At 36.2% G+C, this 288358-nt stretch overlaps 1 protein-coding gene across 2 annotated transcripts; it reads left to right on the top strand.

Moving 5' to 3' along the window:
- The first annotated feature begins 50435 nt into the window (after positions 1-50435).
- Positions 50436-253023, top strand: RPS6KA6 (ribosomal protein S6 kinase A6). Of its 2 annotated transcripts, XM_045471065.1 has the most exons (22): positions 50440-50787; positions 84452-84511; positions 100655-100771; positions 123951-124032; positions 124957-125037; positions 126474-126553; positions 170047-170153; positions 170692-170729; positions 177984-178126; positions 181949-182019; positions 182256-182344; positions 183183-183241; positions 186430-186532; positions 187168-187298; positions 187737-187859; positions 188361-188450; positions 189427-189585; positions 200015-200176; positions 208936-209012; positions 210820-210937; positions 245118-245258; positions 250106-253023. In XM_045471065.1, the coding sequence occupies exons 1-22, from the start codon at positions 50710-50712 to the stop codon at positions 250229-250231; spliced, it is 2235 nt and encodes a 744-aa protein (XP_045327021.1). In that variant the 5' UTR covers positions 50440-50709; the 3' UTR covers positions 250232-253023. The 2 variants fall into 2 exon arrangements, with proteins under 2 accessions (XP_045327022.1, XP_045327021.1); XM_045471066.1 differs by lacking the exons at positions 208936-209012; positions 210820-210937 and having other exon boundaries at positions 50436-50787.
- The last annotated feature ends 35335 nt before the right edge of the window (positions 253024-288358 follow it).

The following is a 288358-nucleotide window of genomic DNA, read 5'->3' as shown; positions in this document are numbered from 1 at the left end:
CAATGAAATTGAATCAGTAATTAAAAAAAATCTCCCAAAAATCAAGTACAGGACCAGATGGGTTCACAGTGAATTCTACTAACATTTAAAGAAGGGTTATAGTGGTGCACCTAGGTGGCTCAGTCGGTTGAGTGTCTGACTTCGGCTCAGGTCATGATCTCACGGTTTGTGAGTTCAAGCCCTATGTCGGCTCTGTGCTGATGGCTCAGAGCCTGGAGCCTGCTTCAAATTCTGTGTCTCCCTCTTTCTCTGCCCCTCCCCTGCTCATTCTCTTTCTCTCAAATAAATAAAAACATTTAAAACAATTAAAAAATAATAAAGTGTTATTGTGTCAATACCATACTGTCTTGATGATTACAGCTTTGTAATACATGTTAAAGTCCAAAATATTCCATACTCATGGATTTAAAGAATGATTATTGTTAAAATGTCTATACTACCCTAAGTAATCTACATATTTAATGCAATCCACAAAATACCACCAGCATTCTTCACAGATCTAAAACAAACAACCCTAAAATTTGTATGGAACTACAAAAGACCCAAATAGCCAAAGTAATGTTGAAAAAGAAAGCCAAAGCTGGAGGTTCCCCAGAAATTGCACTACTAGGAATTTATCCAAAGGATATAAAAATGCTGATTCGAAGAGGCACAGGCACCCTAATGTTTATAGCAGTGGTATCAATAACCAAATTATGGAAAGAGCCCAAATGGGAAAACATTCCATGCTTATGTATTGGAAGAATACACATTGTTAAAATGTCAATACTACCCAATGCAATCTACACATTCAATACAATCACAATCAAAATTGCACCAGGGTTCTTTTCAAAGCTACAACAAAAATAATCCTAAAATTTATATGAAACCACAAAAGACCCGAATAGCCAAAGTAATATTGAAGAAGACCAAAGCAGGAGGCATCACCATCCCAGACTTTAGCTTGCACTACAAAACTGTAATCAACAAGACAGCATGCTATTGGCAGAAAAACAGACACATAGACCAATGAAATAGAATAGAGACTCCAGAATTGAACACACAAACGTATGGCCAACTAATCTTTGACAAAGAAGGAAAGAATATCCAAGGGAAAAAAGGCAGTCTCTTTAACAAATGTTGCTGGGAGAACTAGACAGCAACATGCAGAAGAAAGAAACTAGACGACGTTCTCACACCATTCACAAAAATAAACTCAAAATGGATAAAGGACCTGAATCCTTTTCAGGAAAGGAAACCATCAAAATCCTTGAGGAGAAAGCAGGAAAAAACCTCTCTGACCTCAGCCGCAGAATTTTCTTAATTGACACATCTCCAAAGGCAAGGTAATTAAAAGCAAAGATGAACTATTGGGACCTCATGAGGATAAAAAGCTTCTGCACTGCAAAGGAAACAATCAACAAAATTAAAAGGCAACTGCCTGAATGGGAAAAGATATTTGCAAATGACATATCAGACAAAGGGCTAGTATCCAAAATCTATAAAGAGCTCACCAAACTCCACACCCAAAAAACAAATAATCCAGTGAAGAAATGGGCAAAAGACATGAAGACACTTCTCTAAAAAAGACATCCAGATGGCTAACAGGCACATGAAAAGATGCTCAATGTTGCTCCTCATCAGGGAAATACAAATCAAAACCACACTGAGATACCACCTCACACCAGAGTGGCTAAAATGAACAAATTAGGAGATTATAGATGTGGTGAGGATGTGGAGAAACGGGAACCCTCTTGCACTGTTAGTGGGAATGCAAACTGGTGCAGCCTCTCTGGAAAACAGTGTGGAGGTTCCTCAAAAAGTTAAAAATAGATCTCCCCTATGACCCAGCAATAGCACTGCTAGGAATTTATCTAAGGGATACAGCAGTGGTGATGCATAGGGGCACTTGTACCCCAATGTTTACAGCAGCACTTTCAACAATAGCCAAATTATGGAAAGAGCCTAAATGTCCATCAACTGATGAATGGATAAAGAAATTGTGGTTTATATACAAAATGGAATACTACTTGACAATGAGAAATAATAAAATATGGCTTTTTGTAGCAACGTGGTTGGAAATGAAGATAGTTATGCTAAGTGAAATAAGTCATACAGAGAAAGACAGATACCATATGTTTTCACTCTCATGTGGATCCTAAGAAACTTAACAGAAGGCCATGGGGGAGGGGAAGGAAAAAAAAGTTAGAGAGGGAGGGAGGCAAACCATAAGAGACTCTTAAAAACTGAGAATAAACTGAGGGTTGATGGGAGGTGGGAGGGAGGATAGGGTGGGTGATGCACATTGAGGAGGGCACCTTTTGGGATGAATACTGGGTGTTGTATGGAAACCAATTTGACAATACATTTCATAACAAAAAAAGAAGGTGTGGTATGAACACACTCACACACACACACACACACACACACACACACTGGAATTCTACTTGACAATGAAAAAGAATGAAATTTTGCCATTTGAAACAAGGTGGATGGACTGAAGAGTATTAGGCTAAGTGAAATGAGTCAGTCAGAGAAAGACAGATTTCATATGATTTCACTCATATGTGGAATCTGAGAAACTCAACAGATGAACATAAGGGGAAGGGAAGGAAAAATAAGATAAAACAGAGAGGAAGACAAACCATAAGAGAGTCTTAAATACAGAGAAAAAACTAAAGGTTGCTGTAGGGCAGGGTGGGGGGTGAGTTAAAGGGGTGATGAACATTAAGGATAGCACTTGTTGGGATGAGCACTGGGTGTCATATGTAAGAGATGAATCACTCGGTTCTACTCCTGAAGTCAAGACTATACTGCGTATTAACTAACTTGAATATAAATTTTAAAAACATAATAAAAAAGGGTTAATATCTCTGCTTCTCAAACTATTCCAAAAAATAGAAGATAGAAATCATCCAGAATTGCTCTACAAGGCCAGCTTTACCTTGATAACAAAACCAGATAAAGAAAGTACACAAATAAGAAAAGAATAGGAAAATATCTCTGATGAACATAGGTGCAAAAATCATCAATAAAATATTAGCAAATTGCATCCAACAAATAAAATATTAGCAAATTGCATTCAACAGTACATTAAGATTTCACTAATCACAACATGCATTTGTTCCATGGATGCAAGCACTGGTCAATATTCATAAATCAATCTGTTACATCACCTTAACAAAAGAAAGGATAAAAACTATATGATCATTTCAATTGATGCTGAAAAAACATTTGACAAAGTACAAATCTATTCCTGATAAAATTATTTACAAAGTAGGTTTAGAGAGAACATAACTCAGCATAAGAATGCCCAGATATAAACATCCCACAAATATCATCATACTTACTTATGAAAAATTGAGTTTTTTCTCTAAGATCAGGAAAAAGACAAGGATATATACTGTTGCCACTTTATTCAAAATAGTATTGGACGTTCTAATCACAGCAATTTGACAAGAAATAAAAAAATAAAAGGCATCTAAATTGGTAAGGAAGAAGTAAAACTTTCACTATTTACAGATGACATGAAATTGTATATAGAAAACCCTAAAGACTCCACTAAAAAACTTCTAGAACTGATAAATAAATTTAGTAAAGTTGCAAGATAATTAATATATAGAAATCTGTTGCATTTCTGCACACTAATAATTAAGTAACATAAAGGGAAATTAAGAAAATCTCATTTATAATTGCACCAAAAATTTAAAAAATAATAATTAAAAATAATCTTAACCAAGGAAGTGAAATACCAATACTCTGAAAACGTTGAACCATTGATGAAAGAAATTGAAATTGAGGGGCACCTGGGTGGCTCAGTCATTTAAGCATCCAACTTCAGGGCAGATCATGATCTCACGGTTTGTGGTTTTGAGCCCCATGTAGGCCTCCAGCTCAGAGCCTGGAGTCTGCTTGGGATTTTGTCTCCCTCTGTCTCTGCTCTTCTCCCACTCATACTCTATCACTCTCAAAAATAAATATTTAAAAAATATTTTAAAAAATATATTGAAGATGATACAAAAAAAATGGAAAGACATTCCAGGCTCATGGATTGGAAGAACAAACAGTGCTAAAATGCCAATGCAACCTAAAGCAATCTACAGATTTAATGCAATCTCTGTAAAAGTTCAAACAGTATTTTTCACAGTATGAGAACAAATAAAAACATGAATTCATGTAACTACAAAAGGCCTTGAATAGACAAAGCAAACTTGAAAAAGAGAACAAAGATGAGGGTAACACAATCCCAGATTTCGATGTGTACTACAAAGCTACAGTGAGGTATTGACACAAATATAGACACAGAGATCAAGGGAACAGAATAGAGACCCTAGAAATAAGCCCACTCTGATTTGGTCTATTAATCTATGTCAAAGGAAACAAGAATATACAACAAGTAAAAGACAGTCTTTTTAATATGTAGTATTAAGAAAACTGGAAAGCTACATGGAAATGAGTGAGGCAGGGCTACTTTTTTACACCATACACAAAAATAAACTCAAATTGTGTTAAGGACATAAATATGAGACTGGAAACCATAAAACTATTAGACAAAATCATAGGCAGCAGGTTCTTTGACATTGGCTATAGAAACATTTCTCCAAACATGTGCCATCATGCAAGGGAAACAGAAACAAAACTAGTGGGACTACACACACACACACACACACACACACACACACACACAAACTTTTGCAAAGTGAAGGAATCCATCAACAAAATGACAGGACAATCTGCTGAATGGGAAATGAACTTTGAAAATGATATAGCCAATACGGGTTAATATGCAAAAAATAATATAAAGAACTTATACAGCTCAACATTAAAAAAACACTAAAAATAAGATTTGATAATCAGCAGAGAAACTGAATAGCCATTTTTACATAGAAGACATACAAACGACCAATAGACTCATGAAAAGATCTTCAATATCACTAACCATCTGAGAAATGCAAATCAAAACTACAATAAGACATCACATTGCATCTGTCAGAAAGGCTAAAATGAAAAAGACAAGAAATAACAAGTGTTGGCAAAGATGTGAAGAAAGAGAAAACATGTGCACTGCTAGTGGGAATGTAAATTGGTGCAGTCACTGTGGAAAGCAGTTTGAAGTTTCTTCAAAAAATTAAAAATAGAATTACTGTATGACCTAGTAATTCCACTACTGAGCATTTGCCCAAAGAAAACAAAAACACTAATTTGAAATAATATATGCACCCTTATGTTTATTGAAGCATTATTTACAATAGCCAAGACACTAAAGCAATCCTAGTGCTCATCTATATATGAATGGATAAAGAAGAGTTGGTATATATATGAACAATGGGATATTACTCAACTATGAAAAGAACAACAACAACAACAACAATGAGATCTTGCCATTTGCAACAACATGGATGGACTAGAGCATAGAATGCTTGGAGAAATAAGTCAGACTGAGAAAAACAAGTACCATATGATTTTAGTCATATGTGGAATTTTTTTTTTTTTTTTTTTTTTTATTTTTGGGACAGAGAGAGACAGAGCATGAACGGGGGAGGGGCAGAGAGAGAGGGAGACACAGAATCGGAAACAGGCTCCAGGCCCTGAGCCATCAGCCCAGAGCCCGACGCGGGGCTCGAACTCACGGACCGTGAGATCGTGACCTGGCTGAAGTCGGACGCTTAACCGACTGCGCCACCCAGGCGCCCCAGTCATATGTGGAATTTAAGAAACAAAGAGTCATACAACAAAGCAGACTATGAAATACAAAGAATAAACTGATGTTTGCCAGAGGGGAAGTGGATAGGTGAAATAGATTAAGGGGATTAGGAGTACACTCATGTGGTGAGTACTTAGTAATGTATACAGTTGTTGAATTTTTATGTTGTAACCCTGAAACTAATATAACACTGTATATTAATTATACTTCAATGAAAATAAAAGAAGTACAGCTTGTATTATTGTATTTTTTGTTTGCAACTCTTCTGTTTCTTACATGATTTCACAGACAAATGCATAGGACAATAATTATAAATCCATGTTAATTGGCACACAAAGTATAAAGATTTAATTTGTGACAAAACATAAAGGAGGGATGGAGCTGTATAGGAGATAAAATATGTTTCTTGAAGCTAATTTGGTGTCAATTCAAACTAGGTTGTTATAAATTTAAGATGTTAACTGTAATCTCCATGGCAAAAAACTAAGAAAACAACTAAACCAGGATGATGGGGCACCTGGGTGATTCAGTTGGTTGAGGGTCTGACTTCAGCTCAGGTCATGATCTCACAGCTTGTGGGTTCCAGCCCTGCATCAGACCCTTTGCTGACATCTCAGAGCTTGGAGCATCCTTCGGATTCTGTGTCTCTGTCTCTCTCTGTCCCTGCCCAGGTCGCTCTCTCACTCTCTCAGAAATAAACATTAGGGGTGCCTGGGTGGCTCAGTCAGTTGAGGGTCCGACTTTAGCTCAGGTCATGATCTTGCGGTCTGTGAGTTCAAGCCCTGTGTCAGGCTCTGTTCTGACAGCTCGGAGCTTGGAGCCTGCTTTAGATTCTGTGTACCTCCCTCTCTCTCTGCCCCTCCCCTGCTTATGCTCTCTCTCTCTCTCTCTCTCTGTCAAAAATAAATAAATGTTAAAAAAAATTTTTAAATTAAAAAATAAAAATAAACATTAAAAAAGGAATGTTTAAAAAATTTTTAAAAAGGCACCTGGGTGGCTCAGTCAGTTGAGGGTCTGACTGCAGCTCAGGTCATGCTCTCACAGTTCATGGGTTCGAGCCACACCTTGAGCTTTGTGCCAACAGCTCAGAGCTTGGAGCTTGTTTCAGATTCTGTGTCTCATTCTCTTTCTGCCCCTTCCCTGCTCATGTTCTGTCTCTTTCTCTCTAAAAAAATAAATAAATATTAAATAAATTTAAAAAAATAAATCAGGCTGAAAAGACAATGAGAAATCAAAATAGTACACTAAAAGAAATAACAAAAGACCAAAAAAGGTAGTATTGGAAAAAATAAGGAAAAAAACACACAAAACATATATTACAATAGCAAGATGGAAGAAGTAAGTCCTTCCATTACCAGTAATCACTTTAAGTGCAAATGGATTAAACTCATCAATTAAAAGACAGAGATCGGCAGCATGGGTAAAAACCATGTTCCAACTATATTCTTCTTACAAGGTACTCACTTTAGACGCAAAGACACAAGTTTGTTGAAAGTGAAATGATGACAAAATATGCTTCATGCAAATAATAGCCAAAAGAGAAATGGGAAGCTATAAAAATACCAGGTAAAGCTGCCTTTAAACTCAAAAATGTACAAGAGACAAATAATGGCATTATATATTGATAAAATATTTGGTGCAATACAGAGAGAAGAATATAAGGGAAGAATACAAGAATTATAAACATTCACAAACCTAACAGAAGATTCAAAATATATAAAGTAATAATTGACAGACTGGAAGAAAGAAATAAGTTGTTCTATAAGAAGAGTAGAAGAGTTCAATATATACTTTCAATAATGGATAGATTATCTCGACAGAAGATGAGCAAGGAAATAGAAGACTTGAACAACTCTGTAATTTAACTAGATATAGTAGAAAAATTCATCCAAAAACAACATACTGTGCATTCTTAAGTGCAGATGGAATGTTTTTCCTAAATTAAGTACTAGATCAAAAAGAAGTGTTAATAAATTTTAAAAGATTGAAATCATCAAAAGTATCTTCTTCCCTGACAATGAGATGAAGCTAGAATTCAATTTAAAAAAGGCAAAAATAGAGGAGGAGCCAAGATGACAGGACAGCATGGAGGTGATTTTTGTGTCTTGTGTCCATGAAATACAGCCAGAACAACACTAAACCATCCTGCACATATAGAAACCTGATGTGAGGATTAACACAACAATCTGAACAACCTGAACCACAGAATTCAGCAGAAAGAAAAAGAATTATTTTTATTTTTAATTGTTTTAAAAATATTTTTTTAAAGTTTTTTCGACTATGTTTTTACTTTTATGTAAATTTTTCAAATTCTATTTTACTTCCATCATTTCATTTTATTCTACTTCATTATATTCATTTTTTCAAATTTTCAACCTTTTTCCATATTTTTTTTCTTTTTCACTTTTTTCTCTAATATATCAAGCTCATTTCAACACCCAGACCAAAAAACACCCAGGATTTAACATCATTTATTTCATTTTATGTGTGTGTGCTGTTTTTAATTTTAATTTTTTTACCTTATTCATTCCTATTTTTCCTTCAAAATGATGAAATGAATGAATTCACGCCAAAGGAAAGAGCAGGAAGGAATGGCAGCCAGAGAATTAATCAACACAGATACAAGCAAGATGTCTGAACCAGAATTTAGAATCACAATAATAATACTAGCTGGGATTGAAAATAGATTAAAATCCCTCTCTGTGGAGATAAAAGAAGTAAAAGCTCCTCAGGATGAAATAAAAAATTCTATAACTGAGCTGCAATCTCGAATGGTTGCCATGACAGCAAGGATGGATGAGACCGAGCAGCGAATCAGCGATATAAAGAACAAACTTACAGAGAATAATGAAGCAGAAAAAAAGAGGGAGACTAAGGCAAAAGAGCATGATTAAAGAATTAGAGAAATCAGCGGGGCATCTGGGTGGCTCAGTCAGTTAGGCATCTGACATAGGCTCAGGTAATGATCTCATTGTTTGTGGGTTCAAACCCCATGTCGGGCTCTGTGCTGACAGCTTAGAGCCTGGAGCCTGCTTCAGATTCTGTGTCTCCTTTCTCTGTTCCTCCCCTGCTCACACTCTGTTTCTCTCTCTCTCTCTCTCTCTCTCAAAAATAAAGATTAAAAAATAAAGGAAAGAATTAGAGAAATCCGTGACTCATTAAAAAGGAACAGCATCAGAATCATAGAGATCCCAAAAGATGAAAACAGAGAAAAAGGGGTGGAAGGGTTACATGAACAAATCATAGCAGAAAACTGTCCTAAGCTGGGGAAAGACACAGACATCAAAATCCATGAAGGACAGAGGACTCTCATTAGATTCAACAAAAACCGAACATTGAAAAAGCATATCATGGCCAAATTCACAAAATACTCAGGCAAGGAAAGAACCATGAAAACAGCAAGGGAAAAAAGTTCTTAACTTAACAGGGATGACAGATCAGGTTTGCAGGAGACCTATCCACAGAAACTCGGCAGGCAAGAAAGCAGTGGTAGGATATATCCAATGTGCTGAATCAGAAAAAAATGCAGCCAAGAATTCTTTATCCAACAAGGCTGTCATTCAAGATAGAAGGAGAGATTAAAAGTTTCTCAGAAAGGAAAATTAAAGGAGTTTGTGACTACTAAACCACCTCTGCAAGAAATTTTAACAGGGACTCTCTGAGGGTAGAAAAGACAAAAAAAAAAAAAAAAAAAAAAAAAAAAAAAAAAAAAAGAAAAGACCAAAAGCAACAAAGACTAGAAAGGACCAGAAAAACCACCAGAAACTCCAACTCTACAAGCATCATAATGGCAATAAATGCATATCTTTCAGTATTTACTCTAAACCTCAATGGAATAAATGCTCCAATCAAAACACATAGGGTAACAGAATGGATAAGAAAACAAGATCCATCTGTATCCTGTTTACAAGAGACCCACTTTAGACTTAAAAACGCATTCAGATTGAAAGTAAAGGGATAGAGAATCATCTAGCATGCTAATGGTCAACAAAAGAAAAGTGGAGTAGCCATACTTGTAGCAGACAATCTAGACTTTAAAATAAAGACTGTAACAAGAGACTAAGAAGGACATTATATCATAATTAAGGGGTCAGTCCACCTAGAAGACCTAACAATTGTAAATATTTATGTACCAAATGTAGTATCACCCAAATATATAAGTCAATTAATCATAAACATAAAAAAATCCACCAATAATAATACTATAATAGTAGAGGACTTCAACACCCCACTTACAACAATGGACAGACCATACAAACAGAAAATCAACAAGGAAACAATGGCATTGAATGACACACTGGACCAGATGGACTTAACAGATATATTAAGAACATTTCATCCTAAAGCAGCAGAATACACATTCTTTCCCAGTGCACATGGAACTTTCTCCAGAATAGATCACATACTGGGACACAAATCAGCCCTCAACAAGTACAAAAAAATTGAGATAATACCGTACATATTTTCAGACCACAAGAATATGAAACTCGAAATCAACCACAAGAAAAAATTTGGAAAGGTAACAAATACTTGGAGACTAAGGAACATCCTACTAAAGAATGAATGGACTAACCAATAAGTTAAAGAGGAAATTAAAAAGTACATGGAAGCTAATGAAAATGATAACACCACAGCTCCAAACCTCTGGGATGTAGCAAAGGCATCATAACAGGAAAGTATATAGCAATCCAGGCCTTCCAAAATAAAGAAGAAAGGTCTCAGATACACAACCTAACATATCACCTTAAAGGGCTGGAAAACGAACAGAAAATAATACCCAAAACCAGAAGGAGACAAGAAATAAGATTAGAGCAGAAATCAATGCTACCAAAACCAAAAAAAAAAAAAAAAAAAAGCAAAACAAAACAATAAACAAACAAACAAATAAATAAAAAATAGAAAGATCAATGAAACCAGAAGCTGGTCCTTAAAAGAATTAACAAAATTGATAAACCCCTAGCCAGTTTAATAAAAAGAAACAGGAAAGCACCCAAATAAATAAAATCAAGAATGAAAGAGGAGAGATCACAACCAACGCAACAGAAATGATAAGAATAATAAAAGAATATTACGGGAAATTATACACCAATAAAATGGGCAATCTAGAAGAATTGGACAATTCGTAGAAACACATATACTACTAAAAGTGAAACAGGAAGAAATAGAAAATTTGAACAGACCCATAAGCAGTAAAGAAATCAAATGGGTAATCAAAAATCTCCCAAAAGACAAGAGTCCAGGGCCAAATGGCTTTCCAGGGCAATTTTACCAAACATTTAAGGAAGAGTTAACATCTATTCTCTTTGAAGCTGTTCCAAAAATAGAAATGGAAGGAAAACTTCCAAACTCTTTCTATGAAGCCAGCATTGCCTTGATTCCAAAACCAGACACAGACCCCACTAAAAAGGAGAACTACAGACCAATTTCCCTGATGAACATGGATGCAAAAATCCTCAACAATATATTAGCCAACGGGATCCAACAATACATTAAAAAATTATATTCACCACGGACAAGTGAAATTTATACCTGGGATGCAAGGGTGGTTCAATATTTTCAAAACAGTCAATGTGATTTATCATATCAATAAAAGCAAGGGCAAGAACCACATGATCCTCTCAATAGATGCAGGAAGAGCATTTGACAAAATACATAATACTTTATTAATAAATCTCTCAAGAAAGTAGGAATAGAAGGATCATACCTAGAGATCATAAAACCATATATGAAAGACCCAATGCTAGTATCATCAAATGAAATCTTTCCCTCTAAGGTCAGGAACAAGACTGGGATGTCCACTCATGCCACTGTTATTCAACATAGTATTGGAAGTCTTAGCCTCTGCAATCAAACAACACAAAGAAATAAAAGACATCCAAATTAGGAGAAGGTCAAACTTTCATTCTTCACAGATGACATGATATTTTATATGGAAAACCCAAAAGATTCCACCAAAAAACTGCTAGAAGTGATCCATGAATTCAGCAAATTTGCTGGATACAAAATGAATGAACAGAAATCGGTTTCATTCCTATACACCAACAATTAAGTGACAGAAAGAAAAAAACAAGGAATTGATCCCATTTACAATAGGACAAAAGTCATAAAATACCTAGGAATAAATATAACTAAAGAGGTGAAAAATGTATACACTGAAAAGTATAGAAAGCTTATGAAAGAAATTGAAGAAAACACACACAAAAAAAATGGAAAACGATTCCATGCTCTTGGATATAAAGAAAAAATATTGTTAAAATGTCAATATGACCCAAAGCAATCTACATATTCAATGAAATACCTAACAAAATATTACGAGGATTCTTCACAGAGCTAGGACAAACAATCCTAAAACTTGTCTGGAACCAGAAAAGACCACAAATAGCCTAAGCAATCTTTAAAAAGAAAACGAAAGCAGGAGGAATCACAATCCTGGACTTCAAGCTGTATCACAAAGCTGTAATCATCAAGACAGTATGGTACTGGAACAAAAACAGACACTCAGATCAATGGAACACAAAAGAGAACCTAGAAATGGACCCACAAACGTATGGTCAACTAATCTTTGACAAAGCAGGGAAGAAAATCCAATGGAATAAAGACAGTCTCTTCATCAAGTGGTGCTGGGAAAACTGTACAGCAACATGCATAAGAATGAACCTCGTCCACTTTCTTACACTGTACACAAAAATAAACTTAAAATGGATGAAGGACTTAAATGTAAGACAGGAAGCCATCAAAATCCTCAAGGAGAAAGCAGGCAAAAACCTCTCTGACCTTGGCCTCAGGAACTGTTTACTCAACACATCTCCGGAGGCAAGTGAAACACAATCACAAATGAATTACTGGGACCTCATCAAAATAAAAAGCTTCTGCACAACTAAAGACAATCAGTAAAACCAAAAAGCAACCTATGGAATAGGAGAAGATATTTGCTAACGACATATCAGAAAAAGGGTTAGTATCTAATATCTATAAAGAACTTATCAAACTCACCACCTGAAAAACAAATAATCCAGGAAGAAATGGGCAAAAGACATGAATAGACATTTCTCAAAGAAGACCTTCAGATGGCCAACCAACACATGAAATGATGCTCAACATCACCCATCATCAGGGAAATACAAATCAAAACCACTATGAAATACAATCTCAACCTGTCAAAATGGCTAACATTAACAACTCAGGCAAAAACAGATGTTTGTGGGGATGCGGGAAAAGAGGATCTCTTTTGCACTGCTTGTGGGAATGCAAGCTGGTGTAGCCACTCTGGAAAACAGTATGGAGTTTCCTCAAAATAAAATAAAATAAAATAAAACTAGAAGTACCCTATGACCCACCAATTGCACTACTACGTATTTATCCAAGGGATACAGGTATGCTGTTTCGAAGGGACACATGCACCCCAATGTTTATAGCAGCACTATCAACAATAGCCAAAGTATGGAAAGAGCTCAAGTCTATTGATGAATGAATGGATAAATAAGATGTGATACACACATACATACATACATACATACATACATACATACATACAACGGAGTATTACTTGGAAACCAAAAAGAATGAAATCTTGCCATTTGAAACTTGATGGATGGAACTAGATGGTATTATGCTAAGCGAAATTAGTCAGCCAGAGAAAGACAAATATCATATGACATCACTCATATGAGTATTTTAAGATAAGAAATAGATGAACATAAGGGAAAGGAAGCAAAAATAATATAAAAACTGGGTGGGGGAAAATCATTAGCGACTCAAATATGGAGAACAAACAGAGGGTTATTGGAGGGGTTTTGGGAGGTGGGATGGGCTAAATGGGTAAGGGGCATTAAGAAATATACTTCTTGGCACAAAAACAGACACTCAGATCAATGGAACAGAATAGGGACCCCAGAAATGGACCCAGAAATGTAATGTCAACTAATCTTTGACAAAGCAGGAAAGAATATCCAATGGAATAAAGTGGTGCTGGGAAAACTAGACAGTGACATGCAGAAGAATGAACCTGGTCCACCTTCTTACACCATACACAAAAATAAACTCAAAATGGATGAAAGACCTCAATGTAAGACAGGAAGCCATCAAAATCCTCAAGAAAGCAGGCAAAAACCTCTTTGATCTTGGCTGTAGCAACTTCTTACTCAACATATCTCCAGAAGCAAGGGAAACAAAAGCAAGAATGAGCTATTGGGACCTCATCAAAACAAAAAGCTTGTGCACAGTGATGGAAACAATCATCAAGACTAAAAGGCAACCGACAAAATGGGAGAAGATATTTGCAAACAACATATCAGATAAAGGGTTAGTATCCAAAATCTACAAAGAAATTATCAAACTCACCACCCGAAAAACAAATAATCCAGGAAGATATGGGCAAAAGACATGGATAGACACTTCTTGAAAGGAGAAATTCAGATGGCCAACCGACACATGAAATGATGCTCAACATCACTTATCATCAGGGAAATACAAATCAAAACCATAATGAGATACCACCTTACACCTGTCAAAATGGCTAACATTAACAACTCAGGCAACAACAGATGTTGGCAAGGATGCAGAGAAAGAGGATTTCTTTTGCACTGCTTGTGGGAATGCAAGCTGGTGCAGCCACTCTGGAAAACAGTATGGAGGTTCCTCAAAAAATTAACAATAGAACTACCCTATGATCCAGCAATTGCACTACTAGGTATTTTCCAAGGGATACAGGTGTGCTGTTTCAAAGGGGTACATGCACCCCAATGTTTAAAGCAGCACTATCAACAATAGCCAAAGTATGGAAAGAGCGCCAATGTCCATTGATGGATGAATGGATAAAGAAGGTGTGGTGTGTGTGTGTGTGTATACATATATATACACATATATACACACACACAATGGAGTATTACTTGGAAATAAAAATATAATCTTGCCATTTGAAACTTCATGGATGGAACTAGATGGTATTATGTTAAGAGAAATTAGTCAGTCAGAGAAAGACAAATATCACATGACTTCATTCATATGAGGACTTTTAAACCCAGAACAGATGAACATAAGGGATGAGAAGCAAAATTAATATAAAAACAGGGATGGGGATAAAACATAAGAAACTCTTAAATATGGAGGACAAACAGATGGTTACTGGAGGGGTTGTGGGAGGTGGGATGGGCTAAATGGGTAAGGGGCATTAAGGAATCTATTCCTGAAATCATTGTTGCACTATATGCTAGCTAACTTGGATGTAAATAAAAAAAAATAATAAAATGGTTAAAAAAGGCAAAACTAAAAATTTACAAATAAATTACAAATGTGGAAATTAAATAATACATTTTTAAACAACTAATGTCTCAAGAATAAATGCTAAGTTAGAAAATTCTTTGAGATTAATAAGACCAAAACTATAACATACCAGGTTGGAGGATGTTGGCAGATTAGGAAGACCCTAGGCTCACCTCCTCACATGAATATAAATTGATAACTATCAAATTATCTTAAATATCCAAGACATTGACCTGAAGACTGGCTGAACAAACTAAAGGTAGAGAAGTGGACACATCTAAGTTAGGAAGTGTGGAAGCATGGTTTATGAGAGAAATGGATCATGGCTGCTCTGGTAGAGAGGGACTTGGAGAAAGGCAACAGACAGACTAACAGGGGAGTGCACAGTGGAAAAAGAATCACCTTAAAAACTGGCTTGAAAAATATTAAGGGTTGAATTTTGTGAGTTCTGGCAACCAGTGGGGCTTAAAGCCTGGAGTTTTAAAGATCAGCAAGCATGACTGGGATAGAGTTCAAAGGGCATTGGGGCTGCTCTTGGAGAGAAGGCATGAAAACAACCCATGGTCATACAGTATAGTAAAGGCTACGTTAAGAGTGCCTGGGGCACACAGTGTGTTTATTAGCTCATCTTGGAGAATGTCCTAGAGAGACAGCATTCATGGAGATACCCTCCAAAAGCAAAGGAACTAGCTTTCATCATTTACTTCCCCAACCCCTCAGCATAAACAAAGGGCCACTTGCAAGAACCAGTACAGCACCAACTCACCCAACTCACCCAACTACCTAGATCAGCCCATCGTGCTCTGGAAAAACTTTCCTTCCCAGTACCCTTCACCTGAGCCCCAGCACAACAGTCCCCCTCCCCCACCACACCTGCTCAAACCCCTACTCACACCTTGTCTCATAATACAGGAGTTTTGCAGAGTCTTGGTTCCAGTGGTGGCTGGCCACATATCTCATTTCACAAGCAGACCATAACATGCCAAGTTAAATGTGCCACATTCGGGCAAGGGAAAAAACACCACCCACAACTGGCAAATAGCCTCTGGGGATCACTGTCCTGAAAGATAAAGCATCCAAACAAAACAGCATAGCACAGGCAGCACACATTGGAGAAACTCCTGGAAGTGCCAAGCAACAGGGAACAGGAGACTCTACATTGAAAGACACTACAGGGGCGCCTGGGTGGCGCAGTCGGTTGGGCGTCCGACTTCAGCCAGGTCACAATCTCGCGGTCCGTGAGTTCGAGCCCCGCGTCAGGCTCTGGGCTGACGGCTCAGAGCCTGGAGCCTGTTTCCGATTCTGTGTCTCCCTCTCTCTCTGCCCCTCCCCCGTTCATGCTCTGTCTCTCTCTGTCCCAAAAATAAATAAACGTTGAAAAAAAAAATTAAAAAAAAAAAAAAAAAAGAAAGACACTACAGAACATCTTCAGAAGACAATTACCCTTAAGAACAGGGGACATAGCTGAGTTTCCTAACAGAGAAACATGCACAGGGGACTACACAAAATGAGAATGTCAACAGACAAATTTATCTCAAATGAAAGAACAGGAAAAGGCAGTAGCCAGACGCAAGTGAAACAGATATAACTAACATGCCTGATAGAGAATTTAAGGTAATGATCATAAAGATACTCGCTAGACTTGACGAAGAGAAGAAGACATGAATGAGACCTTTAACACAGAGACAAGGAAGCAGAGATGAAGGGCTCAATAAATGAAATGAGAAATGTTACTGATGCAATGAACAGCAGGCTGGAAGAAGCAGAAGAATGAATTAATGGCTTAGAAGACAGAGTAGTGAAAAATAATCACGCTGAATAAAAGAGACAAAAAATAATTATGCAAAATATGAATAGACATAGGGACCTCAGTGACTCCATCAAATGTAATAACATTCGTATCATAAGACACCCAGAGGAGAAGAGAGAAAAAAGGGGGAAGAAAATTTATTTGAAGACATAATAGCTGAAAACTTCCCTAATCTGGGGAAGAAAACAGATATCTAAATCCAGGAGGCACAGAGAAGCCCCATCAAAATCCACAAAAGCAAATCCACACCAAGACATATTGTCAGTAAATTGGCAAAAAATAGTAATAAACAAGAAAAATTTTAATTTTTTAAAATGTTTATTTAGTTTTGAGAGACAGAGCACAAGTGGAGGAGGGGCAGAGAGAGGGTGAAATAGAATCCAAAGCAGGCTCCAGGCTCTGAGCTGTCAGCACAAAGCCCAATGCAAGGCTCAAACCCATGAACCATGAGATCATGACCCGAGCTGAACTTGGACGCCTAACTGACTGAGCCCACCCAGGCACCCCAATAAAGAAAAACTTTAAAACAGCATGATAAATGAAGACATTAACTTCAAGTGAAAACCCATTAGTCTAGCAGGGGATTTTTCAGCAGAAACTTTCCAAGCCAGAAGAGAGTATCATGATATATTCAAAGTGTTGAATGGGAAAAGTCTGTAACCAAGAATACTCTATCAAGTCTATAATTGAGAATAGGACAGATAAAGAGTTTCACAGACAAACACAAACTAAAGTAATTCATGACCTCTAACTAAGGCCTGCAAGAAATATTAAATGGGAATCTTTGAGTGGAAAGGAGAGACCAAAAGTGACAGTATGGAGTTAGGAAACACAAAAGCAGTAAAAAATAAATGTATCTGTAAAAAATCAGTCAAGGTACTCACAAAACAAGATGGTGAAAAATATGACAACATATGCCTACAACATAGAGAGGAGAAGAGTCAGGAATGGGTTTGAATTAAAACCATCAACTTAATGTAGACTGTTATATGGAGAAGAAGTTATATACGAACCTAATGGTAACCGTATCAAAACCCACTAATATGCAAAGAATGAAAGGAGAGACATACAAATACATAACTAAAGAAAATCAACAAACCATGAAAGAGGGAAAGACAAGAAAGAATCAGAGAAAATCTTCAGAAACAACCACAAAATAAATAACAAAATACAATAAATACATTTCTATCAATAATTCCTTTGAGTTTAAGTGAACTAAATGCTCCAATCAAATTACGTAGAGAGAGGATTGAGAAGATGGTGGCGTAGGAGGACGCTGGGCTCACCTCGTCATGCTGATCACTTAGATTCCACCCATATCTGCCTAAATAACCCAAAAAATGGCCAGAAGACTAGCAGAACAGACTCTCCTGAGCCAAGAATAGACAAGAGGCCAAAGGAAGAGGGTAGGAGAGGTGGAGAGGCAGTGCATGCTACACGGACTGGTGGGAGGGAGCTGGGGCGGTGGAGGGGCAGTCCACCCAGCAAGGTGGAATCCCCTAGTCTTGCTTACAAAAGCAGAGGGGCCAGGCTGCATGAGTTCTGACAGCCAGTGGGCCTTAACATCTGGAATGTTATAAGTCAACAGCTCTGCTCTCAGAGAGTGGGGAGGGCAAGAGAACACAGGGAGGGAAAGTTGTTGAGCCCTGGAAGACAGAGCTCAGCTCAGCAGGGAACAAAGGCACTGGCCGGCACCATATCCGTCTCCCATCCCCCAGCTGAAATCCCAAAGGGAAACAGTTCCCATCACCGAACATGCTTCCACCTAGCAAACACCCAACACTGTGCTGCTGTGGATCCATCTCTCCAATTGGTCTGCCTACCTCCCTCCCAGTGCTGCAGGGCCCCTCCCACAGGGAACCACCAACAGGAAAGCAATGTTAAGCCTGCCCCTCTTGCTCCTGTGCACCTTGAAGATCCACCCCGGCTAATACACCAGATCCCATCAAAGCAGCACCACAAGCCTGGTCATGTGCAAGTAGCCCAGACAGGGGCCACACCACTCCACAGTGAGTCCTGCCTCTGGGAGAGGGGAAGATAAGGTACACACCAGTCTGACCGTGGCCCCAGCAGTGGGCTGGGGAATAACATCAGGGCTGACTGTAGCCCCACCAACAAACACAGGTTACACCACTCGGCACAGGGGAAGTGCGCTGCAGTTCCGCGCCATGCCAGGGACTATCCAAAATGATGAAACAGAAGAATTCCCCTCAAAAGAAACTCTAGGAAGTAGCGACAGCTAATGAATTGAAAAAAACGATTTAAGCAACACAACAGAACAAGAATTTAGATTAATACTTGTAAAAGTAATCACTGGGCTTTTGAAAAAAGTATAGAGGACAGCAGAGAATCTATTGCTACAGATCAAGGGACTAATAAATAGTCATGAGGAGCTAAAAAAATTGCTATAAATGACGTGCAAAATAAAATGGAGGCGGCCATAGCACAGATTGAAGAGGCAGAGGAGAGAATAGGTGAATTAGAAGATAAAATTATGGAAAAAGAGGAAGCTGAGAAAAAGGGAGATAAAAAAAAAACACCAGGAGTGTGAGGGGAGAATTAGAGAACTAAGTGATAAAATGAAATGGAACAATATCCATATAATAGGAATTTCAGAAGAGGAAGAGAGAGAGAAAGGGGCTGAAGGTGTACTTGAACAAATCATAGGTGAGAACTTCCCTGATGTGGGGAAGGAAAAAGGCATTGAAATCCAAGAGGCACAGAGAACTCCCTTCAGACATAACTTCAATTGATCTTCTGCATGACATATAGTGAAACTCGCAAAATACAAGGATAAAGAGAAAATTCTGAAAGCAGCTAGGGATAAACATGCTCTAGCACATAAAGGAAGACCGATAAGACTAGTGGCAGACTTATCTACTGAAACTTGGAAAGCCAGAAAGGAATGGCAGGAAATCTTCAATGTGATGAACAGAAAATATATGCAGCCAAGAATCCTTTATCCAGCAAGTTGTCATTCGAATAGAAGGAGAGATAAAGGTTTTCCCAAACAAACAAAAACTAAAGGAAGTCATCACCACTAAACCAGCCCTACAAGAGATCCTAAGGGGGATTCTGTGAGTGAAATGTTGCAAGGAACACAAAGTACCAGAGACATCACTACAGGCATGGAACCTACAGACATCACAATGACTCTAAACCCATATCTTTCTATAATAACACTAAATGTAAATGGACTAAATGCTCCAACCAAAAGACATAGGGTATCAGAATAGATTAAAAAAAAAAAACAAGACCAATTTATTTGCTGTCTACAAGAGACTCATTTTAGACCTGAGGACACCTTCAGATTGAAAGTGAGGGAATGGAGAACTATCTATCATGCTAATGGAAGTCAAAAGAAAGCTGGAGTAGCCATATTTATATCACACAAACTAGACATTAAATTAAAGGCTGTCACAAGAAATGAAAAGGGGCATTATATAAAAATTACAGAGTCTACCATCAGGAAGAGCTAACAATTATAAATGTCTATGCACCGAATACGGAAGCCCCCAAATATATAAAACAATCACAAACATAAGCAACCTTATTGATAAGAATGTGGTAATTGCAGGGGACTTTAATACTCCACTTACAACAATGGAGAGATCATCTAGACACAGGAGCAATAAAGAAACAAGGGCCCTGAATGATACATTGGATCAGATCGACTTGATAGATATATTTAGAACTCTGCAGCCCAAAGCAACAGAATATAGTTTTTCTCAAGTTCACATGGAACATTCTCCAAGACAGATCACATACTGGGTCACAAAACACCCCTTCATTAGTATACAAGAATTGAGACCATACCATGCACACTTTCAGAACACAATGCTATGAGGCTTGAAATCAAACACAGGAAAAAGTCTGGAAAACCTTCAAAACCATGGAGGTTAAAGAACACCCCACTAAAGAATGAGTGGGTCAACCAGGAAATTAGAGAAGAAATTAAAAAATATATGGAAACAAACGAAAATGAAAATACAACAATCCAAATGCTTTAGGATGCAGTCCTGAGAGGAAAATACATTGCAATCCAGGCCTATCTCAAGAAGCAAGAAAAATCCCAAATACAAAATCTAACAGCACACCTAAAGGAAAGAAAAGCAGAACAGCAAAGACACCCCAAACCAAGCAGAAGAAGAGAAATAATAAAGATTAGAGCAGAAATAAACAACATAGAATCTAAAAAAACTGTAGAGCAGATCAATGAAACCAAGAGTTGTTTTTTTGAAAAAATAAACAAAATTGATAAACCTCTAGCCAGGCTTCTCAAAAAGAAAAGGGAGATGACCCAAATAGATAAATCATGAATGAAAATGAAATTATTACAACCAATCCCTGAGAAATACAAGCAATTATTAGGGAATACTATGAAAAAATTATATGCCAACAAACTGGACAACCTGGAAAAGATGGACAAATTCCTAAGCACCCATGCATTTCCAAAACTCAAACAGGAAGAAATAGAATTCAAGAGACCCATAACCAGCGAAGAAATTGAATCAGTTATCAAACATCTCCCAACAAATAAGAGTCCAGGACCACATGGCTTCCCAGGGAAATTCTACCAGACATTTAAAGCAGAGATAATACCTATCCTTCTCAAGCTGTTCCAAAAAATAGAAATGGAAGCAAAACTCCCAGAATATTTCTATGAAGCCAGCATTACTTTGATTCCTAAACCAGACACTGACCCAGCAAAAAAAAAGAAATACAGGCCAATATCCCTGATGAATATGGATGCAAAAATTCTCAACAAGATACTAGCAAATTGAATTCACCAGCATATAAAAAGAATTATTCACCATGATCAAGTGGGATTCATTCCTGGGCTGCAGGGCTGGTTCAACATTCTCAAATAAATCAATGTGAAATATCACATTAATAAAAGAAAGGAAAAGAAAAGAAAAGAAAAGAAAAGAAAAGAAAAGAAAAGAAAAGAACCATATGATCCTGTCAATTGATGCAGAAAAAGCGTTTGACAAAATTCAGCATCCTTTCTTAATAAAAACCTACAAGAAAGTCGGGATAGAAGGAACATAGTTAAACATCACAAAAGCCATTTATGAGAAGCTTGCATCTAATATCATTCTCAATGGGAAAAAACTGAGAGCGTTCCCTGTGAGATGAGGAACACGACAGGGATGTCGACTCTCACTGCTGTTGTTTAGCATAGTGTTGGAAGTGCTAGCATCAGGAATCAGACAACAAGAGGAAACCAAAGGCATCAAAATTGGCAAAGATGAAGTCAAGCTTTCACTTTTTGCAGATGACATGATATTATACATGGAAAACCTGATAGATTCCACCAAGATACTTGCAAATGACATATTGGATAAAGAGTTAGTATCCAAAATCTATAAAGAAATCACCAAACTCCACACCCAAAAAACAAATAAGCCAGTGAAGAAATGGGCAGAAAACATGAATAGACACTTCTCTAAAGAAGACGTCCAGATGGCCAACAGGCACATGAAAAGATGCTCAATGTTGCCTCTCATCAGGGAAATACAAATCAAAGCCACACTCAGATACCACCTCACGCCAGTAAGAGTGGCTAAAATGAACAAATAGGGAGACTATAGATGCTGGCGAGGATGTGGAGAAACGGGAACCCTCTTGCACTGTTGGTGGGAATGCAAATTGGTGCAGCCACTCTGGAAAGCAGTGTGGAGGTTCCTCAGAAAATTAGAAAGAGATCTACCCTATGACCTAGCAATAGCACTGCTAGGAATTTATCCAAGGGATACAGGAGTGCTGAAGCATAGGGATACTTGTACCCCAATGTTTATAGCAGCACTTTCAACAATAGCCAAATTATGGAAAGAGCCTAAATGTCCATCAACTGATGAATGGAGAAAGAAATTGTGGTTTATATACACAATGGAATACTGCATAGCAATGATAAAGAATGAAATATGGCCTTTTGTAGCAACGTGGACAGAACTGGAGAGTGTTATGGTAAGTGCAGTAAGTCATACAGAGAAAGACAGATACCATATGTTTTCACTCTTATGTGGATCCTGAGAAACTTAACAGAAACCCATGGGGGAGGGTAAGGAGAAAAAAAAGAGGTTAGAGAGGGAGGGAACCAAAACATAAGAGACTCTTCAAAACTGAGAACAAACTGAGGGCTGATGGGGGGTGAGAGGGAGGGGAGGGTGGGTGATGGGTATTGAGGAAGGCACCTGTTTCGATGAGCACTAGGTGTTGTATGGAAACCAATTTGACAATAAATGTCATATTTAAAAAAATAAAAATAAATAAAAATACAGAGAAGAAACTGGTGGTTGCAAGAGAGGAGGTGAGTGGACGAATGGGTATAACAGACCTAAGGGATTAAAAGGTACAAACTTCCAGTTACAAAATAAATAATTCACAGATGAAAAGTACTGCATATCGAATATGGTCAACAATATTCTAATAATGTGTGGTGACAACACTTATCGTGATGAACATTAAATAATGTATAGAATTGTTGAATTAATATTTTGTACACCTAAAACTAATATAACATTGTATGTCAATTACACTTCAATTTATTTTATTTTTTAAATTATACTTCAATTTAAAAATCGAAAAAATTAAATATATAAATTGGAATGTGTTCCTTTCTGAGGGCATTTTTCAAAATTTATTCAGGCAGAGGATTTGACTCTAGGATTAGTACATCATAGCAAGCCCTTTGGGCCTCACATTTTATGATGCTCTGCACTCTTACAGGGAGTATGTTGCTTGTGCTGCACAGGTACTCTGGAAGGATAGTGACTCAATATTTCAGTGGGAGGGATAATCAGGTGACATAACAGGCTATTGCTAAAAAGGATTTGAGGTGTTCTTATATAATCAGTATATAAACACCCACATCCATAACCAAGGTAACAAGGTTGGTTTTGTCACAAAAGTTTCCTCTCCTTTAAATATTTTTCTTTGAGCCTCAAAATGACATTTTGCAAAAATGCAGCTCCTTGTACATCCCTGTACAATCCTTAAAATTCTTAACATTACCCTCCACTATTGTTCATACTTTGTGTGACTATGTATATATATTTCCTTTCTTTTGGCCTGTATGATGGTCCTTTTATATGTTAGGTTTTTGAAGAATACTTTTTCTATAATAAAACACGATTTTGAGGATACACTTCTGTAAGTTTTGATAAACACATACAGTCATGTAACCACAACCACAGAACATTTTAATCATTCCAAAACTTCTGGCCCTTTGAATAAAATTCTTCCCTTCACCTCCTGCCCCTGGCAACCACTACAGTTTGCTCTACAGTTTGCCTTTTTAAGATACCACACAAAGGAAATAATAGAGTATGAAGCTTTTTTAAAGCTAGCATTTTTTCACATGAAATAATGTATTTGAAATTCATTCATTTTGTTGCAGTTACCAGTAGTTCCTTCATTTTTATTTTTGTGTAGTATTCTTTTCAATGGATATACCATAGTCTGTTCATCCATTCTATAGATGTAGGGCATTTTGGTGGTTTCCAGTTTGGGGAGACTGTGATTAAAGCTGCTATGAACATTCACATACTGTTATTGTGTGAACATATATTTTAATTTCCTTGGTTAAGATCTAGGAGTAGGGTGCTAGGTTATTTAAGAAGTATATGCTTACTTTACAGGAAATAGTCAAACTGTTTTCCAAAGTGGCTGTAACATTTTGTGTTCCAGTTAGCACTGCAAGAGAATTCCAATTGCTGCACATTCTCTTTAACACTTGGTTTTGTCAGGTTTTTCTTATTTGTTTAGTCATTAGTCCATTTGGACTGATATAACAAAATATCATAGACTGAGTGGCTTAAACAACAAATATTTACTTTTTAACAGTTTTTGAGGCTGAGAGTTCTAAGACTAAGACACTGGCAGATGTAGTAGTCTGATGAGGGCCCATTTTTTGTTCTTAGATGGTTATCTTCTCATTATATCCTCACGTGCTTGAAATAGGAAAAAAGAGCTCTCTAGAATCTCTTTTAACCCCATTCATGAGGGATTAGCTTCCAAAGGCTCCACTTTCTAATACCATAAAATTGAGTGTTAGGATTTCAAAACAAAATTTTGAGATAAAAAATTCAGTCCATAACCGATGTTCAGTTACATCTTATTATGGTTTTCATGTGGATTTCCCTATTGATTAATGGTGTTGAGCATTTTCTCATGGGATTTTTTGCCATCAGTATATCTTCTTTGGTGAGATGTCTATTGAAATCACTTGCATTTTCAAAAATTTATTTTTCTTATTATCGGATTTTAAGAATCTCTTACACTAGATACAAATCCATTGTCAGATATAAGATTTACAAATCTTTTCTCCCACCCTGTGGCTTGTCTATTCATTCTTAAAGTGTCTTACAAGAGCAAGCATTTTAAATTTTGATGAAGTCAAATTTTTTTTCTTTTATGGATTGTGCTTTTAGTATCCAATTTAAGAAATCATTACCTAGCAAAGGGTCTAAATTTTTTTTTTCCTTTTTACGTTTCTCTACAATTTTATGGTTTTAAGTTTTACATTGCTGCATATGATCCATCTTGACTTACTCTTTATGCAAAGAATGGATCAAAGTTCATTTTGTTTCAAATGGATACATAATTTTTATACCACACATTGTTGAAAAGTCTATCCTTTCTTTATTGAATTACCTTTCTGGCTTTGTAAAAGATCAGTTGACTATATTTCTGCAGTTACACTAATTTCCACTGATGTATTTGTTTATCTTGTTAATATACTCTCTTGATTAGTGTATCTTTGTAATGTCTTCAAGTCTGATACTGCAAATCCTTCAACTTTTTGTTTTTGAGAATTGTTTTGGTCCTTTACCTTTCTATCAGTTGTATAAATTACATAATTACCTTATCAATAGCTACAAGTATTATACTAGGATTTTTATTGAAATTGCATTGAATATATAGATTCATATTGGAGAGAATTAATATCTTAATAATATTGACTCTTTGAAATTGAATCAATGAATGCAGTACACTTCTTTATTTATATATCTTCTTTGATTTATTTCATCACTGTTTTTTATTTTCATCATAAAAAGCCTACACATATTTTGTTAGACTTATATCTAAGTAATTCATATTCTTTTATGCTATTATAAATGGTATAGTTTACTTAATAATTTCCAATTGCTAGTATATAGACATAAAAATATTTTTTATATTGCTCTTGTAGCCTGTGACCTTGCTGAACTCACATATTAGTTCCAGCAGATTTTTATGTATCTTTTTTGTTTTTTTTTCTATGTAGACACTCATGTTTTTTACAAATAGAGAATTTTATTTTTTCCTATCCAATTTGTATGTTTTAAAATTATTTTCATCTCATATTGTACTGGTTAAAACTTACAGTGCAATGTCAAGTAGCAGTGTTGAGAGTGGACACTCTTGCCTTTCTTGTTCCTGATCTTAGGGGAAAAGCAATCAATATTTTATCATTAAGTATAATGTTAGCTGTATGGTTTTTGTAGATATCCTTATTCAGGTTCAGGAAGTTTCTTTCTGTTCTTAATTCGCTGAGAGTTTTTGTCATGAATGGATGTTGGATTTTGTCAAATGTTTTTTTTTTTTTTTCCGCATCCATTGAAGCAATTATTTGTATTTTTTTCTTCTTTAGTTTCTTCATATGGTGAAATACATTGCTTGTTTATCCAATGTTGGGCTACCTTTAATTCTCATGAGAAATCTCTCATGTTGTAAAGAATTTCTTTATTTCTTTTAATTTCTTTCTTTCTTTCTTTCTTTCTTTCTTTCTTTCTTTCTTTCTTCATTTTTATCTATTTATGAAACCTGCTTATATATTGCTAACAATATTTGCATTTATGTTCTTGTAGTATATTGGCCTGTATTTTTTTAAAAAAATTTATTGATTTATGTTTGGAGAGACAGGAGAGAGAGAGCACATGCACGAGGGGCAGAGGCAGAGGGAGAGAGAATCACAAGCAGGCTCCACTCTGTCAGCAGAGACTGACACGGGGCTCAATTCCATGAACTGTGAGATCATGACCTGAGCCTAAATCAAAAGTTGGACTCTCAACCAGCTGTGACACTTAGGTGCCCCATCATAGTCCATTTTTAACTTTTTGAAGAACCTCTATACTGTTTTCCACAGTGGCTGCATCAGTTTGCATTCTCACCAACAGTGCATGTGCGTTCCTTTTTCTCCACATCTTCCCCAACATCTTTTGTTTCTTGTGCTGTTGATTTTAGCCATTTTGACAGGTGTGAGGTGACATCCTATTGTAGTTTTGTTTTGCATTTCCCTGATGGTAAGTGATGATGAACATCTTTTCATATATCTGTGGGCCATCTGTATGTCTTCTTTGGAGCAATGTCTATTCATGTATTCTGCCCATTTTTAATTGGATTATCTGTGTTTTGGATGTTCAGTTTTATATATTCTTTATATATTTTGTATACTAGTCCTTCATCAGGTATGTCATATGCAAATACCTCCTCCTATTTCATAGGTTGCTTTTCAGTTTTGTGGATTGTTCCCTTTGCGATGCAGAAGCTTTTTACTTTGATGCAGTCCCAATGGTTTATTTTTACTTTAGTTCCCATTACCTCAGGAGATGTATCTAGAAAGCAGTTGCTATGGCTGATGTCGAAGAAGTTACTGCCTGTGTTCTCTTCAGGGTGTTTATGGTTTCGGGTCTTACATGTAGGTCTTTCATCAATTTTGGATTTATTTTCGTGTATGATGTAAAAAAAGTGGTCCAGTTTCTTTCTTTTGCATGTTGCTATCCACTTTTCCCAACACGATTTGTTGAAGAGACATTTTTCTCATTGGATATTCTTTCCTTGTTTGTCAAAGATTAATTGACCATATAGCTGTGGGTATACTTCTGGGTTTTCTATTGTTCCATTGATCTATGTGTTGATTTTAGTGCCCATACCATACTGTTTTGATTACTACAGCTCTATAATATAATTGGAAGTCTGGAATTGTGATGCCTCCAGCTTTACTTTTCTTTTTTCAAGATTGCTATAACTATTCAGGGCCTTACTAGTTATATACAAATTTTAGGACTGTTCTAGTTCTGTGAAACATGCTGTTGGTATTTTAATAGGGATTGCTTTAAATGTGTAGATTTCTCTGGGTAGTATAGACATTTTAACAATATTTTTTCTTCCAATCCATGAGTGTGGAATGTGTTTCCATTTCTTTGTGTCATCTTCAAATTTTTTCATCAGTGGTTTATAGCTTTCAGAGGAAATGTCTTTCACCTCATTGATTATGTTTATTCCTAGGTATCTTATTATTTTTGGTTTAATTGTAAATGAGATTTTTTGTTAATTTCTGTTCCTTCATTATTACTGTATAGAAATGCAACAGATTTGTGTATGTTAATTGTGTATCCTGTGACTACTGAATTCATTTATCAGTTCTAGTAGTGTGTGTGTGTGTGTCTACTCCCTAGGAGTTTATATACATAGTATGTAATCTGTAAAGAGTAATAGCTTTACTTCTTCCTTACCAATTTGGGTGCTTTTATTTTTTTTCTTGCCTGATTGCTGTGGTTAAGACTGTCAGTACTATGTTGAAACAAAGTGGGGAATGTAGATATCCTTGTCTTGTTCCTGACCTTACAGGAAAACTCTTTGTTTTTCCCCCTTGAGGATGATGTTCACAATGGGTTTTTCATATATGGCTTTCATTATGTTGAGTTATGTTCCCTTTAACCCGATTTGTTAAGGGTTTCTTATCATGAAATGCTTTTCCTGTGTCATATTTAAATGATCATATGTATCTTATCCTTTCTTTTATTGATGTGATGTATCTTGTTGCCTGATTTGTGAATACTGAACCATCCTTGAAACCCAGGAATAAATCTTAGTTCATTGTGGTGAATGATTTTTTAAATGTATTGTTGAATTCTGTTTGCTAGTATTTTACTACAGAGATATTGGCCTGCAGTTCTCTCTCTCTCTCTCTCTCTCTCTCACTGTCTTTTTGGTAGTGTCTTTATATGGTTTTAATATCAGGGTAATGCTGTCTTCATAAATGAATTTGGAAGTTTTCCTTCCTTTTCCACTTTTTGGAATAGTTTAAAAAGAATAGGTATTGGGGCGCCTGGGTGGCGCAGTCGGTTAAGCGTCCGACTTCAGCCAGGTCACGATCTCACGGTCCGGGAGTTCGAGCCCCGCGTCAGGCTCTGGGCTGATGGCTCAGAGCCTGGAGCCTGTTTCCGATTCTGTGTCTCCCTCTCTCTCTGCCCCTCCCCCATTCATGCTCTGTCTCTCTCTGTCCCAAAAATAAATAAACGTTGAAAAAAAAATTAAAAAAAAAAAAAAAAGAATAGGTATTGACTCTTTAAATGTTTGGTAGTATTTGCCTGTGGAGCCATCTGGTCCTGAACTTTAATTTGTTGGAAGTTTTTGATTACTTATTCAATTTCTTTGCTAGTTATCAGTCTGTTCAAATTTTCCATTTTTTCCTGTTTCAGTTTTGGTAGTTTATTATGTTTCTAGGAATTTGTCCATTTCTTTTAGGTTGTCTAATTTGTTGGCATACAGTTTTTCATAATATTATCTTGTAATTGTATTTCTGTGGTATTGGTTATTATTTCTTATCTCTCAATTGTGATTTTATTTTAGTCTTTTCTCTTTTTTTCTTGATAAGTTCTGGCTAGCAGTTTATCAATTTTATTGAATTTTTAAAAGAACCAGCTCTTGGTTTCATTGATCTGTTCTATTGGTTTTTGTTTATTTGTTTCTGCATCATTTATTTCTGCTCAAATTTCTATTATTTCATTCCTTCTGGTTTTGTTTTCTTTGTTCTCTTTCTAGCTCCTTTAGGTGTAAAGTTTTGGTTGTTTATTTGGGATTTTTCTTATTTCTTGAAGTAGCCCTGTATTAATATAAATTTCCCTCTTTGAACCACTTTTTTTTTAAATTTTTTTTTCAACGTTTATTTATTTTTGGGACAGAGAGAGACAGAGCATGAACGGGGGAGGGGCAGAGAGAGAGGGAGACACAGAATCGGAAACAGGCTCCAGGCTCTGAGCCATCAGCCTAGAGCCTGATGCGGGGCTCGAACTCCCGGACCGCGAGATCGTGACCTGGCTGAAGTCGGACGCTTAACTGACTGCGCCACCCAGGCGCCCCATCTTTGAACCACTTTTGCTGCATTCCAAAGGCTTTGAATTGCTTTTTTCATTTTCATTTATTTTCATGTACTTATTATTTCTCCTTTTATTTCCTGGATGGTCTTTCCAGAGTTGTTCTTGTGATTGACTTCTAAGTTTCATAGTGTTGTTGTCAGAAAAGGTGCATGGTATGACTTTGATCTTCTTGAATTTGTTAAGGCATGTTTTGTTGGCTAATATTGATCTATTCTGGAGAGTGTGCCATATGCACTTGAAAAAAATGTGTATTATGATGTTTTAGGATGGAATGTTTTGAATACAACTGTTAAATCTACCTGTTCCAGTGTGTCACTGAAAGTCATATCTTCCCTGTTGATTTTCTGTGTAGATGGTCTGTCCATTGACATAGGTGGGGTGTTAAAGTCTCCTACTATTATTGTATTACTTTTGATTAGTTCTTGTATGTTTGTTTTAAACTGTTTTATGTATTTGGGTGCTTCTGTGTTGGGTGCATAAATTTTTACAATTGTTATATTTTCTTGTTGGACTGTCTCCTTTATTATAGAGTGTTATTCTTTGTTGTTACAATCTTTAAAGTCTATTTTGTCTAATGTAAGTATTGTTACTTTGACTTTCTTTTGACAGCTATTTGCATGATAAATGTTTCTACATCTCTTCCCTTTCAATCTTCAGGTGTCTTAGGTCTAAAATGAGTCTCTTATAGGCAGCATATAAATGGGTATTGTTTTTTATACATTCTGTTACCCTATGTCTTTTGAATGGAGCACTTAGTGCATTTTAATTCAAAGTAATTATTGATAGATATGCATTTGTTGTCATTTTATTATTTGTTTTGTGGTTGTTTCTGATAGTTTTCTCTGATCCTTTATTGTATTCTCTTTCACAGTTTCTCAATTTTCTTTAGTGATATATTTTTACTTCTTTCTCTTTAGTCTTTGCACTCGTTTTTTAACATATGTTTTAATACATGTTTACATGTAACCTCTTCTGCATAAAGCAGGGTATATTAAGTTCATGGTCATTTAAATTTCAATCCATTCTTTACTCTTCTCCTCCCATGTTTTAAGTATATGTTTTCATGTTTTACATCTTTTTATTTTTTGAGTTCCTTGATTTTTTACAGAAATACTCATTCTTACTGCTTTTGTGTTTCCTAACTGTATACTCTCACTTTTGGTCTCTCCTTTCCACTCAAAGATTCTCCTTTAACACTTCTTGTAGGACTGATGTAATGTTCATAAACTCCTTTAGTTTGTTTTTTTATGTGAAACTTTTTCTTTCTCCTTCTATTCTTAATGATAGCCTTGCTGGATAGAGTATTCTTTGTTGCAGATTTTTACTATTCAGTACATCGAATATATCATGCCCTCCCCTCTGGCTTGGCAAGTGTCTGCTGAAAAATGCCCTTATGAAGAAAAAGGCCTGTAGTGCCCTGACGTGTAGTGCCCCTATTGTGCAAGGTCTGATGCTGCCGGTAGTGTCTCCAATGTGTTGTGCATGTGCCCTGCTGTTTTGTTCTAGCCTCTTTATCTTTCAGGCCAGTTGTCTCCAGAAGCTCTCCTTACCTGTTGTGGACAGCGTCTCCTCCCTGACATGAATGTGGCCTATTTTAACTAGGTGTGCTCTTCTCTGTTGAAATGAGACCTCTCACTACCACTACTGGATTCAAGGCTCTAAAAACTCCCATGTTGAGTGATGTGGTGTGAGCAGGGATTTGGGATTGTCTTCTGGGCAAAGGGACTCAGGCATAAGCCTGACTGTGAAGGAAGTTCCACAGGATCACAGGGGTGTGGGGCTTGGTGTAAGCAAGTTAGGTAGTGAATGTTGGCACTCTGCTGGTTCCCTCTGGTGGACCTTCATTTATGCTGAAGGGCAAGGAAGGGAAATGGCACTGGTAAGTTCCTTTGTTCTCAGAGTTGTATCTCCATGAATGCCCTTTCTCTGGAAGGCACTCCAAGTTGAGTGACTAACCTCCCCACTATAAGCATTAGGCACTTTTCAGATTGGTTTTTCCATGCTGTATGTGCATGAGTTGTTTTCCTTACTCCTTTCTAAGAGCAGCCCCAATTACCTCTGGGCTTTCCTAGAGCCAAGAATGCTGACCTTTAAAACTCCAGGCATCGGGCACCTGAGTGGCTTAGTTGGTTAAGTGTCCAGCTCTTTATTTCATCTCAGGTCATGATCTCATGGTGATGAGATCATGCCTGTGTTGGACTCTGTATTGAGCATGAAGCTTGCTAGCCTTCTTAGGGTTCTCTCTCTCCCTCTCTCTCTGCCCCTCTCCCACTTATACTCATTCTCTTTTTCTTTTTCAAAATAAGTAAATAAACGTTAAAAAATAAAAACCCAGGCTTTAAGCTTGGCTGGTTTCAAGAACTCATGAAATTAGGTCCCTCTCATTTTCCAAGCCAATTGCTATGGGGATTCATTTTCCCCATGCACTCCCCTGTGTGCTAGTCTGTCTCTCACTCTTTCCAGAACCAGGGCTCCCTTAGCACTAGAGAAGTCATGATCTCTTTCTTTCCCAGACTGCATCTTTATGGTATTATTTATTAACTAAATATTTGTTAGAATTCACCAAACGTTCTGAGCTAAAATTTTCTTTGTTGGATATTTTAGACTATGAGTTCAATGACTTTAATAGAGTAGTCATGCTATCATTTTTATTGAGATACAATTTACATACTATAAAATTCACCATTTTAAAGTGTATAATTTAGTATATTTATGATATTGTATCACCATCAATACCATATAACTCCAAAACATTTTTATCACCCCTTAAAAAAACCCAGTACTCATTAATAGTACCTCCTTATTTCCCTTTCCCCTCATCTCCTGGAAACTACTAATCTGTATTCTATCTTTATAGATTTGCTTATTGAGGATAATTTATATAAATGGAATCCTACAATATGTGGTCTTTTTTTTCACTTAGCATGTTTTCAATATTCGTCAATGTTGTAGATGTTACAGTAGTTCATTTATTTTATGGCTGAATAATATTCTATTAAATATATATTGATTCTTGAGTAAGCTTTTGTTTTGTTTCAGGAAATTCAGTCATTTTATCTAAGTTTTTGGATTTATGGGCGTAAACTAAAAAATAATTTAAAAAAATAAAAATAACTTAATGCTGGCTCAATTCTTTAAAAATATTTAAATTAGATTTTTAGTTTTTATAGCAGTGTTAGCATAATTGAGTTCCTGTACATGCCCTTCCACATGCATGTATAGCCTCTCCTACTATCAACATCCCACACCAGAGTTGTACATTTTTTACAATCAATAAATCTTTCTTTTTCAATTCCTGTATAGTTAACATACATTGCTACATTAGTTTCAGGTGCACAGTATAGTGATTCCACATTTCCATATATAACTCAGTGCTCATAAAGATAAGTGTACTCTTAATCCCCTTCCCCTATTTCACCCATCCTCTCACCCACCTCTCTCTGTTAACCATATGTTTCTGTTTGTTCTCTACAGTTAAGAGTCTGTTTCTTGGTCTGCCTCTCTCTCTCTTTTCCTTTTTTGTTTGTTTTGTTTCTTAAATTACACATATGATTGAAATCACATGGCATTTGTCTTTCTCTGACTGGCTTATTTCACTATATCTATCCATAAATTTAATAAAAGAAGTGAAAGATATGTACTCTGAAAACTATAAAAGGCTAATAAAAGAAGTTCAAGATGACACAAAGAAATAGAAACACATTCCATGCTCATGTATTGAAAGAACAAATATTGCTAAAATGTCTATACTACCCAAAGCAATCTACTCAGTTAATGCAATACCTATCAAAATACCAACAGCATTTTTCAGAGAACTAAACCAGAATCCCTACATTTATATAGTACAACAAAAGACCCCAAATTGCCAAAATAATTTTGCAAAAGAAAATCAAAGCTGGAGGTATCACAATTCCAGACTTCAAGTTATCTTCCAAAGCTGTAGTAAAAGAACAGCAGATTGAACTCAAGGCAAACAAAAAATAATAAAAAATAAGACTGGAAATCAAAGAAATTGAAGACGGAAAACAATAAGGAAAATCAATAAAACCAACATTTGACACTTTTAAAAAAGATAAATCAAATAGATAAACCACTATTTGTACCAATCAAGAAAAAAGAGAGAAGGCTGCCAAACTATTCCAAGTGTCCATTGATAGATGAATGGATAATGAAGAGAGGAATTCTGCTGGTTCCCTCAGGTGGCCTTTCATTTATGCTGAGGGGCAGAGAAGGGAAATGGCACTGGCCAGTCCCTTTGTTCCCAGAGTTGTATCTCCATGAATGCCCTTTCTCTGAAAGGCACTCCAAGTTGAGTGAATAACATCCCTGCTATTAGCCCCAGGCACTCTTCAGATTGGTTTTTCCATGCTGTGTGTGTGTGTATGTGTGTGTGTGTGTGTGTGTAATATTCCATTCCAATATATAATGTTATATATATATATATATATATATATATATATATATATATATATACACATACATATGCACACAATATTCCATTGAGATCAAGCCTCTGCACTGACAGCACATAGCCCACTTGGGATTCTCTCTCACCCTCTCTCTTTGTCCCTCCCCTACGTGCACATGTGCTCTCCCTCTCTCTCTCAAAATAAACATTAAAAGTTGTAGTAATCAAAACAGTATGATACTAGCACAAAAATAGACACATAAATCAGTGGAACAGAATAGAAACCACCAGAAATAAACCCACAATTATGTAGTCAATTGATCTTCAACAAACAAGGAAAGGATACACAATGGGAAAAAGATAGTCTTTTAAACTAATGGTGTTGGGAAAACTGGTCAGTTATATGCAAAGGAATGAAACTGGACCACTTTCTTACACCATCCACAAAAAAATATATTCAAAATGGATTAAAAGCCTAAATGTGAGACATGAAAGCATAAACAGTCTAGAAGACAGCACAGGCTGTAATATCTCTAATATCAACTGTACCAACATCTTTCTAGATATGTTTTCTGAGGTAAGAGAAATAAAGCAAAAGTAAACTAATTGGGAATACATCAAAAGCAAAAACTTCTGTACAATGAAGGAAACAAGCAAGAAAATTAAAATGTAACGTGCCGAATTGGAGAAGATTTTTTGTAAATGGTATATCTGATACTGGCTTAGTGTTAAAAATATATAAGGAACTCATACAACTCAACAGCCGAATAACAAATAATCCAATTAAAAATGGGCAGGAGAAATGAACAGACATTTCTCCAAAGAAGACATTCACATGGTCAACAGACATATGAAAAGATGCTCAACATCACTCATCATTAGGGAAGTGCAAATGAAAACTACAATGAGATACCACCTCACACCTGTCAGAATGACTAAAATCAAAAACACAAGAAACCATAAGTATTGGTGAAGATGTGAAATTAAAGGAACCCTCTTCCAGTGCTGATGGGAATGCAAACTGGCACAGCCACTGTGGAAAATAGTATGAAATTTCTTCAAACAGTTAAAAATAGAGCTACCCTATGATCCAGGAATCACTACTAGGTATTTACCCAAAGAATATGAAAATATTAATTCGAAGGGATAGATACAGTATTGTATACAATAGCCAAATTATGGAAGCAAGCCAAGAGTCCATAAATAGATGAATGGATAAAGAAGATGTGGGGTATACATATATTTGGAAGATTATTCAGCCAAAAGGTAGCTCATTTTTTTTTCAATATATGAAGTTTATTGTCAAATTGGTTTCCATACAACACCCAGTGCTCATCCCAAAAGGTGCCCTCCTCAATACCCATCACCCACCCTCCACTCCCTCCCACCCCCCATCAACCCTCAGTTTGTTCTCAGTTTTTAACAGTCTCCTATGCTTTGGCTCTCTCCCACTCTAACTTCTTTTTTTTTTCCTTCCCCTCTCCCATGGGTTTCTGTTAAGTTTCTCAGGATCCACATAAGAGTGAAACCATATGGTATCTGTCTTTCTCTGTATGGCTTATTTCACTTAGCATCACACTCTCCAGATCCATCCATGTTGCTACAAAAGGCCATATTTCATTCTTTCTCATTGCCATGTAGTATTCCATTGTGTATATCAACCACAATTGCTTTATCCATTCGTCACATGATGGACATTTAGGCTCTTTCCATAATTTGGCTATTGTTGAAAGTGCTGCTATAAACATTGGGGTACAAGTGCCCCTATGCATCAGTACTCCTGTATCCCTTGGGTAAATTCCTAGCAGTGCTATTGCTGGGTCATAGGGTAGGTCCATTTTTAATTTTCTGAGGAACCTCCACACTGCTTTCCAGAGTGGCTGCACCAATTTGCATTCCCACCAACAGTGCAAGAGGGTTCCCGTTTCTCCACATCCTCTCCAGCACCTATAGTCTCCTGATTTGTTCATTTTGGCCACTCTGACTGGCGTGAGGTGATACCTGAGTGTGGTTTTGATTTGTATTTCCCTGATAAGGAGCGACATTGAACATCTTTTCATGTGCCTGTTGGCCATCCGGATGTCTTCTTTAGAGAAGTGTCTATTCATGTTTTCTGCCCATTTCTTCACTGGGTTATTTGTTTTTCGGGTGTGGAGTTTGGTGAGCTCTTTATAGATTTTGGACACCAGCCCTTTGTCCGATATGTCATTTGCAAATATCTTTTCCCATTCTGTTGGTTGCCTTTTAGTTTTGTTGGTTGTTTCCTTTGCTGTGCAGAAGCTTTTTATCTAGCCCTTTGTCCAATATGTCATTTACAAATATCTTTTCCCATTCCGTTGGTTGGCTTTCAGTTGTGTTGGATGTTTCCTTTGCTGTGCAGAAGGTTTTTATCTTCATAAGGTCCCAATAATTCATTTTTGCTTTTAATTCCCTTGCCTTTGGGGATGTGTCGAGTAAGAGATTGCTACGGCTGAGGTCAGAGAGGTCTTTTCCTGCTTTCTCCTCTAGGGTTTTGATGGTTTCCTGTCTCACATTCAGATCCTTTATCCATTTTGAGTTTATTTTTGTGAATGGTGTGAGAAAGTGGTCTAGTTTCAACCTTCTGCATGTTGCTGTCCAGTTCTCCCAGCACCATTTGTTAAAGAGACTGTCTTTTTTTTTTTACATTGGATGTTCTTTCCTGCTTTGTGAAAGAGTAGTTGGACATACGTTTGTGGGTCTAGTTCTGGGGTTTCTATTCTATTGCATTGGTCTATGTGTCTGTTTTTGTGCCAATATCATGCTGTCTTGATGATTTCAGCTTTGTAGTAGAGGCTAAAGTCTAGGATTGTGATGCCTCCTGCTTTGGTCTTCTTCTTCAAAATTACTTTGGCTATTCGGGGCCTTTTGTGGTTCCATATGAATTTTAGGATGGCTTGTTCTAATTTCAAGAAGAATGCTGATGCAATTTTGACTGGGATTGCATTGAATGTGTAGATAGCTTTGGGTAGTATTGACATTTTGACAATATTTATTCTTCCAATCCATGAGCAGGGAATGTCTTTCCATTTCTTTATATCTTCTTCAATTACCTTCATAAGCTTTCTATAGTTTTCAGCATACAGATCTTTTACATCTTTGGTTAGATTTATTCCTAGCTATTTTATGCTTCTTGGTGCAATTGTGAATGGGATCAGTTTCTTTATTTGTCTTTCTGTTGCTTCATTGTTAGTGTATAAGAATGCAACTGATTTCTGTACATTGATTTTGTATCTTGCAATGTTGCTGAATTCATGTATCAGTTGTAGCAGACTTTTGGTGGAGTCTCTCGGATTTTCCATGTATAATATCATGTCATCTGCAAAAAGCGAAAGCTTGACTTCATCTTTGCCAATTTTGATGCCTTTGATTTCCTTTTGTTGTCTGATTGCTGAACTTCCAGCAGTATATTAAACAACAGCCGTGAGAGTGGGCATCCCTGTCGTGTTCCTGATCTCAGGGAAAAAGCTCTCAGTTTTTCCCCATTGAGGATGCTGTTAGCTGTGGGCTTTTCATAAATGGCTTTTATGATGTTTAAGTATGTTCCGTCTATCCCGACTTTCTCAAGGGTTTTTATTAAGAAAGGGTGCTGGATTTTGTCAAAGGCCTTTTCTGCATTGATTGACAGGATCATATGGTTCTTATCTTTTCTTTTATTACTGTGACTTATCACGTTGATTGATTTGCAAATGTTGAACCAGCCCTGCATCCCAGGAATGAATCCCACTTGATCATGGTGAATAATTCTTTTTATATGCCGTTGAATTCGATTTGCTACTATCTTATTGAGAATTTTTGCATCCATATTCATCAGGGATATTGGCCTGTAGTTCTCTTTGTTTACTGGGTCTCTGTCTGGTTTAGGAATCAAAGTAATACTGGCTTCATAGAATGAGTCTGGAAGTTTTCCTTCCCTTTCTATTTCTTGGAATAGCTTGAGAAGGATAGGTATTATCTCTGCTTTAAACGTCTGGTAGAACTCCCCTGGGAAGCCATCTGGTCCTGGACTCTTATTTGTTGGGAGATTTTTGATAACCCATTCAATTTCTTCGCTGGTTATGGGTCTACTCAAGCTTTCTATTTCCTCCTGATTGAGTTTCAGAAGCGTGTGGGTGTTCAGGAATTTGTCCATTTCTTCCAGGTTGTCCAATTTGTTGGCATATAATTTTTCATAGTATTCCCTGATAATTGTTTGTATCTCTGAGGGATTGGTTGTAATAATCCCATTTTCATTCATGATTTTATCTATTTGGGTCATCTCCCTTTTCTTTTTGAGAAGCCTGGCTAGAGGTTTGTCAATTTTGTTTATTTTTTCAAAAAACCAACTCTTGGTTTCATTGATCTGCTCTACAATTTTTTTAGATTCTATATTGTTTATTTCTGCTCTGATCTTTGTTATTTCTCTTCTTCTGCTTGGTTTAGGCTGCCTTTGCTCTTCTGCTTCTATTTCCTTTAGGTGTGCTGTTAGATTTTGTATTTGGGATTTTTCTTGTTTCTTGAGATAGGCCTGGATTGCAATGTATTTTCCTCTCAGGACTGCCTTCGCTGCGTCCCAAAGCTTTTGGATTGTTGTATTTTCATTTTCGTTTGTTTCCATATATTTTTTAATTTCTTCTCTAATTGCCTGGTTGACCCAGTAATTCTTTAGTAAAGTGTTCTTTTTTTTTTAATTTTTTTTTAACGTTTATTTATTTTTGAGACAGAGAGGCAGAGCATGAACAGGGGAGGAGCAGAGAGAGAGGGAAACACAGAATCTGAAACAGGCACCAGGCTCTGAGCAGTCAGCACAGAGCCCGACGCGGGGCTCGAACCCACGGACCGTGAGATCATGACCTGAGCCGAAGTCGGACACTTAACCGACCAAGCCACCCAGGCGCCCCAGCAAGGTGTTCCTTAACCTCCATGCTTTTGGAGGTTTTCCAGACTTCTTCCTGTGGTTGATTTCAAGCTTCATAGCATTGTGGTCTGAAAGCATGCATGGTATAATTTCAATTCTTGTGAACTAATGAAGGGCTGTTTTGTGACCCAGTATATGATCTATCTTGGAGAATGTTCCATGTGCACTCGAGAAGAAAGTATATTCTGTTGCTTTGGGATGCAGAGTTCTAAATATATCTGTCAAGTCCATCTGATCCAATGTCTCATTCAGGGCCCTTGTTTCCTTATTGACCGTGTGTCTAGATGATCTATCCATTTCTGTAAGTGGAGTGTTAAAGTCCCCTGCAATTACCACATTCTTATCAATAAGGTTGCTTATGTTTGTGAGTAATTGTTTTATATATTTGGGGGCTCCGGTATTCAGCGCATAGACATTTATAATTGTTAGCTCTTCCTGATGGATAGACCCTGTGATTATTATATAATGCCCTTCTTCATCTCTTGTTACAGCCTTTAATTTAAAGTCTAGTTTGTCTGATATGAATATGGCTACTCCAGCTTTCTTTTGGCTTCCAGTAGCATGATAAATAGTTCTCCATCCCCTCACTCTCAATCTAAAGGTGTCCTCAGGTCTAAAATGAGTCTCTTGTAGACAGCAAATAGATGGTCTTGTTTTTTTATCCATTCTGATACCCTATGTCTTTTGGTTGGCGCATTTAATCCATTTACATTCAGTGTTATTATAGAAAGATACGGGTTTAGAGTCATTGTGATGTCTGTATGTTTTATGCTTGTAGTGATGTCTCTGGTACTTTGTCTCACAGGATCCCCCTTAGGATCTCTTGTAGGGCTGGTTTAATGGTGACAAATTCCTTCAGTTTTTGTTTGTTTCGGAAGACCTTTATCTCTCCTTCTATTCTAAATGACAGACTTGCTGGATAAAGGATTCTCGGCTACATATTTTTTTCTGTTTAGCACACTGAAGATATCGTGTCAATCCTTTCTGGCCTGCCAAGTTTCAAAAGAGATCAGTCACGAGTCTTATAGGTCTTCCTTTATAAGTTAGGGCATGTTTATCCCTTGCTGCATTCAGAATTTTCTGTTTATCCTTGTATTTTGCCAGTTTCACTATGATATGTCGTGCAGAAGATCGATTCAAGTTACGTCTGAAGGGAGTTCTCTGTGCCTCTTGGATTTCAGTGCCTTTTTCCTTCCCCAGTTCAGGGAAGTTCTCAGCTATTATTTCTTCAAGTACCCCTTCAGCACCTTTCCTTCTCTCTTCCTCCTCTGGGATACCAATTATGCGTATATTATTTCTTTTTAGAGTATCACTTAGTTCTCTAATTTTCCCCTCATACTCCTGGATTTTCTTATCTCTCTTTCTCTCTGCTTCCTCTTTTTCCATAACTTTACCTTCTAGTTCACCTATTCTCTCCTCTGCCTCTTCAATCCGAGCCGTCGTCGTTTCCATTTTGTTTTGCAGTTCGTTTAAAGCGCTTTTCAGCTCCTAGTGACTGTTCCTTAGTCCTTTGATCTCTGTAGCAAGAGATTCTCTGCTGTCCTCTATACTGTTTTCAAGCCCAGCAATTAATTTTATGACTATTATTCTAAATTCACTTTCTGTTATATTATTTAAATCCTTTTTGATCAGTTCATTAGCTGTTGTTATTTCCTGGAGATTCTTCTGAGGGGAATTTTTCCATTTGGTCATTTTGGATAGTCCCTGGAGTGGTGAGGACCTGCAGGGCACTTCCCCTGTGCTGTGGTGTATAACTGGAGTTGGTGGGCGGGGCCGCAGTCCGACCTGATGTCTGCCCCCAGCCCACTGCTGGGGCCACAGTCAGACTGGTGTGTGCCTTCTCTTCCCCTCTCCTAGGGCAGGATTCACTGTGGGGTGGCGTGGCCCATCTGGGCTACTTGCACACTGTCAGGCTTGTGATGCTGGGGATCTGGCGTATTAGCTGGGGTGGGTAGGCAAGGTGCACGGGGGCAGGAGGGGCAGGCTTAGCTCGCTTCTCCTTAGGTGATCCACTTCAGGAGGGGCCCTGTGGCAGGGGGAGGGAGTCAGATCCGCTGCTGGAGCTTTGGCTCCACAGAAGCACAGAGTTGGGTGTTTGCGCGGATCGAGCAAGTTCCCTGACAGGAACTTTTTCCTTTTGGGATTTCGGCTGGGGGATGGGTGGGGGAGATGGCGCTGGTGAGCGCCTTTGTTCCCCACCAAACTGAGCTCTGTCATCCGGGGGCTCAGCAGCTCTCCCTCCCTTTGTCCTCCAGCCTTCCCGCTTTCCGAGCAGAGCTGTTAACTTATGACCTCCCAGAGGCTAAGTCGTGTTTGCTGTCGGAACACAGTCCGTCAGGCCCCTCAGCTTTTGCCAGCCAGACTCGGGGGCTCTGCTTGGCTGGCAGGCTGCCCCTCCGCCCCGGCTCCCTCCCTCCAGTCCGTGGAGCGCGCACCGCCTCGCTCCCCTTCCTACCCTCTTCCGTGGGCCTCTAGTCTGCGCTTGGCTCCGGAGGCTCAGTTCTGCTCTCATTGTTTTTAACATTGAATAGTATTTCATTGTGTGAATGTATCACAATTTACATATCCTTTCACCTACTGAAGGAAATCTTGGTTGCTTTCAAGTTCTGGCAATTATAAATAAAGCTGCTATAAACATCCATGTGCAAGTGGATATAACTTTTCAGTTCCTTTGGGTAAATATATAGGAGCGCAATCTCTGGATCAGAAGTTTAAGAGTTTAATTTTGTAGGGAACTACCAAACTGTCTTCCAAAGTGGCTATACCATTATGCATCCTCTCCAACAATGAATGAAATTTTCTGTTAGCAGAATTTGGTATTGTCAGTGTTGAATATGTTTTCAGGTTTTATTTGCACATATGTTTTATTTAGTATGTGTTAATTTCTTTTTTTCTTATATTTTTAATTTAATTGGATCCTTTTTATTCTTTTGAAGTTACAGAATTATTTGTATGTTCTGGGTACAAGGCTTTCATCAGATATGTAATTTCCAAATATTTTCCTTAGTTTTAGCTTACATTTTAATACTCTAGATAAGAACTTTTGCAGAGCAAAATATTTTATTTTGTAAATATTTATTATTTTTGAGAGAGAGAGAGAGAGCAAGTGAGGGAGAGGTATAGAGGAAGGGAGACAGAGGATCCAAAGCAGGCTCTGCACTGACAGCAGAGACCATTGTGGGGCTCAAACTCACAAACCGCAAGATCATGACCTGAGCTGAAGTTAGATGCTTAATTGACTGAGCCACCCAGGTGCCCTGAGAACAAAATACTTCAAATTTGATGAGACCTAGTTTATCAATTCATTGTTCTATGGATCATGGCTTTGGTCTCATATTTAAGAACTCTTCACATAAGACTTGTGATGCCAAGTCACAAAGATTATTTACTGTTTTCTTTTAAAAGTTTCATAGTTTTTTAATCTTATAATAAGGTTCAAATTCAGTTAACTTGCTATTTGCTTTTTATTTAGTGCATGCAAGCATGTTAGTGGGACAAGGGTATTTCCCTGTTGTCCTGGTTTAGCCTTAGTCTTAGACAAGCTTGTGTCCTTGTTTTTCCAGTGTTTTCTTAGTGATACTGACTTTCCTCTACATGGCAGCCAAAGTTTGCCTTATATCTTTGGTGAACATTTGAGGGAATTATTTTTCCCCTTCCCATTGGTAAGAAGCCTCTAATAATCTGAGTCTAGAACACTTTTCTTTCCCTCTCCTAAGAAATAGAGGGATTTCTTTTTCTTTTACCTTCCTTGGAAGCAGTAGGTGTTCACATGTTTCCTGAGAGGCAACTGTGTGTGCTACCCCCACCTCCCAACTACCACCCAGTAACATTTGTGCAGTGTTATTGCCTTTCCTGCAACAGTGGCTGTCCTTCTCTCCCAGGCATGTAATCTTCAGGAAGACTTTATCTAATATTTTTCCCTACCATCTATCTTTCTTATGATCACCAGAAGTAAGTCTGAGGAGGAAAGCCTAAGAGTGGAGGTCAACTTCCTGTGTCTCTGCAACTCCAAGAAATTCTATGATATCATGCTACTCCACATTTGGCTTTAGGCAATTCATTAAATATTTAATTCAATTCTCCTTACTGCTTTAGGGCACCCTATATCTCTTACCCCAGTGCTCTGCTATAGGTGAACCAATTTGTATTCTTTCTGTCCTTGGAAGGCTTGTCTTTGTATTTGCGGCTATTCTGTTGCCCTGTGGCATCAGGTCTCTGAAGTGTTCAAGAAGTGTTATGATTTTGCTGCCTATTTTCTTTTTTGTTGTTGTTAGGGTAGAAGTGATGCACTTTCCATCTTCTTGATATCCTAGGTTGAAGTGAAACGTTGGTTAGTATCTTCTTAAATATTCAATTTTCTCAAATAATGTTGAAGGAGAGAATATATGAGTCTCCTTTAGTATTATGCCTCCTTGTATATAGGCCCAGTTATCTGTTCTAGTTCTAACGTGATTGCAATGTCAATATTTTATTATTTTTAAAAGACTTAAGAATCTCCCCTGATTTAATTTATGGTATTTATGTTTTTATTAAGTTTTTTTCTCATTTAAATGTCATATGATAAACAGCAAAGTGTTTATAAGGTATCAAATTAGAGTCGGTTTGAATAGCTATCCATTTAAGTAAGACTTTAACTTATTTTCTTCAAATGGATTAAAATTCATAAGACGGAAAATACCATTGGTCGACCTCCAAGTAAAGGTAGAGTTCTAAAAATAGAACAACCATATGGTCCAGCAATTTCTGTTCAGGATATATATCCAAAGGAAGTGAATTGAGTACTTTGAAGAGATATCTGCACTCCCACGTTCACTGCAGAATTATTCACAACAGTCAGAATATGGAAACAGCCTAAGTGTTGATTGGTGAATGGATACAGAAGAAAGTATTTGAAATATTATCTAATTATGAAAAAGAAGGAAATTGTGCTATTTGTAACAACATGGATGAACTTAGAGGGCATTATGCTAAGTGAAATAAATCAGACACAAAAAGAAAAATACTGGATGTTCTCAGTTACATGTAGAATCTAAAAAAGTCTAACACAAAGAAACAGATAGTAGAATGGTGGTTACCAAGGGCAAGGAGGTGAAGGAAATGGGGAGATACTTATCAAAGAATACAAAGTTGCAGTTACTTAGGATGAATAAGTCTATAGATCATCTACAGCATGATGACTATTGTTTTTTTTAGAAAGAGAGAAAGAAAGTGAGAGAGACAGCATGCATGAGCAGGTGGGGTAAGGGGTAGAAGGATGGAAAGAGAGAACCTTTTTTTAAAAAATATTTATTTATTTTTGAGGGAGAGAGAGAGCATGAGCAGCAGAGGGACAGAAAGAGAGGGAGACACAGAATCAGAAGCAGGCTCCAGGCTCTGAGCTGTCAGTACAGAGTCCGATGTGGGGCTTGAACTCACAAATGGTGAGATCATGACCCAAGTAGTGGTCAGACGCCCAACTGACTGAGCCACCCAGGCGCCCTTGGAGAGAGACAATCTTAAGCAGGTTCCACACTCAGCATGGAGCCCAATGCATGGCTCCATCTCACGACCCTGAGATCATGACCTGAGCGAAAACCATGTGTTGGATGCTTAACCAACTGAGCCACCCAGACTTCGCAACTATTGTCAATAATACTATGGTGAATACTGGAAATTTGTTAAGAGAATAGATTTCAGGTACTCTCATTACACACAAAAAATGGTAGCTAGGAGGAAATGATATGTTAATTAGCTTGACTACAATAATCCTTTTACTATGTATATGTATATCAAATCATCATATTGTACATGTTAAGCGGGTACAATTTTTTTGTTAAAATAGGTTTTAATCAGGGGCACCTGGGTGGCTCAGTCGGTTGAGTGTCCAACTTCTGCTCAGGTCATGATCTCGCCATTCGAGAGTTCGAGCACCACGTTAGGCTCTATGCCGGCAGCTCAGAGCCTGGAGTCTGTTTCAGATTTTGTATCCCTCTCTCTCTGTCCCTCCCCTGCTATCACTCTATCTCACTCTCTCTCAAAAATAAATAACAATAAGATTTTTAAAAAATAGGTTTTAATCTAGTTTTAATTAAATTTCCATTTAAATATACTCAAACATGTAAAAAGCAGAGACGTTAGGTAGAAGCTGTGTTGCCTTCAATAACTTTAAATGGTTATATACATTATATTTTCCTGGTATATATCAAGAAGTTTGTATTACATTCACTTTGAAAACCTGTTGAGACTAGACTTTAGGTCAGTTCAATGAATAATTTAGGACCTAATGAACTTTGACTCACTAAATTCCGAAAGGAAATAATGACAATAATTTTCAGTTTCAGAATGAAAAAAAAAATTCTTAGTTTGAAAAGTCTTGTTTTATCTACATATATCTGGATCTTGACATAGACCTACTTGGGATTATGGATCTCTCTATTACTCCAAAGTAGTAAAAATATGTACCCCTTTCATCTGATAAGGGTTCCAAATATTACTTAGGAAATTTAAGTAATCCTCCACCCCAGGCACCCCTTATAATGTTTTTAAATGCCTTAATAGGGTTTGTACCTTCTATAGGTTTTCCTTTGAAAAATTAATTTACTTTCCAAGTCTCTATTCATTTGTCATGAGTTCAAAAAGATCTAAAATTTGAATGGATTATTTAGGCTATTTGAACAAAATTACTCTAAAATACCTATGTCTTAATTTGGCTAACTATAACTTAAAAAGCAGTGGTTATCAAAGTACAGTCCCCAAGCCAGCATCATAAGAATCCCTGGGAACTTGGTAGAAATGCAAACACTCAGTTCCCAATCCCAATCCCCAGAAACATTAGTGTTCGGAAATCTATGTTTTGACAAACCGCTGCAGAAAATTCTGATGCACACTTATCAGTGACTTAGAGTATGATGCTAATAAGACCATGAATATAATTCTAAAATTATCTGGTTCAATTTAATGTAAATTCTAAACCTTAAATGTAGAACCTTAAATACTGAGAGAACCCAGTAAGCAGGTATGGATGGTTCCAGGGAAACTTTTTATCATTACCTCAGTCATGGGAACTCTAATCACATGTTTTATTGTAGGTAACAACAGTTTTGCAAATTATATGCAAAAGACATTCTGAAACTAGTTAAATTGGTGGTTGCACACATTTATATATTTTAATTGCTTTACAGATTTATGAGTATGTTTGAAGTTTGAACAGGGTAACATAGCTATTTCCCAAATTCTTTTTTCATGTATTATTTATTTTGAGAGGGGGGAAACGGCAGAGAGAGGGGGAGAGGATCCCAAGCAGGCTTCTCACTTTCAGCATGAAGCACTATGTAGGGCTTGAACTCATTAACCATGAGATCATGACCTGAGGCAAAATCAGTTGCTTAACTGACTGAGCCACTCAGGTGACCTAGATATTCCTATGTTCTTAACCAGTGGATGGTCCACCTTATCTCAGACGGAATTCTCTTCACAAAAGTTTCCAAGATTTGCTAGGGACCCAATGGAAAATTGTGAGTTAGGAAAGAGATGTCAAATAACTTGTCAAATTGGCTAACTCAACTGTTGTGAACAATGCTGTGAAGGATACGGGCAGGCTGATTGCTTTCATATCTGGTGTATTCCTTTGGTTTATAAAAATGTATCCATTTTATCAACTATGGTTGGTTATTATATTTATTTACATCATTCTTGGAATTCATTTCCTGTCATTCTAGCATTTTGACATACCCACTAGTAAGATCAACTGTTCTTTTTCCCTGGAAAATAGCATTATAACCAATATGTAGACATGATTCAAAGAGATTTAGAAATAAAAAGAAAATAAAATTTCACCCCTTGTTATTATCCTTATATATAATACAGTAGAACTCCTTTTTAGCAATATACCATTGCTACAATTTAAGGAGTTGAAGCTAAATCATGATATGTAAGTATCTTTCGTAAAAATCCTAGGAGTTAGACTGAAAATGATGGTTACCACTCTTCCTACTCTCTAGCCTTATTAAGGGATTTCCCTTTTCATGCACTGTAAACTTTATTGTTCAAACAAGAACAACTATTAAACTATGATCATATTTATCATTTGTTTATTGTTTAATCTCATAAATTTCAACAAAAAGGCAATTATGAGCTCACATTTTACAAGTAAGTGTGAATTGCTCCCCTTTTGAAATTGATTTGTAGGGGTCTCAAAGTTATTTCTTATTTTTAGAGAATGAAAGTTATCTGACACAACTAAGTCATTATTTAAAGATTATAAGTGCAGCATTTGTTAAAACTTAAACACTTAAAACTTCACTGTTTGTGTTGGGCGCCGTTGTGGCTCAGTCAATGTCTGACTTTTGATTTTGGCTCAGATCTTACCGTTCTTGAGTTCAAGCTCCATGTGTGGGTCTGCATGGGATCCTCTCTCTCTCTCTCTCTCAAAAATAAATAAGCATTAAAAATTCCATGTTTGTGTACATGAATCCATTTTTATATTTTATGTCTGAATACCTCCAAAATAAAATATTTGAATATTTCTCTAATTGTGCTTTTATGTTCTGTGTTGTTCACCATTTTCCAGCTATTTGGATTATAAACTTTGGAGAATACTGAGATACTATGTGGTTCTTTCTATAATTATACCCCAAGTATGCATGGCTTTGTATATGCTACAGTTTAGAAATCAGAACCACTGTGTAGAATTTGTGGTTGGTCTGTGATCTGCTGATCAAAGGCTCTTGTTTCATATTTTACAACCCTCTAGTGGGGCCAGGAAGTTTTTATCTCCATATGGGTCAGTTAATTTTTATCAGTTAAATTGCATGACCACTTATTTTCACCTCTGACCCTGGTAATCCAATGTATGCCATTTATCACAGGGTAAATGAGTCACTGTGAAGGTTTAAGTGTACTTTTTCCTTAGTCCTGAAAATAGTCATAAAACATGATCTAATGGTGGTAGAGCCCATCTCATCACCTTTTATGATGAACAATACATTATTTAGAAACTAGATGTAGTGCATCCCAGTTCCAGAGCCACCCAAATATTACTAAATATTGTGTAAACTTTTAATGTTATGCTAGAATGACTGGAGATCCAGAGATACATAGGTATACAGAAAATTTTAGGCTAAAATTTTCCTGAAGACTAAAGTGAAAGCAAGAGTCTCTACAATTGAAGCTTGAGTCTTCTTTAATACCTGCCTTTGTGCTTAAATAAAGCTAAAATATTTTTCACCGACAATCTAAGAACCTCTGGGCTAGTCAAAATTGTACATAATAGGTCCTGGTTACTAGTAACTTAAAATCAGAGAATATATCTTTGATATAGTGAATCAACACAGAACAAAGAAGCATTAAACTCTGCAGAGTTAAGTAGTGCCATTCATTTTTATATTAGCCCACAGCTTTAACACAGTGTCTAGATAGAGTATTGTTTGTCCGTCTAACATATTGAGCACGGGCCCTATGCTCTGAATGCAGAGGTTAATAGGTTAATTTACTAACATCAAAATCTCAAAGTTTGTTGGTAAAGAAGGTTAAGGTGTTGAAATAAGGATATGGAAAATATTTTATGGAAGTAAAGAGGAATGGGTGACTCATTTTCCCTAGGGACGAGAGGAAGGAGGGTATGGAGAGGGTAAGGTAATATCAGAGGGGTTTCACAGAGCAACAGAGTGGGATATAAGGTTTGACATCAGGCAAAACTATTTTTAATTCTAGAATTTCCATTTAATATCTGTGAGGTCTTGGTAAAAACAATAAACTTTTCTGGGCTCAATTTCTTAATCTTTAAAATACAGATAATATGTTTTTTACAAGTTGTTAGGTGCTAAATGAATTCATGAAGAGCATACGTCTGGAACATAGTGGGCTATCACTAAATAGTTGTTAGTATTGACTACTATTAAAATAAGTTGTTTAGGAAGACTGGGATAGGGAGGATATAATAACACGTGCATGGATTTGACTGGCATTTGAGGTAGTAGGCCTGCTTTTTACTTCCCTAGCACTGCACGCTATGGTGAAATAAATGGAGGGCATAGTTCAGTGTTTTCTTAGAGCACAACACAGTAGCTCTATGTGTAGTAAGTGGGAAAAGGGTGCTAGCATTTTACATTGACCATTAGAAACCTCTTCAAGATATTGAGCTGCCTCGTTGCTATTACCTTTGCTATATTAAGTCTTTGAAGTGTCAACAGTGGAATAACTTTGTTATTAAGTGTTCTAAAGTGTTTGGATAAGGATCTTGATCATCCCCCGTGTGTGAGACTGTACTTTATATATAATCTCAGTTATATCACTAGCTCCCAGTATAGCGTGTGGCTTAGAGTAGCAAAGGTTTGATTTGAAGAAGATAGGAAAATGATTATTACTTTCACTACAGGTCCAGTACCTTCTAAACGGGGTGTGTGTGTGTTGGGGGGGTGGTGAGGTTAGCTTCGATTACTTTGTTTTCAATACGACAGGTAGAATCCAGTAAGTGGTGTATTTATGTGCATGTGTATGTGAACACTAGAAACACTGCGTGTCATCAATACTGTCATCAATACCAGAGGAAATGCTGTGAGAGGGACAAGAGCAGGGGGTGGAGGAGATAGGGAGCGCAGGTATACTAATTTATTTTTGATGAATTTTATTTCTGCATCCAGCTTCTAGAAGTCCAATACTGGACTAAAACCCCCGCTGTAGTATTCATCACTATACAAAAATGGATGTGGTTTGGTGTATAGGACACCTACCTGCTTTTGTGAGCCCTGCAAGCAGATATTCCTGGAGTCCTCCCCTGACACTGACTCCTCCAATACTCAGGATCATCTCCCAGTTCCAGCATTCATTTTGGGAATCCTCCCGCCAGCAAGCGAGCTTCATAGACTTGAGAGGGCCTGCTGAGCCTGTGTGAACAGCGACGCGCATGCTCCCTGTAGTGGGCAGGTTTATTGAAGCGTTAGCAGTGGCTTTTACTACTCTTCTCCCGCCTCTACACCCGGCGCGTCCGTCTTCCCTCTTACCCACCCCCAACCACGCTGTCCTCCGTATCCACCCCCTCCTTTCTTTCCCACCCACTCATCACCCCAGGCTGGGGAATCTCCATTGACGTTCGGGTGACGCTACTGTGCTGCCACTGTGGGTAGGTGGGGGTGGTTTCCAAGCGCTGCACAGGTAACGCCACCGCTGCCGCCATATTGACAGAGCTGGGGATGGGGAGGGGGCCATAGGAAGAGGGGTGGGGGACAGAGTCAACGCCAAGCGACAGTCGCGGCGGCGGCAGTGCTGAACACCAGTCGAGAGGAGCTCTCCGTGAGGCAGCAGAGTTTTCTTGTCTATTGGGGCAGCTGCCTGCGGCGGCGATCCTCAGCTCGCAGCCTGTGAGCGGACGCTGCAGCTAGGGCAGCGGTGGCTGAAGCAGGGTCTGAGGGTTACGTGGGTGTTGGCGGCGGCAGGCAAGCTCAAACGACGGGATGCGCGGTCGCTACAGTGGTTGGCAGCTCCTGTTCAAGTGCTCCTGAAGGGGCCATGCTACCGTTCACTCCTCAGGACGAGCTTTGGAACCAAGAAATGGAGGTGTTCGGAGGCGGCGCAAGCAGCGGCGAGGTTAGTATGGTGGCCGAGGACTGGAGCCAACCCCCTCCTTTCCACAGGACGCTGGCTGGAGGCCTGAGAGAGGAGGGGCATAGGGCTAGGGAGCGGGGTGCCCAAGCAAGATCCCTTGAGGCTGCAGGATGGTGAAGCACGCGCTGCCCCAACTGTGCATTCCCTGGAGACGGCGGGCTAGGGCGTGGGGAGTGAGAGCAGCCCGGGCCTGGGCTCCTTCTCAGAAGGAACTCCTGCTGCACGAACCACGCTGGAGTTGTGACTAAGTTTCTTCCCTTTGCGACCTGAAATGGGACTAGGGAACCCCCCTGGTGCAGCGCCTAGCTCTGTGCATTCCTCTTTCTCTGCTGCGCCGGGTTTGCTGGTTGGGACCACTTTCGGGGACAGCTGCTGATTCCAGTTAGCTGTAGAACCCCGTGTGCTTTAGGATTCCAGCGCAACAAAAACATACCTAGGTGTCAGACTAACTCTGGGGACCTTTGCTTATAGGGATGTGTGCTCCTTAGGTTGCTGGATTCTCCGTGGCATGTTGTGGTTTTTGTAACAACCCAAGTAGAGATTAACTGGCAGCCAGGTTTCTTTATTTACATGAAGGTGATGTTCTGTGGTCCCCTCAGTTCCACCACCCTCTTCCTCCTGCCCTTCTTTCCCGAAATGCTGTCTCTGCCCTGTTAGTCTTTAAAAGAAAACGCAAAGAAAACCCCAGCCCTTATTAAGAGGAATCTTTGGAAGACTACTAGGTTCAACCAGGATATTTTGATTTTTCTCTGTTCTCGCTCTTCTGAAACTGTTCTGGTTGGACTTAGGTCAGCTATGTAGTGAACACTTAGATGTGCACAGGTACTCTGTAAAAGCAGTGTTATTGCTGTTTGTTGGTGTTGTTAGAAGCGGGCAGCATTTAAACACTAAAAATGAGACTTTGGGAATAGAAAATTGGATCCTTTTATGATAACTTAATGGATTGGCAGCATAGTACTCCAGTAGAGGCCACAATAGACCTCATAAAAATACGTGAATGCCAAGTATTGATTCACAATAGGATATTTTGAGGTAGCAGTGGCAATCGCAGTCCTCCGCATCTCAAGATGCAAATTTGTCTTCAAATACTTGCTCCATCCTTAAAAATACACTTTGGACTGTTCTCTGTTTAACTCGTTCTTTTATCTTTTTCAAATTTCCAACAAATTGGGGTTAAATTTACGTGCCAGGATAACATTTAACAAGAAATGTGTAACAGAAATGAATTCAGGAGTCTAAAGTTGAACCTTCTCCACTATAGTACATATTTTACAAGTAAATTAAGCAGTTCCAAAATGCATTTTACTAGTCTACATCTCTTAAGAACAGGATAAATGAAAAAGGGTTCATTTCTTCTTGGAATTGATTCATACTTCAAGAATTTTCTAGCAAGACCATTAAAAGGGAGGGGAATTTTATTTTATTCACTAATGTAATCAGTTGACTTATAGTCCCAGGTATCACGTTTATAAAAACAGTTAAATGCTTGTATATAAGGATGGGGTGGGAGAAGGAGAGCCTTTTGCATGCCTACTATTTTATTATTTTTGTTACATTTGCATGCAGAACTGTTTTAAATCATAATTACCATATATGGTATTTTTGTTGTTTGCAGTATGTTTTAGGTTATTATAGAGATTTAACAATGGGTCTCTCTAACTCCGCAGTTTGGAAAATACTCAAGTGGAAATTGTTAAACCCTCTGAAGTAAAACAAAAGGTGAAGGTACTGTGGTGAAGATAGCATTTTTGCCTCCTTTGTCTAGAACAGTTATGATTTTTTAGATTTAATTCTTCAAGTGACTTAAAAATATTCTAGGTGAAACCTAAGTGCTATATCTGAACAGACCTGTTTAGTATGTAAAAGAGCTTTTTTGTTGTTGTTGTTGTTTATAATAGTGCTCTTTTGATAAGAAGGAAACAATTTTACCTCCCAGACTTTATATTTATTTTAATTTCTTGTTTGTTGATGTTGACTTTAGGAATATTAACCCTTCAGCATGAGCTTTGCAGCCCCAGTCATGATAGTTTTTAGGACTAAGGATGCTTTAATTGTGGAATATGTTTTTTGAAAATGTGTTGGAATCCTTAAAGAAAATGTGAGTGAGAATGTGTTAACTTTAATGTCAAAGGAGTTATTTCTGTCAGTTTTTTTGTGTGTTGTATCCTGGTAAAATTAAAGATTATATGCACTATCATATACTGTGGAGTCTTTTTCAGCATCTATCTTTTACTTGTCTTATTTCATGGGCAATTGTTAACCTCTGAATTAACATTCAAAAGTGTGAGGATTGCTTGTTTGAGATTCTGAACATGATTTCCTACAGGAAAAACTTATTAATAGTTACATTTTTAGACCAGTGCACAATAGTGAGGTATAATGATGAAGAACTAACCACTGTTTGTAAAATTGTCCTGTGGGGAAATGTGTTGGACGTTTTAGATAAGAACTAGCTTGGTTCCAGTGAGAGGTGGAAAATGGGCCTGAAAAGGGCAAATATGGGCTCTGTTGGTTTCTGAGAAGGTTTTTGGGAGAGTGGAAATAGGATAAGCAAGAGGCTTTGGTTGCAAGAGCTCTTACAGTGACTGTCTTAATTAAGTATACTAGGAGTAGGAACTTCAAAGGGCATCACCCTCTAGAAAGCCATAATTTTAGCTCTTGCCTGGATTTTTGTCTGGATGAAGGAAGAGGTGTTACTTGAGGTCTGATGGGTATTGAACACTCCTGGGTAAGGGTCATAAAGAACAGCCTGATTTAGTAAAGTTAACTTTTCATGAGTTAGTGCAATATACATTACAGTGTGCATTTAGTTGGTTGGTTGGTTGGTTGTTTTTGGTGAGACAGTGCTTGCTTCGTGATGGAGGAATTGATTATAGTTTTCAAATTGCATATTATTTTGAAAGTTTATTTATTTAAGTAATCTCTAACCCAGTGTGGGGCTTGAACTCCTCATCCTAAGATCATACAGTGTAATATTATTTTCAGGAGTAGAATTTGGTGATTAAACACTCACATACAGCACCCAGTGCTCATCACAAGTACCCTCCTTAATCCCCATCACCTATTTAACCCATCACCCCACACACCCTACCTCTGGTAACCACCAGTTTGTTTTCTATAGTTAAGAGTCCGTTTTTTGGTTTTCCTGTCTTTTTTTTTTCCTCCATATGCATTTGTTTTGTTTCTTAAATCCCACATATGAGTGAAATCAGATGATATTTGTCTTTCTCTAACTTATTTCACTTAGCATAATACTCTCTAGCTCATCCAGGTCCTTGCAAATGGCAAGATTTCATTCTTTTTTATAGCTGAGTAATATTCCATTATATATACCACTTTTATCCATTCATCAGTTGATGGTCATTTGGACTCTTTCCATAAATTGGGTATTGTTGATAATACTTCTGTACATCCCGGTACATGTATCCCTTCTAATCAGTATTTTTGTATCCTTAGGGTAAATACCTAGTAGTGCAATTGCTGAATCTAAGGTAGTTCAATTTTAAAAGTTTTGAGGAACCTCCATATTGATTTCCAGAGTGGCTATACAAGTTTGCATTCCCCCAACAGTGTAAGAGGGTTCCCCTTCCTCTGCAGACTCACCAACACCTGTGGTTTCCTGTGTTGTTAATTTTAGCCATTCTGACTGTTGTGTGGTGATAAATCATTGTAGTTTTGATTTGTATTTCCCTGATGATGTGTGATAATGAGTCTTTGCATGTGGCTGTTGTCCATCTGTCTGACTTCTTTGGAAAAAATGTCTATTCATGTCTTCTGCCTGTTTGTTAATTGGATTCTTTGTTTTTTAGATGTTGAATTTTATAAGTTCTTTATATATTTTGGATACTAGCCCTCTATCAGATACTCCATTTGCAAATATATTCTCCCATTCAGTAGGTTGCCTTTTAGTTTTGTTGATTATTTCCTTTGCTGTGCAGCATGTTTTTATTTTTATGAAGTCCCAATATCTTTTTTTTGTTTTGTTTTGTTTTCCTTGCCTTCAGAGACGTGTCTAGTAAAAAGTTGCTATGGCTGATGTCAAAGAGATTGCGGTCTGTGTTCTCCTCTAGTGTTTTGATGGTTTCCTCTTTCACATTTAGGTCTTTCATCCATTTTTAATTTATTTTTGTGTATTGTGTAAGCAAGTGGTCCAGTTTCAGTCTTTTCATTTTTTGCATGCCTATAGTATTTCCAACCGCATTTGTTGAAGAGCCTTTTTTCCCCAATTGGATATTCTTTTCTGCTTTGTCAAAGATTAGTTGACTATATAGTTGTGGGTTCATTTCTGGGTTTTCTATTCTATTCCATTATCTAAGTGTCTCTTTTTGTGCCAGTACCATACTCTCTTGATCACTACAGCTTTGTAATATGACTTGAATCTGGAATTGTGATGCCTCCAGCTTTGCTTTTCTTTTTCAATGTTGCTTTGGCAATTCGTGGTCTTTTGTGGTTCTATACAAATTTTAGGATCGTTTGTTCTAGTTCTGTGAAAAATACTGGGGGTATTTTGATAGGGATTGCACTAAATATATAGATTGCATTGGTAATATAGACATTTTAACAATATTTGTTCTTCCAGTCCATGAGCATGGGATGTTTTTCCATTTGTTGTGTTATCTTCAATTTCTTTAATCAGTGTTTTATAGATTTCAGAGCACAGGTCTTTCACTTCTTTGGTTAGGTTTATTCCTAGGTATCTTATTGTTTTTTGTGCAATTGTAAATGGGATTTCTGTATGTTCATTCTGTATCCTGTGACTTTACTAAATTTGTATGTCAGTTCTAGCAGTTTTTTGAGGGGAGTCTTTCAGGTTTTCTATATAACGTATCATGTCATCTACAAATAGTGAAAGTTTGACTTCTTTATTGATTTGGATGCCTTTTATTCCTTTTTCTGTCTTATTGCTGTGACTAAGACTAGTAGTGCCATGTTAAATAACAGTGGTGAGAGTGGACATCCTTGTATTTTTCCTGACTGAAGAGGAAGAGCTCTCAGTTTTTGCCCATTGAAGATGATATGAAGAGTGCGTTTTTTGTATATGGCCCTTATTATGTTGAGGTATGTTTCCTCTAGCCCTTGTTGAGGGTTTTTATTATGAATGGATGTTGTACTTTGTCAAATGCTATCATGAATGGATGTTTTACTTTGTCAAATGCTTTTTCTGCATCTATTGCAAAGATCATATGGTTCTAATCCTTTCTTTTATTAATGTAGTGTCATATTGATTGATTTGCAAATATTGAACCACCTTGTAGCCCAGGAATAAATCCTACTTGATTGTGGATAATGATTCTTTTAATGTACTGTTGTATTCAATTTGCTACTATTTTATTGAGAATTTTTGCATCCATGTGCATCAGGGATGTTGGCCTGTAGTTCTCTTTTTTAGTGGTGCCTTTGTCTGGTTTTGGTATCAGGGTAATGTTGGCCTGAGAGAATGAATTTGGAAGTTTTTCCTCCATTTCTTGTCTAATCTTTATTATTTCTCTTCTTCTGCTGGCTTTAGGATTCGTTCATTGTTCTTTTTCAAGCTCCCTTAAGTGTAAGGTTAGGTTGTTTATTTGAGATTTTTCTCGTTTCTGGATATAGGCCCGTATTGCTATATACTACCTTCTTATGACTGTTTTTGCTGCATCTGAAAGGTCTTAGACCATTGTTTTTTCATTTTCATTTGTTTTCATGTATATTTTTATTTCTTCTTTGATTTCCTGGTTGCCCCAACCATTGTTTAGTAGCATGTTCTTCAACCTCTTTGTGTTTGTGGTCTTTCCAATTTTCTTTCTTCTAGTTGACATCAAGTTTCATAGTGTTGTGGATAGAAAATATGCATGGTACGATCTAACTCTTTTTGTACTTGTTGGGGCCTAATTTGTGATCTAGTGTGCACTTGAAGATAATGTGAATTGTGTTGCTATAGGATAGAGTGTTCTGGATATATCTGTTAAGTCCATCTGGTCCAATGTGCCTTTTAAAAGCATTGTTTCCCTGTTGATTTTATGCTTAGATGATCTGTCCATTGATGTAAGTGGGATGTAAAATCTGCTACTGTTATTATATCATTGTCAATGATTTCCTTTAATTTTATTATTAATTATTGCATATATTTGGGTGCTTTCCTATTAGGGGCATAAATGTTTACATTTGTTTGATCTTGTTGGATATATGATGATATAGTGCTCTTCATCTCTTGTTACGGTCTTTGGTTTAAAATTTCATTTGTCTGATGTAAGTATTGCTCCTCTGACTTTTGACTTTGTTTGCATGATAAATATTTCTTCATCCTCTCACTTTGAATCTGCAGGTACCTTTAGTTCTAAAATGGATTTCTTGTAGGCAGCATATTGATGGGAATTGTTTCTTTTTAATCTGTCTGACACCCTATATTTTTTGATTGGAGCATTTATTCCATTTACATTCAGAGTGATTATTGATAGATATGTATTTAGTGCCATTTTAGTGCCCATTTTGTCATTGTTTCTGCAGATTTTCTGCTTTTTTTTTTCTTGCCTTTGTCACTTCTGGTCTTTCTTTTCCACTCAAAGAGTCCCCTGTAATATGTTTTGCAGTGCTACTTTAGTGGTCATGAACTCCTTTCATTTTTGTTTGTCTGGGAAACTCTTTATCTCTCCTTCTATTGTGAATGATAGCCTTACTGGATAGAGTATTCTTGGCTGCAGATTTTTCCCATTCAGCACTTTGAATATATCATGCCACTCCCTTCTGGCTTGCCAAGTTTCTGTTGACAGATCCGTAGCTAGCTTTATGGATGTTTCCTTGTAAATTAGGTACTTCTTTTGTCTTGCTGCTTTTAAGATTTTTTATTTTGTGCTATATTTTGCAAATTTAATTACACTGTCTTGGTGTTGTCCTGCTTTTGTTGATTTTGATGAGAGTTATCTGTGCCTCCTGTATCTGGATATATGTTTCCTTCCCCATGTTTGGGAAGTTTTCACCTATTATTTCCTCAAATAAATTTTCTTTCCCCTTTTCTCTTCTTCTTCTAGGACTCCTATAATATGAATGTTATTATGTTTGATGGAGTCACTGAGTTCCCTAATTCTCCTTGTTCCATAATTCTTTCTCTCTTTTGTTGAACTTCATTAATTTGCCATTATTTTTTTCTGTATCACTTATACATTCCTCTTCTTTTTCCAGCCTTGTGTCATTGCATCCAGTGTGTTTGGAACCTCAGTTATTGCGTTTTTCATTTATGACTGATTTTTTTAACTCTTTTATCTCTGCAGTAAGGACCTCCCCAAAGTCTTCCATTCTTTTCTCAAGTCCAGCGAGTTTCCTTATGATTGTTGCTTTATTTTTATTAATTTATTTTTCTAAAGTTTATTTATTTTTGAGGGAGAGAGAGTGAGAGAGAGCAAGCGAGTGAGCAGGGGACAGGCAGAGAGAGAGAGAGAGAGAGAATCTCAAGCAGTCTTCATGCTGACATCATGGAGCCTGATGCAGGGCTCAATCTCACAAACCATGAGATCATGACCTGAACCAAATCAGGAGTCAGATGCTTAACTGACTGAGCCACTCAGGCAACTCTATGATTATTGCTTTAAATTCTCCATCTGACATATTTCTTATATCTGTTTTGCTTAGATCTTTTGCCATGACCTTATCTTGTTTCATGTGGGATGAATTCCTCCATTTTGGCATTTTTTCTAAGTCTCTGTCTTTTCTTCTGTGTTAGAAAAGCCTGTTATGTTTCCTATTCCTTAGTGTAATGGCTTTCTGCAGAAGAGATCATGCAGTGTTCAGGGCCTGACACTTCAGGGAGTCTCACTGGAATGTGCTGTGTGCATCTGCTGTTGTGTTTTGACTGCTCTATCCTTCATACCAGTTGTCTGCAGAGGCTCTCCTTGCCTGCAGTGGGCAGTGTTTGGTCCTTGGCTAAAGTGTGGTGAGTTTTAACTAGGTGTGCTTTGGTATGTTTATTGAATGAAACCTGATGCTATTTCCACTAGAACTGAAGCCTTGCAGAACTGTCTTGTTGGGAGACATGGTGTGGGTGGGAGTTCTGCTGGTCTTCTCAGGAAGAGGCCCAGCATGCTGGTACAGAGGCAGACTTCACCTAGAAAGTCCTTACTTGCAGAGTACAGGGGTATGGGACCTGGCATAATCAGGTTAGGCAGCCAGTATTGGCACTGTGGTGCAGAAGTTGGTCCTGTTTTTATGCGGAGGAGGAAAATGGGGCTAGCCAGCTCCTTTGTTCCTGAAGTGGGATTTCTGTGCTTGCTGCCATCAGGGAAGCACCCCGGGAAGAGCAAACAGGTTCCCTCCTTTGTGTCCCAGGTGCCTTCCCTGATCACTATCTGCCTCTGGGGTGTTTTACTGCCTTCTCTCCAGGAGCAGTGCAGTACCCTCCAGGTTCTCTCCCAGCCAAGCCTGGAGACTTTCAGAACTCCAGGCTTTAGGGAAGTGATGTGGGCAGCAGCTTGTGCCAGTCCACTGGGAAGGGTTTTGATGTGCTGGATTAACCTGGAAGGGCAGTTGCACCAGAGTGCAGGGATGTGGTACCCAAAACAAACAGACCAGGCAGCCAGTGTTGGGGCTGAGCTGCCCTTGGCAGATGGCTCTGTGTTTATGCTGAGGGGGGAGGGAAATGGAGCATGAGGGCTCCTCTGTCCCTGAAGACGCTTGCCTGTCAATGTTATCTCTCATGTAGAATATCCAAGAAGAGCCAGTAATCTACCCCTTGTTACCCAGGCATTCCTCAGATCACTGTTTCTATGCTGTCTGCCCCTAGATTTGTTTGGCTGCCTCTCCCCAGGAGTAAGGTAGTACCCTCAGGGCTCTATCCAGTCTAGCCTCAGACCTTTAAAACTCCAGTCTTCAAGCCCTGCTCCTTGCAAAACTCATGAAAATCAGCTCCTCTCGTTTTCCCAGGCAGTGGTTTTGGGGAAGTATTATCTTTATGAGTTCCACTGTATGCTTCTCTCTCTCTTACATTTCTCTGGGACCATGGCTTCCTTCCTCCTACACCACCTGTCATCCATTTCTTCCCCAAACCAAGTTTCTGCACTTCCTACCTTCTTGGATGTGGCTTCTTCTCTCCCTTTTGTTGTGGAGTTTGTTCTATCAGTCTTCAGGTTGATGTCTTTGGTATTCAGAATAATTTGATAGTCATCTAGATGTATTCAAGAGATGGGATGAGATGAGCCTAGGGTCCTCCTGCTATGCCACCATCTTCATTTCTCTAAATGGTACTTTTATATTATTTCTTTATCAATACTGGCTTTGTTTAAAGAAGTTAATTTAGAAATAAAGTTCACTGATAAAAACAGTTTGGGATTAAAGCCACAGACTTTAAATATTTAACCAGAATGACACCTATATGGCAGATTGAGAAAAATTGCTAGTTTTATTTAATTTAATGAGACCCTATAGTAACAGAGGAAAGAATATGGGTTTAGGAAGCTTATTAATATGGGTTCCATTCTCCCCTCCAACTCATACTAGATGTGTGACCCAACACTTAGTCTCTCTGAGACTAAGTTTCTTCATTTGTAAATGGGAAAAAAAATTTTCAAGCATTGTTATGTTAAAAAATTCAGTACTGGGTTTAATACACTTATCACAAAAACAACAACAACAAAAAAATGAAAATATCTTTCAGTACCAGAATTAGGGCATATGTCTTTCACAGTGCAATTGTTTCATGGAAGGGGGAAAAAGAAATTCTATCTTATTTCAGCTCTACCAACAAATTTTGTTTGTAATTGTTATGGCAGTATTATGCATATAATACTGTTAGGCAGTATTAAGCCTTTTGATGCTTTGAATTTTTTGTTCAGATGAGGGTATGTGGGAAAGCAACAGAAATGTGTATAGCTGAATTTCTTGGACAAGATAACTCTTGCATTACAAAATGCTTGGAGTTGTTTTAGAGATAGTGAATACAATTTAACATCAAATTAAACCATGACTATTTTTGTTAAAAAAGATCTAAGGATAACAAAATAAATAAAAGTTGCTTTGCAAATAGTACATCTCTGCTACACAGTGGTTCCCTCTCTTTCCCCGCAATCATCATCATTCCTCTTTCCCACACCCTTAAACTCTGAATTATTGTCACCTATATTAACTTTGGGATTTGTCTTTCTCTGTATGACTTATTTCACTTAGCATAACACTCTCTGATTCCATCCACATTGCTACAAAAGGCCATATTTCATTCTTTCTCATTGCCAAGTAGTATTCCATTGTATATATATAAACCACAATTTCTTTATCCATTCATCAGTTGATGGACATTTAGGATCTTTCATAATTTGGCTATTGTTGAAAGTGCTGCTATAAACATACCATGTGTTTTCACTCTTATGTGGATTCTGAGAAACTTAACAGAAGACCATGGGGGAGGGGAAGGGAAGAAAAAAGTTAGAGAGGGAGTGAGCCAAACCATAAGAGACTCTTAAAAACTGAGAATAAACTGAGGGTTGATGGGGGTGGGAGGGAGGGGAAAGTGGGTGATGGGCATTGAGGAGGACACCTGTGGGGATGAGCACTGGGTGTTGTATGGAAACCAATTTGACAGTAAATTTCATATTAAAAGATAATAAAATGCTCCATCTTTCTATCAAAAAGAAAAAAAAAAAACCTTTGGGATTTAGATAGCCGTGGTCATAGCCCCCAGCTTTCTCTATTATGAGAAGTTTTTCTTAAGACTTTCATCCTATATCTGAATATTTCATTGAAGTATAGTAATCACTTTTGTAATCACAGATAGGGTGATTCAGGGATAAAATATGAAGTTAGGAGCACTAGGGGGGATAAGAGACAATTCAATTTATTATAACTGGCTAATGAGGTATTTCATTGACATTTCTTTGTTCCCCTCTTTCTGAACTTTTGTCATGGTAGGAATTGGTTCAGTTGATCAAGTGTTTATAGGGTACAAGGCAGTGCAGTACATAGTACTGTAATATGAAATGCCTAAATATATACCACACAAAGTCTTACCCCATTCCCATGGATTTACATTTGGGTGGGCAAGATAGTCATGTATGGAAACTTCTGTTATACAAATCACAAGACCATCAACAATGAGGTGGTTGTGGTAGTGATTTAGGGATAGATCTGGTAATGCCTTGTGAAAGAGGTGGAATTTGAGCAGGGCATTAGAGAGTGGGTAATATTTTCACAGATAGAGATGAACGGAGCATATTTCTGGTGGATGGGGACAGTAGAGGCAAATACATAGGGGTGTTCTTGTAGGAAGAATCTAATACTGCTAGGATATAAGTCTATGATGTGAGAATGAAGATACAGTGTGAGATGAGGTAGGGAATGTACTAAAGGTAGGTTAGTCCCAGTTTTCATGGGGATTTAAAAGGATTTGAGGGTTTAATGTTAATTTATAAAGGGGATATAATAAAGGATGTCAAGGACATGAGTGAAATGACCAGATCTATGCTTTGAAAAATAACTGATGGTAGTGTGTACGATAGATCAGAGTCAGGGAGAGACTGAAGGTGGGGAATAACAGCTAGGAGGCTATTGTATTAGTGGAAGTAATAGTGAGATTTTTGAACTAGGGCAAAAAGGGTAGAAAAGAAGACTTATGGGGAAAGAACTTACAGAGATAAAACAGAAGTTGGCAACTGATTAGAAATAAGAGGGAAGAATTAAAAACAACACTTATTAGGAGTGTTTTGATAGTCCTTAATTTAATACATATTTAATGCATTCCAGCCAATATAAGTGTCTATGTTAGCCACTGGACTAGTACAAAGATAGTAGATCTTTGCAGCATAGGTAGATAGAAAGCTAAAATGAACTTTCCCTTTTCTCATATTGTCTTGAACAAAAGCAGACCACTCTGATGATTTCTTACTGTGCTTAAAATTTTTACTGCTACAGACAAATGCATTTATTTCTTAGCTAAAAAGTTTTTGTTGCTTTTTAACATTTATTTATTTTTGAGAGACAGAGATGGAGCACGAACGAGGGAGGGGCAGAGGGAGAGGGAGACACAGAATCCGAGGTTCCAGGCTCTGAGCTGTCAGCACAGAGCCCAATGCAGGGCTGGAACTTAGGAACTGTGAGATCATGACCTGAGCCAAAATCAGATGCCCAACTGACTGATCCACCCAGGCACCCCTTCATGCTTTTTAGATGGTCTTGGACCTGTAATTCTTGTTTCATCAATATTCATCTTAAATGGTCATCAGCCCCTGGGTGCAGAGGGCTGTTCTGAAAATAGTGGTTGGTGCTACTTTCTGGAATGTAGAAAAGGGAATAGGGACATCTGTATTTCTTGTGTGTTTTCACAAAGTTTATTTGGATTAGGAAGTGGGAGGGGCCAATAGAGCCCTGCTCTCTCCACCACAAGTGCCTCCCAGTTTCCTCCAAAACTGTTTTCCTTTAATCAGGTCTGGTCTGGAAATATTCAAGAGAGCTTATCATTATCATTACCATTGCATAATAAGAACTGACTTGGTGGTGTTGCTATTGTTTCAATGCCACCTCTCTTATAGTCTCCATCTCTAATTGTGAGAAGGAAATACAAAATTTTTTACCTTCTTGAAAATTTCTGTATTGGTGGATGCTTTCATTGTCTTTATCAGCAATTCTGAAGATTTGGTAAGCACTTGGAATATTTAGAAAAGCCTTTTAGTACTTTGTCAGAATTTGCTATACAATGTTTACACGTTATTTTCAAAGATTATTTACTATTCTTGCTGATAGTTTTCTTTTGGATTGTTTTTACATAGGAAGTGGGAAAGGAGTTGGATGGGAGAGAGATTTAGAGTTGAGCTTAATCAGGTTTTTATAGATAATAGCAGTGTTTTCTGAATTTACCTGGAGGAATTCTATATAACTGATTTTGCTGGTGGATTTCAACCTGTATCTATACATTTGAAGTAGGTCCTACTGTGTGTGTGTGTGTGTGTGTGCATGTGTGCATGTGTATGTATGCACCTGAGAGAGAATTTTACTTATACCTTCCTTCATTTCACAAAGTCTTTGAGATGGTTTATAGGAAATACAATCCAATAACAAACTAGTTTGGTATTTAGGATAAAGAAAAACATAAAGTAGGAGATGTATGGAAAGGATGGAGATGGGGTTGGAGAGTGAAATAGAACACAGGTAAGTAGGCTGTAAGAGTCGTCTACACATTTAAAATATAGTTGAATTGCAAATTTGGCTTTGAATTTCCTTGGGCTGGTAGTTCTCAACTCTGACTGTATATTATATATACCTGGGAGTTTAAAAATAATTTTCCATGCTAGTGACTCATAGAGATTCATAATTTACTGATCTGGTGGGGGCCTGGGCATCATTCCCCAGATGATTATGGTATACAACCAAGGATATAAAAACATAGTTCTGGGCCAGAGTAGAAATATAATTAGTGATATAGTTCTCATTATCCAACAACAACAAAAAGCATATCAATTACAAAAGCTAGCAATTAGCCCTAAAATAAATTTCCTGTGAATTGTATTGTTTTTTCTGCATGTTTCATTTTATTGCTATTTTAAGATATGGCTGGGGTATTGGAAGTACTTGAGCTGTCTTGTATACTCTTGCTGTGTAGTTTTGAGGAACATGCTTTCCCATAAGAGTAAAGACAAAATATAAGTGTTCTAGCTGATTTTGATGTTGCTTATCCTTATAATGTGTAGATTAAAATGATCTATGTACCTTACCAGCTAAGTAAGGAGATAGTGACTCTGTTTTCAATAAAATATCCTACTACATCTGTAACAAAAATTTCAAAGGCCATAGACAATTATTCTTACTATAGGACCTATCTGCCTCTCCTATAAAGTGATTGGGCACACACTTTAAGAGGGAATATAGTAATCTAACGCCTAATGCAACATTTTTACCTAAAAGACAGTGGAATACATTCCATTTTAAATGTTTCTAAACCTAAGGGAGAAAGATATGACATTTATTGAGCATGTATGATCTCTTCAGTTTTATTCACTCTTCAAAATAGCTTGGTAAGAAAAAGGTGCATCTTTTTAACAGATGAGAAAAAGACGTATAAATTAGTGGGAGGCATATTTGGAATTTGAACCTAGATAATTTTCGTAATTTCATGCTCTTTTATCTATACATTGTTGCCCCCACCCCCCCATAAGGACAATATTAAATATAAGGAGAGGATATAGACAAGTTGTTGGTAACCATATCGGATAAGTAAATCAGATCTGCCAATTTAATAACCATATCTACTCAAAATAAAGGTCAACAAAAGTCAATGAAGTTTTTCCTAGACATACACATTTTTATATAAGACCTAGAATATCTAAAACAATTTTGAAAAAGAAGACTAAATGCAAGGAATTATTCTATATGGAAAGTTAAGATTTACTATATTACAGCAAGTAATTAAGACAGTGTTGTATTGATGGAAGAATAGATACATAGATTAATGGAACAAAATAGGGAACCCAGAAATAGATCCACACAAATATGCTTAACTGATATCTGACAAAGTGCAAAAGCAAATAAAGATCTTCAGTTTCCTCATATATAAGATGAAAATTAATGCGTTTCTTATTATTTTGGGAAGTAAAGCAATTGTGCTTTGTAATGTTTGACAAGATTGATAAAGTCTTGTTGTTTTAACAAAATGACTCTAAAATTTAAGTGTCCTAAACAAAGTACTTTTTTACCCTGATAAATAACTCAATGGGCAGTTTAAACTTATTTCACATTTCCCAAGGTAGTATTTTAATGAAATTACATGGACTTCATATCTCTAAGAGGTTACTACAGGAAGAATAATTACTACCAAAGAATGCCATGTATGTACATATGTCATGTATACACGTGAATTCCTCTGCACATCTATATGTACATATTCTTTGAAAGTAAACTTTCTAATGCATATGTTGTAGGTAATATGATACTGGCAGGATGGCCAGTGCCTTGGCGTTAGGCATACATTGGATCTATTAAAAACCATTAAAGTCATTAGCTTTGATTTCAACCAAGCAGAGTAAACATTCCTGCCTGAATAATAACCAGGGAAGCTGCTTCTCTGTCACTGAATCAAACTTTTATTTTATTTTTATTTTTTGTTTTTACTTTATTATTATTATATAATTTATTGTCAAATTGGTTTCCATACAACACCCAGTGCTCATCCCAACAGGTGCCCCTTTCGATGCCCATTACCCACTTTTCTCTCTCCCCCACCTCCCATCAGCCCTCAGTGTGTTCTCAGTATTTAAGAGTCTCTTATGGTTTGCCTCCTTCCCTCTCTGTAACTTATTTTCCCCCTTTCCCCTCCCTCCTGGTCTTCTGTTAAGTTTCTCAGGACCAACAACTTTTAAAAACTCAAATGTTCCACAAATAACTTGTAATGTGTATATGATATTGATATGCTTAGTTCAACTCATTATAACCTATCATTTGCAGAACTACTAGTCCTTTTTATTTTTTATTAATTTTTAATGTTTTATATATTTTTTGAGAGAGACAGAGTGAATGGAGGAGGGGCAGAGAAAGAGGGAGACACAAATCTGAAGCAGGTTCCAGGCTCTGAGCTATCAGCACAGAGCTGAATGAGTAGATCAAACCCATGAACCGTGAGATCATGACATGAGCTGAAGTCCAAAGCTTAACCAACTGAGCCATCCAGACGCCCCACTACTAGTCCTTTTTAAAGCATGATGGTAATGAAATTGGCTTTAATTGGTTCTAAATATTATTTTGCATGCATTTATTCAGTAGATTATTTTAAATGCCTGTTTATGTGTAAGGTGTTATGTTAGTTATTAGATATCTATAATTTGGTTAATGCTCTAGGTTTCTCTTGATAACTGAATACCAATTAAGTGTATACATCCATTCTTCCATAGTCACAAGAAAATGTCTGAAAGGACAGTGTATTGTGTTAAAAAGACCAACAAATTTGGGCTTATAAAAAGCTTTTCTTAAATTTTATTTTTCTGGGGCATTAATGTTTTAAATCTATAGTCCTGTGGTATTATTACTTGCAGATTAAGTGATAGTTGCTTCCCACTCTTTGCTTTCTAAAAAAATATTGGCAGTTTTTACAAAATATTAATAGATTTCCTCTATTTAAGGCAGCTAATAAGAGTGGAGTCACAGTATGTGTGGCAATTCATTTGGTGCCTTATTCTTGTTTTAACTCCTTCCCCTTACTCCTGGCATTTGATTGTGTCAGTAGGAGAGGATTATTACGTTTGGACATATGTCCCTCTTGCTTTTATTTAGTGTTCTTCTACAATCATTTTTGCTACATGGAAAAGGAACCTTACTTTTACTAATGGATTGCCTTTGAATTTGGGTTTCTTAGTTCTTTGAAATTACTCCATTGATGTTGAAATAATCAGGTTTCTATAGGTTGGTTTTCTGGATTAACAAGTCGCCCTTCAAGTAGCCAGTGGTAGTTCTCAATTCAATGATACTTGATTATGTATATTTCATCTCCAGCTTGCTGAAGTATGTGCTAAAATATGGCAGAAAACATAAATGGCTATTATAGTGATAGTGCAATTTTATTTATTTATTTTTGGTGATGTTCCAAATTATTTATTTACCTTTTATTTTATTTTATTTTTTTTTTCAATATATGAAATTTATTGTCAAATTTGTTTCCATACAACACCCAGTGCTCATCCCAAGAGGTGCCCTCCTCAATACCCATCACCCACCCTCCCCTCCCTCCCACCCCCCATCAACCCTCAGGTTATTCTCACTTTTTTTGTTTTTAAATGTGAAATGAGATACCAAATAACAACCTTTTATTCACATTAAGCATGAAAACAAAGACCATAAAGCAAACATAACATTTCTCAATTTTAAACCTTGCAGTACTTAACGCTGCTAGATGTAATATCTGGTACTAATAACTTAACACATTGCACTATGCTTACATTTAGATGTCATGAAGTAAACCTTCCATATGAAATCCAGAAAAAAAAAAACATTAGGCTCTAAAATCATGTATATTAACAATATAGCATTTTTTAACTGTTTATTAGGCCATACTATTATCCGGAGCCCTTATGGTTCCTTTTCTAAAGATGAACCAGAAAAGAGGGAAAGAAAAGGAGAAGGGGAAGGGAGAAGAGGGAGGAGGGGAAGGAGAAGAGGGAGGAGGGGAAGGAAGAGCTACATGATGGGGAAGAGTAAAGGAAGAAAGGGAAAAAGTGGAGAAGAGAAATATATTTTGCTGTGATTAATAGACTCTTTTCTTTTTTTCTTTTTCAATATATGAAATTTATTGTCAAATTGGTTTCCATACAACACCCAGTGCTCATCCCAAAAGGTGCCCTCCTCAATACCCATCACCCACCCTCCCCTCCCACCCACCCCCATCAACCCTCAGTTTGTTCTCAGTTTTTTTTTCAATATATGAAATTTATTGTTAAATTGGTTTCCATACAACACCCAGTGCTCATCCCAAAAGGTGCCCTCCTCAATACCCATCACCCACCCTCCGCTCCCTCCCACCCCCCATCAACCCTCAGTTTGTTCTCAGTTTTTAACAGTCTCTTATGCTTTGGCTCTCTCCCACTCTAACCTCTTTTTTTTTTTTTTCCTTCCCTTCTCCCATGGGTTTCTGTTAAGTTTCTCAGGATCCACATAAGAGTGAAAACATATGGTAACTGTCTTTCTCTGTATGGCTTATTTCCTTTAGCATCACACTCTGTAGTTCCATCCACGTTGCTACAAAGGGCCATATTTCATTCTTTCTCATTGCCATGTAGTACTCCATTGTGTATATAAACCACAATTTCTTTATCCATTCATCAGTTGATGGACATTTAGGCTCTTTCCATAATTTGGCTATTGTTGAGAGTGCTGCTATAAACATTGGGGTACAAGTGCCCCTATGCATCAGTACTCCTGTATCCCTTGGGTAAATTCCTAGCAGTGCTATTGCTGGGTCATAGGGTAGGTCTATTTTTAATTTTCTGAGGAACCTCCAAACTGTTTTCCAGAGTGGCTGCACCAGTTTGCATTCCAACCAACAGTGCAAGAGGGTTCCCGTTTCTCCACATCCTCGCCAGCATCTATAGTCTCCTGATTTGTTCATTTTGGCCACTCTGACTGGTGTGAGGTGATATCTGAGTGTGGTTTTGATTTGTATTTCCCTGATGAGGAGCGACATTGAGCATCTTTTCATGTGCCTGTTGGCCATCCGGATGTCTTCTTTAGAGAAGTGTCTATTCATGTTTTCTGCCCATTTCTTCACTGGGTTATTTGTTTTTCGGGTGTGGAGTTTGGTGAGCTCTTTATAGATTTTGGATACTAGCCCTTTGTCCGATATGTCATTTGCAAATATCTTTTCCCATTCTGTTGGTTGCCTTTTAGTTTTGTTGGTTGTTTCCTTTGCTGTGCAGAAGCTTTTTATCTTCATAAGGTCCCAATAATTCATTTTTGCTTTTAATTCCCTTGCCTTTGGGGATGTGTCGAGTAAGAGATTGCTACGGCTGAGGTCAGAGAGGTCATTTCCTGCTTTCTCCTCTGGGGTTTTGATGGTTTCCTGTCTCACATTCAGGTCCTTTATCCATTTTGAGTTTATTTTTGTGAATGGTGTGAGAAAGTGGTCTAGTTTCAACCTTCTGCATGTTGCTGTCCAGTTCTCCCAGCACCATTTGTTAAAGAGACTGTCTTTTTTCCATTGGATGTTCTTTCCTGCTTTGTCAAAGATGAGTTGGCCATACGTTTGTGGGTCTAGTTCTGGGGTTTCTATTCTATTGCATTGGTCTATGTGTCTGTTTTTGTGCCAATATCATGCTGTCTTGATGATTACAGCTTTGTAGTAGAGGCTAAAGTCTGGGATTGTGATGCTTCCTGCTTTGGTCTTCTTCTTCAAAATTACTTTGGCTATTCGGGGCCTTTTGTGGTTCCATATGAATTTTAGGATGGCTTGTTCTAGTTTCGAGAAGAATGCTGATGCAATTTTGATTGGGATTGCATTGAATGTGTAGAAAGCTTTGGGTAGTATTGACATTTTGACAATATTTATTCTTCCAATCCATGAGCAGGGAATGTCTCTCCATTTCTTTATATCTTCTTCAATTACCTTCATAAGCTTTCAATAGTTTTCAGCATACAGATCTTTTACATCTTTGGTTAGATTTATTCCTAGGTATTTTATGCTTCTTGGTGCAATTGTGGATGGGATCAGTTTCTTTATTTGTCTTTCTGTTGCTTCATTGTTAGTGTATAAGAATGCAACTGATTTCTGTACATTGATTTTGTATCCTGCAACTTTGCTGAATTCATGGATGAGTTCTAGCAGACTTTTGGTGGAGTCTCTCGAATTTTCCTTGTATAATATCATGTCATCTGCAAAAAGCGAAAGCTTGACTTCATCTTTGCCAATTTTGATGCCTTTGATTTCCTTTTGTTGTCTGATTGCTAATGCTAGATCTTCCAACACTATGTTAAACAACAGCGGTGAGAGTGGGCATCCCTGTTGTGTTCCTGATCTCAGGGAAAAAGCTCTCAGTTTTTCCCCATTGAGGATGATGTTAGCTGTGGGCTTTTCATAAATGGCTTTTATGATGTTTAAGTATGTTCCGTCTATCCCGACTTTCTCAAGGGTTTTTATTAAGAAACGGTGCTGGATTTTGTCAAAGGCCTTTTCTGCATTGATTGACAGGATTGTATGGTTCTTCTCTTTTTTTTTTGTTAATGTGATGTATCACATTGATTGATTTGCGAATGTTGAACCAGCCCTGCATCCCAGGAATGAATCCCACTTGATCATGGTGAATCATTCTTTTTATATGCTGTTGAATTCGATTTGCTACTATCTTATTGAGAATTTTTGCATCCATATTCATCAGGGATATTGGCCTGTAGTTCTCTTTGTTTACTGGGTTTCTGTCTGGTTTAGGAATCAAAGTAATCCTGGCTTCATAGAATGAGTCTGGAAGTTTTCCTTCCCTTTCTATTTCTTGGAATAGCTTGAGAAGGATAGGTATTATCTCTGCCTAAACGTCTGGTAGAACTCCCCTGGGAAGCCATCTGGTCCTGGACTCTTATTTGTTGGGAGATTTTTGGTAACCGATTCAATTTCTTCGCTGGTTATGGGTCTGTTCAAGCTTTCTATTTCCTCCTGATTGAGTTTTGGAAGAGTGTGGGTGTTCAGGAATTTGTCCATTTCTTCCAGGTTGTCCAATTTGTTGGCATATAATTTTTCATAGTATTCCCTGATAATTGTTTGTATCTCTGAGGGATTGGTTGTAATAATCCCATTTTCATTCATGATTTTATCTATTTGGGTCATCTCCCTTTTCTTTTTGAGAAGCCTGGCTAGAGGTTTGTCAATTTTGTTTATTTTTTCAAAAAACCAACTCTTGGTTTCGTTGATCTGCTCTACAGTTTTTTTAGATTCTATATTGTTTATTTCTTCTCTTCTCTGATCTTTATTATTTCTCTTCTTCTGCTGGGTTTAGGCTGCCTTTGCTATTCTGCTTCTATTTCCTTTATGTGTGCTGTTCGACTTTGTATTTGGGATTTTTCTTGTTTCTTGAGATAGGCCCGTATTGCAATGTATTTTCCTCCCAGGACTGCCTTCGCTGCGTCCCAAAGCGTTTGGATTGTTGTATTTTCATTTTCGTTTGTTTCCATATATTTTTTAATTTCTTCTCTAATTGCCTGGTTGACCCACTCATTCGTTAGTAGGGTGTTCTTTAACCTCCATGCCTTTGGAGGTTTGCCAGACTTTTTCCTGTGGTTGATTTCAAGCTTCACAGCATTGTGGTCTGAAAGTATGCATGGTATGATTTCAATTCTTGTATACTTATGAAGGGCTGTTTTGTGACCCAGTATATGATCTATCTTGGAGAATGTTCCATGTGCACTCAAAAAGCAAATATATTCTGTTGCTTTGGAATGCAGCATTCTAAATATATCTGTCAAGTCCATGTGATCCAGTGTGTCATTCAGGGCCCTTGTTTCTTTATTGACTGTGTGTCTAGATGATGATCTATCCATTTCTCTTAGTGGAGTGTTAATGTCCCCTGCAATTACCACATTCTTATCAATAAGGTTGCTTATGTTTGTGAGTAATTGTTTTATATATTTGGGGGCTCCGGTATTCAGTGCATAGACATTTATAATTGTTAGCTCTTCCTGATGGATAGACCCTGTAATTAGTATATAATGCCCTTCTTCATCTCTTGTTACAGCCTTTAATTTAAAGTCTAGTTTGTGTGATATAAGTATGGCTACTCCAGCTTTCTTTTGCCTTCCAGTAGCATGATAAATAGTTCTCTATCCCCTCACTCTCAATCTAAAGGTGTCCTCAGATCTAAAATGAGTCTCTTGTAGACAGCAAATAGATGGGTCTTGTTTTTTTGTCCATTCTGTTACCCTATGTCTTTTGGTTGGCGCATTTAATCCATTTACATTCAGTGTTATTATAGGAAGATACGGGTTTAGAGTCATTGTGATGTCTGTATGTTTTATGCTTGTAGCGATGTCTCTGGTACTTTGTCTCACAGGATCTCCCTTAGGATCTCTTGTAGGGCTGGTTTAGTGGTGACAAATTCCTTCAGTTTTTGTTTGTTTGGGAAGACCTTCATCTCTCCTTCTATTCTAAATGACAGACTTGCTGGATAAAGGATTCTCGGCTGCATATTTTTTCTGTTCAACACATGGAAGATATCCTGCCAATCCTTTCTGGCCTGCCAAGTTCCAAAGGAGAGATCAGTCATGAGTCTTATAGGTCTCCCTTATAAGTTAGGGCATGTTTATCCCTTGGTGCTTTCAGAATTTTCTCTTTATCCTTGTATTTTGCCAGTTTCACTGTGATATGTCATGCAGAAGATCGATTCAAGTTACGTCTGAAGGGAGTTCTCTGTGCCTCTTGGATTTCAATGCCTTTTTCCTTCCCCAGTTCAGGGAAGTTCTCAGCTATTATTTCTTCAAGTACCCCTTCAGCACCTTTCCCTCTCTCTTCCTCCTCTGGGATACCAATTATGCGTATATTATTACTTTTTAGTATATCACTTAGTTCTCTAATTTTCCCCTCATACTCCTGGATTTTTTTTATCTCTGTTTTTCTCAGCTTCCTGTTTTTCCATAACTTTATCTTCTAGTTCACCTATTCTCTCCTCTGCCTCTTCAATCCAAGCCGTCGTCATTTCCGTTTTATATTGCATTTTGTTTAAAGCGTTTATCAGCTCCTCCTGACTGTTCCTTAGTCCCTTGATCTCTGTAGCAAGAGATTCTCTGCTGTCCTCTATACTGTTTTCAAGCCCAGCAATTAATTTTATGACTATTATTCTAAATTCACTTTCTGTTATATTATTTAAATCCTTTTTGGTCAGCTCATTAGCTGTTGTTATTTCCTGGAGATTCTTTTGAGGGGAATTCTTCCGTTTGGTCATTTTGGATATTCCCTTGCGTGGTGAGGACCTGCAGGGCACTTACCCTGTCCTGTGGTGTAAAACTGGAGTTGGTGGGCGGGGCCGCATTCAGACCTGATGTCTGCCCCCAGCCCACCGCTGGGGCCACAGTCAGACTGGTGTGTGCCTTCTCTTCCCCTCTCCTAGGGGCAGGATTCACTGGGGTGGCGTGGCCTGTGTGGGCTACTTGCACACTTCAAGGCTTGTGGTGCTGGGGATCTGGTGTATTAGCTGGTTTGGGTAGGCAAGGTGCACGGGGGCAGGAGGGACAGGCTTAGCTCGCTTCTCCTTTGGTGATCCACTTCAGGAGGGGTCCTGTGGCAGTGGGAGGGAGTCAGACCCACTGCTGGAGGCGTGGCTCCTCAGAAGCACAGAGTTGGGTGTTTGTGCGGAGAGAGCATTTCCCTGGCAGAAACTGGTTCCCTTTGGGATTTTGGCTGGGGGATGGGCGAGGGAGATGGCACTGGCGAGCGCCTTTGTTCCCCGCCAAGCTGAGCTCTGTCCTCCAGGGCTCAACAACTCTCCCTCTCGTTTTCCTCCAGCCCTCCTGTTCTCCGAGCAGAGCTGTTAGCTTATAACCTTCCATATGTCAAGTCCCGCTTGCTGTCAGAACACACTCCGTCCAGCCCCTCCTCTTTTGCCAGTCAGACTTGGGGGTTCTGCTTGGCTGGCAGGCTGCCCCTCCAGCCTGGCTCCCTCATGCCAGTCCGTGCAGCACGCACTGCCTCTCCGCCCTTCCTACCCTCTTCCATGTGCCTATGTCTGTGCTTGGCTCCAGAGACTCCTTTCTGCTAGTCTTCTGGTGGTTTTCTGGGTTATTTAGGCAGGTGTAGGTGGAATCTAAGTGATCAGCAGGATGCACGGTGAGCCCAACGTCCTCCTAAGCCGCCATCTTCCCTCCCTCCTCTATTCTCACTTTTTAAGAGTTTCTTGTGCTTTGGCTCTCTCCCACTCTAACCTCTTTTTTTTTTTTTTCCTTCTTCTCCCCCATGGGTTTCTGTTAAGTTTCTCAGGATCCACATAAGAGTGAAACCATATGGTATCTGTCTTTCTCTGTATGCCTTATTTCACTTAGCATCACACTCTCCAGTTCCATCCACGTTGCTACAAAGGGCCATATTTTGTTCTGTCTCATTGCCATGTAGTACTCCATTGTGTATATAGACCACAATTTCTTTATCCATTCATCAGTTGATGGACACTTAGGCTCTTTCCATAATTTGGCTATTGTTGAGAGTGCTACGTGCCCCTATGCATCAGTACTCCTGTATCCCTTAAGTAAATTCCTAGCAGTGCTATTGCTGGGTCATAGGGTAGGTCTATTTTTAATTTTCTGAGGAACCTCCACACTGTTTTCCAGAGTGGCTGCACCAGTTTGCATTCCCACCAACAGTGCAAGAGGGTTCCCGTTTCTCCACATCCTCGCCAGAATCTATAGTCTCCTGATTTGTTCATTTTGGCCACTCTGACTGGCGTGAGGTGATATCTGAGTGTGGTTTTGATTTGTATTTTCCTGATGAGGAACGACGTTGAGCATCTTTTCATGTGCCCGTTTGTCATCCGGATGTCTTGTTAGAGAAGTGTCTATTCATGTTTTCTGCCCATTTCTTCACTGGGTTATTTGTTTTCCAGGTGTGGAGTTTGGTGAGCTCTTTATAGATTTTGGATACTAGCCCTTTGTCCCATATGTCATTTGCAAATATCTTTTCCCATTCCGTTAGTTGCCTTTTAGTTTTGTTGGTTGTTTCCTTTGCTGTGCAGAAGCTTTTTATCTTCATAAGGTCCCAGTAATTCATTTTTGCTTTTAATTCCCTTGCCTTTGGGGATGTGTCGAGTAAGAGATTGCTACGGCTGAGGTCAGAGAGGTCATTTCCTGCTTTCTCCTCTGGGGTTTTGATGGTTTCCTGTCTCACATTCAGGTCCTTTATCCATTTTGAGTTTATTTTTGTGAATGGTGTGAGAAAGTGGTCTAGTTTCAACCTTCTGCATGTTGCTGTCCAGTTCTCCCAGCACCATTTGTTAAAGAGACTGTCTTTTTGCCATTGGATATTCTTTCCTGCTTTGTGAAAGAGTAGTTGGCCATCCGTTTGTGGGTCTAGTTCTGGGGTTTCTATTCTATTCCATTGGTCTATGTGTCTGTTTTTGTGCCAATATCATGCTGTCTTGATGATGACAGCTTTGTAGTAGAAGCTAAAGTCTGGGATTGTGATACCTCCCGCTTTGGTCTTCTTCAAAATTACTTTGGTTATTCAGTGTCTTTTGTGGTTCCATACAAATTTTAGGATTGCTTGTTCTAGCTTTGCAAAGATATCTAGTACAATTTTGATTTGAATTGCATTGAATGTAGATAGCTTTGTGTAATAATGACATTTTAGCAATATTTATTCTTCCAAACCATGAGCATGGAATCTTTTTCCATTTCTTTATATCTTCTTCAATTTCCTTCATAATGTTTCTATAGTTTTCAGCATACAGATCTTTTACATCTTTGGTTAGGTTTATTCGTAGGTATTTTATGATTCTTAGTGCAATTGTGAATGGGGTCAGTTTCTTTATTTGCCTTTCTGTTGCTTCATTTTTAGTGTAGTAAGAATGGAACTGATTTCTGTACATTGATTTTGTATCCTGCGACTTTGCTGAATTCATTTTGTATCCTGCGACTTTGCTGAATTTGCATGAATTCATGAATTCATGTACCTGAGTCTCTCTGGTTTTCCATGTATAATATCATGTCATCTGCAAAAAGTGAAAGCTGACTTCATCTTTGCCAATTTTGATGCCTTTGGTTTCCTTTTGTTGTCTGATTCCTGATGCTAGCACTTCCAACACTATGTTAAACAACAGCAGTGAGAGTGGATATCCCTGATGTTTCCTGATCTCAGGGAGAAAGCTCCGTTTTTCCCCATTGAGGATGATATGAGCTGTGGGCTTTTCATAAATGGCATTTATGATGTTTACGTATGTTCCTTCTATCCCAACTTTCTCAAGGGTTTTTATTAAGAAAGGATGCTGAATTTTGTCAAATGCTTTTACTGCATCGATTGACAGGATCATATGGTTCTTTTCTTTTGTTTTATTAATGTGATGTATCACGTTGATTGATTTGTGAATGTTGAACCAGCCCTGCATCCCAGGAATGAATCCCACTTGATCATGGTGAATAATTCCTTTTATATGCTGTTGAATTCGATTTCTAGTATCTTATTGAGAATTTTTGCATCCATATTCATCAGGGATCTTGGCCTGTAGTTCTCTTTTTTTTTACTGGGTCTCTGACTGGTTTAGGAATCAAAGTAATGCTGGATTCATAGAATGAGTCTGGAAGTTTTCCTTCCCTTTCTATTTTTTGGAATAGCTTGAGAAGGATAGGTATTATCTCTGCTTTAAATGTCTGGTAGAATTCCCCTGGGAAGCCATCTTCCCATCTGGTCCTGGACTCCTATTTGTTGGGAGATTTTGACAACTGATTCAATTTCTTTGCTGGCTATGGGTCTGTTCAAATTTTCTATTTCTTCCTGTTTGAGTTTTCGAAATGTGCGGGAGCTTAGGAATTTGTCCATTTCTTCCAGGTTGACCCGTTCATTGGCATATAATTTTTCATAGTATTCCTTGATAATTGCTTGTATCTCTGAAGTATTGGTTGTAATAATTCCTTTTTCATCCATGATTTTATATATTTGTGTCATCTCCCTTTTCTTTTTGAGAAGCCTGGCTAGACGTTTATCAGCTTTGTTTATTTTTTCAAAAAAAAAAAAAAAAACAACTCTTGGTTCCATTGATCTGCTCTACAGTTTTTTTAGATTCTATATTGTTTATTTCTGCTCTAATCTTTATTATTTCTCTTCTTCTGCTGGGTTTGGGGTTCTTTGCTGTTCTGCTTCTATTTCCTTCAGGTGTGCTGTTAGATTTTGTATTTGGGATTTTTCTTGTTTCTTGAGATAGGCCTGGATTGCAAAGTATTTTCCTCTCAGGACTGCCTTTGCTGCATCCCAAAGCGTTTGGATTGTTGTATTTTCACTTTCATTTGTTTCCATATATTTTTTAAATTGCGTGATTGTCCCATTCATTTTTTAGTAGGGTGTTCTTTAACTTCCATGCTTTTGGAGGTTTTCCAGGCTTTTTCCTGTGGTTGATTTCAAGCTTTGTAGTATTGCGGTTTGAAAGTATGCATGGTATGATCTCAATACTTGTATACTTATGAAGGGCTGTTTTGTGACCCGGTATGTGATCTATCTTGGAGAATGTTCCATGTGCACTCAAAAAGCAAATATATTCTGTTGCTTTGGAATGCAGCGTTCTAAATATATCTGTCAAGTCCATGTGATCCAATGTGTCATTCAGGGCCCTTGTTTCTTTATTGATCCTGTGTCTAGATGATCTATCCATTGTTTTAAATGGAGTATTAAAGTCCCCTGCAGTTACCCCATTATTACCAATAAGGTTGTTTATGTTTGTGATTGTTTTATCTATTTGGCAGCTCCTGTGTTTGGCGCATAGACATTTATAATTGTTAGCTCTTCCTGATGGATAGACCCTGTAATTATTATATGATGCCCTTTTTCATCTCTTATTACAGCCTTTAATTTACAGTCTAGTTTGTCTGATATAAGTATGTTGCTCCAGCTTTCTTTTGACTTCCAGCAGCATGATAGATAGTTCTCCATCCCCTCACTTTCAACTTGAAGGTGTTCTCAGGTCTAAAATGAGTCTCTTGTAGACAGCAAATAGATGGATCTTGTTTTTTTTTTTTTTTTTATCTATTCTGATACCCTATGTCTGTTGGTTGGAGCATTTAGTCCATTTACATTCAGTGTTATTATAGAAAGATACGGGTTTAGAGTCATTGTGATGTCTGTAGTTTCCATGCTTGTAGTGATATCTCTGGTACTTTGTGGTCCTTGCAAGATTTCACTCACAGAGTTCCCCTTAGCATCTCTTGTAAGGCTGGTTTACTGGTGAGACCTTTATTTCTCCTTATATTCTGAATGATAGATTTGCTGGATAAAGGATTCTCAGCTACATATTTTTTCTGTTCAGCACATTGAAGATTTCCTGCCATTCCTTTCTGGCCTGCCAAGTTTCAGTAGATAGATGTGCCACTACTCTTATGTGTGTACGTTTTTAAGTTAGAGCCTGTTTATCCCTAGCTGCTTTCAGAATTTTCCCTTTATCCTTGTATTTTGCCAATTTCTCTATGATATGTCATGTCAAAGATTGATTCAAGTTACGTCTGAAGGGAGTTCTTTGTGCCTCTTGTATTTCAATGCCTTTTTCCTTCCCCACATCAGGGAAGTTCTCAGCTCTGGTTTCTTCAAGTACACCTTCAGTCCCCCTCTTCTCTCTCTTCATCTTCTAATATTCCTATGATGGGGACTTCGTTCCGTTTGAATGCATCACTTAGTTCTCTAATTCTCCCCTCATACTCCTGGATTTTTTCATCTATCTTTTCCTCAGCTTTCTCTTTTTCCATAATTTTATCTTCTAATTCACCTATTCTCTCCTCTGCCTCTTCAGTCCGAGCTGTGGTTACCTCCATTTTATTCTGCATCTCATTTATTGCATTTTTTTAGTTCTTCGTGACTGTTTCTTAGTCCCCTGATCTCTGTAGCAATAGTTTCTCTGCTGACTTCTATGCTTTTTTCAAGCCCAGCAATTAATTTTTGACTATTATTCTAAATTCTTGTTCTGTTATATTGCTTAAATCGTTTTTGATCAATTCGTAGCTGTCGCTACTTCTTGGAGTTTCTTTTGAGCTGAATTCTTCCATTTCTTCATGTTGGATAGTCCCTGGAGTGGCACGGAACTGCAGGGCACTTCCCCTGTGTTGTATGGTGTAAGTTGTGTTGGTGGGTGGGGCAGTAGTCAGACCCGATGTCAGCCCCCAGCCCACCACTGCCGCTACATGAGACTGGTGTGTACCTTATCTTCCCCTCTCCCTGGGGCAGGACTCACTGTAGAGTGGTGTGGCCTCTGTCTGGGCTACTTGCACACTGCCAGGCTTGTGGTGCTGCTTTGATGGGATCTGGTGTATTAGCTGGGGTGGATCTGCAAGGTGCACAGGGGTGGGAGGGGCAGGCTTAGCGTTGCTTTGCTGTTGATAGTCCCCTGCAAGAGGGGCCCTGCAGCACCTCGAAAGAGGCAGGCTGACCCGTCGGAGGGATGGATCCACAGAAGCAGTGTTAGGTGTGTGGGCAGTGCAAGCAAGTTTAGTGATGGGAACTGCTTCCCTTTAGGATTTCAGGTGGGGGATGGGAGAGGGATATGTCGCTGGCCAGTGCCTTTGTTTCCCCGCTGAGCTGAGCTCTGTCTTTCAAGGCTCAACACCTCTCCCTCCCAGTGTTCTCTCGCCCTCCCACTCTCCGAGCAGAGCTTTTGACTTATAACATTCCAGTAGTTAAGTCCCGCTGGCTGTCAGAACTCATGCAGTCTGCCCCCTGCACTCTTACAAGCCAGACTTGGGGGCTCTGGCTTGCCAGGCGGGCTGCCCCTCCACTCTCCTGGCTCCCTCCCACCAGTCCGTGTAACGTGCACCACCTCTTTGCCCTTCTTACCCTCTTCAGTGGACCTCTTGCCTATGCTTGGCTCTGGAGAGTCCGTTCTGCTAGTCTTCTGGCAGTTTTCTGGGTTATTTAGACAGATGTGGGTAGAATCTAAGTGATCAGCAGGACATGGTGAGCCCAGAGTCCTCCTATGCCGCCACCTTCTCCTCTACTGTGAAGTTAACTACTGCCCATTCTCAGTGGTAACACATTGTATATCCCTGAGAGCAGATACAGGAGAGATCAGCAGAGATGTGTCTCCGCCCTATTGGGATGTTTGCAAATGTTAACTCATTAGTTCTTCATCATCATCCTCTGAGGTAAATACTATTATTACAGATAGGAAACTGAGACCCAGAGAAGTGAAATAACTTACTGGAGAGCATTCAGATGGCAAGTGGTCAAGCTAGGACTTTAATCTAAGTGGTCTGATTCCAGAGGCCATACTTGGACAGCCAGAGAAAAGGCACAGGTTGCTGTCAGAATTCCCCCTGCAGGTTCCCCTTCTGCTCTGCCTAAGGACTTCCGCTTTGGGCCATCAACATGGACACTGCAGCTGCTTGGGGAAGCGGCTCTGATTGGTTGCAGAGGCACAGCTTTTCTCAAATGTTTATTTATTTTTTGAAGGAGAGAAAGACAGAGTGTGAGCAGGGGAGGGGCAGAGAGAAAGGGAGACACAGAATCTGAAGCAGGCTCCAGGCTCTGAGCTGCCTGCATAGAGCCCAATGCAGGCAGGAACCCATGAATCACGAGATTATGAACTGAGCTGAAGTCAGATGCTTAACTAAGTGAGCCACTCAGGCGCCCCTCTACATTTGTTTGTTTTTTTTTAATAGTTTATATTTTTCTGCTGATAACTTTTAACATTCGACTCAAGTGTGTTTATTTTTCAATTGTGTTTATTTTTAACCAAAAGCATATTTATAATAGCTGCATGATCCTTGTCAGATATTTCAACATTGGAGTTATACTGGGATTGATGCCTGTTAATTTTGACTGTTTCAGCACATAGTCTTCCTGGTTAGGTTCAAGTTCTATCTCCCCCTCTCTGTGTGGTGGTTCCAGTGTTGATTATGTCTTCAGATTGTTTGGGTCAGAACTCTGCATGTGCTAACTCAGTGGTTAGTTTGAGAACTGAGCAGTGGTTTGATTCTGTTCCACATATATGCAATTTGTTGTTGAGACTAGGACTTGTGTCTGTTCATACAGAGAACTAGGGATCTCCTTTTCCAATTCTGTCTTTCCATGATTTCTTCTATGAATTCTCCAGTTCAATGGGCCCTTTATCCTGATTCCACTGACCAGAAGTAGAGTTTCTCTGAGTTTTAGTCTTTGATGATGTCACACAGGTTAGAACTGTTGGGGCTGCCTTTGGGGTGAAATGAAGGAGAACATGAAAAATATAACAAGGATTACCCTACCCTCTTTTTAAAAAATCATATGGGCCTCTTTTCCTTGTCTCTTTGATCAGATAGGTTTTCTCTTAATTGGGGCTTGCCTTGGATCAGGAGTGGGAGTCAAAAAAGAAAAAAAAATTGGGAAAAAAAGAAAACTTGTGATTCTCTTTTTGTTTACCAGCTCAAAAGTGCATCTTTTCCTGGTCCTCTTTGAAATAAGTGGAGTTTCTTTTGGAAATATTGTTCTTACTCTGGAGTTCCATGAATCAGTCTCTTCTTGGGTCAAAGTCAAGAGACAAAGTTTGGAAATAAACCCAGGAAACTCACCACAATACTAGTTATTCTTTGAATTGTGTTGTCCGTCCCTAAACTGCTTGTTAATATTTAATTTCAGAGTCCTTAGATAGTCCTTTTTGTATTTTGTGTGGAGATTTTAATTTATAACTAGAGAACAAATAAACTTATTTCTTCTTGGCTGTCACCAGAAGCTCTGTTTCCTTCCTTCCTTCCTTCCTTCCTTCCTTCCTTCCTTCCTTCCTTCTTCCATCCATCCTTCCTTTCTCTCTCTCCCTCCTTCTTCCTTTCCTTTCTTGTCCTGTCCTGTCCTGTCCTGTCCTTTCTGTAGATTCATAAATAGGCAGTGGTTAAATTTCTTTTTTTCTAGACCATCTTGCTGTGCTTAATTTTCAAATATCTTAGATCACTAGCTGACAGAGTTTTTCTGTAAAGGGACAAACAGTAAATATTGCAGGATTTGCAAGTATAGGGGACTCTCATCTATTCAACTCGGCTGTTGCAGTGAGAAAGCATCCATAGATAATATGGACACAAATGGATGTTTCTGTGTTACAGTAAAATTTTATTTACAAAAAAACACAAAAAAACAAACAAACAAACAACAACAACAACAAAAACAGTGGGGTAGATTTGGCCCATTGGGCCATAGTTTGCAGACTCCTGATCTAAGTCCTCTGCAATTAACTCTTTCCTAAAATAGTGCTTGAAGAGTATTATTACCTACTGAACTTTGTGTATTAAATTAATTTTGTTTCCATCACTACTTACACATATTTTTCCTATAATTTATTCTGTAGAGTAACTCAAAATTTAATTGAAATAAAAGAAAGGAAAGGAATTAACAATACTGCAATTACATAAAACTCTTCCCATCTTAATTTGCTTTAAATATATCCCCACAGTAGATATTTGTATGGCACCCCCCCCCATCTCATAAATATTTCGTTAGGGAGAACTTCAATTTTTTTTTTAATTAGGGGTACCTAGATGGCTCAGTTGGCTAAGCATCTGACTCTTGATTTCAGCTCAGTTCATGATCTCACGTTTGTGAATTTGAGCACCGCATTGGGCTCTGTGCTGACAGTGTGGAGACTGCTTCAGATTCTCTCTCTCTCCCTCTCTTTCCGACCCTTCCCCACTTGTTCTCTCTCTCTCTCTCTCTCTGTCAAAAGAAAGAAATAAATTTAAAAAAATTATTCTTTTTTTTAAATTTTTTTTCTCAACGTTTTTATTTATTTTTGGGACAGAGAGAGACAGAGCATGAATGGTGGAGGGGCAGAGAGAGAGGGAGACACAGAATCGGAAACAGGCTCCAGGCTCTGAGCCATCAGCCCAGAGCCCGACGCGGGGCTCGAACCCACGGACCGCGAGATCGTGACCTGGCTGAAGTCGGACGCTTAACCGACTGCACCACCCAGGCGCCCCTAAAAAAATTATTCTTAAAAAATGTTTAAAGTATAGTTGTCATGCAACGTTATATTAATTCCAGGTGTACAATACAGTGATTTGGCATTTATATTTATTTTGAAATCCTCACCATGATAAGTGTAATTATCATCTGTCACCATGCAATGTTATTTCAATGTTACTGACTATATTCCTTATGTTGTACATTAAATCTTTGTGTCTTATTTATTTCATAACTGGAAGTTTATGAACCTTTTTATCCCTTTCACCTATTTTCCCCATCCCTCCGCTCTCTCTAGAACCAGTTTGGTCTCTGTATTTTTGAGTCTGTTTCTGTTTTGTTTTGTTTGTTCATTTGTTCTGGTTCTTTTTAGATTCTACACTCTATAGATTCCTCCATGTACACACTCATAGTATATTACTCCGCCATAAAAATGAATGAAATATGGCCATGACAAGATGGAGGAATCTAGAGAGTGTTATATTAAGTGTAATGAGTCAATGTGTATATATATATATATGTGTGTATATAAATGGATAAATAAGATGTGAGATATGTGTATATATATATATACACATATATATATATATATACACATATCTCACATCTTATTTATCCATTTATCTACTAGTGGATACCTAGGTTGCTTCCATATCTTGGCTATTGCAAGTAATGCTGCAATGAACATAGGAGTGGATGTATCTTTTCCAATCAGTGTTGTTTTTTTTTTTTTTTTTTTAATTTTTTTATTTTTTGCTTTAGGTAAATACCCAGAAGTAGAATTGCTGGATTGTATACTATTTCTACTTTGAATTTTTGGAGAAACCTCTATACTATTTTCCACAGTGACTACACCAATTTACATTTTCACCAGCACTACACAATGGTTTTGTTTTCTCCACATCCTTATCAATGCTTGTTATTTCTTGTCTTTTTATAATTGTCACTCTCATTGGTGTGAGATGATATCTCATTGTGGGTTTGACTAGCATTTCTCTGATGATTAGTACTGTTGAGCATCTTTTCATGTGCCAATTGAACTTCCGTATGTCTTTGGAAATATGTCTATTTAGATCCTCTGCCTATCTTTAATATTTTTTACATTTATTTATTTTGGAGAGACAGAGACAGAGAATGAGCAGGGGACGGGCAGAGAGAGAGAGGAAGACACAGAATCAGACGCAGGCTCCAGGCTCTGAGCTGTCAGCACAGAGCCCGATGCAGGGCTTAAACTCATGAACCATGATATCATGACTTGAGCTGAAGTCGGATGCTCAACCTACTGGGCCACCCAGGTGCCCTATTTTTCATTGACTTCTTGGTGTTTGGCTGGGGATACTATTAATGAAACCACAAAGGTCATATGGTTAGTATATGTTAATCTATGATAGCAATGCTCTAAATACTATGGAATGAAATCTACAGCTCTGAAAGTTAAGGATTCTCAAGAATAATCTGGAAACCATATTTAATGTTCCTTTTCTAAATACCTTTTATATGTCCTTTGTCAGTATGTGTTTCAGTAAGAGTGGATCTTGTTAGATCGTGATGGGAAATGCCTAGTTGTTATATTTTTCTTAGTTCTTATTCTTATTCTAGTAATCCTGAACTTTGGTTTTTGATTTGAATATTTTTCAGGTGGATGGTCTTAAAATGGTTGATGAGCCAATGGAAGAGGGAGAAGCAGATTCTTACCAAGTAAGTACTCACATTAATTTATTAAGGTACATTTTTAAAATATAAGGAAAGAGAATAATGGGAAAAGAGAAAGTCTTCTGTCAGTTAAATAAATTTATTCAGGTAAGTTAATAATAAGCAAACTCATTTATTAATAAAATAATAGCAGTTTAAAATATAAGACAGTTTTCTTGTTAGAAATTTTTATAACTGAAGCGGTTTTTTTAAAAAAAATATATTTATTTATTTTGAGAGACAGAGAGAGAGCACAAGCTGGGGTATGGGCAGAGAGAGAAGGGAGAGAGAATCTCAAGCAGGTCCTGTGCTGACAGTGTGGAGCCCAATGAGGAGCTTGATCTCATGAACTGTGAGATTATGACCTGAGCTGAAATCAAGTTAGACGCTTAACTGACTGAGCCACCCGGGGGGCCCCAGTGAAGTTTTTTTTAAACAACTTTATTGAGGTATAATTTACATGCCATGAAATTCACTCATTTTTAGTGTAATGAATGAAATTTTTACTTGCTAGCATATGAGTAAGTGTAGCACTAAAATACACAGTCTTCTACATGAAACTAAATCAGGTTATGCTCAACTTTTGGGTAGAAAGGAGATTTAATGTAGAAATATTTAACCTGAGATCATTTAAAATCCATTTCCTGGCTTTGAAAAAGTTTTACAACTAAATTATTTCAGTAGTTTCTAACTAGTTTTTTTTTTTTAAGTTTATTCATTCATTTTGAGAGAGAGAGAGAGAATACAAGTGTGTGTGTGTGGGGAAAGAGAGAGAGAGAGAGAGAGAGAGAGAGAGAGAATCTTAAGCAGGTCCCACAATATCAGTGCAGAGCCTGGTGTGAGGCTTGAATTCATTAACTGCGAGATCATGACCTGAGCTGCAATCAAGAGTAGGATGCTTAACTGACTGTACCACCCAGGTGCCCTAGAAGTTTCTAACCAATTTTAAAGACCATTTAACTATTAGGCCATTCAATGCCAGGCCTATATACTAGACTCTCATTGTACAAGGTCTAGTTTTCTTTTTCTTTTTCCTAAAGTTTATTTATTTTTGGAAGAAAGAGAGAGAGAGACAGAGCATGAGAGGGAGAGGGGCAGAGACAGAGAGGGAGATACAGAATCTGAAATAGGCTCCAGGCTCTGAGCCATAAGCACAGAGCCCAAAACAGGGCTTGAACTCAGGAACGCTGAGATCATGACCTGAGCCGAAGTTGGACGCACAACCAACTGAGCCAGCCAGGTGCCCCAAGGTCTAGTTTTATGGAAGAGTGTTCTTAAGTTTTCAAGAAGTGTCTAAGATGGACATCCACGTTTATTTTGTTATTTTATGATTATCATTTTAATTGATATTTTCATGGAATTATGGACTGTTAAAGCTGTAAGGAACCTCAGAGATAATATTTTATAATAACCTCATTGTATATTTAGGTAAGTCTTTTGAGACTTGGAGAGGTTGTTATACTAGGTCATCAAAGTAACAATAGCAGAAACAAGACTTATGACCCAGTGTGCCTCATGCTAAGTCATCTGTGTATTGTGTAGACTCAAAGAAGTGGAAAATAAGGAAAGCTCCATACTTTTTTATTTAGTTATTGATAAAATCAACCTTGATGTCCTTTTTTTTCCTTGATACTAGTTTATAAGAGGATTTTTTTAGATAGGACCAGGAGAGATATTTAAATTGGGTTTCTCCAAGACTCTTATTTGAAATAGTCTATGTAAAAATTCACTGTCTCTTCAGGTTGTGATGATGTAACAATAATCTTACTTCTGCTTAATAAGAGGTAAAATGTTGTCATTATGTCTTTTGCACTTTACTTGATATTAGTAACATGTTAATTTTGAGTATAATTAAATGTAAGCTGCTATCAAAGTCATCTAAAGCTTTATTACAGATCATGTGTACTAGGAGGCATAGTTGTAATTATGTTACTAGTTTATAAAACATAAAGTGTAAGAAAATAGAAAAGGCAGTGGGGAAGGGTATATTTGAGTATTAATAAATTAACAAGGAAATGCCATGCCCCACACCACAAGAGGAAGACAAAAAAAAAAAAAAAACCCAAAACAACTGTGTGCGTGCATGTGTACATAAGTACATGTGTAGCCAACATAAAAATATAGATATATACATAGGGTTATTGCCAAATATTTGCCTTCCCAATTTTAATGAAAGATGAGTCAAGAATTACAGTTTTAATGGAAAAGCAGTAAAATATACAGTGATAGATGTTAATATGATCTAAATTAGACAGTCAACTTCAGTATCTAGAAAGGGAAATCTGAAGTATTGGAAAATAAGAGACCTAGAATCACTTCCAAGGATTTGATTTAGTTTATAGCCTGAGCTATTGGAACTTAAAACAAAGTACATTTGCTGTGCAATGGTTCAGGTACTCATTTTGTGTAAGTTAAATGATGTGGGTGATAAGAAACACTAACCATGTAAATTTATATCTTTGTTTACTGGTTTAAAATATAGGATTTGAGGGGAAGTAGTTGCCTATTCCAGTGTGATGCTGGCAGATGTGTGTTTTTTTGCAGCTGTCTCTTTTTTGTTTAATAATGGAATGTTGTAGAGATTGCTCTGTGATGCAGATTATTTAAACAGTGTTCTTTAAATTTGAACTTAGGTATTGCTTATGTTGCCTGATGCTGTTTTGTTATTGACTGATTTAAACAACCGATCTACTTCATCTCACTTATCATAGCTTTAGACTTTCATGGTCATCTGATCTCTTTTCTTCAGTTAAAACAAGCAAAGTTAATTAAATTGCTTCCCAAACTTCCTGTATGTGTCCAGCATATTATTGACAAGACTAAATTATAGTTAGTATAATTTTAATATGTCTAGTTTAGTTAGAATTAATTTTTCCATTTCTCAAGACAATGTTCACATTTGGTAAGTATTATGTAACAGCTCACTGATAAAAGATATTTGATACCATATTCATCACCTAGTCCCTTACTTCTCCCAACTGTGTCCAGGCTAGAAGAAAAAGGTGTTATAATTCTTCTTTAGTAGATTACTGACATGAATTAATTGTTTTATGTTGTCAAAATGAGTAGAGATGTCTTATATTTCCTAGTTTGTGATCCATTTATATTTACTTTTAAAGTTTGTGTGGAATGATTATTTTTCCTGAAATAAGATACATATTTTTAATGTTACCAATATTTTAGAAATTTCAAAAGAATATTCACTTAACACTTAGATTTTTTAGTTTATTCCATTAGTACATCAGCAGTATGTTTAATCTCCAAGCTGATATATATTTTTAATACCCAGAAATAAAAAGGTTACATTTAACTGAAAATGTACATAAAAGATGATTTCCTGATATTTTGAAGCCCTACATTTCTAATTTTGAAAACCATTCTAGACATATGTCTGTTGTAAGAATCCTTTAAGAAATATTCTTTTACAAGTGTGTTTTACTTAAACTCAGGTATAGCCGTAAGTAGGAAGTCTTTTAACTTCGGGGGCCTGCTTCTTTATGGTGGATTTTTCCTTCCTTTATTTCTCTTCCCATTCTAAAAATTTATCCTTGCTGTGCTTCAATGTTTTTCTTCCCTTGGAAAGTTGGTGCTTTTTATTCATTTAGTGTTTTTTAAAAATTTCAAACCCTTCTTTACAGGTATGCAAAACTCTTAGATAAACAATTATTGTTCAACTAAACATTGATGGACAGCCAATATAAGGTAGAGTTGCATGCTAAACCACAAAGGATGCAAAGATAAATAGTATAAATAATTCAACGACTTCAATTTTTATAGACATTTTGTGGTTTTCAAAATTCTGTAACCCAGATATGAAATGGACAGGGCAGGTTTTATTCCAATTTTATAGATAAGGGAACTAAAGAGATAATTCTATAAAGTAGAATAAACCAAGCCAAGTGGGAACTAGTTTGCCATCCTTCTTTGGTTTTCAGTCATTTATACAAAATTGATACTGTTTTCCTAACCTAAATATTTGGCAATTACTTTTCAATATGTACATCATTTGAAATGTTTTCTTCATCTTAGTGGCATTTTGACATGTACATTATTATTACTGTTAGCCTTCGTTCAAAGTATGCTGATACTTCGCTTGGTTTTCAGTGACCCTGGATTATTCACCGCTTTCCCACAATAAAGAAAGAAGACCCGCATGAGAAAAATACATCAAACCGCTTTCCCAAATCTCTGCATGTACATTTTAACAAATCCACAACTACATGCTTTTGGAATTTCCTGATGATCAAACTGGCCTATCTACTCCCAAATAAAACACATGTTTGGACAGGTGGATATGGCATTATTGAATAAAACCCCCAAATTTATGCTTTTAAAATCCCTCTTCTTTTTAAGTTTAAAAAATTTAATTCCAGTATAGTTAATATACAGTGTTATATTAGTTTCAAGTGTACAATATAGCGAGTCAACAATTCTATACATCATCCAGTGCTCATCATGACAATTATACTCCTTAATCTTTTTTTTTAAGTTTATTCATTATTGAGAGACTGAAGGAGACAGCATGAACATGGGAGGGACAGAGAGAGGGAGAGACACAGAATCCAGGGCAGGCTCTAAGCTCTGAGCTGTTAGCACAGAGCCCGACCTGGGGCTCAAACTCACAAGCTATGAGATCATGACCTGAGCCTAAGTTGGACACTTAACTGACTGAACCACCCAGGTGCCCCATTATACTCCTTAATCTTCACCACCTGTTTCAACCATCCTCCCCCCCCCCACCTCCCCTCTGGTAACCATCAGTTTGTTCTTAATAGTTTAGCATCTGTTTTTTGGCTTCTCTCTCTCTCTCTGTCTCATTCTCTCTCTCTCTCTCTTTCCCCCATGCTCCTTTGTTTTGTTTATTAAATTCCACATATGAGTGAAATAATACGGTATTTGTCTTTTTCTAACTGACTTGCTTCACTTAGCATTATACTTCCTAAGTTCATCCCTTTTCTTTTGACCTCTTTTCTGGAGGTATCTATGCTTAGTTCCATAGTCCAAGGAAACTGTTGTAATAGAATTATATAGTATGAATTCCTAATAGATTGTCATCAACTTTTCTTTCTCATTAACAGATGATTTGAAATTGGTTTTCAAATGAATGGAGCAGTAGTGTACTTAGAAGTTCATTTTGAACTATATCAGTATATTTTTCCAGTGTAATAACATTGTTGACCCCTGAATTAAAAAGATGATCACAGATTATAGATATCAGAGCATACTATTTTGGTTGTGACTGAGCATTCATAATTTTTGTATTTATCAACAATTACTATGATATTCTAAAAAATCACCAAATTTTTTCATATGGTGTTGGAAAGAATAGTGGTTCCTATTTCAAAGTTATTAAATCTTAATTTCACAGTAGCAACTGTCTTTACACAGATCAACTATGATTAGGTACTTTGTATAAGTTTGCAAGGGCTGCCATAACTAAATACTACAGGCTAAGTAACTTAAACGACAAATTTATTTTATCACAATTATGGAGACTAGAAGTTCAAGATCAAGGTGTTGGCAGAGCTGGTTTCTTCTGAGGCCACTCTCCTTGGTTTTTTAAAAATTTCAAACCCTTGGTTTATAGATGGCTGTCTTCGTGCTGTGCCTCATCCTTTATGTGTCTGTTTCCTAATCTCCTTTTCTTATGAGAATACCAGTAATATTGGATTAGGATTGGGTCCATCCTAATGACCTTATTTTACCTTAATTACCTTTTTAAAGGCCCTGTCTCCAAATAGTCATTCTGAGGTACTGGGGGTTAAGACTTTAGCACATGAGTTTTGAGGGGAAAAGATTTAGCCCATAATGTATAGTATACCCTTTTGTTTCATTAGGGAATGTGATATATAAGACAAAAAAATGTTATCCTCAAGTCTACATTTTATCCTGTATTCCCAATGTGTAGCACTGTACCTAATACATAGTGTATGTTTCTTAAATGTTGATTTATCTGAATGAGTGAATGATTAAAGAGAAAAGACTGTATAAATGGGAAGATTATGTAATATATCATGACTTCATTGTACCAGAATAGAGAACATTTTTTGAAGATGATTCATTCCTAAGAGAAAACAAATGGATTGCTGATAGGTACATCACTATCTTATTTCAGGCTAGAATGCTTCCCGTCTCAAGCTTTTGGAATAGTGCAGAAGCAGAAGAAAGTGAAGTAGTGGAAGGGAAAAGGGCTGCAGATGACACAAAAATGTTTTAATAGCAAACATCAATAAGTATAGCCTTGGGGAGGCTGAGACATGTTAAGCAATAGACAAGACTAGGGTGGGGAGTAGATGAAATAAGACTGATATTACAAATGATGACACAGAGGGTGTCATGATTTGACAATAAAAAGAGCTAGTACATACAAAATATAAAACACTTCTGTAATAAGTAGCTGTGGATGTATGTGTGTATTTGTGTATCTATATTTATATACCCATATAAGTATATCTTAGAAACACCTAAATAACTTTTTTCAGTCCTGATCATGTATCAGAATCATCTGGGGAGGTTTTAGAAAATGCTAGGTCTCACCCTAGTTCTACTGGACCATAATCTCTGAGGGTGAGACTCAAACATGTGTATTAAATAAATATTTATTGATGAAGAAGAGGAAGATGGCGGCATAGGAGGAAGCTGGGCTCACCACGTCCTGCTGACCAATTAGATTCCACCCACATCTGACTAAATAACCCAGAAAACCACCAGAAGACTAGCAGAATGGACTCTTTGGAGCCAAGCATAGATGAGAGGCCCACGGAAGAGGGTAGGAAGGACTGAGAGGTGTTGTGCAGTACACGGACTGATGGGAAGGAGCCGGGGCGGTGGAGGGGCAGCCAGCCCACCTGGCAAGGTAAAGCCCCCGAGTCTGGCTTGCAAAAGTGGAGGGGCCAGACGGAGTGTGTTCTGACATTCAGTGGGACTTCACATCTGGAATATTATAAGTCAATAGCTCTGCTCTGAGAGTGGGGGAGGCTAGAGGACAATGGGAGGGAGAGTTGTTGACCCCCAGAGGACAGAGCTCAGATTCGTGGAGAACAAAGGTGCTCACCAGCACCATCTCCCTCGCCCATCCCCCAGCCAAAATCCCAAAGGCAACCAGTTTCTGTCACTGAACTTGCTTGCACCAGGCAAACACCCAACATTGTGCTTCTGTGGATCCATCCCTGTGACGGATCTGCCTCCCTCCCAGTGCCACAGGGCCCCTTCTGAAGAGGACCACCAAAGGCAAAATGAGCTGAGTCTGCCCCTCCCACCCCTGTGCACCCTGCGGATCCCCCCCGCCCCGGCTACTACACCAGATCCCATAGAAGCAGCACCACAAGCCTGGCAGTGTGCAAGTAGCCCAGACAAGGGCCACACCACTCCGCAGTGAGTCCTACCCCTGGGAGAGGGGAAGATAAGGTACACAGCAGTCTGACTGTGGCCCCAGTGGTGGGCTGGGGGCAGACATTGGGTCTGACTGTGTCCCCGCCCACCAATCAAACTCAAGACAGCACAGAGGAAGAGCCCTGCTGTTCTGCGCCACTCCAGGGTCTATCCAAAATGACGAAATGGAAGAATTCATCTCAGAAGAAACTCCAGGAAGTAGTGACAGCTAACGAACTGATCAAAAACGATTTAAGCAATGTAACAGAAAATGAATTTAAAATAATAGTCATAAAATTAATGGCTGGGCTTGAAAAAAGCATAAAGGACAACAGAGAATCTATTACTACAGAGATCAAGGGATTAAGAAGTAGTCAGGAGGAGCTAAAAAATGCTATAAATGAGGTGCAAAATAAAATGGAGGCGACCACAGCTCGGATTCAAGAGGTAGAGGAGAGAATAGGTGTTAGAAAATAAAATTATGAAAAAGAGGAAGCTGAGAAAAAGAGAGATAAAATAATCCAGGAGTATGAGGGAAGAATTAGAGAACTAAGTCACACAATTAAACATAATAACATACACATAATTGGGATTTCAGAAGAGGAAGAGAGGAAAAGAGCTGAAGGTGTACTTGAAGAAACCATAGCTGAGAACTGCCCTATTCTGGGGAAGGAAGAAGGCATTGAAATCCAAGAGGCACAGCGAACTGCATTCAGACGTAACTTGAATCGATCTTCTGCACAACATATCATAGTGAAACTGGCAAAATACAAGGATAAAGAGAAAATTCTGAAAGCAGCTAGGGATAAAGAGGCTCTAACATATAAAGGGAGACTGATAAGACTCGTGACGGATTTATCTACTGAAACTTGGCAGGCCAGAAAGGAATGGCAGGATATATTCGATGTGATGAACAGAAAAAATATGCAGCCGAGAATCCTTTATCCAGCAAATCTGTCATTTAGAATACAAGGAGAGATAAAAGTCTTCCCAAATAAACAAAAACTGAAGGAATTTGTCACCACTAAACCAGCCCTACAAGAGATCCTAAGGGAGATCCTGTGAGACAAGGTACCAGAGACATCACTACAAGCATGAAAGCCACAGGCATCACAATGACTCTAAACCCATATCTTTCTATAATAACACTGAATGTAAATGGACTAAATGCTCCAACCAAAAGACATAGGGTATCAGAATGGAAAAAACAAAACAAAACCAAGACCCATCTATTTGCTGTCTACAAGAGACTCATTGTAGACCTTAGGACACTTTCAGATTGAAACTGAGGGGATGGAGAACTATCTATCATTCTACTGGAAGTCAAAAGAAAGCTGGGGTAGCCATACTTATATCAGAAAAACTAGAGATTCAATTAAAGGCTGCAACAAGAGATGAAGAAGGGCATTGTATAATAATTACAGGGTCTATCCATCAGGAAGAGCTAACAATTATAAATGTCAATGAGCCAAATACGGGAGTCTCCAAATATATAAAACAATCACAAACATAAGCAACCTGATTGATAAGAATGTGGTAATTGCAGGAGACTTTAATACTCCACTTACAACAATGGAGAGATCATCTAGACACAGGATCATTAAAGAAACAAGGGCCCTGAATGACACATTGGATCAGATGGACTTGACAGATATATTTAGAACTCTGCATCCCAAAGCAACAAAATATACTTTCTTCTCGAGTGCACATGGAACATTCTCCAAGATAGATAACATACTGGGTCACAAAACAGCCCTTCATAAGTATACAAGAATTGAGATCATACCATGCATACTTTCAGACCACAATGCTATGAAGCTTGAAATCAATCACAGGAGGGGAGCCTGGGTGGCTCAGTGGGTTAAGCATCCGACTTTGGCTCAGGTCACAATCTCACAGTTCATGAGTTCGAGCCCCGCTTCGGGCTCTGTGCTTACAGCTCAGAGCCTGGAGCCTGCTTCACATTCTGTGTTTCCCTCTCTCTCTGCCCCTTCCCTGCTCATGCTGTGTCTCTCTCTGTCTCAAAAAAAAATAAATAAACATTAAAAAATTAAAAAAAAAATCAACCACAGGAAAAAGCCTGGAAAACCTCCAAAAGCATGGAGGTTAATGAACACCCTACTAAAGAATGAGTGGGTCAACCAGGCAATTAGATAGGAAATTTGAAAAATATATGGAAACAAATGAAAGTGAAAATACAACAATCCAAACGTTTTGGGATGCAGCAAAGGCAGTCCTGAGAGGAAAATACTTTGCAATCCAGGCCTATTTCAAGAAACAAGAAATAATCCCAAATAAAAAATCTAACAGCACACCTGAAGGAAATAGAAGCAGAACAGCAAAGAACCCCAAACCCAGCAGAAGAAGAGAAATAATAAAGATTAGAGCAGAAATAAACAATATAGAATCTAAAAAAACTGTAGAGCAGATCAATGAAACCAAGAGTTGTTTTTTTTTTTTTTTTTTTGAAAAAATAAACAAAGCTGATAAACGTCTAGCCAGGCTTCTCAAAAAGAAAAGGGAGATGACACAAATATATAAAATCATGGATGAAAAAGGAATTATTACAACCAATACTTCAGAGATACAAGCAATTATCAAGGAATACTATGAAAAATTATATGCCAATGAACGGGTCAACCTGGAAGAAATGGACAAATTCCTAAGCTCCCGCACATTTCGAAAACTCAAACAGGAAGAAATAGAAAATTTGAACAGACCCATAGCCAGCAAAGAAATTGAATCAGTTGTCAAAATCTCCCAACAAATAGGAGTCCAGGACCAGATGGGAAGATGGCTTCCCAGGGGAATTCTACCAGACATTTAAAGCAGAGATAATACCTATCCTTCTCAAGCTATTCCAAAAAATAGAAAGGGAAGGAAAACTTCCAGACTCATTCTATGAATCCAGCATTACTTTGATTCCTAAACCAGTCAGAGACCCAGTAAAAAAAAAAAAAGAGAACTACAGGCCAAGATCCCTGATGAATATGGATGCAAAAATTCTCAATAAGATACTAGAAATCGAATTCAACAGCATATAAAAGGAATTATTCACCATGATCAAGTGGGATTCATTCCTGGGATGCAGGGATGGTTCAACATTCGCAAATCAATCAATGTGATACATCACCTTAATAAAGAAAAAAGAAAAGAGAAAAGAAAAGAAAAGAAAAGAAAAGAAAAGAACCATATGATCCTGTCAATCGATGCAGAAAAAATATTTGACAAAATTCAGCATCCTTTCTTAATAAATACCGTCGAGAATGTCGGGATAGAAGGAACATACTTAAACATCATCAAAGCCATTTATGAAAAGCCCACAGCTAATATCATCCTCAATGGGGAAAAACCGAGAGCTTTCTCCCTGAGGATCAGAACACGACAGGGATGTCGACTCTCACCTCTGTTGTTTAACATAGTGTTGGAAGTCCTAGCATCAGCAATCAGACAACAAAAGGAAATCAAAGGCATCAAGATTGGCAAAGATGAAGTCAATCTTTCACTTTTTGCAGATGACATGATATTATACATGGAAAATCCGATAGACTCCAGCAAAAGCCTGCTAGAACTGACACATGAATTCAGCAAAGTCGCTGGATACAAAAACAATGTACAGAAATCAGTTGCATATTTACACACTAATAATGAAGCAAGGGGAATACAAATAAAGACACTGATCCCATTCACAATTGCACCAAGAAGCATAACATTCCTAGGAATAAACCTAACCAAAGATGTAAAAGATCTGTATGCTGAAAACTATAGAAAGCTTATGAAGGAAATTGAAGAAGATATAAAGAAATGGAAAAAGATTCCGTGCTCATGGATTGGAAGAATAAATATTGTCAAAATGTCAATACTACCCAAAGCTATCTACACATTCAATGCAATCCCAATCACAATTGCACCAGCATTCTTCTCGAAGCTAGAACAAGCAATCCTAAAATTTGTATGGAACCACAAAGGTCCACAATAGCCAAAGTAATTTTGGAGAAGAAGACCAAAGCAGGAGGCATCACAATCCCAGACTTTAGCCTCTACTACAATGCTGTAATCATCAAGACAGCATGGTATTGGCACAAAAACAGGCACATAGACCAATGGAATAGAATAAAAACCCCAGAACTAGACCCACAAACGTATGGCCAACTCATCTTTGACAAAGCAAGAAAGAATATCCAATAGAAAAAAGACAGTCTCTTTAACAAATGGTGCTGGGATAGCTGGACAGCAACATACAGAAGAATGAAACTAGACCACTTTCTTACACCATTCACAAAAATAAATTTAAAATGGATAAAGGACCTGAATGTGAGACAGGAAACCATCAAAACCCTAGAGGAGAAAGCAGGAAAAGACTTCCCTGACCTCAGCCGTAGCAATCTCTTACTCGACACATCCCCAAAGGCAAGGGAATTAAAAGCAAAAATGAATTATTGGGACCTTATGAAGATAAAAAGTTTCTGAACAGCAAAGGAAACAACCAACAAAACTAAAAGGCAACCAACGGAATGGGAAAAGATATTTGCAAATGACATATGGGACAAAGGGCTAGTATCCAAAATCTATAAAGAGCTCACCAAACTCCACACCCGAAAAACAAATAACCCAGTGAAGAAATGGGCAGAAAACATGAATAGACACTTCTCTAAAGAAGACATCCGGATGGCCAACAGGCACATGAAAAGGTGCTCAACGTCGCTCCTCATCAGGGAAATACAAATCAAAACCACACTCAGATATCACCTCACGCCAGTCAGAGTGGCCAAAATGAACAAATCAGGAGACTATAGATGCTGGCGAGGATGTGGAGAAACAGGAACCCTCTTGCACTGTTGGTGGGAATGCAAATTGGTGCTACCACTCTGGAAAGCAGTGTGGAGGTTCCTCAGAAAATTAAAAATAGACCTACCCTATGACCCAGCAATAGCACTGCTAGGAATTTATCCAAGGGATACAGGAGTACTGATGCATAGGGGCACTTGGACCCCAATGTTTATAGCAGCACTCTCAACAATAGCCAAATTATGGAAAGAGCCTAAATGTCCATCAACTGATGAATGGATAAAGAAATTGTGGTTTATATACACAATGGAGTACTACGTGGCAATGAGAAAGAATGAAATATGTCCCTTTGTAGCAACGTGGATGGAACTGGAGAGTGTGATGCTAAGTGAAATAAGGCATACAGAGAAAGACAGATACCATATGGTTTCACTCTTATGTGGATCCTGAGAAACTTAACAGAAACCCATGGGGGAGGGGAAGGAAAAAAAAAAAAAGAGGTTAGAGTGGGAGAGAGCCAAAGCATAAGAGACTGTTAAAAACTGAGTACAAATTGAGGGTGATGGGGGGTGGGAGGGAGGGGAGGGTGGGTGATGGGTATTGAGGAGGGCACCTTTTGGGATGAGCACTGGGTGTTGTATGGAAACCAATTTGACAATAAATTTCATATTAAAAAAATGAAAAAAAAAATTATTTTACTAGTAATTTTTATTAGCAGCTAGAGCATTGTAAGCTACTTTCTACTTAAAGGCAAACTATCCATAATTTATTAATATAATGCATAATAGTTTTTTGCCTGGAGAGTTATATTTTTATTAGAGAAGACAGATGACCAATTAGCAAGTTAATACCAGGATTTAAAAAAAAAATACAGATTCTGGTGTCATTATGCTCTTCATTTGTATTGAGTACCACACAGTGTAATAAAACTACTGACCATGGGTAATCTGGAAAAATGTTTATTTATATTCCTCACACTCTAAGGAAAAGTGCATATTTAATTAAATTTAGAAATAAAGGCAGTTGTATTCAAAATGACATTATCCATTATCCAGAATGAATTTCCTGTTTGCCTATTTCCTTTAAGTATTAAAAAAATAATTCTGGACACATATTTTTCTGTTTTTTTAAATGGTATTTAAAAATAATTTTGAGGCTTCTTGCTAGTTAATTTATCTTTAAAATCTTTCTTTTTACAAGTGAGAATCAGCTGATGGTTGCCAGAAGGGAGGGGAGCTAACGGATGGGCAAAATGGGTGAGGTGGAGTCAGAGATACAGGCTTTCAGTTACAGAATGAATAAGTCATGGGAATAAGATCTACAGCATAGGGAATATAGTCAATGGTACTATAATAGCTTTCTATGGTGACAGATGGTAGCTACACTTGGCGGTAAACATAGGATATCATAAAGAATAGTTGAATCCTACCTTGTATGCCTGAAACTAATGTAACATTTTGTGTCAACTATACTGAAAAAATGTTTTTCTTCATGCCCTTGTTACGAAATTGGGTGGATTTCTTTGGATGTCTGCTCCCATAAAATCAAACAAATATCGTGCTAAGCATTAGGAATGCAGAGATGAGTATGATTGATACCTGCATTCAGGCAGCTCATGGTCTAGTGGGAGAGAAAGACAAGGTGATGAGTTATTAGGACACAGTGTAACAATATTCTATGGTGACTATCCACTGGGAAAAGTGGTCTTTTCCAATACAGTAGCATTTTCATGATGGAAATTTTATGGGAATGCTGCCAAAAATTGAAAGACATGTTACGTTTTTAAGGGATGGGCATATGTGGACTTTAATTAGAAGAGGTATTCGACAGACTCTTTCATTTGGAAGGCATTCTTAGGGTTAGTGAAACCAACTAGAGTAGAGTATAGTTGTTTCCTTGGTGACAGTAATTAGAATAGAGTAGTTGCTTCCTAAATATGAACATTTTAAAAAAACTAATGTCATCATGACCCATGTTTATAATGATGATTTTAAACAGGGCAGAAACTAAAGCGCTGAAGCACAAAACTGCTGTACTGTGTTCAATGTGGAATTGAACTTGGTGCACCTGGATGGCTCAGTTTGTTAAGCATCTGACTTTGGCTCAGGTCATGATCTCATGGCTTGTGAATTCGAGCCCCGCGTCGGGCTCTGTACTGACAGTTTGGAGCCTGGAGCCTTGTTCGGATTCTGTGTCTCCCTCTCTCTCTGCTCCTCCCCCCTCTTCATCTCAAAAATAAACATTAAAAAAGTTAAAAAAAATCACAGACTTGTGGGAAACCTTAAAGACCCTTTTAACATAACATGTTTGTCATGTGAGAATACTGAAATAAAGTGGTTTGTGATTTGGCCAAGGCTGCTTAGCGTATACATGGCAGAGCTAGGAGCAAAACTTAGTCTACTGACTCTTCTACCAGTATTCTTTCATGTGGATAGAAACTCCAGTAAGTGTTTTTATTATATTCTTTGAAGACTAGTAGTACATTCATAGTATGTGGTGAAAACTCAGTTAACCATAATTTAAAAGTATACAATCTGATGATGTTGCTTTTGGTATACACATATTCTGTTGCAAAGGTGCATACAGATATGCCATACTTTAATCCAAAATGGTAGCTGCAAAGCATATGTATTTGCATTAAAAGGGGGTTTTTCACTTTTTAAAAAAGAAACCCCTTCAAAAGGAAAACTCACTCTCATAGCTACTTAAGAGTCTGCTGAAATAATATTTTAATGTGTAACAAACATCCATGGACATACGTTCAGAGCTGATTCTTCATTTATGACTGAATACTCCTCCTACCTACCACTCTGGTGAAGTAATGCTTGACTACCTGTGTTATTTTAGCTACCATGAAGTCTAGCTTACTTGGGATTATGTTCGTGCCTGCTTTGGCCACAGCCATTATTTATTAATTAATTAAAGCATGAATTGAGATGATTCTTGCCATCTAGACAAGAATTAATATGGTATTATGGAAATCTACCAAGATTTCTAGACATGGTGATTAACTGGTCATGTGAACTTAAACTCTGTGGATCTCGGGTTTTTTTCCACTATATAGTCAGAATGTTAGATACTATTTCCCAGCTCTTGTTGTTTTGTGATATGTAATACATTTGACGTTTTTTCATCCTAGCTACTATGCTTCTCTAGGGACTAGAATTACACCTCATCTGAGTGTAATCTTCACAGCTGAATAGAGTCCTACAACAAAAAGCAGAAACACTCCCTGGGTACCTTCTTATCTGCCTGACCAGGTGGTAGGAAATCTGGCATATAATTTATATACAAAATTTCAATAACAAATATGGCCTGGAAACATTTGTTTGGGATTTGCAGATTTTGTTTGCCTATAGCCAGTTTTTCATTTCAATAATATGGCTAGTTGGACATTTAAGTATTTATATATCACTGACTACTTAAAAGGCTACAGTGGAATTCTATTTCAAAGAACTTTTGAAGCTCACATATTTTGTCATGCCCTATAATGTACAAGGTTTTATCTATCTTTTTTTCTGCATCTACTTCATAAATCATACTCCAATGAGGGTCCTTTTATTAAGTAGACTCCATGCCCAACATGGGGCTTGAATAAACCCTGAGATTGAGAGTCACATGCTTTACCAATATTATGATTTGGATGCTCAACCAACTGAGCCAGCCAGGCACCACTCCAGTGAGTTAGTTATTGATGTTTTTCTTGTGTCACTACCTAGTTGGAAGGGAAAGTTGAAACAGGGAAAGCTCAGACATAGATTTTATGTGCTTATATTTACATGCAGTTACTTAATAGGGGTGGTGAAGATGGTGGTGTATCTCTATGTGTTAGAAAACAGGGAAATGAATATACCAGTAGTCCATAAAACTCTGTGTTATATTGAAGGAGTTGGATATTCAGTTAATTTCTGGTGTGATTTCTGATTCTTAATGGAGCTAATCTTAAGATGTTGCAGCTGGATTTGAGTATTTTTGGATTTCTTTTTACAGGATGAAGGAATTGTTAAAGAAATCCCTATTACTCATCATGTTAAGGAAGGGTATGAGAAAGCAGATCCTGCACAGTTTGAGTTGCTCAAAGTTCTTGGTCAGGGATCCTTTGGAAAGGTAATAAATGTTTTATTCCACATTTTTTCCTCTTCTAAACATTTAGCAAATAAAAGGTACACATATAGAAAAATCTGAAAATATGCCATTTCTAAATTTGTCAAAGGATGCACACAAAGGTAATTCTGTAATTTTACTGCTTTTGTTTCTACTTTTAGTTCCATTTCTTTATACTTGTCTATAATAATGAATGTTTTCCAGTACCTTTGGCTCACTGATTTCTTTTTTTCATGTATATTTATTTATTTTCAGAGAGAGAGAGAGAGAGAGAGAAAGAGAGAGAGAGAGAGAGAGCACTCACATGAGCAAGTTAAGGGCAGAGAGTGAGGGAGAGAGAGAATCCTACATAGTCTCCACACTGTCAGCACAGAGCCTGATGGTGGGGATCCATCTCATGAACAGCAAGGGTATAACCTGAGCCAAAATCAAGAATCAGATGCTTAGCTGACTGAGCCACCCAGGCACTCATCACTGATTTCTTTAGGACAAAATATAGCATGCTATTTATTAGCTGTCTAAATTAAAGTATTTTTTAAAAAAAGTCTTCCTTGTTTCTCTGTTCATATGCTTGCATGATTACAGCTTTCTCTCTCCTGATGATTTTATTTATATTCTGTAGCTCTATCACAAAAGCCAGAATGTAGGTATCAATTCATATATGAATGCATGAATTCACCGATCATCTGTTAAAATAGTATGTGTGTGAAGGACAAAAGGGAAAGATACTGGGTGACATGTGGATGATGTGAAATCCTACATTTAAGGAGCTTAAATTTCAAGAGAAAGAGAAAAAATTGAGAAACATTAACTCAGAAATTCATTATTAAAACTGTATATTAAGTGCTTAATGGCATATAATTTTTCGAGGGTGTAGGTCTGGTTCTTGACTTTGTACAGCTAATATCTAAGTCATGAAAGTTACTGCACACACACAGACACATAGCCTTTAGGAAAACAGAAACAACAATTGAAGGGGAGAAAGATAAGGAGAAACTACTAATTTGAGTGTGGCTGAGATTTAGTTTTAAAGGGGAAAAGCAAGGCAACTGAGCAGTGATTATTATGATCTAAATCATTATGATTCAAATCATTTTAAAAGAAAGATACACACCCACACACACATAATTTAAATTCAAGTTAGTTAACATTCAGAGTAGTCTTGGCTTCAGGAGTAGAACCCAGTGATTCATCACTAACATACGACACCGAGTACTCATCCTGAAAAGTGCCCTTGTTAATGCCCATCACCCATTTAACCCAACCCCCACTCACATGCCCTCGAACATCTCTCAGTTTGTTCTTTGTAGTTTAGAGTCTCTTATGGTTTGCCTCCCTCTCTGCTTTTATTTTATTTTCCCTTTCCTTCCCCTATGTTCATCTGTTGAGTTTCTGAAATTCCACATATGAGTGACATCATATGATATCTGTCTTTCTCTGACAGGCTTATTTCACTTAGCATAATACCCTCTAGTTCCATCCACATAGTTGCAAATGGCAAGATTTCATTCTTCTCATTGCCAAATAGTATTCCATTGTGTGTGTGTGTGTGTGTGTGTGTGTGTGTGTGTGTGTGTACCAAATCTTTCTTAATCCAGTTATCAGTGGATGAACATTTTGGCTCTTTCCATAATTAGGCTATTGTTAATAGCACTGCTATAAATATTGGGGTGTATGTGCCCCTATGAATCAGCATTTTTGTATCCTTTGGATAAATTCCTAGTAGTCCAATAGCTGGGTTGAAGGGTAGTTCTATTTTTATTTTTTTTTTTTAATTAAAAAAGGAACCTCCATACTGTTTTCCAGAGTGGTTGCACCAGTTTGCATTCTCACCAACAGTGCAAAAGGGTTCCTTTTCTCCACATCCTTGCCAACATCTGTTGTTTCCTGAGTTGTTAATTTTAGCCATTCTGACAGGTGTAAAGTGGTATCTCATTGTGGTTTTGATTTCTATTTCCCTTATGAGTGACATTGAGCATTTCTTCATGTGTCTGTTAGACATCTGGATTAAAGTGTCTATTCATACCTTTTGCCGATTACTTCACTAGATTGTTTTTTGTGTGTTGAGTTTGGTAAATTCTTTACAGATTTTGAATACTAACCCTTTATCTGCTATGTCATTTGCAAATACCTTCTCCCATTCCATTAGTTGCCTTTTAGTTTTGTTGATTGTTTCCTTTGCTGTGCAGAAGGTTTTTATCTTGATGAGGTCCCAGTAGTTCATTTCTGTTGTTATTTCTCTTGCCTCTGAAGATATATCAAGTAAGAAGTTGCTATGGCCTAGGTCAAAGAGGCTGTTGCCTGTTTTCCACTCTAGGATTTTGATGGTTTCCAGGGTCACATTTAGGTTTTTCATGCATTTTGAATTTATTGAATGTATGTTGTAAGAAAGTATCTACGTTCATTCTTCTGCATGTTGCTGTCCAGTTCTCCCAGCACCATTTGCTAGAAAATATCTTTTTTTTTCCGTTGGATAATCTTTCCTGTTTTGTCAAAGATTAGTTGGCCATATATTTGTGCTTCCATTCTGTATTCTCTATGCTATTCCATTGGTCTATGTGTTTCTTTTTGTGCCAATAGTATCCTGTCTTGATTATTACAGCTTTGCAATACAGGTTAAAGTCTGGATTTGTGATTCCTCCAACTTTGGTTTTCTTTTTTAAGATTACATTGGGTATTTGGGGTCCAGAATTATTTGTTCTAGTCCTGTGAAGAATGCTAGTGTTATTTTGATGTGGATTGCATTGAATGTGTAGATTTCTTTAGGTGATATTGACATTGTAACAACATTTGTTCTTCCAATCCGTGAGCATGGAATGTTTTTCCATTTCTTTGTGTCTTCAGTTTCTTTCATAAGCTTTCTATAGTTTTCAGCATACAGATATTTTACCTATTTAGTTAGGTTTATTCATAGGTATCTTATAGTTTTTGGTGCAATTGTAAATGGGATTGATTCCTTGATTTCTTTTTCTGTTGCTTCATTATTGGTGTATAGAAATGCAACTGATTTCTGAACATTGATTTTATATGCTGTGAGTTTGATCAATTCATGTATCAGCTCTAGGAGGTTTTTGGTGGAGTCTTTCTGGTTTTCCATGTAGAGTATCATGTCATTTGTGAAGACTGAATATTTGACTTCTTCCTTGCTGATTTGGATGACTTGTAATTCTTTTTGTTGTATGATTGCTGAGGATAGGACTTCCAACATTATGTTGAACAACAGTGGTGAGAGTAGACATCCATGTCGTATTCCTGATCTTAGGGGAAAAGGTCTCAGTTTTTCCCCATTGAGTATATTAGCTGTGGGCCCTTCATGTATTGCTTTTATGATGTTAAGGTATGTTCCTTCTAACCCTACTTTCTTAAGGGGTTTTATCAATAAAGGATACTATATTTTGTCAAATGCTTTTTCTTCATCTATTGAAAAGATCATATGGTTCTTATCCTTTTTTTTTAATTAATGTAGTGTATCACATTGATTGATTTGCAAATATAAAAACAGCCTGCACCCAGGAATAAGTCCCACTTGATCATGGTGAATAATTCTTTTAATGTACTGTTGAATTGGATTTGTTAGTATTTGTTGAGAAATTTTGCATACAGTTTCATCATGGATATTGGACTGTAATTCTCCCACTTAGTGGGGTTTTTGTCTGGTTTTAGAATCAAGGTAATCCTGGCTTCATAGAATGACATTGGAAGCTTTCCTTCTTTTTCTATTTTTTGAGGGGGGAACATTTTGAGGAGTATAGGTATTAACCCTTTTTTAAATGTCTGATAGAATTCCCCTGGGAAGCCATCCGGCCCAAGACTCTTATTCGTTGTGAGGTTTTTGATAACTGATTCAATTTATTTGTTGGTTATGAGCCTGTTCAAATTTTCTGTTTTTTCCTCTTTGAGTTTTGGAGGTATGTGAGTGTCTAGGAATTTGTACATTTCTTCCAGATTGTCCACTTTGTTGACATATAAGTTTTCCTAGTATTCTCTTATAATTGTTTTATTTTTGTGGTAGGTTGTGATCTCTCCTCTTTCATTTGTAATTTTATCTATTTGGGTCCTTTCTCTTTTCTTTTTGAGAAGTCTGGCTAGGGGCTTATCAATTTTGTTTATTCTTTCAAAAAACCAGCCCCTAGTTTCATTGATCTGTTCTATTGTTTTTTTGGATTCTATATCTTTTATTTCTGCTCTAATCTTTATTATTTATTTCCCTTCTTCTGCTGACTTTGGGCTTTATTCACTGCTCTCTTTCTAGGTCCTTTAGGTGTAAGGTTAGTTTGTGTGTTTGGGACCTTTCTTGCTCCTTGAGATAGGGCTAAATTGCAATGTATTTTACTCTTAGGACTGCACCCCAAAGGGTTTTAACTGTTGTGTTTTCATTTTCATTTGCTTCCATGTATTTTTTAAGTTCTTCTTTAATTTCCTAATTAACCCATTCATTCTTTAGTAGGATATTCTTTAACCTCCATGTGTTTGAGGGCTTTCCAATTTTTTTCTTGTGGTTGACTTCAAGTTTCATAGCGTTGTGATCTGACAGTATGCCTGGTATGACCTCAATCTTTTTGTACCTGTTGAGGGGTGATTTGTGACCCATTGTGGGATCTATTCTGGTGAATGTTTCATGTGCACTGAGAATAAGGTGTACTCTGCTGATTTAGGATGAAATGTTTTCAATATACCTGTTAAGTCCATCTAGCCCAGTGTGTCATTCAGAGTTGTTGTTTCTGTGTTAATATTCTGCTTAGATGATCTATACATTGTTGTAAGAGTATTAAAATCTCTCACAATTATGATATTATTATAAATAACTTTGCTTTTGTTTATGATTACTTGATTTATATATTTTGGTGCTCTCTTTTTGTGGGCATAAATATTTATAATTATTAGCTCTTTTTGATGGAAAAAACCCTTAATTATGATATAATGCCCTTATCCATCTCTTGTTACAATCTTTGGTTTAAAACCTAGTTTATCTGATATAAGTATGGCTACTGTGGATTTCTTTTGATGTCCATTAGCATGACAAATTGTTCTCCATCCTCTCACTTTCACTATGCTGGTGTCCTCAGGTCTAAAATGAGTCTCTTGCAGGCAGCATATAGATGGATCTTGTTTTTTTTTAATCCATTCTGATACCCTATGTCTTTTGATTGTAACATTTACTCCATTTACATTCAGAGTGATTATTGAAATATATGATTTTAGTGCCATTGTGTTATCTGTAGATTTCATGTTTGTGGTGATGTTTTCCAGTTGTTTGTAGTCTTTGCTGCTTTCCACTCAGAAAGAATCCCCCTTAGAATCTCTTACAGGGCTGATTTAGTGTTCAGAAACTCCTTTAGTTTTTGTTCGTCTGGGAAAGCCTTTATCTCTCCTTTCTGAATGACAGCCCTGCTGGATAAAGGATTCTTGGCTGCATTTTTTTCCTATTCAGCATATTGAACATTTCCTAGCACTTCCTTCTGGCCTGTCAAGTTTCAGTGGACAGGTCTGCTAATAATCTTGTGTGTCTACCCTTGTAGGTTAATGACCTTTTGTCCCTAGCTGCTTCCAGAATTCTCTTAATCTTTGTATTTTGCAAGTTTTGCTCTGACATGTTGTGATGTTGACCTCTTTTTGTTGATTTTGAGGGGTGTTCTCTGTGCTTCTTGGACTTTGATGCCTATTCCTTCCCGATATTGGGAAAGTTCTCAGCTATAATTTGTTCAAATAAACGTTCCACCCCTTTTTCTAGCTCTCTTCTTCTGTGACTCGTATCATATGGATATTGTTTCGTTTCATGGAATCACTTAGTTCTCTAATTCTTCCCTCCTGTTCTCACAATTTCCTTTCCTTCTTTTTTTAAGCTTTGTTATTTTCCATAATGGTTTCTTCTATGTCTCATATTCCCTCCTCTGCTTCTTCAATCCTTGGTGTCACTGTATCTAGTTTATTTTGTATCTTAGCTATAGCATTTTTTAATTCATCCTGACTAGTTCTTAGGTCTTTGATCTTTGTAGGAAGGGTTTCTCTGATGTGTTCTGTGCTTTTGTTCAAGCCTAGCTATATTAGTCTTATCACTGTTATTCTAAATTTTTTCAGATATATTATTTATATTTCTTTTGAGCAATTCTTTGGCTGTGATTTCTTCTTGACTTTTCTTTGGGAGAATTCCTCTGTCTTGTCATTTTGGCTGAACTTCTGTTTTAAAAGTTTGTTATGTTTCCTTCGCCTCAGAGTGCTACTATATTCCAAAAGGGTCATACACTCTCCAGGGCCTCACACTCCAGGAAGTGTTTCTGGTATATGTTTTATGTATTCTGCTCTGATGTTTTGGCTGCTCTGTCCCACTGGTTAGTTCTGTGCAGAGCTTTTCTTCTCTTGCTGTGGTGGAGTGTTTGGACCTTTCACTAGGTATGCTTTGATTGGTTTGTTGTAGTAACTCTGGAAAAAAAAATGAGGGGAAGCCTGATCCCATAAAAGGAGAAAAAGGAAAGGGGAGACAAGAAAACCAAACAGAGAATCAATAAACTATAAGCTAATTCCAGAGAAAGAGAAAGGAAAATAAAGAAGAATAAAGAGAAAAGATGGAAAAAAGATAGAATAAAAATGCCTGATTAAAAAATATACATATATAAAATAATAATTGACAAAAAACAAATCAGAAACTATTAGCCTGATTCCATTAGAAAAAAAAGAAGGAGGAAAGAAAAAGAAAAAGAGTTGTCCTTTGTTGCCTGGGGTTGGTGGCTGTGCTGGTCTGGAGGAGAGTCTTACTGCATCGTGTTAGTCTGCCTTGCTCCAATAAATAAGCAGTTGCCAGGCACAGAGGAGCAGGGTTTAGTGTAAGCTTGTCCCTCCTCCACTGGGGGTCTCTGTGCCATTCTCTGACGTACCACCATGTTGTTGTTGGAGCAAAAAATGGCATCACCCCAATCTCTTCTCCCCAGACTTGGATGAGTCTGGTCTTCAGGCAGTCTTCACAGAATAGCAATGGTGGTTACCTTGTCCTGCTCCACATTTGTCCCACACCTTCTTCTTGGCCCCCTGACTGGGATTCAAAACCCCATGTCTTAAAGAACCTGGCACCGCTTCAATCTGCTTCTCTGCTCTGAAGTGGAGCCTCTCTACCCTGCTGATGAAAGGCCTGTGGCTGGTACCTGTAGGTTCTTTTGTCTTGGGGGCAATAAGCCCTCTTCCCAAAGTACTCCAGGAAGGGAACTGTTCTCTTCCAGTGTCCCTGGAGTTCGCTACACCACTCTATGCACTCCTGGACCAGCTCCCTCCTCCCCAGGAAGTGCTCCATAGCTCTGATCCAGAGAAAGATCCAGAGAAAATCATGCATGTCAAAAGCCTCAGAGTTTCAGCTCCCAAGGCTGTTTGCAAAAGTCTGTGGTCCAGAGAGGTTTTGCTATTGTGCTAACTCAATGCCGCACTTTCACAACCCCACTCTCTCTCCCTTTTGTCCCTCCACAGAAAGGGTTCCCTCTCCTCTGTAGCTCCATCATTTTGTCTCCCTCAACAAATATACATGTACCTCAATCCTGTCAAGTTGTCTCCCTCCAGCTGTGGAGATCCTTCCACTGCTCTGTGCATCTATTTCCTGGTGATCTGACCTCAATACAACCCTGTTTGAAGAATGAGGAAAATCCAGATCCCCCTACTTCTCTAACATCTTAACTCCCTTCTTCAAAAGAAAAATATTTTTGAATACCCAGTGTGTGCGCTGAACATTTGTAAAAGCTGTATTAGTGAATATAAACTTGACATTAATTTTCTTAAAGTAACCTGTTATTTATGTGGTATAGAATGTAACATATAAAATACAGAAAAGCATTTTCAGGACACACACACACACACACACAAAAAAAAAAAAACTAAGGCAGGTTATGGTTTGGCAGTAAATTGGCAAGGGAGGTATATGAAGATAAGGAGATGTGACTTGAATAGTTGTGCTGAGAAGAGTAAAATTAGAAGGAGCTTTTAATATATATTGTATGTGGGGTGTGCTTATAGAACTGACCTGTGGAGTAGGTATGTACATTCTGCACACTTTAAAAAAATTTTTTTAATGTTTATTTGTTTTTGAGAGAGATAGAGATAGAGAGACAGAGAGTGAGTGGGGGAGGGTCAAAGAGCAGGGGAGACACAGAATATGAAACAGGCTCCAGGCTCTGAGCTTTCAGCACAGAGCCTAACGTGGGGCTCAAACTCACGAACTATGAGATCATGAACTGAGGTGATGTCAAATTCTCAACTGACTGAACCGCCCAGGCACCCTTGCAGACCTTTAGCTTTTAAACTTTCTAAAAGTATAATATTCTCTTAAATATTTTGCATTTTATGATGTTAATTTTAGAAGAACAGAGATGAAGTTCTTTTATATCCCAAATGTATAAATGCTTAAATATTGACTTGAATAAAATCTCAATAGGCAAACCTTTCAAGCCATTAAAAGTCATTTGTTTTTTCAGTTATATATTAATTCATATGTATATATATTTATATCCAGCTTTGCTCCAGAAAGAATTTAAGGTTTTCGTAGATGAATACCAAGTAAAAAAAAAATTAAAAAATAAGTGGAGAGGAAAATGGAAGCAGAAAAATTAGAGCAGGAAAGAATAGATGAAGCCAGAGATACATTCTTGTTGTTTCCAAATGCATGGCATAATGGCCTATATCTTCCAGAACTGGGACAAAATGAAGACTTAAAATTTTTGGTAGCCATTATAAAGAAGTTGATACCTTTTATTGCATGATTATTGACAGTATCTTTAAGGTTGTAAAAAGATCTAACAGACCAAAAAAATTTTTTCCCCATGGGGCTCCATAGAAGAATACAGTTTAACATAATGAAATGTCTTCAGTCATATCTCCACATTATATATAGCAACATGTAGACAAGTTTTTAATGCAGTCCTTAAATTCAGGGAATACTCAGTTTTGTGTAGGAACTTTAGTTTAACAAGCATATCATAGAAACCTTTTTAAAATTTGTAATACTGAATTACAGAATAGTGAACTTCATGCAGTTCATCAACCAAATATTAAGGAGGTAGCTTAATATTTTTTTCTTCCTAGTATGTGAACCTACTTGCTTGTCAGGAATACATCATTTGCATGGGCATTGTTTGGGTGTGACTTGTTATAGGCTGAACTTATGCAGGAATTTGACCAAGGCTGTGAATCAGAGAAGTGTAGGAGCAATTCTAAGAAACTTTGGGCTGCAGTCTTATATAGTTGCCTGCAAAAGTTCCATTGTTAAAATGCAATAAATGGACTTTTAGCCTATACAAAGTCTTGCAAGATTAGATATCTTTATAGTATATTTAATGGGGAAAATCACTACTAAAGACATTTGTAAAATTGTATTTTAAAGAAGCTTGCATTATCATCATGAAATATGTATATAAAGATTCTGTACTAAACACACCAAGTATAATGCTATTAATGATTACTAATGAAAGATTGAAATGTAGTATACCAAACAAGTTACATGGATTATTTTAAAACACAATCAAATACAACACATGAAAACATGATCACAATTGTCAGACTGGCCTTCCTTGTATTTCACATGCCAAGTAATATTTATACAAAGCATGCATTTTAACATTCATGGATTATATAGGATTTTAAAATGAATTTTTGAAAATATTAAACCCTTGCCCTCTTGAGTAATTATCAAGAGATAGTTTTAAAAATATATCTTTGTATCTTAAAATCCCTTGCAGTTTGTTCTTGTCTTCAGTCAGTGTCACTGTTAAAATTCACTTCAACAAATATTTACTGAGTACTTTTTAAAATATTTATTTATTTATTTATTTATTTATTTATTTATTTTGAAAGAGAGAAACAGCATGAACAGGGGAGGGGCAGAGAGAGAGGGAGAGTGATTCCCAAGCAGGGTCCACACTGTCAGTGCAGATGCTGATGTGGGACTTGATCCCACAAATTGTGAGATCATGACCGGAGCTGAAATCAATAGTTGGACACTCAACTGAATGAGCCACCCAGGTTCCCCCTTACTGAGTACTTCTTCATGTAAAATATAAAAGTCCACGTGACCTAAAGAGATATATTGGAGTAGCTCACTCACTCATTTCTTTAACAAACTGTTTCCAAGAATTGTATCAGTGTGGCTGAAAAGAAACCTCTTTGATGAGGATAGATATGTTTTTAGATACAGTAGTTTGAAGATATGCGACTTCTTTTGTAGTTGATCATGGGAAGAGAACAGAGTGAGATGATATTTTCTTATGCTAGTTAAGTCCACCCATAAGATCAGAAAAGAACAAATCAGGTGATGAACAAATAAACAGTTATTTCTGTAGACTATAAATACTGGCTTCTATTAGATGACATAGTAGGATGTTAGTGAGCTTTAGAAGAGCTAGAGAAAAAGTGGCTGCTTTGTGCAGATGTCTTCCAGAAAGTCTGGACCATTTTTTTTTCTTGCTTGCTTGCTTCTTTTTGCCCTCTACATTCCATTTTTTCAACTCTACTAAGTGTTGTGTTTTGGAACAGTGGCCCTCAATGTATGGTCTGTCTAATAAGATGCTTTCAGGGAATCCTCAAGGTCGAAACTATTTTATAATAATACTAAGATACTATTTATAAAACTTCTGGCATCTTGGCACAATCAAGGCAGTGATTACAAATTATGTCAGTAGTCATTGTATTCTTCACTGCTACACACTTTGCAGTTTAAAAAATGCAAATGTTACCTCAGAATGTCCTTGATGAAGTGTTAACAGTGATTAAATTTATTTAATCCCAACCCTTGAGTATAGTTCTTTTTAATATTGTGTGATGAAATGAGAAGTACACATAAAGCACTTTAGGTGTATACCAGAAGTTTCATACCATCAAGACAAAGCACTTGTGTGATTTTTTGAGTTGTAAGCTGAACTATCCACTTTTTCCATAGAACATCATTTTTATTTGAAAGAATGATTGACAAACTATGGTTACTAAACTTGTGTATTTGGTAGATGTTTCCTCAAAAATGAATGGGAGTGATCCTGTTATTTCATGTAAAACAGCTGACAATATTTTTGTCAATGATAAAATTTCAGCTTTGAAGCAAAAATTTAGTTTTGGAAAATTTTTATTTGCCACTGTGAACTTGACACCTTAATACTAAACTTTTCTGATGAGATCACTGCTGTTCATATGTAGATCTGCATAATTCAGTGAAGCAGTACTTTTGAGATGACCAATATGTTATGTTATCAAATCAGACATGAGTACAAACACTTTCAAAATGTAAGGTAGACAAATGGATTATTACATAACAGAATTCGGACAATTAATGGATATGGTTTCAGATTCTTCATTATAACTAACCTTTAAGAAACTGCCACTTTTTAAGTTCTTGTGTCATATCAAAGAAGAATCAGCACAATTATGTAAAACAGCTATTAAAATACTCCTCTTCTTTTCTGTATACATATATGTGTGAGACCTGATTTTCTTTCTGTGCCTCAAGCAAAGCAACTTAATTGCAACAGACTGAATGCAGAGCATACATAAGTATCCAACTCTCTTTTTGTTAGGTCAGATATTAGAGATTCACAAAAAAAAATGATCAATGTCACTCTTCACATTTTTTTTGCTTTGGAAAACATAGTTATTTTTATAAAAAATATGCTCACATGTGGCAGGTTTATTATTTTTTAAAGAATCAATACCTAGTTGCTTTTTCTCTTTTAATTTCTAATATGGTACATATCTATAGATATCCACAAAAATACCAAAAACACGTTGGAGTCCTCAATAATTTTTAAGATTGTAAAGGATTTCTGAGACCAAAAAAAATGAGAACTGCTTTACTTTAAGAAACCGATAAAAATAGTTTTCCTACTTGTGGTAGAGTCATTATTCATGAAATTACTTGACTTCTTTGTTGACATCCTCTTGGCCACATGATATTGATTAGGAAAAGGGAAATTGGGTATCTGAAAACTTTGAGTCTGATGCTTAGGGTTAATGCCACATATTTAGCTGAAGTGTGTGTGTGTGTGTGTGTGTGTGTGTGTGTGTGTGTGTTATGGCAATTCATTTACTCTATTTTTTGTTGGTTTGTTTTTTAAGTTTCTATTTTAATTCCAGTTTGTTAAAATATAGTGTAATATTAGATACTGGTGTACAGCGTAGTGATTAAAGACTTCCATACAATACCTGGTGCTCATCACAAGTGCTCTCCTTAATCTCTATCACCTATTTCACCCATACATCCCACCCACCTTCCCTCTAGCAACCATCATTTGCTGTCTATAGTCTGTTTCTTGGTTTGCCTCTATGTTTCTTTTTTTCTCATACATACATATGATATATATAGCAAATTTTTTTCCTCAGATCTTGGATTAGGGTTTGGTTTAGAGCTAAGGTATGGGTTAGGGTTAGAGTTACAGCCAGGGTGAGGGTATATGCCTATTATCTTGCAATTCAGAGACCTCTACAGAGGGATCAGTTTAGGGTTAGAGTTAGGGTTGGGATTAATGGTTAGCAGTTAGGGGTTAGGGTTAAGATTTGGAGCTAGGTTTAAGATTAGGGTGAGTCTATGTGCCTCCATTCCAGCAGTTGGAGACCTCTCCAGAGGCTAAGTTTAGGGTTAGAGTTAGGGCTAGATGTAGAGCTTAGGGCTTATTGGTAAGGGGTAGGGTTAGGCATAGAGTCAGGGTTAAAGTGTGTTAGGCTTAGGGTTTGTGCTTAGCGTCATACAGTTGAGAGATTTCTCCAGAGAATAAGAAAGACATCAGAATTTTATTGGAGTGAGAACAAAGAAGGCAACCATCCACCGAGCTGAGGTAAAGAGGGGACTTGGTGGTCTAAATACTCTCTAAGTGGACATTCAGTTGGTCCTTCTGTTTTTCTTTCTTTTGTTTTGTTTTTCCCTCAAGATTTATTTAAATTGCTTTTAGTTAACATACAGTGTAATGCAGGTTCGGTTGTAGACTTTCCTGATTCAACACTTAAATAAATCACCTGGTGCTCATCACAAGTCCCCTCCTTAGTCCCCATCACATATTTAACCCTATCTTCTGCCCACCTTCCCTCTGGCAACCATCAGTTTGATCTTTATAGTTAAGAATCTGTATCTTTATTTTTCTCTCTTCCCCTCACCCCCATGTTCGTTTGTTATGTTTCTTAAATTACACATATGAGTGAAATTGTATGGTATCTGTCCTTCTCTGACATTTCAGTTAGCATAATATTCTCTAGCTCCATCCATGTCCTTTCAAATTGCAATATTTCATTATTTTTTCATCACTGAGTAATATTACACTCTGTGTGTGTGTGTGTGTGTATGCCACATCTTTATATATTCTTCAGTAGATGGACATTTGGGGTCTTCCCCTAAGTTGGCTATTGTTGGTAATGCTGCTGTATTTATTGGGGTGCATGTATCACTTCAAATCAGTATTTTTGTATCCTTTGGGTAAATACCTAGTAATGCAATTGGTAGATCATATTGTAGTTCTATTTTCAATTTTTTGAAGAACATCCATTCTGTTTTCCAGAGTGGCTATACCAGTTTGCATTCCCACCAACGGTGTAAGAGGGTTCCCCTTTCTCCACATCCTCAACAACACCTGTTGTTTCCTGTGTTGTTAATTTTAGTCATTCTGACTGGTGTGAGGTGATATCTCATTGTGGTTTTGATATGTATTTCCCTTTTGATGAGTGGTGTTGAACATCTTTTCATTTGTCTGTTGTCCATCTGTATGTCTTCTTTGGAAAAATATTGATTCGTGTCTTTTGCCCATTTTTTAATTGGATTATTTATTTTTTGGGTGTTGAGTTTGATAAGTTATTTTCATATTTTGGATTCGAACCCTTTATCAGATATGTCTTTTGCAAATATCTTCTCCCATTGTGTAAGTTGCCTTTTAGTTTTGTTGTTTGTCTCCTTCACTGTACAGAAAACTTTTATTTTGATGAAGTCCCAGTAGTTTATTTTTGCCTTTGGTTCTCTTGGCTCAGGAGATATACCTAGTCATACCTGATGTCAAAGAGGTTGCTGCCTATGTCCCCTTTAGGTTTTTGATGGTTTACTGTCTCACATACATCTGTCATTCAGTTTGAATTTGTTTTTGTGTATAGTGTAAAAAAGTGTGGTCCAGTTTTATTTTTTTATTTTTTAGAGAGAAACAGAGCACAAGCAGGGGAGGGGCAGAAAGAGAGAGACAGAGACAGAATCTGGAGCAGGCTTCAGGCTCTGAGCTGTCAGCACAGAGCCTGATGTGGGGCTTGAACTCACAAACCATGAGATCATGACCTGAGCCAAAGTCGGATACCCAACTGACTGAGCTACCCAGGTGCCCCTGGTCTAGTTTCATTCTTTTGCAAATTACTGTCTAGTTTTCCCAGCATCATTTGTTGAAGAGACTGTTTTTTATCCATTGGTTATTCTTCCCAACTTTGTCAAAGATTATTTGATCATATAGTTCTGGGTTCATTTCTGGGTTTTCTATTCTGTTCCATTGATCTGTGTGTCTCTTTTTTGCCAGTAATGTAGTTTCTTGATCACTACAGCTTTGTAATATAACTTGAAGTCTGGAATTGTCACGTCTCCAGGTTTGCTTTTCTTTTCAAGATTGCTTTGGCTATGCGGGGTCTTTTGTGATTCCATTCAAATTTTAGGACTGTTCTAGCTCTGTGAAAAATACTGTAGTATTTTTTTAGAGATTACATTAAATGTGTAGATTGCTTTGAGTAATGTAGACATTTTAACAATATTTGTCCTTCCAATTCATGAGCATGGAATGCTTTTCCATTTCTTTGTGTCCTCTTTAATTTCTTTCATCAATATTCTATAGTTTTTTAGAGTGCAGATCTTTTACCTCTTTCATTAGGTTCATTCCTAGGTATCTTATAGTTTTGGTGCAATTGGAAATGGGATCAATTTATTGATTTCTCTTTTCACTTCTTTATTATTGGTGTATAGAAATGTAACAGATTGCTGTACACTCATTTTGATCTTGTGACTCTACTGAACTTGTTTATGAGTTTTAGCAAGTTTTTTTGTGGAGTTTTTTGGGTTTTCTATATATGGTATCATGCCATCTACAAATAGTGAAAGTTTTATTCCTTCTGGCAAGGAAGAATTTGGATGCTTTGTGTTTCTTCTTTTTTTTTTTTCTCTGATTGCTGTGGATCAGACTTCCAGTACTCTGTTAAATCAAAGTGGTGGAAGTGGATTTTCCTGTCTTGTTAGGAAGCTCTCAGTTTTTCCCCATTGAAGATGATATTAGCTGTGTATTTGTCATATATGACCTTAATTATATTGTGGTTTGCTCCCTCTAATCTTACTTTCTGGAGGGTTTTTATTATGAATGGATATTGTACTTTGTCAAATGCTTTTTCTGCGTCTTTTGAAATGATTGTAATGTTTTTGTCCTTTCTTTTAATAATGTTATGTATCATGTTGATTGATTTATGAATATTGAACCACTGTTTTAACCCAAGAATAAATCCCAATTGGTCATGGTGAATGATAGTTTTTTTTAAGATTTTATTTTTAAGTAATTTCTACACCCACTGTGGGGCTTGAACTTACAACCCCAAGATTAGATGCATGCTCTACTGATTGAGCCATCCAGACAACCTTGATTTTTTTTTAAATCTATTGTGGATTAATTTTGCTAATATTCTGTTAAGAATTTTTGCACCTGTATTCATCAGGGATATTGGCCTGTAGTTCTCTTTTTGTGGTGTCTGTCTGGTGTTGGTATCAGAGATATTGGCCTGTAGTTCTCTTTTTGTGGTGTCTGTCTGGTGTTGGTATCAGGGTAATGCTCACTAATAGAATGAATTTGGAAGTTTTCCTTCTTTTTTCTAATTCTTAGAATAATTTGAGAAGAATATATATTAACTCTTTTTTTTTAATATATGAAATTTATCGTCAAATTGGTTTCCGTACAACACCCAGTGCTCATCCCAAAAGGTGCCCTCCTCAATACCCATCACCCACCCTCCCCTCCCCCCCACCCCCCATCAACCCTCAGTTTGTTCTCAGTTTTAACAGTCTCTTATGCTTTGGCTCTCTCCCACTCTAACCTCTTTTTTTTTTTTTCCTTCCCCTCCCGCATGGGTTTCTGTTAAGTTTCTCAGGATCCACATAAGAGTGAAACCATATGGTATCTGTCTTTCTCTGTATGGCTTATTTAACTTAGCATCACACTCTCCAGTTCCATCCACGTTGCTACAAAAGGCAATATTTCATTCTTTCTCATTGCCATGTAGTACTCCATTGTGTATATAAACCACAATTTCTTTATCCATTCATCAGTTAATGGACATTTAGGCTCTTTCCATAATTTGACTATTGTTGAGAGTGCTGCTATAAACATTGGGGTCCAAGTGCCCCTATGCATCAGTACTCCTGTATCCCTTGGATAAATTCCTAGCAGTGCTATTGCTGGGTCATAGGGTAGGTCTATTTTTAATTTTCTGAGGAACCTCCACACTGCTTTCCAGAGTGGCTGCACCAATTTGCATTCCCACCAACAGTGCAAGAGGGTTCCTGTTTCTCCGCATCCTCGCCAGCATCTATAGTCTCCTGATTTGTTCATTTTGGCCACTCTGACTGGCCTGAGGTGATATCTGAGTGTGGTTTTGATTTGCATTTCCCTGATAAGGAGCGACGTTGAGCACCTTTTCATGTGCCTGTTGGCCATCCGGATGTCTTCTTTAGAGAAGTGTCTATTCATGTTTTCTGCCCATTTCTTCACTGGGTTATTTGTTTTTCGGGTGTGGAGTTTGGTGAGCTCTTTATAGATTCTGGATACTAGCCCTTTGTCCGATATGTCATTGGCAAATATCTTTTCCCATTTCGTGGGTTGTCTTTTAGTTTTGTTGGTTGTTTCCTTTGCTGTGCAGAAGCTTTTTATCTTCATAAGGTCCCAGTAATTCACTTTTGCTTTTAATTCCCTTGCCTTTGGGGATGTGTCGAGTAAGAGATTGCTACGGCTGAGGTCAGAGAGGTCTTTTCCTGCTTTCTCCTCTAAGGTTTTGATGGTTTCCTGTCTCACATTCAGGGCCTTTATCCATTTTTAGTTTATTTTTGTGAATGGTGTGAGAAAGTGGTCTAGTTTTAACCTTCTGCATGTTGCTGTCCAGTTCTCCCAGCACCATTTGTTAAAGAGACTGTCTTTTTTCCATTGGATGTTCTTTCCTGCTTTGTCAAAGATGAGTTGGCCATACGTTTGTGGGTCTAGTTCTGGGGTTTCTATTCTATTCCATTGGTCTATGTGTCTGTTTTTGTGCCAATACCATACTGTCTTGATGATGACAGCTTTGTAGTAGAGGCTAAAGTCTGGGATTGTGATGCCTCCTGCTTTGGTCTTCTTCCTCAAAATTACTTTGGCTATTTGGGGCCTTTTGTGGTTCCATATGAATTTTAGGATTGCTCGTGCTAGTTTCGAGAAGAATGCTGGTGGAATTTTGATTGGGATTGCATTGAATGTGTAGATAGCTTTGGGTAGTATTGACATTTTGACAATATTTATTCTTCCAATCCATGAGCAGGGAATGTCTTTCCATTTCTTTAAATCGTCTTCAATTACCTTCATAAAGTTTCTGTAGTTTTCAGCATACAGGTCTTTTACATCTTTGGTTAGATTTATTCCTAGGTATTTTATGCTTCTTGGTGCAATTGTGAATGGGATCAGTTTCTTTATTTGTCTTTCTGTTGCTTCATTGTTAGTGTATAAGAATGCAACTGATTTCTGTACATTGATTTTGTATCCTGCAATGTTGCTGAATTCATGTATCAGTTCTAGCAGACTTTTGGTGGAGTCTATCGGATTTTCCATGTATAGTATCATGTCATCTGCAAAAAGCGAAAGCTTGACTTCATCTTTCCCAATTTTGATGCCTTTGATTTCCTTTTGTTGTCTGATTGCTGATGCTAGAACTTCCAGCACTGTGTGAAACAACAGTGGTGAGAGTGGGCATCCCTGTCGTGTTCCTGATCTCAGGGAAAAAGCTCTCAGTTTTTCCCCATTGAGGATGATGTTAGCTGTGGGCTTTTCATAAATGGCTTTTATGATCTTTAATTATGTTCCTTCTATCCCGACTCTCTCAAGGGTTTTTATTAAGAAAGGGTGCTGAATTTTGTCAAAGGCCTTTTCTGCATTGGTTAACAGGATCATATGGTTCTTCTCTTTTTTTTTGTTAATGTGATGTATCACGTTGATTGATTTGCAGATGTTGAACCAGCCCTGCATCCCAGGAATGAATCCCACTTGATCATGGTGAATAGTTCTTTTTATATGCCGTTGAATGCGATTTGCTAGTATCTTATTGAGAATTTTTGCATCCATATTCATCAGAGATATTGGCCTGTAGTTCTCTTTGTTTACTGGGTCTCTGTCTGGTTTAGGAATCAAAGTAATTCTGGCTTCATAGAATGAGTCTGGAAGTTTTCCTTCCCTTTCTATTTCTTGGAATAGCTTGAGAAGGATAGGTATTATCTCTGCTTTAAACGTCTGGTAGAACTCCCCTGGGAAGCCATCTGGTCCTGGACTCTTATTTGTTGGGAGATTTTTGGTAACCGATTCAATTTCTTCGCTGGTTATGGGTCTGTTCAAGCTTTCTATTTCCTCCTGATTGAGTTTTGGAAGAGTGTGGGTGTTCAGGAATTTGTCCATTTCTTCCAGGTTGTCCAATTTGTTGGCATATAATTTTTCATAGTATTCCCTGATAATTGTTTGTATCTCTGAGGGATTGGTTGTAATAATTCCATTTTCATTCATGATTTTATCTATTTGGGTCATCTCCCTTTTCTTTTTGAGAATCCTGGCTAGAGGTTTGTCAATTTTGTTTATTTTTTCAAAAAACCAATTCTTGGTTTCGTTGATCTGCTCTACAGTTTTTTTAGATTCTATATTGTTAATTTCTGCTCTGATCTTTGTTATTTCTCTTCTTCTGCTGGGTTTAGGCTGCCTTTGCTGTTCTGCTTCTAGTTCCTTTAGGTGTGCTGTTAGATTTTGTATGTGGGATTTTTCTTGTTTCTTGAGATAGGCCTGGATTGCAATGTATTTTCCTCTCAGGACTGCCTTTGCTGCATCCCAAAGCGTTTGGATTGTTGTATTTTCATTTTTGTTTGTTTCCATATATTTTTTAATTTCTTCTCTAATTTCCTGGTTGACCCACTCATTCGTTAGTAGGGTGTTCTTTAACCTCCATGCTTTTGGAGGTTTTCCAGACTTTTTCCTGTGGTTGATTTCAAGCTTCATAGCATTGTGGTCTGAAAGTATGCATGGTATAATTTCAATTCTGGTATACTTTTGAAGGGCTGTTTTGTGACCCAGTATATGATCTATCTTGGAGAATGTTCCATGTGCACTCGAGAAGAAAGTATATTCTGTTGCTTTGGGATGCAGCATTCTAAATATATCTGTCAAGTCCATCTGATCCAATGTCTCATTCAGGGCCCTTGTTTCTTTATTGACCGTGTGTCTAGATGATCTATCCATTTCTGTAAGAGGAGTGTTAAAGTCCCCTGCAATTACCACATTCTTATCAATAAGATTGCTTATGTTTATGAGTAGTTGTTTTATATATTTGGGGGCTCCGGTATTCGGCGCATAGACATTTATAATTGTTAGCTCTTCCTGATGAATAGACCCTGTAACTATTATATAATGTCCTTCTTCATCTCTTGTTACAGCCTTTAATTTAAAGTCTAGTTTGTCTGATAGAAGTATGGCTACTCCAGCTTTCTTTTGGCTTCCAGTAGCATGATAAATAGTTCTCCATCCCCTCACTCTCAATCTAAAGGTGTCCTCAGATCTAAAATGAGTCTCTTTTAGACAGCAAATAGATGGGTCTTGTTTTTTTATCCATTCTGATACCCTATGTCTTTTGGTTGGCGCATTTAATCCATTTACATTCAGTGTTATTATAGAAAGATACGGGTTTAGAGTCATTGTGATGTCTGTATGTTTTATGCTTGTAGTGATGTCTCTGGTACCTTGTCTCACAGGATCCCCCTTAGGATCTCTTGTAGGGCTGGTTTAGTGGTGACAAATTCCTTCAGTTTTTGTTTGTTTGGGAAGACCTTTATCTCTCCTTCTATTCTAAATGACAGACTTGCTGGATAAAGGATTCTCGGCTGCATATTTTTTCTGTCTAGCACACTAAAAATCTCGTGCCAATTCTTTCTGGCCTGCCAAGTTTCAAAAGAGAGATCAGTCATGAGTCTTATAGGTCTCCCTTTATATGTGAGGGCATGTTTATCCCTTGCTGCTTTCAGAATTTTCTGTTTATCCTTATATTTTGCCAGTTTCACTATGATATGTCGTGCAGAAGATCGATTCAAGTTACGTCTGAAGGGAGTTCTCTGTGCCTCTTGGATTTCAATGCCTTTTTCCTTCCCCAGTTCAGGGAAGTTCTCAGCTATTATTTCTTCAAGTACCCCTTCAGCACCTTTCCCTCTCTCTTCCTCCTCTGGGATACCAATTATGCGTATATTATTTCTTTTTAGAGTATCACTTAGTTCTCTAATTTCCCCCTCATACTCCTGGATTTTTTTATCTCTCTTTCTCTCAGGTTCCTCTTTTTCCATAACTTTATCTTCTAGTTCACCTATTCTCTCCTCTGCCTCTTCAATCCGAGCCGTCGTCGTTTCCATTTTGTTTTGCATTTCGTTTAAAGCGCTTTTCAGCTCCTCGTGACTGTTCCTTAGTCCCTTGATCTCTGTAGCAAGAGATTCTCTGCTGTCCTCTATACTGTTTTCAAGCCCAGCGATTAATTTTATGACTATTGTTCTAAATTCACTTTCTGTTATATTATTTAAATCCTTTTTGATCAGTTCATTAGCTGTTGTTTTTTCCTGGAGATTCTTCTGAGGGGAATTCTTCCATTTGGTCATTTTGGATAGTCCCTGGAGTGGTGAGGACCTGCAGGGCACTTCCCCTGTGCTGTGGTGTATAACTGGAGTTGGTGGGCGGGGCCGCAGTCCGACCTGATGTCTGCCCCCAGCCCACCGCTGGGGCCACAGTCAGACTGGTGTGTGCCTTCTCTTCCCCTCTCCTAGGGGCGGGATTCACTGTGGGGTGGCGTGGCCCGTCTGGGCTACTTGCACACTGCCAGGCTTGTGATGCTGGGGATCTGGCGTATTAGCTGGGGTGGGTAGGCAAGGTGCACGGGGGCTGGAGGGACAGGCTTAGCTTGCTTCTCCTTAGGTGATCCACTTCAGGAGGGGCCCTGTGGCAGCGGGAGGGTGTCAGATCCGCTGCCGGAGGTTTGGCTCTGCAGAAGCACAGAGTGGGTGTTTGTGCGGAGGGAGCAAGTTCCCAGGCAGGAACTGGATCCCTTTGGGATTTTGGCTGGGGGATGGGCGGGGGAGATGGCGCTGGCGAGCGCCTTTGTTCCCACCAAACTGAGCTCTGTCGTCCGGGGGCTCAGCAGCTCTCCCTCCCTTTGTCCTCCAGCCTTCCAGCTTTCCGAACAGAGCTGTTAACTTATGACCTCCCAGAGGCTAAGTTGAGCTTGCTGTGGGATCACAGTCCATCAGGCCCCTCTGCTTTTGCCAGCCAGACTCGGGGGCTCTGCTTGGCCGGGGAGCAGCCCCTCCGCCCCAGCTCCCTCCCGCCAGTCCGTGGAGCTGGCACAGCCTCGCCGCCCTTCCTTCCCTCTTCCATGGGCCTCTGGTCTGCGCTTGGCTCCGGAAACTCCGTTCTGCTAGTCTTCTGGCGGTTTTCTGGGTTATTTAGGCAGGTGTAGGTGGAATCTAAGTGATCAGCAGGACACGCGGTGAGCCCAGCGTCCTCCTACGCCGCCATCTCAGTTTTATTCATCTATATTAACTCTTATTTAAAGGTTTGGTAGAACTCTGCGAAGCCATCTGGTCCTGAACTTTTGTTTGTTTGGATTTTTTTGATTACTGATTCATTTCATTGCTAGCAATTGGTCTGTTCAAGTTTTCTATTACTTCTTGTTTCAGTTTTTGTAATTTATATTGTTTCTAGGAATTTATCCATTTCTTACAGGTGTCCCAAATTGTTGGCATATAGTTTTTCATATTTGTATTTCATGTTCTTCTACAACTGTTTGTATTTCTGTGGTGTTCGTTATTATTTCTTTTCTGTCATTTGTGATTTTATTCATTTGAGTCCTTTCTCTTTTCTTTTTGATAATCTGGCTAGAGGTTTATCAGTTTTATTAGTTGTTTCAAGGAACCAACTCCTGCTTTCATTTATCTGTTCTATTGTTGTTTTTTTTTGTTTCTATATAGTTTATTTCAAAGCAGTGAACAACTTTCACTATTTTTAAAAAATGAAACCACCCTCTACTAGTAAATAACTCCTGTAAAATTTCCATCTATTAATATTTATCTTTATAACTGAGGCTTTTTAAAAACAGCTTTTTTAATGTTTATTTATTTTTGAGAGAGAGACAGAGACAGAGAGAGACAGAGAGAGACAGAGAACAAGCCGAGGAGGAGCAGAGAGAGAGGGAGACACAGAATCCGAAACAGGCTCCAGGTTCTGAGCTGTCAGCACAGTTCCTGACGTGGGGCTCAAACTCATGAACCACGAGACTATAACCTGAGCTGAGGTTGGATGCTTAACCAACTGAGCCACCCAGGCACCCCTAGAAACTTAGCTTTAATGAGTCATAATTTTAATTTGAAAATATGAGATATTATTACTTAAGCTTGCTCAGTAACAGTAAAGAGTTTAACTTTAATGTATTGGAATAATTAGCCATCTTGATTCTTCAACCTGGCAGACAGATATAATTGCCTCTGATTTCTTACAGAAAATAAAATGTATGCTAACTTCTAAAATGGTCCAATAAGGAAGTAGTAATGAAGATATCAAACTAAGAGTTATATCATTTTTTGGTTTTTATTAAGGTAACATAAAGGAGCTTGGGTCTTAAAAGGAGTTCCTTTAGATGAAATTGCCCTTCATTATGTTGCTTATCTTTTATGTCACAAACTTCTTAAAGTCCTTGACCATGTCATCTATTTTAATAATTTTCTTTCCTATGGTAATATGTATGAGAGTGTGATTTAGTAAATGAACGAAAATGAGAAAAAAATCAAGTAGGAGTATAATTTATAGAGAAAGTTCTATCTTTATAAAATTAGAGAAAATGTAGGGCCTGAAACATGCACTAGTCTATGTGTATAGCAAGAATGTCTTGAAATGTGAATTTTACTTTTTTCATAAAATTCCTCTGTTAGGTTTTTCTTGTTCGAAAGAAGACTGGTCCTGATGCTGGGCAGCTGTATGCAATGAAGGTGTTAAAAAAAGCTTCTTTAAAAGGTAGAAGATGAGAAAGTTTAATAAAATAGAATTTGATAAATCTTGTTTTAACAAATATGCTGTACATTGCTTGTAAAAATTGAGTAGATTCAGTTTTCTTTAAACATTAGTAATTGTTACAGTTTTCTAGCCTGTAAGTGATATTTCTAGGTTTGATATTGGCATATACTATAATTTAGTGAGACTATACCCTGGTAAAAATTTAATGGTATAAAAGTGACACGTTTTATTTTACTTAAAATGTACTTGTTTTATTAAGCTATATTATTTTATTTCAAGTTTCTTAATTTTTTTTCTGTTCTATTTGTGTTGGTTTTGCATACTGAAAAAGCACAACCACTTGGATACACATATATACACCATCTTCTAGGCTGTGATAACAATAACATTGCCCAGTTTTTTTTTTTAATTTTTTTAATGTTTATTTCTGAGAGAGAGAGAGACAGAGCATGAGTGGGGGAGGGGCAGAGAGAGAGGGGGAGACACAGAATCCGAAGCAGGCTCCATGCTCAGAGCTGTCAGCATAGAGCCCGACGCGGGGCTCAAACTCACAAACCGTGAGATCATGACCTGAGCCGAAGCCAATTGCTCAACCAACTGAGCCACCCAGGTGCCCCAACATTGCTCAGTTTTAATCAGTAAACACATTTGAACAATTGGAGACCAACACATAATAAATGCATATTAACCAAATACCTATTTATGTCACTTTAACCCATCTCTAGATCAAAACTAACTTTGTTGGCTTTCTGATAGTATGGTAATTACTGTCTAGGAATATATAGACTGCAAATTTAGGCAAATTTAGGCACTTATAAAGTTGCATTTTATATTTTCATATTTTTGTTTGGTGAATTATTTATGAGATCTCTACTTAAATTTTATATAGAAGAGTAATATATTCTACTCTACTATAATTTTTAGTTCGAGACAGAGTTCGGACAAAGATGGAGAGGGATATACTGGTGGAAGTAAATCATCCATTTATTGTCAAATTACACTATGGTATGTAATTTTTTTTAATTTATGGAATTAGAGAGTTAAGCTTTCCTTTCAAGTAATAATATAATAGGAAATAAATACTTCAAACTGATTTAATAATTCAACTATGTAAAACATATTCATCTGAAATAAGAATAAGAATTAATAACCAGCTTTGAATTGTATTTTCTGTATCTGTTGGTTAACTTGTCTAAGGTAATAAGATAGTATCTTCTGATTACCTGTCTGGTAGTATTTCTTTACTCTGCTATGCTGTACCTTTAATGATCTTAGGCTATAAAGTGTGATGATTTATTCAAAGCATTTGGTGTTTGGATGTGTTCCTCTTACATGTTGTTCATAATGAGTATATTCATTTATTTCCTACTTCTATTGGAGAGGACAATGTAGGTATATTAGTCCATTTAAGTTATTCTCTCTTATATTTGGGGGGAGAAGAATACCAGTAAGAAGCAAGTAGGTATAATGGAAAGAACATGAATTTGGAGTCCGACTGTTCTGAGTTTGAATCATGGCTCCATTGATAATTTAATGCATGCATGAGATTGTGAAGTTTGGTTTTCCTGGAGAATTCAAAGGTATATACATCATTAAATTACTGATACATTCTACAATGTCACTTTAAATTTTCAAGAGATAAATTAGCAGTAGATTTAAAAAATTCTTAGGTAATTTTGAAAAATAATGCAGTAAAGTAGGTATTAAATTATTTTTATAAAGAACACTCAAGAAATGTCCACCCATTTTTCTTTTACTCCCTGTTATCCTAAATCTCTTCCTTAAATCTCTAGGGTGACATGACATTAATCAGTATATACCAATTGTGTGCAAAACACTGTATTGAATGCAGTAAGCTCTAGAGGTAAAACAATCTCTGATCTCAAAAAAAAATTATATCTATAGGAACACAGACATGTAAACGAATTAACTGTACATTCCAAAGTGGACTTAAGAGAGACATAAATAAAGAACAATGATATCTCAAAAGCAGTACCAAATAATTCTTGTGCAGAAGAGGGTAAAGATGCTAAAGGAAATGTGAAAAGAGAGAAATCCTTAATAGAGGAAAGCTTAATAGAGGAGTTGGCATTTTTGTTGAGCTTGAAAGAATTAGTAGATTTTCATTAGGTAGGGAGGCAGAGTTCAGGAAGTTTGCAATTGAACACCATTGATCCATAAATCAGGAAAATGATGGTGGTAGACATTTCTGTGTAAAGCCACATGCAAAGTTGATTATGTTCTGGGAAGGTGTTTATAGCTATTTCAACACTAAATTCAGTTGTGAGATAATGTTACCCAATAACATTGGACCATTTGAATAAATTCTTAATTCCTTTATAGTGTTTAATGATAAAACTCTAAATTTGTTTATCAAAATTTATACTAAGCTTGTTAAGCCTTTAAGATTGTTCTGTTACTACATTCTAATTTATAATTAGCCTTTCAGACTGAAGGGAAGCTGTATTTAATACTAGATTTTCTCAGGGGAGGAGATGTCTTTACAAGATTATCCAAAGAGGTGAGTATCTGTGAATTTTTACTATATTTTATTGAAACAAAAATCATTTTTGTTCTGATAATTAATTTTTCTATAGAAAAGTTAAATAATTATTCTGTTTGTTTCACTGCATAGTGTTTAGTGGATGTGCCAGTTAATGGTATTTTCTGTCTTCCTGTCATTTAGATCCATCTCAATGTGCTACTCATTATTCCCTTAGGCACAAGATCAATATAAATAACTGGATGAAGTAGATAGGGGCAAGCCTAGGATTTTGGCTACTCAAGCTACCAAAATGCCTCTGGGAGTAGTGTTTATTTTATTCATGTTTAAAACAGGTGTATGGAGGTATAATTGACATAGAATAAATTGCACATATTATGGTGCATATTTGATAAAATTTGACATTCGTATATACCTGTGAAACCATCGTCACAATCAAGATAATAAGCTTATCCGTCGTCCCCAACCATTTTCTTGTGCCCCTTTGTAATTCCTCCCTTCTGCCCCACTCCTACTGAATCTGATTTTTGTCATTGTTTGGTTTGCATTTTCTAGGATTTTATATAAATGGAATCATAGAGTATGTATTTTTTTTTTGGTCTGGCGTATTTAACTCAATAATTATTTTGAGATTTCACCATGGTGTTATATGTATCAGTGGTTCATTCATTTTTATTGCTGAGTAGTATTCCACTGTATGAATATGCCACAATTTGTTTATGCATTAATTTATTGATAGATGTTTGGATTGTTTGCAGTTTGGGGATATTACTAATAAAACTGCTACAAACATTCATGTACAAATGAGTGTATGGACATATGTTTTCATATTTATGGTTAAATACCTAGGAGTATGACTGGGCTATTTGGTAGATGTATGTTTTAACTTATTTTAAAGACACTGTCAAATTGTTTTCCAAGGTGGTATAACTTTTACACTCCCAGCAGCAACATATGAGAGTTTCAGTTGCTCCACATCCTTGCCAACCCTTGATATATGGTCAGTCTTGTTTTCATTTTGGACATAAGTGTGTGTAGTGGTACCTTATTGTGGTTTTGAATTGCATAATTCTAATGACTGATGATGTTGAGAATTTTTCAGTGCACTTATTTGACAACTGTTTATTTTCTTTGGTAAAATATCTGTTTAAATCTTTGGCCCATTTTTGAATTGAGTTGTTCTTCTGAGTTTTGAGAGTCTATATATTTTGGATGGTAGGTCGTTTAACATATATGTTGTTTGTAAATATTTTCTTCTGGTCTGTAGTTTATCTTTTCATTCTCTTTAACAATGTCTTTCAAAAAGCAGTTCTTTTTAAAAAAGCAGAAGTTCCTAATTTTGATCAAGTCCAACTTAATTTTTTTCTTTTATGAATTTGGTGTCCTATTTAAAAAATATTTGCCTAATCTCAGGTCACAAAGATTTTCTGTTTAGTACACAATTTGTAATTTTAGGTTTTACATTTAAGTTTATAATCCTTTAGTGCATGGTGAAGATATGTGTTGAAGTCCTTTTTTTTTTTTTTTTTTTTGCATGTACATACCCCATTGTTCTAGCATTATGATTAGAAAAGTCCATGCTTTCTTCACTGAATTACCTTGCATTTTTGTTGAAAATCAATTGATCATATTTTGTTCTGTTGATCTATTTGTCTATCTTGATTTCAATACCACGTGATTTCTTGATTACCTTTATAATATGTCTTAAAGTAAGGTAGTGCAAATCCTTGAGCTTTGCTCTTCTTTTTCAAAGTTGTTTTGCCTCTTCTGGATCCTTTGCGTTTCCATATCAATTTTAAAATCAGCTCTTCACTTTCTACAAAAAAGCTTACTGTGGATTGCATTGAACCTCTAAGTCAATTTGCAAATAATTTACATTTTCATAACATTGAGTCTCCCAATCCACGAATATATTTCTTTCCAGTTTTTGAGTCTTTAATTTCTCTCATCAATATCTTGTCATTTTAAGTCTATAGGTTGTCATTTTCAGTCTATAAGTCTTATGCATTTATTAATCAAATTTACCTGTTTCCTTTTAAAAATGCCATTGTAGGGGCGCCTGGGTGGCTCAGTCAGTTGAGCGTCCAACTTTGACTCAGGTCATGATCTCACAACTCGTGGGTTTGAGCCCCGCGTCAGGCTCTGTGCTGACAGTTTGGAGCCTGGAGCCTGCTTCGGATTCTGTGTCTCCCTCTTTCTCTCTCCCTTCCCCACTCATATTCTGTCTCCATCTCTCTCAAAAATAAACATTAAAAAAAATTAAAAAATAAAAAAAAATGCCGTTGTAAATGGAATTGCTTTCTTATTAATTTCATTTTCAAGTTGGATGGAAATACAATTGATGTTTTGCATACTGAATTTGTGTCCCACAGTTTAACTGAACTTCCTTATTACACCTAACAGCTTTTTTTTGTAGACTCCATAGAATTTTCTATTTGTAATCTGCAAATAAGGAGTTTTTACTTCTTTTCCATTATCAACATCATTTCTTTCTTTTATTTGTCTTTGCTGCACTGGCTGGGCCCTCCAGTTCAGTCTTCTATTGAATTGATAAGAGCAGACACTCTTGCCTTATTTCTGGTCTTAGGGGAAAAGCATAATTTTAGCATAAGTTATAAAGTTAAGTATAGGTCTTTTTACATGTTCTTTATCAAGTGAAAGTTCCTTTCTGTTACTTGTTTGTTGTATGTTAGATTTTGTAATATTTATTTATTTTTTCTTTTTTTCCCCAAATGTTTATTTATGTGGGAGCAGGGAAAGGGCAGAGAGAGAGGGAGAGAGAGAATTCCAAGCAGGCTCCATGCTGTCAGCAAAGAGCCCGATGCAGGGGTCAATCCCATGAACCATGAGATCATGACATGAGCCAAAATCAGGAACTGGATGCTCAACCGACTGAGACACCCAGGCGCCCCTGTAATATTCTTTTACTGCCATTATTGAGGTGTTATATATTTTTTCTTCTTTAATTTTTAAAAAAAATTTTTTTAATGTTTTATTTATTTTTGAGACAGAGAAAGACAGAGCATGAACGGGGGAGGGTCAGAGAGAGAGGGAGACACAGAATCTGAAGCAGGCTCCAGGCTCTGAGCTGTCAGCACAGAGCCCGACGCTGGGCTCGAACTCACGGACTGTGAGATCATGATCTGAGCCAAAGTCGGACGCTTAACCGACTGAGCCACCCAGGCGCCCCTCTTCTTTAATGTTTTAATAGGTGAATTACATTGATTGACTGTCAAATGTTGAAGCAATCTTGCCTATGGATGAACCCCCACCATGTAATCATGATGCATTATCTTTTTTGCATATTGGTGGGTGATATTTCCTAAATGCTTGTTAAGAATTTTTACATTTATTTTTATGAGGGACATTTGACTATAGATTTTGTGTATTGTTTATGCCTTGTTTTGATGTCAGAGCAAATCTGGTTTTATAGAATGAGTTGGGTAGTGTTTTCTCCTGTTCTGTTTTTTTAGAGAATTCAATGTTAAATTGTTATTAAAGTCTAGAAGAATTCAATGTTAAATTGTTACTAAATGATTGGTAGAATTCACCAGTGAATCTATCTGGCCTGAAGTTTTTTAATGGTAAGATGTTTTAACTACAAATTCAATTTGTTTAAGAGACTTGGAGGTATTAAGTTTATCTTTTTTTTTTTTTTTTTTTTTGAGTGAGCTTTGGTATCTTTGCCTTTTAAAAATTTAACCATTTTACCATTTTAGCAAATTTATCAAATTCACTGGCATGAAATTGTTCATAATACTCCCTTATTATCCTTTTTATAGCAGTAGAAGCATTAATGATACTTGTATCACCATACCTGATGTTCTTATTTTGTCTCTTCTCTCTTTTTTATCTTGCTTAGCCTTGCTAGAGGTTTATCAATTTTATTTTATTTTTTCTCAACAAATCAACTGGCTTTGGGCTTCACTGATTTTCTCTATTCTATTTCATTGTTTTCCACAGTAACTTTTATTACTTCATTTTTTTCCTGCTTACTATATATTTCACTAACTTTTCAGGTTTTTAAGATGGAAGCTGAAGTTACTAATTTGAGACCTTTCATCTTTTCTAACGTAGGTGTATACTGTTTTAACCATCTCTCTGAACAATACTTTAGCATTATCCCACATATTTTGATATGTGATGTTTTTATTTTCCTTCAGTTTCACGTACTCTCTAATTTCCTTTTTTATTTTTTCTTTGACTCATGGAGTATTTAGAAGTACGTTATTTAATTTATATATATTTTGGCATTTTCCAGATAACTTTGTATTATTGACTTCTAATTTATTTTCACTGTAGTCATAAACCATAGTTTGTATGACTTCAATTCCCTTAAATTCACTTATAATTATTTTATGCTTCAGTATATAGTATATTTTTGTAAATGTTCTGTGTATACTTAAGGAGAATGTGTATTCTGATTTCGAGTAGTAGAAGGTCCTAAATGCAATTAGATCAAGTTGGCTGATAGTGGTATTAAGTCTACTGCATTCTTAATTTTTTGCCTATATATTCTATAAATTTTTGTGATACAGAGATTGAAAACTTTGACTATAATTATATATTTATCTTTTTTCTGTTAATTTTAAATTTCTGTTAAGTTTTGGTTTATGTATTTCAAAGTTACTGAGTGTGTAAATTTTTGGGATTATCATTTCTTTTTGATAAACTGATACCTTTATTATTATGAGATGACTTATTTTAACACTGTTAATGTACTTAAAGCAATCATCCTTGCTTTTTATCCAATCTGAAAATCTATGCCTTTTAATTGTAAAAGTACTTAAAGCAATACTTAAAGCAGTACTTAAAGCAATTATCCTTGCTTTTTATCCAATCTGAAAATCTATGCCTTTTAATTTTAATTTGAGTGTTATACCTGTTACATTTAATATGATTATTGATTTGGCTGTGTCTAAATCTCCAGTTTTGCTGTTTATATGGGTTTTTTTGTCTCATCTGTTCTTTGTTTTTCCCTATTTTCTGACTTATTTTTAAATTGATGTACAACTTTATATTAGTGTCAGGTGTACAACAATGATTTGACACTTGTGTACACTGCAAATTGATCACCACAGTAAATCTAGTCATCATATTTCACCACAAAAAGTTACCAATTTTTTTTCTTGTGCTAAGAATTTTCAAGATCTATTCTTGTGTCATCTATAAATATTCACTACAATACCACTGACTGTAGTCACCATGCTGCACACCACATACCCACCACCTATTTGTTTATCACAACTGAAGTTTGTACCTACTGACCCCCCCTCACCCATTCCTCCACTCACCAACCATCCTTTGTCAGGCAGCCACCACTCTTCTCATTTCCATGACTTTTATTATATTTGTTTGTTTTGTTTTTTAGATTACACTTGAAATAATATGATATTTGCGATTCTTTGACTTATTTCATGTAACATAACACTCTCAAGGTCCACCCATGTTGTTACAAATGGAAAATTTTCCTTCTTTTTTATTGGTAGATAATACTCCATTGTATACATATACCACCTCTTCTTTATCCATTCATAAATCAATGGACACTTAACATGATTTCTGTATATTGGCTGTTGTAAGTAATGCTATAGCAAACATAGGGGTGGACATCTTTTCAAATTGGTGTTTATATTTCCTGTGGGTAAATATCCAGCCTTGAAATTGCTAGATCACATGGTAGTTCTGTTTTTTTAATTTTTTGAGGAATCTTCATATACTGGTTTGCATAGTGGCCATACCAATTTACATTCCTACATACAGTGCACAAGTGATCCATTTTCTCCACATCATCCTCAATAGTTATTATTCTTTTATTTTTGATGATAGCCATTCTAACAGGTGTGAGGCAATATCTCATTGTGCATTGATTTGCATTTCCCTGATGATTAGTAATGTCTTCTTTGAAAATATGTCTATTCAGATCTTCTGATCATTTTTTAAAATCAAATTGTTTTTTATTTTTTGGTGATGAGTTGCAGGAGTTCATTATATATTTTGGATAGTAATACCTTATCAGATATGTGACTTGCAAATATTAGTATGTTGCCTTTTCATTTCATTGATATTTTTCTTTGCCGTGCAGGAGCTTTTTTGTTTGATGTGGTCCCACTTGTTTATTTTTGCTGTTGTTACCTTTGGAGTCAGATTAAAAAAAACATTAAGATCAATGTCAAGGAGTTTTTACTGCCTAAGTTTTCTTTCAGGAGTTTTATGGTTTTGGGTCCTATGTTTAACTCTTTAATCCATTTTAACTTAATTTTCTTTGTGTGTATGGTATAAGATATTAACCTAGTTGCATTGTTTTCATGTGGCTATCCAGTTTTCCCAACAACATTTATTAAAGAGACTATCTTTTCGCCCTTGTATATTCTTCCTTTATCATAAGTTAATTGGCCATATATGTATAGGTTTATTTTTGGACTCTGTTCTATTAAGGTATGTGTCTATTTTTATGTCAATACCATATTATTTTTCTTACTATAGCTTTGTAATGTAGTTTTAACTCAGGGAGCTTGATGACTACATTTTTTTTTCTTTCTCAAGGTTGCTTTGGATATTTAAGATCTTTTATTATTCCAAACAGATTTTAAAATTGTTCATTCTAACTTTCTTCAATAATGCCTTTGGAATTATAGTGGAATTGCATTGAATTTGTACATTTTTCTTGGATAATGTGGACATTTTAACAGTATTAATTCTTCTGATCTGTAAGTGGAGAATATTGTTCCATTTATTTGTGACCTTTTCCATTTATTATTTTTTTTAATTTTCCAGTTAGTAAACATACAGTGTAGTCTTGGTGTCAGTAGTAGAACCCAGTGATTCATCTCTTACATGTGATAGAGCTCATCTCAAAAAGTGCCCTCCTTTATGCCTTTCACCCATTTAACTCACCCCCTCAAGCAACCCTCAGTTTGTTCTATGTATTTAAGAGTTCCTTATGGTTTTATCCCCCTTTGTTTTGATCTAATTTTTCCTTCCCTTCCCCTATGTTCATCTGTTGAATTTACCAAATTCCACGTATGAATGAAATTATGTGGTATGTCTTTATCAGACTGACTTATGTCACTTAGCATACTACTCTCCAGTTCCACCCATATTGTTGCAAATGGTAAGATTTTATTCTTTTCATCACCAAGTAGTGTACCATGTTGTATGTACATCTTCTTAATCCATTCATCAGTTGAAGGACATTTGGGCTCTTTCCATAATTTGGCTATTGTTGAAAGCACTGCTATAAACATTGGGGCACACATGCCCCTTCAAATCAGCATTTTTGTATCCTTTGAATAAATTCCTAGTAGTGCAATTTCTGGGTTGTAGGGTAGTTCTATTTTTAATTATTTAAAATTAAAAATGGAACCTCCATATTGTTTTCCAGAATAGCTGCACCAGTTTGCATTCCTACCAACAGTACAAAAGGGTTCCCCTTTCTCCACGTTCTTGCCCAAATCTATTGTTTCCTGAGTTGATTTTAGCCATTCTGACTGGTATTTCCTTGTGGTTTTGTTTTGTATTTCCCTGATTATGAGTGATGTTGAGCCTCTTTTCATGTGTCAGTTAGCCATCTGGATGACTTCTTTGGAAAAGTGTGTCTATTTGTGTTTTCTACCCATTTATTCACTGGATATTTGTTTTTTTTTTTTTGTTTTTGGGTGTTGAGTTTGGTAAGATCTTTATAGATTTTGAATACTCATCCTTTATCTGATATATCATTTGCAAATATCTTCTTCTATTCCATCAGATCCCCTTTAGTTTTGTTGATTGTTTCCTTTGCTGTTCAGAAACTTTTTATCTTGATGTGGTCCCAATAGTTCATTTCTGCTTTTATTTCTCTTGCCACTGGAGACACGTCAAGTAAGAAGTTGCTGTGGCCTAAGTGAAAGTGGTTGCTGCCTGTATTCTCCCATAGGATTTTGATGGTTTCCAGTATCACATTTAGATCTTTCATCTATTTTGAATTTATTTTTGTATGGTTTAAGAACGTGGTCCAGGTTCATTCTTCTGTATGTTGCTGTCCAGTTCTCCCAGCACCATTTGATAAACAGACTGTCTTTTTGCCATTGGATACTCTTTTGTGTTTTGTTGAAGATTAGTTGACCATATATTTGTGTGTCCATTTCTGGGTTCTTTATTTCATTGGTCTATAGGTCTATTTTGTGCCAATACCATCCTATCTTAATGATATTGCTTTGCAATACAGGTTAAAAGTCTGGGATTGTGATGTCTCTACTTTGTTTTTTTTTCAACATCACTAGCTCTGTGAAGAATGCTGGTATTATTTGGGTAGGGATTGCATTAAATGTGTTGATTGCTTTGGGGAGTATTGATATTTTAACAATATTTGTTCTTCCAGTCCATGAGCATGGAATGCTTTTCCATTTCTTTATGTGTTCTTCAATTTCTTTCATCAGCTTTCTATAGTTTTCAGCATAAAAATCTTTACGTCTTTGGTCAGGTTTAATCCTAGGTATTTTATCATTTTTGTTACAATTGTAAATGGGATCGATTCCTTGATACCTCTGTCTGTTGCTTCATTATTGGTGTATAGAAATGTAACTGATTTCTGTATGTTGATTTTATGTCCTACGACTTTGCTGAATTCATGTATCAGCCCTAGCAGTTTTTCTTTTTTTTTTTTTTTTTTGTGGAGTATTTCGGGTTTTCCATGTAGAGTATCATGTCATCTGCAAAGAGTAAAAGTTTAACTTTCTCCTTGCCAATTTGTATGCCATTTATTTCGTTTTGTTTTCTGATTACTGAGGCTAGGACTACCAACACTATGTTGAACAACAAGTGGTGAGAGTGGACATCCCTGTCATGTTCCTGATCTTATGGGGAAAGCTCTCAGTTTTTCCACATTGAGGATAATATTAGCTGTGGGCCTTTCATGTATGGCTTTCATGACGTTAAGGTATGCTTCTTCTATACCTACTTTCTTGAGTGTTTTTATCAGGAAATGATGCTATATTTTCTCAACTGCTTTTTTTTTGCATCTATTGACTGGATCATATAATCCTTACCCTTTCTTCTATTAATGTGATGCATCACATTGATTGATTTGCAAATATTGAACCAGCCCTGCAACCAAGGAATGATTTAAAGTTGATCATGATGAATAATTCTTCTAATATACTGTTCAATTTGATTTCCTAGTATCTTGTTAAGAAATTTTGTATCTAGGTTAACATGAATATTGGCATGTAATTCTCCTTTTTAGTGGGGTTTTGTCTGGTTTGGAATCAATATAATGCTTGCTTCATAGAATGAGTTTAGAACTTTTCCTTCCATTTCTATTTTTTGGAACATTTTGAGGAGAATATGTATTTACTCTTCCTTAAATTCTGGTAGAATTCCCCTGGGAAGCCATCTGGCCCAGGATGCTTACTTTTTGGAAGATATTTGATAACTCATTCAATTTCTTTGCTGGTTATGGGTTTGTTCAAAATTTCTAATTCTTGTTTGAATTTTTGTAGTGTGTGAATGCTTAGGAATTTCTCCATTTCGTCCAGATTGTCCAGTTTTTTGGCATATAATTTTTCATACTATTCTCTTATAATTGTTTGTGTTTCTGTGGTGTTGGTTGTGGTCTCTCCTTGTTCATTTGCGATTTGATTTATTTGGGTCCTCTCTCTTTTCTTTTTGGTAGTCCATATAGGGCTTTATCAGTTTTGTTTATTCTTTCAAAAAACCAGCTCTTAGTTTAATTAACCTGTTCTACTGTTTATTATTATTATTATTATTATTATTTATTATTATTCTGTATTGTTTATTTCTGCACTGTTCCTTATTATTTCCCTTCTTCTGCTGGCTTTGGGCTTTATTCAGTGCTCCTTTTCTAAGTCCTTTAGGTATAAGGTTAGGTTGTGTATTTGGGACCTTTCTTGCTTCTTGAGATTGGGCTGAATTGCAAGGTATTTTCCTCTTAGGCCTGCATCCCAAAAGGTTTGGACTATTGTGTTTTAATTTTCATTTGCTTCCATGTATTTTTTAATTTCTTTAATTTCCTGGGTAACCCATTCATTCTTTAGTAGGATGGTCTTTAACCTCCATGTATTTGAGGGATTTCCAATTTTTTTCTTGTGGTTGACTTCAAGTTTCATAGTATTGTGATCTGAAAATATGTATGGTATGATCTTGATCTTTTTGTACCTGTTGAGAGTTATTTTGTGACACAGTATATGATCGGTTTTGGAGAATGTTCCATGTTCACTCAAGAAGAATGTGTATTCTGCTGCTTTAAGATGAAGTGTTCTGAATATATCTGTGAAGTCTATCTGGTCCAATGTGTCATTCAGTGTTGTAGTTTCCTTATTGATTTTCTGTGTAGATGATCTGTCCATTGCTGTTAATGGAGTACTAAAATCTCCTGCAATTGTGACAGTATTATCCATAAGCTTGCTTATGATTGTGATTAATTGATTCATATATTTGGGTGCTATCATATTGGGGGCATAAATATTTATAATGTTAGTTCTTCTTGATGGATAGACCCTTTAATTATGATATAATGCCCTTCATTTCTTGTTACAGTCTTTGGTTTCAAATCTAGTTTGTCTGATATAAGTATGGCTACTTTGGCTTTCTGTTGATGTTTGTTAGCATGTAGATGGTTCTCCATCACCTCACTTTCACTCTTCAGGTGTCTAAGTCTAAAATGAGTCTCTTGTAGGCAACATATAGATGTATCTTTTTTTTTTTAATCCATTCTGATGTCCTGTACTTTTTTGATTGGGGCATTTAGTTCATTTATATTCAGAGTGATTTTTGAAATATACGAATTTAGTGCCTTTGTGTTATCTATAGATTTCATGTTTGTTATGATGTCTCTGGTCTTTTTCAGTCTTTGCTGCTTTCCACTCTCACGGTCCCCCTTAGGATCTATTACCAGACTATTTTAGTGCTCAAGAACTCCCATAGTTTTTGGTTTTCTGGGAAAGTCTTTATTTCTCCTTCTATTCTGAATGGCAGCTTTGCTGTGTAAAGGATTCTTGGCTCCAAGTTTTTATGTTCAGCACATTGAATATTTCCTGTCACTCCCTTCTGGCCTGCCAAGTTTCATTGGACAGGTTTTACTAAGAGGTTCTACTAACCTTATGTATCTACCCATGTAGGTTAAGAAATGTTTGTCCCTAGCTGTTTTCAGAATTCTCTCTGTCTTTGTATTTTGCAAGTTTCACTATGATATTTTGTGGTGTTGACCTGTTTTTGTTGATTTTGAAGGGAGTTCTCTGTGCCTCTTGGACTTGGATACCTGTTTCCCTTCTCAGATTAGGGACGTTCTGAGCTATACTTTGTTCAAATAAACCTTCTGACCTTTTCTCTTGCTCTTCTTCTGGAACTCCATTGACACAGATATTTTCATTTCATGGAATCACTTAGCTCTCCAATTCTCCCCTTGTGATCTAGTAATTTCCTTTCCCTATTTTTTTCAGATTTATTATTTTTCATAATTTTTCTTTTATTTCACCTATTCTCTCATCTGCTTCTTTCATCCTTACTGTCATTGTATCTAATTTATTTTGCATTTCAGTTATAGCATTTCTAAATTCATCCTGACTAGTTCTTAGGTTTTTGATCTCTGCAGCAAGAGTTTCCCTGGTGTGTTCTATGCTTTTATCAAGCCCAACTATTAGTCTTAGGACTGTTATACTAATTTTTTTTCATGGGGCACCTGGGTAGCTCGGTCAGTTAAGTATTTGAATTCATCTCAGGTCATGATCTAGTGGTTTGAGAGTTCGAGCCCCATGCCCACATCAGACTCTGTACTGACAGCCCAGAGCCTGGAGCCTGCTTGAGATTATGTGTCTTGTTCTCTCTGCTCCCTACTCCCCAGTGCTCATGGTCTTTCCCTCTTTCTCAAAAATAAATATTAAAAAACTGTGTTTCAATGTTTTTCAGATATCTTCTTATATCTGTTTTGAGCAATTCTCTGACTGTGATTTCTTCTTGACCTTACTTTGGCGAAAGGTCCTCCAACTTGTCATTTTGCCAAACTTCTGTCTTTTGTGTCTTTTAAAAGCTTGTTATATGTCCTACCCCTGAGTGTACTACTATATTATAGAGGCGCCATACATTGTCCTGACCTGGCACTTCAGGATGTGGTTTCGGTGTATGTTGCATGCACCTGTTGTTACGTTTTGGCTGGTGTATTCTACTGGTCAGTCCTCTGCAGAGCTCCTCCTTGATTGTAGCGGTGGAGTGTTTGGACCCTCAACCAGATATGCTTTGATTTTTTTATTGAAATGGCTGTGGAAATAAAAGAAGGAAAAGTTGGGTGGGGGGGAGGTGAAGACTGATCCTATAGAAAAGGAAAAATGAAAGGGGCAGTAAGAAGAGCAGAGAATAAAAAAACTATAAGGTTAAACCGGAGAAAGAGAAAGGGAATTAAAAAGAAGAAAGGAAAAGGTGGAAAAAGAAAAGAATAAAGATGCCTGATTAAACAAAGAAACAAACGTGTGTGTGTGTGTGTGTGTATTTATAGTAAGAATTGACCCAAAACAAATCAGAAATGATGAGCATGATTCCAAAAGAAAAAAAATAATGTAGAAAAAAATGAAAAATAAAATAAAATAAGTGAAAAAGATATGTCTATTGGTTCCTGGGACCAGTAGCTGTGCTGGACTGGAGGAGAGTCTGACTGAGTTGGGGCAGTCAGTCTTGCTCCAGTAGATAAGCAGTTGCCTGCATGGACTTAGGGGATTTGGTGTAAGCCTGTCCCATCTCTACTGGGGTCCCCTGTGCTGCTCTCTGAAGTCCCACCATTTTGGTGTTGGGGGTAAAATGGCAACACCCCACTCTGTCCTCCCCAGACTAGGTATCTCAACCCACGCTGTTCAGGCAGCCCTCATAGAATAGTGAAGGCGGTCAGCTTGCCCTGCTCCACAGTTCTCCTTCACCTTGTAGGTACTTGGCTGAGCTTCAAAGCCCAAAGTCTTAAAGGACCCAGTCTGTCTGGCTTTTCTCCCCTGTTGCAGAGTAGAGCCACTCTGCCCTGCTGATAAAAGGCCTTTGGCTGACACCTGCAGGGTCTTTTGTCTTTGGGAAAGCAATAAACCTTCTTCCCAAAGTCCTCCAGGAAGGGGGCTGTTCTGTCCCAGTGTGCCCCTGAGAACGCTATACCACACTATGTACTCCTGGGCCAGCTCTTACCTGCCCACGTGTGCAAACCAAGGCTCCCAGCTTTGTTCCAGAGAAAGTCACACACTTTCAGACCTCCCAAGTTTCAGCGTCTAAGGCTGTTTGCAAAATATAAACTGGCCCTCTCCATACTTCTTGTTTCCCAGTCTGTGATCCAGTGAGGTTTTCCTTTTGTGCATGTGATGCTGCACTTTCACAACCCCTTTCTCTTTCTCTCCTTTTTGTCTCTCCACAGAAAGGGTTCCCTCCCCTCAGTGCCTATGCCATTTTATCACCCCCAATTCACATGCAGGCACTTCGATCCTGCCAAGCTGTCTCCCTCCAACTGTGGAGATCCTTCTGCCAATTCACAGATTGCTTTCATGGGTGTTCCAAGTGATCTGACCTCAATAAAGCTGTGTTTGTGGGACAACAAAGATCCCGGTCGCCCTACTTAACTCCTATCTTAACTCCCTCTTCAATTACTTTCATCAATGTGTTATAGTTTTCAGTGTACAGATTTTTAACCCTTTGATTAAGTTTATATGTAGATATTTTTTTTCTTTTTTAAATAATATAAATGGATAGTTTTCTTAATTTCTCTTTCTGATAGTTCATTATTAGTTTATAGAAATGCAATAGATTATTGCGTGTTGATTTTGTACCTTGGAAGTTAACCGACTTTGTTTATTAGTTCTAACACTTTTTTTTAATGGAGTCTTTAGTGTTTTCCATATACAAAATTATGGTGTCTATAAATAGTGATGGTTTTACTTCTTCATTCCAATTTGGATGTCTTTTTAATTATTTTTCTTCCTAATTGGTCTAGTGAAGATTTTTAATACATATGTTGAATAAAAGTGGAGAAAGTGGACATCCTTGTCTTGTTCCTATCTTAGGAAGCTTTTCACAGTTGAGTATGATATTAGCTGTGGACTTATTTATTACGTTGAGGTATGTTCCCTCTACACCCACATTTTTGAGAGATTTTACTTAAAAAGGTGTTGAATTTTGCCACAGGTTTTTTTCTATGTCTACTGACATGATCATGTAATTTTTATCCTTTATTCTGTTAATGTGGTGGTTCATGTTTGATTTTTCGGTGTGGAATCATCCCTGTATCCCTGGAATAAATCCCTCTTGATTATGGTATACAGTTCTTTTAATGTGTTGTTGAATTTGGGAATATTTTGTTGAAAATTTTTGAATCTATGTTTATCAGGGATGTTGCATGGCACTTTTCTATTTTTTTTTTATTTCTCTTGTTTCTTTTAGTTTTTTTAGTACCTTGTGCAGTTTCATTATCAGGATAATTCTGGCTTCATGAAATGATTTTGGAAACTTTGCCTCTACTTCATTTTTTTTAATATAGTTATAGGATAGGTACTCACTCTTCTTTAAATGTTTGATAGAATTCAACTATGAAGTTGTCTGACTTTTGTTAGGATATATATATATATATATATATATATATATATATATAATAAATGATTCAGTTTTATTACTGCTAATGGCTTTGTTCTGATTTTCTATTTCTTCTTGATCCAGTTTTGGATTATTATATGTTTCAAGAATTTACTATTGCTTCCAGTATTGTTCATAGCAACCTCTTACACTATGTTTTATATTTGTTAGAGGTTGTAACTTCTCTTTCATTTCTGATTTTATTTATTTGACCCATCTTACTTTTTTCATGGTGAGTTTAGTGAAAAGTTTGTCAATTTTGTTTATCCTGTCATTGCAAATGGCAAGATTTCATTCTTCTTGTGGCTGAATAATATTCCACTGTACAAATATATACCACATCTTTATCCACTCATCTGTCAGTGGAAACTGGGGATGCTTCAATAATTTGACTGTTGCAATAAATATAGGGATGCACGTATCCCTTTGAATTAGGGTTTTTGTGGTTTTTGGTAAAAAAAAAAAACAAAACAGTAGTGTGATTACTGGATCACAGATTAGTGCCATTTTTAACTTTTTGAGGAGCCTCCATACTGGTTTCCATAGTGGCTGCACCAGTTCATATTCCCACAAATAGTGCACAAGGGTTCCTTTTTCTCAACATCCTCACCAACACTTGTTGTTTCATGTGTTCTTTATTTTAGCCATTTTGACAGAAGTGGGGTGATATCTCATTGTAGTTTTGATTTGCATTTCCTTGATTATGAGTGATGTTGAACATATTTTCATGTGTCTATTGGCTGTTTGTATGTCTTTTTTGGATAAACCTCTGTTCATGTCTTCTGCCTATTTTTTAATTGGATTATTTGTTTTTTGGAAGTTGAGTTGTATCAAATCTTTTTTTTTTATAAGTTTTTTATTTAAATTTCAGTTAACAGTGTTATATTAGTTTAAGTTCTACAATACAGTGATTCAACACTTCAACTTAACACCCAGTGCTCAAGACAATTTCTCTCCTTATTCCCTATCAACTATTTAATCCATCCCTCCAGACACCACTCCCTCCAGACACCAGTTTGTTCTTCAGAGTTAAAAATCTGTTTCTTGGATTTCCTCTTCTTCTTCTTCTTTTTTTTTTTTTAATCCTTGGCTTGTTGATTTTGTTTCTTAAAGCCACACATGAGTGAAATAATATGTTGTCTTTCTCTCACTGATTCATTTTGCTTAGCATAATACTCTCTAGCTCTATCCATGTCATTGCACATGGCAAGATTGCATTTTTTTTATGGCTGAGCAATTTCCATCATATGTATATACCACATTATCTTTATGCATTCATCAGTTGATGGACACTTGGGCTGTCTCCATAATTTGGTTATTGTAGATAATGCTAGTATAAACATCAGGGTTTTTTGTTTTTTTGTTTGTTTGTTTTTTACTCTTTGGATAAATACCCCGTAGTGTGATTGCTGGATCATAAGGTAGTTCTATTTTAGATATTTGAAGAGACTCCACATTGTTTTCGAGAGGGGTATCAATCGTTTTACACCTTCTTGGGACTAGCCCATTTTTAGATATGGCATTTGAAAATATCTTCTCCCATTAAGTATGTTCCCTTTCATTTTGATGATCATTTCCTTTGCTGTGCAAAAGCTTTTTATTTTGATGTAGTCCCAATAGTTGTTTTTTTTTTCCTTTTATTTTCTTTGCCTCAGGAGACTTATCTAGAAAAATATTGCTACAGCTGATGTCAGAAAAATTACCAACTATGCTCTGTTGTAGGAATGTTATGGTTTCAGGTCTCACATTTAGGTCTTTAATTGCTTTTGTGTTTATTTTTGTATATGGTATAAGAAAGGGTCCAATTTCATTCTTTTACATGTTACAACTCAGTTTTACCATCATCATTTCTTGAAGAGATGTCTTTTTTCCATTGTATATTCTTTCTTCCATTGTCCAAAATTAATTTACCAAATAATTGTGGGTATATTTCTGGATTTTCTATTATTTTCTATTGATGTGTGGGTCTATTTTTGTGCCAGTACCATACTATTTTGTTTACCACAGCTTTGTAATATGACTTGATGTCTGGAATTGTGATGCCTCCAGTTTTGTTTTTATTTTTCAAGGTTGCTTTTGTTGTTAAGGGTCTTCAATGCTTCCATACAAATTTTAGGATTATTTCTTCTAGTTCTATGAAAAATTCTGTTGTTATTTTGATAAGGATTACTTTAAATGTGTAGATTCCTTTGGGTAGTATACACGTGTTAACAATATTTGTTCTTCTAATCCATGAGCATGGAATATCTTTCCTTTTATTTGTGTCGTCTTCAGTTTCTTTCATCAGTGTTTTATAATTCTTAGACTACAGGTCTTTCATTTCTTTGATTAAGTTTACTCCTAGATATTTTATTGTTTTTGATGCAAATGTAAAATTGATTATTATCTTAATTTCAGTTTCTGCTGCTTCATTATTTTGTGCATAGAAAGGCAACACATTTCTACACACTGATTTTTTATCCTGTAACTTTACCAAATTCATCAATCAGTTCTAACTAGTTTCTGGTGGATTCATTCAGATTTTCTATATAGAATACCCTTTCAACTACAGATAGTGAAAGTTTTATATCTTCCTTGCTGATTTAGATCCCTTTTATTTCCTCTTGTTGTCTGAATCCTGTGGCTAGGACTTCCAGTAATATATTTAATAAAAGTGGTGAGAGTAAACATCCTTTTCTTGTTCCTGACCTTAGGGGGAAACCTCTTGGCTTTTCCCCATTGAATATTATTTTCACTGTAAGTTTTTCATATAAGGCCTTTATTATGTTGATATATGTTCATTCTAAACCTACTTTGTTGAATTTTTATCATGAATGGATGTTTTAATATGTAAAATGTTTTTTTGCATCTATTGAGAGGATCATATGGTTCATAAATATTTTATTAGTGTGGTGTGTTCTGATGATAGATTTGTGAATAATTGACTACCCTGGCAGCACAAGAATATATCACATTTGATCATGTGAAGTGATTTTTTTAATGTACTGTTTAATTTGATTTGCTAGTATTTTATTGAGAATTTTTATTTTTTTTAGGTTTATTTATTTTGAGAAAGAGAGAGAGTGAGCAACATGAGTGGGGGAGGGCCAGAGAGAGAGGGTGAGAGAGAATCCCCAATGCTGGGCCAAATCACATGAAATCGCAATCTGAGCTGAAATCTAGAGTCAGATACTCAACCTACTGAGTTACCCCAGTGCCAGTATTTAGAAATTTTGAATCCATGTTCATCAGCAGTATTGACCTATAGTTCTCTTTTTTTATGGAGTGTTTATCTGGTTTTAGTATCAAAGTAATTTAGGCCTCATAGAATAAATTTGGAAATTTTCCCTCCATTTCTATTTTTTGGAATAATTTGAGAAGAAGAGTAATTGCCTCTTTTTTAAATGTTTGGTAGAATTTTCTGTGAAGGCATCTAGGCCTGGACTTTTGTTTGTAAGGAAAGTTTTCATTACTGATTCAAATTCTTTGCTGGTTATTGGTCTGTTCAAGTTTTCTATTTCTTCATGTTTCAGTTTTGGAAGGTGGTTATATGTTTCTAGAAATGTATCCATTTCTTACAGGTTGTCAAATATTTTGGCATAAAGTTTTTCATAATATTCTCATGATTGTTTGTATTTTTGTGGTATTGGTTGTTATTTCATTTGGGTCATTTCTCCTTTCTTTTTGGTATGTCTGGCTAGAGGGATATCAATTTTATTAACTTTTTCAAAAAAACAGCTCCTGCTTTCATTGATTTGTTCTCATGCTTTTTTTTAAGTTACTATATCATTTGCTTCTGCTCTAGTCTTTATTATTTCCCTTCTTCTGCTGGATTGAGGATTTATTTTCTGTTCCTTTTCTAACTCCTGTGGGTGTAAGGTTAGATTATGTGTTTGGGACTTTTCTTCTTGAGGTAGGCCCAAATTGCAATGTACTTCCCTCTTAGAACTGCCTTTGCTGAATCCCAAAGTGTTTGGACTGTCATGTTTTCATTTTCATTTGCTTCCATGTATTCTTTAACTCTTTAATTTCCTGGTTAACCCATTCATTGTTTAGTAGGATGTTTTTTAACGTCCATGTATTTGTGGTCATTCCAAATTTTTTCTTGTGGTTGACTTCATGTTTCATAGCGTTTTGATCCGAAAATATCCATTACATGATCTCAATATATTTGTACTTGTTGAGGGCTGATTTGTGTCCCAGTATGTGATCTATTCTGGAGAATGTTCCATGTGCACTCAGAAAGAATGTGTATTCTGCTGCTTTAGGATGAAATGTTCTGAATATATCTGTTAAGTCCATCGGGTCCAGTGTGTCATTCAAAGCCATTGTTTCCTTGTTGATTTTCTGCATAGATTATCAGTCCATTGCTGTAAATGGGATATCAATGTCCTCTACTAGTACTGTATTATTATGAATGAGTTTCTTTTTGTTTGTTATTAATTGATTTATATATATCTGAGTGCTTCCAAGTTGAGGGAGTAAATGTTTACAATTGTTAGATCTTCTTGATGGATAGACCCCTTAATTATGATAATGTCTTTCTTAATCAATTGTTATACTCTTTGTTTTAAAATCTACCTTATCTGATATAAGTGTGGCAACTCTGGCTCCTTTTGATATCTATTAGAATGATAGATGGTTCTCCACTCACTCACTTAATCTGCAGGTATCTTTAGGTCTAGAATGAGTCTCTTTTAGGATACATGTAAATGGATCTTGTTCTTTAATCCCTTCTGATATCCTGTGTCTTTTGATTGGAGCATTTAGTTCACTTACATTCAGAGTGATGATTGCAAGATAAATTTAGTGCCATTGTGTTACTCGTAAAGTTGGTGTTTCTGGTGATGCTTCTGGCACTTTATAGTCTTTATTGCATTGGTCTCTTTCTTTGTTTATTTGTTTTTCTCCACTCAAAAATTCACCCTTGAAATATCTTGCAGGGCTGTTTAGTGGTCACAAACTCCTTTAATTTTTGTTAAAGCACTTTATCTCTCCTATTCTGAATGACAGCCTTGCTGGATAAAGAATTCTTGGCTGCATATTTTTCCCATTCACCATATTGAATATATCCTGCCATTCCCATTGGCCTGCTAAGTTTCAGTGGACAGGTCTGCTGCTAACCTTATGTGTCTACACTCACCCTTATGTAAGGACCTTTTGTCCCTAGATGATTTCAGAATTCCCTTTATATTCCCTTTGTATTTTGCATGTTTCACTATGATATGTCGTGGTGTTGACCTGTGGGTGTTTGTTGTTGTTTGTTTGTTTGCTTTTGAGGGGAGTTCTCTGTACTTCTTGGACTTGAATGCCTGTATCCTTCCCCAGATTAAAGAAGTTCTCAACTATAATTTGTTCAAATAAACCTTCAACCCCATTTTTTCCACTCTTACTCTTCTGGGATTCCTGTGGTACAAATATTGATTCATTTCATTGAATCACTGAGATCCTTAAGTTTCCCTTCATGAGCTAATAATTTTCTTTCCCTCTTCTTCTCAGCTTCATTATTTTCCAAAATTTTATCTTCTATATCACCTATTCTTTTCTCTGCTTCTTCAGTTATCATTATCACTATATCTAGTCAGCTTTGCATCTCAGTTATATCATTTTTTATTACAGCCTGACTATTTTTATTCTTCTGTCTCTGCAACAAGGGTTTCTCTGGTGTCTTCTATGCTTTTTTTTCCCACGCCCAGCTAGTAGTCTTATGACTATTGTTCTAAATTCTTGTTTAGATATATGGCATATATCTGTTTTGAGAAAATCCTTGGCTGTGATTTCTACTTGACCTTTCTTTTGGGAAGAATTCCTCCATCTTGCCATTTTGGCTAAGTTTCTGCCTTTTGTGTATTTTAAAAGCCTGTTATGTTTCCTGCACTTGAGAGTAATGCTATATTAAAAAGGAGTCATGCAATGTCCAGGGTCTAGAGCTTCAGGAAGTGTTTCTGGGGTATACTGTGTGTACTCTGCTGCTGCATTTTGGCTGTTCTTTTCCAGTGGTCACTCCCCTGTATAGCTCCTCCTGGCTTGCAATGGGGAACCTTTGGACCTTTAACTAGGTGTCTTTTGATTTGTTTGTTAACATAAGCCTTGTGCCTGCCACAATACCTCCCTCCAACCATGGAAATCTTTCTACCCATTGTCAGATTGATTTCCAGCATGTTCCAAATGTTGTGACCTCAGTACAACAGTTTTTGACGGATGAGGAAAGCCCATGCCTGCCTACTTAACCAACATCTTAACTTCTCCTTAAATTTTTATTTTATAATTTTTCGGTCCACAAGGACAAGACAGAGGAATTCACCCCAATAAGGGTGAACAGGAAGAACAAAGAACAGGAAGAAATCACCCCCACAAATGGACCCACAACTATATGGTCAACTAATCTCTGAGAAAGTAGTAAGAAAAAATCCAAGGCAGTCTCTCCAAAAATTGGCGTTGAGACATCTGGATGGCAACATGCAGAAGAATGAAACTGGACCACTTTCTTTCACCATCCACAAAAATAAATTCCAAATGAATGAAAGACCTAAATGTGAATCAAGAAACCATCAAAATCCTAGAGAACACAGGCAGCAACCTCTTTGATCTTGGCCAGACCAATTTATTACTAAACACGTTGCCAATGGAAAGGGAAACAAAAGACAACATGAACTATTGGGACTTCCTCAAGACCAAAACTTCTGCAAAGAAAAGCAAACAATCAAAAAAACTAGGAGGCAGCCTACAGTATGAGAGAAAATATTTGCAATCAACATATCTGATAAATGGTTAGTATACAAAATCTATAAAGAGTGTATCCAACTGAACATGCAAAAAACAAACAACCCAGTTAAGAAATGGGCAGAATATATGAATAGACATATATGTCTATTTCATTTCCAAATACGTCTTCTTTTCAATGAAGACATCCAGATGGCTAACAAACACATTAAAAGATGCTCATATCTCTCATCATCAGGGAAATGCAAATAAAAACCACAATGAGTTCCACTTCATACCTGTTAGAATGGCTAAAATTAACAGGACGAGAAAAAACAGGTGTTGTGGAGAACTGGGAAACCTCTTGCACTGCTGGTTAGAATGTAAAGTTGTGTAGCAAATCTGGAGAACTGTATGGAGGTTCCTCAAAAAAGTAAACACAGAACTATTCTATGATCCAGAAATTTCACTATTAGGTATTTACCCAAAGGATACAACAATGCAGATTTGAAGGGATACATGCACCCCAATATTTATAGCAGAATTATCAACAATAGCCAAACTATGGAGAAAAACCAAAGGCTCATCGACTGATGAATGGATAAAGACGATGAGATATATATATATATATATATATATATATATATATATATGTGTGTGTGTGTGTGTGTGGTGGAATATTACTCATCCATGAAAAAGAACGAAATCTTGCCATTTGAACCACATGGTTAAGACTAGAATGCATTATGCTAAGCAGAATAAGTCAATCAGAGAAAGATAAACACCATATGATTTCACTCATATTTGGAATTTAAGAAACAAAACAGATGAACATATGGAAAGGAGGTGGGGATAAGAAAGGGAAACAAACCACAGGAACTTTTAATGATGGAGAACAAAGGGGTGGTCGAGGGAACTAGGCTAGAGATGGGCTACATGGGTGATGGGTATTAAGGAGGGCAATTTTGATGATCAGTGAGTATTGTATGTGATGAATAACTGAATTCTATCCTGAAACCAATATTTCACTGTATCCTTACTATCTAAAATTTAAATAAATTTAAAAAATTAAATTAAAATTTAATAATTATAAAAGATAAATGAAGCTAGATTCTAGGTGTGTTTTCTTTCTGCTTGCTGTGAGAAGCTTGATAGGAAAAAGAAAAAAAAACTTATTTAAAAATTATAAAATAAAATAAAATTTGCTCTTTCTCTAAGAAAAAAATACAAAAACAAAGTATAACAAAACACACACACACACACACACACACACACACACAAACAAAAAACAAACAACCCATATGAAGCTAGATCCTGTTTCCCCTAGAGATGAAGCTTTGTAGCATTCTATGATCTGTAGACTTAGTGTGTGGGAGGGTTTTGTGCTGGTCTTCTGGGAGAGAGGCCTGTTCTCATTCTCAGGTGGATTTGCCCTAGTAAAGATGTGCCTGTGGAGTGTGCAGTGGGATGGGACTTGGTGTAATGGTTCCATTCTCCACTTGGTGGCACTGTTTAACTCATTGAGGTCCTTCAATGCTGGTGGGCTAAGGGTGTAAATGCTTTGCCCTGCTTTCTAGTCTCAAAAGCTGGAAGTTCATGCCCTCAGAATCACCCCTCCTGGGTTTTGGCTTGTGTCAGATCCGCACTTTCACCCTGTCTTTGACTGAGCTGTCTGCCTGCCAGCAGTCGTGTGTTTTATCCCAGATGAGGCTGTGTTTTTAAATCCCATGCTTTAGAGACCCTCGCAGCTTGGACCTGCACTGATCCCCTGGGGGATGGTCTTGTTGTGCTCTGGCTGGTGCCAATTTGTCCCAGAAAACAGTTGCTTTGACTGCAATGGCAGTGGCTTAGAGTTTAGAGTAAATTACAACACACAGCTGGCTTCAAGGTTTGCAGCCCTCAGCCAATGTCTTTGTTACTATACTGATAAATGGAACAGCTCAATGACTCCTATTGATAGAGTCTTTTGCCCATGGAGAGGCTGTATCACCTCTACCAAAGGCACTCCAAGCAGGGGAATCACTTTTCCCTGTGCAGTCCAGGGGATCCTCAGACCACACTGCCAGCCACCAAGGCTCAGCCGTGCTTCTTTGCTGGAGCACCACCAGACACTGACCTCCAAACTTCAGGCTATGTGCTCTGCTGTTTAAGAAAACAGGCAGTATTGAAAACCTCTCCTTTTTCCCCATCATTTTTTGGTAACAGTTTCTTGTACAGTCCCCTGGGTGTGTTTTCACTCCTTTTTTTCCATTCTGTTTCTCTCTTTCTCTCTCTAAGATCAGAGCTCTCTCCCCACCACAGGGCCTGCCACTGTTTTCTCCCTCCAATCAACTCTGCGGTTCCTACCTTCCATGGGTTATTTTTTGTTTGTAGTAGTGCAGCCTCATTATCTAAGACTTCTGATTGGTTTCTTGGGTGTTCAGAATGATTTGATATTTATCTAGCTGTTCAGGGGAAGAGACAAGCTTAGGGTCACCCTACATCTCTGCCATTTTAACCCTCTCTTCTACTTGTGTCTTTTATTCTTCACACTATTTTATAGGTAATTAATCCACTATGTTTTTTATTTATTTTTTTTTTATTATACGAAATTTATTGTCAAATTGGTTTCCATACAACACCCAGTGCTCATCCCAAAAGGTGCCCTCCTCAATACCCATCACCCACCCTCTCCTCCCTCCCACCCCCCATCAACCCTCAGTTTGTTCTCAGTTTTTAACAGTCTCTTATGCTTTGGCTCTCTCCCACTCTAACCTCTTTTTTTCTTTTTTCCTCCCCCTCCCCCATGGGTTCCTGTTAAGTTTCTCAGGATCCACATAAGAGTGAAACCATATGGTATCTGTCTTTCTCTGTATGGCTTATTTCACTTAGCATCACACTCTCCAGTTCCATCCACGTTGCTACAAAGGGCCATATTTCATTTTTTCTCATTGCCACGTAGTATTCCATTGTGTATATAAACCACAATTTCTTTATCCATTCATCAATTGATGGACATTTAGGCTCTTTCCATAATTTGGCTATTGTTGAGAGTGCTGCTATGAACATTGGGGTACAAGTGCCCCTATGCATCAGTACTCCTGTATCCCTTGGATAAATTCCTAGCAGTGCTATTGCTGGGTCATAGGGTAGGTCTATTTTTAATTTTCTGAGGAACCTCCACACTGCTTTCCAGAGCAGCTGCACCAATTTGCATTCCCACCAACAGTGCAAGAGGGTTCCCGTTTCTCCACATCCTCTCCAGCATCTATGGTCTCCTGATTTGTTCATTTTGGCCACTCTGACTGGCGTGAGGTGATACCTGAGTGTGGTTTTGATTTGTATTTCCCTGATAAGGAGCAACGCTGAACATCTTTTCATGTGCCTGTTGGCCATCCGGATGTCTTCTTTAGAGAAGTGTCTATTCATGTTTTCTGCCCATTTCTTCACTGGGTTATTTGTTTTTCGGGTGTGGAGTTTGGTGAGCTCTTTATAGATTTTGGATACTAGCCCTTTGTCCGATATGTCATTTGCAAATATCTTTTCCCATTCCGTTGGTTGCCTTTTAGTTTTGTTGGTTGTTTCCTTTGCTGTGCAGAAGCTTTTTATCTTCATAAGGTCCCAGTAATTCACTTTTGCTTTTAATTCCCTTGCCTTTGGGGATGTGTCGAGTAAGAGATTGCTACGGCTGAGGTCAGAGAGGTCTTTTCCTGCTTTCTCCTCTGGGGTTTTCATGGTTTCCTGTCTCACATTCAGGTCCTTTATCCATTTTGAGTTTATTTTTGTGAATGGTGTGAGAAAGTGGTCTAGTTTCAACCTTCTGCATGTTGCTGTCCAGTTCTCCCAGCACCATTTGTTAAAGAGGCTGTCTTTTTTCCATTGGATGTTCTTTCCTGCTTTGTCAAAGATGAGTTGGCCATACGTTTGTGTGTCTAGTTCTGGGGTTTCTATTCTATTCCATTGGTCTATGTGTCTGTTTTTGTGCCAATACCATGCTGTCTTGATGATGACAGCTTTGTAGTAGAGGCTAAAGTCTGGAATTGTGATGCCTCCTGCTTTGGTCTTCTTCTTCAAAATTCCATTGGCTATTCGGGGCCTTTTGTGGTTCCATATGAATTTTAGGATTGCTTGTTCTAGTTTCGAGAAGAATGCTGGTGCAATTTTGATTGGGATTGCATTGAATGTGTAGATAGCTTTGGGTAGTATTGACATTTTGACAATATTTATTTTTCCAATCCATGAGCAGGGAATGTCTTTCCATTTCTTTAAATCTTCTTCAATTTCCTTCATAAGCTTTCTATACTTTTCAGCATACAGATCCTTTACATCTTTGGTTAGATTTATTCCTAGGTATTTTATGCTTCTTGGTGCAATTGTGAATGGGATCAGTTTCTTTATTTGTCTTTCTGTTGCTTCATTATTAGTGTATAAGAATGCAACTGATTTCTGTACATTGATTTTGTATCCTGCAACTTTGCTGAATTCATGTATCAATTCTAGCAGACTTTTGGTGGAGTCTATCGGATTTTCCATGTATAATATCATGTCATCTGCAAAAAGCGAAAGCTTGATTTCATCTTTGCCAATTTTGATGCCTTTGATTTCCTTTTGTTGTCTGATTGCTGATGCTAGAACTTCCAGCACTATGTTAAACAACAGCGGTGAGAGTGGGCATCCCTGTCGTGTTCCTGATCTCAGGGAAAAAGCTCTCAGTTTTTCCCCGTTGAGGATGATGTTAGCTGTGGGCTTTTCATAAATGGCTTTTATGATCTTTAAGTATGTTCCTTCTATCCCGACTTTCTCAAGGGTTTTTATTAAGAAAGGGTGCTGGATTTTGTCAAAGGCCTTTTCTGCATCGATTGACAGGATCATATGGTTCTTCTCTTTTTTTTTGTTAATGTGATGTATCACGTTGATTGATTTGCGAATGTTGAACCAGCCCTGCATCCCAGGAATGAATCCCACTTGATCATGGTGAATAATTCTTTTTATATGCCGTTGAATTCGATTTGCTAGTATCTTATTGAGAATTTTTGCATCCATATTCATCAGGGATATTGGCCGGTAGTTCTCTTTTTTTACTGGGTCTCTGTCTGGTTTAGGAATCAAAGTAATACTGGCTTCATAGAATGAGTCTGGAACTTTTCCTTCCCTTTCTATTTCTTGGAATAGCTTGAGAAGGATAGGTATTATCTCTGCTTTAAACGTCTGGTAGAACTCCCCTGGGAAGCCATCTGGTCCTGGACTCTTATTTGTTGGGAGATTTTTGATAACCGATTCAATTTCTTCGCTGGTTATGGGTCTGTTCAAGCTTTCTATTTCCTCCTGATTGAGTTTTGGAAGAGTGTGGGTGTTCAGGAATTTGTCCATTTCTTCCAGGTTGTCCAATTTGTTGGCATATAATTTTTCATAGTATTCCCTGATAATTGTTTGTATCTCTGAGGGATTGGTTGTAATAATTCCATTTTCATTCATGATTTTATCTATTTGGGTCATCTCCCTTTTCTTTTTGAGAAACCTGGCTAGAGGTTTGTCAATTTTGTTTATTTTTTCAAAAAACCAACTCTTGGTTTCGTTGATCTGCTCTACAGTTTTTTTAGACTCTATATTGTTTATTTCTGCTCTGATCTTTATTATTTCTCTTCTTCTGCTGGGTTTGGGGTGTCTTTGCTGTTCTGCTTCTAGTTCCTTTAGGTCTGCTGTTAGATTTTGTATGTGGGATTTTTCTTGTTTCTTGAGATAGGCCTGGATTGCAATGTATTTTCCTCTCAGGACTGCCTTCGCTGCGTCCCAAAGCGTTTGGATTGTTGTATTTTCATTTTCGTTTGTTTCCATATATTTTTTAATTTCTTCTCTAATTGCCTGGTTAACCCACTCATTCGTTAGTAGGGTGTTCTTTAACCTCCACGCTTTTGGAGGTTTTCCAGACTTTTTCCTGTGGTTGATTTCAAGCTTCATAGCATTGTGGTCTGAAAGTATGCATGGCATAATTTCAATTCTGGTAAACTTATGAAGGGCTGTTTTGTGACCCAGTATATGATCTATCTTGGAGAATGTTCCATGTGCACTCGAGAAGAACGTATATTCTGTTGCTTTGGGATGCAGAGTTCTAAATATATCTGTCAAGTCCATCTGATCCAATGTCTCATTCAGGGCCCTTGTTTCTTTATTGACCGTGTGTCTAGATGATCTATCCATTTCTGTAAGTGGGGTGTTAAAGTCCCCTGCAATTACCACATTCTTATCAATAAGATTGCTTATGTTTATGAGTAGTTGTTTTATATATTTGGGGGCTCCGGTATTCGGCGCATAGACATTTATAATTGTTAGCTCTTCCTGATGAATAGACCCTGTAACTATTATATAATGTCCTTCTTCATCTCTTGTTACAGCCTTTAATTTAAAGTCTAGTTTGTCTGATATAAGTATGGCTACTCCAGCTTTCTTTTGGCTTCCAGTAGCATGATAAATAGTTCTCCATCCCCTCACTCTCAATCTAAAGGTGTCCTCAGATCTAAAATGAGTCTCTTTTAGACAGCAAATAGATGGGTCTTGTTTTTTTATCCATTCTGATACCCTATGTCTTTTGTTTGGCGCATTTAATCCATTTACATTCAGTGTTATTATAGAAAGATACGGGTTTAGAGTCATTGTGATGTCTGTATGTTTTATGCTTGTAGTGTTGTCTCTGGTACTTTGTCTCACAGGGTCCCCCTTAGGATCTCTTGTAAGGCTGGTTTAGTGGTGACAAATTCCTTCAGTTTTTGTTTGTTTGGGAAGACCTTTATCTCTCCTTCTATTCTAAATGACAGACTTGCTGGATAAAGGATTCTCGGCTGCATATTTTTTCTGTCTAGCACACTGAAAATCTCGTGCCAATTCTTTCTGGCCTGCCAAGTTTCAAAAGAGAGATCAGTCACGAGTCTTATAGGTCTCCCTTTATATGTGAGGGCACGTTTACCCCTTGCTGCTTTCAGAATTTTCTCTTTATCCTTGTATTTTGCCAGTTTCACTATGATATGTCGTGCAGAAGATCGATTCAAGTTACGTCTGAAGGGAGTTCTCTGTGCCTCTTGGATTTCAATGCCTTTTTCCTTCCCCAGTTCAGGGAAGTTCTCAGCTATTATTTCTTCAAGTACCCCTTCAGCCCCTTTCCCTCTCTCTTCCTCCTCTGGGATACCAATTATGCGTATATTATTTCTTTTTAGTGTATCACTTAGTTCTCTAATTTTCCCCTCATACTCCTGGATTTTTTTATCTCTCTTTTTCTCAGCTTCCTCTTTTTCCATAACTTTATCTTCTAGTTCACCTATTCTCTCCTCTGCCTCTTCAATCCGAGCCGTGGTGGTTTCCATTTTGTTTTGCATTTCATTTAAAGCGTTTTTCAGCTCCTCGTGACTGTTCCTTAGTCCCTTGATCTCTGTAGCAAGAGATTCTCTGCTGTCCTCTATACTGTTTTCAAGCCCAGCGATGAATTTTATGACTATTATTCTAAATTCACTTTCTGTTATATTATTTAAATCCTTTTTGATCAGCTCATTAGCTGTTGTTATTTCCTGGAGATTCTTCTGAGGGGAATTCTTCCGTTTGGTAATTTTGGATAGTCCCTGGAGTGGTGAGGACCTGCAGGGCACTTCCCTTGTGCTGTGGTGTATAACTGGAGTTGGTGGGCGGAGTCGCAGTCAGACCTGATGTCTGCCCCCGGCCCACCACTGGGGCCACAGCCAGACTGGTGTGTGCCTTCTCTTCCCCTCTCCTAGGTGCGGGATTCACTGTGGGGTGGCGTGGCCCGTCTGGGCTACTTGCACACTGCCAGGCTTGTGATGCTGGGGATCTGGCGTATTAGCTGGGGTGGGTAGGCAAGGTGCACGGGGGCAGGAGGGGCAGGCTTAGCTCGCTTCTCCTTAGGTGATCCACTTCAGGAGGGGCCCTGTGGCAGCGGGAGGGAGTCAGATCCGCTGCCGGAGGTTTGGCTTCTCCGCAGAGGCACAGAGTTGGGTGTTTGCGTGGAGCGAGGAAGTTACCTGGCAGGAACTGGTTCTCTTTGGTATTTTGGCTGGGGGATGGGCGGGGGAGATGGCGCTGGCGAGCGCCTTTGTTCCCCACCAAACTGAGCTCTGTCGTCCGGGGGCTCAGCAGCTCTCCCTCCCTTTGTCCTCCATCCTTCCCGCTTTCCGAGCAGAGTTGTTAACTTATGACCTCCCAGACGCTAAGTCGCGCTTGCTGTGGGAACACGGTCCGTCAGGCCCCTCCGCTTTTGCCCGCCAGACTCGGGGGCTCTGCTTGGCCGGTGAGCCGCCCCTCCGCCCTGGCTCCCTCCCGCCAGTCCGTGGAGCGCGCACTGCCTCACCGCCCTTCCTACCCTCTTCCGTGGGCCTCTCGTCTGCGCTTGGCTCCGGCGACTCAGTTCTGCTAATCCTCTGGTGGTTTTCTGGGTTATTTAGGCAGGTGTAGGTGGAATCTAAGTGATCAGCAGGACGCGCGGTGAGCCCAGCGTCCTCCTACGCCGCCATCTTCCCTCCTCTCCACTATGTTTTTTAAAATAATTTTTTAATTTATTTTTTGAGAGAGAACATGAGTGGGGGAGAGGCAGAGAGAGAGGGAGTTACAGAGGATCCAAAGCAGACCCTGCAATGACAGGCTGACAGCAGAGAGCCCCATGTGAGGCTCGAACTCATGAGCTGTGAGATCATGGCCTGAGCCGAATTCAGAAGCTCAACTGACTGAGCCACTCAGGCACCCCAATCCACTATCTTATATACAGCAGTCCCTCATTATCTTCAGTTTTTCTGTGCTGTTTCTCTTACCCATGGGCAGCCATGGTCCAGAAGCAGACAATCGTACTTTAGACATATCCTCAGAAGATCAGTAGTACGTTAATGCTATGGCATAATGCATATGTCATTCCCTTTACTTCATCTCATCACGTAGGCATTTTATCATCTCAAATCATCACAAGAATAAGGGCAATTGCAGCATAACAATTATTTTGAGAGAGAGAGAGAGAGAACCCACGTTCATGTAACTTTTATTACAACATAATGTTATACTTATTCTTTTTTGTTATTTGTTTTTGTTGCTAATATTTTATTGTGTCAAAATTATAAGTTAAACTTTATCATAATGTATGTATTGAAAAAACATACTATGTATAAGGTTTGGCACTACCTGCAGTTTTAGGCAGCCACTGAGTGTGTTGGAACATATCTCTTGCCAGTAATTGTGAGGACTACTGTATTTACCTTTACTAGTGAGATTTATACTTCCATGTGTTTTCTTGTGAGTAGTTAATACCCCTTTTTTCAGCTTAAAGGAGTCCCTTAACATTTCTTATATGACCAGTTTATTGGTGATGAACTCTTTTAGCTTTTTCTTGTCTGGAAAACTCTATTTCTCCTTCAGTTTTAAATGATAATATTACTGTGTACTGTATTTTTTGAATTTTTTTCCCTCGGTCTTTTTAATATATTGTGCCACTCCCTTCTGGTCTGCAGAGATTCTGCTGAAAAATCTGTTGGTAGTCCTATGGGGTTTCCTTGTATGTAATAAGTTGTTTTTCTCTTGCTGCTTTTAAGAATCTCTATTTTTAACTTTTGAAATTTTACTTATAATGTCTTGTGTGGATCTTCCTTGGTTTTTCTTATTTGGGCCTCTGAGGGCTTCCTTTATCTAGATATTTGTTTTCACCACAGGCTAGAGAAGTTTGGGGCTATTGTTTCTTCAAATAAATTTTCTCACATTTTCTCTCTCTCTTCTCCTTCTGGAACTCCTATAATGTGAATGTTGTTCTGTTTTATGTTGTCCATAGGATACTAAAACTATCTTCGGTTTTGAAATTCTTTTTTTCTTTTTGCCACTCTGTTTGGGTGAATTCAACTGCCCTGTCATCTAAACAACTGAGTCTTTCTTCTGCTTCATCTAATCTGTTGTAGAAACCCTCTAGTGTATTTTTCCATTTAGTTATTTTATTCTTTGACTCTATTATTTTTGTTCATTTTTTCTTATATATTCTATCTCTTTGTTGCAGTTTTCACCGTGTTTCCATGCTTCTCTGTCAAAGCAAAAATGCTTTGATGAGCATTTTTAAAACTAATACTCTGAACTCTTTATTAGGTACATTACTTATATCTGTTACATTAAGGTCTTTTTTTTCTGGGGTTTCATCTTGTTCTTTCATTTGGAACACATATGTCTATTTCTTCATTTCACTTGACTTTCTGTGTTTCTGTGTATTATATGAAACATCTACTTATCCCAATCTTGCTTCAAAGAATGGTCTTGTGTAAGAGATGAACCTTATCTTTCAACCATATCCTAGCTCTTGGTTCTCTTAAACCTTTGTGATTGTCTAAGCATCCTGATTTATTCTTGATAGGTCCCAGTTGTTGAGGGTGTGCCAAGAACTGTCAGTGTTTCAGAGGGAAAGATCTCAGTCAGCACCTAGTTTCAGGATTGAGAGCCAGATCCTCAGGCAGGAGTTTTATTTTATTCTTTATTTTTTTAAATATACCTTATTGTCGAATTGGTTTCCATACAACACCCAGTGCTCATCCCAACAAGTGCCCTCCTCAATGCCCATCACCCACATTCTACTCTCCCCCACCCCCATCAACCTCAATTTGTTCTCAGTATTTAAGAGTCTCTTATGGTTTGCCTCCCTACCTCTCTGTAACTTTTTTCCCCTTCCCCTTCCCCCATTGTCTTCTGTTAAGTTTCTCAAGATCCACATATGAGTAAAAACATATGGTATCGGTCTTACTCTTATTGACTTATTTTACTTAGCATAATACCCACCAGTTCCATCTATGCTGCTGCAAATGGCCAGATTTCATTCTTTCTCATTGCAAGTAGTATTCCATTGTATATATAAACCACATCTTCTTTATCCATTCATCAGTTGATGGGCATTTAGGCTCTTCCCATAATTTGGCTATTGTTGAAAGTGCTGCTATAAACATTGGGGGTACAAGTGACCCTATGCATCAACACTCCCATATACTTTGGATAAATTTTCAGTAGTGCTATTGCTGGGTTGTAGGGTAGTTCTATTTTTAATTTTTTGAGGAACCTCCACACTGTTTTCCAGAGTGGCTGCACCAGTTTGCATTCCCACAAATGGGGCAAGAGGGTTCCCATTTCTCCACATGCTCGCCAGCACCTATAATCTCCTGATTTGTTCATTTTAGCCACTCTGACCAGCATGAGGTGGTATCTCATTGTGGTTTTGATTTGCATTTCCCTGATGATGAGCATCTTTTCATGTGTCTGTTGGCCATCTGGAAGTCTTCTTTGGAAAAGTGTCCATTCATGTACTCTTCCCATTTCTTCACTGGATTATTTGCTTTTCAGGTGTGGAGTTTGGTGAGTTCTTTATAGATTGTGGATACTAACCCTTTATGTGCTACATCATTTACAAATATATTTTCCCATTCCATTGGTTGCCTTTTAGTTTTGTTGATTGTTTCCTTTGCTGTGCAGAAGCTTTTTATCTTCATGAGGTCCCAATAGTTCATTTTTGCTTTTAATTTCCTTGCCTTTGGAGATGTGTCAAGTAAGAAATTGCTGCAGCTGAGGTCAGAGAGGTTTTTCCTGCTTTCTCCTCTAGGGTTTTGATGGTTTCCTGCCTCACATTCAGGTCCTTTATCCATTTTGAGTTTATTTTTGTGTATGGTGTAAGAAAGTGGTCTGTCTTCATTCTTGTACATGTTGCTGTCCAGTTCTCCCAACACCATTTGTTAACGAAGCTGTCTTTTTTTATTGGATACTCTTTCTTACTTTGTCAAAGATTAGTTGGCCATATTTTGTAGGTCCAATTCTGGGTTCTGTATTCTATTCCATTGGTCTTTGTGTCTGTTTTTGTTCCAATACTATACTATCTTGGTGATTACAGCTTTGTAGCAGAGGCTAACGTCTGAGATTGTGATGCCTCTTGCTTTGATTTTCTTCTTCAATATTATTTTGGCTATTTGGGGTCTTTAGTGGCTCCATACAAATTTTAGGATTGCTTGTTCTAGCGTTGAGAAGAATGCTGGTGCAATTTTGATTGGGATTGCATTGAATATGTAGATTGCTTTGGGTAGTATTGACTTTTTTTAACAAAAAAAAATTTGGGTAGTATTGACATTTTAACAATATTTGTCCCTCCAATCCATGAGCATGGAATCTTTTTCCATTTCTTTGTCTCTTCTTCAGTTTCCTTCATAAGCTTTCTATAGTTTACAGCATACAGATATTTTACATCTTTGGTTAAGTATATACCTAAGTATTTTATGGTTCTTGGTGCAATTGTGAATGGGATCAGTTTCTTTATCTCTCTTTCTATTGCTTCATTATTGGTGTATAAAAATGCAACCTATTTGTGTACATTGATTTTGTATCCTGCAACTTTGCTGAATTCATGTATCAGTTCTAGCAGCCTTTTGGTGAAGTCTGTCAGGTTTTCCATGCTGAATTCATGTATCAGTTCTAGCAGCCTTTTGGTGAAGTCTCTCACGTTTTCCATGCAGAGTATCATGTCATCTGTGAAAAGTGAAGGTTTGACTTCATCTTTGCCAATTTTGACGCCTTTGATTTCGTTTTGTTGTCTGATTGCTGATGCTAGGACTTCCAACACTATGCTAAACAACAGTGGTGAGAGTGGACATCCCTGTCATGTTCCTGGTCTCAGGGGGAAAGCTCTCACTTTTTCCTCATTGAGGATGATATTAGCTGTGAGCTTTTCATAAATGGCTTTTATGATGTTTAAGTTTTTCCTTCTGTCTCAACTTTCCTGAGGGTTTTTAGTAAGAAAGGATGCTGTATTTTGTCAAACGCTTTTTCTGCATCTATTGACATGACCATATGGTTCTCATCTTTTCTTTTATTAATGTGATGTATCACATTGATTGATTTGTGATTATTGAAGCAGCCCTGCAGCCCAGGAATGAATCCCACTTGATCATGTTGAAGAATTCTTTTTATATGCTGTTGAATTTCATTCGCTAGTAACTTGTTGAGAATTCTGGCATCGATATTCATCAGGAATGTTGGCCTGTAGTTCTCTCTCTCTCTCTCTCTCTCTCTTTTTTTTTTTTTTTTTTTTTTTTATGTGTCTCTGTCTGGTTTGGGAATCAAAGTAATGTAAGTGTCATAGAATGAGACTGGAAATTTTCCTTCCCCTTTTATTTTTTGGAGCAGCTTGAGAAGGATAGGTATTAAGTCTGCTTTAAATGTCTGGTAGAATTCCCCAGGGAAGCCATGTGGTCCTGGACTCTTATTTGTTGGGAGATTTTTGATAACTTATTCAATTTCTTCACCAGTTATGGGTCTGTTCAAATTTTCTGTTTCTTCCCATTTGAGTTTTGGTAGTGTGTGGGTATTTAGAAATTTCTCCATTTCTACAATGTTGTCCAGTTTGTTGGCATATAACTTTTCATAGTATTACCTGACAATTGCTTGTATCACTGAGTGATTGGTTGTAATAAATCCATTTCATTCGTGATTTTATCTGTTTGATTCCTCTCTCTTTTCTTTTTGAGAAGTCTTACTAGGGATTTATCGATTTTGTTTATTTTTTCAAAAACCAACTCTTGGTTCCACTGATCTGTTCTGCTGGGGTTTTTTTTGGATTCCATATTGTTTATTTCTGCTCTGATCTTTATTATTTATTTTCTTCTGCTGGCTTTGGGGTGTCTTTGCTGCTCTGCTTCTAGCTCCTATAGGTGTGCTATTAGAGTTTGTATTTGGGATTTTTCTTGTTATTTGAGATAGGGCTGGATTGCAATGTATTTTCTTTTTAGGACTGCCTTTGCTGCATCCCAAAGGGTTTGGATTGTTGTCTTTTCATTTTCATTTATTTCCATATATTTTTTAAATTTCTTCTCTAATTGCCTGGTTGACCCATTCATTCTTTAGTAGGATGTTCTTTAACCTCCATGCTTTTGGAGGTTTTCCAGATTTTTTCCTGTGGTTGATATCAAGCTTCATAGCATTGTGATCTGAAAAGTGTGCATGGTATGATCTCAATTCTTTTATACTTATGAAGGGCTGTTTTGTGACCCATTATGTGATCTATCTCGGAGAATGTTCCATGTGCATTTCAGAAGAAGGTATATTGTGCTCCTTTGGCATTTAGAGTTCTACATGTATCTGTCAAGTCCATCTGGTCCAATCATTCAGGGCCATTGTTTCTTTACTGATTCTCTGTCTAGATGTTCTGTCCATTGCTGTAAGTGGAGTATTAAAGTCCCCTGCAATTAACCCCTTCTTAGCAATAAAATTGTTTATGTTTGTGATTAAATGTATTATATATTTGGGTGCTCCTGACTTTGGTGCATAGACATTTATAATTGTTAGCTCTTCCCAATAGATAGACCCTGTCATTATGTAATGCCTTTGTTCATCTCTTGTTACAGCCTTTAATTTAAAGTCTAGTTTGTCAGATATAAATATGACTACCCCAGCTTTCTTTTGACTTCCAATAGCATGACAGATAGTTCTCCATCCCCTCACTTTCAATCTGAAGGTGTCCTCAGGTCTAAATTGAGTCTTGTAGACAGAAAATAGATGGGTCTTGTTTTTTTTTAATCCATTCTGAGACCCTATGTCTTTTGGTTGGCACATTTAGTCCATTTACATTCAGTGTTATTATAGAAAGTTATGGGTTTAGAGTCATTGTGATGTCTGTAGGTTTCATGCTTGTAGTGATGTCTCTGGTACTTTGTGGTCCTTGCAACATTTCACTCAGAGCCCCCCTTAGGATCTCTTGTAGGGCTGGTTTAGTGGTGATGAAATCCTTCAGTTTTTGTTTGGGAAAACCTTTAACTCTCCTTCTATTCTGAATGACAGGCTTGCTGGGTAAAAGATTCTTGGCTGCATATTTTTCCTGTTTATCACATTGAAGATTTCCTGTCATTCCTTTCTTGCCTGCCAAGTTTCAGTAGATAAGTCTGCTACTACCGTTATGTATCTACCTTTGTATGTTAAGGCCTGTTTATCCTTAGCTGCTTTCAGAATTCTGTTTATCCTTGTATTTTGCCAGTTTCAGTATATGTCATGCAGAAGGTTTATTCATGTTACGTCTGAGAGGAGTTCTCTGTGCCTCTTGGATTTCAATGCCTGTTTCTTTCCCCAGATTGTGGAAGTTCTCAGCTATGATTTGTTCAAGTACACCTTCAGCCCCTTTCTCTTTTCTTCTTATTCTTCTTGAATTCTTATGATATGCATGTTGTTCTGTTTGACTGAATCACTTAGTTCTCTAATTATCCCCTCATGATCCTGGATTTTTTTATCTCTCTTTTTCTCAGCTTCCTCTTTTTTCCATAATTTTATCTTCTAATTCACCTATTCTCCCCTCTGCCTCTTCAATCTGCACTGTAGCCACCTCCATTTTATTTTGAACTTCATTTATAGCATTTTTAAATTCCTCATGACTGTTTTTTGTCCCTTTATCTCTGCAGCAATAGATTCTCTGCTGTCTTCTATGCTTTTTTCAAGCCCAGCAATAAATTTTATGACTATTACCCTAAATATTTGTTCGGTTATATTGCTTATATCTGTTTTGATCAATTCTTTAGCTGTTACTTTTTCCTGGAATTTCTTTTGCGGAGAATTCTTCCTTTTCATCATTTTGGCTAATTTTCTGTCCCTTATGCATTTTAAAAGCTTTTTATATGCTCTTCACCTGTGAGCACTGCTATATTAAAGGGGTGGGGTCATACAGTGTCCATGGCCTGGGCCTTCAGGAGATGTTTTTTGGAGAGTGTTACTTGCTGTCTGTTGTAGTGACTTTGCTTATTTTATTTCCCTACTTGCAGTGATGTTTTGGATCCTCCATCAAGTGTGCTTTGATTTGTTTCTTGAAGTAGCCCTATAGCCTGTAAGGTTGTTCCAGTGTCTCCCTGTTATACTCAGTCTCTTTTCCTCCCAGACTCTTGGGGTTCAAAGTCCATTGGCTTCAGACTTTCTTTGTTTGAGAGATGCAGAAAGTACAGGTCTCACTACTTCTCTGCCAGGTTGCCCCTCAGAAGCCTCAGGCAGGAGTTTTAATGTATGCATATATATATATATATATATATACACGTATGCATATATATATATATATATATATATATATGTATATATATATGTATATATATTCCTTTGGAGTAAAATTATAAACCCTACTGGGCTCCAGACCTGGAAATCTGTAGGGGCCCCTGGGCTATAGTTACAAAATTCAGAAATTCATATGAGTGTATGAGTTCCTTTATGTGAGGTACCAGCATGTTGTATCAAGGCTGAGCGAGGGCACAAAAATGATGCTCCCTGGCCTATGTTCCTCAGACCACCTCCATAGGCTCTAAAGTGTGAGCCTTTTACCATTTCTTGTGAAGAAGTGTTCAGTTAGTTTTCAGGTCTCTTTCATAATGAATTTTTCCTTATATAGCCATAGATTTGGTGTGTCCATGGGACGAAGTGAGTTCAGAATCTTCCTATCAGGACATTGTCTTGGACCACCACCTCCCCTTTAGTGCGTTATTTTCAATTTAATTGTTTTTATCCATAACACTTTTTTGTTATTTTAGCAGTTGTTTTAGTGTTTATAGTGTAAATCTCTAACTCAGGAGTTAGGAATCTGTTATCTCACAAAAGATATAGCTAGTTTCTTATTTCTGTAAATACAGTTTTATTGGAACACAGCCACACCAATTGATTTAAGTTTTATCTGTATCTGCTTTCATGCTTCAACAGGAAGTGTAATTACATGGTAATTTTTTATTGGATGGTAAGCATTATGAATATATTTTTCTTGTATTCTGGATACTATTGTTTTCTTATAAGTAGAATTATCTTTGTTCTCAGATTTAGTTAAGCTTTTGAGTTTTGATTTTAAACTTTGTTATGTAGAACTAGAGCAGAATTTAGTCTAGAATCAATTTTTGCCAATACTGCAGCATGACCCTTTTTAGTATTCTAACCCATACCCTGTGAATTATATATATATTTATATTTTTATTCTCACTGTTGAGAACAGGACCTATCCTGTTCCTTTGTGAACTCTGTGGATTCTTTTTTTAATCCTTTAGGATTACCTGGGTTTAGGTAGTTTCCTCATGTCCATGATTGGCAATTTTTTATTAGATGGCAGACAATCTGAAATTCATCTTGTTAGGTGATGGATATTTTTGTATTATAAATATTTAGATTTATTCTGGAATATAGAACTAATTTGATTTTTTTCAGGTTGTTAAACTGGACTAAAACTGTGTTTGATCAGGGACTAATTTTGCACCACTCTGATGCAAAACACTTTGGATTACTTTATCCAATACCCTGTGAATTATGAGATTTTCTGCTCTGGTTGGAGGTAACAGGAAGTTCCTCACCCTGTATAAATTCTGTAAGATAGTCCCTCTAATCCTTTAATTGATTGTTTCCTAGTTCACAATAGTTTCCTCACTCATATGTCCCAAGCATTTCTCTGCTAAATACTTGAGGGAGACCTCTACATAACTCTATTGTTCTCTCTCTCTCTCTCTCTCTCTCCGAAATTATCCCTTCTGTACTCTATCTTGTGAATTCTATCCTTCTTGTCTCCCCAGCCTCTCACTAACTCAGAGTCTTCAAGGCTCTGCCTTACTTGGCCCTTCCTGCACTGCTGCTTTAGAAACTGTTTCCAGATTGTTAGGTAGGACAGCTGTAATGCTTATCTTGTTTGTTTCCTATTTTTCACATTCACTGTCTTTTGTTGACTGATGGCCAATGTCTTCAAAAATGTCATTTCATAGATTCTGTACTGTTTTTTAGTTGTTTCAGGCAGAAGATTAAATCGTGTCTTTGTCTACTTCATTTTGTCTTAAAGTGGTAGTCTGGGACTAGCATTTCAATTGGGTGATAGTGGATCAACATCTCACTTCCAGAATTAAAATGTTGAGCACAGGAAAGGTATTATTGATTCCCAAAGCTGTGGAACTTGCTTTGAAAAGGGAAAAGTATGCTTATGATATGCTAGCTAGTGCTTAAGTGGCTAAGGTCTCTGGCTTCTATCTGTCTACCTCCAGTGCAGAACATGCCATGCATGAATACAGACTGTGATCTTGGTATATTGTTTATTATAGAACAGAATTCAGTTTATGGTAGGGTCTGTCTAGGACCCCCTTCCAAGGAGGGTTTTTAAAGGACCTTGATAAAAGCTGTTCTCAAGACATAGAATAACAACAGAGAAACAAGGCTCCAGAATTCATGGTTTCTTGTGTTATAGTGTAGAAATTTCAAGAATGTGTGAGCAATTCTTACTTGTAGTCATTTCTAATTTTCTTTTAAACTCTTCAGACCTTCATTGTCGATGTGGGACTATCTAAACCCACACTAGCACAGAGATGCAGTCAGTAAGTTTTGATTCCTAAGTCTGGAATATTAGGTAAGAGCAAGCATTTTCAATGCATTTCCCAAAAGACAATAAGTTAGTATATTCGTTGTACAGGCTTTTAGAAAATGATTTGTTACTTCTTTAGACAGCTTATTAATAAGAAGTTATTTATTTGTTATACTTCACTTGTGTATACAATAAAATTGTCATGTCATCCAAAATGAGGTATTTTCATTATGCCTTAGAAGAAGACTTTTAAAAGTACATTTTGTATGTGTTAAAGACTTTTATGATATATGTCATATATTTTAAAGGGAATGGTACCTTCCTAAATTTCTCTCCCCACCCCCAACATATACATGCACATACACAGATACACACACAAACTCTTAAGCTATGTTTTACTTTGCTAATATTCAGAAAATATATTTGGATGAATGAATGATAATTTTAGAGCTTCCAGTTTTTCCAGAATTAATTTATAGGTTTAATAAAATTTCAATCCGTGTCTCAATAGGAATTTTTGTTTGTTTGAAAGTGACAGAATTATTTTTAACAACTTATCTGGGAAAATAAACAAATGGAGGAAAACTAAGGTTTTGAAAATAAGGCACACCTTTTTCTTGCCCTACCTCTTGTTTAAAATTTTATAAAGATACTTCTATCAGCAAAACATCATAGTATCAACACAAGATTAGACACATACTGTATAGGCCCAAAATATTCTGGTATATATGATTTACCATATGTTACTATGATAGAAGATGGATAACAAGTTAATGGCAGAGATTGATTGATCAGCAAATAGTATATTATAAATCAGATATTTCAGAGAAAAATCATTTTAAATTTTCATCTCTATTTCATACAAATGATAAATTTTACCTAAATAGTTAAATCTGGGAAAACAATTGTTCTAAAAGAAAATGCAGTTGAATTTGTAGTTGACCATTGAATAGAGATTTCTGTAATCATTAAAATAATGAAGGAAAATCATACATAAATGATACATAAATTTGACTACATAAAATTAAGAATTACTGAATGTAAGACAACAAGCACAAAATGGTGAAAATATTTACAATATTTACAATATTACAATATTTACAAGTAATATTATGGAGAACTGACATTTTTAATATTTAAAGGGCTTATACCAACTGAAAAAACAGTAAGTAAATAATGAAAAATAGGCAAAAACATTGCTGATAATTCACTTACAAAATAGAAAGGCCTAGAGAACATGGTAAAAAATGTTTAGCCTAGGAATCAAAATTTAAATTAAAAAAAATTGGTGACATTTTTGTGTAGCAAATTAAAAAATATTTTTTGAAGAGTAATATTCAGTGCTATGGTGTATGTAGTAAGACAAATGTTTTCATAAATTGCTGATGGGAGTATAAATTATTGTAAACTTTTTTGGAAAATAATTTTATTCTTTATGTCAAAAATCTTGGACTGTTTATTTTTACCAACCCAGTACTTCCTGTCTTATTTCTTAGGAATCCTTCTTGGGTTAATAATCATAAGTGTGGAAAATACATATATATATATATGTATATATATATATGTATATGAAGAATATGTTGATATTCTTCAGGCATTGAGAACCATAAAATATAATATCACCAAACTAATTTACCATAATTTACCTAAGTGTTCTGTTGGGTTATTTCCACTTTTTAATTACCTTAATTATCTTAGATAACTTTATACTATGTGTGTGTGTGTGTGTGTGTGTGTGTGTGTATAACATTTTAAAGATATGGGATGTTGCTTATGATATGATAAGTGGGTAAAAAGGAGGACACTAAGTAGTATATAGTGTGATCTTAAATATGTTAAAACACACATGCACTCATACATACACAAACAATTTGAAGAGCAGACAACGAAAGCCTAGCAGGGTGCTAGGGTTTTAAGTGATGTTTTTTCATGGGTTCATTTGTGATAGGGTGATTAGTGAATAGGAAAGCATTAATGGTACTGAAACTAAAACAGAGTTGAAATATAGCCGGCAGAAGTGGCTTCTGGGAAAGAGGTACTTCTTAGGTAGTTCTTAGGAATAAGTATTCCTGAGTTCAAATCCTAGACCTGCTTCTTACTAGCTATGTTATTCTGAGCAAGATATTTTATCACTTTGTCTCTTTGTCTCTTTTTCCATATGTAAGGTGGTGATAATACCTACTTCATAGGGTTGTTTGAAAGAGTGTAATACCATAATGAATGCAAAGTTACTGGCATATAATTGCTACTTAGTAAGTTTCTTATTTGTGTCTCTCATGAGGCTTTTAACACAGACAATTTAATGACAAAATAATATGCTTGCCATAAAACTTAGGCAAAGACTCTAATTTAGAGTTTGTAAGGTATTTGTTTAAGGTTTTCTTATGTGTTAGGTTTAAATGAAAGTTTTGATTAGCCTTCCTGAGAAATAAGTAACAAACATATTTATTCTTCATAAAGTATCAAGTGAAAATTATGTTCATATACTTTTACCATTATATTCAGATGAACTCTGAAATTTAGATAATGCACAACTTTGTTTTTCTATAGATCATTTTCAGAAGTAGGCAGAGTTTCAAAATTTATCTTTAACTGCTCATTCTCTGAAATTTTACTAGTAACCTGAGTCTGTATTATGTAATTCAGTGAGCATAATAATAAATGGGCAGTTCAGTTATAAGATTTTATGATGTTTCATTCAAATTTTGAGCCTTCCTAATAATCCAGAGATTTCTTTAATGAAAATAGCTAATTTCTAGACAAGTTATTTGTTTTGCCATTCAGAAGCCTCTGATAAATCTTAAAAATTACATCTAATGTTTGAGTAGTACCCAATTTTGTGCGTAAATTTAACACTCAGGAATGAATATAGGCATAAACCTATAATAATTATGCCTCATGGTTAAATACATAGCATTCTACAATTTACAAAGTTTTTTTCCACATAAACTAATATGTTTTTTTTTACAAAAAAATTAATGTTTATTTATTTATTTTTTGAGAGAGACAGAGTGTGAGAGGGGGAGGCGCAGAGAGAGAGAGGGAAACACAGAATCTGAAGCAGGCTCCAGGCTCTGAGCTGTCAGCACAGAGCCCGACATGGGGCTTGAACCCACAAGCTGTGAAATCATGACCTGAGCTGAAGTCAGACGCTTAACTGAATGAGCCCCACAAGCCCCCTAATATGGCTTTTAAAATAACCTTGTTAGGTAGATATAGCAAGTGTTATTATCCTTATTTTACAGCTTTAGAAACTAAAGCCTAGAGGGCTAAGTAACATGTCAAACATTACACTGCTAATCTGATTCTAATTCCAGTGCTCTTTTCACCATAGCAGCTTTATTCCCAGGCACAAAATGAGGAATAAAATGTCATTAAACACAAGTACTTTACTAGCAGAATGGGCCTAGATCTACTCTTTAGGTTAGACACTGGGTTTAGAACTGTGTTTAATGTAAGAGTTACTCATTTAACATCTTGTGTTGGTATACTAGAAACTTTGGGTTAGTTAGAGCTGTTAATAGTGAAATTCCTGAGAAGTGATAGTAGACAGTGAAAGAGAAAATGTAGAAATAGTGGAATTACCAATGTACACCAAAATATCCTATAAACTTCAAAAATCCTGAGAATATGACTACATTGTAGCAGAGTACTAAAATTAATAATTGCATTATGACACTAAAGTGTTACAAAAAGGTAAATCCTGCAGAGTACATTCAATGTAGAAGATATATAAACTCCATTATATGTTTTAGGAAGATTTGCATTAAAACAGTATTAAAGAGAGTATTCTTAAAGAGTTAATTTCATCTAACTACTTCTCTTATTTTTTTAATTAACCTAGATTTGTCTGTTTATTCATTTTTAAAGAAGTAAATTTTTAAAATTCAATATTGAAGAAAGGACCAAATGGTAAATTATTGCATTCTAGGTTCTGTTTACAGAGGAAGATGTGAAATTCTACCTTGCAGAACTGGCACTTGCTTTGGATCATCTGCACCAATTAGGAATTGTATATAGAGACCTGAAACCAGAAAAGTAAGGCTATATTCTCCTTATGAATCCCTGTCACCAGTATTTCTATAATTACAGTTTTCTCCACTAAGTGTTTTGTTTTAAAAATTATGTGAAAATATACATGAATTATGCAATTATATGAAACTTATTTATAACAAGTAATCTTTATGAGGTACCCATTGATTTTTAAAAATTTTTTAATTTTTATTTATTTTTGAGAGAGTGAGAGGAGAAAGAGAGAGAGAGTGAGCATGGGGAAGGGAAAGAGAGAAGGAGACACAAAATCCCAAGCAGGCTCCAGGCTCTGAGCTGTCAGCACAGAGCATGATGCAGGACTCGAACTCATGAGCCTTGAGATCATGACCTGAGACGAAGCCAGATGCTTTAACTGACTGAATCATCCAGGCGCACCGAGATACTCATTGATTTTAAGTTAATCATTTAAATATTTTCCAGTAAATCAAATAGATACCATTTTTAAGTTTATGATGATTTTTATGTAAATGAAAATATAAAAATATTTGATTCCGTCTTGTTGAATGTGAATTTTGATTTACAGCATTTTGCTTGATGAAATAGGACATATCAAGTTAACAGGTATGCAGATTTTCTTATTTTACTCTATTTTATAATTTTATTTAATATATATCTGACTAAGCCTGTTTTCTTTTTTCTTTTACTTAATTTGTATTTTATTCATCTCTTTAGTGAACTAAAATTCATTTAAAAAGTAGATAAGGTAGCTCTCAATATGTTCTAATTGTAATACCAAAAATTTATACAATAGAGTCACTATCCTAATTATCAAATGACTTTTGGCATGCTAGGTAAAAACATTATTTTAGCTAATCTCGACTATAAGATTTATCATAAGTAGTTATCACGTTTGAAGTGTAGTGAATTATAAACTTTTAAACCAAGTATTTCAGAATCATAAGTTCCTTTTTTTCTTTATTTGTGAAAACATGTTTTATTTTTCCTTATTTTGAATATTGAGGGTTTACTATAAGACAAGGTGCTAAATCCTTACAGGATTATTAGGCATAAAATATATCTATTATACCATTTAAAAAAACTTTTATTTTCAAACAATTGTAGACTCTTAGTAAGTTGCAAAAATAGTACTGAGAGGACCTGTGTACCCGTCACTCAGCTTTCCCCAATGGTGACATCTTATGAAACTGCAGTGCTTTATTAAACCCTGGAAATTAATTGATATAGTACAACTCACTGGACCATATACTTTACTTGGATTTCACCAGTTTTTGCATGCATGTATTTTTTTGTTTCTGTATAATTCTATGACATTTTTATCACATATATATTTTATTACCACCACTATAATGAATATGCAAAATTGTTCTACAATTGCAAAAGAACTCTCTTGTGCTTCCCATTTACAGTTATCTCTTCCCTCCTCCTACTCTCACTTCTGGTATCACTTATTTATTCTACAACTCTAGTTTTGTTATGTTGAGAATATGATATAAATACAACCACACAGTACCCATTCTGGACATTTATCCTAGAGAAATAAAAACTTATGTGCACATAAAAACCTATACACGAATTTTCATAGCAGCTCTATTTGTAATAGCCCCAGACTGGAAATGTCCCAAATGTCCTTCAGAGAATGAATGGATAAACAAACTGATACATCCATACAATGGAGTACTACCCATCAGTAAAAAGGAAAGAACTCTTGATATATGCAACAACTTGGATGGACTCAAGGGTATTATGCTGAGTGAGTCAATCTCGAAAGGCTAATTATGTTATAAATAGATAGTAAAATCTTTATTTAATTATCAGAATATTAAAACAGAAATAAAATGAAGATGTGGTCTTTACAGAGAATTTTGGACCAGTACACTTTAAAGGTAAGTTGCTTTGAATTCCTAAGTATACTGCTTCAATGTAAAAATAAAGTATAAAGCTGTTAACTTGAAAGCTCAGGAAAGTGTGACCAAGCTCAAATAAAGTTTAGTAAATCTTTTTAATTCATAGCCTGATTCTCTTTTTCATATTTAGAAGATACAAAGTAGATTTAAAGGGATTGAAAGAGGAAAAGGAAAAAAAAATAGGAAGACGAATAATAGAGTTTTGAGATTTTATGTATTATATAATTTTTTATAGCATTCAAGTTTTTGTTGCAAATTTGGTTAGAATTTAATTATTTTCATTTAAAAACTACAGTATACTTGTTTTGTAAGGAATGAAGAAAGGAGGTGGGAAAAAATTAGAATAAATCCTACCTATATTCTCCAGTAAGAGAATAATGATGTCAAATTGTTTTATATTTATATTTTATATTTAGTCTTGTAATGTGAATTTTTCTTTTATAGATTTTGGACTTAAACTGGCTGAGGAGGAAGGAATAGTTAGAATAAATGTTAACTTATAAACAAGGGACAGGGGCGCCTGGGTGGCTCAGTCGGTTAAGCGGCCGACTTCGGCTCAGGTCATGATTTCGCAGTCTGTGAGTTCAAGCCCCGCGTCGGGCTCTGTGCTGACAGCTCAGAGCCTGGAGCCTGTTTCAGATTCTGTGTCTCCCTCTCTCTGACCCTCCCCCGTTCATGCTCTGTCTCTCTCTGTCTCAAAAATAAATAAACGTTAAAAATTAAAAAAAATAATAAAAAAAATAAAAAAAAATAAACAAGGGACAGAAGGCTTGTAACAGAAAGAAAATGTTATATATATATATATATATATATATATGCACATATATATGCATTCATTATTGTATATGTCTTCAAAGAAATCTTTATGACATCTTAAGGAAAATAGATTCAATTGTTAAAAAAATATATATATGCACATATTAGATTTAATTGTTAAAAAATATATATATATGCACAATTCAATCTATTTTCCTCCAGATGCCATAAAAATTTCTTTGAAGAAATATACAATAATGAATATTAGGTAATTGACATTATTTTATAATTATAGCCTAATTCAAAGTTTTTAAATGAGTAATAAATTTATGAATTGAACCTCAGAACATCCCAATCAGGTTGGTTAAAGTGTGACCATTCATAGTAAATATTCTAATAATGTTTTTTCATTATTTCCTTTAACTTATTTTTTTTATTATTTCCTTCTCTTTTTCTTCCTTTCTTTTTTAATTTTTGTGTGTCTTTCTTCTGTCTTCCTCTCCTTTTCCTGTTACTTTTCCTATCTTCTTCCTCCCATTTTGAATACTACAGTCAAAAGTACCAGAGACAGGCAATATCTTTCTTTTGACCTGTCTACTTTAAAAATCCTCTAGATGTAAAGAATACACTTAATGTACAGGTTAGCTGGAATGGCAGTGGACTATAGACAGGTTCATTGGTATGACTATGCTTTGAGCCTAATTGACTTCATACCAAGATTATGATTGTATAAAATAAGATTGGTAGAATGAGAATAAGTACCCTGAAAATATCTGCATACATGTCAATATATTATTTATATTGTTTTTATGTCTTACTTTTTTGGAACACCCCACCTTATAGTCTATATAAAATTAACCATGTAATATGAGTTGCCTGGTTTAGAAAATAATATCTACTCATAATATCCCACTAAAAACCATAAATTGAACACACAATTGATTTGAACTCTCTGTAGTTGCTATAATGTGTTTTCTGAGGGACATAATGTAGGGTAATTTATATAAAGAGAATGGAGAAAAAATATAGTGTCAGAAATTTATATCACACAGTACTTGAACTAGATATTTAAGAGAAAATGTATACACTAAAATAGTTTTAATAATTTTTATGGTTATCTGCAAGTTAGTCACTGAGATTACTTTTACTCATAGTAAATACTTATTATTGTTTTCTAGGCAGGTTTTTAAATTTTAAAATCATAGAATCATTTAAGGTTACAAAGATATACCACCCTCCCTCCCCAAAAGGAGCCTTGTTGTAGCTGAACTCTGCATTTTGTTTTTAAAATAGTGGGTTGGAGAAATCACTAATTAACATATGTTTTATTTAATCTTGTAGCTAAGTCTTATTATCATAAAAGTTTTTTGTGTGTGTGTCAATTGATTGCTGAGCAAATTCTAGTGTTAAATGTCAGTTTTGTCAGAAAAAAAAAAAAAAACAGCAGAGGACCTCTATGGAGTGGTATAAATCTCTGAAAGGTAATGGAGGATAAGAAAATTCTCTTCCCTTTCTCCTCCTCTGTGGAATGGCCAAAGAAACCAGTGTTCTTCTCTGCAAGGTATGTTGTTATATTCAGCTGAACTGACCTTGAAGATTAGCTTTTATTATATTTCATCTTTGAAATGGAATGTGCAAGAGTTTAAAAGTCTCAAAATGTAGAGAAAGAAACTAATAATAGTACATTGAAAAAATTTATTATGTTAAAAATCATAATTCATTCAAGTTATTATACAAGGATAAATGAATTTTAAATGAAAATATTAAACATGGTTAGAAAATTAGTTTTGAGGGATGATAAAATTATTAATGTTGGTATTTTATTTTAAGAACAATGTAGGGCTACAACTTTTTTTTTTATCACTTATAGAATTAAGATATAATTTACATACAGTAAAACTCATTCTTCAGATCCTTGTGGTGATGGAACTATTCTGTATCATGGCAACATCCTTGTCAGTATTGTGGCTGTGATATTATAATATAAGTTTTGTAAGATGTTACCATGGGGGGGGGAAACTGGGTAAAAGGTAAATAGGATCTCTTGTAGTATTTCACATAACTGCATGTGAGTTTGTAATTGTCTCAAAATATAAAGTTTAATTTAAAAAAATCACTTTCTCATCTATAGTTCTGCAAACTTTGACAAATACATTTAGTTGTATTCCCACCACCAACATCAAGATTATGTAAGTGAGGAATCACTAAATTCTACATCAAAAACCAGTTTTACCATATATATTGACTAACTAGAATTTATATAAAAACTTGAAATAAAAAAGAGGTATAATACAATTCTACCACTCTCCACAATTTCTGCATAAGTCCTTTTTACCTTCCTTTTTACCCTATCTAAACATCCATCTGCTTTCTGTCCCTACAGTTTCACCTTTTCCACAATGTAATGTACACAGAGGCATATAGTAAATAGCCTTTTGAGTCTGACTTCATTTACTTAATAAAGTGCATTTGAGATTAATCTATATTTTGTGTGTATCAGTTTATTTTTTATTGCTGAATAGTGTTCCATTTTATGATGATACCATGGTTTGCTTGTCTAAACCCCAATTAAGGGGTATTTGGGTTGTTTCTAGTTTGAAAGTGATAAATAAAGCCACTGTAAATATTCATGTGCAGGTTTTATATGAATATAAATTTTTATTTCACTTGAGTAAATACCAAAGGAGTGGGATTGCTTGGTTATACGGTAAGTGTATTTTCAACTTAGTGAGAAACCTCCAAACTGTTTTCCAAGTGGTTGTACCATTTTGTATACCCATCAGCAACATAGGAGAGCTCTACTTGCTCTATCTACATCCTTGCCATTACTTAGTATTGTCAGTATTTTTATTTCAGCTCTACTAATAGGCATGTAGTAGTATCTCATTGGGGTTTTAATTTGAATGTCCCTGATAACTAACAACAGTGAGCATCTTTTTATGCATTTATTTTTCTGGAGAAATGTCTGTTCAGATATTTTGCCCATTTAAAAAATGTGTATTATTTTCTTATTATTGAATTTTGAGTTTTTAAATATACTCTGAATACAAGAGCTATATCAGGTATGCAGTTTGCAAATATTTTCTCCAGTCTGTAGCTTCTTTTTTCTTCTCTGAACAGTATATTTTGAAGATCAGCTTTGATTCTGATAAAGTCCATTTATCAACGTTTTTCTTTCATGAATTATATTTTGATGTTGTATCTTAGAAATCATTGCCTAACAAAGCATCACAAAGATTTTATTCTTTTGAAAATTTTAGTTTTATGTTTTACATTTAGTTCTGTGGTTCATGTTTAGTTAATTTTTTATGGTATGAGGATGTTTTTTGTATATTAATCCTATTGTTCTGTCACCATTTGTTGTTAAGAACTTTCTTCATGGAATTGCTTTTACACCTTTATCAGGAATCAATTGACAATATATAGCAAGTTATAATACAGCACATGTGCACATGTGATCTTTTAAAAAATCACTTCACTGTGAATAATTACACATAATAAAAAGCACAGGACTTATGGGAGAAATGGGGTTAGGGATTTAACACTCAAATATATAACCAGTGCACACTAAAGAAAAGAAGTTGATAAAAATGACAACATTGTTTTACATATTCTAGATGTTTAAGAATATGTAAATACTACAATAAAAAGGTACCTTACCTTGAAAAAAATCCTGATATTTGCCTGTAGAATTGTTGTCAGAAAGGTTGCAGTATGTTGGTTATTGTGAAGTGGTAGAAGATAGATTATGTGGAATTGGGAGGAAGATTGTAACACTACAGGTTGGCAGGAGTAGCTCATAATATACATAATGAGCTGAAATCTGGCAGATGTTTGGGGTATGTGCATGTATCTATCATTACTTGGCTTGGTTCAACTAGGTGCATTTTTTTAAGTATTTATTTTTGAGATGGGGTGAGGGGTAGAGCGAGGGCTACAGAGGATCTAAAGCAGGCTCTGTGCTGACAGCAGAGAGCCCTATGTGGGTCTCTAACTCTTCAACTGAAATCACAAACTGAGCCAAAGTCAGACACTTAACTGACTGAACCACCCAGGCACCCCCAGCTAGGTTCAGTTTTATAGTGTCTCACCTAGTGTTTCTTATAGACAAAATTGCATATAAACCACACATTAAGTCAAACCCATTTGAAATTTGTGTTATGCTTAAATTGTTTTCTAGTATATCAATCACGTTGGAATAAATTTGCATTTTCAAAACAAGCATTATAGCAGAACTGTATGTGTTAGTCTATTCTTGGGCACTGTCCTTTTGCATTGATATATACACATGTAGCCTTTCTCCAATGCCACGCTTTCTTGATTACTGTAGCTTTATCATAAGTTTTGAAGTGAGGTTGTGTAAGTCCTTCATTGGTTTTCTTCATCAAAATTATTTTGGCTATTCTATTTTCTTGAGTCTTTTTTATAAATTTTAAGTTTAGTTTCCTTTTGTTTTTACAAAATAAATCTTACTGGGACTTTTATTAAAGTTTCATTGACACTGCAGATCAGTTTTTTGGGACTTGATATCTTTAACAACATTGAATCTTCCAAACCATGCATACAATATGTCTCTCCACTTATTTAGATCTACTTTGATTTCTTTCATAGGTGTTTCTAGTTTTTAGCATGCAGGTCTTACATCTACTTTGTATATTTATGCCTGTGGATTTCATGCAGTTTTTTTTTTTTTGGTGGTATTATAAATGGTACTTTTTACATTTCAACTTCCAATTTTCACTGCTAGCACATAGGAATGATTGGTTTTTATATATTGGTACCTTTAGCTCTTTGAAAGCCTTAAAGAAAAATGGAAGCTCAAAAGCATAATTGCTTTTTTAGTGTTTTAAAAAGTGTCTCTTTTGTGTCTTAGTCTATTTTAAAACTTAGAACACTATGACAGCTTTGATGATTTAATTGTTGACCTCTCAAAATTGCTGAATGATATACTAATATAAATATGAAAACATGTATTTTGAGGATGGAATTTAACTGAGCAATCTCTAAATGCTCTTAAAACAGTATCATGAAATACAGGCTCTTTTCCATTATTTGTCTCACTGGAGCTTTCTTAAGAGTAATTATAGCCCATCCATGAATCGTTTTAAGTTCTAACACATAGTTTTGTTTCCTTTGGTAGTTTCTATTTTCTGAGTATCTTCAGATATATTTTTCTGTCACATTGTTATCATAGATTTTGGACTCAGCAAGGAATCTGTAGATCAAGAAAAGAAGGCTTACTCATTTTGTGGTACAGTGGAGTACATGGCTCCTGAAGTAGTAAATAGGAGAGGCCACTCCCAAAGTGCTGATTGGTGGTCATATGGTGTACTTATGGTAAGTAGTGTTATTTTTAAATTGTGCCAATATAAAATTAATATTATTTAGAATTTTGTTTTAAATTTTGGAATGTGTCAGGTGAGAATAGAGTTTTGATAATTCATGATTATTAAAAAAAACCTTCTGATTGGCTAGCTGTTATAAAGGAAGAATTACGATTTTGGTATTCTGATTTATTTTAAAGTTTCTAGATGAAAAGATAAATGGTAGCATTCTTTTATAAGCTATTCAAATTTGAAACTTAGAAAAAGGCTTACCAGATTTTAGATTTCAGAATACTGTGTTTAATTTTTTTAACGTGTATTTATTTCAGAAAGAGAGAGAGAGAGAGAGAGAGAGAGAGAGAGAGAGCATGAGCAGGGGAGGGGCAGAGAGAGAGAGAGAGAGACCCAGAATCTGAAGCAGGTTCCAGGCTCTGAGCTGTCAGCACAGAACCCGATGCAGGGCTCAAACTCACGAACTGTGAGATCATGACCTGAGCCAAAGTCGGATGCTTAACTGAATGAGCCACCCAGGCACCCCCAGGTTACTTTGTTTAAATGTCACATGGGGGGGTTGCCTGGGTGGCTCAGTCAGTTAAGTGCTCGACACTTGATTTCAGCTCAAGTCATGATCTCGCAGTTCATAGGTTTGAACCCCACATCAGGCTCCACACTGATGGTGCAGAGCCTGCCTGGAATTCTCTTTCCCTCTCTCTTTGCCCCTTTCCAGCTCTTTCTCAAAAATAATAAACTGGGGCGCCTGGGTGGCGCAGTCGGTTAAGCGTCCTACTTCAGCCAGGTCACGATCTCGCGGTCCGGGAGTTCGAGCCCTGCGTCAGGCTCTGGGCTGATGGCTCAGAGCCTGGAGCCTGTTTCTGATTCTGTGTCTCCCTCTCTTTCTGCCCCTCGCCCGTTCATGCTCTGTCTCTCTCTGTCCCAAAAATAAATAAAAAACGTTGAAAAAAAATTTTTTTTAAATAATAAACTTAAAAAAATACCATATACTATTTTAGTTGGGTATCACAGAATTTAGAACCTTACCATAAACTTATTGTCAAATTGTTTCATGCATGTCCCTAGAAAGACTAAACTTTTTGTGGAGAGCAGTCATGTCTCATGCTACTTATCATCTGTCATGGTACCTAGCATAGCAGGCATACAAACTGACTAATTTGGTATAAATTAAGAGTATATTTTCAGTATCAATTAGGGCACTAAGTGAATAGTTATTGAATCAATTTGTTTGTATAATCCATCTTGCTGATAATCCATTCTGCCTATTTATTACTTTATAACATACTATATGACACTTCAATATATTAGGGCCTATTATAAACCTGACATTTGTGTAGGATAGTGGGGTAGCAACAAACTGAAGATATAATTTTGACATTTTCCGTGACCAAAGAATGCATACAATCTGTTTAGGGAAACAGTTGAAATAGCTAAATGAACCATCCAAAAATATACTTTAGTAATTCAGGCAAGAAATCATATCAGTTGATGTAGGAAAAGTGGAGGAGGTGGAGCTTAGATTAATCCCAGAAGGGTAGAAAAATTTAAATAGCTGCAAATCAAGAAGGATCGTATTAGTAGCAAAGACCTAGAGAACTAGTTTGAGTAGAATAGTAGTAGAGAGTGAGGGTGACGGTGGAGGAAATGAGACTATATGCCAATAAGCATTTGCATGCAGTACTCTGAGTAGTAGGAAACTTTTGTAGATTCTTTTTTAATGTTTATTAATTTTTCATCTTTATTAATTTTGAGAGGGCGGGGACAGAGAGAGAGAGAGAGAGAGAGAGAGAGAGAGAGAATGAATCCCAAGCAAGGATCTCATGAACTGTGAGATCATGACCTGAGCCAATATCAATAGTCAGATGCTTAACTGACACGAGCCACCCAGACACCCCAGATTTTGTAGTTCTTTAACAAGATAGTAATTAGAGAAAAATGTATTTAAAGAAGATTAGCCTTGACAGCATTGTATAAATGGATTGTAAATAGAGGAAACTGGAAGTAGGGAGACCAACAAGGTCTCCTTACAAGACAGTTGTAACATTATAGAATATAAAAGATGAAATCTTAAATATATGTCAAAGGAAGAAGTGTCTGATCTTAATAGCTGATTTAATGTCACAGATGGAGAGGGTTAAGGTCAAAGATAAAAACACCTCTAAAATTTATGAACTTTAGGGAGTTTGAAAAGAATGATAGTTCAGCAGAAAAGACATACCTGGAAAGGGCAGCTGGTTTTGGAAGTGGAGGAATAGTTTATTTATAACATGTTGCATAGGTTATTACGGGTTTGTGGTTAAACCCTTGGTGGTAATAAATTAGGAGGGAACAGTGGAGACAGGATCAGAATCATCTGGAGACCTTTAAAAATACTACTCAGTCAGCCAACATGCAATTTAATTTAGGGGGGAGGTGGATTCCAGTATAATATGCTCCCTCTTTTTGTCCTTGCCATTACCACCTCTGCTACTCTGGTCACCAATAGAGAACAATAACTTTAAATTTGGAAGCAGAGGACTGGAGCTTGAGAGAGACGATCCCCATATACCATACTTTCTTTGTCTTCTTTCTCTTTCTGTGGCCCCTGCCCCTACTTCTTCAACATCCAGTTAAGAAACATTACTGTAGATTTGGGAGGGAGAACTAGGACTTGAGAGAGATTGAGGCTGGAACAGATTTGAAAGTCATCAATATATAGGAAAGGGTTGAATTAATAATCTAAGGTTATGAATTCAGATAAATGAGCAGAGGACTGAAGCCAACGTCATTACTGAATCTAAGTTCAAGATTTAAATATTAGAGATATGAAAACTTTTCTTTTTAGCGAAGTATAATGATCTTCATTTTCAAAACTAGTTTTTTACACCATTATTTAATGTTCTAGTAATATACATAGCAATTAAATATCTTAGGGAAAATGTTTATTTTTATGCCATGTACAGCTTTCTTATTTTTTTAAGATACTGGTGTACATGTGTAGCTTTCTTGTTCTTTTTTTATTGCTTTTTGGAGTGAGGAGAATGAGAATGGTTACATCTTTCTTTCTTTTTTTTAATTTCCCTAATGACCAATGATGTTAAGCATCTTTTCATGTGCTTATTGGCCTTTTGTGTATCTTCTTTTTTAAGGTTTTATTTAAATTCCAGGGGTACCTGGCTGGCTCAGTAGGTTGAGCATCCAACTTCAGCTCAGGTCACGACCTCACGGTTCATGAGTTCGAGCCCCGCGACAGGCTCTGTGCTGACATCTCAGAGCCTGGAGCCTGCTTCGGATTCTGTGTCTCCCTCTCTCTCTGCACCCCCCCCCACTCATGCTCTCGCTCTCTCTCTCTCTCTCTCTCTCTCTCTCAAAAATAAATAAACATTAAATTCCAGTTAGTTAATATAGAGTGTAATATTAGTTTCAGGTGTACAAAGCACTTATGAATTTGAAATGGTTCCCTGCTTAGTTTTACTTTCCATTCTTTGTTAAATGTTTGCTTTAAGAGCATATCTTTGGTTTAAAAGAAAATGCTGTCTATCTATTTTCAAATTGCTTTGGTTTGGGAACCCAGCCAGATTAGATAGGACTGAAAAAAAAAAAAAAAAACAAAAAACTGGTTGGTTTCATTTGCTACAGGTCACCTATCAGTTGGGCTATATATAGTGAGGTACCAGCAGTGCATTTCCTTAATTGACTTACTTTTCTGTTCCTATTTTGACCTATCGTATAGATCCTTAATCATTTGATGATCGTGTATTACAAGTCTCAGTTGTTTTCCTAAAAAAATTTATCATATATTCTAAGCTCTGGCAAATTATGTGTTACTTTTTGTTTGTTTTAGTTTGAAATGCTTACTGGTACTCTGCCATTTCAAGGTAAAGACAGAAATGAGACCATGAATATGATATTAAAGTAAGTGTAAACAGTTATTTTTTTTTTCTTTTGGGAAAAATTCTTTGTTTTCAGTTTCTTGAAACTTGTTTTCAATTGACACAAAAGAACACTTTTTCACACTGTCTTATTTTCTTCTCCTACCATATAAGGGACATTAGTTTTCATTGTTAAAACATTCTTTTAAGTTCTTTTTGAGATTTGTCAATTTAAAGTATGTCTAGATTTAAATGAAATTTTCTAAAACTCTTTTTCAGAGCAAAACTCGGAATGCCTCAGTTTCTTAGTGCTGAAGCACAAAGTCTACTAAGGATGTTATTCAAAAGAAATCCAGCAAATAGATTGGGTATTATTTATTGCCTTAACTTTTACAACAATACACTGCCTGTTTTGGGAGGATCATTGTACCTTTATGTTTTCTGGCCTAGTTCATTTACTGCTGCTATATATTTATACCTAGGAGTTTGCATTTTGTAAGCACATAGATCCAGTAAACTCTGTTTTGTCCATGATTTAACAATAGTCTAGCTATTCAGAACTTCCGTTTAATATATGTCATTATGTATATCATATGGATTACTTCTTTTGAAATAATTCACAGAATTCTCCCTTATATAGGTAATCTTTTTAGATATTTGAAGGTAATTATTTTATCCCTTCAAGTATTCTTTGAGATAAATATGTTTCCATAGCCACTCATTATTTGGCCACTTTCTGATAGCCTTTCCCTGGATCCAAATGTGATTATATTATTTAATTTTTGTGTTAAAATTTTAATATCACTCCATTATATTGCACTTTGTAATTTGTCTTTGAGATACTAAGCCATAAGTTTAATTGTGATATATATATATATATATATATATATATATATATATATACACACACACACACACACACATATATACATATATATATTTTTTAGTGATATGTTAAACATTATTTTTTTTTATTTACAAGGAATTTCATTATTTCATCATACTTTATATGCTTCAGTGTGAGCATCAGTTATGTTTTATTATATTAAATTGAAAAAAAACCCAAAATATCAAATAAGAAATAATAAACATTTCACTGCAAGGAGTATATGAAAGGTGTATTCGTTTGTACAGATAACAGCAGAGAAGCCAGGTAGAAAGATTAAAAATAATTATACCAGTAAAAAATTATTTCCTTTTTTATAGGTTCAGAAGGAGTTGAGGAAATCAAAAGACATCTTTTTTTTGCAAATGTTGACTGGAATGTAAGTTCAGTTGTAACTTCAGTAGAAACTTTGTCACCGAGTGACTTAATATGAATTAACACTGAAGAATAAAATGCTCATATTTGGGCTTTGCTGATAAACTTAATCCTTTTTTTTTTTTTTGATATGAGGTTTTTACTTAGAGGCGTAGATGTCATGGCAATTACCTTGAACCAGTAGGTGTGTGGATGATATTTACTAAATTTTTGTCTCTCATATGTTTTACCTGTTAAGTGTGGTTACTATTTTCCCCTGTTCTAGGTTGGGGAATGTGAAGGAGGAAGAGAAAGAGGTGAGGAGGTGAATGATAAGGCAAATTCTTAAAGAAAATGAATTCTAATTCATTTCTCTTCCTCCTTCATACTCCCCAATCTAAATGTGGTAGACAACCACACTTAACAGGTAAAAAGTCTCTGCACAGTGAAGGAAACAATCAACAAAACTAAAAGGCAATCAACAGAATTGTGGAAGATATTTGTAAATGACATATCTGATAAAGGGCTAATATCCAAAGTCTATAAAGAACTTATAAAACTCAACACCCAAAAAATGAATAATCCAAATAAAAGTGTGCAGAAGACATGAATAGACATTTTTTCAAAGACATCCAGATGGCCAACAGACACATAAAAAGATAATCAACTTCACTCATCATCAGGGAAATACAAATCAAAACTACAGTGAGATTTCACCTCATGCAAGTCAGAATGGCTAAAATTAACAACCCAGGAAACAACAGATATGGAGAAACGGGAACCTTCTTATATTGTTGGTGGGAATGCAAATTGGTGCAGCCACTCTGGGAAAACAGTATGGAGGTTCCTCACATAAAGGTGCAACTACCCCACCATCCAGAAATTCTACTACTAGGAATTTGCCCAAATGATAAAAAAAAGAAGGGGTAAATGCACCCCAATGTTTACAACAGTATTATTAGCAATAGCCAAAGTATGGAAGGAACACAAATGTTCATAAACTGACAAATATAAAAGGAAGTAGTATATATATAGAATAGAATATTACTCAGCCATTAAAAACTAATGAAATCTTGCCATTTACAATGACATGGATGTAGCTAGAGTGTACTATGCTAAGCAAAATAAGTCAGTCAGAGAAAGATCCCATATGATATCACTCATATGTGGAATTTAAGAAACAAAACAGATGAACATACGGGGAAGAAAAGGCAAACCAAGAAAGAGACTCTTAACTCTAGAGAACAAAATGATAGTGGATGGAGGAATGGGTTAAACAGGTGATGGGCATTAAGGAGGGCACCTGTTATGATGAGCACGGGGGGTGGTATGTAAGTGATGAATCACTAAATTATATACCTGAAATTAATATTGCACTGTATGTTAACTAGCTGGAATTTAAATAAAAACTTGGAAAAAGTGACTTATTTTTTATAATTGTAAAACTGCATAACAGAAGCCGTTAGTATTAATACCCTAAAAGACCACTCAATGGGCACGCTACATGGGAGTCTGCCCTGTTATATGTATGTGCTTCTCTCCCTGGTGTCCTTTTATCCCCGTGTCACTTTTTTTTCCTTTTTTCTTTTAAACATAATTTATTGTCAGATTGTTTTCCATAAAACACCCAGTGATCATCCCAGCAGGTGCCCTGCTCAATGCCCATCACCCACTTTCCCCTCTCCCCCACCCCCCCATCAACCCTCAGCTTGTTCTCAGTATTTAAGTCTTTTATGGTTTGCCTCCCTCCCTCTCTGTAACTTCCCCCCCTCCCCCTCCCCCATGGTTCTCTGTTAAGTTTCTCAGGATCCACATATGAGTGAAAACATATGGTAACTGTATTTCTTTGCCTGACTTATTTCACTTAGCATAATACTCTCCAGTTCCATCCACATTGCTACAAATGGCCAGATTTAATTCTTTCTCATTGTCAAGTAGTACTCCATTGTATATATAAACCACATCTTCTTTATCCATTCATCCGTTGATGGACATTTAGGCTCTTTCCATAATTTGGCTATTGTTGAAAGTGCTGCTTTAAACATTGGGGTACAAGTGCCCCTATGCATCAGCAGTCCTCTATCCCTTGGGTAAATTCCTAGCAGTGCTATTGCTGGGTCATAGGGTAGATCTATTTTTAATTTTTTGAGGAACCTCCACACTGTTTTCCAGAGTGGCTGCACCAGTTTGCATTCCCACCAGCAGTGCAAGAGGATTCCCATTTCTCCACATCCTCTCCAACATCTATAGTCTCCTGATTTGTTCATTTTAGCCACCCTGACTGGCATGATGTGGTATCTCAGTGTGGTTTTGATTTGTATTTCCCTGATGAGGAGTGACGTTGAACATCTTTTCATGTGTCTTTTGGCCATCTGGGTGTCTTCTTTAGAAAAGTGTCTATTCATGTCTTCTGTCCATTTCTTCACTGGTTTATTATTTTTTTTCTAATGCATATCTACTCTTCCTTTCTTCTAAAGTATACAAACTGCAAATTCCTTTTTTTTCATCATTCTCATATCTAAACAGTTTATGTTCATTGTGTTTAATTTAAATAACAAAAGAATATAATGTTTATATATTTAAATAAATGAAAATCAAAGTAATTCTCTATTAATATTCTCCCACTGTGGGTCTGTGACCTTTTTAAAAAGTTGCTTTCAAAAAAATGGGAGTAGATTGTATACATTTTAAGATGTTTTAAATGTGTTTCAAAAACATAAATTTTAGGAATTTAAATTTTGGACAAGATTACATTTTTGAATTATATAAGAAGAGTCATAAACAGTGTATTTAATGCATTTTTAATGTAAAAACAAAATATTTTAGGTGAAATATATACTTCTTGAAGATAGTCTACTAATTTTGAAATTCTTGAATGTTGCTAGGTGTTTCTGCATGGTCACATTGTGGTATATTCTGTATGGTTATTTTACTAATGCAAATTCAAGTCAGTTTTTGATATCAAAATTGAATATCATTCCTTGTGAATACAACCTTTGGCATCAGTGCTGTGTTTCCTGGTCTTGTTTCATTGTGTATATTATCTCTCAAATTTTGACAGTTTGGTTAATGGGTATCTGAAGCCTGTTAAAATTTTATTTATTAAATTGTGAGCTTCTGTTAAAGACTGTGAATGTTATGTTCTGCTTTCCCTTCCAAAATATAATTTTAGAGTGTTAATATGATTTTGCACTACCCTGTTGTTTCTTCTAGAAATTATATAGAAGAGAAGTTCAACCTCCTTTCAAACCGGCTTCTGGAAAACCAGATGATACTTTTTGTTTTGATCCTGAGTTTACTGCAAAAACACCTAAAGGTAATGCATATTTGTTTATATGTAACATCGGGGCTTTCATTCAATTAGATGGTTAAAAAATAAACTAGCTTCTTAGGTAAAAACTAAATGGTTTTTAAGTTTGCAGATAATTGATTGCCCTTTATGAAAGTGCAGAACTTATATACATCATTGTTGCGCATCTTTCAAACAGAGGATTTAAATAGGAAATATTTATCAGGAAAGCAGGGGCTAGAGCAAAGGGTAAATTTTTTTTCTTCCTTCTTTTAAATGTCCTTTCACATGCTAATGAATTATAGGTTAAGGGGTAGGAGGTAAGACATGACATATGTAATGGACTCGTAAAATTTATAATTTAATAAGTTCTACTTATAGTAGCATGTATTTCACATGTTCATCCAGCAAATATTGAATGCCAACAAATATTGAAGGTACTAAGCAGTAAAGATGTAGCAGTGAACAGGGAGGCAACAAGTACAGTCCATGGGGCTTGCATACTAGCATGAGGAGACAAATAATATACGATTAATCAAACACATGGTATACTATGTCTGATGGTAGCATTTAATGGTTTCTTTTATATTTAAAGAAATGCTAACATTTCATATCACATAATTTTGTGTAGTTCTAATTAAATAACATTATTTGGATATTAGATTCTCCTGGTTTACCAGCTAGTGCTAATGCTCATCAACTCTTCAAAGGATTCAGCTTTGTGGCAACTTCTATTGCAGAAGAATATAAAATCACTCCTGTTACAAGTGCAAATGTGTTACCAGTTGTTCAGGTAAATTCCACCTAATCAGATTATTCAGTGTAGGGATAACTATTTCTTTCAGTTATTGCTAATGGATTTACAGTAATTTTTAAGTGATTTTTAACTTCTAAATTTGTCTCTATGTATAATATGATTTAAAGGTGTCACAATATGTTTTGGAAAAAAAGCAGACAGTAATTAACCTTTAATTATATTTACGTAATCTCCTCTGGCAAGAAAAGTGTAATGGCAGTGTATAAGCTGGTTGATTTATTGTATTGGCTTTGGGGATCTAGAAAACCTAAAATTTAGGATCAGCTCAGAATCTCTTTAAACCTTTTACAAATACTGATAAAACTTCTCTAAAATATTTTTAAAATATTTAAGATTAATGCATATTTAGGAAAGAAGATAAAAAAAAGTGAACATATTTCATTCTCCTTAGTATCTTACTTTTAAAAAAAACAGATAAATGGAAATTCTGGACAATTTGCTGAATTATATGAACTAAAAGAAGATATTGGTGTTGGCTCTTACTCTGTTTGCAAGCGATGCATACATACAGCTACGAACATGGAATTTGCAGTGAAGGTATTATCTGAGTCTAACTCTTTTGTTTGTTTATATATATATATAAATTAAAGGTTAACTGACAGACATTTTTCAGTGAAGCAAGTGGAGATACCAAAGATAAAATAATGAGGAAAAGTCTTAAGACTTAATATTTTCATTTGCATTTCTAAAACTTTATTTTGGAGGAATGGTGTATTTCATGAATGTCTTGTTTTAGTTTTATTTTAATATAATATGTTAAAATTGTTCAATTGTGACAATTACTGTCACATTTGAATCATATTATCAGTTGGTATAGTTTCAGTTATCTGGAATATAGGAAAGTGTTAAGGAAGGTGTATTTTTTATTGTTAAGTTTCATTATAGGAAATTTTTAAATGTTAAAATAATGCGAAGCAGGCATCATTCTTGAGTTTTAAGTGTTTGCTTAAAATATGACCAAATTAAAATATTTCATTCACTTTTAGGTAAAGAAAATAATTTGGTTTTCTCTGAGATTTTTCTTGACTTATTTCTTAGATCATTGACAAAAGTAAGAGAGACCCTTCAGAAGAAATTGAAATATTGATGCGCTATGGACAACACCCCAACATTATTACTTTAAAGGATGTAGGTATCTAAAATCTATATATCAGATAATAAGATAATGAAGTTATGACTTGGTACTTTATTTTCTTTTTGAAACTTTTCCTGTTTATGGTATATTTTACTTTTATGCCACAAAATCTCAAAATTCTTAAATTTGCCACTTCAGTTCTTTCCCCCCCCGTGATTCTATACTCCTACCCTTCTTATACAACATCAAAAAGGAACTATGATGATAGGTGAATGAGAGTGTCCTGATTACTTGAATATATTCTAGCTCATTAACTAGTCAACATTATAGCCAGCACCATTTATTATCCTATAGTACTATAAATATAGAAGATATAGGAGATTGGGAAACTGCCAAATTCTAAAATATTTTACTTTCTTGGTTTTACAGTAAATAGCTATAACATTATGGATTGTTTCTTGAGTGAAATAGTATTATGCATTTTGATTTGTAATCTTTAAGCAGTAGTTTGTTATACACACACACACACACACACACACACCATATACACTAACATCCCACATGCCCTAGTGAAAGGGTACATGTATTTCTCTTATTTATTTTCCTTGATATACTAGTTGAATTCAATAAATATTTAAGACACCATATCAGATAATGGACTTTTGGAATGATATTTAAAAGCAATGTTTACTGCCAGAAGGGAGCTTATTGTTAGTAGGGAACAGAAGTGGCTATAATATAGTCAAAAATAAGATAGATTCCATTTTAGAGGCACAGATTCCTATTGTTCCATTTATATAATTTGATGAAGTACAACTTACAACTTCAAAAGTTAATAAAATTATATGTTTTACATATCTCAAGACTGTAGGAGGTTGTTTATCCAGTTTATTCTTCAGTGTAGTCTGTACTATATTAACAGTAAAGGGATAATGTCCTTTTTGACCACTAGAGGTTCACTAGAAAAGGAAAGTAAATATAAACATTTAAGAATTATAATTAAAAATAACATTAATTTTTTTTTTTTAGGTTTATGATGATGGTAGATATGTTTACCTTGTTACGGATTTGATGAAAGGAGGAGAACTACTTGACCGTATTCTCAAAAAAAAGTGTTTCTCAGAACGGGAAGCTAGTGATGTGCTGTTTGTAATAATTAAGACAGTTGACTATCTTCATTGTCAAGGAGTAAGTTGTAGTTATATTCTCCCCTTCAATTATAGGACTTATATCTTAATAAAAATATATCTAGGAGATGCCACCCAAAATGAATTAATTTTCCTGTAACATGAATTTCTATAGAGGATATCCTAAGAAAACCCATAATGTAGTAAAAGTTACAGATTTAGGAAATTGGGTAATACTTTATTAATTCTCTTTACTCTGCTTGTTGCCCTGATTTAAAAGCATATTAGTTTTAAAAGTGGTTTGAATTATATAAATGTATGTAACCTTGACTTTGAAATTATTAAAAAGTCAAACAAAATAATTAGCCAAGGACATGTTGTGAACATTATTCAAATTATAATGTATCTAACATACAAGGTTCTGGCAGTAAAAGGACTGTATATCTTTTTGGGGGAGGTATAGATGACACACAGTGTTACATTAGTTGCAGTTGTACAACATAGTGATTTAACAACTCTATATATTATGCTGTGCTCACCACAAGTTCAGCTACTGTCTGTCACCATACAATGCTATTTCATTACCAGTGACTATATTCCCTATGCCATACATTTTATTTCTGTGGCTTACTTATTCCATAACTGGAAGCATGTATCTCCCATTCCTCTTCACCCATTTTGCCCATACCACCACCTAATACTATCTAGAAACCACCATTTTGTCTCTGTATTTATAGGTCTGATTCTGCTTTTTATTTGTTATTCGCTTTTTTTATATTTCACTTAAGAGTAAAATTATATGGTATTTGTCTTTCCCAGTCTGACTCATTTTACTTAGGTAATACCCTCCAGGTCCATCCATGTTGTTGAAAATGGCAAGCTCTAATCTTTTATGGCTGTGTAATAATATCCCATCACAAACACATACACGCACACACATATCCTATCTTCTTTATCCATTCACATATGGATGGACATTTGGGTTGCTTCCATATCTTGGGTATTGTAAATAATGCTGCAATAAACACAGGGATGCATATATCTTTTTCAATTAGTATTTTTGTTTTCTTTGTGTAAATACTACTGGTATTATTAGATCATATGGTATTTCTATTTTTCTTTTTTTTTTTTTTTTTTTTTGAGGGATACTGTTTTCCACACTGGTTGTACCAATTTACTTAACATTCCCATCAACAGTGCATGAGGCTTCCTATTTTCCACATCCTTGCTAACACTTGTTATTACTTGTCTTTTTGATTCTAGCCATTTGATAATTGTAAGGTGGTAACTCATTGTGGTATCGATTTGCATTTCCTGATGATGAAATGCATCTTTTCATGTGTCTGTTGGCCATCTGTATGTCTTCTTTACAAAAATGTCCAGAGGACTATATATCTTGACCCTTGCCAACCCCTCCTCCAAATACAATAGCAAATTTGGATTCTAAACATTTGAAGTATTAGCATATTAAAACTTGTAGTTGAGGAGCAGGCCTGTTATTTTGCTTCCTATGTCTTCATATAGAAAGCAAAGGAATTGAGTTATGAAAAAAAAGGTCAACTTTTATTATATACAGCTATACAAGGAAACAAAGTCACAAATCATTTAAAAGTTTCAGTTTGAATCCATCATAATTGTGCAACTATACTTGCTTAAGATGAGAACACTTAAAAAATGGACTATTAAGAATTGGCACAATGAAAATTCTACATAGGGCCTTATTATAATTAAGAAAAATAAGACTACTCAGTGTGTGGTTTAGGAGAGTATATTTTCAATATTTTGAAATAAAATGCATAGTGCTAAAGGAATAATTCTATTATAATTTAATTCCTTGATTTTTGTTACCAACACTCTCTAAAAAAAGTGTAATCAGAATTTTTGAGAAGAGTAAAATAACTTTTTTCATTACTATTTTAATTTATACACATTTATTTTTTAATTTAAATTCAATAAGTTAACATACAGTGTAGTGTTGGTTTCAGGAATAGAACCCAGTGATTCATTATTTACAAATAACACCCAGTGCTCATCTCAACAAGTGCCCTCCTTAATGCCCATCACCCATTTAGCCCATTCCCCCACCCAACACCCCTCCAGCAACCCTCAGTTTGTTTTCTGTATTTAAGAATCTCTTATGGTTTGCCCCCCTCTCTGCTTTTATCTTCTTTTTCCTTCCCTTCCCCTATGTCCATCTGTTGTGTTTATTAAATCCCACATGTGAGTGAAATCATATGATATTTGTCTTTCTCTGCTTAACTTATTTCACTAGCAGAATACACTCTAGTTCCATCCACATTGTTGCAAATGACAGGATTTCATTCTTTTTGATTGCTAGTAGTATTCCATTGTATATATATACTACATCTTCTTAATCCATTTATCAGTGGATGGACATTTGGGCTCTTTCCATAATTAGGCTATTGTTGATAGCATTGATATAAACGTTGGGGTACAAATGCCCCTTTGAATCAGCATTTTTGTATACTTTGGATAAATTCCTGGTCGTGCAATTACTGGGTCATAGGGCAGTTCTATTTTTAATTTTTTGAGGAAACTCCACACTGTTTTCCAGAGTAGTTGCACCAGTTTGCATTCCCACCAACAGTGCAAAAGGGTTCCTTGTACTCCATATCCTCGCCAAAATCTGTTGTTTCCTAAGTTGTTAATTTTAGCCATTCTGACAGGTATGAAGTGGTGTGTCATCATGGTTTTGATTTCTACTTCCTGAATGATGAGTGATATTCAGAATGTTCTCAGGTTAGGCATCTGGATGTCTTTGAAAAAGAGTCTATTCATGTCTTCTGCCCATTTATTTATTGTATTATTTGTTTCTTGGGTGTTGAGTTTGACAAGATCCTCATAGATTTTGGATACTCACCCTTTATCTGATATGTCATTTGCATATACCTTCTCCCATTTCATCAGTTGTCTTTTAGTTTTGTTGATTATTTCCTTCACTGTGCAGAATATTTTTATTTTGATGAGGTCCTAATAGTTCCTTTTTACTTTTGTTTCCCGTGCCTCTGGAGACGTGTCTAGTAAGAAGTTGCTCCAGCCAAGGTCAAAGAGGTTGTTGCCTGTTTTCTTGTCTAGGATTTTGATGGTTTCCTGTCACACATTTTGAATTTATTTTTGTGCATGGTGTAAGAAAGAAGTCCAGTTTCATTCTTTTACATGTTGCTGTCCAGTTTCCCCAGCACTATTTGCTGAAGATACCATCTTTTTTACATTGGATACTCTTTCTTCCTTTGTCTAAGATTAGTTGTCCGTATATTTATGAGTCCATTTCTGGGTTTTCTATTCTGTTCCATTGATCTTTGTGTCTGTTTTTGTGCTAGTACCATACTGTCTTGATGATTAGAGCTCTGTAATACAGCTTGACGTCCGGAATTGTGATGCCTCCAGCTTTGCTTTTCTTTGTCAACATTACTTTGGCTATTCAGGGTCTTTTCTGGATCCATAAAATTTTAGGATTGTTTCTTGTAACTCTGTGAAGAATGCTGCTGTTATTTCGATAAGGATTGTATTGAATGTGTAGATTGCTTTGGTAGTATAGACATTTTAACAATATGTTTTTCTTCCAATCCATGGACATGGAATGTTCTCCATTTCTTTGTTTCTCCTTCAGTTTCTTTCATAAGCTTTCCAAAGTTTTCAACGAACAGATTTTTTACCTCTTTGGTTAGGTTTATTCCTAGTTATCTTATGGTTTTTGTTGCAATTGTAAATGGGATTGATTTCTTGATTTCTCTTTCTGCTGCTTCAGTACTTGTGTATAGAAATATAACAAACTTCTGTATGTTCATTTTGTATCCTGTGACTTTGCTGAATTTGCATATCAGTTCTAGCAGATTTTTCGTTGGGTCTTTTAGATTTACCATGTAGAGTATCATGTCATCTGTGAAGAGTGAAAGTTTTACTTCTTCTTTGCCAATTTGTATGCCTTTTATTGCTTTTTGTTGTCTGATTGCTGATGCTAGGGTTCCCAGTACTATGTTGGACAACAATGGTGAGAGTGAACATCCCATTGTCGTTTTCCTGACAGTTTTTCCCCATTTGGGATGATATTAGCTATGGGCCTTGCATATATGACTTTTATGATGTTGAGGTATATTCCCTTCTATCCCTACTTTCTTCTGTTTTTATCAAGAAAGGATGCTACATTTTGTCAAATGCTTTTTCTTCATCTATTGAAAGGATCTTATGGTTCTTATCCTTTCTTTTATTAATGTGTTTTATCAAATTGATTGAGTTACAAATATTAAATGAGCCCTAAAGCCCAGAAATAAATTCCACTTAATCATGGTGAATAATCCTTTTAATGTACTATTGAATTTGATTTCCTAATATCTTGTTGAGAATTTTTACATCCATGTTTATCAGGGATATTGGCCTGTAATTCTCCTTTTTAGAGGAGTCTTTGGTTTTGGAATCAAGGTAATGCTGGCTTCATAGGATGAGTTTGGAAGCTTTCCTTCCATTTCTATTTTTTGGAAAATTTGAGAATATGTATTAACTCTGCTTTACATGTCTGGTAGAATTCCCCTGGGAAACCATCTGGCCCAGGACTCTTATTTTGTTGGGACATTTTTGATAACTGATTCAATTTCTTTGCTGCTTATTGGCCTATTCAAATTTTCTGTTTCTTCCTGATTGAGGTTTGGTAGTGTGTGACTGTCTAGGAATTTGTGCATTTCGTCCAGATTGTCCAGTTTTTGGCATATAATATTTCATAGTATTCTCTTATAATTGTTTGTATTTCTTGGTGTTGGTTGTGATCTGTCCTGTTCCATATGTGATTTGGCCTATTTGGATCCTCTCTTTTTTTTTTTTTCTTTTTGAGAAGTCTAGCTAAGGGTTTATCAGTTTTGTTTATTCTTTCAAAAAACCAACTTTCAGTTTCATTGATCTGTTCTACCATGGTTTTTTTTGTTTGTTTGTTTGTTTATATATCATGTATTTCTGCATTAATCTTTATTATTTCCCTTATTTTGCTGCCTTTTTTGCTTTACTTACTGCTCCTTTTCTAGGTACTTTAGGTGTAAGGTTAGGATGTGTATTTGGAACCCTTCTTGCTTTTTCAGATAGGCCTGAATTGCAATGTACTTTCCTCTTAGAACTGCCTTTGCTGCATCCCAAGTGGTTTGGACTGTCATGTTTTTATTTTCATTTGCTTTCATGTACTTTTTATTTCATCTTTAATTTCTTGGCTCACCCATTCATTCTTTAGTAGGATGTTCTTTAACCTCCACATATTTGAGAGCTTTCCAAATTTTTTCTTGTGGTTGACTTGAATTTTCATAACGTTGTGATCTGAAAAAAATGTATGGTATGATCTCAATCTTTTGTACCTGTTGAGGGCTGATTTGTGACACATTATGTGATCTATTCTCGAGAACATTTCATATGCACCAAAAAGAATGTGTACTCTGCTGCTTTAAGATGAAATGTTGTGAATATATTTGTTAAGTTCATCCGATACACTATGTCATTCAAATCCATTGTTTCCTCTTTGCTTTTCTGCTTAGATGATCTCTCCTTTCCTATAAGTGGGGTATTAAAGTCTTCTACTATTATGGTGTTACTATCAATGAATTTCTCTATGTTTATTACTAATACATTTACATATTCGTGTTCTTCCAACTTGGGGCCATAAATATTTACAATTGTTTGATATTTTTGATGGATAAGCCACTTAAATATTATATAATGCCAATCTTAACTTCTTGCTACAGTCTTTGCTTTAAAATATAGTTGTATGGTAACCTGGGTGGCTCAGTCAGTAAGTGTCCGACTTCGGCTCAGGTCATGACCTTGCGGTTCATGAGTTTGAGCACTGCATTGGGCTCTGTGCTGACATCTTAGAGCCTGGAACCTGCTTTGGATTTTGCGTGTCTCTCTCTCTATGCTCCTCCCCCACTCACACTCTGTCTCTCTCAAAAAAAATAAATAAGCATTAAAAAATTGTAAATAAATAAATAAATAAATAAATAAACAAATAAATAAAATCTAGTTTGTATGATATAAGTGTAGCTACTTCGGCTTTCCTTTGACATACATTAGCATGATAGATGGTTCTCCATCCCCTCACTTTCACTCTGCAGGTGTCCTCAGGTATAAACTGAGTTCCTTCACAGCAGTATATAGATGTATCTTGTTTTTTTTTTTTAATCTGTTCTGATACCCTATACCTTTTGATTGGAGCATTTAGTCCATTTACATTCAGAGTGATTATTGAAATATATGAATTTAGTGTTATTGTGTTATCTTTAGATTTCATGTTTCTGGTGATGTTGTCTGGCCCTTTGTAGTCTTTGCTGCTTTGGTCTTTTTTTTTTTTTTTTTCTCAAAGAGTCCTCCTTAAAATTTCTTGAAGGGTTGCTTTAGTAGTCATGAACTCTCATATTTTTTCTTTGTCTGGGAAATTCTTTATCTCTCCTTCTATTCTGAATGACAGCCTTGTTGAATCAATGATTCTTGGCTCCATATTTTTCTTATTCAGCATATTGAATATTTCCTGCCACTCCCTTCTGGCATGCCAAGTTTTGGTGGACAAGTCTGCTGCTAACCTTATGTGTCTACCCTTGTAGGTTAAGGACCATTTGTTCCTAGCTGCTTTCAGAATTTTCTCTTTATCCTTGTATTTTGCAAGTTTAACTATGATATGTTGTGATGTTGACCTGTTTTTGTTGATCTTGAAGGGAGTTCTCTGTAACTCTTGGACTTGAATGCCTGTTTCCTTCCCCAGATTGGGAAGTTCTCAGCTATAATTTGTTCATATAAAACTTTTGTCCCTGTTTCGTGCTCTTCTTCTTCTGAGACTCCTATGTTATGGGTATTGTTTCGTTTCATGGAATCACTTAGTTCTATAATTCTCCCCTCATGATCTAGTAATTTCTTTTCCTTATACTTTTCAACTTCATTATTTTCCATAATTTTATCTTCTATTTCACCTATTGTCTCCCCTGCTTCTTTTATCCTCACTGTCACTGTATCTAGTTTCTTTTGCATCTCACCTATAGCATTTTAAAATTCATCCTGACTAGTTCTTAAGTCTGTGATCCACAGCAAGGGTCTCTCTTGTGTGTATTATGCTTTTTTCAAGCTCAACTAGCAGTCTTATGATTGTTGTTCTAAATTCTTCTTCATATATATTGTTTATATGTGTTTTGAGCAAGTCCTGGCTGTGATTTCTTCTTGACCTTTCTTTTGGGGAGAATTCCTCCATCCTCTCATTTTGGCTAAGTTTCTGTGTTTGTGTGTTTTAAAAGCTTGTTATGTTTCCTGCACCTGACAGTACTAGTAAATGAAAAATTGGTCACACACTGTCGAGGGCCTGGCATTTCAGCAAGTGTTTCTGGTTTACAATGTTGGCACTCTGCTGTTTCGTTTTTGCTGTTTTTTCCCACTAGTCAGTCCTCTGCAGAGATCCTCCTGCCTTGCAGTAGTGGAGTGTTGGGCCTTTACCCAGGTGTGCTTTGATTTGTTTGTTGAAGGAACTGTGGGAGGAAAAAAAGGTGTCAGTAGCTTGATCCCATAAAAAAAAGAAAAAGAGGGGCGCCTGGGTGGCTCAGTCGGTTAAGCGTCCAACTTCAGCTCAGGTCATGATCTCACGGTCTGTGAGTTCAAGCCCCGCGTCAGGCTCTGTGCTGACAGCTCAGAGCCTGGAGCCTGTTTCAGATTCTGTGTCTCCCTCTCTCTCTGGCCCTCCTCCGTTCATGCTCTGTCTCTCTCTGTCTCAAAAATAAATAAACGTTAAAAAAAAAGAAAAAAAAGAAAAGAAAACAAAAGGGAACACACACACACAAAACAAACAGAGAATCAAAAAAACTATAAAGCTGATTCCAAGGAAAAAGAAAGAAAAAAGTAGAAGGAAAGAGAAAAGTAGGAAAAAGAAAAGAAGAAAAAAGTCTGATCCAAGGAAAAATAGAAGATGAAATGACAAAAAAAAAAAAATCAGGTATTATGAGCCTGATTACAAAAGAAAAAAAGAAGGAGGAAAAAAGAAAGAAAAAGAGTTCTCTCTTGGTGCCTGAAAGGTGTTAGCTATGCTGGTCTGGAAAAGAGACCAGCTGCACTGGCTTGGAATCAGTCTTGCCCCAGTAAATAAGCAGTTACTAGGCACAGAGGTGAAGGGTTTGGTGAAATTGTGGCCCGCCTCCACTAAGGGTCACTGTGTTGCTCTCTGAAATCTCACCATGTTGGTTTTGGTGGGGAAAATGGCACCACACCAATCTCTTGTCTCCAGAGTGGGGATCTTAACCCTCACTATACAGGAAGCCTTCACAGAATAGCGATGGCAGTAAGTTTTCCCTGTGCCACAACTATCCTGTGCCTCTCCTTGGTTCATGTCTGGGATTCAAAACCCAAACTCTTAAAGACCTGTCAAGGTGTGGATCTGCTCCCGTCCTCTGGAATAGAGCCTCTCCACCCTGCTGATAAAAGGCTTTTGGCTGGCACCTGCAGGGTCTTTTGTCCTTGGGGAGGCAACAAACCTTCTTCCAAAAGTACTCCAGGAAGGGGACTGTTCTTTCCCAGTGCACACCATAAATATCTACATGCTATGCACTCCAGGGCCAGTTCCTTCCTCCCCAGGACCATGAGCCATGGCTCCACTCTGGAGAAAGTCGCATACTTCCAAAACCTCAGAGTTTGAGCTCCAAAAGGTGTTTGCAAAACCGAACTGGGACACTCATCACTTCTTGCTTCCCAATCCATGGTCCAGAGAGATTTTCCTCTTGCGCTAATGCGATGCCACACTTTCTCAACCCTTCTCTCTGTCTCTCCCCTTTGTCTCTCCAGAAAGGGTTTCCTCCCCTCTATGACTCCTATTTTTTCTGTCCCCCAAATCACCTCCATGCATCTTGCATTTGCCAAGCTGTCTCCCTCCAACTATGGAGATACTTCTGCCACTCTGCAGATCTATTTCTTGGGTACTCCAAGTAATCTGACCTCATTACAGCTGTGTTTGAGGGACAATGAAAGGCCAGGGTCCCCTTACTTCTCCACCATCCTGATCACTCCTCCCTTTTATTTTAGAAACCTTCAGGTTCTTACATCAATTAAATAACTTGACAGGCGTATATTGAACATTTCTTCATGCCAGGCATTGTAAAAGGTATTGCAGATTCAAGCATGAGTAAGACTTGGTCCTTATCTTTAAGTAACTTTTAGTGTAGTGAAATGCTGATCAAATATAGGACTAGAATAAATGAAGTGTATAATATTAGTAAGAAAATCATCACATAAGGAAGTTTAGAAAATTTTCCATTTCTAGCATTTCATTTTGTTCTCATTGTTTCTGTTTTTCTTCTTGAGAGTTTCATTCATTGAAAGCATGTTTTTGTTTTACCTCATTGATGTAATTATAATAGCCATTTTATGTTTTAATTTTTTAATGTTTTGTGAATTTTGAATAATTCATTTTATTGAGATATAATTGACATATAACATTATGTAAGTTTAAGGTGTACAACATATTGATTTGATACATATATGTACTGCAATTTGATTAATACCATGGCATTAGTTAGCAGCTTCATCATGTCACATATAACAACAGCCACTTTAAAATCGTCTGTTAGGTCCAATATGGTTCATCTTGGACTTGGAATTGATTGATACTCTCTTTTCCTGAAACTGTGTTCCATTTACTTGGTTCTTTGTTAATTAGATAATTTGGATTATATACTACATATTTGAATATTATGAAGATTGTTTGTAATGATATTTTTCTTCAGTGATTATTATTATTTTTTTTGGTGGATAATTTTCATGGCAGTGTTTGCACTGAAAACTCTTTGTTTTTTGGGCAGCAACTCTGGACTCTGTTATCTTTTGTCTTTGTATGAATTACATTGAGCCTCTTCTATACATTTTTGACTCAGGAGTCAGTTTTGGCTCTTTTTTGTACAGAATTCCTCACAAGCATTCACTGTTTTTTAGCGTCTCTTTTATGTTCCTCCATGCCAGAATGACTGGGCTTTTCCACATGTGTTTTCACCATCACTGGGTGACATAAGAACTACACTTAATCCTAGGCTAAAAGCCACAGATATGGGAGCCTTACTTATAGCTCCCTATTTTCCCTCCTTAACAAAGTGTACGCATTCCATCAGAGTCTGTCTGCTTCTGTCCATTCTCCAGTATCTTCATGTAGTTGATTTTTCAATTTTGTTCAAGCTTTAGAGTTGTTTATTGTGGGCAGGAGAGCGTTGAGTAGGGTCTTAGTCCCTTATTTCCAGAAATGGAACTGAGAATTTAGTTTTAATATTTGAGATTGGAAATGTTTAATTAACCTTGTGGCTTGAATAGAAACTGGGACATACTTCAGGCTGTCAAGGCTACCAACACTGGAGAGAGTGTCATTTTCAAATTTTTATAATTTAGAAAGTTATTTTTCCTGGAAATATGTTAACTCAAAATGTGTTATTTCATAGATATATATAGTTCACTATAGAAATATATTTTTTTCTTTTATGTTCAAGGTTGTTCATCGTGATCTTAAACCTAGTAATATTTTATATATGGATGAATCGGCCAATGCAGACTCCATTAGGATCTGTGATTTTGGGTTTGCAAAACAGCTTCGTGGAGAAAATGGACTTCTTTTAACTCCATGCTACACTGCAAACTTTGTAGCACCTGAGGTATTCTTTAAAACTTTAGTATTAGCCTTTTGTTCTTTTCTTTTAGTTGAATATATATAATGTCATGTATGTGTTATAGTTGATAGGTAAAAACTGAGTTATCTTTTCCCAACTATAAAGCTGTTTAAATCCACAAATTCTGAAAACCCTTAATATAAATATTCAAACTAGTAACTCACATCTGAAACTAGCCTGAATGTATAATAATCAGACTATTGTATTCTCTTGTGTTATGTACTAACATCAGAATCATACCCTTGTAGAGCTGGGAGGAGAATAGAGATAACCCCATCTTCAACATTAAATATTCTAAATGAAGTAATTGAGGCTCAAAGTACTTAAATAAATTTTTCAAGACCCAAAATTCCCATAGTAATAAAACCAGGATAAATTTGCAGATATTTTAGTTTGTGCTGAAGAAGAGGTAATTTATATTTAACATTATATATAACTTATAAGGGCAGTACCACCCATGATTGTCTTTAAGATATAATTCCTGGAGCAAACAGCTTCACAGGGATTTTTATAAGCAGTGGGATTTTTCTTGGCACATAATACTCATTTGTAGATCTTAGAGGGAAGAGTCGGGAAAGGTGAGTCTGGGGAGGTAAAGGGGTATAGGCTTCATTTTTATCAACTTCCAACAGTCACTTCTGATACTGGGGATAGGAGCTTTGACAGTAGCAACCTCAACAGGACTGTAATTATGATTGATAAAAAATAAATCAGGGATGGAATTGGCCATATACATATTATTGTTTATAAATTAGGAACTGTTCTTATATGCTATGAATAATGATAACCCATATGAATTATCATATATACAACATAAATCAGAATACACAAAAATCTTCATGTTAAAAAATTGAATGTTTCAAGTCAGATGTTTGAAAAATTTAATGTTTCAAGTCAGAGAAGAAGAGTAAAATAATTTGAGGATGAATTCTTATCTCATCTCATGTGCATGTTTTCTGTTTTTTTTATATCAAATACTATAACTTTCAGGGTAATATTTCACATCACATATAGCAAGACATTTGTATTTGAATATCAATAAATCTGTATTTTAATGTAGCTATTAGAAAACTATTTTTTCTTTTCTTTTATTGATGTGATTTTTCACATTGGTTGATTTGCAAATATTGAACCAGCCCTGCAGCCCAAGAATGAATCCCACTTGATCATGGTGAATAAAACATTTTATATGCTATTGAATTCAATTTGCTAGTTATCTTGTTAAGAATTCTGGCATCCATATTCATCAAGGATATTGGCCTCCGGTTGTCTTTTTTTGCTGGGTCTCTGGTTTGGGAATCAAAGTTAATGCTAGGTTCATAGAATGAATCCAGAAGTTTTCCTTCCTTTTCCATTTTCTGGAACTTGAGAAGGATAGGTATTAACTCTGCTTTAAATGTCTGGTAGAATTCCCCAGGGAAGCCATTTGGTCCAGGACTGTAATTTGTTGGGAGATTTTTGACATCTCATTCAATCTCTTCACTAGTTATGGGTCTCTTCAAATTTTCCATTTCTTCCCATTTGAGTTTTGGTAGTGGGTGGGTGTTTAGGAATTTGTCCATGTCTTCCAGGTTGTCCAGTTTGTTGGCATATAATTTTCATAGTATTCCCTGATAATTGCTTGTGTTTCTGAGGGATTGGTTATAATAAATCAATTTTCCTTCATGATTTTATCTACTTGGGTCATTTCTCTCTTCTTTTTGAGAAGCATGGCTAGAAGTTTATCAATTTTTTTTTCCAAAAACCAACTCTTGGTTTCACTGATATGTTCTACTGCTTTTTTGGATTGTTTATTTCTGCTCTGATCTTCATTATTTCTCTTCTTCTGTTGGATTGGGGTGACTTTGCTGTTCTTCTTCTAGTCCTGTCAATAGATGCAGAAAAACATTTGACAAAATACAACATCATTTCTTGATGAAAACCCTCAAGAAAGTCTGGATAGAAGGAACATACTTAAACATCATAAAGGCCATTTATGAAAAGCCCACAGCTAATATCATCCTCAATGGGGAAAAACTGAGAGCTTTCCCCCTGAGATCAGGAACACGACAGGGATGTTGACTCTCACCGCTGTTGTATAACATATTATTGGAAGTCCTAGCATCAGCAATCAGACAACAAAATGAAATAAAAGGCATCAAAATTGGCAAAGATAAAGTTAAGCTCTCACTTTTTGCAGATGACATGATATCATACATGGAAAACCCGAAAGACTCAACCAAAAATCTGATAGAACTGATACATGAATTCAGCAAAGGTGCAGGGTGCAAAATTAATGTACAGAAATCAGTTGCATTTTTATACACCAATAATGAAGCAACAGAAAGAAAAATAAAGAAACAGATCCCATTCACAATTGCACCAAGAATCATAAAATACCTAGGAATAAACCTAACCAAAGATGTAAAATATATGTATGCTGAAAACTATGGAAAGCTTATGAAAGCAATTGGAGAAGATACAAAGAAATGGAAAAGCATTCCATGCTCATGGATTGGAAGACTAAATACTGTCAAAATGCCAATACTACACAAAGCTATCTACACATTCAATGCAATCCTAATCAAAATTGTACCAGCAATCTTTGCAAAGCTAGAACAAGCAATCCTAAAATTTGTATGGAACCACAAAAGACCCTGAATAGCCAAAGTGATAGTGAAGAAGACCAAAGCAGGAGGCATCACAATCCGAGACTTTAGCCTCTACTATAAAGCTGTAATCATAAAGACAGTATGGTACTGTCAAAAAAGCAAACACATAGACCAATGGAATAGAATAGAAAAGACAGAACTCGACCCAGAAATGTATGGCCAACTGATCTTTGACAAAGCAAGAAAGAGTATCCAACGGAAAAAAGACAGCCTCTTTAACAAATCGTGCTGGGAGAACTGGACAGCAACATGCAGAAGAATGAAACTAGACCACATTCTTACACGATACACAAAAGTAAACTCAAAATGGATGAAAGACCTGAATGTGAGACAGGAAACCATTAAAACCCTAGAGGAGAAAGCAGGCAACAACCTCATTGACCTCAGCCGCAGCAATTTATTGCTAGACACATCTCCAAAGGCAAGGGAATTCAAGCAAAAATGAACTATTGGGACCTCATGAAGATAAAAAGCTTCTGCACTGCAAGGGAAGCAATCAACAAAACTAAAAGGCAACCAACGGAATGGGAAAAGATATTTGCAAATGAAATATCAGACAAAGAGCTAGTATCCAAAATCTATAAAGAGCTCACCAAACTCCACACCCAAAAAACAAATAACCCAGTGAAGAAATGGGCAGAAAACATGAATAGACACTTCTCTAAAGAAGACATCCAGATGGACAACAGGCATATGAAAAGATGCTCAACGTCGCTCCTCATTAGGGAAAACAAATCAAAACCACACTCAGATATCACCTCACGCCAGTCAGAGTGACCAAAATGAACAAATCAGGAGACTATAGATACTGGTGAGCATGTGGAGAAACGGGAACCCTCTTGCACTGTTGGTGGGAATGCAAATTGGTGCTGCTGCCACTCTGGAAAACAGTGTGGAGGTTCCTCAAAAAATTAAAAATAGATCTACCCTATGACCCAGCAATAGTACTGCTAGGAATCTACCCAAAAGTTACAGGAGTGCTGATTCATAGGGGCACTTGTACCCCAGTGTTTATAGTAGCACTTTCAACAATAGCCAAACTATGGAAACAGCCTAAATGCCCATCAACTGATGAATGGATAAAGAAGATATGGTTTATGTATGCAATGGAATACTACTTGACAATGAGAAAGAATGAAATCTTGCCATTTGTAGCAAAGTGGATGGATCTGGAGGATATTATGCTAAGTGAAATAAGCCAGGCAGAGAAAGACAGATACCATATGTTTTCACTCATATGGGGATCTTGAGAAACGTAACAGAAGACCATGGGGGAGGGGAAGAGGGAAAAAACAAAAACAAAAAGTTTCGGAGAGGGAGGGAGGCAAACCATAAGAGACTCTTAAGGACTGAGAACAAACTAAGGGTAGATGGGAGGTGGGGGGAGAGGGGAAAGTCGGTGATGGGCAGGGAGGAGGGTACTTGTTGGGATGAGCACTGGGTGTTGTATGGAAACCAATTTTACAATAAATTATATTTTAAAAAGTATATATTTTTTATTGAAGTAAGATTTGCATACAGTGTTATATTGGTTTCAGGTATGAAATAGTATATTTAATAATAAAAATAAAAATATAGAAAATAAAAAATAACTTATTAATAATTAAAAATTCCCGTATTAAAAATTTATTTTCTTCCTTTAAGATGTTGATGTTGAAGAGGAAACATAACATCTGATTTATAAAGTTTTTTATGATAAGAGGTTTGCCATATAAAAATTATATACATATCCAGGAAATGTAATTTAATCTCTATTTCAATTAAGTACATAGAATAATGAATGTACAAATTTTTATCACATTACAATATATAGAAACTGTATTTCCAAAAATAAATATCAGAACAAATACATGATCCACAAAAGGGTTATTGCACTGCCCCTAGGTTTAAGAAATATAGCTTAGACATTGAAAAATTAGCCTTTCTAGAATATTTAAGGCTTTTGTAAGGATAAGAAGGTAGAATATTTGAGATTTGGGCTTTTCTGTTAAATATAGGATATATATTCATCATAAATATTCTATCATTTATGCAGTAGACAACAGAAGGGTATAGAATAACCATTTTAATGGCTGAATTTTTAATATTGACTTAATCTTGTGGATCTGGTATGATGGAAACTTCTCACTGGGAAAAGGTTAGGGCTAAGTGTGTCCCAAATGAACATTTTAAAGTCAGACATTGAAAGGAAAAATACAGAATATGTTTGTGTTTAGATTAATGATTAGGTAAATATTTTCAGGTTAGTCGGGAGGTAAACATTTTTAAATGAGTTCAGGTCCACAAAGTAGAATACAGCCCATTTATGCTTTTTATCTTCACAGACTGCCATTGTATTATGACATTCTCATCATTGTAATAGTGAAGGTTTTCAAGTGGTCGTCTGAAAACCATTTCTCCGTAACTAGTGCTTGAACTATCTTTGGGTAGTATTTGTATTTTCAAAATACTTTTTTTATTTTTGAGAGAGAGAGAGAGAGAGAGCATGTGCACTCACACACACGCGAGCACATTAGTGGGGAAGGGGCAAAGAGAGAGGAAGAGAGGGAATCTTAGGCTCCACACCCAGTGTTCAACACAGAGCCTGTTGGGCTTGGTCCCACGACTCTGGGACCATGACCTGAGCTGAATTCAAGAGTCGGATGCTCAACCAACTGAGCCACCCAGGCTCCCCTCAAAATACTTTGAAAAGTTTTATTATCAAATGCTGAAGCCTCTGCTAAGCAATAAATTAATATTTATACAATTTTATGAATGAAATACAGAGGTTTTGTGTAGGATTAGTTTCTAAATTTCAGACCTTTTCAAAAATTAGCAATAAAGTATATTAAATACATTCTCTTTTAAACTAGAATCAGAAAGATTCAAGTATCCGTGCAGATATTTGAATAAATAATAGCATTTATGGGGGTATAAATTCACTATTTCATCACAGTAAATAGAATGTTTGTTTGCTAAAAGATATGCTAATGAGTACAATTTTGGCTTAACAGTAAAGAAAAATATGCATTCACTTTTTGATATGTATCAACCTGACCAACCTCTTAAGGTTTACTTAGAGATGCTTTTCTACTATAACTATGTTGCAAAAAAATAATATATCCCCCAAAACATTTTATTTTTTATAAAAGCAAACAACTTATAATTTCCTACTAATATTTAGTGTATACTGAGGTCTAAAAATGATCCTGAGTTAAAGGAACATATAGTAAATTGGAGGGAAGTTGTGTGATGTGAGTGGTTTAGCTATATCTCATTATTTATTAGCCTTTGTGGTCCCTACTTGTGTTATGTAGGTAAGCCAATTACACAGGTATTTTGATAAACTCTTTACCTTCTCAAGTTTGCACATATGCTTGTTCTTGTAAGTACATTTCGACTAAGAAAAAATTATATCTTGAAGTTTAAGTTAGATACTCATTAGTCATGTATGACAATTGTCAAAACCAAACATTAATATTTTTAACCTTTTATAAATGAAATGTTCATGCTGCTGGCTGTGCACTCCCCAGTGTTAAGGTATTAATAGTATTTTTATTCTGTTTTTATGCCTAAAAGCATTAGCAGTGGGTTTATTTTTTTATATTTTTAAGTTTTTATTTAAATTCTGGTTAGTTAACATACAGTGCAATATTATTTTCAGGTGTGCAATTTAGTGATTCAACCCTTACATACAACACCCATTGCTTTTCACAAGTGCACTGCTTAATCCCCATCATCTATTTTATCCAGCACCCCACCCACCCCTCTGGTAATCATCAGTTTGTTCTCTATACTTAAGAGTCTGTTGCTTGGTTTGCCTCTCTGTGTCTTTTTTTTTTTTTTCACCTCTGATCCTTTGTTTTGTTTCTTAAATTCCACATATGAGTGAAATCACATGGTATTTGTCTTTCTCTGACTGACTTATTTTGCCTAACATAATACTCTCTACCTTGCAAGTGGCAAGATTTCATTCTTTTTGATGGCTTAGCAATATACCATTGTGTATATATACCACAACTTTTTTGTCTATTCATCAGTTGATGGGCACGTGGGCTGTTTCCATAATTTGGCTATTGGAGATATTGCAGCTATAAACATTGGGGTGCATGTATCCCTTTGAATTAGTATTTTTTATCCTTTGAGCAAATACCTAATAGTGCAGTGTGGATCATAAGGTAGTTCTATTTTTATCTTTTTGAGAAACCTCCATACTGTTTTCCACAGTTGCTGTACCAGTTTGCATTCCCACCAACAGTGTCAGAGGGTTCCCTTTTCTCTGCATCCTCACCAAAACCTGCTGTTTCCTGTGTTGTTAATTTTAGCCAATATGACCAGTATCAGGTAATGTCTCATTGTAGTTTGATTTGTATTTCCCTGATGGTGAGTGATGTTGAGCATCTTTTCATGTGTCTGTTAGTGATCTGGATGTCTTCTTTGGAAAAATGTCTATTCATGTCTTCTGCCCATATCTTAACTGGATTATTATTTGTAACTGTTTTGGGGTGTTGAGTTTTATAAGTTTTTTATAGTGGTTTTACACTAACACTTTATCAGATATGTCATTTCCAAATATCTTCTCCCATCAGAAGGTTGCCTTTCAGTTTTGTTGACTATTTTCCTTTGCTATACAGAATATTTTTATTTTGATGTGGTCCCAATAGTTTATTTCTGCTTTTGTTTCCCTTGCCTCAGGAGACACATCTAGAAAGAAGTTGCTAAGGCCAATGTCAAAGAGGTTACTGCCTCAGTTCTCGTCTAGGATTTTAATGGCTTCCTGTCTCTCATTAGGTCTTTAATCCATTTTTGTTTTGGTCTTTAATCCATTCTGCATTTATTTTTTGTGTATAGTGTAAGAAAGTGGTCCAGTTTCATTCCTTTGCATGTTACTTTCCAGTTTTCCCAACACCATTTGTTGAAGACACCTTTTTCTCATTGGATATTCTTTCCTCCTTTGACGAAGATAAATTGACCATAGAGTTGTGGGTTCATTTCTGGGTTTTTCTATTTTATCCTAATGATCTGTGTGTCTTTTTTTTTTTGCCAGTACCATACTGTCTTCATGACTACAGCTTTGTAATATGACTTGAAGTCCAGAATTGTGATGCTTCCAGCTTTGCTTTTCCTTTTCAAGGTTTCTTTAGCTATTTGAGGTATTTCTGGTTCCATACAAATTTTAGGATTGTTTCTTCTAGCTCTGTGAAAAGTGCTGGTGGTATTGTGATAGGGATTGAACTGAATGTGTAGATTGCTTTGGTTGGTATAGACTTTTAAAAATATTTGTCTTACAATCCATTTCATCTATTTTCAACAAAACTCTACTAACTTCATATAGAAACCTCACATGAATATATAATAAATATATTGTTTGATATTATTAACACTAGCCCCAAGAACAAAAATCATCTACCTAAATTATTGCATGAAAAATTAATTAAGCCATTCAGAATTTTATCAAATGTGTTTTTGTGATCCATAAATATTCCACTGTTTCCAATACATAAGCCTTGAATGTAAGATATAAATTAATTTTGCTTTCATAAAGGTATATATCATCTTACCATCTTTTGCATGGTAAGGAGGCAATTATCATAGACATTAAAAACACAAGCTCTAGAGTAAGAATACCTACTACACTACTTACTAGTTTTTTGATATTGGGCAAATTATGTGACATTTGCCTTAGTTTCTTCATATTCAAAATTGAAATAATAATATGTACCTCATAGAGTCAGTGTCAGGATGAAAAGTCAGTACTGTATATAGTACATATTAGGCTCTTTGTATGCATTAATCTTAAATTTTGATGTCTATGTCTTGTTTTTCTAAGAGTAGGAGTGAAAGTTTATTGGAATCAGGGATCATATATTCAAAGTTGTTTCTTTTATGACCCATGTTACTTAATCACCTTATTTTTAGCCATTTATTCAATGCTTGCTAATTGCAAAGGCTCTGCCTTTAATATTAAATTAATCTAGTTTTGAAAAGATTTACATATGTAAGTTTTTAAATTGTGAACATTTGTGAGATTATTGGAAATACAACAATGGTCTTTCAGATGAGAAAACTGAGTTTATACTGAGTGATACCAGATAATATATATTTCTTCCTCAGGTTCTTATGCAACAGGGCTATGATGCTGCTTGTGATATTTGGAGCCTAGGTGTCCTTTTTTACACCATGCTGGCTGGGTAAGAAACATATATTCAAAATAATACACATCATAATTTGAATTTTATCTGTATATTTTCATCTGGAAAGAAATGGACAGATGAAAATAGCCTTAAATAAAATAGTACCAACATTTTTAAATAATATATATTGTTTATTTATAAAAGGTAAAAAAATAAAGTGTTTAGTGTGGTACTATTCAGATATATAATTAAAAGAATTTCAACTAGAACTAAAACTTTTAAAATTAAAACATATTTTTATTTTGATATTATACATTCAGTGCATTAATTTTTTAATGTTTACTTGAACATAATAATTTCTTTTTCAGTGGGTACTTGCCCACTGAGTTTCTTGATATTGAGTTAATTTTTTGAAAGTACTTGAATTCTGGCTCTTCTGATGATAGAGATTAAGTAAGATCATACTTTATAAAAAATATGAATAGTAACAGAATACTCAACTACAGAAACACATAGCTGCCTTCCCTTAAACAGATAAATACTAAACAAATTTAATAATTGAATATATTAATGTTGGTAATTTACAAATAATATAATTGCTGTTGTACTCTTAATAATTAGTAGCACTTTTATTTAGGAATAAAAATTTATGGCTGTAGAAAAAAGGCTAGGTTTAGCAGTATAGTGCATAGAATGGAATTTGAAGAATTATAATGTAATTATATAATGTACTTAGGTGTGACTTTTAAAGAAAGAATTTAGTAAAATTTAAATATGTTTGACATAACAGGAGCTTTATAAATATAAGTTATGAATATGATGACTTTGCATTATTTATTGGATTGATGGTAATTGCTTATCAGCATATTCCACATACTTTTAGATATATTACATACTTATGCAAAACATTTAGTTATAGACCACAGCAAGTACTAAGGATAACAGTAGTGAAAAGTTTGCATATGAACTGCAATTAGGGCTACTGGTTTCAAACCATGGGGGATACCATTTCTAGATTGCTGCTTTCAAATATTTACTTTATGACTAACAGAAAATGAATTTGTGTGTGAGTGTATGTATATATATTTAGTGTTATCTCTACCTAATTGTTACAAGAGAGAATTAAGACATAAGCATATCAAGATATCTTCCTCATACTTCTTAACCATAAGTCTTTATTCCCAAATATGAATACCATTTTCGGTTTCACCTGTTATAATGATACAAACTGATCACTTTGTTATTCTATATTAATTTTAAGCTACTTAAACATTAAACAATGTATTTGTCTTCCTGTCCATGAATATTGATCAACATAATAGTTTTATTGACTATAGAGTTTTTAGTTACATTGATATAAATATTTAACGCATTGTTTATGGACATTAATTAAAAATATTGTTAACCTGTTTCCCTGGATAATTCTGTTAATTTGTTAGTGAATAAATTTGAACCAATCACTAAATACATTCTCAATTTATACAGTTAACAATTTCTTCATAGTGAGTATATTTGTGTTGCTAACTTATGCCTGAGAATACAAACTTTGCATGTTTTATTTTGGTCTAATTTTAAGCCTATAGCTTCACACAAAAAGCCATCTTTATTTTATTTTAATTTGATTAACTGATCAAAGGAAAATATATTTATGTAAGCAAGACTCCCTATTTTATTAAATAATCCATGAAGATTAAGTTCATTGTTTCAAATATAAAACTTGATATGAAAGGTAAAGGGAAATATTAGATAATACTTTTAATTTGCTATAGTAAGTATTTGCATGTTGTCTTATATTCATTGCTTTCAATTAGATTTAATTTGTATATTAGGCCCTCATGTCTATTCAAATCTATTTTATTAATAGCTACACTCCATTTGCTAATGGCCCCAATGATACTCCTGAAGAGATACTGCTACGTATAGGCAATGGCAAGTTCTCTTTGAGTGGTGGAAACTGGGACAATATTTCAGATGGAGCAAAGGTATAAAGTATAAATATCTTTTGTTGCATTCATATTAAATTGTGGAAATATTTAAGTTATAGCCTAGTCTGTATTTTCAGAGTATCTGATGGTGTTATATGTCAGTATTTGTTTTTAAGTCAACTCACATGTATATACGGATTGAACAAGATGAAGGCTAATTTTTTTTTTCTGCCATGCTTCTGGGCCATATTTCTCTCATATCAATTTGTATGTGTTCAAGGAATATAAACTAGTTTCATTATTAACCAAACTAAAAATGTAAATCTACTGAGGAAAAATACATATTTAAAGCTAACTAGAGCTGATTTCTGCATTTGGTATATTTTTACACATCTTTTCTTCTTTAGTTCAGACATTGACTCATGATAATGCAAGCAGTTTTTATAATGTTAACTTATTCCTTGATAATATATGAACTATTTATCAGTAAAACCTAGATATTTATTGATGATGCAGAGCTATCCAAGAGAAATATAATGAAAGCCACATATGTAATTTAAAAATTTCCAGTAGTCACATTAAGAAACAAAAAGAAACTGGTGAAATTAATTTTAATAATATATTTTATTTAACCTGGTATATCTAAAATATATCATTTCTACATATAATCAATATAAAAATTAGTAATATATTTTACATTCTTTTTTTATATTAAAACTTCAAAATCTGGTTATGTACTTTATACTTACAAGCCATATAAATTTGGACTACCCACATTTCTTTTTATTTTTTTCTTTTTTTATCATTATTGTGTTTTAATTTTAGTATAATTGACACACAATATTAAATTAGTTTCAAATGTAGAGCATAGTAATGCAATAAGTTCATACATTATGCTATAGTCTCAAGTTGGACTACGTACATTTTAAAAGGTTTAATAGCCACATGTAGCTAGTGGCTGTCATGGTAGACAGTATAGTTTCAGTGTAATTGGCCTTATTGAATTTAGGAAAAAACATTGATCAAAGCTTGACTATGAATTCTTAACATTTTTACTTTAAAATTTTTGAGTTTTAAAACAAAACTCCAAAGGTTTTCTGCATGTGGCTTATAGGGCCCTGAAGCTTTTAAGCTGCCATATGAAATAGAAAACAATTTAATTCCAAAGGAATTACTTATATTTAATATCTGCTAATGATAAAATCTAATTGTCTTAACATTAGCTAACCTGTAGGGTATATTTTGAAATAAATCTCATCCTAATTATTATAGAGTAAATAAATCAGGGATTTGATTGCAATGACCTTTCAAACATTAGAAAAACAGGGAAGGGATTGAGTTTGGGTCTCAGCCATAACACAAGTGTACTGTGTGGTGTAGTAGAAAAAAAAAAAAAAAAACTGATTAGAAGCTAGGAAAACAGAGTACTAGTTTTGGATCCAATAAAGAACTGCCTCAGTTTTCTCATCTGTAAAATTTAGGAACTAGATTCTCCAAAATTCCTTCTGACTCCAAAATCCCATTTCTTTGCAGTTTTTTTTTTTTTGTAATTTGTTATATTTCTACATACAAAGTGATTGAAACTACTAGTATTATTAATTATATATATGTATTTTCTAGTCAGCCAGTTTGTGTGTCGCAAAATGCAGTTTCCCAAGGAACAATTCCAATGTTTAGAGCTATACATATGATATTTCTGCATTTTTTTTTTAAAAAACAACTGCCAACTGTGAAAGTAATGCTGAAATATTTATTTTTTATTTATTTTAATTTCATTCATTTTATTCTTTTGATACAAAATTTATTGTCAAATTGGTTTCCATACAACACCCAGTGTTTACCCCAAAAGGTGCCCTCCTCAATACCCATTACCCACCCTCTACTCCCTCCCACCCTCCATCAACGCTCAGTTTTTAAGAGTCTCTTATGCTTTGGCTCTCTCCCTCTCTAACATCTTTTTTTTTCTCCCCTCCCCCATGGGCTATTGTTAACCTTCTCAGGATCCACATAAGAGTGAAAACATATGGTATCTGTCTGTCTCTGTATGACTTATTGCACTTAGCATGGCACTCTCCAGTTACATCCACGTTGCTACAAAAGACCATATTTCATTCTTTTACATTGCCACGTAGTATTCCATTGTGTATATAAACCACAATTTCTTTATCCATTCATCAGTTCATGGACTTTTAGGCTCTTTCCATAATTTAGCTATTGTTGAGAGTGCTGCCATAAACATTGGGGTACAAGTGCCCCTATGCATCAGTACTCCTGTATCCCTTGGGTAAATTCCTAGCAGTGCTATTGCTAGGTCATAGGGTAGATCTCTTTTTAGTTTTTTGAGGAACCTCCACATTGTTTTACAGAGCGGCTGCACCAGTTTGCATTCCCACCAACAGTGCAAGAAGGTTCCCGTTTCTCCACATGCTCACCAGTAACTATAGTCTCCTTATTTGTTCATTTAAGCCACACTGACTGGCGTGAGGTGATATCTGAGTGTGGTTTTGATTTGTTTTTCCTTGGTGAGAAGCGATGTTCAGCATCTTTTCATGTGCCTGTTGTCCATCTGGATGTCTTCTGTAGAGAAGTGTCTATTCATGTTTTCTGCCCATTTCTTCACTGGGTTATTTGTTGCTCGGGTGTGGGGTTTGGTGAGCTCTTTATAGATTTTGGATACTAGCCCTTTGTCCGATATGTCATTTGCAAATACCTTTTCCCATTCCGTTGGTTGCCTTTTAGTTTTGTTGATTGTTTCCCTTGCGGTGCAGAAGCTTTTTATCTTCATGAGGTGCCAATAGTTCATTTTTGCTTTTATTTCCTTTGCCTTTGGGGATGTGTCAAGTAAGAAATTGTTGCGGCTGAGGTCAGAGAGATTTTTTCCTGCTTTCTCCTCTAGGGTTTTGATGGCTTCCTGTCACACATTCAGGTCCTTTATCCATTTTGAGTTGGTTTTTGTGAATGGTGTGAGAAAGTGGTCTAGTTTCATCCTTCTGCATGTTTCTGTCCAGTTTTCCCAGCACCATTTGTTAAAGAGACTGTCTTTCTTCCATTGGATATTCTTTCCTGCTTTGTCAAAGTTTAGGTGGCCATACTTTTGTGTGTCTAGTTCTGGGGTTTCTATTCTATTCCATTGGTCTATGTGTCAGTTTTTGTGCCTATACCATGCTGTCTTGAAGATTACAGCTTTGTAGTAGAGGCTAAAGTCTGGGATTGGGATGCCTCCTGCTTTGGTCTTCTTCTTCAAAATTATTTTTGCTATTTGGGGCCCTTTGTGGTTCCATACAAATTTTAGTATTGCTTGTTCTAGCTTCGAGAAGAATGATGGTGCAATTTTGATTGGGATTTCATTGAATGTGTAGATAGCTTTGGGAAGTATTAACATTTTAACAATATTTATTCTTCCAATCCATGAGCATTGAATGTTTTTCCATTTCTTTGTATCTTCTTCAATTTCTTTCATAAGCTTTCTATAGTTTTCAGCATACAGATATTTTACATCTTTGATTAGGTTGATTCCTAGGTATTTTAAGCTTCTTGGTGCAATTGTGAATGGGATCAGTTTCTTTATTTGTCTTTCTGTTGCTTCATTATTAGTGTATAAGAATGCAAGTAATTTCTGTACATTGATTTTGTATCCTGCGGCTTTGCTGAATTCATGTATCAGTTCTAGCAGACTTTTGGTGGAGTCTATCGGATTTTCCATGTGTGATATCATGTCATCTGCAAAAAGTGAAAGCTTGAATTCATCTTTGCCAATTTTGATGCCTTTGATTTCCTTTTGTTGTCTGATTGCTGATGCTAGTACTTCCAACTCTATGTTAAACAACAGCGATGTGAGTGGACATCCCTGTCGTGTTCCTGATCTCAGGGGGAAAGCTCTCCGTTTTTCCCCATTGAGGATGATATTAGCTGTGGGATTTTCACAAATGGCTTTTATGATGTTTAAGTATGTTCCTTCCATCCCTATTTTCTCGAGGGTTTTTATTAAGAAAGGATGCTGAGGGGCGCCTGGGTGGCGCAGTTGGTTGAGCGTCCGACTTCAGCCAGGTCACGATCTCGCGGTCCGTGAGTTCGAGCCCCGCGTCAGGCTCTGGGCTGATGGCTCAGAGCCTGGAGCCTGTTTCCGATTCTGTGTCTCCCTCTCTCTCTGCCCCTCCCCCGTTCATGCTCTGTCTCTCTCTGTCCCAAAAATAAATAAACGTTGAAAAAAATTTTTTAAAAAAAAAGAAAGGATGCTGAATTTTGTCAAATGGTTCTTCTGCATCGATTGACAGGATCATATGGTTCTTATTTTTCTTTTTTTAATGTGATGTATCACATTGATTGATTTGCAAATGTTAAACCAGCCCTGTAGCCCAAGAATGAATCCCACTTGTTCATGGTGAATAATTCTTTTTATATGCTGTTGAATTCAATTTGCTAGTATCGTATTGAGAATTTTGGCATCCATATTGATGAGGGATATTAGCCGGTAGTTCTCTTTTTTAACTGGGTCTCTGTCTGGTTTAGGAATCAAAGGAATGATGGCTTCATAGAATGAGTCTGGAAGGTTTCCTTCCGTTTCTATTTTTTGGAATAGCTTGAGAAGGATAGGTATTATTTCTGCTGTAAGTGTCTGGTAGAATTCCTCTGGGAAGCCATCTGGTCCTGGACTCTTATTTGTTGGGAGGTTGTTCATAACTGATTCAATTTCTTCGCTGGTTATGGGTGTGTTCAAACTTTCTATTTCTTCCAGTTTGAGTTTTGGAAGTGTGTTAGTGTTTAGGAATTTGTCCATTTCTTTCAGGTTGACCCGTTTGATGGCATATAATTTTTCATAATATTCCCTGATAATTGCTTGTATTTCTGAGGGATTGGTTGTAATAATTCCATTTTCATTCATGATTGTATCTATTTGGGTCATCTCCCTTTTCTTTTTGAGAAGCCTGGCTGGAGGTTTATCAATTTTGTTTATTTTTTCAAAAAACCAACTCTTGGTTTCCTTGATCTGCTCTACAGTTTTTTTCGATTCTATATTGTTTATTTCTGCTCTAATCTTTATTGTTTCTCTTCTTCTGCTGGGTTTGGGGTTCTTTGCTCTTCTGCTTCTATTTCCTTCAGGTGTGCTGTTAGATTTTGTATTTGGGATTTTTCTTGTTTCTTGAGATAGGCCTGGATTGCAATGTATTTTCCTCTCAGGACTGCCTTCGATGCATCCCAAGGCATTTGGATTGTTGTCTTTACATTTTCATTTGTTCCCATATACTTTTTAAAATTTTTCTCTAATTGTCTGGTTGACCCATTCATTCTTTAGTAGGGTGTTCTTTAACCTCCATGCTTTTGGAGGTTTTCCAGGCTTCTTCCTGTGGTTTATTTCAAGCTTCATAGCATTGTGGTCTGAAAGTATGCATGGTATGATCTCAATTCTTGTATACTTATGAAGGGCTGTTTTGTGACCCATTATGTGATGTATCTTGGAGAACCTTCCATGTGCACTTGAGAAGAAATTATATTCTGTTGCTTTGGGATACAGAGTTCTAAATATATCTATCAAGTCCATCTGATCTAATGTATCATTCAGGGACCTTGTTTCCTTATTTATCTTGTGTTTAGATGATCTATCCATGATTATAAGTGTAATATTAAAGTCCCCTGCAATCACCACATTCTTATCTCTAAGGTTGCTTATGTTTCTGATTAATTGTTTTCTATATTTGGGGGCTCCCATATTCGACGCATAGACATTTATAATTGTTAGCTCTTCCTGACGGATAGACCCTGTAATTATTATATAATGCCCTTCTTCATCTCTTGTTATAGCCTTTAATTTAAAGTCTAGTTTGTCTGATATAAGTATGGCTACTCCAGCTTTCTTTTGATTCCAGTAGCATGATAGATAGTTCTCCTTCCCCTCACTTTCAATCTGGAGGTGTCCTCAGGTCTAAAATGAGTCTCTTGTAGACGGCAAATAGATGGGTCTTGTTTTTTTTTAATCTATTCTGATACCCTATGTCTTTTGGTTGGAGCATTTAGTCCATTTACATTCAGTGTTATTACAGAAAGATATGGGTTTAGAGTCATTGTGATGTCTGTATGTTTCATGCTTGTAGTGATGTCTCTAGTACTTTGTCTCACAGGATCCCCCTTAGGATCTCTTGTAGTGCTGGTTTAGTGGTGATGAATTCCTTCATTTTTTTTTTGTTTGTTTGTTTGGGAAGACCTTTATCTCTCCTTCTATTCTAAAAGACAGATTTGCTGGTAGAGGATTCTCAGCTGCATATTTTTTCTGTTCATCACATTGAAGATTTCCTGCCATTCCTTTCTGGCCTGCCAAGTTTCAGTAGAGAGATCCATCACTGGTCTAATCGCTCCCTTTATATGTTAGAGCATGTTTATCCCTAGGTGCTTTCAGAATTTTCTCTTTATCCTTGTATTTTGCCAGTTTCACTATGATATGTCATGCAGAAGATCGATTCAAGTTATGTCTGAAGGGAGTTCTCTGTGCCTCATGGATATCAATGTTTTTTTTCCTTCCCCAGATCAGGGAAGTTCTCAGCTATGATTTCTTCAGTACACCTTCAGCACCTTTCTCTCTCTCTTTCTCCTCTGGAATCCCAATTATGCGCATATTATTGCGTTTCATTGCATCACTTAATTTTCTAATTCTCCCCTCATACTCCTGTTTTTTTTAATCTCTCTTTTTCTCACTTCCTCTTTTTCCATAATTTTATCTTCTATTTCACCTATTCTCTCCTCTGCCTCTTCAACCCAAGCTGTGGTCACCTATGTTTTATTTTGCAGCTCATTTATAGCATTTTTTAGCTCCTCCTGACTGTTTCTTAGTCCCTTGATCTCTGTAGTAATAGATTCTCTGCTGTCTTCTATGCTTTTTTCAAGCTCAGCGATTAATTTTGACTATTACTTTAAATTCATTTTCTGTTACGTTGCTTAAATCGTTTTTGATCAGTTCGTTAGCTGTTGCTACTTCCTGGAGTTTCTTTTGAGATGAATTCTTCCATTTCATCATTTTGGATAGTCCCTGGAGTTGTGCAGAACTGCAGGCCTCTTCCTCTGTGCTGTCTGGAGCAACTTGTGTTGGTGGGAGGGGCTGCAGTCAGACCTGATGTCTGCTCCCAACCCACCGCTGTGGCCACAGTCAGACTGGTGTGTACCTTATATTCCCTCTCCCAGAGGCAGGACTCACTGTGGAGTGGTGTGGCCCCTGTCTGTGCTACTTGCACACTGCCAGGCTTGTGGTGCTACTTCTATGGGATCTGCCGTATTAGCCGGGGTGGATCTGCAGGGTGCACAGGGGCGGGAGGGGCAGACTCAGCTCATTTTGCCTTCGGTTGTCCACTTCAGGAGGGGCCCTGCAGCACTGGGAGGGAGGTAGACCGTTGGAGGGATGCATTCACAGAAGCACAGCGTTGAGTGTTTGCGAGGTGCAAGCAAGTTCAATGATGGGAAAGGGTTCCCTTTGGGATTTTGGCTGGGGGATGGGCGAGGGAGATGGCGCTGGTGAGCGCCTTTGTTCCCTGCCAAGCTGAGCTCTGTCTTCTGGGGCTCAATAACTCTCTCTCTCCTGTTGTCCTTTAGCCCTCCAGCTCTGGGAGCAGAGCTGTTGACTTATAGCATTCCAGATGTTAAGTCCCGCTGGGTGCCAGAACACACTCCGTCGGGCCCCTCCACTTTTGCAAGCCAGACTCGTGGGCTCTGCCTTTCCAGGCAGGCTGTCCCTCCACTGCCCTGGCTCCCTCCCACCAGTGCGTGTAGCATGCACTGCCTCTCTGCCCTTCCTACCCTCTTCCCTGGGCCTCTTGTCTACACTTGGCTACAGAGAGTCCATTCTGCTATTCTTCTAGCATTCTTCTGGGTTATTTAGACAGATGTGGGTGGAATCTAAGTGATCACCAGGACGTGGTGAGCCCAGCATCCTCCTAGGCCGCCATCTTCTGCCAAGTCCCTCCTGAAATATTTATATGACAATTATGCTTAGTACTCAGTTTTCCATGTTCCGTGTGTTTTATGTTTGAGTCTGTCTAGTACTTAAGAAATAATATATATTAAAGTTTAGTTTTATTTTCACCTCCTCTTTTTAGTGTGATATCTGGAGTAATTAATATAGGAAAAGATATTGGGGGCTATTTTTTAAATATTTCACATGGTCTTTCATTATTTCCCTTTTTATGGATCAAGTGACTTTAGTTCTATCTTTCAAACTTTCTGAAAATGATGGCAAATGTTGAGCAAAGGAACTATATGAACCTTCTAAAAAACTACCTTCTGTACATTTTAACAGTTTGATTTTTTTTGTTTTAAATTAGCAATGAAGATAAACTATTGTCCAGTTGCCCATAACTCCTTAGACTAGTGTCCCTTAGTTATGAGAATTATGGCATTTTCTATCACTTCTTGAGAGTTGTTTTACTTATTTGCAGTTTCTTATAAGCTACTTTTCCCTTTTAAGATGATGATTCTGTTTGCCTCCTGTCCATGCAGAGTTCATAAGCTTTGTTCATTCGGTTAAATGGTGGTAGAGGTGAGGGGTGATAGTGGAAATCATGTTATTTTTGTGTGTTTTATTGCTACAATACTTTCAGCTAAATTCTCACCTCCAAACCACAGGCTTTGAGAACACTGGCGTTACTGCTTCCCTTTTGTAAAACAGGAAAGGCAAGAAGAAGTATCTGGTAAACCCAGCAAAAATAGAAGAGGCAGGAGAGTAATGAAAATTTTATGGTTTCACTGTATATAAACACAATAATACTGGATTAATTAGAAGGCTGTTCTATCTAAATTTTAGAATATTTTAAGTAAATAAACTGTTACATATTTCAAGTGCATATACCCTTAGCCAGCAAAGAATTGACCAGTAGAAGTTCTTATGGGACAATTATTTATGACCTTTTCCCTTGCCTCCTGTAAAAAGAACAACTTATACCTTTCCTCTATTGTGCTCCCATTACTATGTTGTATGTACGTTATTAGAGCATTAAACATGTGCCCCTTTACCATGTATTTGTATACATTTTTATTCTTTCCATTCAGAGAGCATTTAAATGTCATGCTCATTTTTTTACATTTCCTAACATACTTAGCACAATAAATACTTAATCGAATATATTTTCATAAACCATTTAATTTTTTCTTCAGGTATACTTTGCCTTGTTAATTTGCACAGTAAGATGTTCCTGTCCATTAAATAAAGATAAATATTGTCTAATTGTGAATGACTATAAATTTGCTGTAAATGACCAGGATTTACATACATATTTCTTTTTAATTTTGGCTTGAAGTTTCTCTTAATAGAAGAGGTTTTTTTTTTATTTTTGGGACAGAGAGAGACAGAGCATGAACGGGGGAGGGGCAGAGAGAGAGGGAGACACAGAATCGGAAACAGGCTCCAGGCTCTGAGCCATCAGCCCAGAGCCCGACGCGGGGCTCGAACTCACGGACCGCGAGATCGTGACCTGGCTGAAGTCGGACGCTTAACCGACTGCGCCACCCAGGCGCCCCTAGAAGAGGTTTTTTATGTCTTTACAAGTCAGAGATTTATAGAGCTGGAAGGAACCTGGTTTCTCATTTTGTAGTTAGATAAACCAAGGTGTATACACTTTATCTTGCCCATGTCACACACAAAAAGTGGCAGAGCTAGAAATGATTTTTAGTCCAGTACTCTTTTTAGTCTACTACATTTTAGGGAAGACATTTTAGAGAAAGAAAGGCTTTATTAACTTGCTTATGTGAATAGAGTGGAAGAGAAAGAGGTCTATAAATCTTTAATGAAAAAGCAAAGGAATAATTGTTCATCCACTTCTTTTATAGTATATGAAAATCAAGTGTACTGAACTTATTAACCTTTTTTAATTTTTAAATATTTAAAAAAATGTATTTATTTATTTTTGAGAGAGAGAGAGACAGAGTGAGAGCAGGGGAGGGGCAGAGAGAGAGGGACACACAGAATCCGAAGCAGCCTCCAGGCTCTGAAGTGTCAGCACACAGCCTGATATGGGGCTCAAACTCACAAACTGTGAGATCATGACCTGAGCCCAAGTTGGACACTCAAATTACTGAGCCACCCAGACAGCCTATGAACTTATTAACCTTTACATAATCTATATTGGAGAACAGTTTTACACTTAAACAACATATTGAAATCCTTCTAGAAATTCTACTACCATAGATTTTATTTTATTTTATTATTTTATTTTATTTTACTTTACATATTTTTCCCAAGCATATTTATTATTTTTTATTAAGTTTTTTTAATTTTTATTCCATCATAATTAACGGTACAGTGTTATATTAGTTTCAGGTGTACATTATAGTGATTCAGCAATTCTGTACATCATCACTCAGTGCTCATCATGATTAGTATAGTCTTTTTGTTTTGTTTTGTTTTGTTTTGAACAGCAAGATGTTTATTTTCACAAAAAAATACTATCAGATAGTTAAAAAGAATAATAGGGTTGGTTATGATGTTTCTGCCATCAAGCCTGTTCATTGAATTTGATGTTGATGTGAGTATAGAGTGGTACAGTGCTTTTTATTTTGTTTTCTTTTGTTTTGTTCCAATTTTGGGAAATTTTTTAACTTAATTTATTTTTTAAATTTACATCTAAGTTAGCATATAGTGTAACAAGGACTTCAGAAGTAGATTCCTTAATGCCTCTTACCCATTTAGCCTATCCCCCTTCCCACAACACCTCCAGTAACCCTCTGTTTGTTCTCGATATATGAGTCTCTTATGTTTTTGTCTCCCTCCCTATTGTTAAATTATTTTTACTTCCCTTCCCTTATGTTCATCTGTTTTGTATTTTAAAGCCCTCATATGAGTGAAAGCATATATTTGTCTTTCTCTGACTAATTTCACTTAACATAATACTCTCCAATTCCATCCATGTAGTTCCAAATGGCAAGATTTCATTCTTTTTGATTGATGAGTGATACTCCATTGTATATATATACCACATCTCTTTATCTATTCATCCATCGATTGACATTTGGGCTCTTTCCATTCTTTGGCTATTGTTGATAGTGCTGCTATAAATATCGGGGTGCACATGCCCCTTCAAACAACATACCTGTGTCCCTTGGATAAATACCTAGCAGTGCAATTGCTGGGTCGTAGAGTAGTTCTATTTTTAATTATTTGAGGAACGTCCATACTGTTTTCCAGAGCTGCACCAGTTTGCATTCCCACCAGCAGTGCAAAAGAGATCCTCTTTCTCAACATCTTCACCAGCATCTCTTGTTGACAGAGTTGTTAATTTTAACTATTCTGACAGGTATGAGGTGGTTACCTCATTGTGGTTTTGATTTGTATTTCCCTGATGGTGAGTGATTTGAGCATTTTTTCTTGTGTTGGTTGGCCATCTGGATGTCTTCTTTGCAGAAGTGTCTATTCATGTCTTTTACCCATTTCTTCATTAGATTATTTGCTTTTGGGTTATTGTTTGATAAGTTCTTTATAGATTTTGGATACTAACCTCTTATCTGATATGTCACTTGAAAATATCTTCTCCCATTACATGGGTTGTCTTTTAGTTTTGCTGAGTGTTTCCTTCACTGTGCAGAAGGTTTTTATCTTCATGAGATCCGAGTACTTCATTATTGCTTTTGTTTCCCTTGCCTCCGGAGACGTGTTGAGTAAGAAGTTGCTGCAGCCAAGATCAGAGAGGTTTTTTCCTCAAGGATTTTGATGGCTTCCTCTCTTACATTTAGGTCTTTCATCCATTTTGAGTTTATTTTTGTGTATGGTGTAAGAAAGTGGTGCAGGTGCATTTTTCTGCCTGCCACTGTCCAGTTTTCCCAGCACCACTTGCTGAAGAAACTTTCTTTATTCCATTGGATATTTTTTCCTGCTTTGTCAAAGATTAGTTGGCCATACATTTGTGGGTCCATTTCTGGGTTCTCTATTCTGTTCCATTGATCTGAATGTCTGTTTTTGTGCCAGTACCATGCTGTCTTGATGATTACAGCTGTAATCATGATTAATATACTCTTAATCACCTTCACCTCTTTCACCCATCGCCACACCGACCTTGCCTCTGATATGTTGTATTTTAAATGAGTAACCTCAGTTAAAGTTATTTTTTCAACATTTTTTTTACTGGAAGCATACTTAATAATACAGTGTTATATATATATGTATATATGTGTATATATACATATATATATAACATTACATCTAAGAAAAATAGAATACATATTTTCTTCAAGTACACACAGAAGAATCCTAAGTAAATCACATAAAAAGAGACATAACAAATATTACAAATTTAAAAAGACCAAAATCATACCAAGTATATACTCTTACCACAGTGGTACAAAACTAAACATCAACAATCAAACAAAGCTGGAAAATCTGCAATGTAATTATTAAATATTAATATGTAAATATTAAACAACACACTACTGCACAAACAATGGGCCAAATAAGAATTCAATTGGCACCTCAAAATATGTCTCATAACAAAAGAAAAAGAAAACACAATATCCCAAAACCTGTGGGATGCAGCAAAAGAAGATGTTAGAGTAAAATTTATCCTATAAATGCTTGTTTTAAGAAAAAAAAAAGTTCAGGGCACCTGGGTGGCTCAGTCGGTTAAGCGTCTGACTTCGGCTCAGGTCATGATCTCACGGTCCGTGAGTTCTAGCCCGGCGTCAGGCTCTGTGCTGGCAGCTCAGAGCCTGGAGCCTGCTTCAGATTCTGTGTCTCCCTCTCTCTCTGACCCTCCCCCGTTCATGCTCTGTCTCTCTCTGTCTCAAAAATAAATAAACATTAAAAAAAATTTAAAAAAAAAGAAAAAAAGGAAAAAAAAAGTTCAACTTTGCCCAAGGACCAAACACCGTGCACTCCAGGCAAAGAGAGCCTCTGTTGATGACTAGTTTAAAGGATATAGCAGCTAAAACACAACAGCAGAGTGCATCCACCACACACCAGAGACACCGCCTGAAGCACCAGGAACTGGACAGTATATCACCTCTGGAGGCAAGGGAAACAAAACAGAACCAAAAATCAACTATTGGGACCTCATCAAGATAAAAAGCTTGTGCACTGCAAAGGAAACAATCAACAAAACTAAAAGGCTACCAACGGAATGGGAAAAGATATTTGCAAATGACATATTGGACAAAGGGCTACTATCCAAAATCTATAAAGAGTTCACCAAACTCCACACCTGGAAAACAAATAACCCAGTGAAGAAATGGGCAGAAAACATGAATAGACATTTCTCTAAAGAAGGCATCCAGATGGTCAACAGGCACATGGAAAGATGCCGAACGTTGCTCCTCATCAAGGAAAAACAAATCAAAACCACATTCAGATATCACCTCACGCCAGAGTGGCTAAAATGAACAAATAAGGAGACTATGGATGCTGGAGAGGACTTGGAGAAACGGGAACCTTCTTGCACTGTTGGTGGGAATGCAAACTGCTGCGGCCACTCTGCAAAACAGTGTGGGCGTTGCTCTTTTTCTGCATGCTTGCTGACACTTGTTGTTTCTTGTGTTGTTAGTTTTAGTCATTCTGACAGGTTTGAAGTGGTAACTCATTATGGTTTTGATGTGCATTTCCCTGATGATGACCAAATTAGAGTTTAAACCAAAGACTGTAACAGGAGATGAAGAAGGGCACCATATACTAATAAAAGGAACTATCCAACGAGAAAATCTGTTTTAAGTATCTATGCCCCTAACATGAAGCACTCAAACATATAAAACAATTAATAATAAACATAAAGGAACTCATTGATAATACACAATAAATGTAGTGGACTTTTAGTACACATACATCAACGAACAGATCATGTAAGCAGAAAATCAGCAAGGAAACAATGGCTTTGAATGATACACTGGATGAGATGGACTTAACAGATATATTCAGAACATTCCACCCTAAAGCAGCAGAATACACATTCTCTTCAAGTGAACATAGAACATTCTCCAGAATACATCACATACTGTAAGGTCACAAATCAGGCCTCAGCAAATACAAAAAAGATTGCGATCATAGCATGCATATTTTCTTTTTTTTTTTTTTTTAATTTTTTTTTCAACGTTTATTTATTTTTGGGACAGAGAGAGACAGAGCATGAACGGGGGAGGGGCAGAGAGAGAGGGAGACACAGAATCTGAAACAGGCTCCAGGCTCTGAGCCATCAGCCCAGAGCCCGACGTGGGGCTCGAACTCACGGACCGCGAGATCGTGACCTGGCTGAAGTCGGATGCTTAACCGACTGCGCCACCCAGGCGCCCCGCATGCATATTTTCTGACCACAATGCTATGAACCTTGAAGTCAACCATGAGAAAATATTCAGAAAGACCACAAACACATGAAAGTTAAAAAACATGCTACTAAACAATGAATGGGTCAAGCAGGAAATTAAAGAAGAAATAAAAAATACATGGAAACAAATAAAAATGAAAACACAACAGTCTAAAACACTTCAGGTACAGCAAAAGCCGTCATAAGAGGGAAGTATATAATAATACAGCTTATTTCAAAATGAAAGAAAAATCTAAAATAAACAACCTTACACCTAAAGGATCTCAAAAAAGAAAAACAAACCAAGCCTTAAGCCAGCAGAAGAAGGGAAAGAATAAAAATTAGTGCAGAAATAAATGATATAGAAACTAAAAACCAAAACAATAGAATAGATCAATGAAGCTAGGAGCTGGGTTTTTTTTGAAAAAGTTAATAAAATTGATAACCCCCTAGCCAGACTTATAAAAAATCACAGATGAGAGAGGATAAATAATAATGAACACCAGAGACATATAATTATAAGTAAAATATGAAAAATTATGCCAACAAATTGGACAACCTGGAAGACATGGATAAATACCTAGAAACATAAAATCTACCAAAACTGAAACGGAAAGAAATAGGAAACTTGAACAGACTTATCAACAGCAAAGAAATTTCATCAATAATAAAAAAATCTCCCAACAAACAAAATCCAGGGTAAGGTGGCATCACAGGTAAATTCTACCAAACATTTAAGGAAGAGGTAATACCAATTCTTCTCAAATTTATCCAAAAATTAGTAATGGAAGGAATATTTCCAAATTCATTCTATGAGATCAGCATTATCCTGATACCAAAAACAGATAAACACTTCACTAAAAAAGAGAACTACAGACTAAAATCTGTGATGAACATAGATGCAGAAATTCTCAATAAAATACTAGCAAATTGAATCCCAACAGTACATTAAAATAATCATTCCCCACAATCAAATGGGATTTATTCCTGGGTTGCAAGTGGGGTTCAATATTGGAAAATCAATGTGAGATACCACATTAATAAAAGAAAGGATAAAAACCATATGATCCTTTCAATAGATGCAGAAAATGCATTTGACAAAGTACATTTTGCAAAGCATAACATCCATTCATGATTAAAACCCTCAACAAATAGGGTTAGAGGGAACGTACCTCAACATGATTAAGGCCATACATGAAAGACCCACAGCTAATATCATCCTCAATTGGGAAAAACTGAAATGTGTTCCTCTACCTTTAGGAACAAGACAAGGATGTCCACCCTCACCACTGTTATTTAATATACTATTGGACATCCTAGCCACAGAAATCAGACAACAAGAAATACATGACATCCAAATCAGCAGGGAAGAAATCAAACATTCACTATTTACAGATGACATGATACTCTATATAGAAAACCAAAAAGACTCCACCAAAAAATTACTGGAACAGATACACAAATTCATTGAAGTCACAGGATACAATATCAATGTACAGAAAACTGTTGCATATCTATATATCAATAATGAAGCAGCAGAATTAGATTCAAGGAATCAGTGCCATTTACAATTGCACCAAAACCCATAATAGGAATAAACCTAACCAAGAGGTGAAAGATCTGTACTGTGAAAACTATAAAACACTAATGAAAGAAAGAGGACACAAAGAATTGAAAAAACATTTAATTCTTAAGGATTAGAAGAATAAATATTATTAAAATGTCTATACTACCCAAATCAATTTACACATTGAATACATTCCCTATCAAAATACCACCAGAATTTTTCACAGAGCTAGAAAACACAGCTCTAAAATTTGTATGGAGCCACAAAAGACCCCAAATAGCCAAAGCAGTCTTGAAAAAGTCATGCAAAGCTGGAGGAATCACAATTCCAAACATCAAGTTTTATTACAAAGTTGTAGTAATCAGGACAGTATAGTACTGGCATGAAAATAGACACATAGATCAATACAACAGAATAGAAAGCCCAGAAATGAGCCCACAACTCTATGGTCAATTAATCTTCAACAAAACAGGAAAGAATATCTAGTGTAAAAAAGGGCAGTCACTTCAACAAATTGTGTTGGGAAAACTGGACAGCAACATGCAGAAGAATGTTACTGGACCACTTTCTTACACCACACACAAAAATTCAAAATGGATGAAAGTCCTAAATGTGAGACAGGAAACCATAAAAATCCTAGAAGAGAACTGAGGCAGTCACCTCTTTGACATCAGCCTTAGCAGCTTCTTACTAGGTGTGTTTCCTGAGGCAAGGGAAATGAAAGCAAAAATAAACTTTGGGGACTTGATCAAAATAAAAACCTTCTGTACAGTGAAGGAAACAATCAACAAAACTAAAAGGCATCCTATGGAATGGAAGAAAATATTTTCAAATGACATATCTGATAAAGAGTATCCAAAATATATAAAGAACTTGTACAACTCAACACCCCAAAAACTAATAATCCAAGTAAAATATAGGCAGAAGACATGAATAGACATTTTTCCAAAGAAGACATACAAATGACCAACAAGACACATGAAAAGGTGCTCAACATCACTGATCATCAAGGAAATACGAATAAAAACTACAATAAGATATCATCTTACACCAGTCATAATGACTAAAATCAACAATACAAGATACAACAGGTTGGTGAAGATGTAGATAAAGGGGAACCCTCTTGTACTGTTGATGGGAATGCAAACTGGTGTAGCAATGGTGGAAAACAATATGGAAGTTCCTCAAAAAAGCTAAAAATAGAACCACCCTAGGATCCAGCAATTTCACTACTAAGTATTTACCCAAGTACAAAAAATATTTATTTGAAGGGATACATACACCCCAATATTTATAGCAGCATTAACAATAGACAAATTACTGAAAGTTCCCAAATGTCCATGGACTGATGAATGGATAAAGAAGCCATGGTATGCATGTATGTATGTATGTATGTATGTATGTATGTATGCTTAAGGACCTATGAAACATTTACAAAATAACATTAGTCTTATATAAATATTTATATATATATATGTATATATATGTATATATATATATATGTATTTTCAATATATATATATATATATATACATATATATATATATAATTGCCATTTGCAATGACATGGATGAAGATAGAATATTATGCTTAGCAAAATAAAGAGTATACAAAAGAAAAATGCCATAAGATTTCACTCATAAATGGAATTTATGAAACAAAACAAACAAACATGGGGTGGGGGGGAGAGGCAAACCAAGAAATAGTTTCTTAACTATAAAGAACAAACTGATGGTTACCAGAGGGGAGGTGGTTGGGAGGATTGGGATAAATAGGTGATGGGGACTAAGGAGGGCACTTGGGATGAGCACTGGGTATTGTATGGACATGTTGAATCACTAAATTCTACACCTGAAACTAACATGCACCGTGTGTTAACTAACTGGAGTTTAAATAAAAACTTGGAGAAAAAAAAAATTTTAAGTCCAATAAACAACTTAACATTATACCACAAGGAGCCAGAAAAAGAAGAAACTTTGCTAAAATTAGTAGCAGAAAGAAATAACAAAGAAAAATCAGAAGTAAAATAGAGACCAAAATCAAATAAAGTAAAATATAGCCCAGAATTAACAATAACATAACATTGAAAGTAAAGACCAATTTTTCCAAAAAAAGAAAAGAAAAGAAAGGAAAGGAAAGGAAAGGGAAAAAAAAGAAAACTGACAAAACTTTAACCACACTAAGGATAAAAGTGAGAAGATTCAAAAACCAAAATGAAAAATGGAAGAGAAAACAATACAAGAGAACCACAGAAATACAAAGTGTGATAACAGATTATTGGTATCATAACTTTTGTAGCCTTGTGCCAAATTTTACTAGAAAAAGACTACAATGTCTAATCAAAGCTAAAAAGATACACTAGCAAATTCAGTAACTAAAATTGTACTCTTAGTCTTACTGTAGGGATTATTATTTGTTACCTGTTATCAAGGCAGTAAGTGTTCCTTAAGTATTTATGGGGTCCCCTGCATGGCTCAGTCGGTTGAGTATCTGACTTCGGCTCAGGTCATGATCTCGCGACTCATGGGTTCGAGCCCTGCGTGGGACTCTGTGCCCACAACTGAGAGCCTGGAGCCTGCTTCAGATTCTGTGTCTCCCTCTCTCTCTGCCAGTCCCCCACTCATGCTCTGTCTCTCTCTCTCTCTGTCAAAAATAAATAAAAATTAAAAAAAAGTATTTATGGAACTCACTATTTATACTGAGGAAGTATAAATTGTAACATATATGGCTGAATTAAAATGCTTATAGTATAATTAATAATAACTCTAATGGAATAAATGGTTTATCTCAGTCACATTATTAAAATTGAAATAGAAATTTATGAATTATTAATCAATAGTTTCTAAACTTTAATGATTTGCCATCTGAGTACTGTAAGAAGAATAGGTAAATTGCCATTCTCTTGTATTCATGTACATTCAAAGAATTTGGAGTTTTGCTGGCATTTACTTAAAATGTATATTAAAAAAAATAAGAAACTTGAAGTCTAGGTTAGATTAAATTAATCATTTTTATTAGTAGTGGTTTTCTACCAGTTAAGCTATCTAACTAAATACTCATTGTGTAAGTGATCATTCTTACCATAGCTCAGTATCATTTTTTAAACTGGTTAACACTTATACATCCACTTAGAAAAAGTGGAAAATTATTCATATACAATTGTGAACTGTGGCTGAACTCATTTGCCTTTTAGCTATCAAGAAAATTCAGTGGATTTTGCTCTTTCATTTGTCATCTTTTCTCTGCTTGTCATTCTGTCAAGATCTTGCTACTCATTCATTTCTGAGGGAGGCTAAAAAGAAATAAGGTAAATTAAGCCATATTAAAACTACTTCCATTTACTTAAAAGACAGTAGGAAAATATTGATACTTATGCTATAAAGCCATTTGATTGCATAAACAAATCAGCATTCTGTTCATACATTTCCTAGGAAAAAATACTTGTAATATTTTATCAGCATTTAGGATATTGCCATATTTACTATATTTTCATTTTCATTTCGGGGGAATCCACTTTGGTTATGCAAATCAGTCTGTTTATAAATTAAAAGTGACCATTTTGTATGCTTAAGAACCTGTGAAACATTTATAAAATTACATTAGTCCTATATAAGTTAGCTGATTTTTACCCCAGAAGTAATTATATCTTTTTTGCTTTAACTTGGTTGATCATATATGACAGTTTTCCTGGGATAGTTTTGGTTTATGCCTTTCACTCTCAAGTGACCTGATTTGGATAAACAAATTATATGGCCAACCTAGCTTTAACTCTCCTTAATGTCAGTTAAATTTTGTTGATGAATATATAATAAAACAGTATTGTTCCACTTCATTATTAAAAACTATTTTTTTCTGAAATAGGGATTTTTTTTTATTATATGAAATTTATTGTCAAATTGGTTTCCATACAACACCCAGTGCTCATCCCAAAAGGTGCCCTCCTCAATACCCATCACCCACCCTCTCCTCCCTCCCACCCCCCATCAACCCTCAGTTTGTTCTCAGTTTTTAACAGTCTCTTATGCTTTGGCTCTCTCCCACTCTAACCTCTTTTTTTCTTTTTTCCTCCCCCTCCCCCATGGGTTCCTGCCAAGTTTCTCAGGATCCACATAAGAGTGAAACCATATGGTATCTGTCTTTCTCTATATGGCTTATTTCACTTAGCATCACACTCTCCAGTTCCATCCACGTTGCTACAAAAGGCCATATTTCATTTTTTCTCATTGCCACGTAGTATTCCATTGTGTATATAAACCACAATTTCTTTATCCATTCATCAGTTGATGGACATTTAGGCTCTTTCCATAATTTGGCTATTGTTGAGAGTGCTGCTATGAACATTGGGGTACAAGTGCCCCTATGCATCAGTACTCCTGTATCCCTTGGATAAATTCCTAGCAGTGCTATTGCTGGGTCATAGGGTAGGTCTATTTTTAATTTTCTGAGGAACCTCCACACTGCTTTCCAGAGCAGCTGCACCAATTTGCATTCCCACCAACAGTGCAAGAGGGTTCCCGTTTCTCCACATCCTCTCCAGCATCTAGAGTCTCCTGATTTGTTCATTTTGGCCACTCTGACTGGCGTGAGGTGATACCTGAGTGTGGTTTTGATTTGTATTTCCCTGATAAGGAGCGACGCTGAACATCTTTTCATGTGCCTGTTGGCCATCCGGATGTCTTCTTTAGAGAAGGGTCTATTCATGTTTTCTGCCCATTTCTTCACTGGGTTATTTGTTTTTCGGGTGTGGAGTTTGGTGAGCTCTTTATAGATTTTGGATACTAGCCCTTTGTCCGATATGTCATTTGCAAATATCTTTTCCCATTCCGTTGGTTGCTTTTTAGTTTTGTTGGTTGTTTCCTTTGCTGTGCAGAAGCTTTTTATCTTCATAAGGTCCCAGTAATTCACTTTTGCTTTTAATTCCCTTGCCTTTGGGGATGTGTCTAGTAAGAGATTGCTACGGCTGAGGTCAGAGAGGTCTTTTCCTGCTTTCTCCTCTAAGGTTTTGATGGTTTCCTGTCTCACATTCAGGTCCTTTATCCATTTTGAGTTTATTTTTGTGAATGGTGTGAGAAAGTGGTCTAGTTTCAACCTTCTGCGTGTTGCTGTCCAGTTCTCCCAGCACCATTTGTTAAAGAGGCTGTCTTTTTTCCATCGGATGTTCTTTCCTGCTTTGTCAAAGATGAGTTGGCCATACGTTTGTGTGTCTAGTTCTGGGGTTTCTATTCTATTCCATTGGTCTATGTGTCTGTTTTTGTGCCAATACCATGCTGTCTTGATGATGACAGCTTTGTAGTAGAGGCTAAAGTCTGGGATTGGGATGCCTCCTGCTTTGGTCTTCTTCTTCAAAATTCCTTTGGCTATTCGGGGCCTTTTGTGGTTCCATATGAATTTTAGGATGGCTTGTTCTAGTTTCGAGAAGAATGCTGGTGCCATTTTGATTGGGATTGCATTGAATGTGTAGATGGCTTTGGGTAGTATTGACATTTTGACAATATTTATTCTTCCAATCCATGAGCAGGGAATGTCTTTCCATTTCTTTAAATCTTCTTCAATTACCTTCATAAGCTTTCTATAGTTTTCAGCATACAGATCCTTTACATCTTTGGTTAGATTTATTCCTAGGTATTTTATGCTTCTTGGTGCAATTGTGAATGGGATCAGTTTCTTTATTTGTCTTTCTGTTGCTTCATTGTTAGTGTATAAGAATGCAACTGATTTCTGTACATTGATTTTGTATCCTGCAACTTTGCTGAATTCATGGATCAATTCTAGCAGACTTTTGGTGGAGTCTATCGGATTTTCCATGTATAGTATCATGTCATCTGCAAAAAGCGAAAGCTTGATTTATCTTTGCCAATTTTGATGCCTTTGATTTCCTTTTGTTGTCTGATTGCTGATGCTAGAACTTCCAGCACTATGTTAAACAACAGCGGTGAGAGTGGGCATCCCTGTCGTGTTCCTGATCTCAGGGAAAAAGCTCTCAGTTTTTCCCCGTTGAGGATGATGTTAGCTGTGGGCTTTTCATAAATGGCTTTTATGATCTTTAAGTATGTTCCTTCTATCCCGACTTTCTCAAGGTTTTTATTAAGAAAGGGTGCTGAATTTTGTCAAAGGCCTTTTCTGCATCGATTGACAGGATCATATGGTTCTTCTCTTTTTTTTTGTTAATGTGATGTATCACGTTGATTGATTTGCGAATGTTGAACCAGCCCTGCATCCCAGGAATGAATCCCACTTGATCATGGTGAATAATTCTTTTTATATGCCATTGAATTCGATTTGCTAGTATCTTATTGAGAATTTTTGCATCCATATTCATCAGGGATATTGGCCAGTAGTTCTCTTTTTTTACTGGGTCTCTGTCTGGTTTGGGAATCAAAGTAATCCTGGCTTCATAGAATGAGTCTGGAAGTTTTCCTTCCCTTTCTATTTCTTGGAATAGCTTGAGAAGGATAGGTATTATCTCTGCTTTAAACGTCTGGTAGAACTCCCCTGGGAAGCCATCTGGTCCTGGACTCTTATTTGTTGGGAGATTTTTGATAACCAATTCAATTTCTTCGCTGGTTATGGGTGTGCTCAAGCTTTCTATTTCCTCCTGATTGAGTTTTGGAAGAGTGTGGGTGTTCAGGAATTTGTCCATTTCTTCCAGGTTGTCCAATTTGTTGGCATATAATTTTTCATAGTATTCCCTGATAATTGTTTGTATCTCTGAGGGATTGGTTGTAATAATTCCATTTTCATTCATGATTTTATCTATTTGGGTCATCTCCCTTTTCTTTTTGAGAAGCCTGGCTAGAGGTTTGTCAATTTTGTTTATTTTTTCAAAAAACCAACTCTTGGTTTCGTTGATCTGCTCTACAGTTTTTTTAGACTCTATATTGTTTATTTCTGCTCTGGTCATTATTATTTCTCTTCTTCTGCTGGGTTTGGGGTGTCTTTGCTGTTCTGCTTCTATTTCCTTTAGGTGTGCTGTTCGACTTTGTATTTGGGATTTTTCTTGTTTCTTGAGATAGGCCTGGATTGCAATGTATTTTCCTCTCAGGACTGCCTTCGCTGCGTCCCAAAGCGTTTGGATTGTTGTATTTTCATTTTCGTTTGTTTCCATATATTTTTTAATTTCTTCTCTAATTGCCTGGTTGACCCACTCATTCGTTAGTAGGGTGTTCTTTAACCTCCACGCTTTTGGAGGTTTTCCAGACTTTTTCCTGTGGTTGATTTCAAGCTTCATAGCATTGTGGTCTGAAAGTATGCATGGTATAATTTCAATTCTGGTAAACTTATGAAGGGCTGTTTTGTGACCCAGTATATGATCTATCTTGGAGAATGTTCCATGTGCACTCGAGAAGAAAGTATATTCTGTTGCTTTGGAATGCAGAGTTCTAAATATATCTGTCAAGTCCATCTGATCCAATGTCTCATTCAGGGACCTTGTTTCTTTACTGACCGTGTGTCTAGATGATCTATCCATTTCTGTAAGTGGGGTGTTAAAGTCCCCTGCAATTACCACATTCTTATCAATAAGGTTGCTTATGTTTATGAGTAATTGTTTTATATATTTGGGGGCTCTGTATTCGGTGCATAAACATTAACAATTGTTAGCTCTTCCTGATGGATAGACCCTGTAACTATTATATAATGTCCTTCTTCATCTCTTGTTACAGCCTTTAATTTAAAGTCTAGTTTGTCTGATAGAAGTATGGCTACTCCAGCTTTCTTTTGGCTTCCAGTAGCATGATAAATAGTTCTCCATCCCCTCACTCTCAATCTAAAGGTGTCCTCAGGTCTCAAATGAGTCTCTTTTAGACAGCAAATAGATGGGTCTTGTTTTTTTATCCATTCTGATACCCTCTGTCTTTTGTTTGGCGCATTTAATCCATTTACATTCAGTGTTATTATAGAAAGATACGGGTTTAGAGTCATTGTGATCTCTGTATGTTTTATGCTTGTAGTGTTGTGTCTGGTACTTTGTCTCACAGGGTCCCCCTTAGGATCTCTTGTAGGGTTGGTTTAGTGGTGACAAATTCCTTCAGTTTTTGTTTGTTTGGGAAGACCTTTATCTCTCCTTCTATTCTAAATGACAGACTTGCTGGATAAAGGATTCTCGGCTGCATATTTTTTCTGTCTAGCACACTGAAAATCTCGTACCAATTCTTTCTGGCCTGCCAAGTTTCAAAAGAGAGATCAGTCACGAGTCTTATAGGTCTCCCTTTATATGTGAGGGCACGTTTATCCCTTGCTGCTTTCAGAATTTTCTCTTTATCCTTGTATTTTGCCAGTTTCACTATGATATGTCGTGCAGAAGATCGATTCAAGTTACGTCTGATGGGAGTTCTCTGTGCCTCTTGGATTTCAATGCCTTTTTCCTTCCTCAGTTCAGGGAAGTTCTCAGCTATTATTTCTTCAAGTACCCCTTCAGCACCTTTCCCTCTCTCTTCCTCCTCTGGGATACCAATTATGCGTATATTATTTCTTTTTAGTGTATCACTCAGTTCTCTAATTTTCCCCTCATACTCCTGGATTTTTTTATCTCTCTTTTTCTCAGCTTCCTCTTTTTCCATAACTTTATCTTCTAGTTCACCTATTCTCTCCTCTGCCTCTTCAATCCGAGCTGTGGTGGTTTCCATTTTGTTTTGCATTTCATTTAAAGCGTTTTTCAGCTCCTGGTGACTGTTTCTTAGTCCCTTGATCTCTGTAGCAAGAGATTCTCTGCTGTCCTCTATACTGTTTTCAAGCCCAGCGATTAATTTTATGACTATTATTCTAAATTCACTTTCTGTTATATTATTTAAATCCTTTTTGATCAGCTCATTAGCTGTTGTTATTTCCTGGAGGTTCTTCTGAGGGGAATTCTTCCGCTTGGTCATTTTGGATAGTCCCTGGCGTGGTGAGGACCTGCAGGGCACTTCCCCTGTGCTGTGGTGTATAACTGGAGTTGGTGGGCGGAGTCGCAGTCAGACCTGATGTCTGCCCCCGGCCCACCGCTGGGGCCACAGTCAGACTGGTGTGTGCCTTCTCTTCCCCTCTCCTAGGGGCGGGATTCACTGTGGGGTGTCGTGGCCAGTCTGGGCTACTTGCACACTGCCAGGCTTGTGATGCTGGGGATCTGGCGTATTAGCTGGGGTGGGTAGGCAAGGTGCACAGGGGCAGGAGGGACAGGCTTAGCTCGCTTCTCCTTAGGTGATCCACTTCAGGAGGGGCCCTGTGGCAGCGGGAGGGAGTCAGATCCGCTGCCGGAGGTTTGGCTCCTCCGCAAAAGCACAGAGTTGGGTGTTTGCGCGGAGCGAGGAAGTTCCCTGGTAGGAACTGGTTCTCTTTGGGATTTTGGCTGGGGGATGGGCGGGGGAGATGGCGCTGGCGAGCGCCTTTGTTCCCCACCAAACTGAGCTCTGTCGTCCGGGGGCTCAGCAGCTCTCCCTCCCTTTGTCCTCCAGCCTTCCCGCTTTCCGAGCAGAGCTGTTAACTTATGACCTCCCAGACGCTAAGTCGCGCTTGCTGTCGGAACACAGTCCGTCAGGCCCCTCCGCGTTTGCCCGCCAGACTCGGGGGCTCTGCTTGGCCGGCGAGCCGCCCCTCCGCCCCGGCTCCCTCCCACCAGTCCGTGGAGTGCGCACCGCCTTGCCGCCCTTCCTACCCTCTTCCGTGGGCCTCTCGTCTGCGCTTGGCTCCGGGGACTCCGTTCTGCCTGAAATAGGGATTTTGATGTTTTCCACAAATATTTATTTAATGCTATAAACATTGAAAAAGCAGCAACAGTTATATAAAGTTCAGGCATCAACATTGATTTTAATGAGGAAGAATGAGAAATAGTATAGTTATGAGCCAGGCTCTGGCGTACTGCCTGGATGCATCTCCTTACTTACCAGCTATGTTACACCTACTTTATGTTACCTTGGGAATTATGCTTAACCTCTTTCTGCCACAGTTTCCACCTCAGGGCTATTATGAAGGTTAATATGTGTGGCACATAGTAAGTAGTATGTGTAAGTATTAGCTGATATCATTAAGAATCTATATATCACTCTGACAATATATGTTTATCTTTGACCTTCCTATTAGGAACAAAGACCCCCATGAGTAAAATTTAAGGTGTATATTTCAGTATTGTAGAGGATCATTTCCTAAATTCTTTTTCATTCTTTCAACATCGCTACCTGTACTTTTCAGTAGTCTTTGAGAATCCACAGGAAAATGCAAAAGGTGAGATAGGTTTAATGAAGAGCAGAGAAGTGTTTTTTTTTCTTATTAAATTTTAGTATATATATATATATATATATATATATATATATATATATATATGTTGAAACACTTTGGTAAGAACAGAGGGGCCTATTATTTTTGGGCTAAACCATTGATTGTTTTTTTACAACTTTACTGAGGTATAACTGATCAAGAAAACACATGTATTTCAAGTATATAATTTAATGCTATGATATATTGACACACCAATGAAATGATCACAAAAATCAAGATAATCAACATATCCATTACCCTAAGTTTCTTCACGTCCCTTTATAATATTTCCCTCCTGCTCCACATTCCCAACTCACTATCTCCACCCCTGATTCCCTGACAACCACTGACCTGCTGTCTGACACTACACATTATTTTCCACTTTCTAGAAATGTTTATAAATGGAATCATAAAGTATATAAACTTTTTTAGGTCTCTTTCACTCATAATTATTTTAAGATTCATCAAACTTTTAGGAATGTATCAATAGTTTCTTTATATCACAAATAATATTCCATTGTATGGATACACTAAACTTTGTTTATATACTCACCTGCTAATGAAAATTTGTGGTTTTGGAAGTTTAGAAATATTACCACTAAAACTGCACTCAGTATGTGTGTGCAACTGCTTATATGAATGTATAGCTTTCATATTTTTGTATAAACACACAGGAGTGGAATGATTGGGTATATATTTAAATTTTTTTATATTTAACTTTTTAAGAATCCACCAAACTCTTTTGAAATGTCTATCCTTTTACATTCCCACTTAATATGATCATTCTTTTTAATTTTTTAGTATTCTTATTTTTATTAAAGTACTCAAATTTTTATTTTTATTTTTTTAGTATTCAATTTTCTTATTTATATATAACATAAGGTTTGCAATTTCAGTTATTTTTAAGAGTACATTTCCATGGCATTAATTACATTTATAGTGTTGTGCAACCATCACCACTATTTCCCAGACTTTTTCCTCACCCCAAATACAAACTCTACACCTATTAATGACTCCTATTCCTCCCTTCTCTGGTAAGCTCAAATTTACTTTCTGCCTGTGCGAATTTGTATATTTTCAGTGTCTCATATAAATGGAATCATATAATATTTGTCCTTTGTGTTGGGCCTTATTTCACTTTCATCCATGTTGTAACATGTATCAGAACTTCATTCCTTTTTATGAATGAATAATACTTCATTGTATGGATATGCCGCATTTTATTTATCTATACATATATTGATGTACAGTTGGGTTATTTCCACTTTTCAACTGTTATGAATAATTCTACAATGGACATTGCATACAAGTATCTGAGTACCAGTTTTCAGTTATTATGGGTATATTTAACTTTTTGAAGAAATACCAAAATGTTTTCCACAGCAGCTGCATCATACTGCATTCCTACCCATAACATCAAATGTTCCAATTTTTTCTACATTCTTGACCAAACTTGCTATATTCTGTATTTTGTATTATAACCATCCTACTAGATGTGAAGTGGAGTGTCATGGTGGTTTTTATTCATATTTCTCTAATGACTAATGATGCTAAGCCCCTTTTCTTGTGTTGACTAGACAATTGTGTGTCTTCTTTGGAGAAATGTCAAGTCTTTTGCCCATTTTTCAATCAGATTGTTTGGTTGTTTTTGTTGTTGAGTTGTAGGAGTTCTTTATATATTCTTAATATTAATCCCTTATTAGGTGTAGGATTTAAAAATATTTTCTCCCATTCTGTGGGTTGTCTTTTCACTTTCCTGATAAGGTGCATTAAGAATGTATTTTAGAGGCACCTGGGTGGCTCAGTTTGTTAAGTGTCTGACTTCAGTTCAGGTTATGATCTCACAGTTCATGGGTTCGGCCCTGTGTAGGGCCTTGTGCTGACAGCTCAGAGCCTGGAGCCTGCTTTAGATTCTGTGTCTCCCTCCCTCTCTGACCCTCCACATCTCACTCTCCATCTCTCTCTCAAAAACAAATAAGCATTAAAAAAAATAATGTATTTTATTATTATTTTTAATTTCAGGAATATAATTTATTGATTCATCACTTACATATAATACCCAGTGCTCATGCCAACAAGTGCCCACCTTAATGCCCATCACCCATTTAGTGCACCCCCAACCAAATACCCCTCTAGCAACCCTTAGTTTGTTCTCTGTATTTAAGAATCTTGTGGTTTGCCTCCCTGTTTTTATCTTTTTTCTTCCCTTCCTGTATATTCATCTATTTTGTTTTTTTAAACTTTTTAAAATATTTATTTATTTTTGAGAGAGAGACTAAGTGCGAGCAGGGGAAGGGCTGAGAGAGAGAGACACAGAATCTGAAGCAAGCTCCAAGCTCTGAGCTGTCCACACAGAACCCAATGCAGGGCTCAAACTCACGAGAAATTAGATCATGACCTGAGCCAAAATCAGACGCTCAATTGACTGAACTACCCAGGGGCCCTGTTTTGTTTCTTAAATTCCACATATGAGTGAAATCATACGATACTTTCTTTCTCTGACTGACTTATATTGCTGAGCATAATACACTCTAGTTCCATCCACGTTGTTGCAAATGGCAAGATTTCATTATTTTTGATGGCTGAGTATTATTCCATTGTATATGTATGTATGTATGTATGTGTGTATGTATGTATGTGTATGTGTGTTGTAAATATATATACTACATTTTTTTTATACATTTGTCAGTCAATGGACATTTGGGCTCTTTCCATAATTTGGCTGTTGTTGATAGCTCTGATATAAACATTGGGGTGCATGTGCCCTTCAAATATTTTATATTCTTTGGATAAATACCTAGTAGTGCAATTGCTGGGTCATAAGGTAGTTCTATTTTTAATTTTTTGAGGAACTCCATACTGTTTTCCAGAGTGACTACACCAGTTTGCATTGCCACCAGCAGTGCAAAAGTGTTCCTCTTTCTCTGCATTCTCGACAACATCTGTTTTTTCCTGAGGTTTTAATTTTGTGTTTTCTATTCTGTTCCATGGATCTATGTGTCTGTTCTTGTTCCTATACCATATAGTCCTGATCACTATAGCTTTGAAGTCCAGAATTGTGATGCCTCCAGGTTTGCTTTTTTTTGTTTATTTTGTTTTCAAGATTGCTTTGACTATTCAGGGTCTTTTGTGGTTCCATAAAAATTTTAGGATTGTTTGTTCTAGTTCTATGAAAATGCTGGTCCTGTTTGGATAGGGATCACAGTCAATGTGTAGATTGCTTTGGGTAACACAGACATTTTAACAATATTTGTTCTTCCAATCCATGAGCATGGGACGTTTTCCCATTTCTATGTCTCATCTTCAATTTCTTTCCTAGGTGTTTTATAGTATTCAGAGTACAGATTTTTTACCTCTTTGATTAGGTTGATTCCTAGGTATCTTATGGGTTTTGGTGCAATTGTAAATGGGATTGATTCTTTTATTTCTCTTTCTGCTGCTTCATTATTGCTATATAGAAATGCAACAGATTTCTGTACATTGATTTTGTATCCATCGCTTTTACTGAATTTGTGTATCACTTCTAGCAAGATTTTGTTGGAGTCTTTTCGGTTTTCCCAATATAGTGTCATGTCATATGCACATAATGAAAGTTTTACTTTTTCCTTGACTATTTGAATGCCTTTTATTTTGTTTTCTGATTGCTGTGGCTAGAACTTCCAGTAGTATATTAAATGATACTGGTGAGGGGTGCCTGGGTGGCTCAGTCGGTTAAGCGTCTGACTTAGGTTCAGGTCATGACCTCACATTCATGTGTTTAAGCCCCGCATTGGGCTCTGTGCTGACAGCTAGTTCAGAGCCTAGAGTCTGTCTTCGGATTCTTTGTCTCCCTCTCTCTCTGTCCTCCCTCTACTCGTGCTCTCTCTGTCTCTCTCTCTCTCAAAAATAAATAAAAAACATAAAAAAATAAAAAGAAATAATAGTGGTGAGAGTGGATATTCCTGTTTTGCTCCTCACTGTAGAGAAACAATTTTCATTTTTTCCCTATTGAGGATGATATTAGCTGTGGGTTTTTCATATATGGCCTTTATCATGTTGAGGTATGTTCCCTCTAACCCTACTTTGTTGAGGGTTTTAATCATGAAATATATTGTACTTTGTCAAATGTTTTTTTTCTCATCTACTGAAATGATAATATCATTTTTATCCTTTCTTTTATTAATGTGGTGTATCACATTGATTGATTTGTGAATATTCAACCACCCTTACAACCCAGGGATAAATCCCACTCGATCATGGTGTATTTTCTTTTTAAAGTGCTGCTGAATTTAGTTACTTACTATTTTGTTGAGAAATTTTGCATCTATATTAATCAATGATACTGTCCTGTTTCCTTTTTTTTTTTTCTTATAGTATCTTTATAGGGGTTTAATACTGGGGCAGTACAGCCTTCATGAAATGAGTTTGAGAATATTCCTCTTCTTCAATTTTTGTAAGAGTTTTAGAAGGATAGGCATTAATTTTCTTCAAATATTTCATATATTCACGAGTGAAACTATCTGAGATTTTCTCTGTTACAAGATTTTTTATTAACTACTTCAGTCTCTTTACACATTATTATTGGTATTTTCAGGCTTTCTTTTTCTTCATTATTCAGTTTTGGTAAGATATGTGTATCTAGGAATTTATCTGTTTCCTTTAAATATTCCAGTTTGTTGGCATATAAATTTTCATAGTATTCTCATGATCCTTTTTATTTCTGTGGCATCATATGTAACGTCACCTCTTTTTTTTTATTTAATTTATTTGAGTTTTCTTTTTTATTTTTATTGGTCTGGCTAACGGTTTGTCAATTTTATTTATAATTCCAAAAAGCCAGCTCTTAGTTCTTGATCTTTTCTACTGTTTTTCTGGTCCCTATTTCATGTTATTTCTGCTTTGATCTTTATTATATCCTTCCTTCTGCTCTGGGGCTTTGTTTTTCTTTTCTTTTCTTCTTTTTTTTCTAGTTCTTTCAGGTATAAGGTTGAGTTATTAAAGATCTTTTATTTTTCTTTTCTTTTTTTTGAGATCTTTCTTTTTTCTTAGTGTAGGCATTCTTTTTTATAAACTTTCCTTTTAGACTTGCTTTTGCTGCATCTCATAAAGTTTTGGTGGTTTTTTTAAAGTTTATTTATTTATGTTGAGAAAGACAGAGAGAGTGCAAGCAGGACAGAAGGAGAGAGAGAGAGAATCCCTAGCAGGTTCTGCATTGTCAGCACAGAGCCAAATGCAGGGCTCGAACTCATGAATGGTGAGATCACGACCTGAGCCAAAATCAAGAGTTGGATGCTTAACCAACTGAACCATCCAGGTGCCCCAATTGTGGTATGGTTTATTTACATTTTTATTTGTTTATATTTACCATTTGATTTTTTTTTTGACTCATTGGTTGTTCAGGAGTTATATTGTCTTGTTATTCGATTTTTTTCTGACAAGAAATCTTCTGTTATTCTTATCATTTTTTCACATATGTAACATGTCTTTTTTTAATCTCTATTTTCTTTTAACATTCTCTCTGCCTTGGATTTTGAGATTTGGTTTGATGTCCTTGATATATATATATATATATATATATATATATATATATATATATATCTTGTATTTGTACTTCATTGAACTTGTTGGGTCTGTAGGTTTATGGTTTCTGCCAAATTTGATAATTTTGGAAATATTATTCCCTCACATATTTTTCCTTCCTTCTCTTTACTTCAGGGACACCGGTTGCAATTGTGTATTATACTGCTTGACGTTTTCTCACAGATGCTCTGTTTCTCACAAGATGCTCTGTTCTTTTGCCTGTTTTACACTCTGTGTTTCTTTTTGATGGCATCTATTGTTGTGTCTTCCCCAATATTTTTACCTCCCATATCAAATTTTCTTTTAATCCCATTCATTTTATTTTTAGTCTCAAGTTTTAGTTTTTTATCTCTAGAAATTTGATTTGTGGCTTTTTATATCTTCTCTGTCTCTAATTTTTAACATATGGAATGGAGTTATAATGACCATTTTAACATCCTTATCTGCTAATTCTGACATATGTATCAATTCTGGGTCATTTTTGATTGGTTGGTTTCTTCTTATTATATGTTATTTTTAACATATAATGTTATGCCACTAACATATAATGTAATGCCTGACGATTTTTTATAAGAAGCCAGACAATGTGAATTTTGCCTTACTGTGTGCTGGAAACTTTTGTATTCTTATACATATTCTTGAACTTTATTCTGGGGCACAATTAAGTTAGGTGAAACAATCTGAACCTTTGGATTCTCCCTTTTAAGATTTTTTTAGGGACATCTGGGTTGCTCAGTTGGTTAAGTGACTCACTTCGACTCAGGTCATCATCTCATGGTTCATGAGTTTGAGCCCGCGGGACTGTGCTGACAGCTCAGAGCCTGGAGCCTGCTTCAGATTCTGTGTCTCCCACTCTATCTGCCCCTCCCCCACTCATGCTCTGTCTCTCTCTTCTTCAAAAATAAATAAACATTAAAAAATAAATAAATAGGATTTTTAGGCAGGATCAGAACAATGTTTAGAGATACACAGTACTCAGGCTGGTTAACTCCAGGTACTTCATGAATTGTGAGATTTTCCAGCCTGGCTTGTGGAAACAGGCAGTGTTTTTATGTCCATCCTCCATGAGTTCTGATTTCCTTCTAAGCCTTTAAAATAGTTCTTTTCACAGTTGTAGGTTTATCAGTAATCTGCTGAATATTTGAGAAGACCTCTACAGGTCTCTGTAGTCTTTTCTCTGCTCCTCTCACCACTCTAGTAGTCAATCATGCTAATCTATCTGCTTTGGTCCCCCCTGACTCTCAGTTTTGTCTCATCAACTCAGAGAATCTGCCAGGCTCTGTCTGAGTTTCCTTTACCTACACAACAGTCTGAAAACTCTCAAGGTGATAAGTTTGGGCAATCATAGGGCTTGTTTGATTTGTTCCCAGTCTGTTGGGAATCGCTTTCTTTTGTTGCCTAATATTTGATCTCTAGAAAACTGTTGTTTGTTGTATTTTGTTAATGAATTTATTAACTTATTAATTAATTTGTTTATTTTTGTGTTGGGAGGGGGTATTGTTTCAAACAGGTGGATGAATCCAATCTCTGATACTCTATTTTGGCCAGAGGTAGAAGTCCTTGGACTATGGAACTTTTATCATTTTTATGACTATCATTTAGGTCTGTTTTATTGAAGTAATTCACTCTTATTTTATTTCCTAAATTACTTTCCCATTCATTTTTTCATATTTGTCCTTTTTCCGATAGATTTTGATTGGTTGTTTTACTCTCTTACATACTTTTATTATTCTTCAAATTCTTATGTAACTACTTAGAGTCTTTAGTTTCACTACTTATGCTATAGATGACTGTTTCTATTTTATATGATGCTTGTTAAGGAGAGTTCACTTCTCCATTTCCTAAAAGATGTTTGATAAAGATAGTTTGTATTTAAAATTGTGTTTTACTATCAAGTTATAGTACATTTACAACTTGTTATTAACACAGAGGTAAACTATCAAGTTGTAGTAAATTTACAACTTCTTATAACATAAATAAATAAGCATATTCACAGTTACTCTGTGAGAAACTTAGGATATTCTGACCATTAAAGAGTGCTAGCCATCACCTGCTATCCTTGAACTTATGTTTTGCTTTCTTTAGTATTTTACACATAAACCCCCAATTATTGGGAGTGTGTTAACAACATGGGGTTCTCCCTTCTATGTTGTACATTTCTACACTATATAAAGGTGTAGAAATATCTATATAAAAGTATACCTTTATACTTTGAGGCCCAGCTTACCAGCAAAGATCAATAGCTCTTTTCTCCTCTTGACCATTTCACACATTCTAGGATAACTCCTGCTACTTTATATTTTCTTCCTCTCCCACTAACCGCATTCCAGTTCCACAGATTTGGTGTCCTCTGATTTAGAAATTATAAATAATGGTTTACCATATATCAAAAAATCTGTTTGAAGATTCTGACAGTTATCTGTGCAGAGTATAGGTTAGTTTTTCCTGTATATAGGTCAATTAAAACTGATCACAAAGCTACTGGTGCTTTTATATTTTAAGAAAATATGAAATAATACATTTTACTAAAACTTTTACTGCTATACAGTTTCACATATGTGTGTATGTGTGTGTGTGTATATATATATATATGTATATATATATATATTTTTTTTTCATTTTAATATAGGATTTACTCTCCCATATGCTACATATGGACCCACATCAGCGGTACACTACAGAACAAGTATTAAAACACTCGTGGATAACCCACAGAGATCAGTTGCTGAATGATCAGCCAAATAGATATGATGCATCACATGTAATTAAGGTAAAACAAACATTTTTTATGCATCTTCTAAATGTTTGATAACTATTGCGTGCCATTTACTGATAACACATATAATTACCTTAAATATCTTTATTTTTAAAAATGTATTTATAGGTTCTTTGTTTTTGTTTTAAATAACAACTGTGGATGCCTGTTAATCTTCTTTACCTATTGCCTTTCAGATGATAAATAAAAATTCCTTAATTGTATTTAACTTTTTCTTGAGACACTGGGGCTAAGAGTATACTAAATGTAGGTTTTATATGTAAAGAAAATATTGCTATTGGTTCCTAAATAACCATGGTTGCAAATTCCCATATTTATAGACATTGAATCTAGATGGCAAATTTAGTGTTTTATGCATTCATCTGTTGATGAACACTTAGATTGTTTCTATGTCTTGGCTATTGTGAATAATGCTGCACTGAACATGGGAGAACAAAGATCTCTTTGAGGATAAATATTGTGGTGGACAAATATCCAGTGGAATACTATTCAGCTTTAAAAATTAGGTCCTGTCATTTGCAACAACATGGATGAACCTGGAAGACATGCTAAATGAAATAGGCCAGACACAGAAATATATATATATATATATATATATATATATATATATATATAATCTCTCTTATAGGTGGAATCTAAACCAGTTAAATATATAAAAGCAGAGAGTAGAAAGGTTGTTATCAGGGGCAGGGAAGAGGGTAAAATGGGGAGATGTTGGTAAAATACAAAGTTGCAGTTATGTAGGATGAATAAGTCTAGATATCTAATGTACAGCATGATGACTATAGTTAATAATACTGTATTAAATATTGGAGGGGTGCCTGGGTGGCTCAGTTGGTTAAGTGTTAGACTTTGGCTCAGGTCATGGTTTGTGAGTTCAAGCCCCACATCAGGCTCTGTGCTGACACCTCAGAGCCTGGAGACTGCTTCAGATTCTGTCTCCCCCCCCCCCTCTCTGCCACTCCCCTGTTCTCTCTCTCTCTCTCTCTCTTTTTTAAAAATACACAAATATTAAAAATTTTTAAAAAGGGGCGCCTGGGTGGCTCAGTAGGTTAACCGTCCGACTTCAGCTCAGGTCACAATCTCGCGGTCCGTGAGTTCGAGTCCCGCGTCAAGCTCTGGGCTGATGGCTCAGAGCCTGGAGCCTGCTTCCGATTCTGTATCTCCCTCTCTCTCTGCCCCTCCCCCGTTCATGCTCTCTCTGTCTCAAAAATAAATAGATGTTAAAAAAATTAAAAAAAAAATTTGTTAAATATTGGAAATGAAATTTGCTAAGAGTAGATTTCACGTGCTTTCATCAAAACAATATGATAACTATGTGATTTGTTCATTAGCTTGACTATAGTAATCATTGTACTATGTATATGCACATCAAAATGTGTTCCATGTCTTAAATATATACAACTTATATTAAAAACAAAATTCTTGTTCCTTCTATCCCGACTTTCTTGAGGGTTTTTATTAAGAAAAGATGCTGAATTTTGTCAAATGCTTTTTCTGCATCGATTGACAGGATCTTACCTTTTATTAATGTGATGTATCACATTGATTGATTTGTGAATGTTGAACCAGACCTGCAGCCCAGGAATGAATCCCACTTGATCATGGTGAATAATTCTTTTTTTTTTTAATTTTTTTTTTTCAACGTTTATTTATTTTTGGGACAGAGAGAGACAGAGCATGAATGGGGGAGGGGCAGAGAGAGAGGGAGACACAGAATCGGAAACAGGCTCCAGGCTCTGAGCCATCAGCCCAGAGCCCGACGCGGGGCTCGAACTCACGGACCGCGAGATCATGACCTGGCTGAAGTCGGACGCTTAACCGACTGCGCCACCCAGGCGCCCCGGTGAATAATTCTTTTTATATGCTGTTGAATTCGATTTACTAGAATCTTATTGAGACTTTTGCATCCATATTGATCAGGGATATTGGCCTGTAATTCTCTTTTTTTACTGGGTCTCTGTCTGGTTTAAGAATCCAAATAATGCTGGCTTCATAGAAAGTCGGGATAGAAGGAACATACTTAAACATCATAAAAACCATTTATGAAAACCCACAGCTAATATCATTCTCAATGGGGAAAAAGTGACAGCTTTCTCCCTGAGATCAGGAACACGACAAGGATGTCCACTCTCACCGCTATTGTTTAACATAGTGTTGGAAGGTCTAGCATCATCAATCAGACAACAAAGAGATATCAAAGGCATCCAAATTGGCAAAGATGAAGTCAAGCTTTCACTTTTTGCAGAGAACATGATACTATACATGGAAAACCCGGTAGACTCCACCAAAAGTCTGCTAGAACTGATACATGAATTCAGCAAAGCCGCAGGATACAAAATCAATGTACAGAAAACAGTTGCATTCTTACACTAATAATGAAGCAACAGAAAGACAAATAAAGAAACTGATCCCATTCACAATTGCACCAAGAAGCTTAAAATACCTAGGAATCAACCTAACCAAAGATGTAAAATATCTGTATGCTGAAAACTATAGAAAGCTTATGAAGGAAATTGAAGAAGATACAAAGAAATGGAAAAATATTCCGTGCTCATGGATTGGAAGAATAAATATTGTTAAAATGTCAATACTACCCAAAGCCATCTACACACTCAATGCAATCCCAATCAAAATTGCACCAGCATTCTTCTCGAAACTAGAACAAGCCATCCTAAAATTCATATGGAACCACAAAAGGCCCCGAATAGCCAAAGTAATTTTGAAGAAGAAGACCAAAGCAGGAGGCATCCCAATCCCAGACTTTAGCCTCTACTACAAAGCTGTAATCATCAAGCAGCATGATATTGGCCCAAAAACAGACACACAGACCAGTAGAATAGAATAGAAACCCCAGAACTAGACCCACAAATGTATGGCCAACTAATCTTTGACAAAGCAGGAAAGAATATCCAATGGAAAAAAGACAGTCTCTTTAACAAATGGTGCTGGAAAAACTGGACAGAAACATGCAGAAGAATGAAACTAGACCACTTTCTCATACCATTCACAAAAACCAACTCAAAATGAATAAAGGACCTGAATGTGAGACACGAAGCCATCAAAACCCTAGAGGAGAAAGCAGGAAAAAACCTGTCTGACTTCAGCCGCAGCAATTTCTTACTTAACACATCTCCAAAGGCAAGGGAATTAAAAGCAAAAAGGAACTATTGGGACCTCATGAAGCTGCAAAACCTCTGCACAGGAAAGGAAACAATCAACAAAACTAAAAGGCAACCAACGGTATGGGAAAATATATTTGCAAATGACATACCGGTCAAAGGGCTAGTATCCAAAATCTATAAAGAGCTCACCAAACTCCACACCCAAACAACAAATAATCCAGTGAAGAAATGGGCAGAAAACATGAATAGACACTTGTCTAAAGAAGACATCCAGATGGCCAAAAGGCATATGAAAAGATGCTCAACGTCGCTCCTCATCAGGGAAAAACAAATCAAAACCACACTCAGATATCACCTCATGCCAGTCAGAGTGGCTAAAATGAACAAATCAGGAAACTAAACATGCTGGAGAGGATGTGCAGAAACGGGAACCCTCTTGCACTGTTGGTGGGAATGCAAACTGGTGCAGCCGCTCTGGAAAACAGTGTGGAGGTTCCTGAAAAAATTAAAAAGAGACCTACCCTATGACCCAGCAATAGCACTGCTAGGAATTTGCCCAAGGGATACAGGAGTGCTGATGCATAGGGGTACTTGTACCCCAGTGTTTATAGCAGCATTCTCAATGATAGCCAAAATATGGAAAGAGCCTAAGTGTCCGTCAACTGATGAATGGATAAAGAAATTGTGGTTTATATACACAATGGAATACTACGTGGCAATGAGAAAGAATGAAATATGGCCTTTTGTAGCCACGTGGATGGAACTGGAGAGTATTATGTTAAGTGAAATAAGCCATACAGAGAAAGACAGATGCCATATGTTTTCACTCTTATGTGGATCCTGAGAAACTTAACAGAAGTCTATGGGGGAGGGGAAGAAAAAAAAGAGGTTAGAGCGGGAGAGAGCCAAAGCATAAGAGACTCTTAAAAACTGAGAACAAACTGAGGGTTGATGGGGAGTGGGAGGGAGGGGAGGGTGGGTGATGGGTATTGAGGAGGACCCCTTTTGGGATGTGCACTGGGTGTTGTATGGAAACCAATTTGACAATAAATTTCATTTTAAAAAAATTTTTTAAAAAGGAATAAACCTTGTTGACTTAAGAAAAAAAACATAACAGAGTTATGATAGTTCTGTAATGTGTGTGTCTATTGTGACTGGACATGAAATCTTTGTTAGTTGATAAAAAAAAAACATTCTTGGGGCGTCTGGGTGGCTCAGTCATTTGAGCGTCAGACTTCAGCTCAGGTCATGATCTCAGAGCACATGGGTTCAAGCCCCACCTCAGGCTCTGTGCTGACAACTCAGAGGCTAGAGCCTACTTCGGATTCTGTGTCTCCCTCTCTCTCTGCCCCTCCCCCACTCACACTCTGTCTCTCTCTGTCTCTCAAAAACACATTTTAAAATAGTTTAAAAATTTTTAAATAAAATTCTTAAAGCATTTAAAACACATTACATGAGTGATGAAAGTCTGATAAAAATAATACATTTTAGTGTTTTAAAAATTTGTAAGCAGCATAATCATTGAAATAAAAAAATATATACAAGGTATATTCAGGTATTAATTCGTGAAAGGAACATTAATGCATAGATCAAGTATACTCAATTATTTTCCTAAGAAATAAGGTTGTATTGTAGTTAAATCTCTCATGATATAATGTGGAAATTTTTTACCTCCAGAGATTGTTATTCAGTTTGTCTTATTTCTCATTATTTTAGGGAGTAGTGGTCACCACATGTTCTGCCCTGACTCACAAGACCTTTCAACCAGTCCTTGAGCCTGTTGCTGCTTCAAACTTAGCTCAGCGACGGAGCATGAAAAAACGAACATCAACTGGCCTATAAGATTTCTAGTGTTCCTTAGCCAGACTGGATGAAGAGAAAATTAAATGTGTGGCTTTTTGACTAATCTTATATCAAAGGCATTGTTTTCTGGTACATTACTTGAATATTCTGTTTAAGCCTCCTTTTTTAGGGAGATGAGATAAAAAAAAATATACAGGTCCACAGTATTCATACTCTATGTTGTTTTGTAGTGGTGTCCAAGTGTTTAAATATATAATTGGTGTCTACAAGGTCCTAACAACTTCTCTGCACACTAACTTGTAAAGTTCCTTTCAAATAAAGTTATTTTAATAGTTTTTCTAGTTTCATAAAATAATGATTTGGGGAATCAGTACCAACAATCAGGATGCAAATACAATAGTATAATGCCAAGCAATGTCAATATTTTTAACATCAGATCCTGAAGAATAGGCTTTTTTAAAAAAGAAAACAAACAAAAATGTATTGTACAAACTTGTTTTTGCATACAACCAAAGGACTACATTCATTTGTGCTAATACATGAGCTCCTGATATAGTTGGTGCCAAAATTTTTACAGAATCAAATCACAGATTATGTATTCAGACAGACCTATATATTATCCATAAATGTCCTCATCTAGAAATAAAGGTTTCCATAAGACCTCTGTAAATTTTACATCTAATGAAATTATGGTACAAATGAATAAATTTTGTAGCCAAAGGCTTTATAATTGGTCTTGTAATCTACTAAATAGGTTATAATTAAGCCTTTGAAAATAAAGTACATGTGTTGATACCACCTTCATGATATGTAGACATACTTTCAATTTACTCAATTGGATTTAATCATATTTTTCCCTTTGGTAATGAACTACATTTTTGTCTTTGGACTTTCAAAATTTAATTACAGTGTAGTGTATTAATTTACCTTGAATCCTATGGTTATATAGTTTAAATTTTATTGTAATGGACTTGTGGGCTTAGCCCACATGATATAATACAATGCATTTCAGTAAACTTTAAACATTGCTACAAAGAGATAAACTAACATTTTGAAAAGAAAATAATATTAATAATCTACATAAAATTTGAGCACATTTTAAATCTTATTTATGAAAAAAGTCTGGCAAAATTGGTCTTATTTTTAAATTTATGATTTAGAACCATGGGGTAGTATATATTGTTATCTCAAATGACAGAATTTTAAAGAATCTTTTCATTTTGTTGAAGAAAATACCATTACTACTACTACTACTACTACTACTACTACTACTACTACTGACAGAAAGAACTCATGAATGTAAACTGGAGGATATTACAGCTTTGTTTAGTGAATATAAGCGAACAACTTGTGTGTGCTAAGTGTACTGTTTTTTGTGTATTTTGCTTAATCCAGAGAGCAAGCTGATTACTAAGCACTGAAGTATAAAATTTAGTCTAGAAGACTTGTAACTTTGGTATTCAATAAAGGAAACTATACATATTCTCTTTATAATATAAGTGATATATATTCCATGTAAAAAGATCTGTTTCTTTGGTATGATGTATAAAAGTATACATCTTTACTTTGAGGTGTCTTTTGTAATAATTGAAAGATTTAAAAACATCTAATGCCACATGGAAAACATTATTTAGTAATAGACATGTACCATATCTTGTGGATTTTTCTTTCTCAATTTTGCCTTTTTTTTCCTCATTTTGCTTTCTTACTAGAATTACTTGCATGTAACCATTTGTGTTCATATATTCTGACTTACTTTCCTCTTGTCATTATCTTATTGGTGCTGTCATGCCTTCTTTTTATCAGAATTAATATGACAAACTTAGAGGTATGATTTTGGTGTTGGACTTTTCAGAACAAAGATACAATTTCCAAGTATTCTTTTCAAGTAATAGCATTAGGGTATGTGAAATTGGAAAGTGCAAAATTATCACAAAATAACTTACAATCTTTCTATATTAATTAATCTTTCCATATAATTAATTACAATCTTTCTAAATTAATTAATGGTTTTTAAAAGTAGATTATCTTAATTAATTTCTCACTGAGGTTGCTCAGAGGGGTAATATTATACAGTCCTTTCATGAATGGAACACAATCAGAATTAAGCAATGAACAGCAAGATTCTTCATCACTCAATGAGGATTGAAAAATTATAAAAAGACACAGAAACACTAGTAGATTTTCCCAATAATGGTGCAAAACTTTTCTGCTGGAAAATTCAAACAAAGTAGATTTAAAAAAGTAGTAGGGACAACTTTAGTATAAGGGAAATCTTCAAATTATACTCTAATTTTATAGAAGGAATCCAGATAGGGACGCTTACTCATGTACTTTTTGGCTAGAGCAATAAATTCATATGTAAATGGGAGCTGTTTTGGTGGGGTTCCTATAAATGCTTAACCAGTAAAAACAAATCCTTTCTATAAAATTTTAGTATACTGTGGTTTCTAATGGATTCATGAACAATTAATTTGCATTGCTTTTCTTTTTAGTTGATGGTTCTTGCTAGTATTTACTGATAGCACAATTTAGGAGTTTTGTTGTTCTGGAAAGGAGAGGATATTGTATTCTTATTTTCCTCAGAGGGAAAACATCATGTTTGCCCAGAAAGACTAAGAATCTATGGTCCTAAAGCGCATGTTATCGTAAGTAAACACAGGAAGCCATTGGTAAGTAAATTAAAACGTAGTGGTGGTGATTTTGTGGGGGTGAAATGGTTTCATCCAATTCATGAAAATCAAACTTGAGCCTATTTTGTTAGACACAGAAATGCCTAAACATTAATTTTTGCAATGTATTGCTATCAGTAATTAAACATAAAAAAAACATTTTTATAGTACGTCTGGTTAATCCAAAAGGATTTCTTATGTGTAGACAACCCACAAACTTAAGAATAGATGTTTAATGCTTACAATGTCTCCTCATTGAACATTCATGTTAGTGTATATAGAAATATACTCATACTGATCGAATAGTATTTCCCTGGAAGTAAGAGGCCCTTCATATATGAAAAAAGGAAATAATAAACCTGCTTAACTTGGCCTTAAGATCAACTAGAAAACTTAGGTTTTAAACTAGGCAAAATATGTCTCTGGCATTCTGTATATTCTCTTTCTCCTGCTTTCCAGTCCCCACATGCTATCCTACTTGACTACCTCACAGAGGACTCCATGATTAAAGCTTACTCCAGAAGGATTTTGTGCCCCAAAGTACCTCACAAGCTTTCCCCTCCCCAAATCAGAGCTTCCATTCTCAAAAAGTAGTTATATTCAGCTAAAAGGGTGAAAGGAGAATTATCTTGATAAATTAATTCTCATTTTTCTGTCAATGGCTCATAAATAATTGGTATTTTTGAAGGAAGTTGCCCATTAATTTAATGAATTTCTAGTTGCTGGATTTTTAGGCAGTTTAACCAGATGAGAATAATTTTTTATCAGTTATTATCAGGAAAGATACTTCGGGACAAGGAATTTACACAGTATGCCCCAGGATCAGATTATCCCATAAATGATTTCCTTTTTGCACTGCTTCATCCTTTCTACTTTTCAAAATTCTTTTTCTCTTCCAAGAAATTTCCATGATTTTTTAATAATTTTTTATCATTTACATTTTGGTTTTATTTTTTTTTATTTTTTAAAATTTACATCCAAATTAGTTAGCGTATAGTACAACAATGATTTCAGGAGTAGATTCCAAACTTTTTAATCACAGTGAACTTCTATGACAGAACGGTATGGAGGGAGACAGTTGCTAAATGCACGTTTATCTGTATTGTTGTTTCTCATAGTATATAACCTATGACATAAGGAGTCTCCAGCCCATCCCCCCAGCCTCTATCCCTGTTTTTTGATAAGCAAGAGTATAGAAAGGTTGAATGCAATATCAGTGGAGTCCAAGTCTCTAGATCCTTTGTCTACGTTTCAGGACACAGAGATCCTCAATGTTACTTCTCAACAAGAATGAAAGCCATATTAAGTATAGCCTGGTCAACTTCAATCAAACTACTTTAGAACAATTTCTTACATTTCAAAACCTACTTAGGTATTTTTGATGTGTATCTCAGTATAAATAATTGCTGAAATTAACAGAACAATTCAGTAGTGTGCTATCTGCCTTCCTATGCAAGAGTGTAGTGGCATTGATAATGATTATTAACAAATACATTATACTTATGGATGCACTGTTCCTGGTTTTATTCTTTCAATATAGTAAAATCCATCAAATAATTTGAATAAAGTGATAATGCTTGATCACCTAAAATTCAGTTTGGTTGAAGGTATTTAAGTCCTAAATTATAGGGATAAGTTTCTTTGAAATAAAAAGAAAAACACTAAGGAAAAGTATTTTTAGAATGTAGTAATTCAAGTTTGTATACATATATTCCACAAATTATGTACCTTTTATTGACCAGCAAGAAATATTAGTAAATGCTTAGAAATAAGTCCATGTGTGATTACGAAGTTAGGATTTGTTCTATATTCACATTTCTAAACCTTCAATAGTCAATAGTCATCATTGGATGACTGTTTTGCTTTCATACTATTTGTCTAATTATGTGAACGAATTTTCTCTTCAAAAGGTATTTATTAAACACCTAATTTTATGCAGAACAGTTCCGCATATTTTTTGCAGAATATACTATGTGCATTAGTTTCTTAATAAATTGTCACAATGTGACCAATTGGATTTATTTGCTTTTTTCTTTCCTATAAAACTAATAATGCTCAGGTCACATTTGGGTTCTCCAGTTCACTCTCTGAAACTGATACCACTAATAGCAAAAAATGTAAGTTTGTTCTTAATTATAATAAAATTATTTCTAACATCACAAAAGCATTCTAGCAAAAAAAAATGTTTTAAGTTATACAAGAAACCTTAATTAAATATCCAAATGCCAGCATGGTTTGGGAATGAGAATTTATATTGCATTAAATTACACAGTACAAAAAAAAAGAGAGAATATGTTTTTTCTGTATTTTATTTAAAAAAAAAACAATAAGTAGGGTTAGTAGATGTGAGTTACATAGGGTTTATGCAGCTATAACATGTTTGCTATAGTTACAATAAGAAAAAATGTCTTTCCAACACTTCCCATACATTTTGGGATTCCTAAACTTATTTTCTGATGTAAAAAATATAATTACTGGCATTTTATCGCACTTCTCAAGGCAGAAATGGTGTTAAATAGAAATTGTGTGTAAATTTGAACCACATGTACTTAAAAACTTAAAAGTTTCAATTAAGAAAACAAGGTCCCCAACATTCAAATAACTATATTTTTTTCTCTGATAAATTATGGAATTAACACCATCATTTATTTTATAACTGTTTTCTTTAAAGCACTGTTACTTTTGACATTAAAGTTTCCGTTGTACTTTTTTCATGTAAAACCAAGTCCAGTAGTACATTTTACAGTGTTTTTTTTTTCCTCACAGTGCTGCTAAATAAATTGTTATCATTTTGAATTTACAACATGCCAAAGATGTCATAGAAATTATATTTATTTTTGTTCTTGTTAAAACTCTGTAAGTAACATTTATCATGATATCATGTTAAATTACTGGCATTCTCTAGGTACTGAATAAAAAGGCTGTGACTTTCTAACACTTTAAAATTGACCTTGTTTCATTATTTATAGATGTAAAACTGTGTCTACTTTTATAAACACAGACAGCTATTTGCACATTTTATTAAAACCTGTTCAATATTGTTTAGGAGCCAGTTATAATAAAAGTGTTTCATGATATTTATGCATATACCTTGAGATTTCCTGAGATGTAAAATTTCCCACTTTAAGATTACTCTTCTAATGTTTCTTTAAGGCAAAGTAATTTAAGAAAATGAAGATGAAAACTTAACAGTAGTTTTAGGCTTTATCAGGAAAATACATTTGTCTGAAAGTTAGTTGAGGTGGCAACCTTTTCTACAGTATGTAAAAATTAAAACCTTAGTCTCTAAGTACTGAAAAAATTATTTTAAGTTTGGTATCAAGTAGAATTACATAAATTGTGCCTATCCACAAAAAGTCATACAGTTGTAGGCCATGTTAGGATATAGCAGTTATGCATACACATTTAGACATGATTTTATAGAAGGTTCAAAAATGCATTTAGAGCCTGGAAATCAGAATCTCTATGTACCTCTTCTATATTTCTAAACTTCTTAAAGGTAAACAGGATAGACACTAGGGCAACTTTGGGAAGTCTGCAAAAATTGCTTTCCCACAGCCGCCTCTTTTTCATTTATCTTCTACTTTTACTTCTTTCATACCTCCCATCCCTCCAACCCCTTAGTAAAATATCTGATAGCCATTTATACATCATCATACTTTAAGCAGCTTATTTGCACTGAACTTCTTTCTGCATTTTTGTAAGCATTAGCTACCAAGATAAGAATGTGTTTTTTGGTCTGTGGGGCCCTGAATTAATTCAGGCCTACCAGGCTAAAGCTGACTTAATCTTCCTAAGTTGACTTTGAAGGTATGATAAGGGGTGGAAGAAGCAGAACACAATTTGTTTCTCCCATGATTCCAAGGTGCCCTTCTATTTACTTGGAGAGATAGACTGAAAATATTGGGAGACCTATTTTTGAAGGTGGAAAATATGTCCTTTTACCACTAGCTTCTTCTAGAATTAGAACATGCTCTATTCAAGCCTGCAGCTGCCTCTCTTTTTTTTTTTTTTTTTGGTAGTGTATTTTTTTTATTTTTATTTTTGAGAGAGTGAGCGGGAGAGGGGCAGAGAAAGAGGGAGACAGGATCCCAAGTACACTCTGCATCAACAGAACAGAGCCTGATGTGGGGCTTGAACTCAAACTGTGAGATCATGACCTGAGCCAAAGTCAGACGTTCAACCAACTGAGCCACCCAGGCACCCCAGCAGCCTCTCTTTCTATATCTTTCCTTGCCTTATCCCTATGACCCACCTCCCTAAGTACAGGTTAGAACCCAGGGCATTCCTTTTCTCTTTGCTGTAAGACTCTCAGGTACATTTGCTATATTTCCTGAACTTATATACTTTAGAGTTTTCTCTTTTTTATTATTTTAAAGTAAGCTACTTTATTTGACCTCTGATTATTCAGATTCTGACAAAAACACATTTTCTTTGTTAATAAATGCATTTTTAACTTAACAGACATATGTTGTGCTTCTGTGCCAGATACTATTACTAATTTTATTTTCTTCTAAAAGATATGCAAGCTTGCTTATAGTAACAGACATGTATCCAATAAGGCTATTAAAATTGAAACAAAAAAAAAACATTAAATGAAAAGCATTCCCCCCAGCCAGAACTAATAGATAATTGAATTAAACATTGAATTTAGCTCTGAGCTTCATGACAGGAAAGGCAAGATGAGAAAATCAGCAGGTTATGTAATAAATATATGACAAGAAGCATGAGAATTCAGCAAGAGATTTTTTTGCTGATACTAATGTTTCAAAATATTTAACATAGGATAATTTGATGCTAGGGGCATTCAAATGAATGTCTTTAACCATGGTTTTACAGGAAACCCATTAGGCTCTTTATAGATTCAGGCGCTAATACTTAATTCAAAATGGGTTAAACAAGCAGAATGGATTTATTGGCTGGATTCATATCTTAGGCAATTTCATGGGGACATTTTTTTTCCATCTTTCAAATCTCAGTGTTGACCTATTCTCAGACTCTACATGGTGGCAAGATGGCAGCAACAGGTCCAAACTATGCCTCCTCTTTCATGTTCAACTCTGGGAGGAGAGTCAACACCACAAAAAATACTTGAACAGAAAATGGGAAGAGGAGTGATCCTTCTGATGGAAATTGATGTAACCCTGAGAAGGGCAAATTGACACAGCATAACAAATCATGTCTGCTGTTATTTTGGCTACCCAATATCTTTCCCACATATATACTTTTAAAAATGCCTACATGTATATAAATGTACCATTCTTCCTCAAACAGAATACCCAAAGTCTCATCCACTTAAGTAATGTACTTTCAGAACCAGGAATTCTACGTGATGTGCAGGTCCTTCAATCAGGGATGCTGGATAACTTATGGCTAAGATTTGTTGTTTCTCTTCAGTGTGGTTATGTGTTTTATTTGAAATTCATTTGGGCTTATTTGTTCCAACTTAGTTTCAATTTTAGCACCCTCATCCCATTCTTCTTGGTTTATTTAAATTGAGATATAACTGACATATAGTACTGTATTAGTTCTAGGTGTATGACATAATAATTTGATATATATACATATATATTGCAAAATTATTGTCAGAATAAGTTTATTCACCACCTATCACCACACATACATACAGATATTTATTTATTGTGATGAGAACTTTTAAGATCTACTCTCTTAACAAATTTTGAATATACAATACAATATTATTAACTATAGTCACCGTGCTGTAACATTTCATCCTTGTGACTTATTTACCTTATGGCTGAAAGTTTTTACCTTTTTAAAAAAATTTGTAATGTTCATTTATTTTTGAAAGAGAGAGACAGAAATAGAGTGTGAACAGGGGAGGGGCAGAGAGAGAGGGAGACACAGAATCGGAAGCAGGCTCCAGACTCTGAGATGTCAGCATGGAGCCCAGCGCAGGGCTGGAACTCATGAACCATGAGATCATGACCTGAGCTGAAGTCAGACGCTCAACCGACTGAGCCACCCAGGCATCCCTTAAAGTTTTCACCTTTTGAATGCCATTACCCATTAAAATTTTTTATTGTTCTACATATGTTTGAATATGTAGAACTTCAACATGTTTCCAAAAATCAAACCTATACAGAAAGTTATACTCCAAGAACTGTCACCCTTATCTGTATCCTCTCTACCCCATTTTCCTACACCCCTTGTAGATAACCAAATTCATTGTTTTCTGGTTCATCCTTTCAATGTTTCTTTATGTAAAGATAAACTGACATATGTATGTATTATTCTTTTCCCTTTTTTCTTTCACAAAAGATAGCATGCTGTAAGTGTTCTCTTGTGCTTTATTTTTCACTTGATGTATTTTGGAAATCCGTATCAGTTCATAGATACCCTCCATATTCCTTTTTAGAGCTGCATAGTACTTTATTGTGTATGTGTGCTATAGTTTATTTAACCAAACTCCTATTCTTCTGTGTTTACATAGTTTCCAATATTTTTAATAACAAACAGTGCTGCCTTGTGTGTATACATTTTCATATTGTTGAAGTTATGGTCAGTATTTATAAAATAAGATTGGTTAATTGACGGGTAACTACATATGTAATTTTATTAGCTATTGCCAAAATCCCCTCAATAGGAGTTACACTATTTTGCATTCTACCCAGCAATGCATGAGCACCTGTTTTTCCATAGCTTCATCAATAAAGTGTATTGACAGGCTTTGGTATTTTTGTCAAGCTGAAGAATGATAAATAACATCTCAGAATAATTTTAGCTTGAATTTCTCTTATTTTGAATAAAATTGAACATATTTTTGTATGCTTGTGTCTACAGGATTCTGACTTCTTTATTCCTCAACTTTTATTTATTATTTATTTTTTTAATGTTGATTCATTTTTGAGAGACAAAGTACGAGTGGGCGAGAGGGAGAGAAAGAGGAAGACACAGAATCTGAAGCAGGCTCCAGTCTCTGAGCTGACACCACTGAGCCTGACCCAGGGCTTGAACTCATAGACCGTGAGATTATGACCTGAGTCGGACGTTTAACCGACTGAGTCACCCAGGTGCCCATCAATTCCTCAACTTTTAAAAGTCCTTTAAATAAATTAAGGCTGTTAACCTTTATCTGTGATATACATTGCAAATATTTTCTCCCAGCTTTTCATTTGTTTTTGACTTTGCCCATGGTATTTTTTCATGAAAAAAATTAAAAAATGTTTTAAATCAAAATTATCATATTTATCTTTCATTGTAGCAAGGCTTTTAATCATAGTTAGGAAGCCTTTCCCAACACCCCAGGTAAAGTGTAACACATGTTTTCTTTTAGTATTTGTATACTTTTAAATTTTTCTTTGCATTCCTTTTGAATTTTATTCTTGTGTATGGTGTTAAGAATGTATCTAGTTTTATCCATTCCAAATGATTATCTAGTTTTCTCAACAGCAGTTATGAAAACACTTTCTCAAAGTGATTTGAGATATACTATTTGTATCATGAACTATACTTTTTATGTAGTTAGGTCTCTTTACTGGACCTTCTATTCTGTGCCACTTATTTGACTACCCAATGCTCAAATGTTACAGTATTTTACTTATGCAAGCTTCAGGGTATAATGTTTAAATTTTTCTTAATGTTTATTTTTGAGAATGACAGAGCATGAGCAGGGGAGGGGCAGAGAGAGAGGTGGGGGGGGGCAGAGGATCCAAAGCAGGCCCCAGGCTCTGAGCTGACAGCAGAGAGCCCAATGTGCGGCTTGAACCCACAAGCCATGAGATCACGACCTGAGCCAAAATTGGACGCTCAACTGACCGAGCCACCCAGGTGCCCATCATGATATAATGTTTAAATATCTGATGTGGCTAGTTCTCCTCACTTTAATAGCTCTTTTTTAAATGTTTAACTAGCCATTCTTGTGTGTTTATTTTTCTATATGAACTTTTGGATCAACATGCCTATGATTCATAGAAAAATATAATTAAATTTAATTACTCCCAACATATAATGGTGAAGATAAAACAGGATTATTGCAACAAAAATTTTCACTGGGTCATGTGAGAATGGGAAATGGTCCTCAGTCCATAGAATATAAACTATTTCTTAGTTGGAATAAGGATTTTCTTCCCTTGTAATGGAATGATGCCCTTACTCACTGATCTTTGAGCACCTGGTTCTTGAAGTATGTTTATTGCCCTTAAAGGCCACATCAGAAATAGGAATTTAATTGATCTTAATGAAAATTCTGTCCTTAGCAGCCTATTTTCTTTCAGTTCCCTTAGGCACTGTAAATTGACTTAGGCCAGTTGTTCTCAAAGTGCAGGCTATAAACCAGAAGCATTAGTATCATCTAGGAACTTGTTAGAAATGCAGATTATCAGGCCCACTGCAGACCTACTGAACTGGAAACTAGAGCTGGGACCCAGAGATGTCTGGGTTTAAATTCAGGCAATTTGATATATCCTTACATTTGAGAACTACTCATTTAAGGGTTGAATAAGTACAGGATTTTATTAGGTTTAAGAACCATGATAATATGGCACCTTTAAAAGTTCAGCATACTTTCAGGGACTTCCAGAGAAGATGGCTGAGTATGAGGATCCTAGGCTCACCCCATGCCATGGTTATACCTAGATAACACCCACATGAGAGTAAATAAACCATAAAAATGACCTGAAGACTGGCAGAACTGACTGTCCTCAGATAAATGTAGAGAAGAGGCTACATCTAAGAGGGTAGAAATGGTGGAGATGTGTTCAGGAGCCACAGGACTATCCATATGAGGGAGGCATGTTTGGGCATGAAGAAGCGAAAGGAGTAGATCCCACACCTAGTACCCCAGGTACTGGAGACCCACACTGGGAAGATGAATCTCCATAACATTTGGCTTTGAAAACCAGAGGGGCCAAACTTTGCTACTTCTTAAAATCAGTGGTGCTTAACACCTGGAATTTTAAAAATCAGCATCTCCACTCTGGAAGAGCCGGAGGATGATAGCAAACAGTCCTTGCCCTTAGACATCACAACAAACAGCCCTACTGAAATAAAGCATAGAAGCAGCAGCTTGAGAAATGCCTGGGATATACAGGGAAGATTTGTTTACTAATCTCAGAACACGTGCTGGAGGGGCAGAGATCTTTGGTAGACTTCTCAAATTACAAAAGGACACATGGGCACCATTTCCCTACCCCACCCCCAGCCTAGATAACACAGACACCTACAGAAACCAGCACAGCACAAAAGTTCTCTACCTAGCTTGCTAACAGAGAGTCCCACCCCCATACTCATCTGGGAAACTACTCCCTCTATCCTGGCCTCAGAAGTTTTCCCAGGTGGTCATAAGTCCTATCCCATAGAGGACCTATGCAAATGTTGTTGGCACACATGCTGTGCCCCAATGCTCTCCTGTGAAAACACCCCCTCCAACATGCCCTTGGCAGGAGACAATCCAAAGCAGTGTGACAAGCCTGGCAGGGTGCAAGCAGCCCCAACAGGGGACAACACCACTCCAAAGTGACTCCTGCCCCAGGAAGAAGGGAAGATAAACACACACCAGTCCAGCTTCAGCCCTGGCAGTGGGCAGGAAGCAGACATTTGGTCTAGCAATGGGTCTGCATACTAATGAAAGCTTCTCAGGGACAACACAAGAAGAGTGCCCTACATTTCAGTGCTGCCTCATCTCTGGCAAATGCCTAGTTTGACTCAACTCAAGCCCAAGGTGTCCCCAGACTTGCCCACTAATAACACAAAGACCAAACCCTTCCCACAACAAGAAGACAAGCATGGCTCTGCCACAACAGTAGGTCATAAGCAACACACATAGAAACCCTGGAGGTTCCAGGTTCTGGCGAATAGGGAAAATGCACTGCAAGACACTACAGAACATCTTCATAAGGCCACTACTCTCAAGAGCAGGGGACTTAGCTTACTTTCCTAACACATAGAAACAGACACAGAGAGACAACTAAAATTAGGAGATAGAGGAGATAGAGGAATATATCCCAAGGGAAAGAACAAAACAAAATCACAGCAACAGACCTAAATGAAATGAAGACACGTAATATGCCTGATAGAGAATTTAAAGCATCAGTCATAAAGATACTGGACTTGAGAAAAAAAGTGGAGGACCCTGTTGAGACCCTCAGTGAAGAGATAAAAAGCATAAGAAAGAACCAATAAGATATGAGGAACACAAAAACTGAAATTGAAAACACACTAGAGGGAATAAATAATAGACTAGAGGAATCAAAAGAATGGGTCAGTGACCTGAAGCACAAAGTAATGGAAAGCAACCAAGTTTAACAAGAGAGAAAAACAAATAATACAAAATGAAAATAGATTAAGGAAAACTCAGTAACACTATCAAGCCTAATAACATTCACATTATAGGATATCAAAAGTTGAGAAGAAAAAGAGAGCAGAAAATTTATTTAAAGAAATAACAGCTGAAAACTTCATTAATCTGGGGAAGAAAACAGAAATCCAGGTGAGGGGACACTGAGAGCCCCCCAAAAAATCAACCCACAGAGATTCACAGCAAGACACATATTAATCAAAATGGCAAAAAGTAGTGATAAAGAGAGAATTTTAAAAAGCAGCAAGAAAAAAGAAAATTATACACAAGGGAAACCCCATAAAGCTTTCAGCTGAGTTTTCAGCAGAAATATTGCAGACTAGAAGGGAGTGGCATGATATCGTCAAAGTGATCAAACAAACAAACAAACAAACTGTAACCAAGAATATTCTATCCAGCAAGACTATCATTAAGAATAGAAGGAGAGATAAAGAGTTTCCCCAATAAACAAAAGTTAAAGGAATTCATCACCACTAAAATATCTTTAAAAGAAATGTTAAAGGGGAGTCTTTGAATGGAAAGGAAAGAACGTAAGGGGGAGTAAGAAAATAGGAAGCACAAAAGCAGCAAAATTAAACATATTTATAAAAATCATTAAAAAAAGTAAAATAACATAAAATAAAAATCAGTCAAGTGATTCACAAAATAAAAGGATGTAAAATATGACACCATATACCTAAAACATGGGGGGAGAGGAGTAAAAATTTATTGCTTTTAGAATGGGCTCAAACTTGAGTGATCCCATCTACTTAATATATAGAGATGGCTATATGCATAAGATATTACATATAAACTTAATGGTAACTACAAATGAAAAACCAGAAATAAATATGCAAAAAATAAAGAGAAAGTAATCCAAGTATATCATTAAGGAAAGCCACCAAAACATAAGAGAAGAGAACAAGGGAAAACAGGAACAGAAAACTATAAAAACAAACATAAAACAAATAACAAAATGGCAATAAGTACATACTTATCAATAATTATTTGAATGTAAATGGACTAAGTGCTCCAGTAAAAGTACATAGGGTGACAGAATGATAAAAAATCAAGACCTATCTATATGCTGCCTACAAGAGATTCATTTCAGACCTAAAAACACACGCAGATGGAAAGAAAAGGGATGGAAAAGTGTTTACTCTGTAAATGGATGTAAAAAAAAAAGAAAGCTGGTGTTGCAAGACTTATATCAGAAAAAAACAGATTTTAAAACAAACATTGTAACAAGAGACAAAGGACACTACATAATCATAAAGAAAACAATCCTACAAGAAGATATAAAAATTGTAAATACACCCAGATATATAAAGGAGCTAAAAATAAACATAAAGGAAGTAATCAATAGAATACAAAACTAGGGGAGTTTAACACCCCACTTACATCAAAGGATAGATCATCCAATTAGAAAAGCAACCAGGAAACAGTGGCTTTGAATGACACATTGGACCAGATGGATGTAACAAATATATTCAGGACATTTCACTCTAAAACAGAAGAATACACATTTTTTTTCAAGAGCACATGGAACATTTCTTAGAATAGATCACGTTAGGCCACAAAACAAATCTCAACAAACTCAAAAAGATGGAAGTCATCCCATGCATCTCTTCTAACTACAATGCTATCAAACTATAAATCAATCAAAAATGTATCTGGGAAGAAAACAAATACAAGGAGATAAAAATAGCAGGCCACTAAACAATGATTGAGTCAACCAAGAAATCAAAGAGAAAATAAAAAAAAATACTCATGAAATAAGATCAGTCAGAAAAAAAATACCAAATGATTTCAATCATATGTGGAATTTAAGGAACAAAAAAAATAAATAAAAAAAGAGACAAACACAAAAACAGACTCCCAACTATAGAGAACAAATTGATGATTACCAGAGAGAAGTTGGGGGAGGGGGAATGGATGAAATAAGTAAAAGGGATTAAGAGTACACTTGTTGTGATGAGCAAATAACTAATGTATACAATTGTTGAATCACTGTATTGTATACCTGAAACTAATATAACACTATACATTAAGTATACTGGAATTAACAAAAATAGCATACTCTCAATTATTCTTATTTTGCTGAACACCATTAATTACTAAGTTTGCTAAATCATAATCTTTTTTTAAAATTTTTAATGTGTATTTATTTATTTTATTTTATTTTTTTTTAATTTTTTTTTTCAACGTTTTTTTTATTTATTTTTTTTTGGGACAGAGAGAGACAGAGCATGAACGGGGGAGGAGCAGAGAGAGAGGGAGACACAGAATCGGAAACAGGCTCCAGGCTCTGAGCCATCAGCCCAGAGCCTGATGCGGGGCTCGAACTCACGGACCGCGAGATCGTGACCTGGCTGAAGTCGGACGCTTAACCGACTGCGCCACCCAGGCGCCCCTAATGTGTATTTATTTTTAACAGAGAGAGACAGAGAGACAGAGAGACAGAGGATGAATGGGGGAGGGGCAGAGAGAGAGGGAGACATAGAATCTGAAGCAGGCTCCAGGCTCTGACCTATCAGCATGGAGCCCAACACGGGGCTCAAACTCATAAACCACGAGATCATGACCTGAGCCGAAGTCTGACACCCAACTGACTGAGCCATCCAAGAGCCCCCCTTTTTTAAAATTAAAAAAATTTTTTAATAATCTTTAAATATAGAATATATTCTGGAAAATTCTATTTCTCAACAAACCTGCTCATCCTTCTACCTTTCAATTTAATATCCTCTATTTTGACCTCTAACCATTTATAACAATAACCTTGGTGGGAAAGCATAATAGTGGTAATTGTTGCCTTTCTCTGAAAGGGATCTCAAGACTCCACACAGGAATCATTTGGAAGAGGCCTAGGGATTTCATTTCTATAATATCCCAATTTTATCTCTCATTTAGTTTCCAACACCTGCATTTTTTAATCATTAAATGTGACATTTTAGCCACCTCTTTTGCTACCACATAACAAAAGATTGCCAACTTCCCACCTCAAGATAGAGGGGTCATTAGTCCTACACCTTTGCTTAAGTCAGCCAATTCTATGTTTCAGGGTTCTGTCACTGGTAAATTCTATTTTATGTTAACAAATTTGATTGCAAGTGATGGAAAATTCATCTCAAGCTGTCAAAAAACCAAAGGTATTTAATGTGCCATATAATGAGAAAGTCCAGAGGTAGACCCAGATTCAGGCATTGATGAATATAAAGTTCAAATAATGTCATCAGAACTTGTTTTCTCTTCATCTCTTGACTGTACTTTCTTCCATGTGGGCTGATTCTCGGTTTCCACATGAGGAAAAATATTCTTCAGAGACTCCAAGTCTCTCCCATAATGTCCAAAAGGAGAGAGCAAGAGTATTAGAAGTCCTAATAGAAGTAGGGTCACTAGGTTAAATACAGGATTCTTACCTAAATTTGAATTTCAGATAAACAATGTTTTTTGTATGTCCTAAATATTACAGAATACACTCTCATACTAAAAATTAACTGAAATCCTGTTTTTTTTTTATTTTCTAAATCTGGCAAGCCTATACAGAAATCTCACATCCTATCATTTGCTCTAACTGGTTTACTAGCTCAACTCTAAATTAATGGTGTGACTTACTGAATGTAATGATCAGAATGACCAGGACTGATTCATATAACCACCTCTCAGACCAGGAGAGAACTCCACCAGGAACACATTGACAAAAATTGAGGAAAATAAGGTGTAGAAGAAGACTGAAATCAAGGGACGGTTACCAGAAAAAAAGGTGAATATCATTAGGCAGCAAAAAAACAATAGATGTTCTTCATAAGGATGTTTTTTTATCAACGTGTAAAAATGACAAAAATATGACACATAACAATGAACTTCAGTTAAATAATTCTGTGGTGACTAAAATAATACAGTTAATGTTTGAATTAAAGACCTAAATGTGAGACCTGAAACCATAAAAAATTTATTGGCTTTCTCTTTTTTTAAGTTTTTATTTAAATTCTAGTCAGTTAATGTATAGTATAATATTGGTTTCAGGAGTAGAATTTAGTGATTCATCACTTACATATAACACCCTGTGCTCCACAAACAAAGGCTCTCCTTAATGCTCATCACCAATTTAGCCCATCTTTCACCCACCACCCCTCCAGCAACCCTCAGTTTGCTCTTTATAGTTAAGAGTTTCCTATAGTTTGTCTACCTCTTTGTTTTTCCCTTTCTTACCCTATGTTTGTATGTTTTGTTTCTTAAATTCCACATATGGGTCAAATCATATGGTATTTGTCTTTCTCTGACAGACTTATTTCACTTAGAATAATTCACTCTAGCTCCATACATATCATTGCAAATAGCAAGATTTCTCTCTTTCTCATGACTGAGTAATATTCCATTATGTATACTTACCATCACTTCTTTATCCATTCATCAGTCAATGTACATTTGGGAGCGCTCCATAATTTGACTATTTTTGGTAGTGCCTCCATAAACATTGGGGTGCATGTGCCCCTTCGAATCAGCATTTTATATTCTTTGGATAAACATTTAGTAGTGCAATCGCTGGGCCGTAGGGTAGTTGTTTTTAATTTTTTGAGGAACCGCAATACTGTTTTCCAGAGTTGCTGCACAAGTTTGTATTTCCACCAACAGTGTAAGAGGGTTCCCCTTTCTCCACATCCTCCACATTCCTTGTTTCTGTGTTGTTAATTTTAACCATTCTGAGAGGTGTGAGGTAGTATCTCGTTATGGTTTTTATTTGTATTTCCCAGATGATGCGTGATATTGAGTATCTTTTCATGTGTTTGTTGGCCATCTGGATAGCTTCTTTGGAAAAAAAATGTCTCTTCATTTCTTTTGCCCATTTCTTAACTGGATTATTTGGTTTTGGGGTGTTGAGTTTGATAAATTATTTATAGGTTTTGGATCCTAAGCCTTTACCAGGTATGTTAGTTGCAAATATCTTCTCCCATCCCATAGGTTGTCTTTTAGGTTCATGGATTGTTTCCTTCACTGTGCAGAAGCTTTTTATCTTGATTAAGCCCCAGTAGTTCATTTTTGCTTTTGTTTCTTTTACCTGCAGAGACGTGTCTAGTAAGAAGTTGCTGAGGCTGATGCCAAAGAGGTTGCTGCCTGTGTTCTCCTCTAGGATTTTGATGATTCCCTGTCTTAAAGCATTCATTTTAGAAGTACGTACCCCAGATGTGGTCCACTGCTAATTTTATCTAGATTCTGAACTTTTAATGTACTAGAATTACATTATATATTTTACTGGCCAGGTCATATTTTTAGCTTATAGTTTGCAATAATGGGTCTGTTTTCTTCTCACAAACTAACCTCTAGCCAGGTTGAGACCTCCTCCTCCTCAGTCGTACTTCCACAAATGATAAGTCCAAAACTTTAATTTGCAATATACTTCTTCCATGTACATATTAACCCTGTATTTTCTGTGTGTCTCTCTCTTTTTTAATTGAAGTGTAGTTGTCATTGAATATTATAGTAGTTTCAAGTGAACAACTTGAATAAGTCAAATAGTGATTTGATGTTATATACATTATGAAATGTTTACCGTAAGTGTAACTACCATCGTCATCATATCATACAAATTATTACAATATTATTGACAATACTCCCTCCACCGTACTTTTAATTCCAATGACTTACTTATTCTATAACTGGAAGTTTATACTTCTTAATCCCCTTTACTTATTTTATCTATTCTCCCTGCCCACACCCCTCTGGCAACCATAAGTTTGTATTCTGTATTTATAGCTTTGATTCTGCTTTTTGTTTGTTTGTTCACTCATTAGTTTGGTTTTTAGATTCCAAATATATGTGAAATAATATATTATTAGTATTTCTCTGTCTGAAATCAATTTTTATGACTAATATTCTGGTGTGTGTGTGTGTGTGTGTGTACCACTTCTTCTTGATCCAGTCCTCTATTGATGTATACTTGGGTTGCTTCTATATGGCTTTAGGTATTTTTTTGTTGTTTTTTAATAACGCAAAACATTATTTATTTTTTTATTCTTTACCCAGATTCATCAACGTTTTTATTGAAGTATAACTGAAACACAATGTTACATTAGTTTCAAATGTATAATATAGTGACTGAAGAATTCTATACAGTATGCTATGCTCATCACAAGTGTAGCTACCATCTGTCACAATACAATGGTATTATAATACCACTGATTATATTCCTTATTCTGTACATTGCAATCCCATCACTTATTTATTCCATAACTGGAAAGCTACAATTTCCAAACCCCTTCACTCATTTTGCTGAACTCCCTACCCTCTTCCCTTCTGGAAACCACCAGTATGTTCTATGTATTTATGAGTCTGTTCTGGGTTGTTTTTTTTGTGGTTTTTTGTTTACTTATTTTTTTTTTTTATTCCACATGTAAATGACATCATATGGTACTTGCCTCTTTCTGTCTCCCTTATTTCACTTAGCATAATACCCTGTAGATCCATCCACGTTGCCACAAATGGATCTAATTATTTTTTATGGATTAGTAATATTCCATTTTGTGTGTGTGTGTGTGTGTGTGTGTGTGTGTATACTCCTCTTTATCCGTCATCTACTTACGGACACTTAAGATATTTCCATATCTTTGCTATTATAAATAATGTTTCAATAAACATTGAGGATGCATATATGTTTTCAAATTAATGTTTTCATTTGCTTTGTGTAAATACCCATTAATGGAACTACTGGATCATATAGTATTTCTGTTTTTAATTTTTTGAGGAATCTCCATACTGTTTCTACAGTGGTTGCACCAATTTACATTCACATCAACAATTCACAACCCTTCCCTTTTCTTGTCATCTTTGCCAGCACCTGTTATTGATAGCAACCATTTTGATAGCAACCATTCTAAATGGTGTACAGTGATATCTCATTCTCATTTTTATTTGTATTTCCCTGGTGATTAGTGACGTTCGATATCTTTTCATGTGTCTGTTGGCCATCCGTATGTTTTCTCTGGACAAATGTCCACTCGGGTCCCCTGTCCATTTTTTAGTCAGAGTGTTTGCTTCATTGGCAGTAAGTTATATGTTTTATTTATATAAATTAGATGGTAACCCCTTACTCATCAAATTATTTGCAAATATCTTCTCCCATTAAGTAGGTCATATTTTCATTTTATTAATAATGTTCTTCATTGTGCAAAACCTTTTTACTTTAGTTTACTTCCAATTGTTTTTTCTTTCCTTTGCTTTTCTTGCCAAAAGAGACATATTTAGAAAAACGTTGCTGGGATGCAGCAAAGGCGGTCATAAGAGGAAAATATATAGATTTCCAGGCCTTCCTAAAGAAGGAAGAAAGATCTCAGATACACAACCTAATTTTACACTTTAAGGAGCTGGAAAAAGAACAGCAAATAAAACCCAAAACAAGAAGAAGACAGGAAATAATAAAGACTAGAGCAGAAATTAATGTTATTGAAACCAAACCAAAAACAAACAGACAAACAAACAAAAAAAGTAGAACAGATCAATGAAACCAGAAGCTGGTTCTTTTAAAGAATTAACAAAATTGATAAACCATGAGACAGTTTAATCAAAAAGAAAAAGGAAAGGACCCAAATAAATAAAATCAGGAATGAAAGAGGAGAGATCACAACCAACACAGCAGAAATAAAAGCAAAAATAAGAGAATATTATGATCAATTATATGCCAATAAAATGGGCAATCTGGAAGAAATGGACAAATTCCTAGAAACATATACACCACCAAAACTGAAACAGGAAGAAATAGAAATTTTGAACAGACCCATAGCCATTAAGGAAAACAAATCAGTAATGAAAAATCTGCCAAAAAAAAAAAAAAGTCAAGGGCCAGATGGCTTTCCATGGGAATTCTACCAAACATTTAAGGAAGAGTTAATACTTATTCTTTTGAAGCTGTTCCAAAACATAGAAATGGAAGGAAAACTTCCAAACTCTTTCTATGAAGCCAGCATTACCTTGATTCCAAAACCAGACAGAGACCCCACTACAAACGAGAACTATAGACCAATTTTCCTGATTAACATGGATGCAAAAATCCTGAACAAGATATTAGCCAACAGGATCCAACAATACGTTAAAAAATTATTCACCACTATCAACTGGGATTTATACCTGGGATGCAGCGCTGGTTCAATATCCACAAAACAATTAACATGTTTCATCACATCAATAAAAGAAAGGACAAGAACTACATGACCCTCTCAATAGACACAGAGAAAGCATTTGACAAAATACAGCATCCTTTCTTGATACAAACCCTCAAGAAAGTAGGGATAGAAGGAGCAAACCTCGAGATCATAAAAGCCATATAAGAATGACCCAATGCTAATATCATCCTCCATCAGAAAAACTAAGGGCTTTCCCCCTAAGGTCAGGAACAAGACAGGGATATCCACTCTTGCCACTGTTATTCAACATACTATTGGAAGTCATCCTCTACAATAAGACAACACAAAGAAATAAAAGGCATCCAAAATGGCCAGGAGTAGGTCACATTTTAACTCTTCGCAGATGACATGATACTCCTTATGGAAAACCCAAAAGATTCCACAAAAAAACTGCTGGAAATGATTCATGGATTCAGCAAAGTCACAGGATATAAAATCCATGTACAGAAATCGGTTTCATTCCTATACACCAAGAATGAAGTGACAGAAAGTGAAATCAAGGAATTGATCCAGTTTACAATTGCACCAAAACCCATAAAATACCTAGGAATAAAGCTAACCAAAGAAGTGAAAAATCTATACACTGAAAAATATAGAAAGCTGATGAAGGAAATGGAAGAAGACACAAAAAAAAAAATAGAAAAAGATTCCATGGTCCTGGATAGGAAGAAGAAATATTATTAAAATGTCAACAGTACACAAAGCAATTTACATATTCAATGCAATCCCTATCAAAATAACACCAGCATTCCTCCCAGAGGTGGAACAAATAATCCAAAAAGTTGTATGGAACCAGAAAAGACCCCAAATAGCCAAAGCGATCTTGAAAAAGAAAACCAAAGCAGGAGGCATCACAATCCCAGACTTCATGCTATACTACAAAGCTGTAATCATCAAGACAGTATGGTACTGGCACAAGAACAGACACTCAGATCAATGGAAAGAATAGAGAACCCATAAATGGACCCACAAACGTATGGCCAACTAATCTTTGACAAAGCAGGAAAGAATATCCAATGGAATAAAGACAGTCTCTTCAGTAAGCGGTGCTGCGAAAACTGGACAGCGGCATGCAGAAGAATTAACCTGGATCACTTTCTTACACCATACACAAAAATAAACTCTAAATGGCTGAAAGATCTATATGTAAGACAGGAAGCCATCAAAATCCTCTAGGAGAAAGCAAGCAAAAACCTCTCTGATCTTGGCCATAGCAACTTCTTACTCAACATGTCTCCAGAGCCAAGGGAAACACAAGCAAAAATGAACTACTGGGACCTCATCAAAATAAAAAGCTTCTGCACAGTGATGGGAATAATCAGCAAAACTAAAAGGCAACAGACAGATTGGGAGAAGATATTTGCAAATGACATATCAGATAAAGGGTTACTATCCAAAATCTATAAAGACCTGATCAAACTCAATACCCAAAAAATAAATAATCCAGTGAAGAAATGGGCAAAAGAAACGAATAGACACTTCTCCAAGGAAGACATCCAGATGGCCAATCGACACATGAAAAAATGCTCAACTTCATTCATCATCAGGGAAATACAAATCAAAACCACAATGAGATACCACCTTACACCTGTCAGAATGGCTAACATGAACAATTCAGGCAACAGATGTTGGTGAAGATGTGGAGAAAGAGGATCTCTTTTGCATTGTTGGTGGGAATGCAAACAGTGGTGCAGCCACTCTGGAAAACAGTATGGAGGTTGCTCAAAAAACTAAAAATAGAACTACCCTATGATCCAGCAATTGCACTACTAGGCATTTATCCACGGTATGCAGGTGTGCTGTTTCGAAGGGACACATGCACCTCCATGTTTATACCAGCACTATCAACAATAGCCAAAGTATGGAAAGAGCACAAATGTCCATTGAAGGATGAATGGATAAAGAAGATGTGTTTTATGTATACAATGGAGTATTACTCAGCAGTCAAAAAGAATGAAATCTTGCCATTTGCAACTACGTGGATGGAACTGGAGGGGATTATGCTAAGTGAAATTAGTCAGTCAGAGAAAGACAAAAATCATATGCCTTCACTCATATGAGGATTTTAAGAAACAAAACAGATGAACATAATGAAAGGGAAACAAAAATAATATAAAAACAGAGAGGGGGACGAAACTGAAGAAACTCATATATGGAGAACAAACTGAGGGTTACGGGAGGGGTTTTTGGAGGGGGGAATGGGCTAAATGGGTAAGGGGCACTAAGGAATATACTCCTGAAATAATTGTTGCACTATATGCTAACTAATTTGGAAGTAAATTCAAAAAAATAAAATTTAAATTTAAAAAAAGTAAGAAAAATAAATAAAAAATAAAAATAAAAATGTTGCTATGGCCAATGTCCAAAAGTTACTGCTTATGTCTTCTTTTAGGAGATTTATGGTTTCAGGTATCACATTTATGTCTTTAATCCATTTTGAGTTCATTTTTGCATATGGTGTAATAAAGTGGTCCTGTTTCATTCCATTGCTTTATCTACCCAGTTTCCCCAGTACCATAAGTTGAAAAGACTGTCTTTCCCTCAATGTGTCCTGTGTCCTCATTTGTCATAGATTAATTGACCATATAGGTGTGAATTTAATTTTGGGTTCTTATTCTGTTCCATTGATCTATGTGTCCATCTTTGTGCCAGTATCCTACTGTTTCGATTACCACAGCTTTGTACTATATCTTGAAATCTGATAATGTGATACCTCCAGCTTTGTTCTACTTTCTCAGTATTGTCTTTCTGAAGGCAACAAGTGTTCCTTATCTCCTACATTCTGCTGCATAGCTCAAGCTAGTGGTAGCACACAATTCCCACAGGAAATGATACTTGTTCAACGAGCCCTGGTGGCCACAGAATGTGGAATTACTGAGATCCAAGGGAATGTAACAATTGGAAAGACAGTACTTGGCAAGGCACCATCCCCAGGGCTCTGAAATGACAACACACTGAAACACTTTTCTTCCTATATAAAACATCTATTTTCGGGGCGCCCAGGTGGCTCAGTAGGTTGAGTGTCCGACTTCGTGATCTCACTGCTCCTGAGTTCAAGCCCCACGTCAGGCTCTGTGCTGACAGCTCGGAGCCTGGAGCCTGCTTCAGATTCTGTGCCTCCCTCTCTCTCTGCCCCAACGCACTCACATTCTGTTTCTGTCTCTCTCAAAAGTAAATAAACAATAAATTTTATTTTAAATAAAAAAGAAAATGTCTATTTTCTTAGCCTGGAACTCTATCCTGAGGGACAGGCTTCAGTTCTCCCACACATCTAGAGGCTAAAGAGGTACATTCTGGGAATGTAAGTAAGGAAATCTTATCTTTGTGCACTCTTTTGGCCTCACTACAGCTAGACAATACCTTTAAGAAAGGAGCTTATACATTTGTCTGGAGCCCCATTTTTCCCAACTGTCAGCCAGAGGACTCTTCCAGACCTCATAATCTGAACACCAATAAGGATTACAATTGCAGCCCCACAAGACCATATATATATTTGGCTACTGTAAAGCTGATGAGGGTCTGATTTCCAAGCATCCCCAGTTGAGGAGCTAAATGGGATTTCTTCCCTTGGAACACTAACAAGTCTCAGCATACCTTCAAGACCTATCTTGACCTTAGCATACCAACAAGACCTATCAAGAATAAATCAAGCAGTTTAGAAAGTCGCAGTTTTGAGAGGCCACCAAAAGCTATGCCAGGTTGAATAAATGGCATCACAGACATGGGATGAGACATGATCTACCTGTGAGATCTACTGGTTTCATCTTATAACAGAGAGCCAAGCCAAATGAGGAAACAGAGAAATATGTTACAAATTAAAGAAACTCAAAACCTCAAACAAAGACTATAATGACACTGAGATAAGTAATCTATCTGATAAGGAATTCATACTAATGGTCCTAAAGATGCTCACTGAACTTGAGAGAAGAATGGATGAACATGATAAGAATATCAACAAATAGATATAACATATATACAGTACCAAACATAAATCATAGGCTGAAGAATAACTTAAATGAAAAATAGAGATGTTCAACAGTAAACGGGATGAAGCAGAAGAACAGATCAGTGAGCTGAAAGACAAAACAATGAACCTTATGCAGACAGAAGCAGAAAGGAAAAAATAATTAAAAAAAAATGAGGATAACATAAGGCAACTATAGCACAATATTAAATGGAATAGCATTCACATTATAGGATCCCAGAAGTAGAAGAAAGAGAAAAAGGACTGAAAATGGAAAGAAATTATTGATGAAATATTCCCAAATATAGGAAATAAAACAGATATCTAATTCTAGGAAGGACAGAGAGTTCCAAATAAGATAAACTCATAGATATACATACAAAGACACGATGTAATTAAAATATCAAAAGTTAAATTAAAAAAAATCTTAAATGCAGAAAGAGAAAAACAAATAGGTACAAAGGAAACCCCAAAAGTCCATCAGCAGATCTCTCAGCAGAAACTGTGCAGGCCAAAACAGATTGGCATATCATTTTCAAAGTGCTGAAAAAAAATTAACAGCCAAGAATATTCTACCTACCAATGTTATTCTTCAGAATAGAAGGCAAGATAAAGAGTTTTCCAGACTATAAAAGCTAAAGGACTTTATTGCTGCTAAACTAGCCTTACAAGAAATCTTAAAGGAACTTCTTTAAACTGAAAATAAATGGTACTAATTAATAATAACAGAACATATGTAAGTAAAAATCTCCCTAGAAAAGGTCAATATATAGTAGAGGTAGTGGATTAATCATTTATAAAGCTACTATGAGGTTTAAAAGACAAAAGTAGTAAAAATAATTAAAACTACAATAATTAATGAATTATTTAATAATAATAATAATAATAATAATAATAATAATATAATTATATAATAAAATGTGGCATCAAAAACATAAAACATTGGTGGGGTGTGTAAAAATCAATGTCTTGGGATGTGCTCAAATTTACACTATAAGATATGTGAGGGGTGCCTGTGTGGCTCAGTCAGTTAAGTGACTGACTTTGGCTCAAGTCATGATCTCACTGATCATGGGTTGGAACCCCCACGTCAGACTCTGTGCTGACAGCTCAGAGCCTGGAGCCCTCTTCAGAATCTGTGTATTCCTCTCTGCCCTCCCCCCACTCACACTCTCACTCTTTCTCTGTCTTTCACAAATAAATAAACATTAATTTTTTTATATGTAAAACTTGCAATAATTACAAACTAAAAAATTATATTGAATACACAAATTAAAAAAATATATAAATATAGTACTAAAGAAAGTGATAAAATAACAAGGAAAGAGAGTAAGAGAAAAAGAAAAGAGAAAGAATCTACAAAAAGAACCAGAAAACAATAAACAAAGTGGCAATAAATATGTATCAATGATTACATTAAAGTTAAATGACTAAATTCTCCCATCAAAAGAAATAAGAGTGGCTAAAGGGAAAAAAAAATCTAAGCACATCTATACACTGCCTATAAGAGACTAACTTCAGTATTCAGGATGCACACAGACTAAAACTGAAAGAATACAAAATGATAGTCCATGCAAATTGAAACTAAAGTAAAGCTGCTGTAGTTATTTTTATGTCAGACAAAATAGACGTTTAAAACAAAGATTGCAATAAAAGCCAGAAAGCAGCACTACATAATAATAAAGGGGTCAATTCAGCAAGAAGATGTAACATTTATAAATATATATCCACTCAAAAGATGAGCACTGAGATATATAAAGTAATATTATAGAATTAAAGGAAGAAATTGACAACCATAAAATAATAGTAGGGGACTTCAACACCTAACTCACATCAATGAATAGATCATCCAGATGGAAAATCAATAAGAAAACATTGCTTTAAACAATATATTAGACCAGATGGGGTTAATAGATATATACAGAACATTCCATTCAAAAGCAGCTGAATATACTTTCTTTTCAAGTGCACTCAGTATGTTTTCCAGGATAGATCACATTTTAGGCTACAAAACAAGTCTCAATAAACTTAAGAAGATTGAAATCATATCAATATTTATTCTGATCACAATGGTATAAAACTATAGATCAATTACAAGAAGGAAGCTGGAAAGAACTACAAATACATGGAGATTAAATTAGATGTTACTCAACAACTACTGGCTTACTAAAGAAATAAAAGGAGAAATAAAAAAAATAATGATAGACAATAAAAACAGAAGCACAGCATACCAAAATCTCTATATGCAACAAAAACTTTATGGCAAAAAGGCCTACATCAAGAAACAAGAGAAATCTGAAATAAATAATTTAATTTTACACCTAAAAGGACTAGAAAAAAAAAAGGACAAAATCTAAAGTTATAAGAATAAAGGACATAATAATCAGAGTGGAAATAAAAGAAATACAGACTAAAAAGACAAAAGAAAATATCAATGAAGTTAAAAGCTGGTTCTTTGAAAAGATGAACAAAATGAACAAACACTTAGCTAGATCTACCAGGAAGAAATGAGAGAGTGTCAAATAATTCAATCTATAATTGAAATGAAAGAGGATAAATTATAACTAATACCACAGAAATATGAAGAATCATGAGACTACTATGAACAAGTATTCACCAACAAGTTGAAAAACTAGAAGAAATGGATAAATGCCTAAAAACTTAATTTTTCCAAGACTGAATCATAAAGGAATATAAAATATGAATAGCTTGTTTACTAGTAAGGAGCTTGAATCAGTAATCAAAAACCTCCCAACTAAATAAAGTTCAGGATCAGATGGATTCACTGTTGAATTCTACAAAACACTGAAAACAATGATTTAATACTTATCCTTTTTAAAATCTTCCAAAAATAAAATAAAATAAAATAAAATAAAATAAAATCTTCCAAAAAATTGAAGAGAAAGGAACACACCCAAACTCATTTTACAAGTTTAGCATTATCCTGATAATAAAACCAGAGTAGGTCACCATAAAAAAAATAAAATAACAAACCAATATTTCTGATGAACATAGTTGTAGGATTCCTCAATTAAAAATTAGCAAACCAAATTCAGCAATACAGTAAAAAATCATACAGCATGCACTTTTCCAAAGACATCCAGATGGCCAACAGAGACATGAAATGATGCCCAACGTCACTCATCAAAGGGCTAATATCCAAAATCTATAAATAACTCACCAAGCTCCACACCCGAAAACCAAATAGTCCAGTGAAGAAATGGGCAGAAGACATGAATAGACACTTTTCCAAAGAAGATATCCAGATGCCAACAGACAAATGAAAAGATGCTCAACATCACTCATCATCAGGGAAACACAAATCAAAACCACATTGAGATACCACCTCACACCAGTCAGAGTGGCTAAAATTAACAACTCAAGAAACAACAGATGTTGTCAAGGATATGGAGAAATGGGAACCCTCTTGCACTGTTGGAGGAAATGCAAACTGGTGAGGCCACTCTGGAAAACAGTGTGGGTGTTCTGCAAAACAAATTAAAAATAGAATTACCATAGAACCCACCAATAGCACTACTAGGAATTTATTCAAAGGATACAGGAGTGATGATTCATAGGGGCACTTGTACCTCAATGTTTATAGCAGCACTATCAACAATAGCCAAATTATGGAAAGAGCCTGAATGTCCATCAACCAATGAGTGGATAAAGAAGATATGGTTTATATATACAATTAAATACTACTTGGCAATGAGAAAGAATGAAATCTTGCCATTTGCAACAACTTGAATGGATCTGGAGTGTATTAAGCTAAGTGAAATAAGTCAGAGAAAGACAGTTATCATGTTTTCACTCATTATGTGGCATTTGAGAAACTTAACAGAAGACCATGGGGGAAGGGAAGGGAAAAAAATAGTTTCAAACAGAGAGGGAGGCAAACCGTAAGAGACTTTTAAATACAGAGAACAAACTGAGGGTTGATGGGGGAATGGGAGAGAGGGGAAAAGGGGTGATGTGCATTGAGGAGGGCACTTGTTGGGATGAGCATTGGGTGTGGTATGTAAGCGATAAATCATAGGAATCTACTTCTGAAGCCAAGATCACACTGTTTACACTGTATGTTAGCTAACTTGACAATAAATTATATTAAAAAAAAATCATACAGCATGAACAGGTGGGATTTATTCCAGAAAAACAAGAATGGTTCAACACCTGCAAATCAATCAACATAATACACCACATTATTAAAATGAAAGATAAAAATGATATCATATCAGTAAATGTGGAAAAAGCATGTAACAAAATTCAACATCCTGTAATAATACAAGTTTCAACAAAATAAATATGAGAAGGATCATAACTCAAAATAATAAAAGGCACATATAACAAACTTACAGCTAACATTATACTCAATGGAGGAAAGGATGCAAGCTTTCCCTCTGAAATGAGGAACAGAAACACTTCTATTAAACGTGGTACTGTGAGTTGTACCCAGAGCAATTAGGTGAGAAATAGAAATAATAGGCACCAAAATCATAAAGGAAAAAATAAAGTTGTCTCTGTTTGCAAATGGCATAATCTTATATATTAAAAATTCTAACAATGGTACCAAAAAACTGTAGAACTAATCAACGAATTCAGCAATGTTGCAAGATACAAACACAGAATGCAAAATTCAGTTGCATATATATACACTAACAATAAAATATCTGAAAATGAAATCCAGAAAGCCATCCCATTTACAATTTTATCAAAAGGAACAAAATACCTAGGAATACATTTAGCCAACGTGGTGAAAGACCTGTACACTGAAAACTACCTGACATTGCTGAAAGAAATTAAAGATGAATACATGCAAACATGCTTCATGTCATAGTTTGGAATAATTACTATTGTTAAAATGTCCATACTACCCAAGTAATCTACATATTCAATAAAATTCCTATAAAAAATCCAATGGCATTTTTCTCAGAACTAGAACTGTTAACTTAACATTTATATGGAACCACAAATGATCCCAAATAGCGAAAGCAATCTAGAGAAAGAAGAAAAAAGCCAGAGGTACCACACTCCCTAACTTCAAACTGTATTACAAAGCTATAGTGATCAAAACAGTATGGTTATGGTATAAAACCAAACACATTGATCAATGAACAGGATAAAGAGCCTTTAAATTAACCCATGCATATGTGGTTAATTAATAAAAAAGGAGGTAAGAATATACAATGGGAAAAGGACAGTCTCTTAAATAAATTGCATTAGAAACCTGGACAGCTACATGCAAAAAATATGAAACTAGATCAGTATCTTACAATATATACAAAAATAAACTCAAAGTGAATTAAAGCCTTGAGTGTTATACCTGGAACCATGAAAAGTCTAGATGAAAACAGGCAGTAAAATCCTTAACATTGGTATTGGTAATGTTTTTATGAATCTGACTACAAGGCAAAGTAAACAAAAGCAAAAATAATTACCTGTGGCTACATCAAACTGGAAAGCTTCTGCATAGCAAAGAAAACCATAAACAAAATGAAAACGAATCCTATTGAATGTGAGAAGATACTTGGAAATCATATATCCAATAAAGTGTTAATATATAAAATATGTAAAGAACTCATTAAAATCAATAGTAAACATCCAATTTAAAAATGGGAAAAGCACCTGAATAAATTTTTCCAAAGAACACATATAGATGTCCAACTGGCACATGAAAAGTTGGCCAAAATCACTAATCATCAGGGATATATGCAAACCAAACCCTCAAAAAGATATTGCCACACACTTCTCAGAATGGCTATTATCAAAAAGACAAGAAATAACAGGCATTGGTGAAAATATGGAGAAAGTAAAACTTTTTTGCAATGTTGGTGGCAATGAAAATTGGTGCAGCCACTATGAAAAACAGTATGGAGATACTTCAAAAATTAAAAAAAAAAAATACCCCGGCAAATATGCCAGATCTCATCGAAGCAGCACCACAAGCCTGGCAGTGTGCAAGTAGCCCAGACAGGGGCCACACCACTCCACAGTGAGTCCTGCCACTGGGAAAGGGGAACATAAGGTACACACCAGTCTGACTGTGGCCCCAGTGGTGGGCTGGGGGCTGGTGTTGGGTCTGACTGCAGCCCCACCCACCAAGACAAGTTACTCCTGACAGCACAGGGGAAGTGCCCTGCAGATTAAAGCCACCCCAAGGAATACCCAAAATGAAAAAACAGAAGAATTCTCTTCAAAAGAAACTCCAGGAAGAAGCAACAGCTAATGAATTGAAAAAAACGATTTAAGCAATCTTACTGAACAAGAATTTAGAATAATAGTCATAAAATTAATCACTGGGCTTGAAAAAACCATAGAACAGCAGAGAATCTATTGCTACAGAGATCAAGGGACTAAGAAATAGTCATGAAGAGCTAAAAATGCTATAAATAAATGAGGTGCAAAATAAAATAGAGGCAGCCAAAGCACTGATTGAAAAGACACAGGAGATGATAGGTGAATTAGAAGATAAAATTATGGAAAAAGAGGAAGCTGAGAAAAAGAGAGATAAAAAAAATCCAGGAGTATGAGGGGAGAATTAGAAAACAAAGTGATGCAATCAAACAGAACAATATCCATATCATAGGAATTCAAGAACACAAAGAGAGAGAGAAAGGGGCTGAAGGTGTACTTGAAGAAATCATAGCTGAGAACTTCCCTGATCTGGGGAAGGAAAAAGGCATTGAAATCCAAGAGGCACAGATCACTCCCTTCAGATGTAACTTGAATCGATCTTCTGCATGACATATCATAGTGAAACTGGCAAAATACAAGGATAAAGAGAAAATTCTGAAAGCAGTTAGGGATAAACAGGCTCTAACTTACAAAGGTAGACCCATAAGAGTGGTGGCAGACCAATCTACTGAAACTTGGCAGACCAAAAAGGGATGGCAGGAAATCTTCAATGTGATGAACAGAAAAAATATGCAGCCAAGAATCCTTTATCCAGCAAGTATGTCATTCAGAATAGAAGGAGAGATAAAGGTTTTCTCAAACAAACAAAAATTGAAGGAATTCACCACCAATAAACCAGCCCTACAAGAGACCCTAAGGGGGATTCTGTGAGTGAAATGTTGCAAGGACAACAAAGTACCAGAGACATCACTACAAGAATGAAAGCTACAGACATCACAATGACTCTGAACTCATATCTTTCAATAATAACACTGAATGTAAATGCACTAAATGCTCCAACCAAAAGACATAGGGTATCACAATGGATAAAACACACACACGCACACACACACACACACACACACACACACACACACAAGCAAGAACCATCTATTTGCTGTCTACAAGAGACTCATTTTAAACCTGAGGACACCTTCAAATTGAAAGTGAGGAGATGGAGAACTATCTATCATGCTACTGAAAGTCAAAAGAAAGCTGGAGTAGCCATACTTATATCAGACAAACTAGACTTCAAGTTAAGGGCTGTAACAAGAGATGAAGAAGGGCATTATATAATAATTACAGGGCCTATCCGTCAGGAAGAGCTAACAATTATAAATGGCTATGTGCCAAATATGGGAGCCCCCAACTACATAAAACAATTAATCACAAACATAAACAACCTTATTGATAAGAATGTGGTAATTGCAGGGGACTTTAATACTCCACTTACAACAATGGATAGATCCTCTAGACACAAGATCAATAAAGAAACAAGAGCCCTGAATGATACATTTGATGAGATGGACTTGACAGATATATTTAGAACTCTGCATCTCAAAGCAACAGAATATACTTTCTTCTTGAGTGCAAATGGAACGTTCTCCAAGATAGATCACATACTGGGTCACAAAACAGCCCTTCATTAGTATAAAAGAAATGAGATCGTACCATGCACTTTGAGAGCACAATGACATGAAACTTGAAATTAACCACAGGAAAAATCTGGAAAACCTCCAAAAGCATGGAGGTTAAGGAACACCCTACTAAAGAATGAATGGGTCAACCAGGCAATTAGAGAAGAAATTAAAAAAATATATATATGGAAACTAATGAAAACGAAAAGACTATCCAAGAATCCAAATGCTTTGGGATGCAGTGAAGTCAGTCCTGAGAAGGAAATACATTGCAATCCAGGCCTATCTCAAGAAAGAAGAAAAATCCCAAATACAAAATCCAACCAGCACACGTAAAGGATATAGGAGCAGAACAGAAAAGACAACCCAAACCCAGCAGAAGAGAAATAAATATCAGAACGGAAATAAACAATATAGAATAAAAAAAAAAAACTGTAGAGCAGATCAATGAAATCAAGAGTTGTTTATTTGAAAAAAAAATTGATAAACCTCTAGCCAGGCCTCTCAAAAAGAAAAGGGAGATGACCCAAATAGATAAAATCATGAATGAAAATGGAATGATTTCACCCAATCCCTCAGAGATACAAGCAATTATCAGGGAATACTATGAAAAATTATATGCCAACAAACGGGTCAACCTGGAAGAAATGGACAAATTCCTAAGCACCCACACTCTACCAAAACTCAAACAGGAAGAAATAGAAAACTTGAACAGACCCATAACCAGCAAAGAAATTGAATGAGTTATCAAAAATCTCCCAACGAATAAGAGTCCATGACCACATGGCTTCGCTGGGGAATTCTACCAGGCATTTAAAGCAGAGATAATACCTATTCTTCTAAATCTGTTCCAAGAAATAGAAATGGAAGGAACACTTACAGATTCATTCTATGAAGCCAGCACTACTTTGATTTCCAAAGCAGACAGAGACCCAGCCACAAAAGAGAACTACAGACCAATATCCCTGATGAAAATGGATGCCAGAATTCTCAACAAGATACTAGCAAATAGAATTCAACAGCGTATAAAAATAATTATTCACCATGATCAACTGGGATTCCTTCCTGGGCTGCATAGCTGGTTCCACATTCACAAAGCAATCAATCAATACATCACATTAATAAAAGAAAAGGTAGGAACCATATGATCCTGTCAATTGATGCAGAAAAAGCATTTGACAAAATTCATCATTGTTTCTTAATAAAAACCCTGGAAAAGGTGGGATAGAAGGAATATACTTAAACACCATAAAAGCCATTTATGAAAATCCCACAGCTAATATCATATTCAATGGGGGAAAACTGAGAGCTTTCCCCCTGAGATCAGGAACACGACAGGGATGCCCACTCTCACCGCTGTTGTTTAACATAGTGTTGGAAGTTCTAGCATCAGCAATCAGACAACAAAAGGAAATCAAAGGCACTAAAATTGGATAAGATGAAGTCAAGCTTTCACGTTTGCAGATGACATGATATTATACATGGAAAACCCGGTAGACTCCACTAAAAGTCTGCTAGAACTGATGCATGAATTCATCAAAGTTGCAGGATACAAAATTAATGTACATAAATCAGTTGCATTCTTATACACTAATAATGAAGCAACAGAAAGACAAATAAAGAAACTGATCCCATTCACAATTGCACCAAGAAGCATAAAATACCCAGGAAAAAATCTAACCAAAGATGTCAAAGACCTATATGCTGAAAACTATAGAAAGCTTAGGAAGGGAATTGAAGAAGATACAAAGAAATCGAAAAATATTCTGTGCTCATGGATTGGAAGAGTAAATATTGTTAAAATGTCAATACTACCCAAAGCTATCGACACATTCAATGCAATCCCAATCAAAATTGCACCAGGATTCTTCTCGAAGCTAGAACAAGCAATCCTAAAATTTGTATGGAACCACAAAAGACCCTGAAAAGCCAAAGTAATATTGAAGAAGACCAAAGCAGAAGGCAACACAATCCCATATTTTAGCCTCTACTGCAAAGCTGTAATCATCAAGACATCATGGTACTGGCATGAAAACAGACACATAGACCAATGGAATAGAATACAGACTCCAGAATTGGACCCACAAAAGTATGGCCAACTAATCTTTGACAAATCAGGAAATATTCAATGGAAAAAAAGACAATCTCTTTAATAAATGGTGCTGGGAGAAATGGGCAGCAATATATAGAAGAATGAAACTAGACCACTTTCTTATACTATTCAAAAAATAAACTCAAATTGGATATAGGACCTGAATCCTTTTCAGGAAAGGAAACCATCAAAACCCTAGAGGAGAAAGCAGGAAAAAACCTCTCTGACCTCAGCCGCAGCATTTTCTTACTTGACACATCTCCAAAGGCAAGGGAATTAAAAGCAAAAATGAATTATTGGGACCTCATGAAGATAAATAATATCTTCTGCACTGCAAGGTAAACAATCAACAAAATTAAAAGGCAACCAACTGATTGGGAGAAGATATTTGCAAATGAAATATCAGACAAAGGGCTAGTATCCAAAATCTATAAAGAACTCACCAAACTCCACACCTGAAAAACAAATAATCTAGTGAAGAAATGGGCAGAAGAAATGAATAGACACTTCTCTAAAGAAGACATCCAGATGGACAACAGGCACATGAAAAGATGCTCAACGTCACTCCTCATCAGGGAAATACAAATCAAAACCACACTGACGTATCACCTCACGCCAGCCAGGGTGCCTAAAATGAACAAATCAAGAGACTATAGATACTGGTGAGCATGTGGAGAAATGGGAACCCTCTTGCACTGTTGGTGGGAATGCAAACTGGTGTAGCCACTCTGGAAAACAGTGTGAAGGTTTCTCAAAAAATTAAAAATAGACCTACCCTATGACCCAGCAATAGCACTGCTAGGAATTTACCCAAGGGATACAGGAGTGCTGATGCATAGGGCACCTGTACCCCAATGTTTATAGCAGGACTTTCAACCATAGCCAAATTATGGAAAGAGCCTAAATGTCCATCCACCAATGAATGGATAAAACAATTATGGTTTATATACACAGTGGAATACTACATGGCAATGAGAAAGAATGAAATATTTCTTTTTGTAGCAACGTGGATGGAACTGGAGAGCGTTATGCTAAGTGAAATAAGTCATACAGGAAAACACAGATACCATATGTTTTCACTCTTATATGGATCCTGAGAAACTTAACAGAAGACCATGGAGGGGGGGAAGAAAAAAAAAGTTAGGGAGAGAGCCAAACTATAAGAGACTCTTAAAAACTGAGAATAAACTGAGGTTGGAGGGAGGGGAGGGTGGGTGATGGGCATTGAGGAGGACACCTATTGGGATGAGCACTGGGTGTTGTATGGAAACCAATGTGACAATAAATTGCATATGAAAAAAAAATAAAAATAAAACTACTACAGGAGCTCTATCCAAAGAAAACAAAACCACTTTGTTGGTATATAATTTTTCATAATATTCCCCTCTAATTGTTTGTATTTCTGTGGTGTTGATTGTGATCTTTCCTCTTTCATTCATGATTTTATTTATTTGGGTCTTTTCTCTTTTTGGTAAGTCTGGCTAGTGGGCTATCAATTTTATTAAATATTTCAAAGAACCACCTCTTAGTTTCATTGCTCTGTTCTACTGGGTTGTTGTTGTTGTTGTTATTGTTGTTACTATATCATTGTTGTTACTATATCATTGTTGTTACTATATCATTTACTTCTGCTCTAATTTTTACTATTTGCCTTCTTCTGCTGTATTTAGGCTTCATCTGATGTTCCTTCCGTAGCTCCTTTAGATGTAACATTAGGTTGTATATTTGAGACATTTCTTGCTTCATGAGGTAATCCTGTAATAATATATACTTCCCTCTTAGGACTGCCTTTGCTGGATTCCAAAATTCTGGATTGCCTTTGCAGGGTCACAAAGGTTCTGGACTATAGTGTTTTCACGCATTTCATTCCATGCATTTTTTAATTTTCTTCTTTAATTTCCTGATTAACACATTCAGTATTTACTAGAATGTTCTTTACCTCCGTTCATTGTGGTCTTTCCATATTTCATCTTATGATTGACTTCAGGTTTCATAGAGCTGTTGTCTGAAAATTTTCATGGTTCTATCTTAATATTTTGTACTTCCTAGGATTAACTGAAGTCTTGGTCCATCTTTGCCATTGTAGATTTTGATAAAATAACTAAAATAATGTTTATTAATACCCTTGACATAGACAGTTAATGTCCCAAATCTGCTAGCTCTCTGTTTCAATGTTACAATATTTAATTGGGAGAATAAGTAGAAGATAACACCTTACTCCGTTCTCAAAGCTACTCAATTTATTTACTCAGCCATTCAATGCAAATAATAAAAAATAGAAAAAATTGGCATTTTTTGAATACATTTTTTAGCATCTATTGAAAACATAAATGTCAGAAGAATGAAAATCTGCACTTCTAGTTGATTTTTCATTAACACCAGAATGTTGATGGAGGATTAAAATTTTCTATGGTATCATAGAAGAGGTAAAATGATTTCTGGAAATAATGCTATAAAATAGAAATGTAAAAAGTAGATCGACATTTCCCCTTATCCAGCTTTCTAAGGAAAACGTGATGATATATTGCTTCCCTTAAAAAAGGGCATCTGTGTCTTCAGGCAAATTAAATGTAAAAGTTATATTCAAGAGGGATTTATACTTCTGGAACGATGGAATAGATACACTTTTCCCTATTCTCACAAAGTACAACTGAAAATACTGGGGATTATATCTAAGACAAACATAAAATGACTCTGTAAGTTGGAGAGAAGACAAATCAGTTAGGGACCTTCGAACCTGAAGAACAACACAGTGGCAAGTTCTCCAGGTTTTCTTTTTGTCTTATGTATCCCAGACTGAGTGCTGAAGAAGGTAACAACCCAAAATTGCCTAAAGTTGAAGGGGAAAAAATCCTAACAAAAAGCTAGCTCTCTATACCCAAATCACTACAAATGGGGCACCTTAGCAAGAGAAAAAAATTAGACAATAACTGCTCTACTTCAGCCGACACCACAGAAATAGCAACAGAATATTTATCCCTGCCAGCAGAAGCCAAGTGGAAAACCGAGACTTCCACCCTCTCCAGGCTTTAAAGAGGCACCCCAAACTCCCTGCCCGGATGTTTTCAGAAAAGGTAGGATGGGGAGATAGGAATTTAATCTCTACTGACTATTAAAGAATATCTCCCACATTCAGTGTCAGTCAAGACCAAA

Source organism: Leopardus geoffroyi, chromosome X (assembly GCF_018350155.1).
Source record: "Leopardus geoffroyi isolate Oge1 chromosome X, O.geoffroyi_Oge1_pat1.0, whole genome shotgun sequence".
In the NCBI taxonomy this organism is placed as follows: domain Eukaryota; kingdom Metazoa; phylum Chordata; class Mammalia; order Carnivora; family Felidae; genus Leopardus; species Leopardus geoffroyi.
This window is presented reverse-complemented; position numbering and strand designations above follow the sequence as displayed.

What these genes read in the sequence shown, in the direction of transcription:
- RPS6KA6 (XM_045471065.1), top strand. Translation starts at nt 50,710, where the DNA reads ATGCTACCGTTCACTCCTCAGGACGAGCTTTGGAACCAAGAAATGGAG. An exon ending in GCGGCGCAAGCAGCGGCGAG is followed by an intron (nt 50,788 to 84,451) that starts GTTAGTATGGTG and finishes AATATTTTTCAG; the next exon opens with GTGGATGGTCTTAAAATGGT. An exon ending in TTTTACACCATGCTGGCTGG is followed by an intron (nt 209,013 to 210,819) that starts GTAAGAAACATA and finishes TTTTATTAATAG; the next exon opens with CTACACTCCATTTGCTAATG.